The following is a 269,907-nucleotide window of genomic DNA, read 5'->3' as shown; positions in this document are numbered from 1 at the left end:
TCCCTTGCGTGCTCGATGGCTTCTGCGAGGTAAGCAAAAGCATGCATTTATTGAAGGAAGGAAGACGCCCATCTGCAGGTATCCTCTCCACCTCACATGCTCGGCCTGCAGAAGTTTTCTTCACTCTTCACCGGGGGTACTGACGTGGCTGCAGTGACGAGCTTTTCAACCTGCTCATTTCCAACAGAACTGGACATCGTGGCGAAGATCACTCCTAGTCCAAAATGGAAGGTCCAGCCGAACTATATTAAGCCCGAACTGTGCAGGATAAGCCGCAGAAAAACCTAAAAAGGATAGGAAGAGAGGGAGAGCAAGGGCAAGCAAACAAAAAAGGGATTGCGGGAAGAGTGTCGAGGAGGAAAAGACAACAACACAACAAATCCGAATACGCAAATGGATGCGTTGGCGCATGAACGGCTCGAATAACGGTTGTGAACGCGCTGTATAGTCGTTCGCCGGTACCTTGGATGATCGGCTTCGACAACAGCGAATTATGTTGAGGACTAGGAACACGGAAAAGTGTACCGAATGGTACGGTGGCTGCCAGCAAATAAGCAAGGAGCTGAGATCTAACTCTGCAGGCCAAGGCCCAGGGAATCAAGGCGGCTAGAACCCCCCGCATTACAGACCCAATGGGGGATCTGCATGGACGAAGGGAGTTAATCAAACATATGTAGGAGCCGCATGTCAAAATTTCTCACGGAGTCCAGCATGTGGCGTGCATATATCGCGCCCGTGTGGGCCGTCGTATCTGCTCGATGACATACCTGAGGGGACATATCCGGCCATAGGATCACCTTGGCCTCAACGTTTCAGCTTCACTTTGGATAGATCGTGTGGGTCGTTTGCCATCCAATTTCCCGAAACAGATTTCTGCGAAGCCTATCTCAGGGCAAATATGCAGGCCCCAGCACGGAAGCTCCGGAAGCCATGCAAGGCAAGGCCTCAATGGGTCTGCTGATGCCACCTGTTCGAGGTGGAGTACACTGAGTACAGTATGGACTGGGCCAGCCCTTCAATTCTCTGCTGCCTGGCAAGCCCACATACATACAGCGGAAGCTGAGGGGTTACAACCCTGTTGTTCCAATCGTGGTAGAGCAGCCAGGTGCGGTGGGTCCTGCTGTGGGCTGACAAGGAACACGCGGAGAAAATGGCAGGTTCCCTGTCGGGTGATGGAGCGGGCCGCATTTAGGTTTCGGATCAGGTACCAGTGTACCGCAAAATAGTAATCTTTGCTGGGACAATTGGACGACAGCGTCGCTACCAAAAACTATCTGCCCCCAGAGCTTCGGTAGCATGCAAAAGTACTCAGAGCATGTAGGTTCAATCACTCTACCTACATTTCATGCTGTGTAATGAGATCTACCATACTAACCGTAAATGATGGCATACTAGCCGTATATGAACACAACATAGGCAGATTCCAGGAGACGCACACAGTCAAGTAGCTCCGAGCCGAGCATGCCAACTGTTGGAGGAGGCAGGGAGTCGGCTACTACATGAGCCGATGTAACATCACAGAATGAACGGTGCGAGTGGATCGAGGACGGCCTGGAGTAGGCATTGTTCGAAGGCAATGCTTCGAGATGCCGTCTTCACGATGCATTTAATAAAGGAAGTCATGCTCACTGTCGTCAGTGGCTGACGCTCAAGTCAATAGTACTGGCCTTCTGATAGTGTATGCGACTCCTTGACCTCCTCTTATGACGGCTCATCAGGCTACAATCACGAGGACTTCATAGAGCGAAAAGAGACTCATGTAGCCGCCCTTTCCTTCACAAGCTATGGCGTCAGTGACGCGCTTGTACGGAGCGTCCCGTCCGTATACAGGGAGAAAAATTCATTCTTCTGGAATTGTCTGGTCATCTAGCCCTCCGAAGGCTCATTGCCACATGTTGCATGAAAATTGAAGCCCGTGCCATGCCAGGTCATTGGCGCGTTTATGTCTGCAGTCTTCCGTCGCGTAGCACCACCACATGCAACCGTTGGACCATACTTTCATAGGGTACACCGCAACGCATCTGATGCAGCGCGGCAAGGAAACCGGTCAATCACAAATTTCAGCCTGAAATATTGTTATCGCTCTAGGAGGATAGAACGATCTCGCCTCGGCTGATGCCCACCAATGGAAGTGTCCTCGTGCCGTCCGATTGCTTGTCATGAGCGGAATCTTGGAGGCTCTTCCCGCAACAGCACAACCGACGCCTCACTCATGCCGGATTGCTGACGCGGTGGCTGCAGGAAGGCCGAGCTTCGATATATTGAATTTGGAGCTTGCAGGCGTTAAATCCTGTATTGATCTGAACTTTGGAAGTCGTGTACCACTCACTGTGCAACGAGCTATTCCTTTGATACGACACTGTGTTGGAGTGGATACTAAGGAAATTGTCGCTTTGATATACGACTATCATTGCCGCGCCCGAAACAATATGTTTGACCGGTTATGCAGCCCACAATTTTGTGTATCTGGTGGAGAGTCCCAACGCATCTTGCCTTAGGATATCAACAATCACAGTTTGGCCTTGTCGGATGATAGTCAGGCACAGCCCCGGCGGCAACCGGAAGTCGAGACCCACTGTCGATCCCCCGTCTGACATGCTTCGACGCCACCCTTCGGGGATATGCATGGCCAGAGCTGATGGGCTGCAAGGGTCGCGGGGCTTGGGCGGGACGCAGCGGGTAATTTATGCTGCAGCAGGGTATCAAATCACGAGGCTGCGTTTGGGGCGGCTGCTACGCCAAGGTAACAACAATTTTGACAGCTTGGGCATCCAGTCCTGATTAGTCTTCCAACCATATGCAAGTGCTCCTGCAGTCGTCAGCTGTTGGTACCGTGCCAATCTGGGCAGCCCCCCCGAGCGGAAAAGCGGTACTCTTATACATAGAAAACTGCAGAACGGCTCGGATGTCGCTGCGCCGGCGCAGCCAGCACTGAGATTCGCGAAGATGAATCTTGTGAGATGTGAAATTAAGGGCGACGTCACAACTGTAGCATCCGAATACCCGCTCTCTGGAGCCCTGGAGACTGCGTGATGCACCTGTCCTCTCGTCAGATACCGAAGGTTTTACGTAGAGTCCGGCTAGAACTTGAAGACGCATTTTAGATTGTGAGAAACGGCACTGTTGAAAGACTTGATCATGGAGTGGCTGGCCCCCAAGTGACATTGCAGCATGTAGAAAGTCTTCCTGAGTGTGGCTTCCATAGAAACAATTGACTTGGCGGCTGCCTCGATGGCTCACATTCGTTTGTGGCGAACGAATGTGGACTTTGATGGCGTGAATCGCCCCTGCGCCAGGCTATTTCGCCTAGTCCTCGTGGATGGTCGCTCACGCTATCGAGGCATGAGCAGTGGGGGCAGTCCAAAGCTAACCGAGCCCAGCTGTACAACCATGAAAGCTTGAAAACAGTATACCTACCGTGCTTGGCGAATGGAGACGCACTTCATGCGCTGCCGATGCTGTACGGCAGATACGATCCGAAGGCCCACAATGCAAATGCGACGATAGTTCGGACGGCAGACAGCAGGCGGCGCTCAGCCATTCATTTGAATTCACGTCCACGACGATCTTTACCATTTTTCACAACGCTTCATGAATCCTTCGGCTATGAGGCACCATCCGTTGGACCGCGATGCATTCAGCTTCGGCGAGGTCGACTCTAGCCGTGAACTGATCTTGGCCGATGGATAGATGTTCTGGCCCTGGGTCGATGACGATCTTTTTCGTTCTCAGCGATCGCAACTCAAGAGGAAGACTGGAATTCAACTATAAAAGAAGGCTCATCTCCTGGCTCTGTAGCCTCTTCTTTCTTCCCAGCATCATCAGCATCTATCAGCAGCCTCCAGTCTTTCAGTCAAACACTCACTCCAATATCCTTCAATCTTCGGGCTTTTTTCCCAACTTCAAAATGCAGTTGTCCGCACTCATCCTCTCTGTCATGGCCTCGCTCGCCATGGCCGTCCCCACTAACACTGGAGGCGGTGGCGACGGCGGTGGTGGCGACGGCGGCGGCAGCAGTGACTACGACCCTTGCACGGCGACTGCTCTGATCAACGCCCAGGCACAGTGCTGCTCTGCCGATGTTGGCGGTATTGCTGACCTGACTTGCAAGACTGGTAAGACTTTTCCTCGGGTTTGCCTGAAACCCAATATGTCTTCTTATAAATGATATGCTTACTCTGCCTTCACTGTAGTTCCCGAGACCCCGAAGAGCGCAGATGACTTCAAGGACATCTGTGCCTCGAGCGGCCAGACTGCGATGTGCTGCACTCTCAGCGTTGTGAGTCCAGGGCTCAGCCCAGTATTCAGAAATGTTCTTCAACTAACAAACATGGCAGCTCGGAGTCTCCCTCCTCTGCGCCACCCCAATTGGCGTCTAAGATGCCCGTAAGAGACAAACGCTGTTGGAAACATTGGAGTGACCCGGTGCCGGGAAGTTCGTACGACTTGGGCTACTTCCAGGGCAGTGTACAAGGATACAAGGCATGACGATGCCCTGTTTCATCCATTCTTTTGGCTTCTGTGCTGGAGACTAGTTGGCAAAGAAAACTGGTAGTTTGCTAGTGCTATCTTCATTTCTTTTAATACATTTGAGCTCAAACAAATCTTGCATAATCAGCTATATGTGATGACTTTGATTAAGGTTCAATATGCATTTTCCTAGATGATACGTCAGCCCATTCCAGAGTAGATCACTGGCGATAAAGTGTATTCATCTTAGTCGTGCAAAGTCAGAGCACATGGGAGAACAATGTACTTTCTTGAAGGCACCTGGCGCAGTTTCACAAGAATTGTTTTACTCTAAATCATAGCTTTCTCAATTTGGAACAAGACTCTTGCCAACGCGATGATCATGCGGCGATGATCATGTGACGCTGATCATGGCCAGACATAGTTCACGCTGAGTTGGCTTGTCACTATTATGTTCACACTAACTAACCGCTTGTGCGACTCGATATGAATTGTGTAACCGCATGAAACAAACCGTGGAGTGTGTATAAGACAGTGCTAGTAATCTGATAAGTTCTCTCGTTTTCTTATATCGATACCATGCTTCAAAGAATCCGTCCCAGAATTTTCTTTATCTATTTTGTGGAGACTTTAATAATACAAATAGACATGTGATGGTGGACTAGGGCAAAGGACTCTCGAACGATCGGACATGGATATTCAGTCAATTGAGCTTTGGCAGAGACTGATAACATATAGATAATGAGCTCCATTTACCTGCTTGCTCCTTGCGTGGGATGTCCACGGCTATCCAGAGGTCGGCAGGGATAACAATTTATCTACTTCTGCGGTCAGATTTGCATCATGCTGCTGGTTATCTGTCACATGCATTGACACATGCATTGACTGAGATCTTGTGCATGTGTGGATTCTCCCGGGGATGGGGACAATACATGAATCCTGTATTGCTCGGTCTTGGTCTCAGTGCGTGAATCCTACCTCGCCTCTTGGAGTCCACACCCTGCATTGCAGCAGACCCTAACCCGACCTTGATCCGGCGACCAGCTTGGTGACAAAAGGGGAGAGTTTTGCTTGCAAGCGAATAATTTTGATCTTGTTCCCGACCTTACACATCAGATACGCAGGACCTCTGCAGGGCCCCGAGTCAACCTTCCCGACATGTCTTCCAGCCTCGAGGATGGGATGTCGTTGTAGCGCTGACATAAGCCTTTCCGTTGTCTCGGATGCTGTCATGGTCACCCCTGCTTCGACGATCGACGTCATTGCCTGCTCACTGCAAGGCGACCCCTGACCTACCTACCTGGGGAACATTCCGTCAACATGAGCTCTTGATTTTAGTCCAACACCCAACGAGGACGGCGACAACAACAACGTGGAACCCCTGAAGCCCTCGACCCTCTCTGCAGCCTTTACCTACCATCAACTATCAAGCACATAGAGCTCATCTACTGGGTTGCATCTCCTTACCATATCTCCGGGTCCCGCTCCAGCTCCGAAGCCACCTCGGCTCCGGCATCGTCTGCCATGGCGTCACTCACCGAGGTCCTGAGCGTCTTCTGCTGGTGTCTGCCCTGCTTCTCGCTCCCTGAGGACAATGAATATTATGATCCTCTTCTTCCACAGTATCGTGATGACACTGTTCTGCAGAGGGAGCTGCACCAGAAGCTCCACACCTACCAGATGCTCCGAGCCCTGTCACAAGGGTTCATGCCATCCAACGAGCAGGTCATTGTCAACCTCAGGACCATACTTGCCTCTGATGTCCTCAATCCAGACAACAACGACCTCAGTGATTCTGGACGAGCACTGGTGCACTATGTCAAGGTCTGGTTGACGCAGTTCATAGATCTGCTCCTGCACAAGAATGGCCACGACCAGATCGAGGACTTCATCTGGTATCTGACCAAAGCACGAGTCTCAGTTGACATGGAGGATATTGCAAACAGAACAACCAAAGCAGCTTCAAAGGCCCAAACTGCAGCAGGTAAGTGGCCCAAATAGACCAAAGTTGGGCTCTCGGCCACTAACACTTAACAGCATACCAGAGCCTACAAACTGTCGGCACCTTGCTGCTTACAAACTCGGACTTCCGCATTTTCCTCTCCGATTTGAGCACCATCGGACGTGAGGTCTTCCGCGACACAGCTTTCACACTTTCAGAAGTGTCTCAGAAAGCAGCTCGTCGCATTGAGCCATCTCAAGAAGAGGTGGAAGCCCTCAAGAAACCCGGTGCAGATGGGGAAGGCTCCGCACCCACTGACAAGGAGCTTCAAAAAGACGTTTCTGACGTCGCAAACGTGGTGGCCGACAGTGCTGTAGAAGTGGCTCAGGAGGCCGAACACAGCCTTGTCGACAAGATCACGGGCGATGAGAAGAGCACCCTGCTTTACCGGCTGAAGCAGGCGGTCACGAATTTGAGGGGTCGCACAGACTACTCCGACTCAGTCTCCATGTTGGCAAAGATTCTGCAGCGCTATGCCTTGGTTTACTCACATGTCCTTGAGGAGACGGCAGCAACAGCTGAGAGGGATGTCGAGACGAATCGTGAAACTGAGAAGGCTATCCGAAACTTTTGGGCGTTTGTGAAGTCTTTTGGTGACGCGAAAGAGTGGAATGAACTCGAGCAGAGGCTCAAGCAACTCATGGAGCACGGGAAGAGTGACCCTCAATTTGACCAACTTGTTCGACAAGCCGGAAATGCTCTTCAGGAGATGCTGACAGACCCCGGCTTCTTTGAACATGCTGAGGAGAGGTTTCAGGACCTCCGAAAGCAATCACGACAGCTGACCTCGGACTCTTCTATGCGAGAAGACGTCGACGGACTTCTTGCCCAGCTGCAGTCTACATTCCGATCTGTCCTCAAAGACGCCGATATTGCCAGGCTGATCCGAACGTCCACGTACATCGCCAGAATACTGTCGCCTGCGCGTCAATACACCAACACGGAACTGGTGACTGATGCAGTCAATGTGTTTGTTCCGCTGTTTGTCCAGGGCATCCAGTATGTTCCGATACCCAGGCTCGAGGTGTCCACCCCCGAGGTCGATCTTCTGCTCGAGAACCTCATTATCGAGCCTGGAGTCACTGTCAACAACACCTCGTTCCTCCCTTACAGACTTCGAATCGAGACTCGGAATGACCTTGAGATACGCAAAGCTCGTACCAGAACAACCTCAAGTGTCCAATCGCTCATGACCATCAAGATCGATGGGCTATCTATTCGTGCCCAGGAGGTAGGCTTCTGGCTCCGCGCGCACACAGGTCTCTTTCAGGTTGCCGACGAGGGTATCGCATCGTTCGAGTTGGACGAAAAGGGGATCGACATTGAGATCGACGTCGAAATCGCCAAGGAGCGTCTTGAGAGTATACTGTCCCTCCAAGCTGTCCGAGTGCGCATCCACAAGCTGGACTACAGTCTCCGCAAGTCCAAGTTCGCATTTGCCGCGTACGCCTTGAAGCCCGTTATTCTTCCCATCATCCGGAAAGCCATCGAGGTTCAAATGTCGACAGCCATCGGGGATCTCATCCACGCGGCGAATCGGGAGCTGTTGTATGCTCGTGAGAGGCTGCGGGCTACTCGTATCGCTGATCCGGCTGATATGTTGACTTTCATCAAGGCGGTGGCTGCAAGACTGGTTCCAGAGGAGGACCCAGATCTCTACACCAGAGTCGGCGTGGCCGAGCCTGGGACGGGCGTGTTCAAGGGAGTGTATGCGCCTGGAAGTATCGTCAAAGTCTGGAACGAGGAAGCTGCTCAGGCTAAGCAGAGAATCCGGGAGGGTGAAAGCGACCAAGGCTGGAGGAACGGCATCTTTGATGTACTTACTACCCATGTCTGAAGCGAGGGCGACTCGAGGGTTCATTCTTGAAGCAAACGACTGCGGCTCTTGTCTTTTCTTGCGTCGTTGAGGGTTCCTGTCCACCGGAAAATCTGCGAGGTGTTCAGCATAGTCAGCATACGGAGTCCGGAGAACACGAATTCAAATTGCAACACTTTCCAAAGCAGAATTAGCCCTGAAGGTTGGGCAATTGGTGTTGACTGGCCTCCTGGGGCCTCCAGGGGGTAGAACGAGCACCCCGCCTCCACCCTAGCCATGGTTCCAAATGAGGGCAGCAAGCTCCTGAAGTATGCGCTCTATTCAGGTACTCAACAGAAATCTGTGAAAATATGGACTCGTTCATGTGTTCTCCATGATCAAAAGAGTTTGATTCAAGGCTCCAGAAACAGTAAAGAGTCTGGCCAGGTTCCAAGTAGGAGGGGACGGGGAGTGTTCAGGCTCAGGCAGCTTGGACGAAATAGCGCCCACAGATCGAGCTCGAGCTCTTCTAGGAAGCATTGCGTCCGATATCAGTTTGTGTGTCAACCCTACGAGCCTGCAAAGTTTCGTTTGTTTGCAGAGAATTGTTGCAACACACGCGCGAGTCGCTCGTCTACTTTCATGAAATCATTCCTTTCTCGCGGTCTTCTCCAGTCTCCTGCGATATGTCAACCCGTCGAACTCACTCGTTCACATCCTCACAATTGTTATTGGCCTAATCAGCAACTCTTTCTATCGAATGCCACCCCCGACTGGCTCGCTTCAAGCTGTTACAACAGTGCGCCACCAACAAGCGACCATAGCCCTCTACCAGACTTCCCTCATCATGGGGCGACTGAACAAGATGAAGCAGATCAAAGCTGCTGTGTCCAAGATGTCCCCGCACGGCGAAAAGAAGTCGAGCAAAAAGGATGGTCCTTTGGCATCTGGCGAGGACAATGCGCCAATGTGGAACACAGGCCAGGAATTTCAGTTCTATGTTCCCTGGTTGTGGAAAGACAGCCCGGAGCCACCACCAGACAAGCTACACCCCAAAAGACAAGTCGTTCGAATCGCGCGACCCAAGAAAGTGCCTAGATTCACAGAGGAGTTCCACCAAGCTTACATTCGACACTGCGTTTCCATTGCAGTCAAAGACCTCGTCTACGACATGCAATTCCACCTCACCTGTACCGAGGATCAAGTGAAGCAGTGGAACTTACCTCAAATAAAGGCATGGGAGCGTTTCAACATAGTGCAGAACAGCTGTGATCTTCCAGAAGTCACTATTCCAGGATTTGACGGTGTTATTCCAATTGAAATGACCATGGCCATCAAACAGGTGTCCATCCACCGTGAACAAGCTTCCAACCTTTCATGGGTCAAATTGCCGTCTCCCGGACAGTGCATAGAGCGAGTCAAGAACCACGTCCTTATTCACGTCACGCCGGCGTGTAGCATCCACGTGCATATCAAGCCGGAGAATGCACTGCTATTTGATATGCAGGCATTCAAGAAGCTAGCTTCAATCTTGTGGCTTGCTGAGGAGCGCTTAGATAAACTCTATCAGCCTGCACGTAACACTTTGGAGAACCCTTACTACCACTCCATCCGACATTCCTCGAATCTGGCACTAGAGGAAGACCTGCTAGTGACAGGTAGTCTCGGAGATCTTGCAAACTTCTTGGGAATAGTCGACCTATCCGGCGCCGAGATGGAAAAGCTATCAATGATCTGGAAGGCCTCTGACCGGTATGAGTTGCGTGAGCTGCTCCGCGTCCACCCAAGCGTGGGAAAGCATGGCTATCTTGCCTACAACTTTTTCAATCTGTTTCTGACCTCCCAGAAAGCGACAATCGAGTTCCGAAAGATAGAATCGACAACGGATGCTCGAATTATCGATGCCTGGATCGAGTGTTTTCTCCTGCTCGCCGATTTCTCGGCAAATTGCTCAATGAAGACATTCCAGAACATGATCGAGAGGCTGGGAAAACCTCAGATAATTTACAACACCTGGGAATTCCTGAGAGACATCGGGTGCAAGAACGCAGCCATCGGCGTCTTGAGGCAGAAATACATCCAGCAGTCGCCTCCCGAAGAGCCGAGCCCTGCTCCCAGCAACACCAGGCATCGCCGCCGAGATGCCGTTCGTGAGCGAGCGGAGAAGACAGCGGAGAAGATCTTTGGTGGCTATAGCTACGGTCGCTGAGTGGTAGGTTTGTTTCCTGTTGCGGATATTACAAAGTGGCTCAAGCTAACCATGACAGCACTCCAGAGAATTTCACGGCGCCATCCTTGTTTAGTCTGGCCGTTCGCGGCTTCACAAAATGTAATTTCATATTACAATACTTGCTATGAGAGAACTTCCCCACTTTCGCTTCGTATCTTCCGTGCTTCCTCTACATCATTCTCCTCCATGATACTAAACGTCCTGCGCACCATGATCAGCTCCTGATTTGGACCTTCATCGTCAAGTCGGTTCCACTGCCCAGACCTCGTTACGGTCAGCCTAGAGGAGTTCCGCAGTGGTTTTAGCTCATATGCCCCGTGGGACTGGCTCAGGGGAGTCCCGCCGATCGTCTCGAACGCACCGCCACCAGCTGGCGTGCTAGACCCCACCGAGGTGTCGTTGTAGAACTTGAAGAGCTTGTGTATAGGTGGCAGAGACGCTGCTATAATCCCCAGGCCGTTTTCGAAGACTGACCAGATGACTATGTTGGCCATGTGATCTTGAGTTCGCGTCAGTGTGCAGGCTTCCTCTGGTGGCTATCCTCCTTGGTTTTGTAGGTGAATTGAACTTACATAGTTGATCTTCTGGAATTGTGTAATATTTCAGATATGGTAAGCGGGCTATAGCACCAATACTAGCAGTACCACCAAGGCCAAGCACGATTATTAGAGACCTCTTGATTCTCCGGTTTAGTTGAAGCTTGCGGATAAGAAGCCATGGGATAATCGCGCAGCCCCAGTCCAGAATAATAGTCAATGCGGTGAATGGGTAGCTCAGGATTGCCAGCCAGTTGTGCAGAGGACAGGGTCCTAGGTCCAGGTCCCATTGAGCTCCCACAGGCCGGCAAGTGACGATGAGGACAATGACCACAGCTCCAGTGAAGATCGGGGTTGCCACCAGGGAGGCAGTGATAGGCCAGCGATATTTCGGCTGATCGGTCAGACGTAACAGTGTTACCGCAATTGCAGCTTTGATCAGATTTGTCGAGGCCGCATAAAACATTTGCCAGTTCCCCATCATAAGTGCGGCTTGTGCCGTCACCAGCTCATTGAGCTCGGCGTCTGGCGTACCGAGGCCATACCGTGCAGCAATGATGACGAACACGCACTCGGGTAAGAAGGTCAACTGTAGAAGCAATGGTGGTTAGCAGGAGACAAGTCAATCGGAGTAGTGTGAATAGATCACGCACAAAGCTCAACAAGGCGAGTGTGTCATCCCAGCCCCACGACCGTTCCTTGCGCAACAGCCAGGCTCGAACGAAAATTCGCAATATCATGCATAACCCACTAATAATGCAGAGAGTTGCTGATAGTCCTATCACAGCTATTGGAAACCCGCCGATTTTGATTGGATCCTGTTGCGATGCGAGGTCGATGAGCTCTTGACCAGTAAGCTTTTTGGGCGCCATGGGAATACCCATTAATGCCTCCAACCCGGGAGGCTTTGGTCCCCGAATCTGACTGGACTGCAGTCCACTTGCTCAGTATCGGGGGTTTTAGAAAAGAAACAAGAGAACCCAAACGACCGATTTTGGCCATCGGCATGAACATTTACACGATGGAGGTCAGAACCTAAAAGAACTTTCGGCAGTGGGCTTGAGGGAACGCATTCTCAATTTCAAACAGGCAACTAGATATTGGACGCCTATTCCGCTCCCCTCAAGCATCTCTGTATAACGCTCTCCTGAACATTTCACGCAAGGGTCGGGGCCGATCAGGTGCTCGAAACGGATTCCGGTGTGCAGGGTCCAATTGAAGGATCCGGCCCAAAACTCCCGCTACCGCACAGGCACGCCAACAACTCGGGACCGAGGCCTTCTTACGTGCAACGGCCCTATAATCCGGGGTCAAATCTCAGTACGTGGGATTGTAGGAGCGCTGGCCTGCTCAAGTCCACCCTGGAGGCGGTCTAGAGTGTTTTGGCATTGTAAAGCGACAAGGTTTACGACAGGAATACAGCTCGATCCATCACCAACGCGCGGTCTACCCGTCAAATCAGACCATGAGGCACTCACTAGACCCAAACTCTCTTGATCTGTGCTATGCTTGTCACTTAGCATGATGCGTCCCATGGGGGACAGTGCGACATGGCATAATTTGCCAGGCCTGCGCACTAGCGGTATCACAAGTTCGACCTGAAGAAACATAGCAGAGCCACACAAGGATTCGACACCCCCTAAACCCCCACCCGGCTCTCGCCAAAGCAAATGTCCGGCATTCGTTCCATGCCAAGGCAGCACCATATCAAACGTGATTCTTCTTCCCCCGTCCGACGTGGTTGTGTCGCTGCTAAGATGGCAAATAACGGCTTCGCATGGCTTTCTCGCTCAATTTTCGCTCAAAGTAATGGATGCTGTGTAACGATATATCAACTTGATTGCCACCCTACGATTACTGCCTCTGTTCGTCTTCCAATCGAACGCAGACGTGGTTTTAGCCCTGCAGCCGCTACAATTATAACTCCTGCTTAGGTAAAAGCGGGGTTTGCCTGGCTCTCCTGTGCAGGACAGTAGTCGCTGTGTAAGGCTGTCATAGTCTGGGTTTGACAAAACCACGCGATCTCTCTGGGACTGCGTCGACTTTTACCTTGATTCGCGGATCATACTTAATTTTTTGTTCCTCAACATAAGAAACAGTGGCTTCTAGTTTGACCCTTTGTCAACGGCATGGATCTCCTGGTTTGCGCAGTGCTTCCGGCTGTCCAGCTATTCGCCGTCGACAAAATTTGGCCGGAAGGATTGCGACAAAACTCACTCCCTGCTCTGCATATCGCTATTCTCACTTTCTTGGCACAGTACCTGACACTGAAGTTTTATCGTATTTTCCTGTACCATAGATACTTCTCACCCCTGCGTCATGTACCTGGCCCTACAGTGAGTCACCATGGTTACTGAGGAGAAGATTCATTCGTATGGTCTGACTTGAACCAAGAACAACAACCCCTTCTTCGGCCAGGGCCTCAATCTCATTCGCGCCGAGACTCCTTCTTCCCTGTATGTCGAGTGGATGAAGGAACACCCTGATGCCCCATTTATCCGCTATCTTGGCTTTCTCAATACAGAGGTCCTCGTGCCGAACAGTCTTGCCGCGTTCAAGAGTGTGCTTCACGACAATTGCTATGAATTCGTCAAGCCGCAGTGGTTCATCCAGGTAGTGAAAGAAGCTGCGGGTCATGGACTTATTCTCATGGAGGGCAAGGAGCATCGCGCTCATCGAAGAATGCTCACGAACTCTTTCTCCCTGAAGAGCATCCGCAAGCTCGAACCTGTATTCAAGGGAAAAGCTCAGGACATCTGCCGATACTTTGAGCAGCAGATCTCGGATCATGACGGGAAGACTGGGACATTCGACTGCATACATACCTTCATGAAGGCAATTCTAGACGTTATGGGAACAGTCGTTCTGGGCGTTGATCTTGACTACGTCAAATCTGGGGCCGAGGGCGATGATAACCTCAGGACAGGAAAGTCCTTCAAAGGCAAACAAGAGTGCAGCTTCCACGAGGCCTACGACGTCTTCTTCGCGCCGGACACAATGGGAAAGATAATGATGTTAGTGAATGCCCACATACCCGTGCGGTGGCTCCCTATCGAGACAAATCGCACATTCATGTTCGCCATGGACTGGCTGAACGATGTGCTCCGGACACTTATCCAAACGAGATATCGCGAAGTTGCGGACGCCAAAGCCGCTGGAACACACGAAATGAACAGCTCGCGCGACCTGGTCACATTCATCGTGGAGGAGAGCGGCCCTGGCGGCGCGACTGAGGGGATGGGCGAAGACGAGTTCCTCGGCCACCTCTTGGAGATCATGGCTGCAGGGCACGACACGTCTGCGAACATGCTGTCTTGGAGCTGCTACATAATGGCGACCAGGCAGGATATACAAGATCGGCTCCGTGCAGAGCTCGCTACCACCTCGCCCGATGCCTCGTTCGCGGAGCTGGATAAGTTACCCTACCTTGAGAACTTCGTCAAGGAGTCATTGAGAGTCTACTGTCCAGGTATGAGTATCCCGATGAGATATTCCACTCGTGTGATGTTGAGAAGCTAATTGTGGTCACAGCAACCACATATCATCGCGCAGCCAGCGAGGATGTCGTTGCCGAGGGCATAGCAATTCCAAAGGGCACTCTCCTCGACATCTGCCCATCAGTCACCCTCTTCAACCCAACAATTTGGGGAGAAGACGTCGACGAGGTGGACCCAACCCGTTGGGAGCGTCTGAAAGGCGATCAGCAGAACCCTTACGCATTTTCGGCATTCTCCAGCGGCCCCAGAATCTGCATTGGCCGCCTGTTCGCGCTGTTTGAGATCAAGATCATTTTGGCTGAGGTGGTGCGGAATTATCGCCTCCTTAGCGTCGAGAAACCGTTCAAGGTGGAAAATCCCAGCTTCACTTTACGGCCGGCAGGTATGGAGGTTCGACTAGAGAAAGTTTGAAAGTATCGACAGTCGTTTACCAGACATAGACGTACTTGATGATCACTGACGTGCCCTGGCTGGTCAACTTACTATGAGAATGGAAACGTCATCGCCGTAAAATACTATGTAGGATAGGACAACTTTTTTTTATCTATGCGCCAGTCACCAAACCCATTACCTTCCACACCCATTTTCCCAATAAGGGAAGCAATAATACAGATTGAAACATTCCTCAACTAGACCATTTCGAAAGGATTCCCCACCCCCCAAATCTTCCCTCTCCTTCAGATCATGCATCACAAATATTGTCTGACTATGATTTCAGCACATTGGGCACGAAGTGATCTTAGAATTTCACAGTGACTCACCTCATCATCCGTTGCCTTTTTGTGCACGAATGGGCATTTACACCAGATCCACGTCCATGTTGAGATCTATGCAGAACCTAGACGCTTAAACCGTGGCCTTGCGCTTCTTACTCGTCCTCGGACTCATGGCACAGCTGTTACACACGACATTCAGTCTGTCGGGTAGGGGGTAGTTCCTGAAGAATCTTCGTCAGTCTTTGTCGCGCAACTAACAAATCACCAGGGGTCAATGTTGACTTGCTCCCAGGCGCTCGTCGGATCGAGCATTTGTTCCCTTCGCACCCTCTGAAAACTCCCCTTGCCATCTTCAGCAAGATGCCGCTTTATACGATTGGCCACCGTGTCCCCCTTGGGATCGTCGTGACTCCATTGGACTTTCTCCTTCAAGGTTGGGTCGGAAAGCATGCATGCGGCTTGGCCGGCCTGAATGACAGATTCAACCGGAGTGTCAGCTGACTTGGGGCAATTGCAAATTCTTCGTAGGTAGAAAGCACGTACCACTATGGCTGCCGAGAAGGTTGTCCCGCTTTGCAATGTATTGTGCTCGACCGACATATCCGGCAGCAGTAAGTCTTTGCCCCTGAAGTGCAGAGGCTGCTTAGATTTGATTGTTCATGGTACGTTCAGGCCATTGGAATGAAAGTGCTCTGCAACGAAGAGCCAGACTCGGACTCGGGGTACTTACATTGCGTAACATGTGATCGGAACGCTGTTCGATGCCGGCGAGGTAAGCCTTGCAAGCTGTCCTTGACTACCCCACCATCGAGTCAACCATGCGATGTCGCCGTTTGGGGGCTGGCTGGCTCCTTGTGACTTTCTGTCCAGGTGTCTTACCTCGTTACTGCGCCCACGATAACCAGAGGTGAGGCATCGCGCTGGGATAATATGTTTGGCATGAAATCCCCAGTCTCTCCCGGCGGATCTCGCTTCCCTTCGTTTCCAGCCGCCACCGAGACCAGGACTCCTCCAATCCTGTCGATATCCTCGAGAGATCGGTCGACTTGACCACACCATTCTTGGAAGTTTTGCTCCGCTCCAAGGCCGTCCGTTCTCATGTCCTGGATGTCCCAGACTACAAGTTAAGAATGGAACTTGTTAGTAATTAAGACAACCACGACAGGGCCTGAAAGCTGCCACGCAAGGGAGCAATCATGCATTTACTCACGAGTATCTATAACAACCACGGTCTTTCCGGGAGGCAAGCTTTGGTCCTTCAGCTTATCCACAACGTGTTTTAAAGCGACGATAAGTGACAGTGCACAGATGTCTTCTTCGACCACTTCGTCTTCCTCGTTCAGAACCGCTCCGCCCGCCTTGATGAGGTACAATCCCGCGTGGCGTGCGACTCCGGTCCTCATTCCGCCAGCAAGAATGGCAGTCTGAGTGCCGTGACCCTCGGGAACGCCCTCAAATGGCTCGCCGTAGTCAAGTTCGTCGTCCGGCGGCCAGTGCAGGCCGGCCTCGACCTCATCTTCGTCGAGTTCACGATTTCTGACATGCTCCGGGACTTTCCATACCACCAGCGGTCGTGTCTCATTGGGTCTACCGAACTCCTGATGTCGAGCATGTTAGCCTATTCGTGCAGCAAAGTCACACCCCACCCAACGTCTGTCCGATGGCCTGTGTGTTTGGCCAAACCGAGTTACCTTGACTCACTTTTGGGAACTGCTCCCAATTATAGCCTGTATTTATTATGACAATCCATGTACCCTGGCCCAGGGCCCCTTCGCGATACGAGTACACTCCGGTATTGGGGTTGTCGTGATCCTTGGGCGAGGAGAGCAAACTAAGATGCAGGCGATCCAAGGCGTCCTCAGTCAAAATTGTAGTCATTTTCTCAGTAGGCTACTTCACGAATGCATCGCATTTCCAGGTCAAAGCATATTCATTGAGCAGCATAATAAAGAGCCTCACAATGCCCAGAGAATGGAATGTGACGTCATTCTCATTCATACAGTGCAAACCCGCCCGACTTGGCCTGATTGCTTGGCGTCTGGCCCATAGAGTGCGCAGTTTGAGTGCCGTCGTGATTCAGCAATTTGCACGTCAGATTGTCGTTTAAGTTCGAAGCACATCCTTTTCCTGGAACATCTTCCTTGTTTAGGTGTCGCTCAAGCAACCGCCGTGGCCGGGAAGTTACCCCTAATATTCAGTGCTCCGGCCGATGTGATAGGTGAAGAACTCATTCGCCTGAAATCCCGCTGACTCCAGAAGTCTTCTGGGCTCTCACTGGCTGCAACAGGTGCTATTTTGCGGGCTCTGTTCCTGCTCAACAGTCTCATGTCTTTCTCGAGAAGTCCCTTGATAATATTTCACAATCACGAATACAGGCTTGAAGCAAGGGCCCACCAGAGACAGGTCCAGATTGATTGGAAAGGGAAAAGGCACCCCATGCCCAAAATATCATGTGCAGCCGTGTGGACCAATCCTGTTATGCATGGTGCCATCAAGTTCTCATTTTATCATCACAAGTCGTCACTCTGACCCTTATTCAGGATTTATTAAATGAATGAGCTGCTCGTTATGGACATACAGTTTGCCCGTGGTTGAAGGTGGAACGTGAAAAGCTCCCTGCTAAGGTCGTGAAAACATCGCTAGCAAAGCGATGTTGCACTGAGGCAACGCGTGGCATCTTGGAATGGGCCTCACGCTGCGAAGATTCGACTTTCCCGGCTCCCTGAAAAACACCCCCACGCCCACCACCAGAGCCCGCGCCATAATATATTGCGCAGGCGCGTGTTCCGCGAAAATTAATTAGGAAAGTGCAAGTTGACGTCTAACACGGAGAATGGCGCATTTAATCGTCCGGATACTGGTCCCGAATGTTGCTCACGAACTTGTTCTCATGGTCATCCCAACGCTTGAAGTACCGGCCAGCTAGCTGCAGTAGCGCCTCTGTAGGCTGCTGCTTGAGGATTTGTATGTTTTCCTCGGCGACATAGCGGTGACTTTTGTCTTCAGCTATGATGTTGTAAAAGGGTTGATGTCGACCACGAGGCAGATTGTCAACTTGCATCCTCTCAATCCATCCGGAACCCGCCTCGCACTGCGCATCCCAGCCGACGATGAACCCCTTGTAGCTGTAGTGGCGATGTTCAAAATAGTGGCCAATTCGATACTGGACGCCGGCACCCTGTGCACCCCGGAGTTTCTGTTCTTTCGGCTCAGAGTCGTCTTCTATGATGCTATCAATGAACTCGACCATCCGTTGATACTCCGGGGCACCTTGTAGCATCGGCAAAATCAAATTCTGAATAATGGCAAAGTCCTCTGGGAACTGGTTATGGAATTGCTGTAGGAGCACCTGGAGGAACTCCCTTCGTTGCGGAGCCAGGCCGGCGTCGCTGTCGACAAGTAAAGACATAGCCCAGAAGGCGCCGTATTGAGCTGTTGCGGGATCCGGAGCGTAAGGATGCTCATGCGGGGGAGTATCACCTCCTTCATGGTGCAAGCGGGCGTTGTTGACAGACACCAGGATGTTGCGGGAAGCACGGATCAAGGTATCTCGGCCATCAGCAGGCCCAAGCTGCTGGTCATGATTACCTGCAGGTATGCCTGTCTGCAACAGGCGGAGGCGAAGTTGATCCTCGTGGAGCTGATGGGGTTGTTGCCACGTGTCGACGTGCAAGAATTCTGGGCCAGTATCTGTCGACTTGGGTTGCCCGTCGAGTGTCTGATCAGGCGGAGCCTGAACGACTGCATGAACATGTCTTGGGAAGTTGGATGGGGTCGCGATAACACCTAGTCTTCGAGCAACTGCACAGTAGATTGCCACGGATTGCAGGGGCAGAGACGCATGGATGGGCGAAAGCAGAGCTAGAGTAATGAAGTTGTTTCTCAGTGCGTGATAATTGGCCTCGTCAGGTTGCAGCGCAGGCATCCCGACAAGGCCGTCCGACCATAAGAAACCTGCAATCAATAGCGCCTTCTGCCGGACAGTCTTGTCATCGAAATCGGCATCTTGATCTCGAATAGATTGGGCAATGCTGTCAAAACGCCTCTCGACGGTCGAAAAGTCACCCAGACCGTTCCCGAGCACGAACATGTCGAAAGCACACAAAGCCTCCTCGGTAGTGATCTCGTCGCCGAGCTGAAATCTTCTCCACACCTCGACGGCCCTCGATCGATGCATCATCCGAAGAATGGCATCTGCGTGCCACCGTCTGGCCAAGACATCCTCGGCCTCATCAGGTGTCCGATTCCTCAGGTTGAGCACAAGGTCCTGGACGTTGAGGCCTTTCTCGGCGATCTCATGCATCCGGTGTAGCCTCTTCTGTTGTGTCGAGACTAGGTCCTGGAAAAGAAGCGCTGCCGCGAGGTCGTCATTCACGCGTTGGAGAAAGAGCTGTCGCCAATCGGTCTGGAGGGGCGGCTGGGTGAGCTTGGCCGGAAGCTCATACTGAGGATCCCAGTGTCGCCATGTTGTGATGCAGTGCTGGCGCCAGACCGGGCTGGTGCAGACGACCTTGCGAAGACGTCGGCAGGTCAGACCGAATGCTGCGGTGTCGGCTGCAGCGGGAATGTAGCAGACGATGGCGCCCAGGAGCTCGTCTGGGAGCTCAAGCAGTCGCGACAAGTCGTCCATCTCGCCTATCGACGAACGGGATTCAGGACCGTGGCAATTCTGACAGGTGTGACCTGGGAATGCGCCCTACATGCTGTCGTCGCAATGAGATGCGGTGATGGTTGATGACGTTTGGGTTTCAAACCGGCACAGCGAATGGTGTGTCAGTGAGCAAACGCTAGCTTTTTCGGGTAGTGTCTCACCGATAAATTCTTCAGCGCCCTATTCGGGCAACTCCAAATCCACAGCAGAGCTGTTTTTCATGGCATCGCGACATCGACCGTCTGTCTCTTCTTGCGGGACATGAGGCTCTGTCCCTGAGAGTAGACAGATCATAAATCGATAGAATTGCCAAAACTGCCACAGAACACCTTTGTTGAGTGATGAGCCCTAAATCCTTCACATCCTGGTGCCTAAGGCCCTTGATAGCTGCTCCGTGCCTCCTGAGTTCTACAAACAGTACAAATTTTGATCCCATGGACAACAAAGCCATTCTCATAGAAAGAATTAATCACTCCAATACTAACAAGGGAATTTTTTACGTCGTTAATGGCACTGACGAGTGAAACTCACTGACACTGGGTAAAACGAGCATTCTAAGTCTACCCCATTTAATCACATGCTTGGAACTAGACCAATGAGGGTACTGGAGCAAATTGGATGGTGGTTGATCGAGTTGAATAAATACAGTCAGAGAGGAACGAGAAGCACTAGGATGTTTATGTTACACTTCTTTCCTTCTAGTCCTTATCTCTCCTTCTGATCCTTTCCCTCAAAGCACCAACATGAAGCTTGAGCTCATGGCTCCGTGCAAATAACTTAGGAAATCATTGTGGTCTCCTTGTTGGCGCTGTTCATGTTCTTGCTCGGGCTGCAGATGGGCTACGTCCACCACAATCGAGGTTCCTGCAATTGGACGAAGCAGCGATTCCCTTCCCAATGTTTCCAGGGCACCAACAGGGGTACATTCCAAGATCTCTCATTGCCCGTGTGCAACTATTAGAGGTTGGGCCCTTGATATGCTTCAACAGGGTGGATGCTGCAAGCTGTAGGAGCCCCTGAGGCTCGTCTCCAGCTGCATCCCTGAAGATCATGCTGACAACGGACGGGAGGTGCTTCTGTGCGGCGGATTCGGGGCAAAGTCGATGAAGGGTCTGCTCATCAATTGTTCCGCGGATATGCTCCAGATATTGGAAACATATCCTGTGCAACTGAAAATAGTCGAAAGCCATCAGCCGGTTTTCATTATACACAATATTGCTCAAGCCATAGATGAGCTCATGTATCGGCATGTTGTCAGGAGCTGGCTTTGCAGAGGGATCTGCCTGGCCAGGAGCTTCCAATAGAATTTTGCCATCCTCTTTCATTACGAAGCGGCGACCGGTTTCTTCAATCATCTGCTGGAGATCGCAGACCGTCAAGCCCCGAAGAGCAGTCTTCCAGTAGAGATTCATGAACTGCATCGCAAATTCGCCCTTGTGCTTCAGTGTTCCTCTCTCGGTCTTCTTATTCTTGCCCCTCTTTGAGGCCGATTTACGTGTTGTAAATCCTGATTTCAGGCTGAGGTTCTGAAGGTACCCCCGGGGTGTGGTCGGAGTGTCGCCGACAAAAAAGGTGTCAAGGCCTTGCTGCAGGACAAAAAGTCAGCCATCAAAATAGTGGAGGCGGAATTGCATAACAAAGAGTGGCAAAATGGAACAGTGAAAGGTATCGCCTGTTTCAAGATCCGCATGCTGACATTAGGTTTCGACAAGGCCCGACATGGACCTCTGTATAGAAATCTTCTGGCTCGGTGAATGGAAAAAATGACTTTTTGGGGCTACTTACCAAGGTCATAAGAGTCTCAATATCTCTCCATGTTTGATTCGGGCCCAGCACTCCTTCTTGTTTGAGTGCGTGGTAGAGCTGGAACGACTGATGAACGTAGCCAAAGGCACTGGCAAATTTGACACCAATATTTTGGAATTGGGCCCTCATGTAGTACGCCCACAGGCCACAATAGAGTGGATGGCGTCGTAGAAACTGATTGGGCTTGATGGACCACCCCCTCCTTGTTTTGCAAGGAGCAGTTGGGTCCGAGCCCCATCCTGATGACTCCTGGATCAACTGCTTGACCAGACCCTTCACAGCAGGCCAACCCTCGACGAGGTGAACATCACCTGGAGACTCGAGCGCTTTTGCGAGACTGGATCTGATCCTCTCACTCGTAAGCATCAGCTCATGCCAGGGTAGATCCAAGCTTCCCCGCAGCTCCACAAGTGTGTCAAGATATGTCCGGGCCGCGAAACACAGCCAAAGGGGTACTTTATTCGTCTTGTGCATGACTCTGACTCCATGGGCGAACTCGTCATTTAGAACCTCTTTTCCAGAGGCCATGGAAAGAATACTCATGTCTGGAAGAACCTCCGCAAGCGCCGAATAGTCTTGATTGTACCTCTCCCGATTTGTGGCGGATTCCATGTCCATGTCCTCATCGTACCATCCATGAGAACCGTCGTAGACCTTGATGGTGCTGAGTGAGCTGGATCTTCTGTAATCATCCAGCATTCGGCACATAAGGCACAGCTCCATGAGAGGTTTCTCATTATCGTAGGCAACGAATTTGATATCGTCTGTGCACCGTTCACGAGGACTGAGTTCGTCGGCCAGCACCGCGCAGCCTGCTCTAAACATCACTTCCGCAAAGAAAAGCACGCCCCCGAACTTCTCAATCTGTGGTGCAAGCTTTTCTTCCCTCTCCCGGTAGACTGCAATAGCCGCGGTGGTACTGACGGCAATACCGTCAAGAGGAAATTCTCCAAGTTTATAGCTTTGCCAGAAGCACCGAATTGTCTTACGCAGATATTGACCAAGATGCATGAGTGCGACAAAAGCTAGGAAGGCATCGCTCATGCTGTCTTCAAGCTTGATCTCATACTTCTCGTCGGACTGAAGAGGCACGGCTGAGTCAGGTGGGTCAGGAATGTCTTGCTTTGTTTCATAAAAATTGAGCACGTCGAAGAGGTTTCCCGTAGTGTTCCTCTCATCATTCGCTCCCGTCGAGCCTGCGATTGCAGCTTCCGTGGTATCTTGGACGACTGACGGTCGATCGAGTGTGTCCACTTGCATGTTCGGCTTGAGGATATCGCGGACTTTCTCCAGAACGCCAAGGAAATGGCTGTGACTAGCATCGGATATCTCGTCGACTTGCTCGGACTTCTCTCCCAGAATACGGGAGAATGTGGCTCGTACCTTAATGACGCGGTTGAGCGTGATGCTGAGAAACAAGGGAACCTGAATCGCAGGGTCCGCATTTGCAATGAATGTAGCTAGAGAAATGAATTCTCTTATGGCCAGTGCGTGAGTTGGTTTGTTCGCACTTGAAGTTGCATGTTGGCTGGTAGCTTTTGTGACCGTCTTGGCTTCCTTCCTTGCCTTGCCCGTAAGCCGTCCACCAGCATGGGGCACATTCTCTTGGTGGAGGGCAGCTCCATAGCCGTTGGTTTTGGCCGTATTGGCTAGCCATGTTGCAATGGCATTAGTGTCGCGCTTGTACATCTGATAAACATCACTTAATGACTCTGGGACCATGTTGACAGTTGGCTTGTAGAATCGATGGGGTTGGCTGCTGATATTGCGAAGTGGATTGTTATTATGCTGTCCACGACGACTTTGAAAGATGGGGAAGGTTAGAAATGGAGCTGAGTTGCGTGTCGCAGTACCTTCTTATAGAATTGAAGTCTTGCAAGGGTGAATAAAACGAATAATAAGCAGATCAAACGAAAGTGAATACCGTTTCGAGTCACAGCCAGCTAGCCAGAGTGACATGGAGTATCCGCCATGCACGCCATCATCTAGGTAGGCTCTAACTTCACAGGTGAAACCTTTACTATGAGGTGCAATTCGGCCATGTTAATTGCTGGTGCTCGGATTTGGCAGTAACATATAATTGAAAACTGAGAAAGCGGAGGGATCTTGGAAGTATTCATCTGGCAATGGGTAGTCAACAAGATTGAAATGTCTAATACTGAGCACTTACAACTCAATCATGAGACCAGGTTGAGAGGTCTCGGGACTGGGAAACCTTTATATTGTTTTTGAGCCATTTGTTTCAGCAACTTGGGTAATCGATGTGTGACTGTCTCCCATGACACGAAAACTTTATGATGATGACTATCTCCTGGGTTGGTTTCAGTGTTATTGTGTAAAGCTGTGCAGCAAACGCAAATGTAGACACTGGCATGCTCTGAATTTCACCATCACATCTCCTCAAACGCGTTTTCCCATCCATTTGACGACCGGGCCCAAAGCTGAACTTGTCATCTACAGTGAGTTCAGTCTAATTATCCATCAGACCTGACTGCGTTGCTGGGTCAAGTGTCAAACTAAATACGTAGTGCTCGACTCTAATTGTTTGCTGGGGATTGAGTCAAGGGTTTTTGAACAATGCAATGATGATGGCCTGTTCTAAGCAAAAGTGTTTCTGGTTTGGCATTACCACTGCCAGATATTCCCAATGTTCATCGCAGGAGGGGCTAGTGTGAGAATTGTGTTGGTCTTCCATCCTATGTTGACTGCACGGAATAATGACTGGCTGGACAATTCAGTGGCTGCCTATCGTATCCCTAGACACCCCTCACCCCTGCTAGCTGGAACTGCTCCAGCCATCCCCGCTTCACCGTGATCCTATTCTGCAAACAACTTGGAAGAATCAGCCCAGTCGATTAAAGTTCGCATTCTGATTCAGAATAATTTCACCATCGAAATTCCGGACATTTTGATTGAAGATGGCAGACAAAGACCAAGCCGAACATCCACAATCCTCTTCCGATGACCAGCTCCCACCTCCAGAGTCACCACACCCAAGCAGCCTGACCGCAACATGTCACTGCGGTCGCATCAACGTCGAGATGCCCTCTCTGCCCGCCAAGATCAACGAGTGTCGCTGCAGCGTTTGCTACCGCTACGGTGCGCTGTGGGCATACTTTCACCTCGACGACGTCAATGTTATCGTCAACGTCCAGGCATCGCGGCCAGCCCCGAAAGACTCGCCGGCTCGGCGAGAGCCTCTCATTTCGAAGGGGGAGAATGAAGATTCTAACTGTCTGCAATTGTACGTAAGAACTGACGGAGATGGGGACATTGGGTTTCATTTCTGTGGAAATTGCGGCTGCTTGACACACTGGGCGCCAACTGAGCAGGGCCTGGCATTTCTGAAGAAAGAGAAGGAGACGAAGGGAGCTGAAGCGCATGAGCCCAAAGTTGGTGTGAATTGTCGTATGTTGCCGCCAAATGTGCTCGAGGGAGTGGAAAAGAAGACCGGACCGCTGGGCGAGCTTTCTCGATGGGACTGGAAGGAAGCCCAACTGTAATCTTCGAATTGGGCGGACAAGACAGGTTTCGCTGGGCTTCGTGTTTGAACTTTCCATCCACTTCGTTCAATCTGAGTTGCATGACCAAGCAGCCGGTATGCCTACCAGCCTTCGCTACCAAGGCCGAACAAGCGAATTTGATTACCCAGAGAAGAGATTGGCAGAATGATGAAGAGATCTTTCTATTGGTTCCAAGTCTACCAACTGAGAAACTTCTATCCGTGTCTAGGTGATGCATACCCAAGATCTAAGCCATCTGATGCGTCCCGTACCCAGTTATTGCGCCTGTACAAAAGAAATAAGAGTTGTGGGCTTTCGTTGGCAATAATATCTCTCTATGCTCCCTCTTCACATCCCACTGGTTTTAAATACCTGCTCGTAAATGCCGTCTTGGAGCCTCATATCTACAAAATTTGTGCAAGACTACCAGATACAGTTAGCAAGGTCCCGGAAGCAAGAAGCTAATCGTGCAGGTACTTTGGAAGTGACTTACAGTAAGAAAACATCAATCATAAGAATATGGACGGTGTTGTGGCTTCACCGTTAGGACTATAGCTGTGAGTCAGTATGAGATGCTCCGGGATTCGTCCAAGCTGTTGTACTTACGGTGGAAGAGTCAACAGTAGCATCCAGGGTGCCGGCCCAGACGTTGGTGGCATGGATGGCACCAGTGCAGGTGGCAACACTGTCTGAGCCGACAGTGCACTTGGCAGCGAAGGAATCAACGGTGGCCCCGCGGGCCTTGAAGGCCGGAGCCGGGGTCGCGATGGACTGGGCGACGGTGGAGGTCACGGATGCTACCTCGGGAACCGAGAACACGGCAGCAGCCGTGGGTGCAGGCATCGGGGCCGGGGCCGGGGCGGCGACGACAAGGGTGGCAGCGGCGACCAGAGCCAGGACGACGGAAGAAATGCACTGCATCTTGGCTGGTTTGGTTGGTGGTGTGGGATGTGTTTCGGTTGGGTGGTGGCCACGTGGGGGCTGTGCAAGGGTTGCAGATGGCGGATGTCTTGGTGATCGACGTTGGGCTTGAGATCGAACGATGATAGAATGGCTGAAAGGCGGGAAGTGTACTTCGAGGGTAGATGATTGGACGAACTGGTGCTCTCTATGCAGGGTCTTGATGCTTGAGTGTCTGGATGGATGTATTGTCGATCAGGGTCTTGGATCTCGATGATGATGATGGTCCACTGTGGCAAGATGCTTAAGTGGCGATGTCGACCGATCTTATATGTTGAACTTCTGTCTCTTCGTGATACTCTCTGTGAGCGCTTGATATGTTTGGGACCAAATTCGAGTGCTGTTTGACACACGGAAGTTTACCTAGCAGGTCAGCGATTATCCACCTGAGAATCAGCTGCCTGACTGGCAAACACCAATGATATTACGCCTTTACGTGAAGAGAAACCCGTTTGTTGAGACACATGAGAAGTTCAAAATGCCATTCCAGGAAGTGTGGAATTCGTGAATACGCATTGCCTTACGTCGGCTATTTGACGCGCAGTCAGGCCCTGGACAACGTGCACGGCTGGCCGGGTCAGGGACTGGTCGTAATGGGGCGGCCACATGGCATTTTAGCACCCTGCAGATGCCATCAGCGAATCGGAATCACAAATTCATTTTGGAGAGACCTTGGGGTCGGTGCGAACGCCTCGGAGATTTCAAATAGACCCTGCGTCTGCTGCACAGGAGCAGAGGTGTCATCAAGCGCAGAGAGCTAGATCCCACGATGGTCAGCCCGCCAATGATAAGGCAGCGTGCAACCAAAGGATCATGCCAGGTGCTAGTTTGCGCCGGCACGTATGCAAGCAACAGGGCATGTAAGACGGGTTGGAGGGCCAACTTGATGCAAGCTGCACGAAATGGAAGATCGACAGAGGTTCTGCTCTGCTGAGGAAAGTCGCACAAATCAAGCATTCGTCCCTTAGCATCCCGCAATCCCGCCGGCTGGGCAGGCTGGGCAGCTGTGAGATGTCTGATAGAGGGCACTGTCGCGCATGTCTTGGCCAGCTTCCCAGTCACTGATCTATATCACGCTTCTCTCTTGGCTCAGCCCGAAGGCTGAGCGCTAAAGACTCGAGTCGTTCAGCTGGAAATAAGGCGAGTTTAAAGCGATGGGTGTCCTTGTTCTGCACTATCGCAGGATGAGATTGATCCACTTCCCGTACCCAGATAGTCAGCTGGGTACACTAAGCCAGTCAGGCACCAAACTCAAACAGAATCCTCAGCCAAGTCCAGTGCGCCCGAAATGATCAAGCTCGCGGGGGCTAAGGCAGTGTGACCGTCTCAAAGCTTCGCTTTACGCCGAGACAATATTGGTTGTGTCAACAAGCACTTTGCCCGGCTTTGCAACTTTTGCCAGGGATTTGAATGGAGAGAAAGACCTCGCGCTAAACTCAAGCTATTTTTGTAGTTGAATTCTTTCTTTTCTATACTATTCAAGCATCCTCGATACTGGGGAACCTTGCCATGTCTTCCTCCCCGCGAGGTACAGACGTTGGCCCACCTGTCACGGGATCATTCGACACGTAGATATGCTGCTCCACCCAAATACGCCTCTCCTTCAATTTTGGGGTCGACTGTCGAGCCTGCTCATCGGTCACCGATGACTGCCCGGCCGTGACAGGCGGAGCTGAGTCAACAAGCGGGAGTTCTGACTCCCGCCGTTCGAGCTCAGAGGTGTCACTGGGGCCTCCTGCTGCATGTTGCGCAGGATTGAAAACCCCAGGCGACGTGACCGAGACTTGCGTAGAGCATACGCCGGCATACATTGGCATGGGCGGCTGCAGATTGCTCTCCCTCTTCCCGCTGTGACAACTCACCCACGTCGCCGTGGACCCAACCTTCGAGCTCCGCGGCGTCGTCAGGCTAAAGCGAGCCGTGCGCGACGTCTGGTGCCACGCTGCAATCTTACTCGGTAGATAGCGGAGCATGAGGAGTCGTGTGGCTGGAAGGCAGGCAATTATGATACCCACTGTCATCTCGACATTGGACCAAGTAGCTAGCCAGGTCAGGTCCTCTGTAGGGGTGAAAGACGTGTCAGTCCACGTGGCTGCCAGGATTGACAGAGCACTGTCACATAAGGCCCACCTCCGGGTCACTTGGTGAAGGAATGGGAGTGACGTGCTTACTTGTGGGGTTGTGTCCATTGGTCAGAGTAATCATACATTCGAGGCGCAATACGCTGACTATAGTCAAGCTATTCCAGTGCCAAGCTTCTGTCAGCGGGATGTCTGGCAATAAGGAGGGTTAAATAACAAAAGGGTTCGGCAGCCATTTATTATTGCACGATGTGGAACTCACAATATCCCGCATCCAAACATCACGAATGCATCCAATCTCTTTCTGAGCGGGAGGTTTAGCTTCTTGACTTGCCAAAACGGCAATGCCAGCATCCAGAGGTCCAGCGCAATGAAGAGAATTGATTGCGTCCAGGACAGATTGCTGAACTTGAGACATTTCCCTTGGGACTCGCCATGCCACATATTCCAAAAGTAACTTGGTGGTGTACACTGGAAGGCGTAGGCCAAAATGAAAGTGATCATGAGAGCAACGTTGAAGGCCTGTGTTGCCCAGACAATCCGGCGGAATTTCTTGTTCGGGAACAGCCGCAGGTAAATGAAGCATATCGATGCCCTTATCAACGTCATGGTAATGGTGTATATGAAAGCAAAGACATAAAAGATCTTGAGGTGATTTGTAATTTCCTCCGGCGCGAGCGTCCAGATATCACGGCCCATGCCCGCCTGTAATTGCAACTGACGGCCTGTGATGACGCCGATTGTAGCTGCAAAGGCACCAACTATGGTAACGTCATCCCATCCCCAATTGGACAGTTTGAGTACCCGTGTGAGCATCCGCAATATAAAGAATACCGTCTGGATTCCGAAAAGGACGAGGAAAGCGATGGATATGCTGCTCAGATGAGGTGGCGTGGGATGTTCGCAGTTCGTGACAGTGAAATTCTTTACCACTGCGTGAATGTGAGCCGGAGTAAACAGAAATCAGTGACATATTTCGTACTCAATCCTTGCTTTATGCTGCAAGTGCCCGACACGCAGTCCGCAAAGGGACTGGGGCTACTTCGCTCTATTTCCACACATAGACAGGTTGCGTTCGTCGCATCGCAGGATGAGGATCTTATGAGGGAAGTCACGCAATCCATCTGCAGTCAGCATTTGATTAGTAAAATCTGGTTTCTCAAAAGCGTTCTGTGGTTTTGACTTCACATACACCACACGGTGGTAGGCCACCGAAATTCATAGCCATTCGTTTTGCTTCTAGGCCGACGGGCGGTACCTCAACGACGTTGATTGTGAAGAATCCAGACTGCAAATCTCTCTGCACCAAGTAATCGGGTCGTGGATGCGTTTTTGAGCATTCCCTTAGCCCCTACTTGCGAGGGAACCCAGCGGGCGTCTATCGCCGGTGTCTCGGCTGGGCTGAAAGTCCATTTGTCCGTGAGCCTACGCTATCACAAAGCAAGCAAGTACCAGGCAACGTCCAGAGCATCGCGCACCAACGCCAACAGCGCAATGGCATTTGAGCTCATGTGAGGTTGAAGATCTTGAGCGTTGTCGAAGTTCCGCCAAGCCTAAATCAAAGCAGTGCATCGGCGCCGTCGAGGCCCGGACAAAGACAGCAGGGGCCGTGCATCTGTCTGTTATTGGCGTGGAAGCGAGACAGGCGGCTGTTCGACATTGCCAACCAAATCCGGAGAGCGAATATAGCGCATCCGAGACGTTCCGTTCAATGACTCTGCTGTGATGACTGATCATCTCTGGTGAGTTTGTGGTTCCGATTTGCACTGATCACATGTTGTTCCAGTGCTTCGTGACCAAAACATCACTACAGCAGCGTTTCTCTACCGCGTGGGGTCCAGCCTTGTAATTTTCGAATCAGCTCACGCTATGATACAAGATTTGCTTATGCAATGATGAATAAACAAAGTTTTCTGCTGGAAGAAATTTTAGATTGATAGCCCTTCTCCTCCAAACGGTGCCGGAATGGGTATGTCTCAAAGGCAGCGCACCAGCCATCAGAGTCAAGTCACCAGTTTCTACGTACGGGCTTATCTTTCCACTTTTAGAAGGTTTTAGGATTCTAATAATCCATTGATTTCCAACTTACAAATGTCTTTGTCAGCGGGTTCATGACCACGTCTCAGGGGCACCTTTGTCGAGTGCACCGTTGGAGTCGCCGCATTCACTCAAGCGCCCTACAGCAGCCAACCCGGGAATTTGGATGATTCAGAATAGTCTCGCATGGCAAATTCCATGTGTACTACACGCAGAAGCCGTGCCTGGATTGGCTTGTCCAGCTGAGTTGGCCGTTGACAATCCACGGACTCGAGGCTTTCATAATGGCCGTGGTACAGATGGATTAAAAAGTCCCGTACTTAGAATTTGAAGGTTCACGACATACGTTATGATGGCATTTCTTTTCTTCCATTCATCGTGCCTTCGACACGTCCATGCCCTTCTAGAACAGTCTTGATGTCTCACTGCTCTTCATGTAAATGACTTGGGTGCTTCGTTGTGGCTTTCTAGATCTTTTGGAATTACACTAGCAGACATGCTGGTCTCGGGAACTGTATTCTTTCGAACGCCTATACACAGGATTATGTTGCTCATGTACCTATATACGAATGGGCTGCGACTTTAAGAAGTGGCATCAACTCTTTATGCCAAGTCAAGCCTCAGCTCTCGGGAATCCTCGAAATGGGGTCACTGTGTGACGACAAGGGTCCAACCCTGGAACGGCAACACACGATGCTAGCCAATGGCAGAACACGACGGGCTCGGTGGAGATGCCATGACCGTTTTGCCCACAGTGCTGCGGGGCACGTTTTAACGGTTGCAGTCAGCAGATCATCCGTCTGGTCATTCAAAGTCATCGACCTGAGAAGAAAGGACGGGACAAGGACCAGACCTCACGACAAAGAAGGCACTTCATGCACAATTAAAGTAATGGCCGAGCAGGACTCGCAATCGTGCAAGGAATCAGGCCTGTCTCGTGAGTATCGCCCCAATCAAGGCCGTGGTGACACAAAACGCCGCCTCTCTAGTTCCGCTCACATGCATGCAATGGCAGGCCTTCCCCTCGAGCTGCGGCTCAGAATCTGGGAGGAGACGTGGCCCTCTGCACGCCTCATCGAGGTCTCGCTGCCGCCCGGGGGCTCCGGCGGCGGCGCACCTCGGCGCATCAAGCCCAGCCGGCAGGTCGGCGCCGAGAAGGTGACGGCGTGGGACTCGCAGGCCAAGCGGCTGGAGGACGTGTCATGCCGGCCGTACTCGCACCCCGTGGCGCTGCAGGTGTGCCGCGAGTCCCGCGACCACACGCTGGCGACATACCGGCGGCTGCAGCACTCGACGGTGGCCGACTGCGCCTTCTACTTCGACCCGGGCCGCGACGTGCTGTGGCTGCACCGCGACCTGAGCCAGTTCGACACGGCCAGCCTGAGCCACGTGGAGCGGGTGCTGTTCAAGGATGTCGAGCGGTTCGACGACAGCGGCGCCGACAAGAAGCAGCGGCGCCGTGAACTGCTTGAGATGGTCGAGTCGATGGGCCATGTCCGCGAGGTCATGGTGCTCGTGCACTGGACCAGCATCGCCGACCTCGACGGCGATCCCGGCAAGAACAGCGAGACGCTGTACGACTGGATGCAGTACTATATGTTCATGCTGGACGAGAGCTGGGAGCTGCTGGACCACCAGCCCTGGGTGCTGCAATTCCTGAGCACCTGGGACGAGTGCGGCGTGTGCTTCGAGGCGCGGGGCGAGGCGAAACTCTGGGGCGATGCCAGGGAGGGCCCGCTGTATGGCTGTCCTAGTCACGATGTGGTCTACCGAAAGCGCCTGGTCGAGCGCTTCCCCAAAAGATTCGTCGATGTCCACAGGATTTGACTTCCGCGGTGATGATGATGTGAGGGTGCACTCTGATGATTGAGGCCTTCAGGCGCAGCAGTCTTCCCCCGCAGCACGTGGGCAGCCGGCCGTCGTCAACTTCTTACCGATGCATTGGTGATGCTACATCCTATAGCTGCACGATGTCATTACCTGTTCACGCCCTCACGAACACTCATTTTCCCACATATGGGGAAAACAAATAACCCCGGATAAGCCGGGTTCCATTCCCATGAATTCAAGTGCAATTTATCAACCCCATCATTTCCCCGCGATGACACTAACCAGCCCCACTTGGCTGATCGCGGTGTTGCATCCCGGGAGTTCAAGAGCACTCGTGCGAGTCAATGCCCACTCAAGCCCTCGTTATGCCTGGCCAGACAGCTGGAGTGACGTTGATATAAATGTGAAAACAACGCCAGCCCGCCCCAACTCGAACCTGCCTAAGGGATTCGCATTTGAGCCCGCCCCTCTATTCTTGAGCAAAGCTGAAGTTCGCGGACGTGAACCAAGTCAATACTCTTTTGGTCAAGATGCTGAAATCCGTCTTCGCATCGTCCCTGTTTCTTTTGGCCACAGCCGTGAGCGGCTTGACCACGCCTGCGCCACCAGGCCTAGAGTTCCTTTACTCGCTCAACTGTACTCTCGGGGAGCGCTTTAGCACGGGGGTCGGGCCGTACGGTGATGTCCGCGTGATTCCCATCACCGGCGGAACCTTCGAGGGCCCCAAGATTAAGGGTACGTGCTGCCATGTTTTACCCCACACCTTTGAACATATTTCCCTCTCTCTCTCTCCGTACATGGCGTACACGGGAACTTGTCGCTGACGATGTGCTGCATAGGCGAGGTGCTCAACTTGGGCGCGGACTGGAACTACCTCGACAATCAGGGCGTCTCGCACCCTGACACTAGGTACTCGCTTAGAACTGACGACGGCGAGAATATCTACATCAAGACGGCTGGGTCCAACCAGGACAACGGTCTTACTTACCTTCGGGGTATATATGAGACCGGCTCGGAGAAGTACTTTTGGCTGAACTATGTTACTGCTGTCGGTGTTCTGCGCAGTGGTGGAGGCGACTGGGTTTGGATCGATATGTGGTATCTCACTGCGCCTCCGAACGGGACTGTTGGTAGTACATAGTCTCTGGTGAAGAGGAGCATCATTTGAGGGGTTCTGTGATCCTGCGATGTCGTCTCCTTGGTGCTCGGAAATGTGTACAGGTATGGCGGTGAGACAGGCCATGGACTGACAACGAATGTAAATACATGCCGGCTATTTATCGTTAATACCATGTATCCAAGAAGGTCACAGACTACGTGGTGGTTGAGATGGGTGAAAAGTGTTGGGCATCCAGCTCAGTGCAGCTGTACCTATCTACCCCTCGCCTGGCGCCATCTGGACCCAGAATGACCCCACACATGCCCACACCACCGGGACTTTGCCAGCCTCAGGGACGTCCCTGTCAGCGGCGCCTCCCGAGGGCCTGGAGGAACTTGACCATAAACAGTCGACTTCTGTTTTGACTTCGACAACAAAGCTACAAACCACACTCACTTTCCTTCACATTTGTTCTTGCAGCCACTATGACGACCAGACCACCTCCAGCCCCGACAGCTTCCGATGACGGATCATACTATGATCTCGGCACTTATCATCGAGAGGTGAGCACCAGCAACAAGGAGGCACAGACATGGTTTGACAGAGGCCTGATATGGTCCTACGCCTTCAACCATGAGGAATCCGCGGCTTGTTTTCAGCAAGCCATCGACCTGGACCCAGACTTTCCCATGGCTTACTGGGGCTTAGCCTATGCTCTAGGGCCAAACTATAACAAGCCCTGGGAATTCTTCGAGGGACGCGAGATGGAGACCACAGTCGAGAGGTCGTACCGAGCAGTGAAGCATGCGCTCAAGATCTCGGACAAGGCGACGCCCGTCGAGAGGGCCCTTATCGAAGCTCTCAAGCACCGCTATCCTCAAGAGCATCAGATCTCGGCAGACAGCAAGGATCCAGCCCACAGTGCGATTTGGAACAAAGCCTATGCTGAGGCAATGCGTGGCGTGTATGCAGCTCATTCTCACGACCTCGACGTGGCCGCGCTGTTCGTCGATTCGCTCATGAACCTCACGCCCTGGAAGCTCTGGGATATTCGGACCGGCGAGCCAGCGCCCGGTGCCTTCACTCTGGAAGCAAAAGAGGCCCTGGACAAGGCAATTGAACAGCCTGGCGGCGACAGCCACCCAGGTCTGTTACACCTGTGGATCCATCTCATGGAAATGAGTAGCCATCCCGAGGCTGCCTTGCCTCGCGCAAACAAACTCCGCTTGCTTGTGCCAGACGGAGGACACCTCAATCACATGCCCTCGCACCTCGATGTTCTCTCCGGGCATTATGCAGACGCCGTCGACGCCAACTCAGCCGCCATCCGTGCCGACGAGAAGTTCCTGGCACGAGCAGGACCAATGAACTTTTACACCCTCTACCGCTCCCACGATTACCACTTCCGAATTTACGCCGCCATGTTCTCTGCCCAGTCGAAAGTCGCACTGGAGACCGTGAAGCAGCTGGAAGCGTCACTGCCAGAGGGGCTCCTCCGTATCGATTCCCCACCAATGGCTAACTGGCTGGAGGCATTCGTGGCCGTCCGCGTTCACGTCTACGTTCGGTTCGGCCGATGGGAGGACCTTGTGGCTCTCCCGTTGCCCGCAGACCCGAAACTGTACAGCTTCACAACCGCAGTGTACCTCTACGGCAAAGGTCTTGCTCTAGCCGCACTCGGTCGCGTGGACGAAGCCGAGCAGGAGCGCGAGAAATTCGAAGCTCAACGGGCAACCGTCCCGAAATCCCGCACGCTCTTCAACAACACCTGCGTCGATATCCTCTCCATCGCTAGCGCCATGCTCGCCGGCGAGATAGAGTACCGGCGCGGCAACGTGGAGCCGGCCTTCGAGCACCTTCGCGAGGCCATCCGGCGCGACGACGGGCTCGACTATGACGAGCCGTGGGGCTGGATGCAGCCGACGCGACACGCGCTCTCGGCGCTGCTGCTCGAGCAGGCCCGCCCCGAGGAGGCGGCCGCGATTTACCGGGCCGACCTCGGACTTGACGACACGCTGCCGCGGACGTTCCAGCACAGGAATAATGTCTGGTCGCTGCATGGGTACCACGAGAGCTTGCTGAAGCTTGGACGGGAGGACGAGGCACGCGAGATTGAGCCGCAGCTTAAGGCTGCTCTGGAGGTTGCTGATGTGCCGATCAAGGCGTCTTGCTTCTGCCGGTTGAAGCTGTGATTGTGTGGCTTTGCAAACGGCTTGCGTGCTTCGCTGCATGTTGCACTGGCCATGTTCACCATCATACGACAGGCTACTTGGCCTCACATACAATCAGTCCAGATTGCCATCACCGAATGAATGAGACGAAGAAGAGTCGGGACGATCTCTGCACTGGCTTCGACAGATGGTGAGATTTCGCCGCAAAAAGGACTACTGAACCGCGGCTGACCAATTCATGCTCTACATTGCACTTAAATGCTGTCGGACATGAGAAGGCTGTCGAAGCTCAATTAGATAGGTATCGCACAAAGGTTCTAGATGCAAGACTGAGAGAAATCATAGAGACACAGCGATAGTCTAGATGTCAACATTCGCAGAGATTCATCAAGCAGAAAACAATATCGTGAGCATCTACAGCTTGGAATCCCTCTTCTTCTTCTCGTACACCACGACCTCAATCCCGCCCTTGACTCCTCCGTCCTTGATCACTCTCCTCAGGATCTTGCCGCTGGGCGACTTGGGGATCGCGTCCGTGAAGACAATGCCACCGATGAGCCACTTGTATTTCGCAGTCCTCTTCTCCACCAGCGCCTTGAGCTCCTGAGCAAGCTTTTCTAACCCCTTCCTGTCTCCCTTCTGGATCAGCTCGGCGTTCCGCGGGACAACGTATGCCCGCGGCCACTCGGTTGCCTGGCTGTTGTCGTAGATACCAATCACACCAGCATCCGCCACGGCCTCACTGCTACAAAGCACCGCCTCGAGCTCGGCCGGCGCCACCTGGTACGCGCGCACCTTGATCAACTCCTTGAGCCGGTCGGTGATGTGGATCGCGCCGCGCTCGTCCAGAAACCCGACGTCGCCCGTGCGGAACCAGCCGTCGGGCGTCAGCGCGTCGGCCGTGATGGCCATGTCGGGCGCGTGGCGCGCGTCGCCCAGGCCACCGATCGGCAGGTACGCGCTCATCACTCCCGGCGAGCGGATGAGGATCTCGCCGGGAGCGCCCAGCTTGCCGGGCTTCGTGGCGCCGCCCTTGAAGTCCTGGCCGTCGGCGGCGATCAGCAGCTCGACGCCGTAGTGCGGGCGGCCGCTGTCGCCGGCGCCGGCGTGCATGTCTGCCTCGGAGGTGCCGCGCTGCAGCGACGTGTTGCACGTCTCGCTCAGGCCGTAGCCCATCTTGACGCGGAAGCCGAGGCGCTTGTGCACCTCGACGACGACCTCGTGCCCCAGGGGCGCGCCGCCCGTGACGCCCGCGACGATGGTGCTGAAGCCGCCGCCCCGCGCGTACTTGTCGACGATGGCGGCCTTGGCCAGCATGACGGCGACGGGCGGGGCCATGTGCAGGTAGGTGACCTTGCGGCGGGCCACGCCGGCGAGCATGGCCTCGAGGTTGAAGGCGCTCATGACGTGGCAGGTGGCGCCGATGCAGGGCGCCAGCAGGAAGATGTTGCACAGCCCGAACACGTGGTAGAAGGGCACGTAGCCCAGCCAGCTCTGCTGCAGGCCGGGCCGGTGCCAGTCGGCGTCGTACCAGATCGACGCCGTGGCGAAGACGAGCGCGTTGTGCGAGATCAGCACGCCCTTGGACCGCCCTGATGTTCCCGACGACCACAGGATCACGGCGGTGCGGTTCGGCGCGGTCTCTGCCGACAGCTGGTACGATCGGGCAGGGGATAATGGGATCTTGAGCAGGGCCGACCAGTCCTGTTCTAGCGGCGATGTTGATGATGCGGGCCTGGCAGCCGGGGTAGGCGTGAGATAAGAATCGTTGGCCACGTCGACGGTGAAGACGGGGACTTTGGCGAAGAAAGCGGTGTCCTTCTGCGACTTGAGTGCCTCATGCATCGCGCCCAAGCACGCCTTGGCGGTGATGATGGCGCGCGGCCGCGCATTCTGGAGGATCCAACTGAGCTCAGTGGCCGTCAGGGCGGGCGATGCCAGGGATGCCGTCAGGCCCGATGCGAAGGTGCCGAACAGAATCGATGCAAAGGCGAGGCAGTTTGGCAGCTGGATCAGCACCACAGGCGCCAGTTCAGGGCGTGCACATGTCGGCGTTTTGGGCAGGCTGTGGATTTGATCTGGGTCTAGCCCCAGATCCCGCAGGTTTGCAGCTACTTTGAGGGCATCCTCCCTGACCTTGCCGAAGGTGAGTGTGCGATCTGCGGTACACTGTCAGCTTGAGGCACATGAGCGGGGGGTTTGGGCATTTGATGATATCTCTCACCATTGTTGTTGTCCACGAAGATGGGCCGCGAGTCTTCTATGCGGGCCAACTTCTGAGATGCAGGTACAGTGTCGGACTGTTGTGAAAATGGATTTCCAAAGACGAAGTCGAAGATGTTAGAGTGTGGGTACTGGCCAGGAGCACTGCCGCTAAGCGCCACAGTGTCGCTGGATTGAGACATGGCAGCTCCGGTATCCTTCTTTGAGCGCTCACAACAGTCGTTTGTGAATCACCGACTTGAGAATGTCAATTCAGTGAGGCTGGCCTGTCCCTTGTGGTTTCGACTGCAAATGGAGATGAAGTGTTGTCACAACAAAGTGAGATACGTGAGTGCTGCTGTCTCGACGTTGAACAGAAGTAACCCGTCTTGAGGTTCGGACATGCTGAGGCCCACGTCCCGCGGATCCGACTACCTTGGCCCGCCGGCTCAAGTCGGTATGTTGCATCCCAGGGGCGGCTGTATGTTGGAGCTCGGCTCGAAACAGGGGGCTCAGATTGCCATACAGTGGCCTAGTACGCATACAGTGCCTAATCGGCACTCGACTGGCTTCGTTTTCCCCGCGACCCCACGATGGATCTCACTTGTGTGGCCCCCAGATTCCGAGGCGGAAGGTTATCCCTAGGGCTATCCACTGAACTGACTCTAGCAGCGCACACAACACGAGCTGCTCTGACGCCAATTATTGACGCAGCAATTCTTGGCGGAAGTTAAACCGGCTTTCAAATGTAATATCCGGCATACACTTTCAAGATAAATGACAATTAGCAGCCAATTTTGTCTCTGATCCAATAATCATCATCGACCTGCATCTCAAGCACTTTAGCTAGACAAGATAGCGACGCGTCTTGTCATTTCTTGTCGCTCATTCACAAGGTTACGGACGAGCATCTGAGATCTTACCTCAGGACCCACAGCGATAACTTGGACCTTAAGTGCCGGCATGATCACACCAATGAACCCACTTGTGTGGACCAACACGGAGTGCGAGACAAAAAAATGGGTGAAACGTCGCTGAATTCGTCACCCAGTGGGTATGTGCAAATGCGCGTCTATATATCTATATACAAGAAAAGCCACATCTAGGGCTGCACCACATCTCTCTCACGCCAACTCCATCCTCCACGACTTAGAATCCCCAGAAGGGGCTCGGGGTCCAGTCGACATAGCTGGAGTTGATGGACTTCAAGTCGCCAAGGCCCAGGTTGGCAGCATCGTTCATGAGGCCGTTCCTCATCAGGGAAATAACCTTCTTGACACCCTCCTCGCCGAACACGTTCGAGAACATGAAGGGACGGCCCATGCCGACGGCCTTGACGCCGAGTGCCAGCAGACGGAGGGCGTCGGTGCCGTAGCGGATGCCACCGTCGGCAAGCACCTCGATCTCGTTGAAGATCTCCGGGTCGTTGTTGAAGATCTCCAGGGCAACCTCGAGAGACGAAGGGGAGCCGTCCAGGTTACGGCCGCCGTGGTTGGAGAGGATGATGGCCTTGACTCCGTGGTCGACGGCGGCGCGGGCGTCGGCGACGTTCTGGATGCCCTTCAGGACGATGGGCAGGGTGGTCCAGTTGCGGTACTGCTGGTAGACCTCCCAGGTGTTCTTGACGAACTGTGTGTTGGCCGAGCCGACATCGTAACGGGCAGCGCGCTGGCGGTCGGGCGAGCCAGGGGAGTCAATCGCCCACACGACGGCCTTGGCACCAGATTTCTCAGAGCGTTGGAGGAGAGCACGGTTCTGGGTGTCGTTCAGGGTGAAGTAGACCTGGCTGAAGAAGGTCTGGTTGGGGAGGGCCACGGCAGCGATGTCTTCGAGAGCCAGAGAGGAATAGCTGGAGACCTGTTTGTCCGTTGTCAGCAAGATGACTCCATCGAGGCTGCGGAGCCGCAGTCGCGGTCACACACGCGGGAGAAGAGGCTTACAATGTAAGGGATGTTACCAGCTCCGGCGCCCTTCATCAGGTTGAGCTCGGCATCAGGATGAGCGTACTGCGCCTTGGCGGCAGGGGAGATGAAGAAGGGGTTGGCGAAAGGATAGCCGAGGATGGTCGTGTTCAAGCTGGCCTCGATGTTGGTAACATCTACCATGGCCCGGGGCCTAAGGCGGTAGCGGTTGAAGACCTTGAAAGAAGGTCAGCGGTTGTTGCCGTTGCATGCCTGGGCAGCGTTAGGTTGCGACATTTCATGGACATACCTCGAGGTTGTTTCGATACGACCACTCGCCAGCAGCGCCATTTCGGTAGTAAGTGTACTGCGAACTCAATCAGCCCATGCACCCTCACCAAACTTTATTCTCAATAGAGCAACACTAACGTTCTTCGCAGGGAGATAGTTGCGAGCGGCCCCTGTGATAAAACGAGTCAGCAATCATTGTTGGGGATAGCGTCAAACACAAGGACTGAACAAGGTTTGCGTACAGTCAAAGTCTGGCAGGCCGACCATCTGGTCCAGAGAAGGGAGCTGGCCGGTAGTGATGTTGCTCACTACTGCCTCCAGGCCAGTGTCAGGCTCGTTGAGCCATGGCCGGGCAGCTGAGACACCGGCGACTGCGATGGCAGCAGTTGTGAAGATTGAGGACAGCATCGTGGGATTTGTTTTTTTCGTTTCGACAGAACCTTGGTATGACTCGGATCAACGAGGGACAGCAAGGTAGATATGAGCCCGGCGTTTAAGTGAGAACAGACGATCTCGGGTTAAAGAAAGACAAAGGGTGAGGAAGTGAAGCCGACTTCAAGTTGGGATGAACTCTACAAACGTTTCCCTGGACCGGGCCGCTTGAAACTGGGCAGGTCTACTTATAAGCCATCGTGACAATTCATTGGCACCTTCTGGACCGTTTCTTCTTTACCACCCGCCTCATCAGGGCATTGTAGCAGCCCCTATAATTCTCGTCATAATGGTCTCTTAGACAGGAAACCAAGCTTTTCCCAAACCACGCGACGGGGTTGCAATCAATTGGAGAATCCACCGCCGTCGGTGACATTCCGGAGCACGAAACAAACTCGGAGGAGACGTCATACCAAGAATCATGTCCAGCTGAGAGTATGTGGCCATCTATCTGCTGGGGATAAAAATGTGAAAAAAAGTTGCACCTTCCCGTCAGGGATTGCTATCTCCGCTAGTGGGCTTGGGGCCGACTCGCATTGAGACTATCAAGGGGAGGATCCTGCGACGTCGGCACTGCAGGCAAATCGCCTTGGCCACCCAATGGCTTCTGAGCTGCTGTTTCTAGAAACAATGCTACATTCACTCTACAGGGGAATGGGATAAGAATCAACTACGAGCCAGGGTTTCTGACATGAACAAGGAATACGCCATGGGTCACCTGAATTCGTGATGAAATGTGGGAAAGAAGGCACTGAGCCTCAGTTCGCTGAACGGGCCACTTGGTTGCTACCGTCGCAGCAGGTCTCGGCTCAGGTACCTAAATATATTGCATATTATGCATAGGCGAAGAAACCCAAAGCGGGCACAGTAGGGCTGACCATGCAAGTGCCTGAAGGCCAGGCAGTTCCTCGCTTCAAGGCTTTTCCACCTTGGGTGAAGCATCCAGATTGCGCATGTGGGGCCTGACAGGGGCTTGGCGTTTACTGTTAAAATAAAGTCACTCTCCGTGAAACGCTGTCATTCACATGGGCGGGTGCCAAGGACTCGCTAGAATCTGCTCTGCCGGCCCTCCGGCCCTCTCGACGGCCGAATCCAGACATTCCGTAAAATTTGCGCACGCCCACCCCACTTCCGATGGCATCGTGGACTTGGCCCAGGACAATCTAGACAGCGCCGATCGGATTACATAGCATCAGATAAGATCTTTTGGGCGCGTACTCCACCACTTAGGTGCGTGGGGGGACATTTCTAAGCCCTTCTCAGCTTGCTTAACGTCGTTCAGGGACTGCGCCCGATAGAGGTGGGCGCAGAAGGCGCGCGGGTGGATACCTCGCCGTCGCGAATGCTGAGGGCGAGGGCGCTGCTGTGAGAAATGTTTTCAAGTCCAAGGTTGAGGACCGCTAATGGGGCTCCCGTGATCATCGGCAAAGGGCCCTCAGCCCCTTTCTTCCGCGCAGGAATCGGAGGTAATTGACTCAGGGCACGCGCGTATCATCTCATGTTTCTGCGTACACCCTTGTTTTTTCTTTGTCTTTAGTCTTTTTGGCAGCTGGGCACTGCATAATTTCTAAGTCGGTCTAAGCCGATGACAAAGCGACCCGGCTGCTCGGTTTCGCTCCCTCCACTCCACTCTAGAGTCTCTTACTAAACACGTGGGCATGTCAATAGCAACTGGTAGTCTCACTCCGGAAGGGCCAAGATATCATCGCACTTCACGACCTGACCCGTCGCGATGGATATGTTCGCCGCAATGCCTGTCGGGTGTCGGGGTTAGCTTCCGAGAAAATTTGTGCAAATGTTTTCTCTCCGGATACCTCCGTGTCGGAAGGGGTAAACATACCGGTAAGGATCGAAGCTGCACCGTCGATATGACTGGCGGCACGTCTGTATTCGTCTGAAACGGGCTCACCAAACAAATCTTGGAGCAGGACCGAGTCACCTCCACCGTGAGCTCCTTTACTCTCTCCAATTTCAATCTCCCGAGGCTTCTCGAAAAGCGGCCTGAGTAGGATCGTGCGCCTCTCGAGGGACCCTTCGAGCGACTGGTCACCGCCCGAGTTTACGTAGCTGTTCTCAACGACCTCGACCTCGAGGCGCCCTCCCGTGCCATTGAAGCTTACCCGGAAGCCCTCCCAGGGGGCATATGCTGTAAGCGAGTATGTCATGACTGCACCGTTCTTGTACTTGACCAGCACATTCATAGTGTCCTCAATAGAAATTCCATCGCTAAAGACGCTCTGGTCACGGTAGTAGTTGTCCTCGTGTTCCGCATCGAGGTAAAGCGCCTTGAGGCCTTCATTTTTCTCCATGTGCAGTGCAAATGGGTCATCCTTGGCGACCTCGCTCCCATGGCTGCGCGTGTAGAACTTGGTGACGCCCCTTTGCTCGGCGTTCTCGCGCCCGTAGAACTTTAGGTCCCCTTGCGCGTACACCGTCTCTGGCCGCGTCTGCAGCCAGAAGTTGACCAGGTCGAAGTGGTGCGTGCTCTTGTGCACAAGCAGGCCCCCGCTGTTGCGCTTGTCGCGGTGCCATCGCCGGAAATAATCGGCTCCGTGTGACGTGTTGAGCATCCACTCGAAATGCACGCTGGTTACCTTGCCGATTGCGCCGCTCTGCAAGATCTCAAACACTCGCGTGTTGTGGGGTGCATACCGGTAGTTGAATGTCACGCGGACCTTTTGGCCTGTTCGGTCGACGGCTTGCAGGATTTCTTTGCAGCGTGGCGTGTCGATGGTCACTGTTCAATATGTGGTGTCAGCGTCGATGCAGTGTGCGTATTCATAAATGAACGAGTCAATGAACATTCGATCCACCAGATTGGAAGGGTTGGGGGACCACACTCGGTGAGCGAACTCACTGGGCTTCTCTGTGACAACATTGCAGCCCAACTCCATCGCTCGGACGATGTAGATATTGTGCAATCTATCCGGGCCCGCCGTCACGATCACTTCGTCAGGCTTGAGCGTCGTAATCATCTTGTCGAAGTCGACTGCCAGGAAAGTAGGCACTTTGCCATGCCCGAGTGTCTCAAGTTTTTCGTTTGCGACGTCCATGCGAGTTTGGTTCGTATCACAGAGGCCGACTATCTCCGAGGTCGACTTGTAGTCTGATGCGATCGCTGTATAGTAGAAGCTGGACCGTCCACCGGTGCCCACGAGGGCGTACCGTTTCCTCTGGGATTCCTTTTCTCCCATTGTAGCTGCTCGTAAACTTAGGATGCTTGAATGTTCAGTATGATACGCAAAATCATTTGAACTCGATGAGTTTCAATCGCGTCCACGCGTGAAATAAGTATGTCGTTTGGAGAGGGGTTGATAAGAAATTCATGAACGTCACTCAATGCCAATCACGAACTAACACTGGATGCCTAGAAGCATCTCGGGGTCCAATGATCCAGAAGCCGAGATGCTCCAAAGTCAATCACGGTCTAGGTCTTAGTGGAGGCTGTCAGACACGCCCCAGGTCCGGGGTAAAATCCGGGGTACCAGCTGAATTTAGCCGGCTTGTGGGGAAACAGCAGGGAGCCTCGGTCATAGTGCCCTCAACACATTATCTGAATCGGCGTGTTCGCGTAAGACGGTCGATGGCATATCTGCGGAGAAACAGGCCACAACTCACTATCCTTGTCTTGAATTCCTCATGTCCCCCTGCTTGGCGCGGGTTACTACCCAATCAAGCTTCTCGTGGTTGGTCATGCCGCAAGAACTTCCCGTCGGGCTGTTATGCTGTTGGTGGCCCAATGGCCGTTGAACGTTCCATCTGAACGAGGGGATGACTGTGTTACGAGGGATAGAAAAGGGATATTATGCCCCCGCCTGGTTACCTCCAATCGTTGGGGATGACCCAGCACCTCGGATCGATGTGACCAAACACCACACGCGCTTGCTACTTCAACCAACGAACTGCAGATACGGGCATCTTGCGAGGCACCAGAATTCAGGAAAATGGCCGCTGAGGACTCCAAAACCTCCGCCGACGTGATCACTCCCGCTCCTGAGATACAGAGGGAACATGACAAGGCAGCTGAGTTCCTGGCCAGTCATGGAGACACTTCCTTCACCGTCGAAGAGGAGAAAGCCGTGTTGCGCAAGATCGACATGCGTGTGCTAGTCCTGCTCTTGTGGGCTTATTTCTTTCAGCAGCTTGACAAGAGCACCCTCAGGTAACTATATATCTACTGCCTAGTCAAATCAATTTTACGGGCTGCTGACGATATTGACAACAGCTGTATGTGATTAATTACATCGAGATTTGTTTACTGTCTGCGGTCTTTGTCCCTCAATGCACCATTCGAGAAAGTCCCTTCATAATTTTCAGTGATCCAAAGACAGACCTTCAGACGCGTCCCGAACTTTTTGGCTAATTAAAAAAACCATTTAGTCACGAGCGTCTTCGGCATTGTTGATGATGCACACCTCGTCGGGAAGCAATACTCATGGCTCGGCTCTATTTTGTACCTCGCACAGCTCATCATGCAGCCAGTCGCCGCTGTGCTTCTGGTCAAACTTCCCAATGGAAAGGTCATCGCGTCTGCTGTCTTTCTCTGGGGCTCAGCACTTTGCATCATGTCTGCCTGTACAAATTTCGCCTCCTTACTGGGCATGCGATTTGTCCTCGTGAGTGGACCCATCCAGTTTCGGCTTTCTCGTGGCATATCGTTTGCTAATGCTGATTAAACCTCACAGGGAACATTTGAAGCCATGATTGCGCCGTGCTGTGTCGCTATCACCCAGATGTGGTGGCGACGAGGCGAGCAGACACTAAGGACGAGTTCCTGGAATGCCATGAATGGCGTGACAAGCATTATCGGCAGCTTATTCACCTACGGCCTAGGGCATATCGAAAGCAAGACCATGTTCAAGTATCAGATCATCTTCTTGTTTTGTGGGTTGCTCACCGTCGCCTACTCCATCGTCGTGTTTGCCCTGATGCCAGACTCGCCAATGGAGGCGAAGTTTATTTCAGAGAGGGAGAAAGTCATCGCCACGGAAAGACTGAGAGCCAATCAGATGGGAGTCGCTTCACGGACTTGGCGATGGGATCATGTCTGGGAGACCGCTTACGATCTCAAAACGTGGTGCTGGTTTATCGCTATCCTTGCAATTTCCATCTCGAGCGGCGGCATAACGACGTTTGGCAGTCTAATTGTCAAATCTTTCGGATACTCGAGCTTTCAGACCATCCTGTTCAACATTCCCTTCGGAGCGATCCAGGTGATTTCGATTATAGGCTCTGGATGGATAGCTCAAAGAATTCAGAGGAAGGGGCTGGTTATCGCAGGAACATCTGTCCTACCCACCATTGGAACAGTTCTCCTACTCACGGTTCCAAGACATCAAAAGGGTGTTTTGTTGTTTGGTTACTATCTTGTAAGTTTGATACCTCTAATTGATCTTCGATGATGTATGCTCACAGTCATCTCAGGTCTCCTGCCTCGCTGCTATCACTCCTATGCTATTCAACTGGCAAGCCGTCAACTCCGGTGGAGACACGAAAAAGAAATGCACTTCTGCCGTGGTGTTCATCGGGATGTGTGCAGGAAATGTCATCGGTCCTCTCCTATACTCCACTGACCAGGCCCCATTGTATCGCACGGGGCTAATCTCCAACCTCATCATGTTCGTCTTGGTTGGTGTTATTTCAGCCGTCATCCCATTCTACCTCATGTTATTGAATAAGAGGCATGCCAAGCGCCGCGAGGAGCTGGGAAAGAGCGCCACCATCATCGACGAATCGATGATCAGCAAAAACAAGATGCAGGAAAGCAAAGCGGTCGAAGTTGAGGACGCGCAGATTCCACAGCATAGGACCTTGGCTGAGGACAGGGGATTGCTCGACTTGACGGACCTCAACAATGAGGATTTCGTATACGTCTACTGAGCGGGAAAGCATGGTAATTGTTTGGCATTGATTCAACTTGGTAACCAAACTTGCGGCGGAGCAGAGGTAGTAAGATCAATAGCAGCGGGGAAATCAGATACCTGCCTTCAGACTCGAATCCGATTCCTGCGACGCACATCATCGTTGCATGAGTGACTTCCCTCCGGCCATGGTCCATCCGTCTGCTCACACCCAGCTTTTGATGGTTTTCTCAACACTTCTGATACCTTTCCCACCTTCGCCCCACACTGCGGCGCCCTTGGAAGAGTCACCACCAGTTGAGGCAATGGGCCCGTTGGGGTGAATCAGGACCTTAGTGTAACTGATAAGTCGTACTATTAGTAAATACTCCAGGACGCATGTCGAATCATGTGTTCGTAGTAGTTTACTCACCCTTCAATCCGTTTGTCGAATTTCTCGTAAGCGGTTGGGGCCTCGTCTATATCGATCTTGAAATCAAAACCAGTCAGTTCCGTGCATTGCAAATCATACAAGTGAATGATTAGACGTCGTCTTACTTCGTGAGACACGACAAAACTGGGTTTCGCCTTCCCAGCGATGATGAGGTCTCGCAGATAGCGGTTGTACGCCTTCACATTGCATTGACCAGTTGCGAGCGACAGCCCCTGTGGTCATTTGTTAGTCTCTAAATTTCCAAGTGCAGTATGATAGTTAGATCGTCTCACCTTCTCGAAAAGCTTTCCGAAACTCAATGAGATCATTCCTTCTCCCGCAGCCTTGTCGGGTGCGCCAGGATCCGTAGGCACGTAAAGTCCCGGAATACCTAAACCACCACAGGGGCGAGTGACCTTAATCATGTTCTCCAGGACAATATTCGGAACTTCACTCGATCCACCCTTGCTAACAGCCTGATAACCCTATTTCAAAGGGTTGTTAGCCATGATCCATATATGACTTCTCGAGTTCAGAGTCGTACTACTGCATCCACAGATCGGTCGACCATGCCCCCATTTAGCTCAATTATTCTCTCCACGGGATCAAATTCCTCAAAGCTGACAGCCTCGGCCCCAATCTTAGAAGCTGCGTCCAGTCGCTCCTTGACGCGGTCAACGAGGCTGTAAGTTTTATCGTATTAGTTCAGCTTTTTCAACCATGGGGAAGAGATTGTAGTTCGACGTAGATCAGTTGTTACTTACAAAACACGGCTAGCACCACGCAAGACAGCGGAATAAGCAGCCATCAATCCCACTGGTCCGCCGCCAAAAACGGCAACGCTCTCACCAGGCTGGAACCCTGAGAGGGTGACCCCGTGCCAACCGGTTGGAAAAATATCGGCGAGGAGGATGAAGTCCGCCTCATGTTCAGTTCCCGGCGGAAGTTTGAGCGCATTGAAATCCGCGTACGGGACTCGAAGGTATTGGCTGGACCACAATGTCAGTGAAACGTGTTCTAGAGGGGCAACTTAGGGCCACGAGGACCTACGCTTGGCCACCTCGATAAGGTCCCATAGCCTGATTGTCCACGAAGTCAGCGAGTGATTTGCACGGTATAAAACAGCGTCATCTGTGCTCTCTGGAAAATTCAGCCTCAACAGCCACTCTGAGCTGGTACTCACCACGTATCCGTAGGCACCGCCCGCGAAGCCAGGGTTCACTCCGGTGCAAAACGCCGTCTTCCCCTCCTCACAGTTCCGGCACCGACCATCTGCAACATTAAAGGGCATGACTACACGGTCGCCTTTTTCCAAAAGAGTCACTCCGGATCCGACTTCCTCAACGATACCCATGTTCTCATGCCTATGGGCCAATTAGCTATCTGCACCGTGAATATTAGAAGGCGGCAGTGACGTACCCGAAGGTGATTCCTGGCTGGGCTCCAGTCCGGCCTTCATACATGTGCAAATCCGATCCGCAGATTGCTAGTCAGGAATGTCAGTATCTTTGTAGTGATTTGATGTTCAGATCGCGCTCACCTGAAGTCGTGACTTTGACGATTACATCATCCGGGTGCTCGATGCGCGGCGCCTCCACATCCTGGACCGTCACTTTGAACGGTCCCGAATAATTGACTGCTTTCATTGTTGCAGACATGGCGAGAGTTATCTGTTGAGTTGAAATTGAAGGTACTTGATGTCACCATTTGAATGTCAATTCCAAGTCCACAGACTGTAGAAATTAGGTAGACTCCTCTTCTTTGTTGAGGGGCCTGGCGTCGTTTCCACGATATTTGACTGTTCGCATGAACCAGCCAAGGTGCGGAGACCTCGGGGAACTGCATTCTCCAGTAGATCCGGTGCGCCGTACTGCATCATTGCCGAGTTCGAGATGCTATGCGGAGTACGCTAGCGGAGCTCTGGTTTGGTTCACCTCTGAGTGATCCACCTAACGAAAGAGCGGCCCATCCCCGATTTAGACCGACAAGATATCTCGTGCGCGATCTCAAACACTTTCGGGAGGGGTTCGGGATTCATAATTGATGTATACTATAACTGTCTCGTGCCAACAGGTTCAACTGTTATTCCCATTATAGACTCGCTCGAGATCCTTTACGGGCGGGCGTTTTGTATAGCTGTTACGTGTTCAGGCTCTGCGAGAGGATGATGATAGTGTAGACGGAACTGTTTGACTATCAAATTCTCCAGTCAAGTCTAACTCTTGAAAATAAGCCACCGCAGAATCAGAGACGTGCCAACTCAGCTTCTCAAGGCACACTATGAAATATTTACCTGAAGATTAGGACCACGATATGCTCTGCGAAAGAGGCTGTGCCTGAAAGGTGGCAGAGAAATTTCAGTATTTGGGTGAATTGCTGGCGACTCAAAATCATGAAAATTTGCTATGAACGTCCATATTGCGCATTCAACACTCTCAATACAGCTCTGATTACCTCCACTATTCTGAAAGAGCACAAAACTAGGGTGTCAGGTGAAATGGCCTGGAGTCTCCACAAGAGCCATCGGTCATCGGGACCGAAGTACCCACATTTTCTTGGGCAAGTGCTCCGATCCGCTTCAAACATCTCGGGCACATGGTCCGTCGATTTCTTAGCTCGAATTTCATTTCCTTGTAGCTTTTGCCGGGTACGTATTGATGTTCTTGCTCCGGTCAGGAGCTCCGTGGCGTCCGCCAAAGAAGACCGAGACTTCATCATTCTGCTGGTGTGCCAAGCCATGAACTCCGGCTGGTGGGAAAGTGGGGGTTTCCCACATGTGGGTGGTCTCATTGCTCGTCTATCGGTCCTTTTTCCAGGTAGCAACTTGGCCATTCATGTACGTGGAGTGAAGTGCAACAATAACAATGAACACAGCTGTGCCCATTTTCACCAATGTGTTCATGTGTACCATGGTCCACCCTTGACGCATGGGGGGATGCGTTAAATGATCGATACTACCATTATGGGGCCGCTCATGGTTCACGAGAAATCCGGGGAATTGGCTGGGCGCCCGGGGAGTGGCCTCTCATGTGGGAAAGTGTGGGGAGCCAAGCCAAGCCGTAGTGGGAAACGCTTCATGTACAACCTCACTGCACACACTCGCTGCATCAAGCCTTAGCCGCGGCCCGCATCAACAGCCAAGGGCTTCGGAAGACGTTCCTGGCGCCATTCAATTGGGGGTAAGTGTCGGAGGTAGGAAATCTGGGGTCGGTCGAAGGCCTGCACTATCATCCCGAATAAAGGGTGGTCCCCTGGTCATGCTTCTCATCAATTTGCAAGAACAGCATGTATAAAAGCTTAATTATTGGATCTATTTCCTTTTTCTTCTTCCTCATATGTCCAATGTGCTCTATTGCAGCCTTTTGTCGCACTCCAGGTGGAACTTTCTATTCAGTCCATAATATAACCCAAATAAGTCGTAATGTATTCCCACATGACCCGAGAAAATTGCGGACACTGAAACCTCTGAAACCTCAACGATTCCTGTCCTGTTCAACGTGTAAAAGCTTCTTGTCTTTGTTATAGCTAATTTGGAGAACTCGAAGAGTTCCCTTAATCGACGGGTTTGCCGTCCGCTGAATGCAAGTTTTTGCCCAAACAGAGTCCCAGGGAGAGCACATCAATTTGAGGCCATTTGATAGAGCTTAGAGGAAGCTTTACAAAGCCCCTCTTTACTTTTCTTCCGAACTTTTGCACGGCCTTGTAATAGATATCTGCCATCTCAAGTCAGCGCGTGGTCATGGTATATGCTGTGGTTGTGTTTCTGGAGTGGGTTACTCACCTCCAAGGCACTTGCAGACTTCCTGAACCGGAAATTTGCACACATCGGTCCTGTGCTTGCAGTCTATGTCCTTTCGGTGTGGGTCTTCTGCACATGCTTGGCAGACATCGATTTGCAGACCAGGAGTAGCGCATTGGTGGTAGAGACTCGGAAAGAGTTAGTTGAATGCCATCATGTGAAGCTCGGGATGATTGGTTGTTGATAGGAATGGCACTTACTCTGATCTGAAGTTACGATCAATTTTTATTTTGGTTTCAGTCGTGAATCTGTCTTGCTGTAGCGCACAAAGTCAGCATCGATTCAAGAAAAATGGTATGATACGCAGGGGCGATGGTGTCGAACAGAGGTGTTGGTAGTCGGGAAGGGGCATGGACAAATTTAGATAGTGAAAGAGTAATTCCTGGTACCCTTTTATATTGATCATAACCAAAGTCATGGCGGTAACAAGCTGGAAGAAAGGGGAACCCGAAGGGAGCATCAGGGGATTGAGAACAGCCGTCGCTCTCCCATAAGAAATAGGATGGGTATCGTTCATCTCGGAGGGATATAAATGACTCCAGGGTCATGTTGAAGAGGTAATTATCTGTCTGATCTTCCACCGCATCTTGATGGGGTACTCTCTCTTCCAAGTTGACATGTCCACTTTCCGTCGGTTCGAGTTGCGCCACAGTTGTGATTAGCGTGGCAGACAATGGGATGGTAGGCATTGCGGAAGCTGCCTTAGACAGGATGAGCAGCCAGGCACCGCCAGTCAGAAGATTGTGGAGCTTCATGTTTTGCACCTAGGCGAGGATAATGAATTCTTTAGGGTGCTGAAGGGGGGCTTATACACAGGTAGAAAGTCTTGTTTGAAGTTGTGTGTTCGAGAGCGAGAAGTGTTGCAATATTGCGGAACTTAGAGCTGAGAGAATTTCAGCTGCAATTTGGAAGGGGTAGGTGCCACTCTTTTATATCGCAGCGTTCTAGTGGTCGTAGTTTGAAGGTAAGTCGGCGTCTTTAATGGGCACCTAATAATTTCCAGAATTAAATAGGAGGCTATTCAGGCCGTGCGAAACAAGATATTGGAAGAAATGCCTGGTGAGCATGCCATAGAGGTGTCTGGCACATACACTGCCAGCCTAATCACCCTCTAGCCTGCCAATATTGGAATAATTATCTAAGTGAGGAACTAGGGGGTAAAATTGTAGACATTATCATTCAATCCGATAAGAACTATTCCAAACGTCCGTTGGTGCAGCAGATATCATCTAGAGCGAATGTAAGACCAAACTCACGGGCCTCATTTCCTGAAGATTACGCTTCAGAAATTAATTGCCGTCATTCAAAATATGATGCGATCTTTCACAATGTCACAATTTCAGATATCCCGCAGGCAGTGACATACAATGCGTAAACCTGCCTGGCGTCCGAAGACGTAACTGGTACAGCACTTGTGAAGCCACGTGCCATGCCATCACATGCATTTTTATCCGCTACATGTAATTTGAGAATATGCATGACCACAACCAGCAACCGTGGTGTAAATTGAAATACTGGCAGTGGGCCCCTTTGCTTCGTTTTCAAGTTGGCAGGCTGGCCAAGAGCCAATTTGACATCCTCCTTCAGAGAGAGTTTATCCTCCATAATGCAAGTCATCTCTAACACAAGCTTCAAGAACGGAAATGGAATCTTTGAAAAGGGGATGGATTAACAAGATGGTTCTAAAAGCAGTGTGAACTCGAACAACCTCTTCTAAAGCACCCCCACAGGAACTTCAAACATAAACGACTGTTCCGAGGTCAGCGAGCTCGTGGCTCTCTACCGGCGCTACTGCTTGACCGCGCCTGACAGGTAAGTGGATATTCAAATGCCGCCAGATCGTCCTTCTAGGACGGGACGGTGCTGCGTCCATCCGGCTGCTTCTCCCATCTACACCGGTACTCGTGGCCCTTGTTTCGCTTGTTTGGTCTTCTCTATACTCTGATTTGGTCTCAGCCACGGACGGACCCTGGAATGCGCTGTCCAAACTTTTAAGAGTATAACAAATAAGAACCACCAAAGCATCCCACTGTGACAGAATCACCCAGACCATGCAGACAAGTAAGGCAAGGACAAAGAAAGATGTGACGAAGGCGATGAAGGTCATTTGGAATGGCAAAACACCTGGCTGGGTAGAGAACAAAGCAATATTCAGAGCCATTGGCATCATCAGCTACGGAAAGCGATTTGTTAGACTTCGGCATTCATTAAATCAATGGTTTGTTTATTTAGTAGGGCTCGGGGTAATTGACCTACAAAACAAATCACATTGAGAACCCTAACAAATTTGGCCGTCCCGGTGTTCTCAACTGCCAGGTGAGCACTGAGCTGCTGGTTGTCAATAATCTGATGCATCCTCTCTGGGCGCTCTGGTCATGGAGACCTACTGTGCTTTGATCGTTGCAGATCTCTTTGCTCAGGCTATCGAGCTTATCTTTCAGGATCCTGATCTTGGAGAATGTGTGACCAATACTGGTCTCCAAGAGCGAGCGAGCTTTTTCGGGAAAGTATTTTGGACATCGCTTTTCGAATTCGTCCCAGGCGGTGAGTGTTTTTGAAAGCTGGCCGGACTGGTCAGAAATGATAGCAATCATATCGCTGATCCAATTGGAGTAGCGCTGTTGTAGTAGTATCCGTTCGTCGCGATTGCTATATATGCGATTGATGGGGCTAGACGATGAGTTAAAGATGCGGCTAGGTCTATGTCTAATATACTCACAATATTAAGTTGGTCAATCATCAAGAAAGCATGACTGAAACCAGTCTTAGGAAATAAGGGCAGAAGACTTACCTTTTCACTACCTCTTCAACATTATCTACCACACCCTGCCACTCTCGATACGCCTGATCGATCCTGACTTGTAATACCCTGAGGAAGTACTCCCTTGGTTCGAGGGAGCAGGTCGAGTCGAGATTTCCTGCAGTAAATGCATCAGGGAAATATAAACCTGGTTTTGAGCAGAAGATGTCAAGCTCCCGTAAAGACTCGCGGGTCTTGTAATAAGTATCCTCAAACGCATAGGCAGTCCAGCCGTCTGCGTCAATTACGGACACAAGAACGGACACTTGCGACTCACAAATCCACCCCCACGACTTGGATGATTTTCGAGACATTCCAGGCAGCTGCATACATGGAAGCTCAAAAGACTTCCGTAGCGGGTTGCCTTCGTGATCTTGTCGGCTATCTGTGTACTGACGCGCTCTAAACGTGTAGAACGGGAGCTGAAAACATAACGTCATGCGTGAGAGGTACGGCTGGAATACGTCAGAGGTATGCATGGACTTCAATATTTCCAAGGGGAAAATTAATCAGACCGACATTAGGGTCAACAGAGATCGATGTTTCGAACTTGAGGTACTGGTCGATGAAATCGAACAAGACAGGGGCTTGTGTTGGGCTTGCGGTTGCTGCCAGCACCAAAGCGCTCCATTCATTCAGGTTCGATACATGGCTGTGTGCTGCCTTAGACAATCCATACATCACACATGGATGGAGTTTGAAGACTTACAGTTTGCGCGTCTCGACCTGACAATCTTCCGATTTTGTCCACGATTTTGGCGCGGCAGTCGCAGGCTTCGATGAGCTCGTGGCTGGGTATCTCTGTGTGTTGCAATTAGCCGAGAAGCAAATTGATTAGTGTTTGTTCTTACCTGTTTTCGCAGAGCACTGTAAAGCTTCTTTGGAGTCATTGATCTAGGGTATCGTCGAAAGCTCTTCGTAGAGTAGTTCCTGTCTTCCAGCAGTATCCGGCTTTCTTTTGTTTCTCCTGCGCCGCCCTCCAACTCCCCCATTGTGGCTGTCTTGAAGAACTGTCTCAATCTATTGATTGAGTCGCGATACATATCATGGTCTTCCATGACTCCCAAAAACCGTTTGACACTAATGTCTTCTAGTCCTGCGGAGCCACAATGCACCGTTTCTGGGCGTCCGATTCGTGACTCTTGATGTACTGAGGCAGGTAGCTGACAAGCAGAAACGTGATCGGTTCCCAGCACGTCTTCATCCGGTAGCCCGGGACAGTCGAGGCTGTTACATGCGGCATTGTGTTTTCCAGCGGTATCATCCTCTTCTTCGCAATCCTCACCTTCGCTCTCATTGTCACTTTCCTCGGCATCGGATAATTCATCAGAGCTATCGGTCTGCCCCTCTTCATCGTCAGAGGCATCGTCATCCTCATCGTCGAGCGATACATTGTCGAATTGAGTATAGTCGACGAACGCCTGGTTCTCAGTGTTTTGCCATTCAGTGTTCGGTCTGGGCCGTATCCATATGTCGTATTTAGGCGTGGGCGTGGATCCATTGGGTTGAAGCAGACCGCAACTACATGGTGTACGTGTCAGTAGGGACGCTGATAGTCGTTCTATGTTGGAGTGTGACTTTTGCGAGTTTGTGTCTGCCATGTTTGCAACATGGTAACTGATGTCCAGGTCTCATGGTTACATGTAACCAACGATGTGATTTATGATGGATTCTTGGGAAAGGGGGTGAAGTTGATATGCAAAGAATCGCTCGCTCAGACACCAGAGACATATCCATCCCATCTGACCGATACTCTTCCACAGACGCGGTGTGGTAATACATACCACATGCCATAGATGGAAATGGCACCGCCGCACTGCCACAGACTAATCTGAAAGAGGGTGTGGAAGTGAACAAGGCAACAGCTCTGGAGTATTTCTCCGGGCCATTTCCGACAAGGCTGGCAGCGCCAGAATGTTTTGTGTTTTAATTCGTTGTGGAGGACTGAGATCCTCTTCTTCAGGAAGTCTACTTGTGACGTCAACGGCCAGCATCTCGTGATATCAAAGTCTAGATGCTATTTGGCTCTAAATTTAACCTTCTTGTATTGGACACGGACTTAGAATCCCTCAATGACCATTGAATACATCATGACTTGCTTCAGATTGTCCGTCGGCTTGTACTGCTGCGATACTCATGCCGAACAGCGGTGTTGAAACACATGCAGTGGGAAGAAAGTCTTCATCATCTTTCCCATCCTTCCTCGCCCGAGTCCTATGCCTTCCCAATCAGAGACACTCCAAATTGAAAAGCTCATACCATTGAATTCTTGCGACGTGGTCGCCTCTACGTGCTTCAATTTCGACCTTGCAGCAACAGCCCTGGATTGACGGACATTTCGGCCTGAAGTGCTGTTTGTTCAGCGAACCTCACACACACATCGCTAGGTAGTTGGGCTCTCGCCCACCGTTAAGAAAGAATGCCCAAATTTTGAGCATTCTCGAGCCAATTGGTTCATGACAAATAGACCTGGATGCAGTCGCGGGTGGCGTCCAATCCCGTTGTGCAACGTGGTTGTCAGCATGCTCATATTTCGGGAGGACGACCAGCAGTGATGCCCAAGAGCGGTGCGCGGTTCACAGTCATTCACTATACAAGACCACCTGACCGAAATCGCAGCTGGGTATGCAGGATAGGTTGAAAGCTGACTGCATTTATTATTGTCCTCAACCGGGCGATACCGGGGATATGGCAGATCAGACGTCATTGAGCTATGCAACCGACTGAGGCTATGGCGTATAGACAGTGGCAGCTCCAACTAGACTGGACGGGGTTTTCGAAGCAGGTGAACCGCCCTGAGATAAGAGCTTGGTCTGTCCTCTGACCGGAGTTCCATCGCGTGTGGGCAATGGGCCAATGAGGTATTATCGGAGTGATGCAGGGGTAAGCTGCGAGGATCTGGAATCGCTTCCTTTTTCTCTGTTTCGAGGAAGGAAAGAAGAGCAAGAAAGGCAATTTGAAAGCGGCCCAAGCCTGGGACAAAGCTAATATAACCGGTCAAGGCAAACAGGTAATACTAGTTGATTGCTCATGCGTCGGCACAAGCCACCTTTGGAACTTTTTGTAAATTACATGTCAGGGCAACACGAAAAGTTATCGGATTCAAGTCTCCCTGCTTCAGATAATGAAGCTGATCAGGCCCCATCACGTGTCTCTCTTGCTCTATTTGCATATGGCTGAAACACACCAATACATTGATCGACTTGATCAACGCCAATCCCAGTTCATTCAACTGCAATGGTATCTCTCTCATGTCGCTAATGTGCCGCTCACCGCCAGACTCTCTCACCGATGTGCCTAGTGTGATAGCTAGATTGTCAATATATTGGGCGTTCTGACCTCCTTCGAGGTGGGTCCAAGACGCAGAACCTTGCCATTCTACAACGCACGCCACTGAGTCAGCCAAATCACACGCCATAGGCTTTCCCCAAGTTGTCTACGGCCCGTCCCTGACATAGGAACCGAACCTTTCTTATCTGCGGTAGTCCCTTAGGCTTGACACCGTCACGTCATGGTTCGTTGAGAATCTGACAGCTCGAATATGCAGAAACTTACGTATGCCCACAGCAAAAATCATCAGCCAAGCCCAAGAAAGGGAAATCTGTCAGACTCGTGCCACGATTCTATTGGTATTGCGTCAGTGCAGCCTGTTCCCCTCTCACACAGAAGCCATTCAGTGCTAACTAGAAGACAGTGCTCTTGTGAGACTAGCCCCCAATTGATACAGCAAGAGACTTGTAAAGAGTGCTCAACCGCTCGCTGTGCCAACTGTAGGGTTCGTAAACAAGTAATGAGGAAAAGGACGGACGGCAAAGACGTAAGGTTATTCTTCTGTATAACATCCGGTAGCGCAGTCATGAGCACAGCAAAGACGCTAACACGGCACGTAGCCAGGAGTCAACAATCTGCAGGTGCAGTCTGAAACCCGATGAGTGTCGCCCTGTGCCCAGGTTCGTGTGCACAGTAGCAGCACGGCAGTCACGATGTAATATTTTGGAAACTTGTAGCATCGATATGATTATTTACCGGCCATCTTCATTCAGATCCCGATATGGTGCGTCGGTGCACATGTTCGCATTCGCCGCTGACAGGGCAGACGGGTTTGCCTGCAGGTGGCTCATTTGTCGTTCCCGGGGCCGTTGGGGAACCCCGGGTGTATTGTTTTCAGTTGTAACCACGTATGACGAAAACCCCGCCCCCGAATTGAGTTCAAAGTGATTCACAGGCAATATGGAACAAGGCAACCCATGTCGTCTGCCCATGTGGTAGCGTAGGGTTGGGGGGGGGGGGGTGCGAGGGCGGGTGCGCACAGATCCCTTGGGTGCAATATAAAAAGAAAGAAGGCCCTCCTGTGCAGAAGCAGATAGATCTCTCTACCATCACGCCCACTTCGAATTCAAACATCACCAGTTTTGCAGACCCCAATCGTGCCTCCACGGCCCATTAGTGGGAACCTCCGAGTCCAAGACTTGTTTAGGGTACAAAGATGGTTGAATGTGACCCGAAGAGCAGACCGCCGGGCATCTATTCGGAGGTATGTGCGACTATTGCTGCACAGTGTTGACGTGGAATGTTACGATGCACGAGGTATCCCGAAGTCCCCGTATCACACGATGTATAATTGGCTCATTCTGTTCTCAAATCTTCTTTCCCTGACAATGATTATCGTTTTGGAAGACCATGGTAAGGGCTGGCGGGGTCTCTCTCTCTCGCGAAGTATGAAGACATGTACATTTCGCAGCTAATTTGTATGAGAGTTACTTCCTCCCAGAAAGGTAAGGACAGTATGCATCTACAGGGGAAAATTTTGGAACCTTGAGCGCTGTATTGGTCCGGGGGATCAAGAAAGTGTTCACCGAGTCTGGAAGTGCGGAGGCGGTCAGCCACTCCATGCACTCCTAAATTTCAATCGATCCCCGTTCTCGTTCCCACGCCGAGTGTCATGCCCACGTCGATATCATTTCCAAGTCGAAAGTCAACCCCCCGTCGAGTGCGTCGACTGTCTTCCCCAAGGTCTACCTGGTAGGTTTATAACTTGCCGAAATTGGTCACAAAAGGGGTCAACAAGACGCAAAGCATCATCGGCTGTGCAGCACAGGGAAGACAACCTTGGAAGGTCGCATCGCCTAGGATCCGAGTCATTTGGAGTGAAACCTTTGTTGGGAAACATCATTTACTTTTGGTGGTACTGGTAAAGACATCGTGTCTCTTCAGTACGCGACTCGCATGCCACATTCTTGTCGGGAAGGGGAAATTTGTCTGTCTCAACACAGGCTTAAGCCAGATATCTGAGACCGACGAGCCCAATTTCGTTCAGGCAATAAAAAGCGAGGAATCCAACACCACGGCCTGGTCAGGCGGGCCCCTCACTTCTGAACTCTAGGTCAATTGATCGTTTTTGTGCATTGCTTTCACGCTTGGCCGATGGTTCGCGCCCCTTCAACACTGGGTGACGATCAGAGAACGACGCGTATGGAGGAGGTGTTCTACACATCTCTGTTGAAAGAACTGTCCTACTGGCTTACTCCACGACCAATCGAATAGCTCCACGACTTATTAAATCGTGACATAGTCACGTCTAGTGGTTGGTAGATTGGGGCCCCGGGAACAGATGCAAGATGGTGAGTTGCGTGGTCGTCACGAACGCCTTTATATGGCGTGATTCCGTTTGACAGCAACTGACGGAGACGCAGCCTTCCTCTTCTTCGACCTCAAAATCAAAATCGAAGAAAAGTAAGAGCGTCAAATCCGTAGCCAGGTACTATTGGTACTGTGTGAGTATTGTTATCTACGCCCGAATCAGTGGCCACCAATATCCTGCCTCTGCTGACCTCAAGGCAGTGCATTTGTAACTGTGGGCCCCAATCTATCAACCAAACGGCTTGCTCAGCCTGTTTTCACGAACGCTGCGCTACCTGCATGACACGGAGGCTAAAGATGTGAGCCTTCTTGTCACGCAGGTAGCGCAGCGTTCATGGGATCAGGCCGAGCAAGCCATCTGGAGGCCAATCGGCATCAGTACCGCAAGTCACGGGGTTTGTCTCCCAGTCATCACCATTGGGTGGCTAAGGACGACTCACGACTTCGTGAGTGGTCGGCACATACGACGGGCGTATCAGGATCAACTCCCACCAACCAACATCGTTGATGCTCGTTGGAGGAGGTCGTGATCAGAAACTCGCAGCCAGTGCCTCCATTTGAAGAAAATGCGCCAATTTCTTACCAGACCACCGACACATAACTCAATTTGGAGGCACCCGGAGTGGCGAAAAGGGCCCAGTGAGGAATCAGAGACTACCGAGACTGCCGTCATGCCAGAAACGTTTGGCGCCACATAAATAGGTCTTGTGACCCTCCGAGATGATCAGGAGGAGAGAGGCTCCATGATCCGGTCTCAAGAAAGCGGGAGGAAGGGGGAGAAGAGGAAGAAGAAAGAGGGCAGACAAGAGAGAACAAAATCGTGGGAGGAAAGGAGAAGAAGGCGAAGAGGGAGAGAAAGAGCAAAATCGTGCTTTGCTTACGCTAACTTCTAGTCTTCACCGAGCTCTCATGATCCGCTCCCAACCGATTTGTCTTCGTCTAGGAGTATCAGGCGGGCGCAGCTACAAGGGCATATTGCGCCTCCTGAATCTCGAGGCGGGAGCTTCGGCGAACCAGATTGAAGTTCTCGAAGAGCACCTCGGAGCATCAGCGTCTGGCATTTCCAGGAGTTTAGAAGCCCAGGGGCAACCCAGTCATGTAATTAAAAGTGCGGTTTTGCATTTTGTTGATTGGATCTTCGGAAAGGGCGAGTACTGCGCCAGGGTTTTCATTGCTTCCTAGAGAATATACCGTAAAACACAGCCGCCGATGCTATGGTAAAGTGCAAGTTGCGACGCCTTAGCCGACCGGGGCCGAGCTTGGTCGACCACGTGGATAAGTGGTCCGACATCCCGTGAAAGTGCACTTTACCTTTGCCCTCGCGACGCCCCCAAGGCTGATAAAGACCTTCTGGAAGCCTAATGTCGTACAGGAGGATTTATATGGCGGTGAAGAACCTGATTGCTGCCCTATGAGGACTGCTCCAATGTGTCGGTTGAAGACGCATTCCGCCATTGGTCGCCTCACAGTCCAGGTGTGACGGGCCCTACTCCATGTCCGTCATTTGCGCGAGGCAGTGTTGCGCTAGCGATGTGAAGCACACTGGACAATTCGATGCAAGTTGTGATTGAAGATGGATTTGCGGCAGGTGAGTCTAGCCATGCAGCCTCATGTCGAACAACGACCCCTGGCCCAATACAACCGCCCCGTCAACGATCGCCAGGTCCCGGCCGCCTCATGACCTCTTTTTTCCTCCGTGAAAAGTCATCTGATGACAGTCTTCAAGTATGGACATCGGGCGTCTAGAGGGTGACACCGCAGGGACAGTAAAGTGCGAAAGGAGGAGGGAGGGCCACGAATTTCGAAATGCGATGTCCAAGAAGTCCCGGAGGAACCAATCGCCAGTCTATATACACAGCCCAGACGCCGAAATATGCATGAGAGTTCCCGTACATTTATGTTACATCCTCTCATCCGCGTCATGCGGTGTGAGGGCGAATTCGCCCGACGGTCGAGGCCAATCCAGCTTCCCATCACGATGCCTTCTGTTGGGATGTTGGGATCATGTAGAGCGAGTTGTCAACTCATTACCACCATCCCTTTTTTTGAGGCTGCTCCGCCCCTTTCGTTTGTGTTTGTTGTGCTGATGACTCTTCGATGCCGAGGCGGTCCAGCGGTCCTCCACTCCGCTGCGTCTCCTTCTCCTTCTCGAACGCCTCGCGCGCCTTCCTGAGCATATCCTGCTTGTCCTCGAGCGTGCGCGGCGCACCACTGCTGCCTGTCGTGTCCTGAGTTGCCTTCTTTGAAGAGAACCACCCAAACAGCCCGGACGACTTGCTCTCGCTCGATGCTGCCTCCGTCGCCCCTGACGCTTGCTGGCTTTGTGCCAGCGATTCCTCGTCTCTCTGGATCGGCTTCGGCGCGCTCAATATGCTAGGCAGCTTGAACTCTCCTCCCGCGCCTCCCGCGCGAGCGTTGGCCTCCTCCACCAGCGAGACCTGCTCGTCCGTTGCGTCGCCCCTCATGTATGCCAGGCGTGCCGCCTCCAGACTGTCGGCCGACATCCTCCGTTGGGCTTCGATGAACTCGGCCTTGCGCTTGCGGTTGTACCGGAGCATGTCGTATGCTGTGTATGCTGTGAGGAGACCGGCGACGGCTGTCGAGATGGCAGGCAGTTAGCATTGTGAACGTCCGTAGGCAGGGGAGCTGTTGGCGGTGCGGTGCTTACCCGTCAGCCCCACCAGGCTCATCACCGTGATCCTGTGCGCCGAGTCGAAGAAGGGCCTCGACTTCGCGATCAGCTGGTCGAACCGGGATATCTTGGCAGTCTTTGCTCTCTCGTGCGCCGCCCGTAATCGTGCCACTCGCTGCTCGGGGGTCTCTGAGTTTGGTGTTGACGCTCTCGCAGCTGTGACTGGTTTCCTGGGTCCTACTGCTCCTGGTGGAGCTGGTGCTCGGACTTTCGAGGATGCATGAGGCGTCGTCGCTGTGAACCGAGTCGCCGAGGAGGCGCTCCGCTCTCCGTCCTTGGCTGCCATTGCGTGGTCGATGTTTGCTCTCGGTAAGTAGTTTACTACATGGGCGTGGAATTGGAGGTAGCAGAACAAATCGTGGAGCAAGCTCGAGGGTGTGGAGCTGTTTGCTTGGGAGACAAAGCTGGAGCTCTGGCAGAATTCTATGATGCGATGCAGTGGTGAGATTTTCCTTCGGGGTACCTTGCACGCCGCCTGGGGAGCTCCAACACGCGGGGTGGCCGGCAGGCAAGCGGCCAAACTGACTCCCCACCCAAACAGGCGAAAGCGGTCAGAATTCAGACGCGCTCTCGGCAGAATCTCGTGCCTAGGAGTATATAAACCCAGGGTCCCTCGCTCCCCTTCCTTTGACTTCTCCCTCCCTGCTTTATACTTACCTTGTCTGGATTATGGTGGATCAAGAATCACTGTAATTAGGTTGGAAAGCCTGCATCGCACATCGTGGCGCTGACCAGTCTGGTTTGTCCTGCGGGGCCAACCTAGGCGGAATTTTTGATGCCAACAAATCGTTCTTTTCATTGAGCTCGTTGCCTTGCGCGGCGACTTGAAGAAGAAAACATGGTGGACAACGTAGAAGTAGCAAAGTTGACTGTCAAATTCCTTAGCAGGCCGTTGCTGTCCACTCCAATCAATTCATCGTCGGACTGTCTCCTACGTGAATTATTTGAGTGTTCACCACACCTCGACGTGCCTTCTCATCACCGCTTCAGTAACCAAAAATCTCGTTCCTACGGTGTACACCTATGATCACTTCGCCGACGCAGTGTACCGCTTTCTGAGTTGGCTTAAATTTGTCCCATCCGGTCGACTGCCCATGTATCTCTGAGTACCGTTCTCCTCTATTTTTAACTCCCCCGCAATGATTCGTGTCGTCTGGCTCTCGACAACTGCACACCTGATATCCGCCTTGAAACCCGACTCACCACACGCCAGCTAAGGAAAGAGAGAGCAGAGAAGGCTGGCGCCTTTACAAGCTTGTCCATGTTGGCCTGCGTTTTCCACATTCTGCGCGTTTCGCAATGACGTCCCCTTGCTGTTGCTCCAGCTGGAAGAGATGCCATCACAGACTCTTCATGAATCATGAATACAAGGCACAATTTCTACATGAATGCTACCAAACACGACTCTCAGCTTGAGTGTGAATTACCGCAATGAGACAACTCTGGATCGGTCTGGCTCGAGGATGAAAGCGAAAATGGCAGCATGGTGCAAATTACTCAGGGATGAGCAGTACAAAAGTCTTAATGTAATTCCTAGGGTTTCGGGTCGAAACCGCCAACTGGCATTTCGTTTTCAAGTCTTCAGTCATCTGTAGCCTGGATCTAGGTAATTGCTTTTGCTTTGTTGATGGATCATTGCATGACAGGAGTTGTATCCCCATACAACAACATTATATGCCAATTCACAAACGTGCCTCAATCTTACCAAACCGCCAACGCAGCCACCGTGAACCTGTTGCTAGCAGTGAGCCGACGCTGTACAGTTTCGCCTAGCCCAGAAGGGGCGTCGAGGCAAGAAGGCAACATTGAGAAGCCCCTAGTGAAACAATCAATCACGTCTGTTCGATGCTGCGGTGATAAATGCGGAAAGATTTCAAAAGAGGAGAAGAACAAAATCTTGCAATGAATGACATCGACGACCCAGAGACTCCCAAATCAATTCTATTAGATGTCGTGAGCTTGTCTTGACACCGAAAGTAGTAGTCAATCTCGTGATCACCAGCCGCTGTTTTGAAACGAATCTCGACACACTGCCATACCACACTTAAGTAGTTCCCACAAGGCAGCACATTGACCCTCAGTCTGCTACAAGCTGGCTGGAGGAATATGTAAGGGAAGCACAGTAAGATCAGGTTCGCAATTCTACTTCTCACAATTTAGAAAAGTTCAAGACTGGTCCGGTATCGATGTGAGGTGTACTAACGTCAAACTCAAAGCTTAGTACGCTGAGATAGAAACACCTAATAGCAACTCGACGGGGACGTCGTTTAGGTAAATAGCACGTCTTCAAACTCGACATTACATTATAAATACTATAAGATGTGAATGTCTCCCTTGAGCGTCATCCAAACTAGAGCACACATCATCGATACATATCCTGATCTGCAACACGGCTCCTAGTTCTCGTCCTCGTCCTCTGCGTTGGACTCGTTCTGGCTGCCCGCGTTCTTGGCGCCAGCAGCATCCTCAGCAGCAGCCTCGTCCTCTGCAGCCGCTCCATCCTGAGCGTTCTCGTCCTCCGCACTGGCCTCATCGTCAGCAGCTGCTTCATCTTGCGCATTCTCATCCTCGGCGTTGGCCTCGTTTCCGGCAGCTGCCTCTTCATCAGCAGCTGCTCCATTCTGTGCGTTCTTGCCACCGGCGGCGGCTTCATCATCCGCAGCGGCCTCATCGTCGGCAGCGGCCTCGTCATCGGCAGCAGCCTCGTCGTCGGCAGCCGCTCCATCCTGGGCATTGTTATTCTGAGCGTCTTCGGCTTGGGCATCTTCAGCCTGCGCATCTTCAGCTTGGGCATCTTCGTTCTGGGCATCTTCATTTTGAGCGTTGTTCTGGGCGTCTTCGGCCTGGGCATCTTCAGCCTGGGCATCTTCGTTCTGGGCATCTTCGTTCTGGGCGTTGTTCTGGGCGTCTTCGTTCTGGGCGTCTTCAGCCTGGGCATTTTCGGCTTGCGCGTCTCCAGCTTCAGCATCGCCAGCCTGGGCGTCAGCAGCCTCAGCATCGCCGCCATCAGCAGCAGCAGCTCCAGCATCAGCGCCTCCGGCGGCCTCCTTGGACTGGTCAAGCACGGCAGATGCCTGGTCGGCGAGAGCGTCGTCCTTGGCGACTTCAGAAGCATCAGGGTTGTCGGTGGAGGCGTCGAACTGGACGTCGGTGGACGCGGCGCCGGCCTCAGCAGCATCGTCGGCGATGTTCTTGTCCAGCTTGGCCTGCTCCTCGGCCATCTCGGCGGCGACGTCCTGGCCCTGGGCGTCCTCGATGGCCAGCTTCATCGTGGTGGCCGTCAGCTTGAGGACCTTGTTCTTGATCTTGCCTCGGCCGAGGGCGAGCGCGTCCTCGCCCGGCGCCGAGGCGGCAATCTCGGTGTTGAAGCCGGCGATCTCGGCATCGTTGGCGATGGAGTTGACGGCGCTCAGGAATTCGACGTCCTCCGGGGCGACGGTGGACAGGTCGGCGGGGAGGCCAGCGAGGGCCTGCTGAGCTTCTGCCGCCGCGTCGCCAGCCGTGCCACCAGCAATAGATAGATCAGCAAAAGTCTTGGCTGTGAATACTGGGGCGGCAGTAGCTTGTCGCTTCTTGCTTGGGGCCGCAGAAGCGAGGGAGGCCACGAAGCCGGTCACGAAAAGAGAGAACCTCATGTTGGCTGATTACGTTCAAAGAAGGTGTGTTTGTGTGACTGATTACACTATATTATTGAGCTCAACCGGGAGCAAACAGCACTGCTGCGTGGAATGAACGTATGAATCGGAGAGAACTATCCTGAAAGAGAGGATGAGAAGGTATAATGGAGAGTAGAGACTGTTTCCATCTCATCATGGCTTCAACTTCTGAAGCCGTCTTATATTTCATCTCTATAGTCGAGAATCCATCATCCCACCTGCGTGATAGAAACGACATGTCCCAAAATAGGATTTGTTGACCGAAAACTGGACAGAGTCAAGCGGGAGGTGGACTTGACACGGCTTGGCTGGAGGAGGAGAGTTCGTCCAAGACCCGGATCCGAGTCTCAGACGAGAAGGTCAGACCAAGCTTGGCGGTCTCCCATGAGCCAAGCCAGAATGACCGGCACACATCTTTTATGCAGTCCCCGGACTGTGATGACCAGATTCGAGGGAGGCGAGTGAATCGATCTTCTGATCAGCCGGCTCGTCGTCGTCCGTGAAGTTTGCCCTGTCAGTTCCGTTTCATGGCCTGGAGAGCAGGTGGTCATTCGCGTTGTTTGAGGGCTTGCATCGTCACTACACTCCCTGCCGACGAAGGAGGACGAGCTTTGAATCAGGAGATGCACTCGACACGTCATCCCCAGGAGTCATTGCGACAAGTCACGAAGATCTCAGATCTGGAGTGGATGTGGAGGTAGTAACGGCAGATGTGTGCTTGATCGTGTCACCATCGAAGGCGAAGCTTGATGTGCGATGCTTGAGAGTTGCAGTCTGAGGATCCCAAGGACGGGAGTTGCGCGCGGACCTTGGTTCAGCGCTGTAGATCAACCAGACTGACAGCTACAGGTGCTGACTGGCCCTTAGGAAGCTCCACCAACCCGCTCTGACTGTCCTGCCACAGTGTAACAGCAGCCACAGGCATCATCTGCCGTCACCCGTCAGCAACAACCTGATAATTGTTATACGCATCGTCTTCTGTCTGCCTGGCAGTCTGTGTCTTCATCATTGGACTGTGTCGACGCTTCAGTCCAGCTCAAATGAGTAAGAGGAACGTTTTATTGTCATCAATCCTCGTCCCGCAGCCACGCCCAACTTCCAGCCAATCTGTCAAGTTCAAAATATCGCAAGACAAGGTCTAGCACACCCGTTCGTTTGGTTTGGTTTTGACCCAGACCTCAGTGACTTTGGTTTACAAGCAAGGGAGATTGTCATCGGTTCCAGTCTTATTCGCAGGATTGACCGATCTTGGTGCGGTCAGAGCAAAAACAAACCCCACAAAATCCACAAATAGCCTGGATACCCACACACCACCTCCTGCGTCCCAAACCCCTGGGTCTTGGCCCTGGGACTTTCCTCTCCCGTCCTCACTGACGGTTTGATCGCAGGGTTGCCACTTGTGTTTGATAGACGCTTCCCTCCTCAGCCACAGTCGAGAAAAAACAGCACCTGGGCGTTGAATAGGATTGGACAGGATGACCCCAGAGGAAATCGAGGAGCTGTTCAAGCGCACCGACGGCGTGGTCGTGGTGCAGGATGCCGGCGGCGACGAGGACGACGATGAGCCCACCCTGACTGAGGACGAGACGAGCTACAGGGTTGCCCGCCTCAAGGACGTGCTGCTTGAGGCTCAGAGTGCCTGGGACGGCGGATCTGAAGTTCTCGACCGCATTGCCGAGAAGCTCGGTGATGGAAGCCGGCGCTGTGAGTGGCATGGAGCGGCTTTTCTGTTGGCACCGTGTCTTCCACCATGCTGCAGCACCACTGAAACGAAACACTGCTGTGATCTTTCCAGAATAGTTGCATTTGCTAATACATTTATTTACTTTCAGCTTTGTGGCGACTGCCAATTGGCGAATCAGGTCTCCTGAATTTCTTTCTGAACATCCTTCCCACGCCTGATTTAAGGCCTCGCCTCAGATCTCATGCCCTTCGCTTGATAGGCAACTCATGTGCAGACACAGGTGTGCATCCCCGCCAATCTCTTTCGCAAAAGGGTAAACCAAGATGCTCACCAGCACATGCCAGATGAGAATAGAGCCCGCGTCGTCGAGGACGGCCACATCAACGCCATCATAGACCTCCTTCAGCATGATTCCTTGCTGCCATATGTGGTCACCGTTTTATATAATGTCTTGGTGGACTATGGTAAGGGGCGATCTCTTATCATCGTCTAAATACAAAGACACCAATACTGACATACCTCCCAGAACCAGTCCAGCTGCAGGCCTGTGAGGCCGGCCTCAGCCAACGGCTAACAGATCTCCTCAGCGGGCCTCGTCTCGAGACGTCCCGTCCCTTGATCGGCCTGATATGCAAGATCCTCGCCCTCCTCATCGCCCAGGAGCCCGAGGTCCGCACGGGATCCCCAACAACACCTCAGGTCCTCCTCAACATCGCCACCAGCCAGGAGCACCCCGTCGACCTCGAGGACTTCAGCGCCCTCACGTCCGTGGCGCTCGCGTACTTGACCCACGAGACATTTCAGACGAGCAACCTGGCCAGCGTCCCGCTCCTCCTGGAGGCGTTCTCCATGTCCCACACATCCTTCGACCCATCCGACGCCGCCGACCCCGATGCCGCCGCGCAGCTGAAGCAGGTCCGCAGCGCCTTCGTCCCCGTGCTCGCCGACATCTCAGCACTGCCGGGCTTCATCCCGGTGCCGACCCCGGACAACGCTCAAGCACCACCACTCCTCCAGCACCCCGTCTTCCAGACCCTCCAAGGCTGGCTGCGCAGCTCAGCCGAGCACGCCACCCTGCAGTCGGCAGCGTGCCTGGCGCTGGGCAACGTGGCGCGCAGCGACGCAACGTGCGAGACCCTCGTCGGCAGCGGCGCCATCCACGAGCCGCTCATCGACCTCCTGACTCGGTGCACGGGCAGCGGCACAACAACAACAACAACAGCATCCCCGCCCAACGCGCAGCTCACGCACGCGGTGCTCAGCTTCCTCAAGAACCTCGCCATCCCCGCCGCCAACAAGCCCGCGCTGGGCCGCCTGCTGGAGCCGGGGCTCCTGCCGAAGCTGTGGTCGACGTGGGGCGACGCGCAGCCGCAGTCGCAGTTCGCGGCCGTGTCGCTGGGGCGGCTGCTGCTGGTGGGCTGCGCGGCGAACGCGGCGAGGCTGGTCGCGCCGCTGGGCCGGGACGCGGAGCCATCCGGTCCTGTCCAGACGAATCTGCATGTCCTGTTGTCGCTGTTCCAGCGCAGCGACGCGGAGCCGACCAAGACGGAGGTCGCGCGCGCCGTGGCGAACGTGTGCCGGACGCTGCACTCCGCACCGGTCGAGTCGGTCCTGTCGGAGGAGTGGGAAGAACCACCACCATCCTCTGCCGACGACCAAGGCGGCAACACGCCCGCTACCACGACCACAAGCACACAAGACCCCACAACCTCGGAAACGCGCCGCGCACACTTCTACGCCGCCCACCCCGCCGTCCCAACCACGCTCTCCCTCCTCCTCACGCAGACGCGCTTCCCCGCGCTGCGGTCCGAGGCCTGGTTCGTGCTCGCGCTGACGAGCCGCTCCGTGTCGGGCGCGCGCGTGGCCCGCGCCGTGCTGGAGCCGGCGGGGGCGTGCCGCGCGCTCGTGGAGGCCGTCACGGGGCGGCGGGACGTGTCGGACGGGGACGACCTGCTGCTGGCCGCGGGGTCGCCGGCATCTGGCCGCGACGACGCGGTGGAGGATGTGCTGAGCAACAGCACCGGCGGCGCCGCTGGAGCGGAACCGAACCAGGCGGGCGGCGCGGTCGGAGGGGTCAGCCTTGGGATGGAGGGTCTTGGACTTGGAGACCTGCAGCCGCAGCAGGTGGACCCTGCGGCGCGGGCGGGCATGACGCGGATCGATCGTGAGAATGGGCTGTGTCTTGTTGCCGAGCTGGTGCGGAACTGTGCGGGCGAGCTAGATCCGGCCAGGAGGGCTATCTACGAACGGCTGCTGGTGACGGGAGGGGAGCTGGTTTTAAACTCTAGGGGTGAGGTTGCCAGCGGGTAAGTCTCAGCGTCGATGTGAGATCAGAGACAAATGAGAAAGGTCTGCCCGACAACCTAGCCATTCACATCCAAGATTCGTGTGTAGTCGCATCGTACATGAATGTCGCGGTTTCCGGACCTATGGACCGTACTACGCATCTCGTTGTCTCTCAGATCATGTATTCACAAGCTTCCATCTTGCGTGTCTCGAATGTGTCTTTACGTTGAACTACTGTTTGGGCTCTGGTATCTGGGGGGCTTCTCTCGAAGCCGAGGATCACTTCTTTTATTTTCCGGGTCCCATTTCCATCATGGATCCAGTTATGAGCTTTTGTATCATGACCAATCCTCTCCCGTAGCAGCAATGCAACCTTGACGCATAGACCCATACCAACCGAAAGACCAGAGACAGAGTACCAGTTGTGTAAAAACCTGTTCAAACCGCCTGAACACCATCCAAGACAAAAAGCGAGGGTTTGTTCGCTTATTTCTTCTTGTCGGCCTCGGCCTCGGCAGCCTCCCTGGCGCGCTTCTCGCGGGCACCAGCGTTGCGCTTGTTGGCACGCTCGTCGCGCAGCTTGCGGTAAGCACCACCCTCGATGGGGGCGGGGAAGTCGGACTTCTTGATCGCCTTGATGGAGGTGTCGGCGTGAATGATAGGGAAGGCGGCGGAGGTGACGGGGACGGCGGAAGAGACAGCCTTGAGCTCCTCCTTGGAAGAGTCGCCCTTCTTGGGCTTGTTGCTCTTCTTGGGGAAGAGGATCAGGCGCTCAGTGTAAGCCTTGAGGCGCTGGACGTTGGTGGCCAGGGACTCCTCGGAGACGTTCTGGCGACGAGCATCGACAGAGATACCGATGGTAGGGGCATACTGTCGGGAGATGCCAGCGGCCTAAAGAGCCTTGTTAGAACCTTTGACCGATCAAGCAACCCGCCACGGCTTGCGCATATCGTAGACTAATCGCTAAGGATACGGCTCGCAGGGCTTTCGGTCGTGCTTCCAGAATATGGGAACAAAATATTTACCTTCAGCTCAGCCAGGGTGAAACCACGGCCGGCACGGACACGGCGGTTGTACTTGATGGTAGGGCATCGGACAACGGGTCGCAGCTTGTCGATGGGACGGGGAGCGACGGCGGCAGCCTTGGCCTGACGGGCATTCCTGCGGGAGACCTTCTTGCCGGGCTATATTTGGTTCATTTGTCAGATCGAGTTCGAACATGGTCGCGATGCGATCGGGTAGTGGAGCAGGTCGTATTTTGTACGCCTGTCGTCCATCGCTGGGTGCTGGAATCTGTGTTCATGGGGAGCGTACCTGGTCGAAGTGGGTTCGGACCCGACGTTGCCAATCCTTGCGGAAGTCTAGATAGAGGCAGTCAGCATTGATGGCGTCCAGAGGACGTAGCCTTGACTGCTTTTGCAATCGAAGAATGATCAAGGACAGAAAAGATGAAGGCGAAAACTAACGGTTCTTGACAATGGTCTGGTTGTGCTTGATCGCCTGTATGAGAAATCAAAGGGTCAGTGACAATGTCCTGACTCAATTGACGTCGACAGGATAGATCCCCATGAAGGGGAGATCACTGCTACACACCATTTTGATGGATTGCACACAACAGCTGGGCTTGTTGGTTGTCGGATTGTGGTTGTCGTCGTCAAGAGAGCTTACCTGCTGCGATCAAGACGGAGAAATTTCATCAAGGCAAATTCGAGATTTGTGGTTTCGGTGGGAACCGAGCTGATTGGCTGAGGGACCCACTACTTCATGCCTTGTTTTCACGGCAGAAAGGTGTTACTGTGGGGTTCGCCAAGGAAGGGTGAAGCTCTGAACCAATGGCAGCTGCCACCAGCTGGCACCCAAGACTTGCACTCAGGACTGCAAGAGTCAACAACCTCCTAACTACTGTCTGAACATGCATCAGGTAGGGAATCCATTCCGAACTAAGAACTACAGGTCGGTGATGAGAATTGTACAGAATGTTTCATGGATGAACTTATTACATATAACCTCATTGCTGTTCCTTCTCTGAAATGATGCTAGTCTCATGCCTTGCAGATGTTTCCTCTCATTGTCCCCATCGTCGTATGACACGGCTTTGGTTCCCTTCCATATTGTAGTGTTCATACAGTTCCATATACGCGCAAAACGTTGTTGATGGACTGGCATAAACTCCCAATGCTTCAATTGATAATTTACAGAAGAGACAGATCCCAGCGAGTGTAAGTAGAAAGGCGTAGTGACAGAAGGGCGTACAGACGCCACCAGCATCATCGCATATAAAGACAGCTGCCTTCACTTACACGCAGCTTGAATATCAACAATCCTGATACTGAAATAAGAATTAAAACAAATCCACATCCATAATCACAGCAAAAATGCCAATCAAAGCAATCCTCTTCGACTTCATGGGCACCTGCCTAGACTGGCACACCCCCATAACCGCCTCGCTCCCCCCATCCCTCCCGGAACCCACCCGCTCCCAACTCGCCCTCGCCTGGCGGCAAGCCTACTTCGACCACAATGCGGCCCGCCTGGCCGCTGGCCTCCCAACAGAGGACATCGACGTCTCGCACCGCACGACCCTCTCCGCCCTGCTCGCCAAGTCCCCGCCCGACGTCCAGGCCGCCTTCACGCCGGAAGCAGTCGACGCCGCCATCGCCGCGTGGCACGCCCAGCCCGCGTGGCCGGACGTCGCGGGCGCGCTGGAGGGGCTGCGGGCCTGGGGAGCGCGGGGCGGGAAAGGGGTGGATGTCATCGTACACGCCAACGGCACCGCGCGCCTGCAGCTGGACCTGTGCCGCTCGTCTGGGCTGCGCTTCGACATCTTGCTGTCCAGCGAGTTGCTGGGCGTGTACAAGCCCGCGGCGGAGAGCTACCGCCGCGCGTTGGAGCTGTTGCGGTGCGAGGCGGGGGAGTGCGTTATGGTTGCTGCTCACGCGTGAGTTTTTTTTTAAACTTTTTATTTTATTTCATTTTTATTTTCATTTTGATAGTTGCTTCTGCTGCTGCTTCTGCTGCTGCTGCTCATAGAATGTGTGTGTGAACTGCACTGCTGCATCTCCCCCCCCCCCCCATCCGAGTGTGGTTACAGAGAGGAGTTGAGAGCAGGGTGAGATCGAGTGCTCAGCTGACGATTTATATAGATATGATACCCGCGGCGCCAAGGCGGTGGGCATGAAGACCGTGTATGTGTACCGCTGGACGGACGACATCAACGAGGACCAGGAGGTCGTGAGGCGCGAGAACGACGCATACTTGGAGAGCATGGACGGGCTTGTCGAGACCGTGGCGCGGCTGAGTTAAAGCTTTTTGCGTTGCCATTATCCCCCAGAGCGTTGCCGTGAATCGGGTGGCCGAATAGAAGGGTCAAGAGCGTTATCTTGTATGTACGGGTGGCCAAGCGAGAGACGGAGGACTCAGTGCAGCTGGCCTGGTTCGTCTGCGCTGGGTATAAAGTAGGCACGGGTTTGGCACAAGTCAGTGACCAGCAACTCGGGAACAGCACGCCAAGAAGTAGAGACCAGGATGAGTTCATGTTTGGGTATTATCATTATTAGGTCAGTAGGTTCTCCAAACAAGACATCCGCTCGCATCCTTTTCTCGAGCGAGGAGGACCACCCATGAGAAGCAAGGGCTGCCATTCACCCCCAACACAGGCAATACGTTCTGCCCTTCATACCCCTTTCGTGATGAGCAGCAAGAAAGAGCCGTAGCAAAGCCCTTCTGCTTGTCGTATCCCAAGATCGTGATCCAATTTCATATATACATCATGCATTTAGTGTGGCGGCTGTCGCCGCTCAGCAGGTATCGAGAAAGAAATTTCAGCGCGCGCACCTCTCTCAAAAACGCCCCGACTCCACTGCCGATGAAGGGTTTTCCAACTGGTATCCATGCTTTATGCCTCTGCACCAAAGGAGGGGAAATAGAAGAAGAAAGAAGAAGCAACAAATAGAACGTTAAAGGTCAAATCTCCCCAGTACGCCAGGAACCATCTCGCTCTCTCGCTTAGTGGTTCCTATCTCCAATCAGGTCATCCACCCAGCCCAGCCGATCTCGATTCTCATCGCAGACCCGGGCAAATTCGAGCAACAGCCTCCACACATACAGCAGCATGTCGTCCCTCCTCAGCACCATCTCGCTCCAGCTCTTGCCCGTCTCGGCAATCATCCTCGCGGCGGCGTCGCCCTTCTCGTCGCGCGTGAAGTAGTCGATAATGCCGTACAGGTCCTGCAGCGTATTGTCCATGGGCACAAAGTGCAGCCACGGCTGGAGGCGGTCGTCATGCCACTCGGCGTAGACAGTGCTCTTGATGGGCAGGGAGCTGCTGAGCAGCAGGCCGCGGTAGCGAGCGCTGAAAGAGTTGCCGTCGACATCGGGCATGAACTTGTTGACGTACTGCTCGGCCATGGGTTTGGACTCGACCTCGTGGAAGTAGGGCGCTAGGTACGTGCAGTTAGAGTCCCGCGGGAAGCAGATGAGGTGGTTGAATCCCGCATCTGCGTGCTCCGACAGCCACTGGCCCATCGTTCCCTCGCGCCGGCGGGGGAAGTCGTACTGGTGAAGCGGGGGCATGTCGAACGTCATGGCTCTTGCCCCGTTTCGCTCGAGGTTGGACACGGTGGTGCCGTTGAGCATCTCGATGAGTCGCAGGCGCTGGAAGTGCATCCAGTTGCTCTCCTTGTGCCGGCCTCCGCTTGCGACACCACGCCAAGAAATGCTCGTTGTTTTCTGGTCCCAGGTCGGGCCATGGGATGCGCCGCCGGAGTAGAAGGGGTCTTCTGTGAGGTACATGGCGCCTGGGATGAGGATCTCATTGTTCATAGGCAGTTTGCTTCCGCCGAAGAGGGGGATGAGTTCCTTGGTCGTGGAGAGGCTGAGCGGCTCGATGAATGTGCCGTGCAGTGCGCGTAGGTGAGGCTGAAGGCAGGGATCGGAGGCGGCAGTGAAGTTCTTGACGTAGCCATTCTCGCTGTACTCCGGGTCCCAGTCCTCGGGGAACGCAGGCGGCCACGAGAAGTCGGTCAGTGCGCTGACATTGCGACTTGGGGAGTCTGGCGAGCAGGTGACTCTGGCCAGGTCCCAATACCTTGGCGAGTCTTTGGTGATCCACTGCGGCTGGTAAGCATGGAGCTCTTTGTCGATGTGCATCCACGAGAGTCCCTTGTAGTCCTTGACTACGTCCTCGACTGGTATGACCTTCCTCCAGATCCTTGCCTTCTCGACCAGGTCGTTGATCTCCTCCCAGGGCACCAATATCCGACTCTCGTCCTTGTAGTTGATGGGCATGTCGACCTCGGGCAAGAACATCTCGACTTCCTTGACCAAATCCGTCCAGAGCTGCAACCAGGGCACCCTGCCTTCCGTACTGCCGACGGGTATGGCTTTCCCGTCCCTCACACGTACGACATGCTCCGCGGTGGCAGCCCTGCGCGCAGTTTCCTTGGCGTCGAGGCCCCAGAATGGCTGGAGGTCATGGTAGATGCGATCAAAGAACTTCTCCACAATGACGGCATCATGCTTGAGGGCGTACTCGGCCCATTTGTCGAACCCAGGCGGCGGGTGCCTGCCCCTTCGAACACGGTAGCGAGCGGCAGCACTCCTCAGGTCGGTAGACCGTTGCTTCAGCAGGTCCTCCTGGGCCCGGCGGGCATCTGCAATGATGTCGTCAACCGGATGTGGCCCTGCACTGGCGGCGTCGGAGAGGATGTCGAGCAGCTCGGAGTCGGTGGCAGGTTTCCGCCATGGCGGGGTTATGTCTGACAGTGAAGGAGGGATAAGGCGTGTGGCGGTCTCGGAGGAGCGAAAGAGGAGGAGAGAGGAAAAGAGCAGTGTGAGGCAGCAAGCAACGAAGCAGTAGCGGCCCAGTGAGGGATACGAGAAAATGCGGCGTCGGTTGACGTTGGCCCAACCGCCAGGGCTTATGGGCGACTGGAGTGCTGGGTACATTTGGACTCTGTGTTGCACACTAGACGGGAGGAGCAAAGACTCGAGAGCAGGCGGCAGTCAGTGCCACTCGCGCGCGATCTGTGCGAGTGGCTGGCTTTGTGAGGTGCACGCGATTTTCAGAGCTCGGCCACTTCCGACGAGGCTGGTCTTGTTGTTGTTGGTGGTAGTGATAAGGTGAAGTAGGGTAGGCAAACGAGCGTAGTGGGCACAAATGCACCGCTTTGAGGAAGAGATCTTTGAGCAAGGCTCAGGGCGAACAGAAACCCCCGAGTTGAGAAAAAAAAGAGAACGATCAGCAGCGGGCAGTCACCGAAGGGGGTGAGAGGGTGGCTGGACTGGTCGAAGGCGTTGAATGGGATTGCCACAAGAATGAGCGGGCGTGGGAAGGTGGAGTCGGTCGTGCCTGATGTAGTAGGATATTCATTGGCGATTCATTGAGGTGAGGGTGAGGTGAGGGTGAGAGGGAGCATGGCAAAAGTGAAGCTTCAATTCGATTCAATTCAAGAAGAGGTGTCGGAAGGCCGCAAGCAAACAATCAGAACAATGTGACAATCCGTCAGACGGACAAGACAGACAGACAGAAAAAAGGGAGCAGGGAAATTGAGGAACGTTCCCGAGGTGGGAAAGGCTGGCTGGCTGGCTGGCTGGCTGGCTGGTTGGTTGGTGGGATGCAAGCAAAGGCAGCAAGCAAGCAGGTGCAGCAAGCAGATCGTGTTTGTTGCGTGCGGGCAGGTGTGCGAGCAGGATTGGGAGAGGAAATTGGTGCTAGTCCCAAGTCAGGATGACGGGCGAGAGATGTCAGTGTTCTAGATGCAAGACAATAGGACGGACATGGGCTGGTGGGCTATGGGACTGATGGCAGATCCTTCGGTCGAGCGCTTATTACGAGCCATATACTGTAGTTTCCCCCCCAGTCCACCCAAAATGATGCGCCGCTTGGCGTTTAGCCTGGACCTCCCTTTTGGTAGGCTGGCACGGCTAGTAGGCTGCATAGGCCAGATAGGGACCCCTCGGGGGCACTAAGAGGGGTCGAGACAGAGAGGCCTCTTGGAAATTATGACGGGATCAGGGAGCTGGCGATCGAAATGCGGGTTGATCTCTTGCTCGCCGTTGGCTTTTGCGCGTCAGCCCGTCAGCCCTGGACGTTTCCAGTCGGACTGTCAGACTGTGTGCGACTGTCTGTCTGGTCCGATCGGATCTGCGCCTCCTTTCTGATCAATGAGCTCTGCAGCTTTGCAACTATGCAGCTCTCCTCACGGTCGCAGCAGGTTGTGGCGTGTGGCTGCGTGTGTGGGACGCAAGCAAAAAGCGCAGAAGGATTCCGACAATGTTCCAAGATGAGCCAATCGACTGCAAGCCGTCAGGCTGGTATGCCCGTCAGCTTGTCTGCTTGTCTGCCTGGCGTGCGAAGACTGTCAGATTGTAACAGTAACAGTACGGATGTCCCAGACCAGACTGCCAGGCCAAGCAAGGGTTGCGTGTGGCTAATCAAGGGCGTCCTGGCTTCAATGGCGTCGTGCATCATCCTGCATGCGAGTGTGGCACCCTGCCCCGACCCGAGATTGCGTCGCGATTGAGCGGGACAAGAGCTCAAAAAAGGCTGAATACTAAATCCCTCCCCTTTCCCGTCTAGATGAGACGACGTGCAGTTGGACGTTGATGGACGTCGGTCTGTCGCTAAGTCAGTCGGTGTCAGGGTCCAGGTTCAAGAAGGTCAATTTGTTAGCCTGGGTTCATTAAATCATTAAACTTCGGATGGATCTGAGCTTCCTGGCCTTCATGGTCTCCAAGAGCGTGAGCACTGACTCTTTTCTTGTCAGATCCCTCCTAGGTTTGCCCCAAGGTTCCCCCAAAAGGTTCCTCCCACAGACGCGACCGTTGCCTTGTCACCACCTGCCAAACCCCAAATCTTGAGATTGAAAATCCTACCTAACCCGTTCGTCCAACCTCTTGGGTCCGGCCCAGTCCTTCTCGCTAAGAGCTGGCCGTGCTAAGGTTTTGACTTGGGAGTCTTGGGAATGCTTGTTGTCACTCCGTCTCCCAGGTTTTTGGGTCACCGCCAACATCATCATTCAGGCTGACGCGACATCACAGCATCGTCACAGCATCTCTCTCGATAACGTGCTGACAAAGAGTCTTGGTACATGCACCTTGGATTTTGCGTTCTGGATGCATCGTCCACACTTGTCATGTGTAGAGTGGCACGCGAGTCAATTTTCGCCGGGCAGACGTCGATCCTCCATCAATCTGCCTTTTTTTTCTCTCCTTTGCCGATTGCATCCCGATCACCGGCCCACATCGCCGCCCCCCACCTCCCCTCCCACTCCGGTAGCCGGCAACCCTCCCACATAATCGATCACTTGGACACCGACTCCCTCCCAACACCATCTGCCGCCAGCTACTGTCTTCTGATCGCACCATCTTCATCGCCGGCATCCAATTGGCCTCCCTGTCGACACCATGCCGGCTATGTCTGCCATCTTGCCTACGGGCTGCCCTATCAATCGCACCCCACTCCGCATCCTCGAGTTGCCTATCGCCGGATAGTACTAGGAGCATGTGGCCGGTGGTATCATCGCTTTGAGACATCCGGCATAGCTACAGAGACATATGGCGAGGTAGGCGGTATTTTCTGCTAGCTATCGTCTTCTTCGAGTGAAGAAGCTACGTCGTCGTTGGTTTTTCCTTTCTAGCCGTTCAATCGCAGTCGATTGATCCTGCAAGATGCATTTCTCTTTGCTAGCTTTAACTGCGCCTCTGGCCCTGGCATCTTCCATTCCTAGGCACAGGGGCAATGGCCAGGAGCTCGATAACAGTGCTGCAGACTTCGAGTGCGACCTTCCCAGCCCTCTCGAACCCTCTGGCGATGGCCTTCAATCGGCCCAGAAGCTCTTCGGCTCCAAGGCAGCCTTGACGAAGCAGGTCGAGAGGCATTCAGCGCTCGTCAAAGTGCCTTCGATCTGCTACGACGACCTTGGACCCTTCGACGAGGATCCACGATGGAAGCCTTTCTACGAGTTTCATGATGTGCTGGCCGACACCTTCCCTCTGGTGTAAGTCTCCCTCTAGAACGAACAGAAATCGAAGAAAAAAGCCCCTGACATCCAATCTCTACAGGCATCAGCACTTTACTCGCGAGAAAATCAACACATTCGGCCTGCTTTACACCCTGCACGGCTCAGACCCGTCTCTCAAGCCGCTCATGCTCACTGCGCACCAGGATGTGGTCCCGGTAGCAGACGCTTCGACATGGACACACCCACCCTTCGATGCATACTTCGACGGGACCTGGCTCTGGGGCCGCGGGTCCTCTGATGACAAGAACAGCATGACATCGCTGCTTTCCGCTATTGAAACTCTCCTGGCCCAGGGTTGGTCCCCTAAGCGGACAGTCCTGCTGGCCTTTGGCTTTGATGAGGAGTGTTCCGGACTCAAGGGCGCGGGCTCCATCGCTGCACACCTGAAAAGCGTCTGGGGCGAGGACTCGCTCGCCATCGTCCTTGACGAAGGCGGAATGGGGCTTCAACAAATCGACGACGTGCTGTACGCGCTCCCCGCTGTCACCGAGAAGGGCCATGTGGATATCTGGCTTGAGCTGCACGTCCAAGGCGGACACAGCTCCATTCCATTCCCGCACACGGGCATCGGTATCATCAGCGAGGCCGTGGTTGCGCTGGAGTCCCATCCATACGAGCCTCTGCTTATCAAGGACTCGCCGATCTACAACCACTACGTCTGTCAGGCTCGCTACAGCCCCAAGGCCGAGCCCGAGGTCACGAGGCTGCTGGAGAAGGGCGATCTCAAGACCCTGGCCAAGGAACTGGCGTCCCAGGACAGGCCTACAAACTTCAGACTACAAACCAGCCAGGCCGTGGACTACATCAGCGGAGGGCAGAAGATCAACGCCATGCCCGAGGTCATCAAGGCGGGCGTCAACTACCGCGTGGCGCCACAAAACTCAATCGGCGAGATCATGCACAACATCGTCGAGCATATAAGCCCCATCGTGAAGAAGTACAACCTAGCCGTCAAGGCATTCGAGAAGGACGACGAGTACGCAAGCTACGCGCTCGAGCGAGGCTTGGAGACTGTGAAGCCGGCGTACGACGTCGACTACAACGGCACGCTGATCCTGACGTCGAGCCAAAAGACCCTCTTGGCGCCAATCTCGCCCACCGCGGGCGACGCCGTGTGGGACGTCTTCTCGGGCACGATCCAGCACGCCTTCGCCTTCCCCAGTGGCACCGTCGTCCCTGTTGGCGAGCTCATGACCGGCAACACCGACACCCGCCACTACCTGAGCCTCACGCCCAACGTCTACCGCTGGACGCCCGTGCGCCAGGGCGGCAATACGGGCGCGCACACCATCGACGAGGGCGTCGACATGAATGTGCACATGGAGCTCGTGCGGTTCTATTATGACTTTGTGAGGAACTTTGATGCTTCCGGGGTGGCGAAGAAGGAGGCTGTGTCTGGCGAGGTTGAGTTGTAGGTTGCTGGGAGAGTAGGTGAGTTTGTGCCGGTATGGCTCCACTCACGATAGGGGCGCCGAGCGAGATTGTCGTGACCGCGGGCCTCATAGGTTCTCTTGGGGGGTGTACGTGTGTTTTCCTGGCGGCCCGAGATGTTGGCAAGCAGATGTCATGTGATCTAGTCAACTGAAAAATGAAACGTATGGTCATTTAACATTTGAACATTGCACATTGTCCGTTCCCAAGGGTCCCATCTCAACACATCGATAGTCAATGACGATACGGGCAGTGACCATGCCAATGACTCCGGACAGAGACCACCTAACACAACAATGACAATCTATATATGATTCTGTTTCCTAGGCCCGCACAATACCTAATACCCAGGTATCTTGTGCCTCTTACTTTCTTCGACTTTGTATCTGAGGCATAGGCTAGCAGGTAGTAGAATCACATGCTTCCTCGAATTGCGAGCCCCGACTCAGCGCCAGGATCCAGAGAGCCAGATGTACGCAGAGTTGTCTTATCTAATGGGACGGAACGGGTACAGTCAAGAAGGGAGAATTGAGGCGCTGATTGGAAAATGGAAAGAACCTACAAATCTGGGGGCCATGTTCTGTGGGAATGGGTAAGTTATATGTCTTTCTACAACGCTTTCTCACCTTGATATTGGAAAGCCTTGGGGATAATTACATGGCGCTCGGAGGTTTGGTTCGACGAGCAAAGCTTGGTGTATAAGCATTTGCTTGTGAATTGAGAAAGCTGAAATAATCTGCGCGTTACTCGTGTTAATCATCCGCAAACGTTGATGAGTTTGACCAAGAGCGAAGAAAGTATATGAATCCGTTGCACCTGAATGAATCGGAATACGGCGCTGCTCAACTGTTCAACCATGGATCCCGAAGAAGTTGCTCTGCTGTTTTCCTGTCTTCTGGACGCCACTGAAGCAGTCCCCTCATGAACATCAGGAAGTCCTCCTTTTCTACTCCTTCCAGAAATCTTTCTCTCCTTTCAAATCCGGCTGCTTGAGGGAGGGGAACGTCACCATCGCGTACCCATTGACCTGTATGGGTAGTGCTATTAGTAAATTACTCACTGGGATGCCGAATTCCGAGGTTATGACTACCGTCTTCAGAAAAGAACTCGCGGCTCCTGATACCGCGGACAAGCAAGTCGGGGGGTGGCGGTCCCAGCAAGCTTACCACCTCTGCAAGGTGCGCGCAGGTGGAGTATCCATTTCCATCAGGATCGTCGCCACAGAAGAGATGCTCTCCCTCAAAAAGATCCCAAATCATGCAGCCAACGTTCCATATATCCGCAGGGTAGCTCCAATCCGCCTCGAGCATTACCTCCGGTGATCTGTATACGTTCGGTTGCACATCGTGGTTGTGTGTTTCAGTTCCGCTCTCAGCCGCACCCAAGTCGCTGAGTACTGCTGCACCGAACTTGCGAGGTAGGTCGAAGCGCCGCGACTTGTACACGGGATGTCCATTGACGAGTTTCCGAGGGGAAGGGGCTCGAAGCTCCTCTCGGGTGAAACTATGCAGTATTTCGTCGTCGGCGATCTCTTGCAGGATATTGTCGGCTTTGATGTCTGTGTGGACGAGCTTGCACTCCCTGTGTAAGTAGTCAAGGCCGAGTAAGATATGCTGCAGCCCGGCTTTCAGCAAGTCTACCGTGAAGCGATGGCTGGGGTTGCGTTGCAGTAAGTCCTTCCAGCTTTCCCACATGGGCTTCTGCACGATGCAGTGATGTTCTACATGGGAATTAAGGGCTGCCTCCGGGGGGTTCGGAAGGGTAAAGATGTCCAAGGCCGTTCGTATGTGTCTTCTCCCGGGATGCGAGATACTAGCTCCGTTGATTTGTTGGTAAATTGTGAACTCATTCTGTGCGGATATTCCGCTGATATAGACCTTCAACGTTACATGACCGTGGTTTCTACTCACCATCAGCATTTTACCTCTAGACCTGTCTTTGCTCCCTCTTCCTGAAGAGCAGTGCCTTTGTTGACCAGGGTCGACCTACTGAAGGTTTCGGGCCAGCCACACTGTTGAAGTTGTTCCAAAGCCCAGCTTTCCGAGAACTTGGTATTTGGCATGGTAAACGTCGCCGATTCGCACCGGGTAGAATCTTCCTGAGCCGAATGTGTCAAAATGCTCCTCCTCGACCAATTGAGACTCCGGAATCAACTTGTAACCCGATGATGGGAAGTTCACTGGCGCCAGAGGTTTTCGTCGGATAAGGGCCTTCGCCCATTTCACAATAGATGTCATGACTATGGTCAGGGTGGATCAGAAAAATTTTGCAAGGTTAGTCACGAAGCTGTTGGCTCAGATTCAGCTCGTGTACTGGCTGAATCATCTCTGTGGTAAGGCAGCCACCCATTCGAGGGCTAGGGTGGCCAATACAACCTGCCGGCGCAGACAAAGTTACACATCTGCGACAAAGTAAATTGAAGGGAAATTGTCCATGGAGCTGCAGTGCAGCTAATGAAGCTAATCGGGAGAGGGGGACCAGTGTTCCATTACTGGTTTGCATTTTCATTACATCCCAGTGTTCCGGGCAGAACAATGGCCGTTTGCATGACAAGTACATCATAGAACTTTCCTTCGAATCGAATCTGCAGCTCCTTCTTACCACCAAACAATCCACATCATCACACATCACCACCTCATCGAGGACTGCCGCCTTTGCTTGGTGCCCAAAATCCTAGCTGCTCAAATGCCATCAGTACCACCGTTCTGGCACGATGTATCGCTGCTCATAAAACATTATGCTGCGGCCGTAGAAGAGTCTGCTGGCAGATGAAATGACTTCGACGTAAATTTTCAGATATGTTTATCCATCCAGCTAAAAAGCCTCTGTGTTCATTATGTACTGTGGATGTATGGCTGCCATTACCGTAGACGGGGTAGCCAGGGCGCCCTAATGCTCAGCTTCGGACAGGCTATGGGATTCATAGCCCGAGAGCGAGAGCTTCCTGGCATGGATAACTACAAATCACCGAAGAAGTTTGGATTTCAATACTAATTTTATGCGAATCGCTCGTTGTTAAAACAATACGGCTATGGCTACTGTGCAAGCCGGCTCATAAGACGGCTGCGCTCTCGTTTCGTCCTTTCTGGCTGAAGACTTATGAATCGTATGCTTCCGCCTCGGAAAAATTCTTATGGGTGGCCGGTGATCAAGGACTTTGAGGGTTCGCTTTCGCTTATCAATGAGAAATGTGATATGAACGGGGACCTGTCCAAGGGGGAGTTTTGCTCGAAGTGTCCAACTGTACCTAAGTACATTGAAGATGTATGATTGCCAATAGAAAAAGATGTACTCGAAATATTGTCTGGGACGCCTGCCGAGGTATACAGAGGAGGTGACTTGGTCAAATTTGGCAGAGACGAGCAGAGACAGCTTGTCTCTTGTCATCGTTGAGAGCGTTGATCATGCAGAATGTCAATACTCAGCAGGCCGCCTTGCCCTCGCTAAGTTGGAGGCGCGTCCACCCTCGTGGGAAACAGTAGCAAAACAGGAGGCATGCCACGATCGTCTTGTTCTTCTCGGCCGTCTCTCGGATCGTCTTTAGCATCTCCACCCTCAAGGGGGTTTCTAGTTTCTTGCCTTGATTATCTGTCGCGTCAAAGGGACTTTCTACAAGTCAACGAACCTGTTGTTCCACGACTCATCATCCACCATTCTCGTCTGAGTCCTAAGTCGGCTAGAGAAGCTTACGAATGCATCCATATCTTCCGATCAAGCACACTGACGCCGTTCCCGCATGTGAAATAATGTCTATGAATAACTTCCTCGTAACGTACACGTCAACACACGTACGTGGCCATATAGTCTATGTTCTGTCGTTGTTGAGATACAGCACCATCAGAGTGCCGACTCAAGCGTAGTTTGTGCTCCGCCACACGGCATCGTTTCACGTTACTGTCCACGATGCTGATCGCGCTCCCGTGCCCAACGTATCTGTCAGAATGCAAAACCCCCGACCGCAACCCTAAATCCCCTCTAAGACTACTAGACCCCTCCATATCGGAGTCCATATTGTTCGACAACATTATCGTATGAGCTTGATTTATTTATATCTTTGTGCTCAGAATAAGTGTGTGATTGCAAATATATCAAAATCATAATTGGAATCCAAGGTTGTGGTGGGTAAGAACTTGCAAGAACTGCGGTGTACTGATCCAATACTAAGCTACGGTTCGGTAGTTTTTGAATTCTGACAGGGCATTCGAAAGTGTCAACCTCTTGGCGCCGAGCTGTCAGCATCCTCTGTCCCGTCACAGGCCCAGGGTGCGGGTATCGGCAACTAATTGCGCTTCGCGCCATTCAACACTCGATTACGAGCCGCATTGAAGCCCGGCCCGGACTGCAACCCTCCCTGCCTACTACGACGTCGATGAAACCTGGCGCATTACAACCGCTGAATAGACTTATTTTCGTCCCAAATACGATCAGACGATTGAAACGCCAAGCCTCAAACAATCACGCCAAGCCTCAAACGATCACGCCAAGCTTTCAAACATCCATCGATGCGAGATGCCACTGCCTGAAACCACTCGCGAGGCTCCTCGACGGCTCGACGCACAGGCAGGCGCGAAGTACCTGGAGAGCCTGGCCAGACACCACTGCCGCACGGGCGGTAGCCTGCCCCCAGGTTCTCGAGTTGGGATGGAGGTGCATGTGGTTGTGCCTCACTCCCCATGGGCTGCTCGTCCGCGCATATTCTCACCAACATTGAGCAGTTTTAGTCGAGGGGGTTTCATCCAGAGGCGGATCTCTCCTGATGACGAACTTTGCCGATGTCTCACTCGTGCAGAAGTGGTTACAACGAACCTGCTTTCCGTGATTCCCAAACCTTGCCAGGACCTGCGTATAAAGGACTGACAGGTCGGACGTCTTGGCATCAGTCTTGGCCTTTCTCATTGTGCACTCTTTTCTATCCTTTCTATCCTGATTCGATTTGTCTTTCACTTATCTGAGTCTTGCCGCTTTTGTATTTTTTGACAGATTCAACCCCCTGGTGGGCCATTATACATCAACACAATGCAGACCCCGTCCCTCGTTCAGGTCATTGCTGCGGCTTTGGCAGCCTCGACGGCTGTCTCGGGCTTCCAGGCCCCAAGCACTAACTCGGTGTCTCGACGGGCTGTGGTAAGACTCAACAAACTCTCTCTCGTGGTCCCATGCTGACTTTATAACCTCAGGCTGCGGTTGCCGCTCTTGCTGTTCCTGCCCTGGCGGCACCTCTTGAGGAGGAACCAAAGATCGTGAGTCCTTATATCACTGACAGCGGCGTGGTCTTACAATACTAATCCCTTTTCTCTACAGGTCGAAATCGCGGCTCGCGTTAGTTCAAGCCGATCTCGTGCTTTTGAGAAACGGACTTGAAGAAGACTAACCACTGGCAACAGAACCCGGCCAAGGGAAAGAAAGGCAAGAAGGGAAAGAAGGCCAAGGCCGCTGCCCGTGCTATCGATGAGGAAGACGATGAGGACGACGACGATGATGTGACCGATCTCCAAAGCCGCCAGTAAGCCTCGGACAACAATATTCAAGTGACGGGTGACCTCACGGGTCTATCAATCTTGGAACTGACACTATGTAAAGGCCGGCCAAGAAGAAGAAGAAGGGCAAGAAGGCTAAGGCTGCCGCCGCTACCGCTGCCCGTGACGTCGTCGACGATGAAGATGAGGACGATGAGGACGTCGACCTCGAGAAGCGTCTGTGAGTCTGAACACTATTTATTTCATGATGGAGGGCCTTTATTCCTGATTGAGTAACTGACTATCTACTCACAAGGCCCGCCAAAAAGAAGAAGAAGGGCAAGAAGGCCAAGGCTGCTGCTGCAGCCCGCGCTGTCGCCGAGGACGACGACGACGATGATGAGGAGGACGCTGATCTCGAGAAGCGCCAGTGAGTTCGAACACCACCTCATGACGAGGGGACCTGTTGTCAAAGTCGTAGCTGACCATCTATTCACAAGGCCTGCTAAGAAGAAGAAGAAGGGCAAGAAAGCTAAGGCTGCTGCTGCTGCCCGTGACGTCGCTGAGGAGGACGACGAGGATGATGATGATCTCGAGAAGCGCCAGTGAGTTTCGACAACGATTTGTGTGTGAGATGAGCCCATCGCGTCCTAGAAGCTGACCCACTGCTCTCTAAGGCCCGCCAAGAAGAAGAAGAAGGGCAAGAAGGCCAAGGCTGCCGCCGCCGCTCGCGATGTCGCCGAGGCTCGCGATGCCGCCGAGGACCTTGACGAAGACGACGATGACCTCGAGAAGCGCCAGTAAGTCTCATCATTTCTTTTATTTCAAATCGTACAAGGAACATAACTGAATCGCGCTCTACACAGGCCTGCTAAGAAGAAGGGCAAGAAGGGCAAGAAGGCGAAGGCTGCTAACTGAGGCCAAGAAGCGGGCCCGGAGAGGACTGCTTGACTGACCGAAATGTAGAGGACTTGCTTGCTGAAACCTCAATAATAAGTCGTGTAGTCCTGGATCGATATTTGCTTGGATGATTTATCTGCCCGATCAGTTCGGTTCTTGCTTCAGTAGCTCTGTTTATTGGTGGAGGACGAGCAAGTCGAGTCTCTGTGAAGACTGCCATTGACGAACGACATTCGCAGTGCTAGGGAGACCTTCTTTGGGAAGACACGAGAGAATTTCAGTTTCCTGGCATAAGTTCTAGGTTGAAAAAGTGCATATGGTGATCAAAAAAACGAATGAAGATCCCGATACACGAAAGCGGGATTTTGAAACTCGCAAGTGTGAGAGACGAGCCAAAATGGGGCGATGCAGCCCTTTTTCGGAACTCGTCCCAATTCAAAGGATGAGAGAGGATTGGGGGAGAAGAGGGCCGCGAAGAGCCGCACAGCATGCACCTGAGCAGCGGAAGCGGCACGAGCCGAGGAGACTCAGCGGTCACTATGTCGACGAAGCAACCGTACTGGACCTTAACATACCTACCAACTGCAACGGAGCGTGTCAAGCACGCTACTACTACCAAGCAGTCCGACACTGTGTTGGAAGGAAAAGATGACATTAGCACAATCACGAAGAATAGCAGCCAGAGTAGTAGCACTAACAAACGAACACGATGACAACAACGACACCCAGTGCTCACAACGGAGTCAGAGCAGCACCACCGTAAGCACAGCGGCCCAGGTAACTTGAACCAAATGACTTAGGAAAAAGTGATGCATATTCATTAGTGCAGTTAAGCTGGATCGAGACTCATGTATAAGGTTCAAACTATTTAGAAAATTGCCACCAGTCAACATTGAACAGTGGATCAGCGCCATCGCCCCGGAAAACAAGGAACAAATCATGAACTCCGACGGCATCGGTCACGGGGCACGAAATAGTGACCCACGATTGCCAGCTTCCGGTGTTAGACGCCAAGCAAGTGCCTATGAGTGTGCCCGATACACTATCAAGGCGCAACTCAATCTCACCCCCCGCCAGTGCAGAGGCGACAGATGCAGTATAGAGTGTAGCGCCAGTCCCAAAGTCAACTCCTTCTACCTTGATGTAGTCGCCCTCATTAACCCAGCACACATTTAGACCACCTTCGCTGCAAACTTCTGTCTCTATACCAGAGGACCAAGCCATTGTCTCAGCCTCTTGACGTATGTAAGGGTCGAGGGATCCAACCTGAGATGGACCATCCGTAGTCATTGGAATAAGAGGGAACGAGCCGTTCGAGCTGTAGGTGAAGCTCTCCACAGCGACGGATCGTGTAAAACCACCACCACCAGGTAAGGCACCATTGTGATAGAAAAAATATGAAGTGCCGCCAAAGTCAATGACCCCCGGATGATTGGTGAAACTAGCGCCTTGCGCTTCCATGATCAAGCCACCATAGGTCCAAGGCCCAGTGGCACTAGGACCTGTTGAATAGCGAATGTCTTCCGGACAGCAGTTTGCTGCATAAACAAGATAGTATGTTCCATCGCGCTTGTAAATCCAGGGACCTTCCTCGAAAGTCGTGTTGCGATTCGGATTGCCTTCTCGCGTTCCGAAGCCAGCAGTCGTGAGTTCCACTTGCGTGACCTCGCCACTGTATGATACCATGTCTTCGTTTAGCTTCACGTACCAGAGGTTTGGATTACCCCAGTACATGTAAGCTTGGCCATCATCGTCGATAAAGACTGTCGGGTCGATTTCCCCGTTCTCCACAAACGGACTTCCTATAGCATCTCGAAAGGGTCCCGTAATGCTATCACTGACACCGACACCGATAGCCATACTACCCCCGGTGCGCGTAACTGGAACGTAGTAATAGAACTTGTTGTTCCGCTCGATGACCTGGCCCGCCCATGCATTAGCAGCGGCCCAGGCGAAGGTTTGTACGTTCATAGGTGACTCGTGGTGTTGCCAATTGACCATATCCTCGGATGAGAACAAACGCCAATCGCGCATGTCGTAGGTTGTCGCGCCATCCTCATCGTGTCCAGTGAATACATAAACGCGGCCGTCGTGGACGAGCGGTGCTGGATCTGCCGTATAGATAGTTTGCACAATTGGGTTGTCTGCTTGAACGCCGCTCAGGGACGCGATGATACCCAGCAATGCTTGGGCAATGATGACAACGGCACTTCCTGCCGGCCAAGACTTGGACATCGTCATGTTGGTAATATCTAGCGGGACTGGTATTTGTAAATAACAGTGATGCTCTGGTGTCCAGATGAGAAGAGCAATTATAACCTAAGCGTTGCCTCTGTCACAACGAACAATCTGAGCACTTATCAGCAGACGCTCTTATATATTCAGTTTTATATACATCATCTTGGCACCAGAAGGACGGGGCTTCACGGGCGCGCCGTCGCCGTCGCTGTTCAGGTGCATAGCTTGCCTTGAGGTCGGGTACTAAGATCAGCCAAGGTGCGGAAACAAGGTATAGCGCCCAGAACTGTGATGTGAGCCTCTTCGTTCTTGCTTCCAACCGCACCAGTCGGCTAAAGCGACCACAAGTGTGATATCTGTCAGCATACTACGCACATATTTTGCGTTACATGAAAGTGGAGGTACGTAACATCACGATCGACAGTTCGCGCTAAAGACATGATGCGCTGTGATAAACCTGTCACAAAGCATCTGTCGGGCGGGATTGGTCTGATGTTTCTAGACCTCCAAAGTCTTTCCCCACGGGGTCCCCACATTCTCGCTATAACATTCGTGAGTCGCGACGAAGGACCGCACAGTTAATCGAATTTAAGCCGCCAATACAGTAATCCCAGTCCAGCTGATTCTTCCAATCCAATTGGCAGTCATCTCCTACGAGGTTTCTTTCACGATTAAGCGCTTAAATAGAATTAGTCAGTCGAAACAGGTAACTCACGCTGTGAAGCGGCCCTGCGATGAAGAGAATTAGACTCGATTCACTACTTGAGAAGGCCTCTGCTCTGGTCGGATTCGTCACTGCCCAGGTCCACTGACTGCAGCCTCATCAATAATTTCATTCCATATATCCGCTGCAATGAACATGAAGCATCGAACAGCAAAATAGTCCCGGAGTGCTAGATCTGCCCAGTTGTGCTCGCAAGTCATAGCGCAAGTTCCGTCTCCGCATAATGTTGGCCTGTTGCCGTTCAGTTCCAGCTCCACCCGTAAGCCTCGCCGCCTGATGGACAGTAAAGTCCCGAACCTATAGCCTTTGCACGCCACGTAAACCAAAACAGAGTTTTACATCGTATCTTCAATGCCTACCTTCTGCCGGTCTTGTTGGGATGCGACTGGTAGATGCCAAAAAGCCGTAGTGTGTCGCTTTCAAAGTGTGGATCTCAAAACTCATTGCACTACAACCCCATTCATTAGGCACAGACACGATGTTTTCGTGATGAGTCTGATCGCCCGTATCCTCAGTCACACGAAGTCGAACCTTCAGAGTATTGTAGAGAAAGCACTCCAAAATCCACGTGGTTGTTATGAGTGAGAGAAAGCGCAGCGAAGCCTCTAAGTCTGCCACGTTAGATGGGCTGCTCATGTCTACTTTGAAGTCAAACAGAGAATGGATTTGTCGTCTTCCAATAAAAGAAAGTCCAGTATGACCGTTCAGAGTCCTGGCAGTGCGTCACCATCATCGGTGAGATTGCCTTAGGATGGAACCACTTCCAAATCTCCCAACGACACGACTGAGAATGAGCCGTCCCGCGGAGCTCGCCGTTATACAAGACTGCCGGTGGTTCGAATGACCGAGACAGAAGCGTCAAGGTCGGGATCTAAGTTGAAAGGAAGGTCGCCTGGTATTGTTGGTCAATCTGCGGCGGTCGATATCCTCCATTCATCTTGCCTCTGCCCAGTGCCAGTGTAGGCCACTGATGTCCGCCACACACGACTGGAAAGAGAACACTTCCTCGGCCCATCGGGTGAATATTATAAATCTGGATCCGGCCGAGTTGCAAGTGCTATTCCCCACCAACTACTATTTGAGTGTTCACAGAGATCGGTGTGACCCACGGTCCATGTAAAGCTGGTCAGCCGTACTTCTGTCTGAACGAGGGGCCTTGACAAGACAAGCTAAGTCATTATTAGGTGGGTAGGACGAATTACAATCTACGTCTCTTACACAGAATCAGTTATCCACATCTGATGCTCTAGTTACTAAATTGTCAGAACTCATTATGCAATTCGTCAGCCTCCCATGCGCGACCTGTTGATCACCGGCTAAATTGGATCAATTTACCCGGTTCCATTGTGGGTGGAAAGTCAACCGCTCCAGGATTCGCAGGCATCTTCCGGGTGCCCCGCAAACCGGCTTGGAAATTAAGGATATTCCTATGTTGAGCCACCGAATATGTGGCGTTGAGTATGGGACTGAAACTGGATTATCATGCGCACCAACCAGAGGTAAAATGTTCTGTCTTTTCGCTGGCAGAGAGAGGGAAGGCAAGGTACGGGCGGCTATCCTCGCAGCCTTTGATTGGTACGCATGCCATGCTCAAGAACTCTATACTTATCATGTAGTGATCTACGGCGAAACATTGATCTTTACAGACAGTTTCTACAGTATATAATTCACAAAGAAATGCGTTCATTTGATTGACACTGGACTCCGAGTCCTACGAGCACTACTTTACAAGCGGAACAATCATGTATTCTATCAAAGCTTTCCAGGCCGTAGCGGGCTTTGCTTCACTCCTTCTTGAGCTGATCAATGCCTCGCCGATGGCCCAGATGGTGGACCAACGTCAGAGCTCGACATTTACCAATCCAATTCGATGGGAGGACATGCCAGATGCTGACGTTTTCCGCATCGGCGACGTTTTCTACTACTCAAGTTCTACCTTCGCTTATTCACCCGGTGCGCCACTTTACAAATCTTATGATCTTGCCAACTGGACTCCAGTCACCCACAGCGTGCCAACGCTTGACTTTGGGGACAAATATAACCTTGGCACTTCAAACCGCGCTTACGTACAGGGTATCTGGGCCAGCACGGTGCGCTACCGCGAGTCTACTGATACTTTCTACTGGATTGGATGCATCGAGTTTTCCAAAACCTACATCTACACTTCTTCTGGAAGCGGTGCAGGGGCTAATAATGGCGAAGCTGCTTCTTGGAATTGGCAGAAAGCCGGCGTCATCGACAGGTGTTATTACGACTGCGGGCTCCTGATCGATGATGACGATTCCATGTACGTTGCTTACGGCAACACCAACATCTCAGTCGCACAATTATCAAGCGACGGCTTGAGCGAAGTCAGCACTCAGGAAGTCTTGTCAGGTGGAGACGTCTATATCGAGGGCAGTCACATGTACAAGATCAACGGCTATTACTGGATCATTCCCACCAAGGTCGCAAGCGGGGAATGGGCATACCGTGCTACAAGCCCTTGGGGTCCATACGAGCAACATGTATTCTTTGACAACCTCCCCGCTCCGCTTTCTCAAGCTGGATGGCCGCATCAGGGAGGCATCGTGGATACTCAGGCTGGGAACTGGTACTATGTCGCATTCATAGACGCTTTTCCCGGAGGTCGTATCCCTGTTATGGCTCCGGTCGGCTGGGACTCGGAGGGGTGGCCATACATTGTGACAAACAGCTCAGGTGGCTGGGCGACAGAATATGATATGCCGGTCTCGACTAGCCGGGAAGTTGAGCCACCGGGTGGATTGGACACATTCACAACGCTGAGTGACGAATGGGAATGGAACCACAACCCCGACACATCTAGTTGGAATCTGGTCGAGGGAGGCGGGATAACTCTCAAAACCGCAACCGTCACAGATGACCTCTACTCCGCGCGCAACACGCTCACGCACCGGTCGCTTGGCCCAAAGTCAGAAGCAATATTTGAGCTCGACGTTAGCCAGATGGCCGATGGTGACCGTGCTGGCGCAGCTTTATTTCGGGATCGCTCTGCCTACATTGGAATTCACAAAAGCGGAGACGCAGCCACCCTGGTTTACGTCAACGGCATGGACTTGATTGACGGGAACTGGGCCACCGCGTCTAACGGTACCATCGCAGCAACGGGTCCTACAATCACAGATTCCGTTATCTATCTGAAGATCACAGCAGATGTCACCCCTGCACTGGATGCTGACCCTGTGCGCCCGGCTATTTTCAGCTATAGTACAGATGGGACAACTTGGACACAGTTGGGCGATCCTTATCTCTTGGTCAATACTTGGTCGTACTTCATTGGCTATCGCTACGCAGCCTTCAACTTCGCTACAAAGTCTTTGGGTGGCTCAGTGACGCTGAAGAGCTTCTCGATGGAACTCGTCGACTGAGAGACAAAGTGTGCAAATCGTTGCAAACTTCTCAGTCAAAAAAAGGTCTCGTGTCAGGCATAAGCGTAGCAAGAGCACTGGAGTAGCTACCGTTTGACAGCTCATCTTTGGAATCTCCAGCAGTCGACATTCAGTATATAAAAGAATGACTAAGATGAACTTGAGCCCACAGGCTCCGCCTGTGCGGCATTCCTCGATTCATTGTGATATTATTTTACCCTACTTCGATTCATCGCAAGCGCTTCGAGTTTGCTTGAAGATTGTGCCATTAGACTTTCGTTGTCCTAGGGTTGAAAATGCTGCAAATAATTCGCTGGTTAATGGACCGAATACGACTTTGCGACACCTTAGAAGCTCCTTTGCTTTCTGCAGCAGCATGATGTTACGAAACCGCTATGAAAGTAAGGTCTCATAGCCTCATATTTGATCAATATTAGTCGGTGCTTAGCAACCCAATGGGAAGAAAGAAGGGCGCTTTCGAAGGAAGCTGTATGTCAAAGGAATTCATATGTGTACATCTAGAGCCCCCATAATACTATGGCCCCCTGACACTTGGCCCACCCATTCAGAGACCCTGGAGCTCTTTCATTTTGGCCAGCGCCTCTTCTTTATAAGTATCGAAATCGATACCGCCGATAAAGCCCCATCTCGGCGCCAGGAGGCCCATGATCTTGTCAGGTTCCAAGCCAGCCTCTGGGTCTTGTCCACAGAAGATCAACCCCGTTCCCCGGCTAGAATCAATAACCCTCTGGCACCTATCCTTCCTGATAGCACTGTAGGCCTGGAAAGCATGAGAAATCTCAGCCGGGCGCTTGACCTCGCCAAGTAGCGTGCCGAGAATCAACGCGTCCTCGAAAGCCTGACCAGCACCGGCGCCCTGCCAAGGAGTCGTGGCATGGGCAGCATCGCCGGCGATACATACTTGGCCGTTGGCGAAGGTGCTGGTAGCTTTGTGTTCCCACTGAGAATACGCCTGAGGATCAGATTGGTCGAGCATAAGCTGTCCGACACGCCATTTCTGTCAGCATTCAAAAACCGACGAGACTACGTAAGCTGGACAAAGAAAGCATCTCACCTCTATCATACCCTTGCCAACAGGCCCGTCCAGCCAGTCACGCAAGGTTTCCTCTAGGAACTCGCGCGTCAACGGCCTCTTGCGGTCCTTTGGGTGATCCTTCTCGATAGCGGACACAACACATTGCACCTTCGTTCTATTCTCCAGGACATCATGCATGATGAACGCTCCGTTCCCGGCCCATCCATACTGTCGGTCCTGCTCAAAGTACTCAGCACCAAGGATTTCTCGTGCCTTCTCAAACGGTACGAGGTTTCTGCAGTCCCAGAAGCCAGCAGGGGAAGGCCCTTCGGTATCAGCAGTCTCCTGCAACACATGTCGTCTCACTGCTCCAAAGATGCCGTCTGCGCCGATGACGGCGTGGAAGGCCTCATCATGTCCGTCACGGAAAGTGACCTTGACACCATTCTCAGCAGCAGGAGTGATATCGGAGAGTGCCTTGTTTGCGTGAAGCCGGCTGGTGGGAAGAGGAGCGAGGAGTTCACGAAGAAGGGAAGCACGGTGCACAACCCTCCCAGCGTCCTTCGGGTCACCGCCGCCGAGATCCATCATGACGGTTCCCGCGTGTTTGCCTGATCCCTGGAAAACATCGTTAGAGTCGGCAAACGCCCATCTAGCTCGGGTTTTTGGGTTCTTACAATGCACAGCCGCGTGGAGGCTTGAACTACCGCACCTGCTTTCTCAAGCAGCGCGCTGGCCTCTGTCTCTCCGACCACTTGCTTCAGAGCCCGTTGTGCGTCGCTGGCGAGCCCGACAGCTGCACCACGCTCGGAGAACTCAGCCGCTGACTCGTAGACATGAACATCGAGGTGAGCATGTCGAAGGAGGGCGTTTGCAATAGTTGCGCCAGCCAGGCCCCCGCCGATAACGGCAATCTTGATCGAAGATGTTTTCGTCATGTTGTGTCAGCCGATGCGGCGAGATAGGGAGGGCTGTACTCTCAGGCAGCTCTGGCAGAGGACTGCTTCGCATTTATGTTTCGAAATATCTGAACAGCTGCGTATTTGGCAGCCAATGGGAGGTTACAATGTTGCGCACACATCATAGGTCGTGATAAAAGACGCGGGGAATGATTGGTGCAAACAGGAGGACAATGCGACTGTTGGTCCGTAGCCTGCTGGGGGGACACTAGGAGCCACTTCGGAATGAGGTTGTGTAGTGTCTATAGTGGGACCCTAGTGGAACACAGGACCACAGCAGAAGTGTACACGGTAACTAGGTGGCACAGCGATAGGGTTTAGCTCATGCCCCTTCTTCCAAGTCCCAACTCGGTGACCTTACTTGGTGGCTGGACAGGAGTATTCACGATGGCTTCCCAAACCCTCTTTGAAGCAACACCGCCCTGATTTCACAGATGAGAGGTGAAGTCAGCATTTCAATAGAAAGTCCGCCGAAATCTCTTGAGACGAGGCCAGGTCGAATACCGAGCAAGAATTCTGAACTTGCGCAGTGCGTGTTTAGCGCTGTACAATGACTTGTTGTCTGTCTGTTTGGCTTCTGTTCTGATTCTTGGTCCGACCATCAAGGTAGTTGCAAGTCCTCGGGATGAACTACAACGGTACGTCATCTTGTAAGCTTTGTAAAATATCGTTGATCATAATTATCTTAGCTTCTGTTTCCTTTGTATATGACGTGAGAAGTGAGCGCCGGGACCACAACAAGAACAGAAACATTTCTGGGCCACCATCGACAGAAAAGCTTAACGCTTGGGAACATCTTATCAAATGTAAAGATTGGATGCTACGATGAAGTGATCAAAAGACGAGACAAATAATCCCATGTCCGGAGCTGATTCTTCAGACCAGTCGAATAGGCTTCCCATAACCGCGCTTGAGAATGAATCTCCCTGCGCAGATTTTGTGATGATACTACAGCGAATCAAGTTAGCTACCAAAATACTGCCAAAAAGCCTCCGGAATCGCGTTCCATCTGCCTTTGGCCAGTCCTCCAAGCTGGGGTCCCACGGGAGAATTCCATGCAGACAGTGTGACCACCAGTTAATTTACGCGACAGACGTATCGAAATACTCAGTGGACGAAAAAGTGAGAGGAACCTGCTTACCGCTTCGCCGACAAGACGATACCCTTTTGACAAGTCCTCCACATCTACCGACCTGACGACAAATGGTACTCGATGGCCCTCAAACGCACAAACAAAGTCTCCAACCTGGGCTCCTTCAGTTGCCAAGCCAAAATGACCCTCGGACGAGACGAAGAACCTGCGTCCTGTTACCGCCAGGAAGAAAAGACCTGTAAAGTCGTCCTCTTCCTCGCTCGGCATTCCTACAGCACGCCGCTCGCGATGCCAGCGATTGATCCGTTCGATGAATGCATCGAATCCCGCTTCGGTCGCCTTCGCCGTCTTCAGTGTTCCTTTGTCGTCAATCACCTTTGCCCAGTATTTCCAGAAATCCATCCAGGGTGCTCCGCTAGCACTCAGCGTCTCCAGGAGTGGTTTCTTCCAGGGGTTCTCGTTGAGTGTCACCAATTGACCCTTGGTCTGCGAAGTTTGAATCAGCTCCATGACGGCTTCCACATACGCTGTTGCTAACGTCAAACAGAATGTCTCCCCTAGTGAATAGTAGTACGGGAAAGGATCACGGATAATGAGTCTGATGGAGTCTACGACATCGCCGTAGAGGTTCAAGACAAGTGGAGATGCTGGATCAAAGCTGAAGCGCGTTTGCGAGTCCTTGATACCCCATATCTGAGCCGGTGGCCCTAACAAGTCTCCATGGTGAATCTTGTGTGCCGGCACTGAGGTCCAGTCAGGAACCCATGATGGCAAGCTGAGTGAGGGCCGGTACACGATTCCGGCTGAATGCAAGAAATTGATGTTGCCGTCTTGAACGAGGATCTCACGTGCTAAATTCGTGTATAAATCCTCAACAGCGATCCCGTAGTCCGGCCGTAAGGCGTTTCTATATGCTTTTGCCGAGTTGAGGCCCAGTAATGCGTATATTCGGTCCCGCGGGTCGCTGGCCTCGAAGGTAGCACTCAATGTAGCCAGACTGTGCAAAAAGGGCAGTTGAAATTCATTGCCCTTCTGGCCTTGACGCGCGACATGTATTCCGGCTGTGCTGCCCAATGATAAAATAGCTGTTATGAAATCATGGGAATACATCTGGTCGAGGTCGCACATTGCAGAATATCTGAAAACCAAAATGATGGACTTGAGTAATGTCGACAGAGCACACAGAGACAAGGCATGTTTCCCGCAGATGAGGACAGGATCATTTCCGAGGGCGACCTCTTGCACCACCCAGCAGCGGTGAAACCAAGGTCTGGAAATCAGCCCTTTGATGGAAACCGTGTCCTCAACTCGGGAGCCAATCTCAGAGACCAACCTTCCTATCCCGGAAATGGTAAAAGAGTGATCTGGAGATCGGTGGGCCCAGATGCTGTTGGCCGCTAGTAGCATGAAGTCCATAGCCGTGGTTGACATGTCATCAGCCTGGCCGAGGAAGGCGACAACTTGCCGCGCCTGGGAGAATATCTTTCCCATCATCGCAACCTGGCTTTCCCTCTCGCTCAAGTCCTCTTGATTGATACACAAAGCATCTATCCATAGATATAGTGTCATATCCCAGGCTAGGATTGTATTGATAATGTCAAATACGCCTCTGCTGTATGCAATTTGCCTCTTCTTGTCTTTGTGATGGCTTGCAAAGTGCCCGACGATAGAAGGGTCACCCCATGCGTATGATATAGCCAGATAAGCGGGGTCGTCATCTAGTGAAACGCGCACCAGGTCTGCTTTGAAGATCTCCGATTCGTCTCCGCCGTCTTTGAAATGGCGCGAGACCTTCAGTACTCGTATTTCGCTGCTCGACTCGTCTAGTGGTGCTTCGAATGGTCCGATATCCACCAATTGGCCGTGGTTGAGGACATCCCAATAGCGAGACTTGTTGCCCGCAAGATATGCCCATAGCTGCTGTTCTAGAGCGAAGGCAGTGCTGGAGTTCTGGTGCGAGAGGTGAGGCTGAAGTGCCGGTATGGATAATGCTATACCAGCCAGGTGTGAAGACTCCGTCAGTGAATTTGCAACCCGGTCGAGTTCATCTTCGCTCGGGGTCCTCTGTTCTTCATGAATAATAGTCGCCCGCAATATCACACGTAAGGACACCCGCGGAGCCGCCAGTCGTGTCTCCGGTGAGGCCACTCGTGAATCCATCTGCTTCCCGCCTTTTGACATTTCTTGTTCGTCAGATACATCAGAAAGAGCCTTTTGACGGTGACAGTCGTCGTTTGCTTCGGCGCCCTGCTCCAAGAGCCCCGAGAAACAATTGAACAGGAATCTGAGACGGCGAAATATCATTTCGTCTCAAGGCCATCACATGCCAACGTGATGAAAGAAATTGTTCATCATCATTTCTCTTCACAATTTCAGCGACCTCGGAATATTAAGAGGCAGCATTCATCCCAACTTTCTTCCTGGCACCTAGGCACGCATGAACACAAGAGTTGATGGCTGCATCACAAAAAAGTAGAGAAAAGCTGCCTTGGAGGAAGCCATCCACATGCGATGGCCTCGATGGGCCAGATGCCTTCCTCGCCCAGCTGGGCGGCCACCCTCCCGACCACCCTCCCGGCCACTCCCACGGCCGGATTCAGGATCTATGTACCCCAGTCGTGCGCTCGCTTTGGTGCTGAGCCACTCGGTCAGACAGCCACAGCCAGCAGACGAGAGCGAGCTCTCGGAAGCCTGTGTTCGGGAGCCTTGCTTACCCATTTAAGTACCTTTACAATCTCTGCTTGGTGCAGCACGCATTTTGCCCCATAAGTCGAAGCCTAATTGGAAATTTTGTTCTTTTGCTACTCGGCTGTCTCCTCGACCTACTGTACATATGCAAGGCTCATGGCTCAGTCCGACCACAACAGGGCACCACAGCAACCACCAGTAACATTTCCGCTGGCCGGCCCAACTTGGACCACTTCAGCAGCAGTCTGATATCGTGTTAAGCCATCGGACGAGTTTGTCGTCGGCTGTGCCATCTTCCAGATCGTGACGACATGCGATTGATAGTATGTCGCCGCCATATACTCGTCTGACCACGGAGCCGGCGCGACAACGTTCCCCTCGGCGCCGTTGGTAGACGTGGGCACCTGGAACATCTGCTCGATAATGGCCCCGTCGTCGGCCAGGATGTATGCCGAGATATAACCTGGGTATTCCGTCGACTTGGAGCGCGCAGATGCCCAGAGGTACCGCCCGCTGGCGGAGACTGCTAGGTCAGCTGCCCACCAGGTTGACGAGTTGGACTCGGGGATTAGTGACGATCGGAACACCTCCTCCCCAACCAAGCCCGTGTCCTCGTCCAGCTTGTACGACACCAGCAGGCTCGGTGTTTGCATTGTCGCGTAGAGGTATCTGGACGAAGGGTGCACGGCGATATGCCTTGGCGCCCAACCCGACTCGACGCTCATGTTGCCCAGTACCGTAATGCCGCCCGCACCGCTGTCCACCGCGTTAGTCCAGATCATGTCGCCCGTCAGATCAGCTAGGTACAAGAGCTGCGTCCCGTCGGTCGCGTTCCCCCATGCCAAGCCGTGCACCCCGGACGCGGCGGTCAAGTTCCAGCTCTGGAAGGCCGGTGGTTCAAGGAAGCCCGTACTCTCGTTCACAGCGTGCACCACGCCGCAAGCTCCGTCGTCGCCTGGCCACGTTCCGTGGTAGACGAAGTACGGGGCCTGACGGCTGGCGAGGACAAAGGCGTTGGAACCCGTGCCGTAGAGGCAGCTGCCAGAGTTGTCCAGTACCTGGGCCATGCTGAGGCTACCATTGGACAGGACACTGTAGCTGGATATGTTCGAGCTTTCAAGTGAGACGCCGTACAAAAGGGTTCTCGTGTGCTGTACTCCCGTTTAGATTCTAGTTCTTTTTCCCATCCTCATTTCAGCAAGGCGCGCCAAATGCTTACGTCGAAATCCAACCAGACCATGGGGCCATCGGCTAGGGTGGAATCAACCACATTGAATCCCAGCGTCTCATCATCAAATTGCAGTGTATACAGCTCGGAGACGTTGTGGAAGTTGGATGCGTAGAGCGCGTGTACGGTCGAGAGGACGGGAGTGCACAAATAGGTAATCAACAAGGCGACAAATGCCCATGACAAAGCAGAACTGCCCATGTTTTCGAGGATTGTTGGGTCAAACAGCTTAATGCAGTCTGTGTAGCGGCAAGAAATCTCCTGGCAATATTTGTGCCTTCGTTCTAGAAGGTTTCCCTGAATGCGATTTCTATGAGTATTGAGTATCAGACCCGGGTCTTATAAATACCATCAGTTATCACTTTCGAGTACATACTTGCGGAGTGTTGGGCCAAAGAGCCCCTGAGAAGAAGAAAGGGGCAAAGGCCGCTTGCCATGACTTTTTAGAGTTCGAAACTCAAAAATATTGTTGCTCACGTCTCGGATGGAGCCGAAATTGAAGAACACGCATTCGAGCTTGGCATTCAATCATCGACCTCATGGCTGCAGTGAATTCACATCAGAGGCGCCAGGATACCATGTCGCCTTGTTTTCGTAAACTTCTCGCGAGAAAGTGCGACCTCCATCTACTAGTATCTTATACTTCTTCACGCACATCCTTAGTAGAGTCCTATCTTGACATAGATTCTGAGAACCATCCATGTCTCCGGAGCATCAGCTAGCCTAAACAAGAATTTAAGGATACACGAAAATTATCTGTTGTAAGTGCCGTCTTCTTTTTATTTCCCTCCTGTTGCGTCAATTGGGGCTCCTTTGGGCACAAGAAAGTCCATGATACCAACCACTAACTGGATCAACAGGCGCAAGAATGATATCTCCATGACTCGAGCCATAGTGTCTCCATCAATCTTCTGCGGTAGTGAGGTTACCGACCGCGGCGTCCCAGACGAGCTGGCCACGAGTGTGGTGGCTGAAGGGTGAGCTGAAGCCTCGGATGAGTCACTTCGGATGGCCTCCTGTCTGATTGGCGCCGTGAAGTACTCTCCGACTCGAGCGAGGTTCTCCAGTGTCGGTTCAGTGCGGTCCTGCAATCCTGACACTTGTATATCATCCACCATATTCAGCATATGACCATCCAAGTTCAACGCAGGCTGAGAAGTTCTTCCATTTAAAAACTCCTGGTTTGAGGTTCCGAGACAAGGATACTGCGCAGCAGGATTCGTTGACGGCGTCTCATCAAACGTCACCTGTTGGAAGGATGCCGTCTGGGTATCAGGCATCACAAGCGGCGGCGCCAGGTAGTTCTGGACTTCCATTGCGCTAGCTAAGCCCTTAGCAAGCTCATCCAGGGGTCTTCTGTGGCCGAGATACGCGCCGACCAAAGTGGTAGAAATTTCCTCTTGCCTACGGGCTCTCGGTCCAAACTTCTTCAAATTCCTGGCCAGGTTGGCTTTCAGTCGATCACTCCGCTGCCTCAGTTTGCCTGAGACCTCAACCTTCATCAAAAAGGGCTGTCCACTGTGCTCGTATGCGAATGCGGTAAAGACCTTGTTGCTGTGGACGGGATACTTCTCGATGTTGTTTTCTGTCATCTCCCATCTCAAAATTCTATGGCCCCATTTTTGCCCACGAGTTTTATAGTCACGAACCCTGTGACTGCGAAACATCCATCGACTCTCATGCTCGAATTTCTTTTCTTTTTCGGTGCCTCCCAAGGAACCTCCGTTACCGCCTACATTGATGTATGGTTCGAACTTCAGCACCTCGTTGACCAAAACCCTCTTTGAAGTGCCGACGATGTGTCCAGGCCCATAGTAGTCGGTAATAAGAACTGGGCACTCTGAAGCCGGCAAGCTGTCCACACGATACGGGTCCAGCCCCTGGTCGTCCTCATCCAAAGTCACCTGAATTGTTGCAGACTCCAGTGTACAGTCTGGTGGTTGGTCAAAATTGAGCTCCATATAGATAATGCCGGCGGCATTCTCAGCAGGTCCCAATGTTCCCCACTGTGACTTTCTGAAGAGGAATCGACAATCGACACCAACTTTCCCGATTGATTGGTCTGAGCTGTCCGTCAGCAGCCGTGTCGGCTACGCAGGAATGCGACAAACTGGAAGATCAACTCACATCCCACTGAAGCACTGGTTGATGCGATGTGATCGAATCGATTATAATCGTATCGGCCAGCTTTGCGGTTCCACACACCTTCGGCCAGTAATGCAGCCATCTGGTTCAAATTCCTTACTGCGCAGTGATTGCACAGAGTTGTTGTTTGCAATCATATGTCCACCGGACGGGGAAAGGTCCGGAGGACTAAGGTTAATGATTGAAAAAACGAACTCCGGGAAAAATTGTTGTAGTTGTGAAGACACAGCTGCTGGTCGGTCATCGTTGGACGAAGACGGACATATCATATATGCAGCTTACTCCATTGCTGCAGGATCCTAGTCTACTGATTAAGGATTCCCAATCAAAAAGGGAGTCTGATTCCCGCTGAAGATGTTGTACCACCATCCTCGACTAGTTTTGGACTAGTTTTTGGGATGATTTTGGATAGCCACCGCCACTCATCGGCAGGCTGGACTCGGCGCTTTGAGGCTCCAGGAATAGACTCGGCATCTACGTGCGCTGAGTTTTAGCAGCGATCTGGCAAGACGGCATTTCCTGCATCACTCTATTCTGAGTTGATACATTCACGAAAAATAACATATCACATGCAGCTCTAAATTGGTCACGCAGAGAGTTTGCTCTTCCAACACAACACGACACGATGGACAGATATTCTAGAGTTTCTAGAGCTTCGCAAGCAACGGTTGATACAGGTCATGGCAATCAGAATGAGTCTGGAAATCGTCAATTTATCAGACCTACTCGACACTCATCCACCTTCGATGACCGTAATATCCAAAGCAGACATGTTCAATATGCGACGGACGATGAACACAGGCCTTGGTACGAGAAGAAAGAAGCCTACAGGCGACCGCGCAGGCAAGTAAGACACAGAAACAATGATTCTTACTCCCACGCCTACCTGCCGTTCGAGAGGTACGAGATTGAGCGCAAGCTCGAAGACAAGCGCCGGCAGCTAGAGCGTTCTCGTGCTGCCGCCACGCTCAACGAAACCGACAAGCACGATGAACCGGCGCGTGAACAGCTCATCCCAGTGAGCGAAACAATCAAGACGCTGGAGCTGGCGCGCAAAGAAGTCGACCGGACGTCCGAAGAATTCCAGTCGTTGCGCGAAGACCTCGGGCGTCGGTGCGAAGCCTTGTACCGCAAACTCCGCGACCTCGAGATTGAGCTCGAGGAGTGCATGTGGGAGTCCGACCGAGATTATGCAGATGCCCCGAAGGTGCTACATGAACCGCAGTACATTCCTGGCGTCTATCAGACTGTATTTGATGTTAACCATCCCCAAGACGCAAGCGTTCACCTTGAGCTTTCGATCACAGATGACTGGGAGACGGAAATGGAAGCGTTCTCAAGACTGCAGAGGCTGGGCAATTTCAGTGCGGCGCAAGAATACTTCGATAACAAGTTGGAGCCGTACTTGAGCAATCCCTATGTGTTCATTCAATTTGGCCAAATGCTGTTGGATCAAGGCAATTATCTCGCCTTCGAAAGACTGAACCCCAATACTGTTCTCAGCAATGAGACCCGACTGGCGTCGCGTTTACATGAGTACACTACGGTGATGGACAAAGATTGGCATCGAGAACGAGAACGAGAGACTAGAGCTTGGTCCGCATCTCAAATCCCAGGGAAAGAAGGCCATCAAGACCTTCGTGCAAGATTTGATCCCGAAGCACGCCTTGTCAGAAATGACGCACCGAGGCCGGGATCGATCCGTCAGGGATATAGCCAAGATGACGAGAGTGACCGCAGCCGTTCCACAGGTATAAGCCTAATGGTGCACGATACAGAACCCATGTTTGATCACGATGGGCTCGAACTGCTCCGGCAAAATTGGAGGCTGATGGAGGCCACCTCTGACGTGCGCAGAGAGGGAACTATGAAAATGCATTCACTGAGACTTGGTACGCGATCGAGAATTTTCGCTTCGGGACTGGAATTGGCTCAACTGAGGCAAGCATTCGGAGCGCGCCCGTCTTCCTGAACCAGATCATGGAATACTGATTGTTGCTTTAGATACAGGTAGTGGTGCTAGCCCTGCATTTGTGCGCACAACTGGATCATGCAGCCCCCGAACGATTATATGGCAATCTTCAAGAAGCTGCGGAGGATTGGATCGACTGGCCAGCTCTCTTCAAAGACCTACTTATACAGGGCCGCATATGGGACTTCAAAGATCTTTATGTTGCAGCAGTAGCAGCGTTCTCCGATTCAGCAGACGAGATGTTCTTTGGGACCGCTGACATTGAACACTTACTGATTGACGACTGGGTCTTGAAGAAAGAGGATGAATCAATGAATCTCGCCCAGCTCGAACTGCTTCTGCAACCGGCCCAACCTCGGTCCCTTTTCTTAGACAAGGCGACATCTCGCGCCGAAGCCATCATGGCCTATTCCCCACCGGCAATGAAGAGTCGGCCTTTCATTCGCTGGATCATAGCGAAGGCCGCTGACACCTTGTCTGGCGAGAATGGAAGCGCGGGTGATCCGTGGCTGGCCTACAAGACTCACCTCCAGGATTTTCCAGGGATGGTTTGGCCCAGCCCAGGATGGTTGGTGCCCTGTCTCTATGTGCCACGGAACAATGAGAATCCAGGATGGGTTCAATCAGAAGTTTCCCAGATAATGAAAGAACCGCTCCATTTGGCGCTGAATTTGGCGAAGGAGCTCAAAGACTACAAGTCACAAGCTGCATGCTACAAACTTCTCATTTGTCATTCTAAAGATCCGACTCAGCTGTTTGAGGAACTTGCGCACTTGCAAAAGTCTAGGCAGGGCGAGCAAAATGTGCATCTCGAGACTCTATTAACAAGTTATCTGATCTGCAAAGACCGGCCGGCGAAAGAAAGACTGCTTCAGGAGTTCGAACAGACTGACGACTGGGGCGAGGCCACGATGTTATACTGGGCTCGGGATTTCATCCAGAGAGCGGTGAAGCGAAGCCTTGGAGGTCCCAAAAGCACGGCCAGGTTGCGAAAGCCAGCAAGTTTCTACATAGCCAAGGGGCTTCCATGGGGAGCTGAGCGATTTACAAGGCAAAACGCCGACCTCGATGGGCTCTCACCCATCACTCAGTATCCGTCACAGCTCCACATCCGCCAGAGCCCAGTTTCGCCGCCTCGAGATCAGACCGAAATCCAAGAACAGCAAGATATCCTGCCATTACCATATCCCCCCCCGTATGAACCCTCCAGAGGACATGCCAATTCTCGACAGGCAGACCTGAAGGACAAGTCGCGCGAGCACAGAAGATTTGAAAGAGACTGGAGGACTGTTGAACGGACGGAAAACCGAGCCGCCATGCAGCTCGAGCGGGGAAATAAGGAACAAGAAAGCGCCCGGGCTGAGGTGAGTAGAGCCAGCATCGAGGAGGACATTGAACATATGAAGGAGGAGATACGTGTCCTCCAAGCTGTTTCGGAGAAAGTAAAGCTTCAATGGCAACATCATCAGGAACACTCTCGTCGTATAGCGGAGAAAATAACTGCTGAACAAGTGAGTAAAAAGCTGGCGATCCAAAAGGAATGAAAGCGTCTCGCCGAAAAAGAAGAAGCAGAAGCTAATGCAAGGAAGGCAAGGGAAGCAAAGGATATGCAACGCCAAAAAATCAGAGAGCCTTTACGGATTGAAAAGAAGAGGCCGAGTCTACCAGAGGGCTATTATCACCAGGATGAGCTCGCTGGCCAGCAGTCAAGACACCAAGACGGGGCTCATGAGAGGTCGATGCGAGTTGGAGATGCCAGCGACGTATCGGAGTCAGATGCTGCTTCAGATTCCGACTGCAGCGATAGCGCATTATCACGAGATGACGACGACTTGGTTGGCGATACTCCTAACACAAACACAAAACCAAAGGACAAATTAACGAGGAATCTCCATGGAGAGGAGACGAATCAAAAGCACTGTTCCGAGAGAACATGGCTGAGAGGAAACACGGAACGAGAGAGCGAGACTGAAAGGAACGAGGCCGACCAACAAGATGAACTCAAGCACCAGCACTCTAAACACAGTCATTGCACTGATCTCGTCCTATACGACCGAGCTCTGACTGCACGATCCCCTGATGTGTATACAACTGGATCACCTCTTCTACGGTCGCCTTCCTCGCCTGTCCCGCCGCCCAAAGCTGCCCGAAGCAATAGCAACAGAGAGACTGCGCGAGTGCTGATACATCACTCTTCCAATGACTCCTCCAGATCTAGTATGGATATTATGCCAGAACATGAACCCACGCTCGACCAAGCTCACCGCTCGTCCCAAGAGGGGACCGATGATTTACCTGCTGAACCACAGAGAGCTGCAGACCAGCCTGGATCTGAATCCAAAAGGGACACTGGGGAGGCTGGCGACCGCAGTAAGGCCGAGAGGATGGATGTCGAAGAGCGGATTCCACGCTGGATGAGCTCAATAATTCCACCTGCTCCTAATTTGTCGCCGTTGCCCGACATTGATGTCGATTCGGAGCACAGCTCGCCAAGGAGACGCTTGAGACGCGATAGGAGCTCGAGCCCTCTCAATTTACGCGAATTTGTATCTCGAGACCGCGATGATTCGCGGTCAAGGGCGCAGAACATCAAAATTGCGAGCCGTGCCCCGATAGTGGTTCCAGACAGTCCTGCAACACAAAGGGACAAAACCGATTGGGACAGAATCATTGCCAAGGAGCACGAGAAGCTAGAGGCGCTGAGTAGGCTGGCAACAACTGCCCCGATCGGTCAAGATGTCAGCCAAAGACCATCAAATTATGAGGCGCCAGATGTCTTGGACGGACTGGAGGAGGGAATCGTGGAGAAAACAGACAAGAAGGTCGTCACAGATCCAAGTCCCAGTGCGTATTCCGCGCCGACAAGACCTAGCTCATATTCACAACAACATGACGATATCCAGCCTCTTCAGAGACGTTGGCGCGATAAGCATCCTGCCCCCTCCCATGGCGATCAGTCTGAATCCCCGAAAAGAAGGTGGTCTCTAATCGTCGATGCTGATGGGCGACCTCAACCGGTCCGGACAAATGAGCACCGACTTGGCTACGTTACGGACGCGGCCAGCGGCACGCACACAGGTGTCAAGCGTAGCGAGGGCATCGAACGAGGTCGTTCCAGCCCAAAAATATCAACTATCGCTGCTGGGAAGAGACCACAGCGACCTGTTGGGTCGCGATCTCAGTCTACAGAAGACGTAGGCACCGGGATTCGCGGTACTGACACATCGTTGAGCGCCCCTAGAAGGCTGTCATCCGAAGATTGGGAGAAAGGAAAAGACGGATCGTTAAGGAGGAAGAAGGCTATGTCGATACTACGCGAGGAACAGGAGGAGGGGGCAGAACGGTCACCATCACCGCCGCAAGCGCGATCAAAGGCGGGAGAGCAGGACTCTGCGGGAGAGAGCTCCAAGCTCCAAGCCTCGTTGGAACCTGAGGCAGGAATCTCAAGGAGTGAGTACAGAAGAACAATTCCCAACCTTGTCATCAGGCCGACTTGAAGCTAATTTCACTGGTGCCGTAGAGTCAACTGTCGCTGATCCGGAAGCAGGTGAGGAGTAAAACCACTTAATAGGAATCATTGATATCATTTACAGAGCCGGCGAAGAGTGAGAATGGGGTAGAGCCGCGACGGCCATAGCTCATGTGAAGTCAAAAAGCGCTCTTGCCATTGCCGCCTTGTGCCCTTTAAGTTCGACGTTCAACGATAATCTAAGAGTCTTTGTTCCAAGCCATCTAGCCCTCACATCACCAATTACATTGCCTCAGATGCAAACGCACCTGTTGTTTTTCTGGTTCAACTCACGGCCCGAAACATGTTAGATTCCAGTAAGACTTATATTCGGTGTAGCCATACGAAAGCATGCAGGTCTTGTTTTGCGGTTCAACAGAACGAGTGAACATGGGCTTGCTATGACTGAAGTACCACACTTTGCTAGCCCACGGTGGAAGACGCAGCAAAGTCAAGGACCAGCTGTGGAGTGATTGACATCTTGATTATTAAGCTGCTCTTGCTTTTTTACCAATTATCATCCATCAAAAAAAGACCAGAAAAACTCCGCTGGGTTTTATTTTGCCAAACAGCGTGTATCAAAGCCGTGAAACGCCGACCGACCGACCGACCAACCGTCCGTCCGCCCGTCTGTCCCTGCCAACGCCCCGGGTATGTGCCCATACCGATGTACATTGTAAACGAATGCCGCTGTAGTTGGGAGAGGAGGAAAATACAATAGACATAGACCCCTGGAAACGCCGGAGACAAAACAATATTCCTCCCGCCCCAACCCTGTGTATCGGGTTACGTGTGCTCCCTGACGCCACCTTCTAGTGGTGCTCCGACCACGCCGCCGCTCACGCTGTTTCCTCGCGTGGCGTGAGATGCATGAAAGCAGAAAAGGAAAGAGAGAAGAGCCAACGATCAAGATGTCCAGGCCCTGGCGCTAATAGTCATAGCATCAGCGCATTAGGCGTCCATTGGCCCCAGTCCTCGACAGCAGGGCCATATCATTACACCCCCGACGAGTATTTCGGACTCAGCCTGGGCCGCATGGCTGCTAGCATCTGAAAAAGTTCTTCAACGCCGCCTCCCCGAGAGACGAGCTCACGGAAGACATTGACTTCCGATGGCCCACACGGAATTTGGTTTTCTTCACCCGTTGCAGTGCACCCAAGTCCAGAGACCGTGGTCGAAATGGTCTGTAAAGGTCGTCGTCAGAAATGTCGCTGGATGTGGTCCCTTTGCGGCGCCCGCTGTTTCCGAGACGCCGTTTCAAGGTTTCCAAGCTACTGAAGCAGTGCGTTAGGTCCTTTTCCATGGCGGCAAGACCGTCTTCTGCTTGCTGAATGTAGGTGGCATCCTCTGGCTCAGGCGGCGCGACGCGCATCTCTTCAAAGAGTCTGGTGATTTCGTCGATCGATTTGTCCAGATCATCGAACCATTCGTCGGACAGAGGCTCGATCCTTCGCTCAGACGGTTGGGGGATCGCGACAACAACCTGACTGTCGGCATGTCCATCGACGTGTCCCTGATTATTCATGACGTGCTCTTTGCAGCCTACATTTCGCAAAGAGGCCCATTCCTTGGCGAGCTGTTCCTTCTTGGCCCTCCAGAAAGCCTTGCCCTCGTCGATCTCGAATCCAAAAAGCTGTCTCCAGATGGGGTGCTCTATAGTATGCGAATATTCCTTCTAGGAGACGATGATGTGGTTGAAGTGGCCTGGCACCTTCTGCCGGCATTTCTCGCAGTCCGTTCGGAACCCTATGCTGAACGACTTTTTCATGCCTGGCACCTGTGTCCAGCTGTTAAGCGTGTGGCGACTGCGCGTGTGTCCCTTCTTGGGCGACGGTGCGACGGGCGCCTCGACATCCATGGCATGGTCGCCGTTGGACTCGGTGCTGTGAATATGCTCCGAACAGGTCGAGCCTGGCCCTCCAGTGTTGTCACTAACAATACTGAGGGCACTCATGGTGCGTGCAGGTGCGGAAAACTCCATGGCAGATGCCGCTCTAGGGGGCATGCCTGGGTGAACCTGGCCATCAAGCAGCATCCTGGGAGAACCAAGCTCCTCGCCTCCGCTCTCACTAATAGGGGACGGCAGTCGTCGGTTCTGCACCATGTTCCAGTCGGCCAAGGCTGTTCGATCTAGCGACCGAGGGACGGAACGGTCGGTAGGAGGTTGGGCAAGACTCGGGGCCGGTACCGAGTTGCCTGCCGCTCCACTCCAGTTGTTGCCCCTAACTTGAGCAGCGAAGGAGCAGTGGATGGGTGTGGGCATCCTACTGGTGATGCCGCCCGGCTGCATGGGGTCTGGTTGGCTGTGCCCTGGACTTAATTGAGCAGAATCCTGCACATTGTCGTCGGTGTCCATTTCCATATCCATATCAACATCATGTGTGCGGTATCCGTCAACCATCTCGGGAGCATGGACAAAGGCGGCGCCGTTCGAGCCATGGGACATGGTCACCGCTGGTGTGGTGGATGACCAAGTGCTGAAGGTGGACTTTTGTTGCATGCCCGCATTCTTCGCATCCTCCGAGTCGGAATCGCTGGGAGTCAAGGTGCGTGGTGGTTGGTGGGCGTTAAATGGGTTCGGCGCTGTATATCCGTTGTTGAAACTGGGCTGGAAGGACAGCTTTTTGGACGTGGGAGAGGTGCGGAAGGGAAGCGATTGCAGCCGTTTCTGTGGTGGTTATTAGCAACGAGAGCGAGTCGCAAGAGAACATTGACACGGAAGGCGCGGCAAGCCTACATTGCGATGCTCTGTGAAGCCCTCTGTGCCTCCTATGGCGACATCGCCGTCGTCGTCCCGACCACGCTTCTTAGACTGCTGTCCCCACTGTTGGAAAGCCATGGCGACGGAGCGACTGGGGCAAGGAAATAAGGGGCCAGGTGGTGATATGTTGGCAACTAGTCTATGCTGGTGTAAGACGTCGAGGTGAACGACAGACTAGGCCGGTATCTCGAAAGTGATCCCGAAAGCGAGTGTTGATGTTTGTGGTATGCGAAGCTGGGTATGTATAAGCCTTAAACATCAGAGACACAAGGCAGATTTAGAGCCCTCTGCGCAGTTTCTGTTGACTTTGGGGGTTTGTTGCAGGAGAAGGAGGCGCAAGCAAGGCGGAGGTCTCTTCTTGGCCAGTGCAGTGGCGATCGAGTCAGCTCGGAGGGGAGCTGGTGCCCAAAAACTCGTGTCCAGAAGGAAGAACAAGCGACTGGACTTGGTGGACCTCGATGGACTCGACTGCAGGATCAGTTGAGTGCCGAGGTCGGTATGGTGAAGGAAGCGGGATGCACAAGCAGCAAGAGCATGCAGCTGCAGACGCAGTTGCGGTTGCAGTCAGAGTTGCAGCCAGTATGGAGGCAGAGGGAGGGGTTTGGGTTTGGTTGGATTTCCCCAAGTGAGGAGGAGGAGTAGTTGTGATCCACTTGCAAAGTCCGGGGGACGACTGTCGCTTATCGCCGGTAGTCAATGTCGCCTGTCACTAAGCAGGCCGTTTAATGGGGGGCCAGACACGGTGAGGATCTAAAACTGCAACGAAGAAGAGGAAAGGGGGGGGGGGGATAAGACAGGAAGTGGTGAGAAGGCAAGAGTGGGTAAAGAAGGCACGAAAACAACAAGTGCAAGAAGTGGCAGATGTTGGCAGGTGGAGGTTGGTTACTAAAAGTGAAGGCAGGCGCGAGTTGAGGTTGGATGATGGATGATGGAAGGTGGGTTGGGTGGTGGATGGTGGATGGTGGGGGGCTAGCGTCGCCTGCCTGGGCCTTGTCAGCATGTGTTGCTTGTGTTGCTTGTGTTGCGTGTGGCCTGTCTTCCGCGCCTCCGCGCAGGCTAAAGTCGAGATCCCGCTGCCAGGGAGTTACACCCCAGCTGAAAAAGGGCAAGCCAGGTACGTCACTGCTGGCGATCAGGTTGGCAAGGGCGCAGGAACGGTCGTGACGGTCTACCGTTATGGGTCCAGAGACTGCAAAGGGCTGGGCCAGGAATGCTTATGTGATATATGGCTTCTTCTTCTACAGACAACAATAACACAAATACAGGAGAACAGAGGCCACGGAACACACACGACCCAGAAAATAGAACTTTGTCCAAACCGCTGGCCAGCAGCATCAGATTCAGAATCGCCATGTCCACATGCTGCCCATTGGCCTGGCAGGGGTCTTCTACCTTGCTGTGCAGGCTTGGCAGCACCCTAGCACCTGAGTGCTCGTGCTTCGTCCTCGCTCTCACCTCGCAGCCTAGCAGCCCCAGCCGTCAGGGCTGAGTGCCCAGGTGAGCCCTCCCAGGCCTGGAACCTGGGGCCTGGGGGAGCCAAGGGAAGCAGGGGTCCTGCCAAAGACAGGGACGACTTCCTAGTCCCTAGGACCTGGGTCAGGGTCTCGGAGATCTTTTTCGGCTGTGGGGGCTGGCGATACCCTCACATGCACTTTCATTGGCACAGCCTTTTCTCGCCGTACGAAAACATGAGAATTTCCTATTAACATCTGCCTCCTCAGTACGCCTGGATGGATTTTGTCCTACCAGCCAGACTTGGTGTTCTCGTATCCTATTTCACTGCCCACCACTGACCACAAACCCGGCCCCCCTACGAGTTAAATGTGTGACCAGACAGAGGCGCCATCTTCATCAACCAACCCGCTCGAGGCTTTCCGCCCAAGATGTTTCTAGATATGCAAAATTCACTTAGTCCTCGAAACATGGGTCGTTCTGTAGCCGGACTCGTCTCCAACTCGCCTCCTCATCCCAACCTTTCCGAGATGCCCATCGGTTGGTTTCAGATTTGCTTCAGGTGCGGTCAGGACGGGCCCCGACGTGCAGCAAGCACCTTGATGGCCCTTTTTTTTGTCTTCTGCTGTACCTACCGGTTCCGTGCTGGCGACGCGTCCACTATTTATGAATCCACTGGCTCACATCACATTCCACACTGATCCATCGTGTTTCCACAAAGGGGAATGTTTCCTGCCCTCATTGGCGGTCGAAGTCACGGGGTGAGATGCAAGGACGGGCTTTGGGGTTTTCTTTGCTACCCGCCGCCTCTCAACTCACCTCACCGTCTGTCTGTCTGTCTGTCTGTCCGTGACCTGCAGCTGCAGCTGCACCCGACATGACTCTGACAAAGGCTTGTCGTGCGAGGTTGAAATAAACTCTGTGTGTTAACTCACGGTCGGCCTCCCCATTCTTCTGATCCCCCTTTCTGTAGAGCAAAGCTTGACTTGGACCCAAGGGTCCTTCAGCCGCGATGGAACCCACCTCTCCTGTTACAATGGCTGGCCGGCTCCTTCGGCCATTCCCCTGGCGACTACGACCTTGTGTTACAACAGGTCTGAGCTCCTTTCTTTTTGTGGTGAAAGTGTGGAAATTATCTTCAAAAGTCCCTGTGAGAAAATAAAATCATCTCGACTCTGCGTGTTCGAGGTTGGTTCATTCGGTTGTAATGTCGCCAGGGGGTTTTGGGGCCATCTGGAGTTGGGACGGGACGAAACCAATACAGATGGGCCCGTCTCGGCGGTGTGTAAGAGGGAGAGAGAGGAAAGACAACCTCTTCTTCTCACACAGAAGCGCCTGGACAATGCATACCACTTGACGCGTCTCCTGGAAGCCGAGGTATTTATAGTCTGGAGCAGGCCGAAGAAACTTTGACCAAGGTGTGCTCCTGAGGAAAATTGCCATTCTCAGGAGGTCGTGCCAGGATAGGGTCCGTCATATTGAGTGACATGACCTGGATGGGTAAGTTGGACTCACATATGAGACAGATGGCCACTCACGTACAACACGATAGATCTGGGTTGAATGAGAGGTATCCCCTTAAGTATATGATATCTCGTGTGTGTCACACACCTTCTCAGCCAGTGTGAGCCAAATTTGATGCTCTAAACTCAACCTACCAGACTCACATACCTAGACTTACTCGCTCATCACATCCTTACTCGCCTATCTTTTGAACATTACTCGTCTGTATCTTTGATACCGTCTCTCCAACCTCTCTTCAGAGTCTAAGTTATGTGACTCAATAGTTGAGGGCTAATAAGCTTTTGTGCTGACAATGAAGACATATAGAGACTGGTAGTAGAGGCAATTATGACTCGGGTCACAGAAACTTTCCTATAAGCATCTACGTTCGAACCGGAGCGGCCTGTTTACCACTTCCTGGTTACCTAATATTCAGGTTGCAATCGTCAATTGATCTGCAAGGGTGCATTCACCGTTGGTGAATGCAGTTATCGTACGTAATCTTTGTGCATAGTCGGTTGGAATGTTCTTAAGTATTGGATGCACCGACCTAGTGTTGCACGCAGTCGAGTGATGATGTACAAGGTGCGTCTAGGTATCGCCAGTTCGAGAACATTAGACTCCACAATACACATTGTAATCTGCGAACCCGTCGATATGTTTGACCAGGAGCACAGGCGTCGCGGGCGTCGTTGGACGAACACATGTGCGTCTTGCATAGTCGAATGTTGCGGATCGAGAATCCGATCTCATCTCAGACTGTAAGCAAGATAACCTACGGAAGAACAATCTCCTGGTCGCTGCTCTCATATTCTCAAGCGCGATTTGCTTCTGCTGGCAATTGAACGACTCGATATCTTCCATGCCTTTCAATGGGATCTGCACCATGATGAGTCGCCTCGATGTTGTGATATCAAGCCTCCGAAGTTGTGCCGGAATATCTCAGACTTCCTATTCGCTCATATTGTTCATTTCTGTCGCATTGTCGTAGTTCATGTCGAATTGCCAGATATGCCAGGCCACAGACACGCTGTGCCCTGAGTTCTTGATCAGAGTATTGAATCGGTTAAGTTTGGTCAAAATCAAGATATGGCCAAGACAAGTGCATCAGATCTACATCTCTTGTCGTGCTCCCGACGTTGGTTTATCTCGAACGAGTCGAGAGGGGCATATTAAGCTTCCGAGTCCCAGGAGACTGGGTACTGGTCGATTGTTGTATTGTTGTATAACGAGGACAGTGCTATTGGCAGAAAGCACACCGCAAACTGCAGGTTTGCAGACCATCCAAGCGGCAGTTTGGTCGGGCTGATGCAACTCTCCCCGTTGTGCCCCACCCCCACCTGCCGCTTTGAGAGCTTCGGGGATAGGTTCCGCTCACTCTCCTCCCGCCTCAAATGATGTCTTTCCACCATCGTGGGGTGACTCTTTTTTTTGCCAAATCCAGCACGCAGAGCAAGCTGGGCGGCAATTTCGCCCAGCACCACAAGGATGTACAACACCATCGAAGGCTTTGTGCAATTGAACGTGACAATTGTCTGAACAGAGGTCATAGAATCGTCAATTGGTGCTGCCGTAGGAATAATGACTCCGCCTAACTTTGGAGATGCCCCTCCATTGCAGCGGTTCTCGTGTCAAGGACAGGAAATTAGAATTACATCAAGGCCCCCTTGCAAAGCCTCCTGGGTCGTCTTCTGAGTCACCACCACCAACATCATCGAGAGCTGGTATCCATTTTGCGTTCTTTAAATCCTCGACAAGAACCTCAGGTCTTCTGTCAGCATCTGCTCTCCATCAATAAATACCCCGACACTTCCGGGTAGTACAAGGCTCGACTCTGTGGCTTAACAAACGCCGGCTTCCCGCACCCAAGCTCCAAATTTTTCCCTTCCCTTCTCAGCAACCAACTTTCACCCGGGCACCACAACCACGACCTCCCCAGCTTTACACAAACAATTTTCTCTCGTTGCACCCGTGCTTGTCAAACACGGCTTCGTTTTTCCTGTCTGGAGATCTCCACGACTCTTGACCGCAACACACAGATCCTGCTTTCCCCAGAACCAGGAAAACACCCCTCACAATGCCTGGTGTAGAATTCACGCCGCAACTGGCAGACGATGTCAGAGGTAGGCAAACTCTCCCTGCGCATCCTATACCATGCTCTCTGTGCAAGAAAGACGATATAGTGGTCATGGCCTTGCAATGCCCAAGTCCCCAGGGCGCAAGCCCTCAGCCCTTGCCGGTAGCCCAGGAACCCCAGGTATGCACTGCAGCTGGCTAACATGCTTCTCCTCCTTCGCAGTCGAGGGCCAGGATCCTCTGATCCCGCCTGCGCTGCTCATCTCCGAGATCCCTGCCACCGAAAGCGCCCTCGAGACCATCGTCAAGGGCCGCCGCGAGGCCGAGAGCATCATCATGGGCCGTAACGACCGCCTGCTCGTTGTCGTCGGCCCCTGCTCCATCCACGACCCAGCCACCGCCCTCGAGTACGCCGACAGGCTCAAGCAGCTGTCCGACAAGCTGTCCGGCGACCTGTGCGTCATCATGCGCGCCTACCTCGAGAAGCCCCGCACCACCGTCGGCTGGAAGGGCCTGATCAACGACCCGGACGTCGACAACAGCTTCAAGATCAACAAGGGTCTGCGCGTCTCCCGCCAGATGTACAGGGATCTCACCAGCAAGGGCATGCCCATCGCTTCCGAGATGCTCGACACCATCTCCCCACAGTTCCTGGCCGATTTCATCTCCGTGGGTGCCGTTGGCGCGCGGACCACCGAGTCCCAGTTGCACAGAGAGCTCGCCTCCGGTCTGTCCTTCCCCGTGGGCTTCAAGAACGGCACGGACGGCAACCTCGGCGTCGCCATCGACGCCATTGGCGCCGCCGCGGCGAAGCACCACTTCCTGGGTGTTACGAAGCAGGGCCTGGCGGCTATCACCCGGACCAAGGGCAACGAGCATGGCTTCGTGATCCTGCGCGGAGGCAGCTACGGCCCCAACTTCGACAAGGAGAACGTGCAGAAGGCCAAGGAGGTGTTGACGAAGAAGGGACAGAAGCAGGCTATCATGATTGACTGCTCTCACGGTAAGTTCGCCCACCAAGAGAAATGAACCAGAATGGACGCAGGACACAGGAGCTGATTGAAACACAGGCAACTCCAACAAGGACCACCGCAACCAGCCCAAGGTGGCCAAGGTGATCGGTGACCAGCTGCGCGAGGGTGAGAAGTCCATCATCGGCGTCATGATCGAGTCCAACATCAACGAGGGCAACCAGAAGGTGCCCGCCGAGGGCCCCGCCGCCCTGAAGAAGGGCGTCAGCATCACGGACGCCTGCATCGACTGGGACGCCACCGTCACCGTGCTCGAGGACCTTGCCGATGCGGTGCGCCAGCGCAGGGAGAAGAACAAGGGCCATGCCAATGGAAACGGCAATGGCCACGCCAAGGCCACACCCCTCGAGGAGGACTAGAGAGCCGGCTTTGCGGGTGAGAAGGGGCCTGGACTTGGAGCTGGGCTAAAGTTGTGCCTGCCACTGTGTCAGCGCGTGGGCAAGGAGAATAGTTTGGGATCTACTGGGAGTGGAGGAGTCATGGGGTAATGATTTGAGAATGTTGAATGCTCTGTTGTTGATGGGCTGCTGTGACAACGCGGAACCAAAATGATGTTCGAAAAGAAGCAGCGCAGTAAAAGATTCCCTTTCTCCCTACGCGTGACGTGGGATTCAAAAATTCGAGAAATCGGGTTTAAAAAGGCGGCGTTCTTGATAATTAGTATCTTTTGGACCTTTATGTTCTCCACCTCTGGGCTTTGCCATGTGTGTTTTACTGTGCCTTAATTGGCTTGGATGCAGTGATGGAAAAACATTTTGGATAAACGTTCTGGCGGGCGGTCATGCCTGGCAAAGTTTGCCCAACATTCTGTCCACCCAGTGATGGGGGGCCTGGTGTGTGTGTGTGTACAGACATATCTGCCTCCCAATTTATCATCACACCGGCGAGATACTTCTGCGCCATCAGCTTTGAATCGCTACCAGTATGCAGGGCGCTTTTCAATTAGGATCACCGTGTAGTCAATTCAATGGTTGATGACAGTTGGAAACCATATTGCCTCTTCCAAAGCTTGGATGATCTGACACGCCAGACTGCGGGCGAAGACCACCCAGATGTCAAGGGGATATGTTTGTCGTCATATTTGACTTCTCTTGCGAGATAGCCAGCAGTGGGCACGACTAGTCTTAAGGAAATCTTATTGAATCCTGGCGATCGAATGTCATGTGGAAGCAGCAGCCTTGCACTCGTCACGGTCATTGGACTGAATAAACCAGTTGGTCTTGGAATTTTGGTCTTCTGCGCGATGAAGGCCGCTTCGTGTGGTTTACACGATCGGGCGAGTTTACTTGACATATTCCTCTGGACCAGGACGCATCTTTATGTCCAAAGTCCACTAGTTGCACATGTCTAGCAGTCTTTCGTTCGAATCCTTGGCAGGATGATGGGGGCATTTCGGTGGCTTCAGGCTCAGGGAAAGCCACGACTTGTAGCGTTTTAATCTACACCATTTCACGTCCATGACAAAGCATTTCGCCTAAGTCGTCTGGAGACTGCTCTCTCGACTATGACCAGCAACAGCCGCATACGCGCCCCTCCCGCCATCCGTCCCAGTAGAGCCCACAGCACCCCGAGAAATAGGCAACACACCACCAACCCTCCTCCCCCTAGGCGGGCCAGCAGGAGCACCAGAACCACCACCACTCCCTCCTCCAATCCCGGGAATCCCGCCAAGGCCGCCCGTCTGCCGCAGGTCGACGGCCTTCTGCACGGCAGCCCAGCCCAGCAGGCCCGCGGTGCCGAGGATGAACCCCCAAACGATGACCTGGTCCTTGCGGCTGTCGCGCTGGAAGCACATGGTGACGACGTCCTTGTCGGCCGCGCCCTTGCAGATCGGCAGCGACTGCGACAGGCAGAAGCTGCGGTTGCACTGGCTGCACGACGGCGACGAGTTGCTGCCCTGTGCGCGCCGGTTCGGCAGGCCCCTCTTCCCATTTGCTGCTGCCGCTGCCGCCTCCATCTCCATGTCGTCGCTGACCGCCGCCATCATGCCTAGGGAGTCTGGGTCCGTGGTGCCTTCGGAGGGGGGCTGGTGCGGGGGGCTCGAGGATGATCCGCCTGTTGAGGACTTGGGCTTGATCTCTATGATTGTGCTGTTGGTGAAGCAGGTGCATTTGCAGAACGTCGGCGCCGCTGAATGGGTTGGATGTCAGGTCAGTCCGATGGGTTGGTTGTTGTAAGGGGAAGTGCTCCAGTGTAGATGGATTGACTTACACGCTGCGACCGCCAGGGAGGCGAAGGCGCCAAGCAGGAGAATAAGAACGCTGAGCCGATTCATGGTACTCGTAGTAGGCCAGACTACATTGCAATCTATGGTGTTGCAGGAGCTGAGCCGTACGCGATCGAGAGACAAGTTATCAGGGTCAAGTAGCCGTGTCCGGGCGACGTCGTGGCCTTGCCTGCCGCGGAACCCAGATCCCTGCCGGTCGATTTGGAGAGCTACAACGCCTGCGAAATTTCGAACTCCAGCGCCACGACTTTATTCGAGGTTGCGCCAGGAGTCAATTCGAACTTCCCAACGCCCTCGATCCAACATCTACACAATGCGGAGGATAGCAAGGATACAACGGCCATCTGCGGCCCTGGCGCAGTGTCTGCAGGCACCGGCCTCAGCACCCCAACACACGGCCGCCTGCCGAGCAGCAGCGACAGCATCGACCTGCCTCCAGCGACCTCGCGACTTCTCGACGACACCACAGAGATCATTCCACGGCTCAAGTCGACGAGCAGACAAGCTTAGCACCGACAGCAAGAAAGCCTCCACAGCAGAGGAGCCGCAAGCTGCCACAGCCACATCCACAACCGACGCCCAGCAACAACAAGAAGCCGCGGAGCAGCTCCTCGAAGCCTACGACCCAGACGCCGCCGCCGACCTCGACGCCCTCGAGGTCGACACGGACCTGGTCCTCCCGCCCGAGGAGATCTCCGTCGCGCAGCGCGCGGACGAGCTCGAGGCAGGCGGGGCGCGGTACGAGCCGGCCGACACGGCGCACGGCCTCGAGGTCGTGGGCGGGCTGGGCGGCTGGTTCGAGCGCGACGACCACTGGGGCCCGTCGAAGCGGTACACGGGGTTCGCGCCGACGCACCGCGTGGCCGACCCGGCGCTGCTGGAGCTCAATGTGCGGCGGGCCGTCGCCGAGGCGCTGGCGGTCGCGGCGGCGGCGGGCGGCGGCGACGACGCGGCCCTGCTGACGGGGCTGTGGGAGCGCGGCGGGAAGGACGAGGCCGCGCGCGCGCTGGGCTTGCGCCTTGAGGTCCGTGAGGACGGCGCCGTTGGGTTGGTCGCTGCGGACGTCGAGGGCGTGGTCCGCGGCCTGCGGTGGGATCCCGATGCGCCTGGGTCGTCGGTTGCGGCTCCAGGAGAGGAGGTCGGTAGGCAGCAGTTCTCGCCTGAGGAGGCGAAGGAGATTGTGCAGACGTGGGACCAGAGGTGGAAGTCGATCTCGCTACATGATGCTCAGCTCAAGTTTGCTGTGAGTCCACCTGGGTCACGACTAGATATGTGTCTTTCTTGTCTGGCAAGGGCTGATTGCTAACACAATTGTTCTTCGTTTCTATACAGGTCACAAAGCGTATCCTTCAACTAACAGGCCACCCCATTCCCGACGCCAAGCTTCCGTCCATCCACACGGCCGGCCATCTCGTCGCAATCCTGGTGAAGCCGCCGCCGCCGACCAAGGTCGCCGAGGCCCTCGAGCAGCAGGGGGAGCTGGCCAATCTGCCCAACGTCCGAGTGCACGCGACGCGCCGCACGCCGGTGCACGAGCACCAGGAGGTGGGCCGATGGAAGGTGATTGTTCAGGAGCTAGAGAAGAGGAAGATACCGGCGACGGGCGATGGCGGGATCGGCAAGCTCGTGGAGGACAAGTGGCTGAGGGGCCCGAGGCTGCCCAAGAATGAGAGGAAGAAGAGAAGATGAAATTATGGAGCAACTTTGGGTGTAGACAAATAAATATGGTAGGGCATTAGATGCGCTACATACGCCAGGAGGTATGAGATGGCTGTAAACTACAATGTAAATGGAAATACCACCACAGCTGGTACATCTAAATCAGCGTTACCTTGACTTCACACGTTGGGATTCATGGCTGTAGTCTCATGTATGCTGAGCGTTGGTAGTTGGGAGAGCATAGCAGGTACCTTGCCCATGTAGGTTGGTTCGACTGTACAACATATGTGAGATGCTCAGGGGTACGCGGAGCTATGAAAGTGCACAGTTCGGGTATCGGTAAAGTCACTCGATCCCAGCGTTGATTAGTCTCGGCGATGATCAACGCGTAGGACAGAGACGAGGATTCATTTGGTTGTCGTAGCGTAGTGTAGTCTACTTTTCAAGTCACGAGCACATGATAGTCAGGGTTTGAGAAGTGGGTGTAGAATGTTCGATTGTCAAAGAGAACAGTGATTATCTATCCATTCGTATTCGCAACGCAAGTCGCAACCCAATTTGTCTTTCCTATTCCTCCGCCAGTCTGATTGCCATGGTGGTCGAAGTCAAGGTCGTAAAGACGTATAATTTACTTGCAAGTGCCTGAAGAAGACATATTAGTATTGGCTGTTTGGGCGGACGACGACATCGACAGGTGTTGGTCACTCACAGTTGGAGCCGCAGTTGCAGCTAGAGCCAGAGGAGGCACCGGAGCATTCGCAGCCAGCCATGATGATTGTTTTGGTGATGGTTTGTTAAGAAGATATGTGATTGTAAGTGGGATGGTGGATGAGGTTAAGACACAAAAGGTTCGGGTGAAGAAGTGGAAGAGAACGTGGTCTTATATATCCGAGCCTGCGTCAATTGTGCGGGATTCCAGAAGCAGCACAAGCACCGCCTGAGGAGGGGTCCTCTTCGCCTGGATGCTGATCCCTGCGAACAATGATGCCGATTCGCAAGCGTCAGCCCAGCAGCCCCACCATCTGTCTCCTACGTCCTACGTGAGCCTACCTCGCCTACGCAACAGCCAACGTTAAGCCAACGTTACTCGCTACACATACATGTGCCACTTCTTCCTCGCTGGCCACCCCCCCACAGTCTTCGATCTGGCGATCTGGACCAGTAAGAAGCAGGACATCAGGATCACCGTCCAGGGTCCATGCCCGCCCAGCCTGCTGCCAGGCTGCTGGGCCTCGAGCTCGATCCTCGCAGACCCTTGACGCCGCGGCCATGCTTTTGCCCCCCGATGCCTCTTTCGTCCTGCCAGCCCTGCCTTGGTTCAGCGCCGGCCAGCTTCGGGAGTGTGGTCAAACGGGAGTGTGGTCAAAGCGGTGCGATAATTGTGCGCGATTCTGGGCCAGTCCTTCTTTGAAGGCATAGCCGTCCCAAGCAGCACACTACCATGCACGACAAAGGGCAATCCTGCGTCCGTCCGAACATCACATGGGGTTTAACGTCATCCTACGACACACGTACAGTACACACACTCCTGCATACAGCACGTACAAAGGGGGGCTTCTGCTACAGACCAGTGCGTGGTTTCTGCGGGATCCTCCCCTCTCTCGATACAACCTGCCGAGGCGTCACCCGTCGGTGGCGTGGGGCGGCCCCCGATCTCTGTGCCTCGTCTCCTTGAAAGCCCGCTTTTGGCGGTTAGCGGGTTGCAAGATGACTGGATGGTTGAGCACTTTCAAAGCACCGGGCTGTTTCAACTGCACTGGTTAGCAAGCGGTTATCCCACGCCCGTTTTACGTTATCCGACCTTGTTATCGCGGGCACCTAGGGACACACATCATTCCCAATAGGACCAACACTGATCTCACTGACTCGGGGTGGTCAGCAGCAGGGACAGAAGCAGCAGGTGTGATGTCTGGCCTCCCAGTCTGCCCGGCTGTCCCCAGCCAAGCAGCTTCAAGCAGCTTGCTCGCTTGCTTGCCTTCGTTGGCCACATGTGCCTGTCCGCCCGGCCGACCATCACCATTATGCTGCGGCCAGGCATGGCTTTCTCCGTGGATCGAAAGTCACCCCGAGGGAGGCATCGTATCGCTATCTGGATGATCTTATCGGGCATTACACAGCGCTGTAACATGCTCCAGGCCACTCGGGTTTGGCTCGGGGCAGCACCACACGAGCATGCAGTTGTGCCCTGTTAGTTTGAGCTTGCGCCCTGCTACACAACCCGGCTGTCTTGTACGGCTACACACCGGCTCCACGGTGACACCCCGGAGACATTCAGTGATGGCATATTACTGTAGTGTTACTACCGTAGTGTACAGAACCAAGTGCCGCCAAGCCGAGTTACAGTGACAGCGACAGCCGAGTGACCCACGCCGTCTTCCACGAGTTGCATCGGGACAGCCTCAACGTCGTTGCTCCAGGATCGCCGTTAACCTTGTTAAGTGGGGCCCTGGTCAAGTGCTCGTGATACAGTTACCATACCGAGTTGAGGCCGTGAAGAAGCAATGAGGCTTCCCTTTGTCTCACACTTTATCTGGATAAAGTCATGCCCATTGCCCTGGGTTTCAATTCTGGGGCCGTCTCCGCGGGTGGCGAATCTTGCCATGCCCTCAGGCCTATGAGCAAGTCATGGGCTTGCCATGCATGGCCGAGGAGTTCCGGCGGGAGTCGGTCGAGTTACCAGAACAAAGTCATCAGGCCCATGCGATGCCACTCCACTGCCCACTATGCTGGCGTTATCGAGAAATTGTGACAGTAGTAGCCGCCTCCCGTGTAGTCGGAGACTTTTCTCAAGGCTAGTGATGGTTGATTATTTACGTTTTATCTGCTAGCCAAGTCAGATAAATCGACGTATCTCGTGAATTGACAGGCGTCACCAAGCTACATACCCGCCCTTATCTCTCTGTGAGAAGGGAGAACATAACGGCTAGCTTCTCAAGCCCCAGAGAGCTGTCATTGGCCTCTAGGGACCAACCTGGCAAAGCCCCCAGATAATGGCTGCCACCCGAAAGCTCGTAGCTTTCTACGGAAGCGTCATGTCCCCGACGGCACTGGGCTCTGCAACGTGGAATCAACTTGGATGAGCGCATAATCCTTCGCAACAGACGTACAGTCACCGGCGCAAGAAGACCAAGAATGAAATGATATCGAATGCCGTAATCCGTTCGGAAGCCGAAGGCGGCAAGGGGCCCACACATGAGGCAGGCACAATCAACCGGAGAAAGCCGGATGTCACCACCACAAGCAACTCCATCTCACGACTCTCAACTATTGCGGACATTGAGGCACATCTTCCGTCTCTCCGAGCCCTGCTGCAATCATGCGTCAACCCCGACCCGCCGACGTCTTCCATCGGTTTTATTGCTCCGCTATCTGATGCAGAAGCGGACCAATACTGGAGGTCCCTCGGCACCAGCTTGGGCATCACAAACCACCTGTTCATCCTGACCGGCCCTGGCGACCGCGATGGCGGGCCCGAGGTGACGGCGACCGTCCAGCTCCTCAGGATCCCCAAGGCCACGCACGCCCACCGTGGCGAGGTGGCCAAGCTGCTGGTGTTGCCAACCCACCAACGATCAGGGCTGGGCAGGACGATGATGGAGCACGTCGAGGGCTACGCGCGGGACACCCTGGGGCTGCGGGTGCTCACGCTCGACACGGAGACGGACACACCGGCGCGCCGGTTCTACAGCCGCACCGGCTGGACGGAATGGGGCACCTGCCCGGACTACGCGGCGTACGCGGACGGGCGCCCGGGGAGTGCTACGTTCTTCGTCAAGTCTCTAGTGTGACCGAGTAATGGCTTAGTGACCGAGTGACCGGCTCAAATTATTCTTACTCGTTATCATTATGTGAAAGTTGTGTTTGGGCTCTACAGCATCAACACCCGCGGCTCCCCGAGACACACATCCACCGCGAACGCCAGCCCGGCGAGCTCGACCCGCTGCGCGCCGACGTCCTCGCGCAGGAACCCCTCCGCCGACGCGGGCCACCGCCCCAGCGTCGGGCTCTCGAGCATCTCCGCCTCCTCGGCCGGTGCCGCCTGCAGCACCGCCTCCAGCTCCCCGAGCCGCCGCAGCGTCTCCGCCTTGAGCGACGCGCCCCTGGCCTTCTTCAGTTCGGCGAGCCGCTTTGGGTTGTTGTTTTCAGTTCCAGACGCGAAGAAGCCCTCCATCTCGAGCCGCATCCGCGCCCGCAGATGTGCTTGCTTCTTAGGCACCCACCGCACGCACCGGTCCAGCAGCCCGTGCCCGCAGTACTCCTCATCCACGCATTCCCACGCGCTACTGCCCACTGTGCACGTGTGCCGGATGCCATGCTCGATATTCCGGGCCCTCAGCTCCTGGCCCTTGGCGTGGATGGCCCTGCCCAGGCGTGTTTGGAAGTGCTCGAGGCTGGCCTGCGGACTCGGCGCCTCGTCTTCTAGCTCAGGTGGTTGCTCGCCTTCGTCTCCATCTTTGTCATCGGGTGGCGTGAGAAGACATATCTCGTACGCTTTAGTTTCGGGCTCATTCTTGCTCGCGGATGATGCGAGCAATGAGTTCACTTCGTGTACAGGAAGGATGTAGTCGCCGGCCTCGAAGTTCCCTTTTGCTGCCCGGGACGGCTGGCGCCGCTGGCCTACGCCCGCAGCCTCCCTGCTGAGCTGCGTGAGCTGCCGGCGTGCCTCTTCCTTGTACCACTGTTCTGCCCTCCCCGCGAAGCTTGACAGGCAATACACTTCCCCCTTGCGGAGGGGTGGCGAGGGTGCTGATACTGGCGGTTTGGTGAAGACCTTGAGGAGCCTGTCGAGGTCTTCTTTCTTTGGCGGCGTCATTGGTCGGCGCTTCTTGTCATTTCCCCCTCCGATCTGGTTTTTGATTAAGAGCTGGCCTTCTTCCTCGGCTGTGAAATTCGTATAAATGCAAGCAATACTCTCGAAATGTGTCGTGGTGGGATAACGAGTATGGTCTCCTTTGTTGTAATGCTGTGATCCGGTGCCGAATCTGGTTTGGTATTGGTAGACATCCAAAACGCAGTCAAAGACACCGCGGTTGGCCTTTCCTTTCAACAATGCCCTAACTTCGAACATGTTCAAGGATTCTGGTACCGGCGCTGCCGGGCTGGGGTTTTCCGGTGCAAGAGCATGCCAGGTAAAGATGTACTATCATATAGAGGTCATGACTCCAAGGGCGTGTAAGCAAGTTTGAGTTCGCAATCACAAACAATTCTTGTGTTTCTGACGGCAGAGCAGCATTGCTGTCACCCGAGAGTGACGGATTCAAGGCGGTGCGTGGCATCAACCCATGAGTAGCTTTACAAGTATCTATATTGTATATACTGCCTGACAAGAAATGCGCTGCTTTGAAAGAAATAACCTCTGCTCTATTTCCGCATACCCGGATTTCCAGCCAACAACTCCTTCTCCTGCTCCTCAGTGATGGGCAATACCTTCTTAATAACCTCATTCGCATGGAGAATCGCTTCTGTTGCCCCTTCCCACGTCTTTCTCTTACCTGTCTCGAAGTACTTGTACATATGAGCCGTCTCAACGCCGTCATTCATCAAATTATACATCTTTCGGTCGTTCCACCAGAACTTCCAGCCCTTCCAGGTCAGCGGGCTCAAGTTCTCCATGCCCGTCCCGGCGGCGCGGTGAAGCCAGCCCTGGAACTCCCATTGCTTCACCATGCTCGTGTCGATGCTGTGATCCATCTTCCACCGTGACGCCACCCATTTCTGATGGTTGTCGATCCAGCCGTTCATCTGTTCGAGTGAAGGGAGGGGCTCGACACCGCGGAAGACGTTCGAGATAGCCATGGACGTCACGTCGGCGAAGGAGAAGCCGTTGGACTTGCCGAACGCCGAGTAACACAGGAACGCGCACGAGTCGGCGTACTTTGGCGGAAACAGGTTCATCCACAGCCGGTAGATGGAGCCCCCACCGCCGGGCACCCTGTCGAATCCGTGGACCTTCGGCGTGCTGGTCTCCATAAAGGACTGCCCGACCGTCCAGTCGGCCCTGTATCCCGTGCAGAGCAGCACGGCGTCAATGTCGTCCAGCACCGTGCCATCCAGGAGCTCCACCTTCTTCGGGCCCAAGAAGCGCTTTAGCCCATGCACTGACTGCAAGCCGCCGTCCTCGAGGTGCGGCATGATGTTCTCGAAGCTGCCGGGGAGCCGGAGCAGGATGCTGGGGATGGGCAGGAGCCGCCACTCAGGCTTCAGGTTCGGGAACATGAGCTTGGCACCCAGCGTCATGAAGCAGTCGGCGAGGAGCTTCGCCACCGATGGGCAGTACCGCTGTAGGAACTGCGACATCTGGCGCCGCCGCCAGGTCACCTGCGTGTCGTTGGGCACGCCCTTGCGGAACCGCCGGAAAGGCAGCGCGCCGCGCCGGTGGGAGAGGTAGACTGGGTGGGCGGCGTGCGGCATCAGGTCCGGGACGATATCGCCGGTCGTGGACGAGAGGCCCAGGACGAGGACGCGCTTGTCCTTGAAGGGTAGGGGGCTTCGGTACTGCTGCGAGTGCGTGATCGTCCCCTCGAACTTGTCCTGGCCTTCGAAGGTCGGCACAATGGCCTTAGTCTGGTAGCCGTGGCAGAAGACGACCTTGTCGAACTCGAGGTTCTTGGTTCCCTCGGCGGCTGTCTCGACCTCGAGGCTCCACTTGGTGTCGTCCTTGTTGCGCGATGCCTTCTTGACGGTCGTGTTCAAGTTCCAGTCTTTGAGGAGATCAAAGTGCCTGGCGTAGCTCTCCATGAAGTCCTGGAAGTGCTCCGTCTTCATATAGATAGGGTACTTATCCATCATAGGAAAGTCGCTGAAGCCACACGTGAACTTGCTGATGTTGGCCATGGTCCGGGGAAGGGCAGTGGTGTAGGACTTGTTGTCCGAGTAGGCCCATAGCCCCCCGACCTTGTCCCGCCTCTCGAAACCCGAGACTGCGAAGCCATCGTCACGCAGCTGCTTGAGCATCGAAAGCCCAGAAGGGCCTGTGAGCGTGTGTCAGCGTACTGTTTCCAGAAGCCTCGCATCCAGCCAAGGCATAGACTGGGTGTTCCAGGCACGGTGAGCTTACCTGCACCAACCACCGCTACGGTGAGTTTCCCCATGCTTTGTGTAACCGAACCCATGCTATTCTGCAGCTTGGCATGCGAGATGAAGAGAACATCACATCCGAGCAGATGCAAGTTGGTGATTCATCTACCCATGAAGATGACCAAAGGATGGTAAGCACTAATTAAGGCTGGCCATGAGTCGAGAGAGTGGACTCGAGGTGTGAGCTGTTGGTTGCGATTGTGGCTTGTTAGCGCCAACAGCTTGTTGGTTGAAGGATCGCCTCGCCCCAGTACGTTTCATTAGTGTGATGGGCGCATTGGGTGGAGACAAATTATTTCCGGGAATACTGGAAAATGGGGCCTTTATCATCTCGAAAACGTGCTTCATTCAGCAGCCTTCAACGCCGCGATCGACATCATGTTGCCTAAAATGATTAATTCGCAGCCTTCTACCCCGGAACGTTGAGAATGAAAAAGAACAGTGTACTGCATTTCGCAGGGACCACAATACCCGAACATGACCTGACCCAATACGTAGACTTTCCTGTTGAACCACCTCTTGTGGGAATCGTACCTCTTATAGCGTCGCTCCTATATCTATTCAAGTTTCATTCACCTCTTTTTGCGGATTCCCATGAGTCTGATCAGCCTTCAGAATTTTGGCAAACTTGGCACAATTCCATTAAAGATGCATTTAGAAGAGGTATTGATGTTATATAACCAATTTATGAGCTACAGCAATATTCCTGTGATACTTGTCATTATAGGACTTATGGAGTTACATGGCTCTTTCTTCCAATCCACAAAATACATGATCCATGGATGCAGTCTGCGTTTGTATAAGCAGGGACTTACCTTTTCAATACACATCCGTAACTGCCTCTTCACGAAGAGTCGAGTCAGACACTCAAACAAAATGCTGATTTTCAGATCCATTGTATTCAAGGGACACTCCTTCCCCACGATTTTTTTCCCTTCCATCGCACTACAGGGACGTAGTTGTCGAAATGGAATGTCTCCTGAAGCAAAGAGTGTTGTGGAATTCTCTGTGCAAACTTCATCATCACACTTCAACTCCCACCGCCGCCAGTCGTCTCAACTGCCAGCCCCCTCATCCCGCTCACACATTCAGTCTTTTCAGTATTTAATCAGTCTGTCGTGATGGAAGATCCCGATCGGGATGAGCAAGCCGGCGAGCAACCGGCCCACGCAGCAGAGGCCGTCGGAAGTGAACCGCATTTAAGTGCCCCTCAGATTCCAGCCGACCGCTCGGCCAGGCTTGTAGCGTTGGCGAGATTGGGCGAGGCAGCAGCGAGACGAAATGAGATTCTAACACAACGCATGCAAGCGCCTGCACCGGCGGATGCCCCTCCACCGGGTGATCCACCACCTCGGACACCTTTGCTTCCAGCAGGGGGAATGCAAATGAACCCAGCTGCACCGCCGTTTGTCCCTCGATCAGACTTTCCAGAAGCTCGCCTTCACCAGCAGGCGGCGGCTAATGCTATGCAACAGCCTGCACCAGGCCCCTCCCAATGGAATCAACCACCGCCTCAGTATCGGGCACCCACAGAACAGAACCCATATCCACAGTACGCAAACAATAGGTAGAGCTCGTTTGGCCCTGCGGCACATCATGGAACTCAGTTTGGCCCGCCGGACGCCAGGGCGAATACGGGCGCGTACCAACTGCCGCAACAGCAACAAGTTCAACATCCGCAACAATATTATGGACACAATCCTCCCACACAAGGTCCCAACCATGGCTCCATCTTCAGACCTGGCGGTGGCAGGCCTCCGTTTCATATTGCACAGCACGATCAAAGTCAATGGTCATGGGGAGCGCAATGGGCCCCCGGATTTGCATCACACAACCTGGCTCGCGCTGTTCCGGGCCAGGCTGCTCCGCATACGGGGCCATTGGAATATTTAATAGTTGACCCGGAGACCGCCTTCGTCCGGGTCGAATCAGTGCCCGTGCCCAACTTGCCTCAAGCTCCTAGGGGCCGAGCTGACGCATATCCAGGCCCACCACCGGGATACAATGGTCAAGTTGTCATACCTCGACCGGGTAATGCTCCAGGCGCTGCGCCAGCTAGGATTCCTGACGAGAAACAGCAGGTTAGGGAGGGCAACGAGCGAACTGTGGTCGGAGGAGATGACGAGCAAGGAGAGGTTGACGAGGATGAGTAAGTTGTTCCGGACAGGATGATTGAGGAGGATGAGGTTCACGAGAGTGGAGAGCGATACTTCTCCTAAACATCTAGCCTAGATAGGGGTCGGTGGGGGAGAGGAGGTGTCTCACGGCACGCAGCGGTAATCGAGTAATCCAATAAAGTTGTGCTATTCAGGACTTTGATATCGGTGCCCTCTGATAACTCCGATGCTTGTGGTCGGGACCAATCGTCAAGGCCAGGGCCGGAGACGCAGCTTGAGATCAATATCTCGGGCAGCGAAATACACGAACTCATCTCCCAGAAATTCGTAGCATCAGCAGTACCTGGAAACTGGGAAAAGCGATGCATGTAATGCGAGCCTGACATCTTGCTCCAGGTTCTAATGACATATAAGACATTGACGGAGGACGATTTCTCCTTCTCACATAAATTATAGCCATCAATGGCCATAATCCTCATGTGGACTGTAAGATGCATGAAGATCTTTCTTCAGCCATGACTACCACAGCCTTTCGTGTGGGGATTGATACGCTCCTCGGGCTAATTTATCGTCAAGTGTTGTGTCCCTCAATGAGCGTGGATCAGGCTGGATCTCCCGGAGTCACGTCGAGAGCACTCATCTCGCGAAGGATGTCAACAGACCTAAGGTGTTGTGCATCAAGGACATCCCGCATCAGTCGAAGCCGGGCTACAGCGTAAAGAGACGCTGTAGCATCAGCACGGCTGTTATGCGTCTACTGATAGGTCCCGCTTATGAAAAGCGATGCTCTAATTATCATCCAATCAAACATCTTAGACAATAAGACTATTTCCCGTGATTATGCTTCTCTCCCTCGCAATGCCCCAGCTCATGTTGGCATTATCGGACAAGTTTGCAAGAGGCATAGCTGCTTGAGTCAACGTGCAGTCTACAACTAAGATTACCGAGGCTTCTCCGCACTTCCTCATCGGCATAACTACTGGCCCTGTTCAGCAAGCAGGTCCACGCTGCTCTCAACGGCTCCGCAACATCCGAGGTGGCTTGTTGAGACTGTTCACGTGGTCCGTTTGGTTCAAGCATCCACAGACGCGTAAGACAGTAAGCCAGACTAGATCATCGAGTATGATTCATCATTGGATAATGCATCCGATAGTATTCGATCGGCTACAAACACAGCGGAAACTAACATGACCTGCAAGGCACCAGCTCATACTTCGGCCGAATGATCTGCGAACACCTCTTAATAAGACCGACCCCTGCGATTATCTATACATCTACGCGCAGAACCGCACCTCTTAGAGACGGGCATTTCTAGAGCCGCGCCTCTTAGGCGAGGAACGCGTGTGACTATGGTGATGTATGTGCTATGCTATTTCTGAATCCGGCAACCTCCCGTCCCCTCATTGCAACATTTGGAGACTCCCGCTTGCACGGAACATTTGATTCCACCTTTAATGCCGGTGAGAAGCAACTTCAGAACTGTCACGAGGCCTTCCCGTGTAACGCTAGAGAGTGACAGTAGCGACGTACATAGTTAAGTGCAATACGAGGTAGCATCCGCAAACAAGCTTCTGTCTGCATTGGAGGAAATTTCCGCTAATTTAGCATCGCATGCTACCCCTGGTCTAGAAGCGGATGTAAAGCACAAGCGAGTGTGGGGACTCCACGTGAATAGTGTCACATTGCCGAGTCAACACCCGCGGTACCTTGAAAAGTAAATGGAAATGATAACTCAAAGGGGCCATATACCGCGCGGTTTAAAAGCCTGCGATCATGCCATTCTTCTTCGATGAGAGGACAGGCTTCTCATCCATGAGTTCAAGTCGCTCACGGGCGTGCCCATCCTATCCGTTCCCTTAGCAAGAGTGATCCGACAAGATGCACTTCTCACGGCCAATCCTCGATCGCGCGAGCGTCCTCGCTCTAGGGCTTGCTGCCACGGGCTCCCTGGTCGCTGCTGGGCCTTGTGATATCTACTCGTCTGGCGGCACGCCCTGCGTCGCTGCGCACAGCACCACTCGGGCCCTGTACAGTGCCTTCAGCGGCTCTCTCTACCAGGTGCAACGTGGCTCCGACAGTGCCACGACCAACATCGCGCCACTGTCCGCCGGTGGTGTCGCCAATGCCGCAGCCCAGGACTCCTTCTGCGCCGGCACGACCTGCCTGATTTCGATCATTTACGACCAGTCCGGCCGTGGGAACCATCTCACTCGGGCTCCGCCCGGCGGCTTCCAAGGCCCGGAAGCCAATGGCTATGACAACTTGGCCAGCGCGATTGGCGCTCCGGTCACGCTGAACGGTCAGAAGGCATACGGTGTCTTTATCTCGCCCGGAACTGGATACCGCAACAACGCCGTCAGCGGCACTGCCACAGGCGACGCGTCCGAGGGTATGTACGCGGTCCTCGACGGGACTCACTACAACAGTGGCTGCTGCTTCGACTACGGAAACGCAGAGACCAGCAGCACTGACACGGGCAATGGTCACATGGAGGCCATCTACTATGGCACCTGCACCATCTGGGGCACTGGCGCCGGAAGCGGGCCTTGGCTCATGGCCGATCTTGAGAACGGCCTTTTCTCTGGCCTCAGCGCTGGCCAAAACACTGCCGACCCGACCATCACCAATCGGTTCTTCACTGCGGTCACCAAGGGGCAGTCAGCCAATTGGGCGCTCCGCGGTGGCAACGCTGCGTCCGGCTCGCTGTCGACGTACTACAACGGCGCGCGCCCGTCCGGCTACAACCCAATGAAGAAGGAGGGCGCCATCATTCTTGGCATTGGCGGCGACAACAGCATCAGCGCCCAGGGCACGTTCTACGAGGGTGTGATGACGTCCGGTTTCCCGTCCGATGCTACCGAGAACTCAGTGCAGGCCAACATCGTAGCCGCCAAGTACGCTACTACGTCGTTGAACGCCGGCCCAGCATTCACTGTTGGCAACTCGGTCTCGTTGCAGGCCACCACGCCCGGCTACACAGACCGCTACCTCGCACACACCGGCGCCACGGTCAACACTCAGGTCGTCTCGTCATCCAGCGCCACGGCGCTCAAGCAGCAGGCCAGCTGGACGGTCCGCGCCGGGCTGGGCAACAGTGCTTGCTACTCATTCGAGTCCAAGGACACGGCGGGCAGCTACATTCGGCACTACAACTTCGAGCTGCAGGTCGCCGCCAGCGACGGCACCAAGCAGTTCAAGGAGGACGCCACGTTCTGCACGCAGGCCGGCCTCAACGGCTCGGGAAGCTCGATTCGGGCCTGGGGCTATCCCACGCGCTACATCCGCCACTACAGCAACGTTGGCTACGTGGCGAGCAACGGCGGCGTTCACACTTTCGATGCCGCTTCTTCGTTCAACAACGATGTGAGCTTCCTGGTCAACACCGGCTTTGCTTAAGGGCTTGATAGGCAAATTGAGAGAATTCCATTCACATGATAAGTATATAGCTATCTAGCTCAATATTAAATTATTTTTGCCATCTCTATGGGAACGGAAAGCATAGGATAAGTGCTATCAACTGTAAGACAAGCTGTCAGAAGTCTTTAAATTAATCACTTCACTGCAGGGACCCCTTTCTTTTAACCTTATTTTGTTTGATTGAGCCAGGGCAGAGAGCGAATGATGGTATCCAACCCCTCACTGTCGGGTCTGACCATGCAGTGACATGAACCAAGTCCATACGGTTTTAATTACCCTGCAGATTTAGCCTCCCCGGCTCCACCTCCCACCATCAACAACACGTGCAAGATGTCATGTCAAAGACCTGGCTCGAAAGCTTGGATGCCTTATTTTCGACCAGACGCAGCTTCGACGACACAAGCTCAATCATCTGACGCACTTCATCTTCCAACATGCAACTAAACCTAATCACCGTCATATACGCAACCTGGGTGTTGTCTCTGAGGCCTACCCTCGCCCAAGACGACGGCTCTTGCTATGATGCCGAGCAGCATCCAGTGGAGTTTGCCGATCTGGGAAGTAGGCAAGAGATCTCCCAGGCCCTCAACGAGACTTGCGAGCCTCCCCTTGGCGATCAAGTATATCAGTGCAATGCGGCGGTAAGTGCCATGCAGACAGCAGCAGAAGAAAGCACACACGATCCATTACACATCTCTCACCTGACATAGGGGCGATTTGACTGACATGGGGCACTTTATGCCCTTACAGAAAGCTCTTGACGTTCACATGCCGAACAATGCTTCTCGCAGCTTCGTCTTCCATTTCGCAAGCCTCCACTACGTTAATCAGAGTATTCCCGACGATGGCCCTTGTGGCGACGTCTACTTCTCCCGCGAAAGCTGCGTCTACTTAGGCCTTACCGCCATGGACATGTGCGAGCATGGCGGCGAGGTCACCATCAACGAGACTGAGGCTGCTGGCGGTGGGGAACAGAAGCCGGTGACGGCTTGGTTGCAGGTCATCCCGTACACTTAGTGAACTTGCCAAAAGAGACTTGCAAGTCCGAACTCTTGAGAAACCTATCGAAATTTCGGTATTATTCCATGAGTGGCAGGTGATTGCATTGGAAGGGCCAAAATTTTACTGAGCCGTGATATCTGAATTGTGAGGTCTGGTCCAAATGCAGATACACACGGGACCGGGGCTGGTGAACTTCTCTGCCGACTGTCCATATTCTTCAACATGGGCTCTTGGCAAGAAACCCCTCATTCAAATTTGCTGTGCTGTACCATACTTTCACCATTACAAAACAGTAAAGAAATTGGAATCTGTTGCATGAAGGCAGACTGCTGCTGCTGCTGTTGAGACATCTCGGAGTGTTTACAAAGACGGTTGCGGGAGACCATACCAGACCGATGTATTTCATTGGCTTTCAGAAATGTCTGACACAACAGAGTTCGGTGTAGGCAAATGTCTTCGATCTAAACCACGCCCCATATACAAGCGCCCCCGTGTTTCTCGGGGAACTTTGGCGCTGCATTTGTCAATCCCACTACTTCTTTGTTGGCAATACATCTTGATCGTTTACGGCACGTACACAACGCCGCTCCGAGCCTTACTTTTTTGTCTAAATAGATACATGTACCTTGCTGAATGACAATTTGTTGAACAAGCAGGGCTGCTCAAGCAGCCATAGTACGTATCAGGTCGACATCCTGCAAAGTTGAAGGCAAGCTTAATAAAAAAAAAAAACCGGAGTTTGGGTTTTGAAATATGTGCCTTGGATTTGCGCTTGAAACAAGTTGATGTTGCTCACAGCTGCAGGGCAGAAGCCTGCGAGCAGGCACCCGCTCACCGTCAAGTTTCTTGTTCGAACAGGCTCTGGCTAAGGCATAGTATCCGTATCATTCTTTGCATCTGCGCTTTTGAGGACTGCTTCTGGCGGGTGATTTGACCTTCCAGAGCTCGTTATAAGTGCAAAGGGATCCGGAATCTAATAAGAACTCAGAATTTGTCTATCAAAACCTAGAATCTGGCCCAAAGAAGGCAAAAGCAGCGGATAATCAGAGGCATGGAATCATTCTGGGTGTCCCTTATCGAGCGGGAGTCGCTTCTACCACGACTTTTCCCAGACTACACCATTGTCGACTGCCTGATTACAGCTCTTCGAGACTCACGGACCGACAAAGTTCCATGCACCCTGAAAATACGATTCCGGAGGGCACCGAGATCCTTCCCATCGGAGCTGTTTCTCCACCTCGGCGGGCCTGTTCCGGCCAGCACACGACACGAAGCCTCCGACATTGCCGTCATCGCGTCTCTCCAAAACGTCGCGCTGTCGAAGAATGTCATGGGCGCGCTTCCCAGAGTTTTGCAATTGGGTCGGCTCAATTTGGAGGACGGATCACGGCTGGATTACTTTTGTGAAGATTGCGTTCCCAACACGGTGTCACTAGACTCGGTCCTTGGTGAGATTTCCGAGTCAGATCTTAGCAACATCGCGGATGCTGTGGTACATGGTATATTCCGGCGAGAGAGCTATAATCTGCGAATCGACAGCGACGAGATCCTCTCAAAACTACTCAATACCCCTCTCAACCCCGTCTACGATGATGGCAAGTCCTATGGAGGCTGGATTGGCGGACCTCATTTGGGATATCACAACGACACCGCCTCTCTTCTGAAGCGGATACTTGAGCCACCACAGGCTCGCAATACTCATAACCCCTTGGTCTACAGCATGATTGCATGTCTCGATCTTGACGGCTTTACCCATGTTGTCATCGATTCTACACGATATCCAGATCTCGAGCCGATCCACCTCACCTCTAAAGACCTCAAGAATCTGTACACGGGAAGCGTTCTGTGTCACTATGCCCTCCACGAGCCAAGAAACATTCTTGTCCGTAAATACGGTGATCAATTCCAGTTTGTAGCCATCGTGGGCTGGAAAAACGCGGGATTCGGCCCGGCGCCCCTCGAATTGGGGCTGCTCTCCAGCAGTCGGGGCAACGACTGCGCTTGGTCTCGAATGTTCCAGAGTAAGGCCCAGAGTAAGGCCCAAACAGTACTCTCGAAGACTGATTCTGGAGGAAAGTTGCTTCGCGCAATGATGCTTGTACAGCAAGCTATTGATCGCGACACGGGGAGGGACAGTGATGGAAATCCAACGGGCTGGTCGACAGAAGGAGCTGACGCTCCGTATGCAGCAAATGGATTGGAAAAGCTTGAAATAGACCCACCAGCATTTGTGGGATCTTGAGTCACAGGCAAAGAAATGAAGCTGTCATGTGAGCACAGCTACGATCAACAGCTTTTTTATAACCAGCACGAAGACCCATGGTGTTATGAGAAGTGCGGTGGGATCCACAGCAGAGGCGATTTTAGGTCCCGATGCCTTCTTTCGCCAGCAGGGACCACCCGATTCGATCTCGATGGAAGGGCTTGCCCTCAGAGCTGCCCGCCAACAAATAGCAAGGTGGAAGGACCGCAGGTTGGGGTGACCTAGGTCACCATCAAATGCTATTGAAGCGAAGTGTGGAATTCATTCTATTTGCATGGCTTGATCATAGTCGTGGTACTTGCCATCAAACGAAGCGCACACAATACTCGCTTCGCTCTACTATTAGAGCACACGGAGACATTCTGTGGTTCTTGCCATGATCACTGCGAAACCCAGTTATCTCTATGCACCAATTAATTGTATGATAGGCTGAGGGGAAAATTCACTCATTAATTAAATAATATCCTGTGTGGTGGTGAATCTAGACCGCCGCTCAGCGTACGGCCTATCCCGAACACATACCTCAATCCCGAGGCTGCGAGACATGAGTGACGTGGATGTCAGGTTTCGGTGAGTTGAGACCTGGCTGTGATTTTCAATGACGGGTTTCGACCAAGTTCGGACGTAAAACGGATTCACGGAAGGGTTTACAGTCCTGACAGCTTTTAGTGCTGTGTTGAACTCTCCGAATTCCCGAGTTGGTCAATTTGCCGCAAGGCTGATTGATCGCTAATCAGTGAGTCATAGTATTCCCGTTGAGCAATGCAACTCTGTCCACGAACCAAAGTTGCGTATTGTCAAGCTTCACTCGACAAGTCAACCAAGTCTTGCTTTGGTGCTCTTACTCAGCCCCCTGTGATCAGCCTTGTAGAGCCGTTTGATAGGTAGATGATAGACACCTGGCACATTTTCGCCTCCCCTGTGCCGAAGGTTCCGTGAGAGCCTCAAGCTAATATCCATTTCTTTCGCATTGATGAGAAGACGTTCTAGACCCTGCTGGCAAATATGTACATGGGGATTGGATCACCATGGATTGAGTGGGCCTTGTGATCCACCTTACCGAAGATACGTTTGGTACTTGTCGAGAACATGACGTTGAGCAGATAGCACGACATGGAACTGAACACACTGGAGGATATTGCAGCATATCTGGGAGCAAGATGGAATTCCGCAATCGAGATTGCACCATTTTGAACCAAACCATCTGTTGTGGAACGTTTTCAAGCCAGTCATGACGACGAGAACCAGATGCCATGTGAACGATAGACGTAATTGTTGTACGTCGGTTTCTTGACAGGACTGGTAGTGACCAGAGAATATATAAACAGAATCTCTTCCCAATCTGTCACAATTTTTCGAAGTCCATGCCAAGTATTTCGTCTTCACGTTGATCGGGACGCAATTTCTGAATAAACTGCAATTTTATAAGATATCAGACCTTTCAAGAGAGATCACAATGGGCTATATGAAAGACCACACGGCCGACACGCAACACGCCTATGGAGGGACGACATCGGTAAGTGAAGCCTACATGATGCGTGGAATTGGAACCCCAATGTCGTTATGTCCTATGCCATCAAGGCCACGATTACAAGGCAGGGACTGGTTTACCTCTAACATATCTTAAAGTTTCCCGATAACCCAGTCTACACATTAGCTGAGGGACAACCAGTAGAGGATCCAACAACTGTCCTGCAAATCCGCAGCAAGTTTGGAAATGGAGGGCTAGGCTTGTTGACAGACACTCAACTGATTGAGTCTCTGACACATTTCCCACGCGAGAGGATACCAGAAAGGTAAGCCAGAAGACATACAACTTGAGGACCAAGGAAGCTGACACTCATGATAGAGCTGTCCACGCAAAGGCAGCTGGCGCATGGGGCTACTATGAAGTGACCGAGGACATCTCAGACATCACCTCAGCCAAGTTTCTGACAGGCCTAGGCGAGAAGACAGACCTGCTCGCCCGAATCTCAACAGTAGGAGGCGAGAAGGGATCAGCCGACACGGTGCGCGATGTCAGGGGGTTTGCAGTCAAGATCTTCACGGAGGAGGGCAACCAGGACTTTGTGTTCAACGACCTACCCGTTTTCTTCCTCAGAGACCCGATCAAGTTCCCCAGCATGAACCGGTCGCACAAGCGACACCCGCAGACCAATATCCCGGACCCAAACATGTTCTGGGACTACCACAATAACAACCAGGAGGGCATTCACGCACTGATGCAGCTGTTCGGCAAGCGCGGTATCCCGGAGTCGGTGCGAAACATCAACGCCTTCGGCGTCCACACATACAAGCTCGGCAAGCCAGACGGCAGCTTCAAGTACGTCAAGTGGCACTTCAAGCCCGAAGCAGGCATCAAGACGATGCCATCCGACAAGGCGAGCCAGCTGGCCGGCTCAGACCCAGACTACCACGTGCGAGACCTGTTCGATGCCATCAAGCGCGGCGACTTCCCCTCGTGGAACGTATACCTACAGATCATGGACCCCAAGGACGCAGAGACATACAACATCCCCATCTTCGACCCGACCTACACCTGGCCGCACGCGGACTACCCGCTCAAGAAGATCGGCCGCATCGTCCTCAACCGCAACCCGGACAACTACTTCCAGGACGTCGAGCAGGCGGCCTTCTCGCCCTCGGCCATGGTCCCGGGGGTCGCGCCCTCGGCCGACATCGTCCTGCAGGCCCGCATGTTCAGCTACCCGGACGCGGCGCGCTACCGCGTCGGGCCCAACTACCAGCAGCTGCCGTGCAACCGCGCGCGGAGCCACGTCTACGCGCCGTACAGCCGCGACGGGCCCATGAGCTTCAACGGCAACTACGGCGCCGACCCTAACTACGTCCGCTCCAGCTTCCAGAGGATCGCGCGGGCGCCCAACCCGGAGATCTACGACCACGACATGTGGGCTGGCCGTGCTGTCGCGTACACGTCGGCTAAGGAGGTCGGCGATGAGGACTTTGTGCAGTCGCGCGAGCTGTGGGAGATGATGAAGGAGGAGGAGGGCGGCCAGGAGGCGTTCCTGGCGAACCTGCTACCGCACCTGGGCAAGGCTCTGCCTGAGGTGCAGGAGGAGTCTATAGGTGAGTTCATACTTCATGGTTAGGCACGCCTTATCTCTCTCTGAGAGATTGAGGGTGTTGAGTCTACTTCTTTATGATCGCTTGCTAACCTTTGAATTCAGAAATGTTCGCTCGCGTATCTGAGGACCTCGGCAAGCTGATCAGAGATGGCCTGGCGAAGCGGGAGTAGTTGAATTAAGGACATCAGAAAACAAATTCTCAACATATACTAAATCACATTGGTTCATTTACATCCCTCAGCTAGTCAATTTCTTCTGCCTTGTTGACCACGGCATAACAAGGAAAAAGAATGATCTTTCTCGTACTCGTCGTTGTCTGGAATAATATGCATTCTAGTAAATCTGCATTCCTCGCAGTCAATGATCTAGAGAAAATATTGAACGAGCTGGCCAATCAAGCATAACGCCCATGCTATGCACACGTACGCACAATCGATACAGATACTCAACACCCCATAAATGCATACGCATACACGAATAGACAAGCATGGGGGCAGGGGACAGACATAGACACAAATCAAAACAGAGTCAACTCTAAAACCCGTTGCTTATAACAACTAACATTACCACCACTCGTTGCCCTCTCCCTACCAAGGACAGACCATCCATCCAGTCATCTGTGGTCTACTCTAGCCCCATAACAGCCTCGTCCCCTATCCCCCACGACCCACTCCGGCGGTCCTTGGATATCTCCAGCCCCAGCCCAGGGCCCAGGCTCGCCTGGTCATCCTCGCTTTGCACTTCGCTAGTGCGCCGGGCCCGGCCGCCCACCGAGTACGGCGATACCACGGCTGACCGCGGACTGCTAGTGATGCTGTCGTCTCGCCTTGGCGGCCTTTGACCTGCTGCAGCGGCGGCGGTATTATCAGTGACCCTGCGTCGCAGCGAGGGGAGTAGCCTCATCGACCGAGATGATGTCGACAGCACCGACGAAGCGTCGTCCTTTTCCCTTTCCGACGGGGTCTTTTCCCTTTCCGGGCTTTCAGAGTCCTCCTCCTTGATCTCCTTGAGGCCGTCATTTGGACGGTGAAGGTCAGGCATGCTCATCGTTTCGTTATTCGGTGAGAAAGTTGTGATAGGCGGCGCGAGTGTGGGCGTTCTCGGCCGAGGTGGAAGGGATGGCCGTGCTTCTGGAGTGGGCGTCGGTGAGGATTCTTGAGGAGGCTGCTTGGCTTGTTCGGTCTCTTCGTCGCTGTCCACTTCCACCAGCTCGGCGTCACGGTACCATTTCCGTCTTCGCGTCCATCTTCCCCAGCCGTCTTGGCCGCGTCGGCCATTCTGCCACTATATCGAATTGTCAGTTGCAGCTGGGCGCATGGCTTGGCTCACAGGATAGAAGCATACCTTGTTGTCATAGAAAATCCAGCCATTCTTTCCGCCATCGCTGTCGTAATTCCATTCGGCCTCTGCGCCTCCAGCAACTCCGCCATTCACCGAATCATCCGACACGCCGTCCACCCTCCACCTGCTGCCACTTACCCACCGCCACCGCATGTTGCTATCGTCATCAACTTCGGGAAGCTCGAACTTCTCCTTGGGTGGGACAGGGTTGTTATGCTCGTCAGTCCACGCTGCCCTCTCGTAAGCGAACAGACTATTTGTCCAACCGAGACCGACCCAGCGGCGCTGGTTCTCGTAGATGATGAAAGTGAACCTCACGCCGGCATCTGTAGCCCCACGGGCTCGGCGTATGGCCTTGGTCAGCTCGGACTGTGCTTGCGCTCTGCCAGTCAACGGCGCCTTGTTCGATTTGGTCGAGTCTTTCTCGAACGCAGGCGTCTCACTTCCCTTGTCCTTGTTCTTGGCCTTTTCCGGGAGGGCGATCTCAAGCCCTGTCAGGAGTGCCGCGAACTTCCTAACACTCGCACTGCGCCACAGTATCGTCCTCCCAGCTTTGACAACTCGAGCATGCCAAGTGAGGATTATTGTTCCAAACACGAGGATCACCCTCCGCGTGGATATGATTCGAACTGGAGGGAAGGTCAAGGCGACCCAAAAGGGGGTGCACATCAATATGCGTACAAACAGCGTTGTCAGGGCCGGCCTCGTGGTCGCACTGGTCGCCGTGCGCTGGGTGCTCAGAAAATCCGTCAACTCCAGCAGCGGCTCCATGAGGATATTACACCTCGCAGTGAACTCCTTCAGTGTCTCGACGATCTCATCCAGCGTCTTCTGGTGTTTCGTGTTTGTTGCCTCCGATCCAGCCCTTGTGTGTTGTCCGCCCCCACCTCCCGCCGCCGCATTTGCAGCTGCCGGTCCCGTGCTCTCGGTCGATGCCTTCTTCCCTTTGCTCTTTGAACTTTTGGGCGCATGTCCCCCTCCGGCGCCACCGTCCTCGTTCCAGCCACTGCTGCTCAGAGGGCTGAAACGCCGTCCGTACATGCCCAGTATCACAATGAGGACCAGAACCACAGGCCCTGCAAAGCGCACGGCGACATCTCCGTAGAGCACTATGGCCCAGAAAACAGCGACCAGCAGGAAGCTCTCCCAAGGATCTTTCGTGGTCCAGCTCAACAGCCCGGCAAGCTTGTTCAAGGGCAGGAGGAAGGGATGGCTGTATGCGAGGGCGCGAGTGACCTGGGGAGGTGTGGCCAGCAGCAGCGGAGACTTCTGGTGGACGAGGATGGTAGAGAGTCGCTTGGCGGCGGACACGGGCTGGGAGGAGGACAGGGTCGCGGGGGAGAAGGAGGCATAGGTCGGCTTGGGTTCAGCGGCGGCGGCGCCTAGGTAGGAGGTCGGGCCGTCATCGTTGCGGTTTGGCGAGTGAGTGGAGGAGGAACTGTCGAGGGTGTCGCCTCGTTGGCGACGAGGGGTGGACATGTGGGTTAGCCAGGGGATTTCCTGTGCCGGGTGGAAGAGGGCTTCGCGTTAGCTAGAAGTAAGCGACACGGATGGAAGCGTCGGGTTGTGAATGTCCTGTTCCAACGAAGGGAAGGCTGGTCGGGTTGGAATGGGGCGCTGGCAAGCAAGCTCATGCGCTTGGGCAGGACCGGAGGAACCGGAGCATGATTGATGGATGCCTTGGGGGAAGATGAGACTGTACGTGCTACACAGCTAGCATGAGAAGAAGCTGTTGTCATGCACACAGGTAGGGCGTAGGCAGTCAAGACTGAAGACGAAGGCGCCCGACCAGATCAGATCGAATGAAGGCGGGCATCAAGGGCAACGTCAACAGCACGTAGCAAGTGATGTTTGCCACCTGGGGAAGCTCAACAACCTCCGACGCCCATCTGGCGCATCGGGCAGGAAGCTCCCAGGTGCCTGCCTGCACCTGCACTGGTCACACTGGCAGGCGCGCCAAGGCCAGGCAAGGTGGGCGGCAGGTGGCATGAGCGCCCTCTTCAGCTGCACCTGCTGCACCTGCCGCAGAAGACACAGCGACATTTGGTGTCGAAGGATAAGAATGCAGACGAAATGAAGATGAACTGAAGATGCAGGGAAGAAAAAGAGAAAAACAACAATATGGAACTCACGATTGCAGCCATCTAAGTCAGTCGTGGCTCCTCCCCTTGTCCGTCGCCCCTCCTCAGCGGCAAGCGCTGCCTGTACCTTGCACCTGCCAGGTCCACAGCCAGCACAGCTTTGCTTGGATCTTGCTACCACCGCTCTTTCCCTCTCCTCCTGTCTTGTGCCGTTCCGTCTCCGTCTCTGCCGGTACCCAAACGGAAACTGTGGGTTTACGACGTCATCGGTTGCGCAGCAGTCGGGTCCAGGTGTCGGGGGATGAAAATGTGTGAAATACAGACTGATTTTAATACATGATCAGGATATGTGAGAAAAGTAGTGAGAGAGAGGAATATTCTTAGCGAATTCGACGGCATCCCATTTCATCCCACCGTCGGCCATTCCGGCTTGCCAGCCACAAGGCACAAGCGCAAACGGCCACGTGAGCCAGTGAGCAGTGAGCCGTGAGCGGTCTTTGGCTCGTTCCATCCGCCATTTCTCCATCCTGGGCACAATCACATGCAAAATTCCAGCTCCCAGGTCCGCCCGACGCAGCGTAGCATCCACCACCTCGGACCCCTGGGACACCACTCCAGTTTGCTACCCACTTGTCGACATGTTTGACATCACAGTGCGACAGGCCGGAAGAATGGTGTGATTCAACATTGACCTCGCACATAGGTGACCACGTTGAGGAAATACCTACCCAAGTTCAGATAGGAATTGATCCTGGCCTTGCAGGTCATCCTATGATACTGTATGTACTGTATAAGACTTTACCCCGTAGGCATTTTGCAGGGAAAGTCAGCCAAAACGGATTACCTTCAAGGAGACTATCCCAGAACAGGTCATCGTAGAACTAACTATTCATCTTATCTCAGGGCAGGTTATCATTGAGCAGATGATCACAGAGCAGGTTGTCCCATGAAGTTATCGTCGGGAAGGCAAGGCCAAGGGAGATTGCCGTAGAAAATGATATTCTCCACACAAATCACCAAGACAAAACACAAGAAGACCAAGTTCGAGAAATGTTCATTAAGCTTTTCGTGCCAGTCAGTGAAATCCAGCAATGGGTATCGATCGAATGCCTCCGCCTCACAAAATGTCCACGAGATGCCATGCCGTGCCAAAACAACCACTATCACCACCACCACAATTACGTATATACCTATAGGCTTTCTCCAGCTCCATTATCACCTTTATTCACTCTCACCCCTCCTGCTCGCTCGACCAAAAGCAAATGAAATATACGTAGAGGCCGTCCTCAAAGAAGAAATAGAATGGACAAGAAAGGCCATACCGACAGACCGTAGAGATGCCAGATGTGAGATGCAATCAGAACTCCCCCGCTCCAAAATTTTGGTGAAGTAAACAGGAATTCCTTCGCCCCCAGCCCAAAAAGAAAAGCCCCAGGGGAGTCCAGATGAGGGACAGTTTGATATCCGTGCCGTAGAATCCGTGAATTATTCGACGAGGAAACAATTTTTGAACCGATTAAAAGGCCCCGTGTTGAAGAAGAGAGGCATATATCCGTCGCAAAGAGAACCACTGTCATCCATGCAGTCTGTCCATGTGACAAGAGTCCTTCACTGTGCCTCGGCCGTAGTAGACCGGCGATCATCCGTCGCCACGCTCGAACGTCGACTAGATCCATCCCTGCACCAAGGAGAAAAGAGAAGAACCCCGTTAGCCAGCCTGTCCAGCAGACAAAGGAGAAACCCCACAAAACCGCACTGGCAATGGTGAGAAAGAAACCTACCCGCTACTCAGCTCCGCCTCTGGGTTCCACTTCCTGACCCAGCTGACGAACCGCCGGCCCTGGATCTTGGCGTTGATGAGCCGCCCGCTGGCCGAGTTGGTCTCGAACGCCACCGTCTGCTCGCTGCGGTCCTTGAGCACCAGCGACACCCACTGCCGGTCCCGCTCCGTCTCCAGCTCGATCCGCGACACCTTGGCCGGCTCGATCCCGGCTGGTGGCACCACCGCCCCCGCCTCGGCCGCCGAAGTCGACGTCTCCCCCACCGGCTCCGCCACCCCGCGCACCGGGTCCGTCGCCAGCCGCAGGAACCCCGCCGTCGGGCTGCTGCTCCGCGACCACCGCACCCCGCGCGCCGAGTCGCGGAACTGGCTCACGTCGAAGATCTCCTTCCTGTCTGCGCCGGCCCCGGACACGGGTGTCTCGGCCCGCGCCGAGAGCGCTGGTGTGACCACCGCGGGCTGCGGGGCCGCGGGCTTCGGGCTGTCGGTGAAAGATGCCCGGGGCGTGTGCGGCGCCGGACCAAAGGAGGATGTCCGGACTGCCTGCCAGCGGTCTCCGTTGTTGGGGATCATGATCGTGGGCGTGCTGCGCCCGGAGCCGTCGGGCACCGGCGTCGTGGACGCGCTCCTGGGCGGCGCCATCATCGGCGACTGCATTGGCGGGGATAGGATGTGCGAGAGGGATGGGGAGTGCTGCGGCATGGCGTCCAATTGCTTGGTCTGATGGACTGGGGGTTGGAAATGGTGTCCATTCGACTGCACAGGCACCGACGCAGGTCGCAGAGGCGTTGAGTCGTTGCTCATCTGCGCCATGAGGGCGTCGAAGCGCTTATAGCTGTCGAGGCCGTTCTCGACCGGCGCTTCGGCGCGCATGCCAGCCGGGTTGAGGATGTTCTGCAGGTTCGAGTGCTTGCGACCCTCGCCCAGCTTGCCTATACCGGGTGCTGCGAGCCCCGTCTGGGATTCTGCGAACATGCCGTCCGACCTCGATCGCTGATGATCAGCCAACGCTGGGCGCTGGGACCGTGGGCCTGCGTCGGTGTCTGGCCGTCCTTGAGGGCCCTTCGATTCGCCCTTCAGACTGTCATCAGCCACCTCCGATGCTGCTCTGCTGCGGCTAGCAGCCTCCTTGACGGCCGCTGCTGCTTTGGCCTGCGCGGTCTGGGCACTTTTCCTCACGCGTTCGTGTTCGGAAAGAACAGCAGATAAATCTGCCTGGTCGTGAGGACCATGGCTGGTCTCCTCAGAGGGCCTCGTCTCGCTGGCCTGTGGGACGTGAGGCTCGATGGAAAACACCTTGGGAGAATCCTTGTCACTCTTCGTGGCCGGCATATCGTCCACATCCATGTCCGAGTCATGGGATCCCGAATCCGAGACCCCTTCTACCCAATTAGAGTCTGCAGCGCTGGGGTCTGGGATTGGGCCGACATCCATCTTCATCGGGTCCTCATCCTCATCATCACTATCCGCATCAGAGTCATCACTTCCGGGCGACCCACGGCGACCAGGACTCTTCCCGAACTGCTTATCGAAGAACGTAGGACTCTTTTCATCAGGCTTGTCTGCCGACCGCAGAGACAGCCCTTGATCGCCTAAGGTAGATACTTGCAAGTCAGCGCCCGCTTCACTACCAGCAGTCGGTTGCAAGGGCTTACCAATCCAGTCCGCCTCGCCCTCTGGCGTCGCTGAGAGAGGCTCGCCAGGCCCAAGTCGCTTCAGCTCCTCCCAGTTGGCGCGGTTGTTCATTTTCACTGCAAACCACTCCCGAGCCTTCTTGAGACCGCTGATATCTACGCCCTCAGTCGGGTTGTACAAGTCAAGCTCCAGAAGCTTCGAAGCGGGCAGCCACCCCAATGACCAGGGCGTTCTGTCGAAGAACATGACGGGATATTCACGCTTCTTCGCCTTGGCCTCTCCATCCTCGTAGGCAGGTTGCCACCCCTTGATCTGTAAGCTGACCCTGTCGACGCGGTAGCACTTGGGAACGGTCTGCATGAGCGGAAGCTCTTGAAATCTCTCTTTCAGGCCAACCTCCCGCAGACTGCCATCCGCTCGTATGGGCAATACGACGAGCGAGTACCATTTCTTGTTCGATTGCCACAGTCCTTGGTAGAATTGACAATCTTTAGGCGCAGTCATGCCTGCTGACGGCTTCTGCTCTCGTAACTTAGGCTTGGAGTGGACGTCACCATTGACATGGATCTCGCCCCCCTCCCTTTCGGTTTTAGGATGCTTCTTGTGGTTATCCGTGCGTTGCCGGCCTTCCTTTGTGAGCAGATTCCGGTTGTAAGGCTCGTACCCATCCTCAGCCACCGCCCGCTGGTACTCATCATTGTTGAGCTTGGCAAGCTCAGCATTGCAGTCGGTAACAAGATAGCCGCAGATTTCGATAGCAAGGTCGTGTGTCTTGGGCTGCATGTCATGTTGGGGACTGTGCACGTGCTTGGCCGCGCCGTGGACCGGGTTGCCAAACTTGAAGTGAACACCATGTTCGTCGCATTTGACAATGTACCAGTTACCCGAACCAGTCTTGTACTCGAAGATCTGGTGCTTGAATTGAGCCTTGCCTCCCTGGTAGACTTCCTCGAAGCTGATCGTGCGCTGGACCCGCTTCTCCATGGCGACCTGTGCAGGCTGGTGGGCTCGAGGGCTCCGCTTGACCGGCGGGGACTTCACATACTGGACCTGCTCAAATGGCCTGTCCCTGGTTCGCGGCCGCTTCAGGGCACTGTTGACAGCGTCGGTTGCAGGCGAGTCAGCGGCCTTCCTTTTCACGTCTTGGCGTGGGGTCTCCATTGCGCCCTGAGAAGCATGACTTGCCAGGACGGGATTGGAGCTCGGCAGGGGCGGAACGTCATGTCGCAGCGGAGGTTCGGACAATTTGGAATCGCTAGCCAAAGCCTGGGCCATCGCAGGTTGCTGATGACGAGGCTCGAGAGGGTGAGGCTCGGCAGGCACGTGATGGTGCGGCAGAGGTCGCTGGTGTACCTGCTCCGGAGGCATACGCTGCTGAATCATGGGCTGCTGGGCCATAGATTCCGGGTGAGGCATCCGATGGGGGCCCACAGGCTGTCGAGTCAAGGGCTCCGAGGGAAGAATGCGTGGAGGGGCAACCGGCTGTTGATGATGAGACGGGACTTCAGTGCGAGGAGCCATGCGCTGCTGTACCTGATGTGCCACGGGGTCCGGGCGAACAGTTTCCTGAGGCGGCGGCCCACGTGACGGCGTCGGTGTATTTGCCGACTGGAGCGCAGGTGACGCGAAAGCTGGTGTTGCAGGAGTCCCTGATGCAGAGCTCGCCATCTATACGGCAACGTTAGTCACACTATAACTAACATGTTCGCTTACGGGTGACGTAGGACTGACGCGAATGTTGCTAGACTGCGATGGTGTGCTGCTACTCACCCTGGGAATTGCACCGCGAGCGGCAGATGGCATTGCCATCAGGCTCGTGATCTTGTTGTGATAACGCTGTTCGATGTTGCTCTTGCTCGCCGCATGCTCGTCACGTAGGCGTTGCTGCTCGAGTCGGAAGCTGACTTGGTTGCTGATAGTGGCGGCAATTGAAGGCTGAAGATCTATAAAGGCCCGCTGGATGCTCTCATTGACTCTCTGCTGAAATTGTGAGAATAGGCGGCTGTTCTCCATGTGTATCTGCTCCTCAAGCTGCCGGTGCCTGTGATCGTGCTCATGGTCGAGGCGCTTCTGCTCCTCCTGCTTGTCCTTCTTGAGCGCGCGGTACTGGGCCACATCAAAATCGTCCTCGACAGCATTTGTAACATCCATTCGATCTCCAGGGGGTGCCGGCGCCGCCGCCGACGTTGGCGGGAGAAATTCGTTGACACGTTTGGGGTCCATCTTCGTCTTCGCGCCTCAACAACAAAACGAATAATGACTAATTGTCCTAGTCGCGAACATTGATAATCCGCTTCTGGCTCGCTGCCTCCATATGCGAGTGCCGCCCAAAATCTTGAAAGGCAGGAAACACCTAGTCCTATTGGCAGATAGTTGAACTAGAAAATGCGACTTTGTTGTCTTTGTATGTAAGCAGGTTGAACGGCAAAATTAAAGCTTTCACGTGAAATTTTTGAGTTTTGAATCTTGCTTTGCCTGATCCTGATGCTGTACCGGCACCTGCACTCTTGATACAACCAGTCGTGTTGGATGATGGGAAGCAAACAAGTACGAACGATCCAAGCTCGGCAGATTTTCCCAGCAAGTGTGTGTGAACTGGAGAAAGGAAAGTGGAACCAGGATGGCCTAGGGGTGATCACAAATAAGGGAGGACACTCACTTTTCCCCTTAAGATGTCTGTTATAGCTGGGCAGCTTAATGCTAAGGCCTATGTGGGAAGTTTCCTCCTTTTCCACCCTATTGTACTGTATGCATCAATCTACACGGCAAGCCAGGGGGAGTGTTCGCAGGGATGGAGGCGGAACAATAAGAAATCTAAGAAAGGCATTGACCTAGATTAGGTGGGTAGCAACGTTTACTTATGGGATCCGTCTTTTATATGCACGCGCTAAGTAAGATTAATGGGAAAGCGGGTGATACGGCCCGCTAAAAAAAGAATTTTGTGAGCACCGAGGACTATGATCGTATCATAAATAACATGCACCCCTGTTAGTCACAATCTGACACTGTACTGTTGGTTCGGTCACTTGTTCTGCTCCAGATCTGGGCATTACTTCCTGGCTCCTCGACCCGACATCCGCTCTACTTTTTTTTTGTCCTGCTACCGCCTCCCAACCGCGCGGTCCGACCTGGCTGTTGGTTCTACAGTCCTCGCTTGTGGGGACCGGCCGACACTCGGGACCGGTTGGTGCCAACGTCCAAGCCAACGTCCACTTTATCAAGCAATGACATACAACTCCCAATCAGAAATTTCAAACATCCCAACGTTCGCGTGTAACGCAACCATCACGCCTTTTTAGTGGGAAAAACCGCTATGGCTTTACCACAGACCAGCATCTCGTATCTTGTAGTATAATCTATTGGTGACTGTGTCTTGGTCAGTCCCTTTTTATGTACTATTGAGTACCTGCACGGAGATTTGCAATCCCTGAGAGTTGTACGACATGACATGACAGCATTGGGGCCCGTGCCATGGCCTTTTTAACCCGACCAGATAGTCAGCCATGGCTGCGCCAACACCTGCATCTCGCATCTGCATGTATTGGCTTGGTTGGCTGGCTAGCGCTGCCATGTTGGTGCTTCATGTAATTTCCCACTGTGCACACACGAGCATGTGCACATGCACATGTGCATAGTTGACGCTCGCCTTCGCTCACTCGCTCTAACTTTGTCAAGAAAAGTTTCCCTCTTATAATTTGCTGCCTGGTTGGGACTGGACTGGATTTGGGGCACGGTGACTGGGTGGGAAAATGCTCCCTCTTTTACTAGTGTACTTATAGGTACCTAGTGGGTCTTGGCCATGTGCCCACCTATCTGCGTACCTCGGGTGGCTGCGATATTTGTCACACGCCGAGCTCTGCTTAGCCTACCACCTTCGATATCGAGCACCCTCCTTAACTAGAGCACGTTATGACATACAAGAGTTGCAACACAGATCTTGTCGACTCAGACCCCGTCGTCTGAGCGTGTAATGGAACGCAAGTGGTCGAAGCCCTTGAGCATAGAGATCGCTCTCGCGTTACTCCCGAAACTGTTATCTGAAACATTTGTTCCGTGTCCTTTCCAATCCGTTAATTTCTCCCTGACTTTTCGCCGAATGCTGTTTCAGTCACTCGTCATAAAGTGGACGCCGCCAGCGGAACATTTATCTTGTTGCGAGACGGGGGGTAGGAAAAAACTAGTCGATCACGTTTCTGCCCACCAATTACCACGCGAGTCACTATTTCCTCGCTCGGCCCATTAATTCTGCTTCTAGGGTACTTGGCTCCGCTTTGTGTTTTGCCGAATACAGACCGACGGCAATGTGTAATATCCAGAGGCAGGACGCTATCATCCTGATCGAATATTCCTGCATTGCCATAAATAAGCGGCTAATCCTGTCGATTACGAGAGCTCACATGCCCACACACACCAGCATCCACTAACGGCTAGCATGAAATCCTGGCAGCAGTGGCTGACAGGTTTGAGACCACATACGTGCGACCCATCCAATCGTTATCCTCGCCGTATGCAGGGTTTCAGCCATTCCGAAGGGCGGTCTGTCATTTCCGGACCAATCCGTAATGAACACGACGCATATCTGACACCACTTTAGAGGAGAAAGACCTTTTATTCCCTCCGATTCTTCTTGCTTCTACCATTCCTACAAAAGTTCCAAGACTACGCGGCGTTTGACTTCTCGTGTCTCACGACGCCAACGGTTGATCCCATCTCGAATGGAAAACTATTTTATAGGTACTTGTCATGACAACGAAACACGCGTTAGTCGTATCAAACCTTATGGATCGGCCACAATTCTGAGTGCATTTCAATACCAATCAGTCCGCCTCGCTGTTTGAAATCTCGGACGGCAGCGTAGCATTGCCCGGCTTTTCTATATCACACGTGAAGACCGAAAGTCAATCTACACAACTACTGTAGGAAGAGTGATACCAAAGTGACGCAACCCCAAGCTTACTGGGTTTTGCTGTCTCCATAAAGTGGCGAATCGAGTCATACGCGGATGTTGTGGTATCGCCTAAGTCCCCGCATTTGCAATGTATCACCACCAATCAACTTCAACAAGTTTTGGGTTTAGATACGGAGTGTCGCGTATGTAGAGTGCGCGTGTGCCTGCCGGGTCGCCGAGATATCTACGCTCAAGATACTGACACACGCTTCACAAAAACAAGCAGAATTCGCGAGTGCCTTGGTACGTTTGGGCTATGATTGTAGATCATTCAACTCAAACTAATAGGAGACAGGTGTATGTAAGATTTCATCAAGATTTCACGCAGGAGCTTACCATCGAGTATAGACTTGATAACTATGTGGAATCAATGCAACGCACAAGACTCAGTTGACCGTAACCTCATCGTCCACGACTGCTGGCGACTCGCGTAGAGGAAGGACGTTCTTCCAGATTACCTTCACGAGTCCGTGACTTGTTCATGCGGCCGGATAATTAGTCTTCCGGAGCTGTCGTGTGAACTCAATTCAAAGAATCCGTGCCACCATCTATGAAGCTCTCGGCGTATTCGGACGTCTCGAGGGCGGAATTTTGCCGAGGGTATGGTTGAGAAGATGACCGGCCGTCAAGCGAATCTTCGGTCACGACAGTGCGTCATATTCAAATACATCATTTTTGGATCCCTCCATCATGACCAGCTCCTCGAGTTGCCACTGTTGTTACAGATATCCTGTCCATGCGATAGTGTAATACCGTGGGCCGCCTGAGCTCTGCGCATTTCTTGACGGGCGTCGCTCTACCTAAAGCCGCATCGTCGGCTTGAATGACACGGTCCCCGAGTCAACAATCTCGAGCCTGTTAATCAAGTCCTCGCACATAAGTCGGGGAGATGTCCACAGCGGCTATCCCTGTGTAAATTCGGGCATACCATTCCATTGCCGCGTCTATGAAATGTTTACTCGATGCACAACTATGTAGCAGAGGGTGTAGTGAATCGGTAGTTTATAATGCAGAATAGGTTTGATCTGTTTGATGTGACGTGCAGCGGACTTTTGTAATATCCTTGCTCCATTCAAATATGAGAAAATGTCTTGCACCGATTTACCACATCTAGCTACAACCGGAGATAACCGGACATTGTGCTCTGCTCAATTTGTCACGCTCGGTCCACTTGCATATGCGAAGGTTCTTCACAACGCATATAACTACCGGAGCCGCTCGTGACTAACACGTCTCGGCGCGGATCCGAACGTATAAAAGAGTCTCTGTGCATACAAGAATCTTAAATAAAGTCTCAGTAACGGTTACGAAGCGCAGAACAAAGTTCACATGTGGCAGGAGGAGGGAACCCACCTTGGATGGAGCTTGTTGCTGATCGCGATTTAAAGTTTGGATGATGTCTCGTCTGAACCCCTGCCCCTGTCAATTCACACATTTGGGCCTCATTTCTCTACTTGCTTGGCATTGGTGATAGGCATAACATGACATTGAATTTCGGCCACAGAAGGCATCGCTCGCTGAATGTGGAATACAGCACGTGTACTCCGGAAGCATAACTCCAAGTTTAGGGTCTCGGACAGTTTCAACGCTGACCGCAAGATGCTGCCGTGAGATCTGAGCAGCAGGAGACAGGGAGACAATCTGATTGATGGGCAATGCTGGGGGATGCGTTTCGGGAATGGCAATGTTGCAAGCGGCAACGCTGTTGACGATACACGGCATGAATGCACGACGAAGGAAGGGTCACATTATACATAAGCACCATGGTAGGATGACTGGTTTCGGGACCGACGGAGGACAGAAACCTTCATGCAAAGGAGACAGCGACTCAGGAATCAAGGGTTCTTTTCCAAGAACGTATGCACGCCGATCATGCCGCCACGAGGGGCCCGCTATAATCCGCCGGCCAGACGAGCCTCACTCACAGCCAACGAGTTTTGTTTACCTAGGAAATGATGCACATGCACTCGATATGTCAAAACGAGCTGGGCATCCATGCGCATCGTGACTGACTCTTGGAGGCACGCGAACCGCCGAATTCCCGGTGGCCCAGTGGCAGATTCCGCAGCACGGCACGCTGTGAGACCCATAACGCTTCGCTGTGCAGATGCACCTGGGCAAAAACATAGAGCTGAAGTGCAAATATATGTAAATACTTTATGCATGGAGGGTGCTACGGCATATGCGCCCCCAAGTAGTTTATTGACAGAAGAGTTGGGGGCGGTCGGCCCCCGTCGAAGACCGGCCCCCAGCTTGTGACACCTCATGTCTGCCACACGTCCCGCAGGATCGCTCGGTCAACGACCGATCAAATCACCTGTCAAAGTATGAGGTACGGTACTGGGCATTGCAACGAGATGATTCGACGTGTTTTGCCGTGTCGCAGTCGTTGTTGTCGTTGTCGTTGTCGTCGCAGCAATGTCTGAGAAGACCACTCGACACTGTGCTATGTGATTGAAGGAAACTTTAGGGGAAAGCAACCTTGGGAGGAATAAACCTTGGAAGAAACCTTATCCTTATTCGCTTCCGGCCATCCGCAAATCCGCATGAACGTCGTCAGAATTCGAGAGAAATCCCACAGACCTCCTTAGCGAATGCTTCCTTGGATCAAAAACACTTTTCAAATCACAGACCTTCTACAATGGTCAATCTCTTTGTGAAACGACCTCACAAATGACCGCATCAACGATCGAAGCACAGGGCATGGTTCCTTTCCGGAACCAGTTCTCCAGAAGCTAAAAGCATCATTTCCATCACCAACAAGGGAACATCAAGGCGCTGATAGGTCCACATTTAACGGGGTATCTTTGTCTCATCATTTGTAGTCTATAATTCGCTGCAATACATCAAGCCAGCATCGATCCATTCTCGCCTCCATCTAAGCGAAGAAGGCCTCCACCGCCTTGGTGAACTGGTCAGGGTCCTGCACAGGCGCAAAGTGGCTCACGTCTGTGAGCACCACGGACGTGCTGCCGGGAATGGCAGCGGAGAGCTTGGCGGGCACGTCAAGGTTGACGGCCTCGTCGTGGTCGGCGGAGACGATGGCCACCTTCTTGCCGTCGATGGCGCCCAGCCCCGCGGTCGTGAACTGCGGCAGCGTGGCCTCGAGTGTGCCGACCTTCGTCGCGAAGTCGGTGAAGTTTGCGTTCGGCTGGTTCGTCGCGTACTCGGTGGCGCACCGCGTCACGAACTCAGTATAGATGGCCGTGTCCGTGAATGTCGTGTTGGTGTCCTCGGGCACCATGAAACCCGCGAACACGAACGCCTTCTGAATCCCTGCCGCGATGGTCGTGTTCTGCAGCATGGCTAGTGTCGTGGCTGCACCATCGGACCATCCGACCACGTTGTACGACGTGATGCCCTGCTCATTCAGCTGCGCGAAGATATCGTTGGCGAACATGTCGAAGGTGAAGACATCGTTGGCGCCGTACGTGCTGCGCCCATGACCTCGGCGGTCCACAGCCACGACGTATTTGCCGTTGGCCACAAGCTGCTTGATCACGTCGCCGAAGTATGCGCTGTACCCGAGACCGCCGTGGTCAAAGACAATCGGGGTGCCGCCAGCCGCCTCGTTGTACTTTTGCAACCATAGGTCGGCGCCGTTGATGGAGCTCAGGGTTGTGTTGATGGGCGTGGGCAGGGCTGGAGTCGCCGGCAGAGTCTGCCAGGCTGCGGTTGTTTGTCGGATCGCCAGTGCGTCGACTGCGGTTGAGAAACCGACTGCGGCAAGCAGACTCAGCACTTGTGTGGAAAGCATCTTGTTCTATGTGAGTGAATGACTATTGTTTTGAAAAAACGAAAGTGGGTAGTTTCGAATCGCTTAAGGAATGATGTCTTTGGATATGCAGTGAGTAGTGGGTGAATGATGAGCATATCCTATTGACGACTCCATACTTGTCTCGAGGCTATATACACGATGGAATTTTAAGCTTACAATTCCGATCGAGGCAGTGTTTCTCGAAATAGGGGTGGGCTGTGGAGTTGCGTAGAGCTTAAAAAAGCCGCCTAGGTAGAAAAGAGAGGCCTGGCATCATGCCCGAGTCAAGGCACTGGCGGCAGGACCGACAGAGCTTGGCATCGCGTCTATTAAGCTTCGGGCTGCACGTTTCAAGTGCCATAATTTTAGCAATTGACTACCGAATGAGCCGCGCGCCTTTCCCTACACGGAGTATCTCATATTCGCGATGTTGCGCTGCACACAACGTAGTTATGGTCGCCTATGCCGGACGTACTTGGCGATGGCTTCGGCCTGGTGGCATGAACGGAGACGAGTATAACCCCGAGAGCCCGCGACTTAATAATTCTCGCCTTTTCGATCATCTATCCAGTAACTGCAGTCTCATTGAGGGTTTCATCCTGTAGCATAGTCAAAATCTTTTGTATGCATGCAGGTTCTCTACTCAACTCCATCATCAATCCGCTCGCGTACGCTTCAGCGCATCTTCGAAACCAGAGCCATTTACCGCCAGTCTGTCCGACTCGAGATATCTCTGCACGGCATCTTCAACCACCTAGTTCTTTTATTAAAGGCATAAAATTTCATGCTCGCGGAGCGCCTTGGTATTGACGGTCTAAGATTAATGACGGCAGTCAGTCAGCCAGTTGGGAACAGCAGGCATGATCTTGCTTTCAGAGACAGGCCAGTCGGCTGATTCCTTAGGAATATTGAGAAAGAGGAAATGTGGGAGTCTCTCACTTTACTAATCACTATGATCATCGTTGTGACATTGTCAAGGTAACGCGAGTCCTCTATCGTTGCTCAAGGGAGACATGCCACAAAATCTGTGTCTGGCCTTGGCCTTGGTGAAGTGCATATGGCTGCGGCGGCGTGCGTGGGAAACATTCAAGACTCGAAGCTCCATGAGTAACGGTCTGTGGCCGTGATAATGGCGCATGCGACAGCGTGAAATGCATACTCATACACTTTGGGGGGCCTGTTGCTTCTTCTTTTCAATTGGAGACCCGAAAGGAGAAGTATATCGGAGCTGGCCAAGTTGAGGCGCCGCAAAGTTGTACATGGAAGGAGATCGAAGGGGCCCCATCGCTGGCTCATGGAAGGTGAGCTTTCAAGTTGTGATTGACGATAACTCACGAATCCGGCAAACTGCCTTTACGATCATTGCCGATCAGCTTCGACGAAATTGCCTTCCAATTCAAGAAGCTCAAGTTGAAGAGTTGGAAACCTGATGGCTGCTTGAGGAACGACGCTGTAAAGAACTCTGGGAGTATTTGTCTTACAACATGCCAGAAAAAACAAGTCTCCAAAAGCATCAAACTCAGACTATATGGAAGGACATATGAATTATGAGCACAGAAAATCTCCGGTGATCTACAGTCACTCAAAGTAAGAAAGTGTTTCATCCAAAACTTCACAAAAAGACAAAGTCCAAGATGACCTGTATACTCAGTATAAAAATGAAGAACAATCTAGGCAGTTGAAGGATTCATCCTTGAACAGCATTGAGAACAGAAGCAATTGTGGATAGCTGGCAACAAGCAGAGTACACAGGCTCAGCTGCTGGTTATATAATAGTTCGGCATCTGATATGATTTAGTAATCCTCTAAAGGTGTTAAGTCTGCCGGGCACAATGGGATCAAATATTCCAAATTGCGTAAGGGACAACTGAACATAAGCCAGCCGCTCTTGAAAGCTTCAGATCAGGGGAACATGAGGACAGTTGGTGGATCCCGTTGTGAGCTAGGCATAAAATCTCGAGGTATGTCCATGTATATTTTCGAAACCCGATGGGTTACGCGAAGACATGGTGATATATGGTCGGCTGTGCACTGTGGTGACCGAGAAACTCGCGAAGCTGACGAAATTTGTACGTATTTCTTGCAAAGGAAATGTTTGTTGTCAGATGGGCAAAGAATAGTACACCCGAAAAGTGTACATATACAAGGCAAGGCTGGCTGACGAAGTTTCGTTCACCGTGACCTATTTGACGAATGAGCCCCGTGGCGTGTCCTTCGAGGCTACACAACAGCGTTTCATCGAATTTGACAGAATATTCAAGCTGAAAGGAAACCTGCACGAGAGTTTTCACCTAGTGAAAGCTTATTCTATGAGGTTGCATTACCTCGACATGGCCTGCCACACTCCCTCCCGACACAGCTGTAAATCATATAAATAATAGATATCACTCAATCTGGCATGGCAGCTCAGCTTTTTGGCCACCATGATGCGAGGTTAGTGTGAATGATGCTGGCCACTATGATACAACCATCGCACTGCAGGAGCTCGGTGAGGATGCGTGTGACGGAGCTCCCTTCTGGAAGGCCGGGAGAAGAAAGATGGATGGATGCCCTGTCGGATCGAGGAGTGGATTTATTAACTCACAGATCGGGTTTAGTCTCACGGTGAGAATCCTATCTTCATTTTCCAGGGTCCGTACCAATCAGTGGGTTGACCCTTATCTGGCATCCCTGCTGGACCTGCTCGAGGAGAATCCATCGTCTCGTAACTCTGTGGGGTCGACCAATAAAGGACATGGAGCCTGCTGGTAGAGGTTTTTACTCAGAACCAAAATAAGGCAAGACTCGAAAGGCAGACTGGAGCCGGGGAGGTGCGGCTCCTGAAAGCCACCCGCTGGGATCTGCGTCCGGCGATTTTGGTCTGGTGCAGTCAGGGGACAAGCTTTGCCCAGGCACATCAAGCTTTAGCCTGGAGCTGGCGGATGTGCCAAGTAGCGGATTATCACCTCGATGGCGCCAGGGGTGGCCATTTCAAGTGAACGTTCAACGACGTGCGATGAGCGAGCATGTGGACTTCCATATCAGATTTGACTCTGTGAGGGATCAGTCCAGTCGAATGACGAGTGACGACGTAGCATACGCGGCACTGTGCATCTGGGTCATCAGGAAAGATGCTGAGCAACCGCATGTTCCATTCTTTAAAGATGCAGCGCAGCGATAGGCGAAACTGGCAGACGTGTCGTGGACACGGGCGGCACAGCGGGTTCAAGGCCTTGGAAGATGTCGCCAATTCGGCCTTTTCAAGCCGATCTGCAGGTCCGGGCCCCAGAAATGGGGATCTTCGCGTTTCCAAGCCCTTGGATCCAGCAGCATGGCGTCGACCTGTCAGCTCTGCTGAGGCGGAGTGGTGTGACCCTTCGGAATGTCCACAGTGGCCGCCGAGACTTCCATTTGCAGCAGGCTTTTCATGGGAGTTCAGCTCGAATTGGCACTTTGTCCGAAGAAACGCCAGGCCGTCAAACGTTGAGTAGCATCAATTACATAAATTGCTGTGCCGCAACGCCTTGACATGCTCTACAGTACGTCGTATAAATGAGGGTTGGACTTTGGAGGATCCAGTCACGCAGCGAGATATTCCCGGACCATCCAATCAGTGGCTAACGGATACAAAGAAGTGGATGTTGCGCATGGCCCAAAAGGTCGTAGTATGTGTCAGCGGCACCAATCACCCACCAACACTTGCAGCTCTGAGGGAGGCATCGAGAGTGGAAACACAGAATCGCGGGCGCAATAAGCTGCACGACCGGTTGGTCCCTGCGCCGAGTTTGCCGTAGCGCAATGCGACTGGCATGGAGGATGAGACAGTAAGACAAAGAGCTGATGACCAGCCATGTCGTGCATGTCTCTGTCTCCTCTGCCTCTCTGTTTTGTCTGCCGTCTCTTGATTCGCTTGTTCAACTTGAATGTTTGGGATTGTTTGCACGGGAGTAGTTTGTGAATGTGTAAGATAGATGCAATGCAAGTGTTCGGGGGCGGAATGGCGGTAGGGTCACATCTCACCCACATACGGTAGACCTATCCATGTTTCCTAATTCGTCCAACCCATGTGTATTTCCTGCTTCTTCTCTATGTTCGTCGTAAGCCCTAGTGAGCCGCGAACTCGGCCGCCCCCGTCCTCTCTCCGCTTTGGCCAATCTGGCCGGATTTCACATCCACGTCGGCGATAACGTCAAGCTGATCAACCTTTCGATGTGACCGATGCATTCTCAGGACATGGCCGCTTGAGGAAGGTCGTTTGAAGACCTTTACACCCTGAAGTCAACGTTTCGAGGGTTCACTGGCGATCCACACATACTACCCTTGCCTTACCACTCACCTCACCTCGGCCCCTGCACACCACCCTGCCATCATGCATTTGGTGTAACCACTCATCCGTGGGTCCTGGACTTACGACTTTCGGTTCCGTTGCCACATTGACCAGGTTCACAATCCTCGATGGCCCTTCCCATTGAAATACCACCTCATCCTCGACCTGGAATTCAGGCTGCATTGAGCTTCCGTGTTGCTGTCTCATCTGTCATCCGGATTTGTCTTGTCTCGCATCGCCGTTGGCAGCCTCTTGCCAACAAGTTAGAGACTTTGAGTGAACGAGCGCCGCGCTCTCCTTCCAAAGACACACGCACGCAGACGGGCACATCACCACCACCATGGGCTTCTCATTTCGAGGGAAGACCTCGGAGCAGCCCATCATCGTCAGCGAGATAGATCAAGGCATATCATCTGCCACAGAACCACCGGCAGCCGACCTGAAGAAGTTTAGAAAGCTTCACCAATTCGATCCCTTCCTTGACCTTGACAAGCTCGAGACAGTCGACAATGCTCTGGCAACCGGAGACCCCGAGAAGGAGGCGGCCGTGGAGGAGCAGCTCATAATCGACGACTCTCCGTATCCTGAAGTCCGGTCATCGGTACGCTCGTCGCAAGCAGACGCAATCATCCCATATCAGGCAATTTGCTGACCAGCTCGACCCAGGTTCCTCCTACGGATGACATGGACACGCCAGTCAACACCATCCGAGCATGGACGATCGGCATGGTCCTGTGCACTATCATTGCGGCTGTCAACATCCTAATGGGCCTGCGCAAGTCCCCCGTCACCATCACTGCCTCCGTTGTGCAGCTAATCGCTTACCCGTACGTCCCGACGCGCAGCTGCAGCTTTACCTCAGGGGATTCTCGAGATGCTGAAAACTGACCACTTCCATAGAATCGGCCGCGGATGGACTGCGGTCATGCCGAACAAGGAGTACAGCTTGTTCGGCCGCAAATTCAACTTGAACCCTAGCCCATTCAACAAGAAGGAGCACACCATGATCACTGTTATGACTGCTGCCGGCGCGAGCAGCTCGTACGCTATCGATATCTTGCTTGCGCAAGAGATTTACTACGGCCAGTACTTCGAGTGGGGTTTCCAGATCCTCCTCATCGTCTCGACTCAGGCTATGGGCTATGGCCTGGCTGGTATCATGCGGCGGTACCTGGTATGGCCTGCGGCGTATGTTACTCCTTCATTGTCACTCTACTGCTTACAGTGTAGTCCATACTAACAGTTGGCGTGATAGAATGGTGTGGCCAAACCAGCTTGTTCCAGCAGTCGTCATTGCGACGCTGCACAACCACGAAACATCAGACCCTTCCAAGACAAATGGCTGGCGCATTGGAAGATATGCTTTCTTCCTGATTGTCGCAGGTGGCACCTTTGTTTACGAGTGGTTCCCCGTGGTCATCGCCCAATTTCTTAGTTACATTGGCCTTTTCCCAACCTGGATTGCGCCCAACAATGTAATCGTCAACCAGGTCTTTGGCGGTTTGAGCGGCCTCGGCCTCATCCCGCTCGCTTTGGACTGGTCCATCATCTCGGGTTTTATGGGCACGAGCCCTCTGATGACGCCCGGATTCTCACTGATGAACATGCTTGCCGGCATGGTCCTCGTGATCATCGGTGTCGCCGGTATCTCATGGGCCGGGCCAGAGTTCATGCGATACCTGCCTCTCGAGGCCAACGCCAACTTCGATCACTTCGGTAACTCATACAATGTATCTCGAATTCTAACCTCCGAATTTACCTTCAACGAGACCGCCTACAAGGAGTACTCTCCACTCCTAATTGGACCCGCCTTTGCGCTTTCGTATGGAGTCGGCTTCGCTGGCTTGATTTCCACGGTCGTTCACTGTGCTCTATTTTATGGTGTTGACATCTGGAATCGTGCCAAGAGCGCCAAGTACGAGGAGCCTGATATCCATCTGAAATTGATGCGCAAATACAGTACGTATGCTCACCTCAAGCTGCAGTGCACAGAGCAAACTGGCCCAAACAGATTGCTAACCGAGTTCGTCCTACAGAGGAGGCACCTGAATGGTGGTTTCAAGCGACTTTCGTTGTAGCCTTCGCGTTTGCCATGATTTCCTCCCAAGTCTGGGATACCCACCTGACGTGGTGGGCGCTGATCATTTCTATCCTCATCGGAATCTTCTTTACAATCCCGGTTGGAATGCTCACGGCCATCACGAACAACCAAGCCGGCCTGAATGTCATCACCGAGATGATCGTCGGCTATATGACCCCAGGCCGCCCTGTCGCCATGATGCTATTCAAAAGTTACGGCTACATGATGACATACAACTGCCTGCAGTACGTCATGGACATGAAATTGGGCCATTATATGAAGATCCCGTAAGTAGCTTTCGTACACAATTTGAACCTTTCCTGGGGAGAGACGCTTTCGTATGTGTGGACTTCACTAGCCTTTCTCAGACCGCAGCTTTTGAGACAGGCTATGAACACATAGTATTATCCTCTACTTCGTTTCTCAGAAGTGTTCTTCCGTGTACTCTGGCGGCTAACCACAAATGCTTCAGGCCGCGATCTATGTTTGCTGCGCAGTTCTTCCCAGTCATCTGGCTGGCTATTGTACAGATCGCAAGCTACAACTTCCTCCGCGGTAATATCGCCGGCATTTGCACTGCAGACCAGCCGCAAGGCCTGACCTGCCCCAACGCGAAGACATTCTTTAATGCCTCGGTCATCTGGGGTGTCATTGTAAGCTACGATACCACATTCCTGCCTACAGAGCTTGATATATCCCCATGGCAAACTAACGCCTACGTGTGCAGGGACCCGCCAGAATGTTTGGCACCGGCCAGCTATTCTCTTGGACTAATTGGTTCTGGTTGATTGGAGCTGCCTGCCCGGTGATCCATTACCTCTTTGCCCGCAAGTACCCGCGCTCGTGGCTGCGGTACCTTTTCACGCCGTCCATCTTCGGCGCGGCGGGTATGATCCCGCCCGCGACGACCTGGTATCTGATGAACTACGTGCTCTTCGGCCTGGCTTTCAACTGGATGGTGCGCCGCCGGTTCTTTGGCTGGTGGACGCAGTACAACTACGTTCTCAGTGGCGCTCTCGACATCGGCCTGGCCCTGACGGTTGTCATCTCCGGCCTTGCGCTGGGCCTGTCGGGCAAAACATTCCCTGACTGGTGGGGCAACACCGTGCCATACAACACCCTTGATATGACCGGGCCCGCTACGACTAAGGTGTTGCCTGATGATGGGAGCTTCTTTGGCCCGACAACGTGGTAGATATGGCTTCATTATGATAATGTAGTGGTTTCATGCGTTCATCCACTCTAGTAAGCCTGGAGAGGATTGTTTGCTATCACATTTGGATGTAAGCTGGTCAGCTGTTTGTTTGGCAATGAAAGAGACATTCATGGGCCAGCTGTTGAAGACACAAGCTTAATTTTAAGGATATTATTCGTGAAGCGCATAGCTCTGCAGCAATCCTTTCAATTGGAACTCCTACTCCAACCAGAGTGTTTTGCTCGCTCGATGTCCTGTCATAATACCAAACGTACGGAAATTAAGAATGATCATGTGCGATCACTTCACGTCGGCCGAGATCAGCGGAAGATATCGATGTGTCCACCAAAGCGGGATTTGATGAAATCGCCATGAAATGCGAGCTGGACACAGGTAGCTCTGGCTAGGTCTTATTCTAGGATGTGTTACTGGGAATCCTTCTTGTGAATTCAACCATTCACTTCATCTTCTCACTTAGTTGTACAATCTCCTTTTTGATGTTGAGCCTTGGACTGACCCATCTAGCCAAATCGCTCAAATCCGATGACCTAAATTAGTTCCCGACTGGTATGGATTGTGGATTCGAGAATAGATCATCCGGATCAATTTTCTTCTTGAGCCCTTTGAGTTTCTCGAACAACACATCGCCATAGTACAGCCTGCCCGCCTTGTCGGCACTCAGCTCTGTGTCTACATACCCCTGATAGGCCCCATAACCGCCAGCTCCGAGCACTTCTGTCACCTGCTTGTTCAAATCATTTACGAGATCAATCCCCGCCGGTACGGGGAATACCATGTCCGGACCATCCGTGAAGCCAGAGTTCTCCATGACCCAGGTGGTGTCACGGCGCCAGAACGCCGACTCGCCGCTTTTGCTGTCCAGGAAGATCTGGTTGTCGACGCCGCCCTGCAGGCTGAGTGTCAAGTACCACGGCACGGCAGGATTCTTTTCCTCGCGGTGTGCCTGTGCCCACGTCACCAGGTTCCTGAACGCGCTATCGGGGAGGCCCGGCGCGGGTACCGTGATGCTCTTGGTGTAGAAGGTGTCGTGATCCGGGGCTGGGGCATAACCGCTTTCGCCAGGCTTGAGGTAAGCTATGTCACTGCCGTAGTTGGCATCCTTCAGCGCGTCCGCCCAGGAGTACTGCTTGATGACGGTCGGGCTGTCACTATCGCCGGCGCCGGGTGGCGGCAGCCCGCGTAGTAGCTCGGGAAGCACCGTCTTGTTGAAGGTTGCTACTGGGCCGAGGTAAATGCCTTTCAGGTTGAAGGTCCCGAAGGCGTCCAGGGTCACATCGAACTGGAAGTTGCGGTCCAGCCCCGAGGACGCGTTGTTGGCGTAGTTCTGGATGTGCGTTAGAGCTGCAACGCTTTGTTCCGTATTGTCGCTTAGGCCCGGCCACGTCAGGTAAACGCCGGTCAGGGCTTCCGGGTAGGCGAAGGTTTTCGCATAGAAGGTAGTTGCAATACCGAAAGAGGCACCGGCGCCCTTCATGGCCTGCGGCAACGTTAGTTATCTGAGAACACAAGTAGGCTATTCAGACTTGGACATTGAGGCTACGCACGAAGAACACATCCTTATAATCTGTAGCCGTGGCGTGCACTAAGGAGCCATTGGCCAAGACGACATCTATAGCCACTAATGAATCGATGGCCAGTCCGTAAGCTCTCGTTGTAAATCCATCCCCGCCAATGGTGAAGTGACCACCAACGCCAACGTTGGCACACGTTCCGTGAGGAAGTGCTCTTCCGGTTGGGCGCAGCGCTAGCTCGAGATTTCCCAATCTCAGACCCGCACCAAAAGTCGCTATGTTCGTATTGGAGTCGAGGCTGACATCCTGGAACTTCTGTAGGTCTATGACCACGGCGCCGTCTTTACCACCCATGCTGTAAGACCCGTACGAGTGTCCACCGGACCGGGACTGCACTTTCAGCTTGTACTTGGCCGCACATAGTACAGCATCCGAGACGTGTTGGTTGTTGGTGGCAATGACAATGACCGTGGGCTTATACTGGAGGCGGAGGTTATACGTTGACGAGTAGCTGGAATATGTGGAGTCAGAAGGCCGGATCACGGATAGATTTTTGTTGGTCAGGCAACCCTCCACAAAGTCTTTCTTCCCGCTCCCGTAGGCGTCTTGTCCGTGAGCCAATTGTGGGAAATTCTGAATACAGCAGAGCAGCACCAATGCACAGAATGAGCGACAGATGAGCCCTGTGAAGTTTCGCTGAGTTGTCATGATTAAGGCTTGCGTTTATCATGTGCATAGGCAGTGCATGTACAGATGTTGATAGCAGTTCGTGTTTTCTGCTAGATAGAATGAGATGCCTAGGTTCCCGTCTGAATGTTTTGTAGCCCTGTAGATTGAGGTTGTCATTGTATGTGATTCTATATCCCTTTGTTGGGTTCCGGTGCCTTGGGAACTTTTCTGCCTGCCTGTCCATGCATTGAAAAGCCACTCGGCTGAACACGAGGATCACCGCCTAGAATGAACACATGCAATGCAACATTGGTTTGAATCGCGGATATTAGTTATGTAATAAAGTTCAACACCAGTGGGCGACTAGGAACTTACCGGTCAACTTGGCGTCAGCAATCCCTTGATACTACACACGACGCGGAACACCCAAGAATGCCAAGATTCCTTCGCGAGAATAGAGTCAAGTGCGGAATTGAGGTGGGGGTGTCAGCCCTCCAGTCGCCGAAGCATAGCTGTTTTGGCTCTGCTGAAGCAAGCCTTGAGGGGAATCTGCTTTCTGTACGAGAATGGACCATCGAATCCAGCTCAATGTTGAATGTAGCCTTGAACGCGCCAGCTTTTAAGCCGTTGGCCTGTCTCATCCACAAGATGTGCCATGCACTGACGACCATGGCTGATATGATGGCACTTCATGCTCTTAAGACCGCGCCCTGGCATTCAGCCCCACACCCTCACAACTAATAGAATAAAAATATCGTTTCTATTCTCTAAGCTAAAGCTTCATCTTCTAAACTTAGTTTTCAAACTCAGCAGTAGTACTATAAAATTTATGATAGATATTAATTGAAGATATTTTTCTTGGGAAGTATACAGCTAAGAATTAATCGGATTACTTATATCGCTGGTGGCTGTCTTGACGTTGAACACGCACAGTGATCCAGTGGCTGGAGATTGGCGCAAGAGTTCACTCCCAGAACAAGGCCCAGTTCTAAAAGGGTTTCCGGGGGATCCGTTGGGTTACTGATTCGATTTATATAAATTGTAAGAAGCTTAAGCCGAAAAGCGAGGTAAAACACACCCAGGACCTTGAAGTGCGGTGAGTGGACGGTAACTTAGCGGAGTCTAATAACTAAAAGGTTTCAAATATGTGAGGAGATACAGAGCTTTTGATCCCCAGGATATGCAAGTGATGAAGCATTTTGCTGAAACTATGGCACTTGGAACAGTTTGCAAGCTTCATAAGGAGGATGAGTTTCCATCTACCGACAGCTTGCAGGGTAAAATGCGCGGATTGTATAACTCATAAAATCGACAGTGTAATCTACCTCATGTACATGTGGTCCCAAACCTCCCAAGGCTCTCGGTAATGCAAGTTTAGTTCGGGGTAAGCTTCAAGAGCCGGCCACTAGTACCATCCTCGATCACCCAGATGGCGCCATCCTTGTCCTCTCGGATACCGCGCATGCGCTTACCCATTGAGATGCGCTGAGCCTCCTTCGCCGTGTCACCAGTGATGGTCACCCGCACAATTCCTTGTGCGCTGAGACCGGTGATGAGGGCATTGCCCTTCCAGCTGGAAAACAGGTCGCCCTTGTAGATGATCATGCCGGCTGGGGAGATGACAGGGACCCAGAAGGCCTTGGGTGCGGCAATATCGGGGCGCGTGCTGTGCTTGGGGATCTGCGTGCCGTTGTAATGGGTGCCCTCGGACACGAGCGGCCAGCCGTAATTGGCGCCCGACGTGATCAGGTTGAGCTCGTCGCCACCCATGGGCCCCATCTCGACCTCCCAGAGACGCCCCTGGGCGTCCCAGTCGATGCCCAGCGGGTTGCGGTGGCCCAGCGACCAGATCTGCGACTGGACGGCGCCTTGGCTGGCGAATGGGTTGCCCGCGAAGGCGGTGCCGTTGTCGTACAGCTTGATCATCTTGCCGAGGTTGGCGGTCATGGACTGGGCCGGGGTCATCTGGTTAATCTCGCCGGACGCGACCCACAGCGCGCCATCGGGGCCGAAGAGCAGGCGACAGGCGAACTGGAGTCCGCCCGAGGCCTTCTGTGAGTGGCGCCAGATGACCTCGAGGCCGGACAGCGCGCCGCCGCCGTTGGCGTCCAGCGTCAGCTTGGCTCGCGCGACTGCGCCCCCCGCCGTGCTATAGTCGCCCTCGGCATAGCTTATATACACAATACTGTTGTTAGCGTATTGGGGGTGCAAGGCGACGTCGTGGAGACCGCCTTGGCCGGCGTAGGCTACGGCGGGCACACCGGTGATGGTGCCTTTGGCCTTGGTCGCCGGGTCGACGAGACGCATGTTGCCTCGCCTTTCGTTGACGAGGATGCGATTGTCGGGCAGGAAGGCGAACGCCCATGGCTCGGAATGGTCGGTGATGGCTGTCGACGTGAATGGCTGCTGGCGAGTGTCCAGCTGTTGCGATGGGACGGCCAAAGCACCCGTTACCAATGCCAGAGCGTAGGTGACAGAAAGTCCGAGATGCATCATTTTCGGGGCGGCCTTTGCTTCCTAGTGTATGGTTTTCTTAGATGATTGAGGGTTGAGTGGTTCACATCGTATAGAAACTCTGAGGCTATCTGTTCCCCCAAGCCTGAGGTAGGTAGGTATATAAGAAACGGGAGGACTCCAGCAACCTCTTGTCCAATTTCAGGCTATTCTCGGCCTTTAATAACTTGATGTGTGTAAGGTTAATCAGAGGATTTGCACTTTATAATCCCGGTACCGGTAGAAATGCGTTTCCCTCTTGTCCCTATCGCCTGTCCAATGTAAGTCTCTATGGGTCCGCAGACTTGGCAAAAGACCGGCATGGCACCCCCATCCTAATCTGGCACGACCTTTTCCCTGTTGCAATTGCTACCGACGCCAAGACTTGGTCATATACCGTGACTTTCAAGGTATTAATATATAAGTTATCAAACTTGTTCCTCTTGCACCATGCGGGGGTTCTCGATTCGTCTCCGCTATCTTGGAATGTGCAATGTCCTTGTTGATCATGACGAAGTCAATCACTCATTATACTATGCTGTCCTCTCGATTTCGCCAATCGGAACATCCTCGATATGGCTTGATATCTTTCGGTCTTGCTATTACCGACCCTCCCCCGTGACAGGTGTCAGATCAACCCGTGATATTTCCGGTGCTGAAAGGGTTATTTCATCAAAGAATGCAGATATTTGCACTAGTTAAGACGAATAGTGCACACCGGAAACTGTCAAATCTGCCGAGAGCCTGTACCTCACATTCACTACCCTTCCTCTCATTGGTGCGATGAAAGATTGCATTTTGATGACGACAGAACTTTCATCAGAGAAGAACTCTTCCCTGGCAGCGATGTTCGGGGTGGGACATCTGTGAGACGAGGACATCAACGAAGGCAACGAGCCCGGGACACGCAAGGAGGATAATGCCGCCAGGAAGGAAAAGAAACGGCAATACCGCAAGAATTTGGAACTCCGAAAGAAATCAGAAGCGAGAGACTCTTTGAAAGAACCTATCGAGCAGCAGTATTCTGAGTCGGGTACACTGTTGGATGGTCCCTTCTCGGAATCTGCAACGGAACTGGTCATGACGCTCCCACCTGCAGTCACTGAGCCTGCCCGCAGCGCCGTCACAGATACCTTGCGAATTCTTTTACAAGCATGAGGAGGGCATGCGCGTGTTGAACGTCCCACAACACGCCTGTAAACCAGATTATTGGACTCAAACGAGTGGTTTTAGCTTGTGTAACCCAGACGTAAATCTATCACAGCTACTGGTGGCGCTGGGTGCCTCCAGCTGTTCGAACTGTAACACGTTATTATGGCCAGCCAAGACCCCAAAGTATGTACTTATGCCCAGTTTCAGCTTCCTCATATGCTTCTCAAGTCATCAAGCATCCTTTCATGGAGATTTGGTGCAAGGAGACAACATGGACTTGGGCCGTACACTGGAGACGCGGAGTTGTATTGAATGGGGCAGGTCTCTAGAGACAAATAGAATGAAGGTAGTAATGACACACTGAAGAAAATGATTGCAAGCCTCCTTAATAAGATCGCAAGAAGCGCCAGAGTGCGTTCATACCCGTGACAATGTCCAGATAAGCCGATCTTAAAGAAGCGCAGCCCTGTGAGTCCACATTCTTCTGGGCTTGCTTATTGACGGTCAATCACAGGTCGCAGTGATGGGTGTCTTGGAAAAGCATAAATAAGTGGTCATTTTCCTGGAGAAGTTTTTAAATTGATAACAAGCAACGAATCTCTTGACAACTTCGCTACTTGACTGAATTCATAACCACGGAAAGAATGTCTACACTGAGACGACCTGATAACGGATCCATTCAGGTATGTCGTAACTTCTCATCAAGCAATAGAAGCTACGTCTATTGACAGGTGTTCTTAGCAGCCTGCTCCTCTCAACACTCAAAAGGGAACAAGTGATCATAGACACAGGGCTCGTCGGAAGAAGTCTAAGGCGCACAACAGTCGGCATGCTGCCAGCTCACAGCAGCAGATCGCGTCGACAGGAATGCCCCAGGAAACAAGGGAACAGCTCAGCCGCACCCCGCCGCCTCCTTACAAGCCACCTTCGGACCAGTGGTTACAGATGCAATCAAGGCCTGAAATGCCTGAGGAAGCGCCCTCCTGTTCTGGCGAGGTACCCTCTACTGGAGCATATTATGACACGAATTTTAGAGACGGCCACGAAATACCCGAGAATCATAGGCATATCATAGCCTGGGCAAGATCATGCCATACCGGATCCTATCGTATGTCAGATAGTATCACAACGGATACACCTAGCGATGTCGATGATTGCTTGCCAGAGGACATTGAGGAAGAACTCGCACTTCTGGCCGCGTCGATGGAGCTGGAGCCATCTCGACCATTTCCCAATGGCGTGGCGGTAGCTTCATATGATCATGAAAGCCAAGTGCTGCGCCAGCCAAGTTACGAAGTTAAGGAACCCTATTGGAGTATGGGAAAGTAAAATCGTCACAGATGGTGAGGAACAGCTTGAGAATTCTATTTCGGGCTGAAGATGGTCAGCTCAGGCTGCTGATGGGGCTCAGCACTTTTAGCTATCTTGCTCATATAGGTCTTTAGACGGCATGGTCTCTTTTCTTTATTGGAGAACTAACACTGGTACAGAGTCAGTTGAATGATGAAAGAACTTGGATTTGAATCAAGAATCATGCATTCGCCATTCAACGTGCCAAATTTGTGAACAAAACAATGACGAGAAAATGCCACGAGTCCTTAGTGCTCAACTTAGACCAAAATTTGTCGTTTCTATACAATTTGGCTGAATCATAGATGCATGCAGACATGACCACCAGTAAATCAAATTTGCCGGGGATGTCTGCATCTATGGTCTCTCCTACTTCAGCTTCCTCCGCCTCGGGAATCTCCACTCCGGAACCTCGCTGGCGACCGCGTCTACATGCCAACCACAGCAGTGGAATTCAATTATGCAGATGACGGATGAGCCAGAAGCTAATGAGCAATCTCTACTTTCAGAATCTTAAATTGAATCTATAAATGCCTCACTCACCCAGACGGGTCGCCAACGAGGGGCTACTTGTTCAAATTTAGGAAACTAGGAGCAGCGATAGGAATGAGGTTCACAAAACATTTTCGAGGCACGCATTATTTGAATGTTTTTATGATTTTCAGACTGTTGTCTGCTTTCTACTCCCTCTCGGGCTAGATATGTACCCTGATAGCACGACAGGTGCCACGTCCGTCTCATGTGTCAGACCAGGGTCATTCTGTTGATGATATTGACGATGATGATGGTGTATGTATCCCTTGATATTCCTCAATAATCGACAAAATATTTCCTCCACAAACTTCTGGTGGGTATAGAACGCCAATGTAAATGGTGCCACAAATGCTGCTTAAATGCGTTCTTCTCTCATTCCCTCGTCTTCCGTTTCTTCAAGGTAAAAAGAACAGTCTTGCTCGCTTCTTCATCCCGGATAAAAACATTAAGTCAAATTAACAGTAAAACAATTAAGCAGAAAGCGTCTTCAAGATCGCCTCGCTGATGATGTCCCTCCTGGTCAGAGGGATTAGAACCGGGAAGTACGGGATATCGAGGTAAATCGCGGCGGCGGCAGGCATTCAAGCTGCCAAAGCCGCATAGGACCAACCCAAAAGATCCCGGAAGTCTGCCGACACGGAGGACAAAGAGCCCGGCCTCGACTAAGCCTTGCCCCTGAGCTTGGCCCACAGGCCCCTGCCGCCGCCACGAGCCCGGAAGCCGCGCGGCTTCTCGCCGACGGGGCTGGGCGGCACGCTATCCTCAGGGCACTCAATCTCGAGGTCGAGGCGGTAGCGCCTGACGGAGCCGGTGTCGTCGTCGAAGCAGACGCGGCGCCGCTCCTTGGGCACGAAGCACTCGGGCACGCAGTTGCGCATGATCCAGCCCCGCACGCCGCGCGACGCCGCGTCGATGGCCGCGTACTCGAGCCGCCGTGTGCGGTCCGAGGTCCAGTAGTGTGTCGTCTGCGGCGGCAGCGGGGAGAGTGGTTCGGGGTGTGCTAGTGCTGCTTGTGGTGCTGAGGAGTAGGAGGATGATGGTTTTTCTGATTGGGGCTCGGTGTTGAGGGTGTTGAGGTGGAGGCTGACTGGTGCGATGTCCGTGCTCTGGTCTTGTGTTTGTTCTTCTGGTTGGTCCAGTTGCTCAGGAGAAGGGAATTGGAAGTATGAGTATGGGTCGTTGTGTTGGGGTTGTTGTTGTGGGTGGCTCCGAGGTGGCGAGCGCGAGACTGTGATGCTGGACCGGGGCATGTTTGATATCGGCCGAGAGCGCCGGAGGGCGGGCCTCTTTTGTGACATCGAGGTCCGGGGCTGTGAGTCTGTCGGGGGTGGTGATGACGAGGACTTGGTCCGGGATGTGTGTCGGTGACGTTTTGATGACTGTGAGTTGCGAGTGGGTGTGCTCGACTCGTAGCCCGAGTCCTGGCGGACCATTTGGAAGGAGGCCGGGTTCTTGTCGAAGTCGTCTCTCCTTGATGTTCTTTGTCTTCTGACAACAGGTGTGGACGCTTCTACAGACCGCGGGACCATCGACGTGGACATTCCCTTCTCATCTGGCGTGCAGCCTGGCTCATAAAGCTCAACATCCTGGAACGAGTGGTATGTGGTTGTGGAGTAGAAGCTAGCTCTCGAGTGAGAGCGAGGCACGGGAGACTGGGACATATTTGCTGAGGTGAATGGGTGACGGTAAGCTTCGGAGCATGGGTTGTGAAAGGCGTGTGCTTGGTTGCTGTTGGAAACCCCGTTGGATTTTTTTCCTTCTTTCTCCACAACGCTGCAAGTGTTTACTCGTTCCTGACAAGCTTGACTCGGAGGTGAGGCGAATTTGTTGGGCGATTTGATGCGAGGAAAACGCTGTTGTTTATGAGTTTGGCTCTGTTCATGCGGACCCGCGCAATATTCTCCGCAACAAAGAAGTCACTTCGGCTAGCTGTCGTTCATTCCCTGGCCCCTGGGCTAAGATGGAGCTTGGTCTGTACACAAGAAATTTCGTCACTGTGTTGACGAGTTGCGGTCAACCGAAGCTTTTTGGGAAGACCGGGCCCCGAGCGCAGTCGAATCGAGAAAAATGGCGCCGGGGAACTGGCAAGCGACGAGCAGTATGGAGCCCCTCGCACTTGTGCGGGTCGTGAGCTTTATGAGCTGTTCGCCAGGGGCAGCACACTGCTTCTGTGCCGCCCGGCTTCTAGAACCTTTGTTGCTGCAGAACCGACCCGGCGATCGGTGGGCTGCGTGGACTGTGTCAGTCGTGCCAACGTATCAGAGCGGAGTGTTGGAAAGCGTTGAAGCAGAGCGCCAGGCCCTCTATTGGCGCTTAGGATTCGGCCGGATGCTGGAGACGGGACCTGCTGGCAGCCAGCAGACCAGTTGGCAGCGGCACAAGGCGCGTGCGGTTCAAAAATAATATGCAGGCTGGGATTTGTGCAGATTCAGGCTGGCCCCATACGGACTAGGGGATCAACACCGCCTTGCCGACTTGTGGAACCGTTGACACAGAGCTCCGTTACCGCCGTGGGCGAGCAGCTGGTAAGGCCAGGACCAGGTCGACGGGAAGCGACAAAGTTTTGGAGGCGAGATCTGACCCAAAGCCAACCCAGAGACCGGTTGTCAACGTCACCGTCGACTGAATGTGGCCTGGGGAGCAGCGTGACGTGGATGGGCGATCTGTTCTAGCTCAAGATAGTCCAGCTTCTTCGTGTTGGACAAAGCAGGAGGCCAACACGATCGATGGATCTCATACAGACTTATGGCGGTCAACGGTAGGCCAACAGTCGAAAGCACACGATGTCTCCTTTGGTGGTTGCGGTGATTCAGAAGTCATGAGCGTGACCCCTGGCCCCGGTCGACCCCACGCCGCGGTCCACAAAATGCAGGATGAGCGTGCAGGCTGGGATTTCAAGAGAGCGGTCAAGGACAACACCGGACAAAAGACGACCGCCAACGTGGGATCGCCAACGCAGCTCGGAAATCGAGATCGTGATAGTGAATAGTGAATGTAGATGGAGATTCAAAAGCAGGGGAAGTAAATACCCCAGGTAATATAGGATGAAGGAACCGAACCAAACTAGGCCAGCTTGACCTGCTGCTTGAAGGCCCTCAATGAGACGACGTCTGGGGAGAATGTGGCAGGTGACTAGTTCAGAGTTAGACTGGTTCGTTGACTCTCGAAACTGTGTGGCAGCAGCAGCAGGACTGCAGGGTCTGCAGCACGAAGAGACGGGTCTTGGTCTTGGTTGCGTGGGTGAGGGAGCCTGAACTGAGGGTGGGACCGGGCCGGACAAGGTTGTTCCCAATAGCTTCCAAAGATTCTGGCGCCCTTCTATTGTGGAGGAGGAGCTGGAGATGGTGGATTACTTCCCCTGCAGCTCGTGGCCGATGGGGACAGAATTCTGGAGCTCGATACCGCGACGATACAGCCGACTGCTAACGAGCAAGGTTTCTCCAGCTTTGGCAGACCCAGGGTCGAATGAAGTCCCAGTCGGGTACCTCTTCGTCATCGAACAGAGGACAGGGACGACGACTGCCCGCCCGTAGTGGGTTAGAGGCGGTGATGCCGTGAAGTGTGCGCAGTAGTCTAGTGCTTGTTCGGGATGTCGAGGGATCCAGAAGCACGCCAGAAAACGGTGTCCAGACAGATATTTGTGCTGCGTTACCAGCAGTTGCCGGCACGATGAAGCCGTGTCGTTCTCCTCGGGAGTGGCCGTTACGATGCCGTCTAATCATGGGACGACATCACTAGAATATTATAATGTTGCACCGGCGTTGGCGCGGATGGCGCTGATGTTCCCAAGGGTTAGAAACAGTTCATATGTTCGACGTTGATCATGCAACCAAGCATAGCCGTCTCAAAGCTAGCGAGGCTAGAGAGTGCGCCGGGCCTGCGGACGGCGGCGGGAACTCGGGTTGGCAGGCCGGCTAAAGGCAAAGAGATCGGATGGTCCGCATATGGGTGCAGCACGCAGAGATGTGGGATGGATACGGAACTGTTATATCGCCGAAGAAGACTGACGCGTGGGCGATGTTTCGAGTTGGGAAGGGCGTTTAATGCCTCTCTCTTGCGCTCTGAACGGTGCTATGGGGACTCGTATTTCACATGAAGGTCTAATGCTAGGCCAGATGGCCAGTTGACTGTCTCCAAGACGGGCATTCATCCCAAGCTGGTGGCTACAGCCCGGATCATGTGTCTTTCGGCACAAGACCGGAGGAGGGGAAGAGAAGCGATGTTGCTGTGTGTCTCATCGTGCTCCTATTCCCGAGAATGGACTTTCACATGCCTGTGTGCCCCCAGATGTCGTCGTAGCTGCGCGAAGTCTGTTGTGTCAAGGTGTGTTACGGTTACATTCGAAAGCTGCCATGGCGTCGAGAGCTGACAGGCGCTGGTTCCAATCAGCGGCTATCGCGTCCCGTCCCTGAAACTCGTCGCCACCCCCCACTTCAGAGTCCTGAGCCGGCCAGCCAGCCAGAGGGCCAGCTGAGGAACACAAACACCTTTCGAACTGTGCTTGTTGGCTCGCTGGCTGGACCCTTCTCTTAGGTCCCCCACCCACCCACCACCCTCCCGACTCTGCTTCACACCCACGCCATCGCTCGCTTACTACTGCCGCCTAGCAAGCGCCAGGATTGGTAGCCTATCTCAGTTAAGACCAAACTAGGCCTCTAATGTCTCTCGGGCAATGATGTGCATGACTATTGGGAGTCACGATGTCCCATTCGCGAGCACGCGTCTTGGCAGGTCTGCCTGAGATCGTGGTGTTTTCAGACGCCTGCGACTTCGTCTCACGTGTCTTCTTCTTGAGGGCGATTTCGGAAAGAAGAGGGGTCGGTGCATACACAGTCCTGTACCGGTCCATCGTAGATACAGTACTTTCAATCCAGATTCCCGTTTCTCGGAATCACCATTTTAGGGATTCCCCTGTTGCGCAAACTCACTCAGCCCCGGGAAAACCCACACGCTTCGAGGCGATCTGCCGTGACATGGGGTGACCTGCAAACCCGAGGCTAGGATCTCGCTGCTACGCCCTCACATGCAACATCTGTCGCCGAATTTATCCTGCATTCTCATGACTCACTGGGCCTAAGTTTCAGACTCTGCAACCCCCTCCCTCTGTCTGCGTGCCCTTGCTGCAGGTTGTCATAGTGTCGTGCATCGTGGGATGTTATGCCTCCTCTAGAAGAAGCATGGCCGCCAGCACGTGACGACCATGCATCGACGCGTCCGCCAGGCCCATCTCATCGGGTCACCTACCACCGAGGCAGAGCACCCAATCCAGTGATCTTGAAAGTGGCAAGCTCCTTGAGTCTTCCCTGCAACCCTCTGCCAATCCAGCCAGTCCAGGTGTGGCCAGGCTACTAGTGCGCTGTCATATCGGTCGATCACGAGAGAATGTCTCACAGAAGAAAGGCGTGAAAGGGTAAACAGGTGCAGATCTAAATTAAGTCCCACGTCTGTATGTCTTAATGAAGATATCAATCACATGTGACAGACGACAGCTGGACTCTGCTGATTAGCTGGTGAGTGACCTTCATGTGCGACCCATGTGAAGGGGCTGTAGGCCACCTAGACGATCGGACACCTGCATGCACTACATGCTGAGGCCGAACACATCAGTCACCTGTCGAACGAGCATACCTAAATTTACCGTTTGTGCTTCTGAATGCGCAAAGCCTCTGATACCCTAAAGATAATCGCTGCAGACACGTAATCGCCATACTGTCGGTCCAGAGAGCTAGGCTCGAACCTGGTACAACTGATTTACCCCAAGTCAACCTCAATTTTCATGTTTAAAGCACTTGTCCATACGTCTATTTACACCATATGGTGATATCCATTGCTCATTCAATTCCGTGTGCGAGTGAGCATAATCAAAGCTTCCTAGCTATTAAACACGCACAGAGGCCAGTGATCCTTGGGCAGTTTTCCCAACCCAACAAACGACAAATTCTGCAATTGGATAATAAAGAATTTACGATAGAAGTATTGGACAAATGGCCATGTCGTTGAAAGGGAATTTATACTTCTCTCTTGCCTTGCAATGGGCGCAACGTGCCAGTCAGCATTTCCCACAAATCAAGGACAGAAACTTAGAACGTGGTCCGGAGTCCAATATATCAATACATGGCTAAGTGCGCATCATGAAAATTATCATAGAAGCCAAATTTGAGTAGACGATGAGTCTGAAATCAGTTTCGCACTCGATCAAGTTCTAACGAGCTACATATTACTGTCCTCTGTCATGATTAGTATCGATGGCATAGTATCATCCATCCATGTCTTCCAATCTATCTAAGATGCTTTGAGTCAGCTGAGGTTGCGATACGTTGTTGGGAATTGATAAAACCATAGGAGTTGTTCGCTGCTTAGGAGGAAACACGTTGCAGCTCCATTCCTTCCAGTTCCTGCATGTGGGCTGGCTTGCCACCGCACTCGGATCCGGTCAAGGAGAGCAAATGAACTTGCCCGAAACAAACGAATGGCCCGTTGTGCCTCGGTCTACCTGATAAGGCTTCCCTTGATTGGAAAATCCGCGGAAATGAAAGGTGTGGGTATTCTTTATGATCTAGTCAATTATATAGAATTCTTAAAGACCATGAGACTGTGAGACAAGACCAATCAATGGTACGACCGATACGGTTGAGATAATCACCCAGCCAAAAAAACCCCACGGAAAGTGGCGGTCGAGGAATGTCGGGAAACAAACTTGGATTTTGACTGGAATGCCAGGAACAGCGAAAACAGTGTCCAGGGGGACCATAAATTGAACGCCTCATCGTCACACGAACCGATGGTCACCCGCGACCTTCTCCTGTCAAGGGTTGCGCTCAACTACCAGGTTTGATCTGCTCTAACTAACCCGAGTCACTCGTTCTCAGTTCGTCGTCGTCGTTTTCGTCGGTCCAAGCAATGCCCTGGATTTCACCCCTCGACTCTCCGAATGCCTCACCTCGGAGTGGTTATTCTAAGCTCACCAATGGCGTGCACAACTTAGGTCCGGGGCAGATGCCTCTTGCTGTCACTTTCATTCCTTCTCTTATCGATGGAGCATGTGGCACGCTTCCCAATCCGCGGCGCTCGGCCATGGAGCGGATGCGTAGTGACATGTCCCACGCTTTCGCTTTGCTCCCAGATATGCTCCGGGCCGCCGCGCCTCATCGATGGAGCTCAATGTCCAGGATGGAAATGGTCGAGATGGCCCAGCACATTTGTCTTGCCATGGTTGAGATATGTGTCCTGACCTGGACTATTCCGCTCTGGGCATGCCTTCCCGGTGTATTGTTCGCAGCCTGGATGGGTTGCTGCATGTCTGTGATTATGGGTATGGTCTGGATGCTGAACGGCCGCCGATCCGGCGGCCACATGATTCGGTCGACTGTGGCTGGGGATTGGATGATGGGCCAGGACTTGGAGGATGAGCGTTGGTTCTTTGTTGGGGGCATGGGAATGAGGTGAGACTCGTCCAAAAAGCGTTCGAAGATCACCGCTCACATTGTATGAAAATAGCTCCCGGACCATGGCTCACTCAACATTGCCAATGCTGTCCAAACTCTTCAACAGGACCATCATGAGCATTTGCGCGCCCACGTACGGTCTGCCATTAGACTTCATCGCTTTACTCCTGCAGCGCTCTCTGGGCACCATGATGCCTTCACCCATGACTAACTCCATGTACGCACAAATTCGCGCCTCTCTGCTCGACCGCGGCGTGTCGAGGACAGTGGTCCTCGCCCACAATAGCGGCGCCGTCTGTGCCTCGCAGGTCCTCCGCCAGCTATACGCCGACATCTCCATCGACAAGATGTCGAAGCTGGAGATCTACACGTTCGGCGCCGCAGCGACCGAGTTCGTCACCCCGCTCGGCGGCACCGCCGCCTCCGCTGTAGCGGAGTCCAAGAAGCTGGCCGGACAGCAGCAGATGCATGCCGCCGGCGTGGCAGAGACCCGCGAGCCCCACATTGAGCATTTCGCATTTGCCAACGACCCGCTCGCCAAAATGGGGGTCCTGCGCAGCGTCCGTGAGGACCTCGAGGGGCGCTTCTGCGGCGGTGTGTTTCTGATGCATTGCCCCGGTGCCGCGCACCACGGTGGAGAAATGGCCACCAGGAAGATGCCATCGCGCCCGATGATGTCCATGATGGATTACATGTCCTGCCTATTCCCTCAACAACACGACACGTCTGGCAACATGGCCTCCAGGCCGTGCAGCAGCATTCTGGACTGTATGATGACCATCGACCGCGACACGGCTGAGAAGCGCGAGTTCGCTGCCATGGCAAACCAGAACAACTCCAACAGTTCCGAGAGGAGGACCAAGAGGCTCAGCTGGACCGGTCTCGGTGCCACTGCTAATGGCATGAAGGGCAACATGGACGGCGTCGTCGGGCTGGAGATGGCGAGGATGGGCTGCAGGGAGTGCGAAGGCCACCGGGGGAGGGAAGTCAGTAGACTGGTCAAGTACGTTAGCTTCCAGAGCCCATTCTCCATGGGTAGGCGAGACGTCGCGGAGGCTTCTGGTGTTGGGAAGGTGCAGTGAAGGATAACTTTTGTCACGGCTGGGCTTAATTCTCTTTCTTTGCGCATTTGGCATAATACCGTGTACGAAACAGCTGTAATCATACGTTGGGAGAAAGCAATGGCTGACAACTCAGTAATTTTTGCATTAATAATTACACGCCCGTGGAACTTTGAGGTCCCGCGGGTTATTGTAATAAAGAAGGTATCAAACATCCCCCTACTTCAACTCGCTCAATTTTCCACTACGCCCTCGCTACCCTTTTGTTATTGTGCACTTAGAGAAGGGTGGTCAGGAGGTTGGCAACAGTGCTCAGGACAGTGTTCAGGATGCCCTGGACAATGACAAGCAGACCATCGACGACAAGGTTCAGGGAGCGGACAAGACCACCGAGAGCAAGGATCAGGGGCTGGACGAGGGCAAGGACACCGTCTAGAGGCGGGTTAGCAGTGTTCAAGTGGGAGTGCTTGTCATGCAGTGAGAACTTACCAAGACCGAGCTTGGAGATGACAGCCTTGATGGTGTAGACAATCTCGTTGACCAGGGAGAGAACAGCGGACAGGGTGTCGCCAGTGACGCCAGTGAGGAAGTCCTCGCTGGTGGCGGCCTTGGTGGCCTTGACCAGGAGGTCGGTGATGCCCTCGATCTGGGGAGTCAGGGTGGTGATGACGTTGGTCTGAACCGCGACGGTGGGGTTCTCAGGAACAGTCTCCAGGGTCTTGTCTATAGTTGAGGGATACGTTGTCAGTTAAGCTATTCTAGATCTTCGGAGTATTGTGGGGAAGGAAGAGCCTTACTGATTTGGGCGGTGTAGGTGCGGACGCTCTCGGTGAGAGTCACGAAAGTGATGGTCTGCACAGCGGTGTCACGCTGAACGTTGACGGGGCTGGCGAAGGCGCTGGCGGCCATGGTGAGGAGAGCGACGAAAGAGGTCTTCATTTTGATTGTAGGAGGGTGATGATATATTACTGAGAGTAATTTGAGTTGTGGAAGACTGTAGTCTTTAGCAAAAGAGTGGCTAAGTTGGGTTGGTAAATGAGTGTGAGGACTGCGGTGATGCTGCTGGTTGGAAAGTTAGAGAGGTCGATGGGCGAGAGCTTCTATTTGTATTGTTCGTCCTCCATGGGAAATCAACACGGCGGTAACACCGGCTCGTCGACGTCGAGGTGGACTCGTAGAACCTGTGGAGTTCACACGCGCGGCAACTTGAGGTCGCTGGACCCAGCTGTCATCGTCCTGAGCTTCGTGGATCTTTGCAACCATGTCGAATTCCCCTATTCGGGCGACGATCTGAAGATTCCAATGTCCTCACACCTTGAAGAGCCTTCCAGTGGTAGTGTGTAGGGTGGGTGCAAATGACTGTGGTGGACCCGGTACTCCCGATGCCGATCTTGGTACAAATCTAGCAAGCGATGGATGAAGTCGGAACTTTGATTCTCAAAACTCATCAGCCCGCATAGCTGGTGCACACTATCTAGACGGAAGATTAAAATGGCCCGATCAGCGTTCATAGGAGAGAAGTGGATACCAAAGCTTAGCCGAGAACTCAACGGTCGGGACGCGCAGTCTGACAGGTCGGGATTGCCGCGATCGTCATCAACCTTCGGCCTCATGCCATGCGGCAGTGGATACCAAGCTGAAAGATCAACACACACGAATCTTGCCCTTGAAAATTAAAATCATAGGACAGCGATCCCTCGTGGCGCCATCTTCATAGAATATGTCATCGTCTCTCAACATTTACATGAGAAAGGCACAACCACATACGTAGATCAGCAAGTACTGGCTTGGCTGTTTCAAAGCAGCACAAAATTAAAGGCTGACAATCATCACTACACCTTCAGTCCCGGAGCCGAGTTAAGAACGGGAAATGCGCGAACTTATCTTGCAGTTCATGTATCCAAGTACATAATGGAGTGGTCTTCAAAGCACATATGCAGCTCCTGAAATTCGGGCGCAACGAGACCCACTACCACGAGTGATGACACTGTCAAGCGAATGAGATACCACGGTGTCTATGAAGGCAGAAAGCACACTCAAGAAACAGTCGCCGCGATCATTTGACTAAGATGGTGTTCGACCCATTCACTGTGTTGTATATGAATTGTCTGCATGCGATGTGCCTGGGCACGTCGCATTGTTCCGAAGTCACCAAGCGAGGAAGCTTAACTCCTCAGATCTACTCCTTTTGCGGATTAGAGAAAGAAAATCATTGAACCCGAAAAAAAAGAGGGGGGGGGGGGATGTTCCGGTATAAATGGAGTGAGCGACGCATGGAATTTTAGGTTCAGAGAAGCGTGCACGTGGGCCAATGGTACTAAGCTACTGCAGAGCACCGTCTCCTTATCCTTCTACATGTACCACGGAAGAAGGTAGAGGAAAGCTTCTTTAATAACGAAAGGCGGGCCCACCAAACAGGTTCATCATCCCTTTAAGTCCCCCTATGAAAGGATCCCACTAATTTGTGCACCTTTCCCTGGTCATTTGTGCAGATACAGTACGCGGCATGCCAAGGCGAGGAAAGATGTATCATATTGATGAAGCCTAAACCATACCCTGTGACCCTGGATCAATGATTATCTTGATTGTTTGTTGGTCTTAGGCGGTTGTAAAGTCAAGTCGTTATGGGTAACCTCAAGGTCCAACACAATCATTTTGGCCCGAAAATTTCGTCATAAGGATACAAAGCGCTGCCATTATGGTCCGCACCTCTCTCATCCGACCTGAGTTTGCGCAGCACCGGGAACGCGTTCGCCACTTGGTCCACAGTCTGCTTGTTGATACCTTCTTGCTTAGATGCGTGGGCGTAGATACTGCGGTGGATGTTCGTAATGGTCCCAGCCGGGTCGACATAGTCGTAGTAGGCAGTTGTGTGCTGCTTAATAGCCTCAATCACGAGCTGAGTTTTATTCTGGGGCACGGAGGTAGGGCGAGGGCCGGTGAAAATGCGGCCCTGGATGGGCTCATAGGTAATCTCTGAAGCCTCGGCTCTCTCGACACCTAAGCTAATGGCAAAAGCAACCTCAGCACCGAATATTACTGGGAGTGTGCCATAAATGGACTGGATGTTGTGGATATTACGGTCGGGAGAGATGGACTTGTTAGTGCACCAGGTCTGTGGGACAATGTCGTAGGTGTTGAACAAGTCGCCGTTGAATACCTGGTAGCCGCCCTCATCGAGCCTGGGCTTGAATGCATGGTTATAAGTCTCGGCGAATTTGGCATTACCGGGGCTAGCACCTGCGGTTGGAAATGTTAATATTTCAGGATTGTTAGGCAATAACCGAGACTTGACAAGACTGAGGCCGAGTGCAAGAGTTGGTGACAAGGCACCGCCAAGGCTGTGGCCGGTGAAAATGATTCTGTAGTTGGACGTAAGGCTCTGGAGGAACTCGACAATGGTTGCATCACTACCCGGATATCCAGTTGATGCTGTATTGTTGAGGATGTTGTAGACACCCGTCTCGGTGCCGACAGAACAATAGAGCGCCGACGAACTCTTGTGGCGGGTTGCGACAGGCCTTGGTTTGGAGCTAGATGTGGCCGTCCAAGAATCCACCCATTCATTGAAGTCCTGGATCTGATTAACGCCGAAGTCTTCAGTTTTCCAGTCGTAATTTAGACACTCGCCGGCAGTTGCTGTGCCAGCTATGGCGACGACGCATGTGTCGAAGTTGCCATCAGCGAAAGCCAGCTGGGGACAGACGGCAGCGAACCAGACATTGTCAGGTCCTGTAGTGGTGTCATCTGGGTTGACCTTCCAGACCCGGGGACCCCATTCAATCGTCCATGAACTCAATGCCGAGCCTGGACTAACTGTCTCGGCGAAAGCGGTTTGGAGCGACTGTTGGAGCTTAGTTTGCGTGCCATTAAGACCCCCGGCGCCATTAGAGGCGGTGGACAGGGCGTAGATCTGCTCATATGTGTTGAGGGTCGTAGGCATCTGGCCGACTTCAACGATTGGAGAGGCGACAGATGCAATGGAAGGGATTTCAAAGCGATGTATAGAACTGTGACACCAGCTTCGAGTACCAGATCGACTTCAAGATTGGGCTACTTGTGCTTTATAAGAGACGAGGTGGGCAAACGGCGTATCGTCACTACTATAGGGTCATACCAAATTGACTCCCCGTTGGTATGACGGCTTTGATGTCTTAAACTCGGACCTTTTTAATTTAGTAGCAGCTCAGACTTTGGTCTGCCGGATCTGCGCCTAGATCGGTCCTAAGTCATCCGGATTCATCCCAGACGTGTTTGGAAACGACGAATAAGGAATCCGCAAACCAACCAAATATAAATAACATGGGTCTCAAAATAATGAAGAAAACTTCCAATCTCAATATCATGGACCTCCGTCAGTAGTAGTCGTGGGCCGACTTGAGTGGTCTCAAATGCATTGTTCTCATTGAGACTTCAAGCCGCACGGTATACTTAGGTCTCATTCCACATACTATCAGCTACCGATGCTAGCTTGTCACGTATTTGTCTCGTCATCTTTACGAATCGTATCCCAAATTGCAGACCATGAAACGGCAGCAGAAAGCACCTTTCCTCCATGTTCAATCTTAGATTATACATTACAGTTGTATTGCGTCAAGGTTCAGCTGAGACAAACGATTCATGGCGCAGCCTGAGGTGTTCTCGCAGTGAAGCATGTCGACAAGGACATCGAACATTGAGAAACATAACGAAGAGTCTTGTGTGTTTTTTTTAACGCCAGACAATTCGCCTTTGATGGCGTAGACAGGAGGTGGTAGAGAGCTTATTTGATGGCTTAGACATGGCGTTTCTAAAGATTCTTTTGCGAAGTATTGAACGGCCTAGTCAATTGGGAGTTCCGTGGCTTCTAATGCGAGCTGCAGGTTGTAGCTCGTTCACGATCGAAATTGGCCGACAGAGTTTTCCCAAGGGCATTCAGGCAAAATGCGCTTCAAGTGCTCCGTAGCAGCTTTCATATTCTGCCGGCCGTGTCCATCAGCCTGCAGATTACAATACCACAAATGTGAATTTGTGCCCGAAAGAATGCAGCTGCTAATGGCTCACTCGGACTTTCAATGCGTGCTGCAGGTGCTAGTGATCTTGGCGGAAAGAAATCACGTTCCTCCTACTTCCACGACTTTTGAGGGGACTTTGCACACCTAGTTTTGATCAATGACACTAGAAAGAGATGCTTTGAGCTATGTGGTAGCCCGAAATCTAGAAATGCTTTCAGCCTTCACTCCAACATGGCCCCTAATATCGTTTCGCTCGGCGTCGGCCATATCGTCTTATTGCTCCTCAGTATTCATGCTGACGCTCGACTGAACAGCCACATCGGACTTGGTGCTACTCATATGTCCAAGGAGTCGGCCGCCGGGGCCGAGCTCTTTGCCAATGAAGCTTTTCAGCTGACGGAGTCGATTCTTGTAGATCTTATGGATGACGAATATTTTGCGCAGTATGCATCGCTCTTCGCGTTTGGCAACTGTAGCACCAATCACAAAAAGCTTTCTGAAAGCGCACAAGCCTGCAAGACATACCCTGGCGACGCCTTATGGCCATCCGCGGACTTATGGGAGGCTTTCGATAGCTTTTTAGGAGGTGCATTGTCTCTGATCACCCCAATAGGGTCGCCTTGCTACAGGGACTCGGTGTATCACAACTATGATGCATCGCTATGTGCATCAGTTACGGAAGGCTGGGTAGAGGAGAGCACTCAGTATGGACGATAAACCACGATGAGACACTGCATTGGCTGATTGACCAACAGTTACAACGATCCCGGGTCGGTGATGTGGCCCATATATGAGGGTAAAACCTGTCTGCCCGGAACTGACCCGACCTTACTGTCGAACTGTACACAAGGAGGCTACTCATTGTACTCTGTCAATATCAGCAACGTTGCGCAGATCCAATTGTCGGTAAACTTTGCCCGCTCTCTAAATCTACGTCTTGTGGTGAAAAACACTGGCCATGATTACAATGGTCGATCTACCGGGTATGGCGCACTCAGCATCTGGACACATAATCTCAAAGACATACGCTTTATTTCAAAGTATCATAGTCGAGGCTACACAGGACCTGCCTTTAAGCTTGGAGCTGGCGTTCAAGGCTTTGAGCTCTACGAAGCAGCGGAGACACATGGCGTCACAACTCTTGCCGGTATATGCCCGGTAAGTGAAGATGGGAAATGGCCTGGCGATTTATTTCTATATTTGCTTACTTATCTGGTCGGTAGACAGTGGGCGTAGTAGGAGGCTACATTCAAGGCGGAGGCCACTCGCCGCTCATGCAGTTGTTTGGTATGGGGGCAGACCAAGTACTTGCTCTCGAAGTCGTCACTGCTGCTGGGACTTTTGTTACAGCTAGTCCTGACCTCAATGCTGACCTCTACTGGGCACTCCTGTAAGAACACCATCATGCCAACAACCATGTACTAAGCTGATCGTAATCAGCGGCGGCGGAGGCGGTACCTTTGGCATTGTCACCTCCGCAGTTCTCAAAGCACATCCCCAGGTCGGCGTAACGATATCAACGTTCAGCTTTGCAACCTCAAATAACGTTTCCGTAGAGACTTTCTGGAAGGGAGTTGCTGCTTATTGGAACCAAATCCCCATTTACAACACAGCCAAAACGTATTCTTACTTCTCGATCATCAACGCCTTGGGCAACTACATTTTCACAATGGCACCATTCTTTGCGACTAATCAGACTACAGAAGAGTACGAAATACTCGTAGGCCCACTTTTCCAGTCTCTTTCAGACTTGGGGATCCCACACGCTGCCGCAACAAATCATTTCGATAGTTTCTACCCGGCGTACCAAGCTACATTTGCCACGTATGACCAAAACATTGGCAGTTACGCAGGCCTCACGGCTAATAGACTGCTCCCGGCTGAGAATTGGGACAACGAAACCATCCGAGAGAGCACACTGCGAGTTTTTAAGGAGACTGTGGATCGTTCAACGATTGTCTTGGGCTATCACCAAGCACCTCTGAACCCAGTTGGCGTCATCAACTCGGTCAATCCCGCCTTTCGTACCGAAGCAGGGCAACTCATCATTGTGAAGGCTGTAGACCCGGATGCCGATTCGGAGGAGCTCAAGCTTGCTGGCGAGAATCTGACATACGCTATCATGGGTCCTTTAAGAGACGCCACTCCAGCTGGAGGGGCATACAACAATGAGGCCGATGTGGGCGAACCAAATTGGCAGGACGCATTCTGGGGCGAAAACTACCCCCGCCTGAAAGAAATTAAAAACAAATGGGATCCTACGGATCTATTCTATGTGCATCACGGGTAAGCAGCTTCTCGGCACTATTTACTTCACGACGAGTGGCATCATGTCGCACGGCTTGCCTCAAACCATCCACTAGGCTATAGCTCTACAGACAGATCACGGAGTTAGACTTTCCCACAATGCTTTGATAGCTAACTCTGAATGCCATAGTGTTGGGAGCGAGGAGTGGCACGTCAAAGATGGGGGCTCGGGCGGAGTTCAGACGCAGAATGGTAAATTGTGCCAAGTACCAGAACAATGAGCGGCGATTTCAATCAAGAAGGTGAATGGCCTTGTCTTGGGATTCTTTGTACAGTCCTTGTCTCCATCCAGAATCTGCTTTGATCATCGAAAAGGATCTCACGCACACAATGGCCGAGACAACATACTGCCAGGAGTCAACAAAGGTCCCTGATGAGCCCAATGGCAAAACCCTCTATACATATAACACCAGATCATCGCTGGAATCTTATTATCGTGTTTTTCTTTTCGTCACATCCAACAATCTCAACATACTTCTATCACCTTTGAATCTTATTCCGTGGATCGGCAAGATTCTTCGACTTTACTTCTCTTTCTTCAATTCTGGCAGAAAGCCCATTCTACAAATCAACCGCAAACATGTGTTACAAAATCAACGAGCACCATTTGACCCACGATGTTCGGCCGACGATTGCCTACGCGGGACTTCAGACGAACCTTGAGCTGGTCAATCCTTACTCTATGCCGCAGCCGTGTTGTAAGCAGCATAATACGATAGCCACCTGGTTTGTTTGCCCCGATGGTCATGGTTGTTGCTATTTCACGTCGAGGACTGTGAAATGTACTGCGGCTGGAACCTTTGAGCCAAATTGCGGAATAGTCACCTCATATCACACATACGAAAAGAGAGTGCCGGTCGTCGAGGATGAAGTTTGGGTTCCTCTTGTGTCTTTGGACCAGCATATCGGCTCATCGACAAATTGCCGCGAGACTTTTCTACCCCATCATCAAACTGTTTCGGAGATGGATGAAGAGATTGAAGAACTGACCGAATACCTTGAACAACTTGTGTCGGAATTCTTTGATACCAAGGCCGCTTACAGTCATCTGAAAACAGGTTGGAGGTGCGATGCCCACCATGTCTGTGAACGCGTCCTAGAGGATCACTGTCGCGAGTTTGCGATCCGCGAAGAGCTGGAAGAACTCAAGGGTAGACTCGCAGATATGGAGAGCGAAATCCTGGCTCTTGAAGTCAAGTTTGCTGTGCGGCGCCTCCGTTTCGAGGCAACCGCATTCGGTTTTACAGGAACATGCGACATCAACAACTTTTCTCTGAAGTAGCATGATTGCGAGGCAGGATTCTTTTGAAGGAAGTGCCTGGTGAGTAATCCAAATTCGCGAATTGACCAGAGCCAGCGAAAAGGACAAGCAATTTGTCCAAGCATACAGGTGATGCTTGGCTCTGTCTGAATTAGTAAGTCAAAGCAGAATACATATCCATGCCACCGTCTGACTGCTCCCTGGACCGCGTGATTTTATTTGAATAAAAGGTGCCCATGCATATTCAACTCATTTTATTGGACAAAAAAAAGGTAAATTGTTATTAGTTAACTTATGGTGAGTGGTGTATGCGTGCTGGGTGGATCATGATGATATATGCCATCCGCTTTGAGTAATATGTCAACAAAATCGACACGTAAAGGGCTGAGAAAGTGAAAGAATAAATGGTTTGCCATGGCTCGAGGTAAGCTGAAATCTCCAGACGCATGCAAACAATAGCAAATTAAGTAGCTTTGATCAGAATCTGCTTCTCCTTCTTCAAGCTAGCAGCCACATCAACCGGAATCTTCAGAGTGCTCGCGACGATGTCCGCGGGTGTCAGCGCGAGCCATTGCGTCAGTGAAATGTCGGCCACGCGGTCACTCTTGTAAATTTCAATCCACACCAAGTCTTCTGTATCTGAAGTGTTTTCAATATAATGACCTTGACCCATCTGTATTAGCAATTCTGCATGATATTTGCAGTCGAAATATGGAATGCTCACCGCTATTATCTGGGAAGACGCCAGTGTCCCCAGCCGAAAAGTCAAATGTGCGAGCCGCAGCACTGCCGATGAAGACCGTGGCACGTGCTTTACCGCTATGGAAATACAGCCATTCCTCGGCCTTTGTGTGATGTTAGTCTTTGAATGCTCGCACGGGAATTCGGGATTGTCCCACATTTGGATGCCAATGAAGCTCACGGAGACCCCGGGGCTCCAGCTTGACAAAGGTAGCAGCAATCGTTGTGGCGATGGGAAAATTCCGTGAGTCAATAATCCACAGTTCTCCTCCCTGCCCTGGCACTGGCTCGGAAGGGTGCTGGAATGTGTGGTAGACGTATGAACTGTTCCCCACCAATGCCCCCTCCGGTCCCGTCACATTGCGCGTGCTAACAGTGGAGTTGAAGATGTAAGGGTTGGGTGATGGGACAGAGTCGAATACAGATTCATTAAGGCCGAAGTTCTTGGCCAAGACGGATTTGGGCGTATGGGAGATCCAATCATCGACATTAAAGGTGGTTCTGGGCAAGTAAGCAGAAGCCCTTTTGTTCATTCAGATAACATACTTACCCGACAGCGTCAAAATTCCCGTCGTCAAAGACCAGGAGAAATTCATTTTCATCCTCCAATCCTTGAACAGTATGCGCGGCTCCCTTGGGGAAATACCAGATGTCACCGACGTCAAGTGTATCAACCTGATACTGGCCGTTCTCGTCCACAGCAGAAACGATGATCTTTCCGGCATATACAAATCCCCATTCGGCCTTTATAAATCAGCAAGTGCTTTCGAAACAACATTGGACTGTTGCCATTCTTACCACACGGTGCCAATGCAGCTCGCGAATCGCCCCCTTCTTCAAGTGCTGCTGAGCTGCAGCGATATCATGGCTAGCTGGTAAGTCTGTAATGACTTGTTCACGGACCCAACCCCCGGCAAGAATTCTGGTCTTGGAGTCTGAGAAGCTCCATTTGAGGTTTGGGACTACGCCGTTGTCTGTACTCTGCGCACCGAGATTGTCAGGGTTTTGCAAGTCGATTTGTTTGTTGGTCCCACCTAGTAGAACCTTAGTCACATGACGCGATTTGTGAGTTAGCAGGGAACATACCAAGAATGGGAGCACCTTTGCCTTTGTCGTCTATGGGCTGTCCCTTGGAGAACTGCTCCCGCTTGCTGAGATCGGGAGCAGCAACAGCAACAGCGCTGAGGAGAAACAGGGAGCTGAACTTCATCTTGAGTTACCGTCAAATAGCTCAAGCTTCTTTCCTGGAGCAAGTTCCTTACATGTCTAAGGAGGTACTTTATACCTTCAGCCACTGGCCCATGCGTGCTCGCTCGCCTTACTTGCGAGCCGGCATCAAAGCTCAAATCATTTGAGTTGGCGCTGGGCTATCTGGATACCGATGCAGAGACCGGTGACAATTTCCTGTAGATAGCGCGGGATATTGGAAGGAGACTATACAATGGTGAGGATCGCCATCTGTATAATCAATGTCGTGATGCTTGGCGGGCAGACACCTAACCTATTGATGTCTACCCCGCAGGACGTGTTCCCGTATTGGTGATTCATTGTGATCGCGCGTGCAGATGTTGTCGGCTTCAGGAACAGAGAATGGCAAGGTAACCTTTAGGTGTCACATCCGTAATTTCCGAAGTTCTCGCCTTGCTAGGCAGCGTCAGGCCAGCCTCTCAAGACGACATTCGCACAATATGGGCAGGTATTGCAGAGCTCCAGTGCCACGGCTTCTTCCACATTTTGGCCTTCCAACCTGAGCGAAACGGCCCAATCTTTCACCTCCTTACCCAACGGATCCTGTACATTCAATCAATCAATATCGACTGGTTCGTTGCAATGCAGCGAATTCGAGGCTCTTCATAACCGCCCCTAAGTGTCTCAATCCGGCCTTAAAAGCTACCTCTTCGAAATAGCAATCAGTTAGCGTTGTCGGTGACTGCAAGATACCCCCACGCTAACCCAAGCAGTAGTGCTCTGTTCCCAGCACTAGGCACGAACGGGCCAGAAATCATGCATCATCAAAGGCTGCATGAAGGGTGTCCATGTTTCCAGATACATTCGCTCGTCTAGACAGGTATATGTTTCAATTTGGAAAGCAGGAAGCTCGGTAGCAAAGCATGGAACCATGAGCCTAAGGCTCTGCTTTGCGATGAAGTTGGCCACCGTTCTTCTTGTACAAATGAGGGTGCATATAATCCTGTTGGGTCCTCATGGATCGCACTCCACGGTGATTCTGATATTGCAGAGAAGTAGTCACCCAGATTGATATGTGTCTGCACTTTGCATAGTGCATGGAATGTGTATATATGAATTGCCACCTGGTGGCTCATCCGTAGAAAGTGCCATTTTGTACGTTGAGTACATCGAGACATTTACTTGGAGTCCTTTTCACTGGACTTCCAAGTTATGCTGTACTGAGGATGAGTTACTTCACGACAATCAAACTAGTGAACACTTTCTTTCCTTATTGGCATGCTTCTGTAGTGCGTGTGTGAAAAAGAAATTCTTTGCTGTACTCTTCTCTGGAGCTATGTCTACCCACCAGAAGTTGGCCTCCGGCTGAGCCGATCTTGTTCTTCTAAAGTAAAACGTTCCGAAAATAAATCTGCAATTCCAGTATCATCCTGATGCCTGGCCATCGCGTCCTGCAGTTCAGCATTGATATGAAAGTCTTCTGCTGTGGGGCCCAGCCCACTGGCCCTGTTCGCATCTAACTGGTCCAGTCGATCGAGATATATGATCGCCATTGCAACGCCTGTTTCTCGATCCCTGGCTCGTTTCAAATCATCTAACGACTGCCCATCGACCACGTCTGTCCCGTCGACATCGTCTTCCCGGATATCATCATTGAATAACAGAATGTTGAACCACGTCCTCAAGAGTCTCCTGATTCTCGGGTCGCCAATGAGTCTTAACTCTGCCAAAGCTGCTTTCTCCAAACTCCTACTTTCTTGCATGTCGCGCCTAGCAATTGGAACTGACGCGAGTGGCCCACGGCCGTTGGGCCCGGACCTATCCAGCGACGTGTTACCGTGCAGCATCATGACCACCCCACTGATGGCATCGAACGCGGAGTTGATCCGGGAGTGTGTGGCCTGGCACTCTTGCACAATGTCTGCAAAGCGCGAAAGAGGGTCCGTTTCCAGGCTTTGCCGCATCTCTGTCAATCTTTCCAGGACGACACGTACCTCGTCGCAAGCGGTTCGAAGCATTCCTAGTAGCATGTCTAGGGATCTGCGATTCAGCATGGGATCGTCTGAATTTTTGAGAAAGTATTCTGCTACTATAGATTGCGTATATCGAGCCTCGTAGTCCAAGCGTCTGTAGAGTTCGAGGAGATCCCCTCGTAATAGAGCCTGGATTTGGGCTGTGACACCAGGACCACTCGCGGGATTATTGTCTGATAGAACACTCCGAAGACTGTTGCCGACTATCCCAAAGGCTTGGACAGAATTCTGACACAAAGATCGAATGCTTGTATATTTTCGGTCCCACGTTTGCCTCTCGTGATGTAGTCTCAGTCTCATGATCTTTCCCCCTGCTTTATCCATGGTTAATTTTTGAAGCCAAGTCAAAATCAGCATCTGCTTGTGGCGTTCTAGTATTAGTGGTGCGGTCTGGGCAAGAAAAGTAAACACTACTTCATTTCCAACTAGCGGCACTTGGTGCAGGAGAATCGTCAGTATTCCATCGCTCATCTAACACAACTACAGACCATCTAATCTGTGGAGGATGGCGGTCTGTAATTTTGACCTACTAAGTATGGGCTTGAAGCTATTGAAACGACTGTATATCGCGGCTTGGATGGGATTAGGCTGGTTGTCTTGGTTTGACGCAATTTTCAATGCCTCGTGACCGAATTTTTGGAAGGTGGTTTCCCACCACGATGATTGCAAAAGATGAGCATAATTCGAAAGTGGTAATGGCGCGAGGAGCTCATATACCGGAGCCTTCGGGAACAGTAAATATGTAGTGTATGGTTGCTTGGTCCATTGACGATAAACACCCCTGTCAACAGATTCTGAATTTTGATGGTGTGCTTCGGGATGTGAATAAGGCCAGTCCCTGGCAATAAGAACTGGTTTAAATGAGGAGGGGTTCATTGATACTGGGAGCATTTCGGTGTACGTCCCCCAGAGCTAAAGATCAATATTAGCATGTAGGATACATTTCGAACAGGCGCTGTTACCTGGTTCTCGAAAGCCCTTCCTTCTTCCATCTGAACCTCGTCCTGGAAGCTAACCAGCTTTGGTAAGCATCTGTGTCACAAAGAACGAATATCTAATAGTCTTGTCTACCGAATAGAACGGGATTCGTGTCAAGCTTTCTGAATAATTGCAAACCCACTGGACCGACTCACAAATATTGACGACCGTTGTAGTTCCTGTCACCCATGCCCGTCGCCTCACGTCGCAGTGCGAGCAGATGTGTGCGTGTCTGCTGATCGTACACCACCCCGGGCATATTGGTCAAGAGAACATCAGGGATCGTCATCATTCCATAGTGAGCCCCTGCAGTAGGAGAAACAAGTCAGACATTGCGCAGGCTTGGACGAACGGAGAAGTCGGAACATGAGTTTTGGAGTACTCGAATATCACATATTAATGTTTTCCACGCCAGGCTAGCGAATATGTGATGTGAGACTCCCATGAGGAAATATCAGTGGGGCGATTGTATGACTCACAACTACAGGCATGCTAGAACCGAAGTATCAGTGATAGCAACGGAAGTTGAGACAAGGAGTCACCTACAGCCAACTCATGAAGTATCGTCATGGCGTTCCTCACATGGTAAGCAACTTTTTCGCTCTCGGAATACTCATCCACAAGAAGGGGCCAAATGCGGTTCGCACTAAGAATAACATGGATGTGGCCGTCTCGGGTGATTGTCGTCTGAGCGTTGCTCTCAGGTTCGATTTCGGCGATCGAAAACTGTAGACCTGATTTCGCGACGTCGTTAGCAATGGACAGGAGATTCAATCAGAGTTGAAGGGAATGCGTACTCGTATCTAGGACTCCCATAGTGGCTCTGCCAGCGTCGAAATTTCGACGATATAATGCCCTGGCTTGATCGTACATCTGTGACTCATCGATATCAAGCCATAAAGCGCGGTATGGGCGGTAGTCTGTATGTTGCTTCTCTGCGTCGGTGCGCCCGTCCGCTGATTGCGATACTGGGCGCATATGGTAGATGCCTCGCAAGAACATGATCCAGGCCGGGTGGTCTGAATGTATCACTTGTGAGGCTAGTCGGAGAGAGGGTTCCAACGCCTGCCATACTTGATCATTGCGCTGGTTCTTGATTCAGCATTTATAAAGCCTCTCCAACTTTCGGATTCCTTACTGCTGCATCGTATTTGCCCTCTATTCCACTGAGATTATACCTCAAGTTGTAGTTCTTAAGTTTGGTCCCTCCCGATTGTGGTCCTGGATCATTAGGTGGCTGTACCCATCTTTCTCGACTAAACAGCCTGTTCGAATTTAGCATTACTGGCAGCTGTTTTGCTGGGGTTTGGTACTCACGGGTGAAGACAGGATGCTGGAAGGTCTGACGGCGATATGTCGAGGTCTGGAGCATAAGCACCGGACTCAAGTATCTTGGATTAGTATGTTAGTAGCCATTGGAAGTCTATCTCAAAAACCCAACAGTGAGAGTGGAAAATAGTCTGGTCGCACAGAATACTATGCCAACACACCTCCTGAGTCGTGAACCCGCGGAACCAGTAAGACTGAATGGACTCTTCTTGCGTCCACCGCCTCGCCGCTCCATCAGGAGCGCTAATTGTTGGTGTTAAACCCGATCGCCACTCATCATTCGCATTTTTGGGCACAGTTGGGTTTATCCCAAATCGCCTATATGTCGTCAACTTACTTAGTCTTCAGGCAACCCCTTCTTGTCTTCATGCTCAAAGATGATAGTGGACGTACCGAGTATATCTTGTTCGAGGTATGTCACTGTCACCTGGAAGTATCATAGGCCTCATGATGGCTCGTGATTCACCTCTGGAAGCCCTTGCAAGGCTTCCTCTGGATTTGATCTCAATTTCTGGGTCCCATTGCGGGTGTGACCAATACGGCACATAGCTTTGCCATGTAGTTCGCTCATCGTATGATCTCGGCTCCCAACCCAGCTCTTTAAGGGCTTCCTGATCATCTTGTGTCCACAGCCCAGGAAACACGTCTGAGTAGTCAGTGCATTGATCGTCCGTAGAAGCATTCAGGATGCTATTCAAGGAGACATCGCTCGACGACCCAGATAAAACGCCGCCTTCGTTGTTGGCTGCCGATTGGCCAGGCGCGGACATGATGGTATGGATGGAATGCCAAAATACCTGCAAAATGGTGTCTATGACCGAAATCTATGTGTTTAGGATGTGGAGAGACTGTCTTATGATCACTAGTATCGTTTCGTGAACAAAGCATATGAAGAACGTTCCACACAAACCCTGTGTGATGACCGAAGGGACAGTACAGATGCACGGCCTACCGGAAGCGGCCAACAACGGTTTCTTTGACCTGCTACATTTCGACGTTGTCGAATTTTGGATTCCCTGGCCTTTGGTCCTTGTAGATACAGCTGCAGGTGTTATGTCAAGCGAAAGTATTGCTTAGAGACGCGTTTATGCGCACTTTAGCCACGATTCCACTGACAAAATCCTGATTGACTTTTTAGGACACTCGTGTCTTATAATACCAGTGACGTGGTCTGCGCTGCTGCTTTTGTGATTGGCCACGTCTGCCGCGCCGCACTCGCAGCCTCGTAGGTCCAGAGCAGTACCTGATCGGTAAGCCTCGCAGTACCTTTCCCAACTACCAGACAGTAATGACACAGTCGTGCGTACTATAGCCCTAACTAAGGAATCAGTACCGCAGTAGTAAGCTGAGCGCCTTTATACGCACTAAGACTATTTCCGCTTTATAGCATCCATCCGGCTAAACATAGTCAGCGGTTACCAGCTGCCCATATCTCTTATGCCTAATTTAGTTCGCGCTGCTATACCGGGGTTACACTTAAGGCTGGCGTAATTTCATAGGGGGTTTGGAAAGTATAACAATACGTTCGATTGTTCCGTGCCATCATATTCATGCCTGAGGTAGTTATGGCATTTGGAAGCGATGCAATCCGATACTGGAATACGGCTTTTGTACGGATAGCCCCTGTGTGTTGACTGGTACTGGGTGGGCAATGCAGGCAAAGAGAAAAGAATAGCCTCACCAGGTCGCTCTGAAATAAGAGCGGCGGTCTTCTTAAATAGGAGGCTCCAATTGAGAAAGATGTTGTATTCTACGATATCCAGGATCTTGGTCGGCAGAAAGATACTCATGGTCTGATAATTACCTGTTATATTCTCAGATAAAACCATCCACCACTCATGCCTCGGCTCTTCAAATCTACTGTCAAGTGTTCTCTGCCTGCCGGGGAACGTAGGTGCATCCTGGACAGTTCGACATGAGAGGGTTGGATTGTTTTCGTCCAACTCAAGCTGTTTTATAATCAAGCGCTGATGAGATGGAATGGCTGAATATGCTGCTGGTAATCATTCGCAGAAAATAATCTTACTTTTAGGCGCTGAGAGTCATCATGATGTTAGTTACACTTATCGAGACTGCAACCATCAGCTCAGCAAATTCTCTTCACATGAATGTCTCTGCCTTGACCAATCCGCACATACGAGTCATTAAAAACAGCACTCGTCACATTTCAATCAACCTTTCATGAATGCTTGACAAATACAATGGGACGCCAGACTATTCTGCTTCATCATTATCGGAGACCTAGACGTGAAAGGACAACTAAGCATAAACAAATGCGGTACTTAGGCTTTTTGGCATTCTCTCGGTCTGCAGAGCTTTCTCAATTTGAGGTTTCGAATTTATTAGTCGTTTCTTTGACATGAAATATAATGTAGAGCTTTGCCTCTTACAAAATTAGACTGGTTGAAGGGCCAACTGAATCAGGAGTGTCAGAATCTATAGAGTACAGTATGCCCTGAAGCTTTCATCATACTATAATCAAGGTAAACGGTTAAATAATATATGATCAATGTAGCCCAATAGCAAGTTAAGAACATGAAGGATTAAAAGAAAATGACCGGGCGGGATCAAAATTAAGCAAATTGATAGAAACATAGCAATTGTCTCAAACTGTCTTTAACTACATCTAGTCTAACCCAAATATTATCGTGACATCCAATTTAGACCTTCTTGAGATATACAGGTCGAAGCGTCTTTGCGTCCTTTGGGTCGGCGACAGTGTAATAGTATTGGCCCTTCTTCGTGTCCTTCTGCAATGAGATCGCTCTCGCATCTTTCTGGAACCAAACCTTGCCGCCAGAGGATTTTAGCTCAAATGAGGGACCCTTGGTCCCCTCGATGATATACTTCGACGTGGGAGAAGCTTCCCCAGACCTGGACGAGGGCCTGGTGGAGGGTGGTGTGGTCTTCTTAGCCGCACTGGTGGTGTTGGCCTGTGTGCTGGCCTGCGTGCTGGTGGAAGGTGGTGTTGGCTTCTTAGCCGCACCGGTAGCCTTGGCGCTGGCCTGTGTGTTGGCCTGTGTGTTGGAATTTCCTGAGCGCGGGCAGGGTTCAGGTTGACATTGTTCATGGCCTGATTGAGGCTCGTGATAGCACTTGACTGAGCAACGCAGACATACAGGTACCTGGTTTTGTTTGTTGAACCCCACGCTTTGTGACCCGACCTGCCCCACAGCAGGAAATGTCACTCACCCTGAGGTAAAATGGTGAGTTCAGGGTGCCAGTTACGTTACTTAAATCCGCCCCGGACCATCTTATCCAAGCACTTGAGCTTTTCATGTCCAATCTGGATCAGTTCATGCCGCTCCAGCCCTTTCACCATTCCACCTAATCCGTCAAAACAGCATGGCGCCCACGACTCGCCCATTGCCGCTTGCCCAAATCGCGGGACCGCAGCTGGCGCCTTTTCGAGGTACAGCAACGGCCGACATTGAATTTGAACACTTCCTCGGTAGTGATAAGGACCTGGATTCCAAGGTCTGGAGAGTCTGCATCGATGGGGAAACCTACGCTCTCAAGATCGTGAGTACCAGACCATATTCAAACGCCCGGTAATGAAGGACGGCGGGTAGATCGTCAAGTCCACTGTGCTATGACCACGCCCCCACCGCCCCTCAAAGTCTTTCTGGCACGAACATGACGACTAATTCCGTCCATTTACGGTGTTACATCTATAGTTTCCATTCCAGAATTGGGAATATCTGAAAGTGACTACAGGGGCTGCCATTTTACCCGTCAAATTAGACCCCTTACGACGCCCAGAACTCACACCACAGGAGTATATCGATTACCTTGACCCATTCCATTGCGAATGCCGGGCTTACGGGCGCCTAAAGCAAGAGGATCGCCAGGATCTAGCTATCCGCGCACATGGTTACATTCTGTTGACACAGGCTCAGGAGCAGCATGTTACCGAGGCCCTCGGTGAGGAGTATGTGGACTGGGAGGAACACCCGGAACCGCTAGATTGCAGTGGTGTCTTCACGCGGTGGGAGGATCACCGGCACTATCGCGTGCGCGCCATCGTCAAGGAGTATGTTCCGTCTCTGGAGCCATGGACTGCGTCGCAGATCCCTCGTATGTACGCCGATCTCGAGGATCTTCACAAGTTGGGTATCTTGGTCAGAGACATACACGAGGGAAACTACCTCAGTGGTAAGCTGGTCGACTTTAGCCAAGCCTGGGCGATGTACCATCCCTGCCTGGACCGGGGAACCCCGAGAGGTGTCTACGAACGGAGGAAGGACGAGCCTCAAAAATTCGAGGAGATGGTTGAGGTATGGGCCGCTACTGAGAAAATCAAGATCGAAAAGCCTGCAGGTCTCCTCAAATGGCATAGCGGGCAGGAAAGCGATTTTGGATTCGACCCTCGACAATATCGCTGGCAGGAAGAGGTCAAAATAGAACCCGCGGGAGGTGGATCACAAGCGGGCAACCGCTAGGCAAAGCAACCTCCTGTTTCCTAAGTATTTGAAGACTCAATATCAGCCAGCGAGGCGATTCATTGCAAGGGCTCCTGAAGATATTGGCCTGCCTTGCGATTTCAGGGTCTGTGGGGATGAACATCTGCTGGGAGATGCAGAACAAATCCAGCCAAATAGACTTGTAACCTAGCTTTGACTCAGCTGACATCTGTGATAATTCCTGAACGTCGAATATAGAATCGCTAGGGACTAGCCAGGGCACACCGGGTATATCTGATGGTAGTTCCACCTGCCACCTGCCACAGTCGTGACTGATACAGACATGATCTCGGGACTACCCGTCCGGGATATCCGCAATTATTAAAGTCCTCCTCAAATCTCTATACCATTGGCGGAGTCTAATGGTGCTGGCTTCCGAGTTCTGTACCACTTAGGTGCCGAGATTGATTTGAGCTGTTTACGAGTGATGCCTAGCAGCAATCGCCCAATTCGAATTGGGAACTCGGATCTGTACAAGTGGCTTTACCAAATCAGTCTCCAGGGCAACAGGGGGGTGATGCAGACTTCGCCTGGTGGTAACGCTAGTAAGAGCACATGAGAGGTACTGGGGCAACTTTGAAAGTGGGTGGAGTTCATTATGACAAGTAGTGTACAGTCCAGGCATTCTCACTGCACAATTCAAAAGAAGTCCCTGGAATTTGGGAATGAAGTTGATAAGAATCGAATATGAGATTTTCTCTCAGTATTTCAAAAGATGATGCAGAATGCTGTGCTGAGATACCGCTGTGTTGTGGGTGTATGAATCAACTGTGAATGAAAGTAAGCAACCTAAATCCGTTACCTTGCCCGTTTATGACAGTTCTATATTTAATTATTCGTTGCTATCATAAAACGTCATCATCACAAACCTGATGGTCTAAAAATTACGTTATTCTAGACTTTATGGCCCTTACACATCTTATAGTTATTATTTGCTAGATAGTTGATGCTCCCGGGCAATCCAATGTGGCTTCTTATAGTTCATCGTTAAACTTTACCGGTCCAGCGAGTCCATCCTCATTTATGTGTCGTAGCGAAACGTCTGCAGCCATATGCTTTCATGAGCCTCTTGATATGATATACCCAGTTACCATGAGGTCTGTTTATCAGTGTTAGTTTCTGAGTGCATTCCAAGGAAAGCAACTTACAGTATGCAAGGTTAGTATCGCCCAAACATCCATGACAATGACCATAAATTCCATGAAATAGACAACCAGAATGCCTGCTAGTGCGGAATTAACACCGCGAAAATCTAGTCCATACTCTAAAGCCTGAAGGGTAGCCCAACTGAGATATAGAAGAACGCTGTGATGAAATGTGAGCTTGAGCCTTTTTAGAACGGAATAGACAGTATGTGATACCATGTATGCCTCTCTGAAAAGCCGGTGTTAACGACGATCATAAACGTGATAGATAGAAGAGGACGTATCAATGACTCCAGCATATTGAGGGCCAAGTAAGGGTGACTAAGTATCAAGAGGTCAGTTGATTTGTGCTGTACATATTCAGCAACGAGGTGCTCCATACGTCCAATATATCTTGGGCTGCATTAGATGCCGAATAAAAGATCTCTTCGAGTTTCTTGTCCAACGAATCCATTGCCGAAGGATCGACCTAAATGGCATTGCGAATGCTATAATGTCCGCTTCAGGCGCAATTTGTAGCACGGCCAACCAGCCCTTATCTTGTATCCAGCTAGTGATGAAGGTGTCGTCGCCTGAATCGAGTCGCTGGCCAGACCCCCAGTAGTCATTCGTGAAGGCTTCGAGGAAGGCCTTGTCTTTGATGATGACAGATCTATAAGCTGCTGTCCGGCCTGACAGGCATGATATCCTACCATCTGCTACCAAGGTTGCAGAGATATGTCGAAATCTCGTGATGAATCGTCTTCGCATGATTTGTCGTGACATCCAGCCCCCTTGGAACTTGGCACGTCCATCCTGGCATATCTTGGCACGCGATCCCACTCCGCCGACGCGGGGATCCTGAAAACCAGCGAGAAGGCTGGCTAAGAGAGTCTTCGGCCAGTGTACGTCACTGTCCACCAAGACGATGATAGAACCGTTGGCCACGGCGATCCCTCGTGCTAGCTGCATACGTTTACTCGGACTTGGAACTGTGAGTAGTTTGACCTTGGAATTGCCCGTGGGCTGGGTCCTGAGCAATGCTGCCATGGCCTTGTAATCACATTGAGGGACGACCAAGATGATCTCCATGGGCGCGCTTGCCACCCAGGTTTTGAGTCCATCGAGAAACATATTTGTAAACGGAGACAGAGAAGGTATGACAAGGGATACATTGATGCTTGATCTCAAAGGATTGTCGGCAGACAGTGGTATAGGTTTCAGCCTAGAAGCAAGAATAAGTGTTGAGACAACGCGGATAGCTTTATAGATACTAAGCCTCTATTAGTCTCCCAACGGACTGATTAAAAAAAAAGAAAATAGAATGGTGACACGTACAGAAGCAATACCACGAACTGAATTTGGAATGCCATTTTCCAAAGATATTGGGCGATACTTACACAGATCACTAAGTAAGATAGCCAAATGGCGGATGATTTTTCAAGCGAGGATGTGACTTGTTAATAAACTGCTTGAAGTGAGGGGCAATGGCTTGTCGGATCACGCTTACCCTATATTACAGCAGCTTGTGTGGAAATAGTAGTGATAGGCTATCGTCTGCATGTAATCCGCATATCCTCCTCCCTCGAACTTCTACATTGGTATTGGCGTGTGGCAGGCTAATGGCTGGTGGCCTCACACCAACCTTCTCATCGGGCCAGTGCATGCAGATAAAATAGTAGTTATTTAGGCTCCTTGTTACTTTTAGGCCGTTTCGCTGTGGTTGTTTCGCTGTAGCGAGCCATTTCGCAGTATTCAGCATTTTGCTATATTAAGTATTTCGCTGTGGCAAGCCATTTCGCTATAGCTATTTGAATATAGAACTTCAATATATTGTACTCAAAACGCTATGCCTTTGTTTACCCTGCACTGTTTAGCAGCCTGGCTGCTGTAAGTTAACCCATTTTACTCTGTCTAAATGATGGATAGGATACAAAAGAAAAAGCGTAAAGGTGCTTCATTCCCATTAAAGTAGCCGTTACCGGGTGCCTTTTTCTTTAGTAGCCTTGCTATCGGACAATGCACCTAAAACTCTGTCACGACTCTTAATATTGCAATGGCGCTGACGAGAGGAATCAATTTCTAGTCATTCGAACGCAATCGCCACAGTCGTCGATAGACCGGCCAGCAATGTCATTTCGCCCGACTGCCTGCGACCTTGTGATCCTGCGAGCGGAGGGCCCAAACAGAACTCCATCCGAGTGAATTATGCTTGCACCATTGCTCAAGGCAATGTGGTGGGCGACTCGAACGCTAGCCCCAAGATATAATCAGATCGTATACGCAGAAGCCGTCTGATGTCTTGAAGCTGGCCGGGATAGACTGTTTATCGCATGATGCCTGATGGCTGAGATAACAGGTGCTCGGGATTAAGGAGCCGTTGATGGACTAGCCCCTTGTCGATCCGGATCAATGCGCTGACATTCTGGTCGAACGTGAATGGGCAGAGGTCTGAACTGGCGGGGTACATGCTGACATCATGAAATTCAAAACCCCTGGCCTGATTCGACAGAATCTTTTCCATGTCATTGTCTCTCCTCATCGCGACGTGGAATGTGGCGGTCTGGGTCGAATTGCTGTCTGCTGTTTGCTCTACAGTCTGCTGTCTACTGTACATGGGGGAATGTAAGCAGGTAAGGGAACATGCAAATATGACCATGTCTGCGTACAGACTAGGCATCCAGGCATTCCGCATGTGTGTGACAGCGTGACCGCAGATGACAATCTATGCTAGCAGGCTAACCACCGTTATGCACTTCGTTGAGGCTGACTTGGGGGATCCCGGTGAGGATCATAGGCTTGGTCACTGGCGGGCTACCAGGTGCGGGGTGATTGGTGAAAACGGATCCTGACAGGCTGTTTGCCTGATATGGTTCGAGGTCTGAGGAGGTCTGAGGCCACTGGCCGCCTGTGTTGACGGCCACTCGACGTGTCGGTGGGTTGACTGTAGCGCAAGTGTTGCTTGGGCTGTCTTTGTTTCGCCCTCGGCGAACGAGCTTCGACCGTTTCTTCTCCTTTTCCATCCCTTCCTTTGTTCTGTCAACACCATCATCAAGCAGTACCCAATAGTCATACAACGCAATATCAACAATCTGCCCACCATCACAGCCAACATGTCTCAAGTCTGTCCCGTCGTCGGAACAACCAACTCGGTTCTTCCCCCCTCCCACCCAGACGTCGACCTCAACGTCCCAGGCCAGACCTGCCCCGTCGTTGGCGCAAAGACAGACCACCACCACAACCTGTCTAAGCATCCCTCTGTGCCCATCCCCGCCGATGCTCAGAACGACACCACCTCATCCGCCGACGCCCAAAAGTGCCCTGCCCTCAAGAACGCCATCGAGCAGCCCGAGGCCAAGGCGCTTGACGATCAAGTCTGCCCTGTCGTCGGCCCTGCCACAACAATCCTGCCTCCCGACCACCCCTCGACCGAGGGCAAGAGCGATGATGCAGAGTGTCCCGTCACAAAGGCCAAGATTGGCCACCACAAGGGCAAGGTGACGCAGCACCCTGATGTGAAGGGCGCTGCTGAGGGCGCCGTATGCCCTGTTGTTGGTGCTAGGGCCTGAGATACGGGTACGGCTTGGGACATCGGAACCATAGGCGTTAGGGGCGCAGGACGAGATTGTACAACAGCTCACGCGGTCATTACCGTTAGGATGGACTCGATTGCAATAAATTGCATTTTGTTGATCACGGCTGGGCTCAACTCGAATCTCAAAGGACGGACTGCTTATAGGAGGTCTCTTTGTCATAAGTGATGAAGCATCAAGCCAAGGCATCCCACACTCCGCCCGGCCCGAGCGCATGGTGACCAACTCCTCCTGATTTGATCTTCTGTGTCAGCGTAGCCAACCATTTGAAGATGCACATGCCCATTTCACCGCAGGTTCCATTGTCAAAGCGGCCCGTTGCGCGTCGAAATATGTTAAGACTACAGATAGGGGGTCGGTTACGGATTAATGGAATTCCGGTCTTTATCAATGCTCTCACGAAGACTTAGGACAGGCTCCCCGTCACCTAGCCAGCTCTCAGGACAACATAATTGTGAAGATTCATACACTGGAGACACGGAGATAAGTGTACGACATGTAGCCGTAGTGTTGATCAAAATAAGCCGAACACATGCAGAACAATGACTGCAACGATGCAAAATAACATCGGCAGCCAGGCTTCTTCAACACCAGATGGATTCAGATGGCCATGATATCCATTTGTGTTGGGACATATGCTCCTCGCTGGAGGTTCTGGCGGACCAGTAACCAACTCTGCTCTATTTATTCTGCAACACTGAAGTTAGCTCGACATATATATATGTCATGACTTGATGGGCTGCTCAGGCGGCACACCATTGTTATGAGGACTGTATCTGATCAGACGAGGCACGAAAAGAATTGTATGGCTGCGCATGTGGTTTGGAAGGGCATCTGGGTACGGCATCCAAAGCCACATTTGATTAGTCTTGACATATGAAATGAAGTCTCATTCCTAAATCTCACTCGAACCAAACTATTCAACTTGTTGGTTTTCGTGGTGGGATGCTTTCACAATGCTGGAGACTCAGATCGGCAGGACAAACGACTTCTTGACCTCGAAAGTTAAGACTGAGATTGTTACGTAGGCTCCTTTAAGCTTCTCCCAGGCATCAGTGCTTAGACATCTAGATCCCGAGACCCGGTTCAGGTGGCCAACAATGGCGGAACATTCCATCCAAGGAGGCACATCTCCATGTCTATTGGATGCTCTTATCAAAATGTTACATTTGCTGAGCACTTCGACATCAATCTCAGAGAAGAAAAAGGAAAAGAAAACAAGTTAAAACGTATAAGGTAAGGTGCGCTTCCGATCCTCCAAGACAGCTGCACCCTTCCAACGGCAACATCCGTGGATCGTACAAAATGTGGGCTGTGTGGGCAAGGCAGGATGACTATAATGTGGATACACTGAAGCACGGCCTCGTCATAAATAAGATTCGTCTAGACAAAGATCTTCTCGGGACCATATAACATATGACTCGGAGTATAGTCCGGACGAGGAGCTTAAGTAGATACGAAGCGATGTAAGTAAACAACGAGTTTCAGACCCAACCTGTCCGTTCCTATTCACTTTTGAAGAGTGAGCAAACATTGTCTTTAACCATAAATGGCTTAATTATGCATTTGAGATCCCCAAAATATCCAGTCAATTACCAGGAGACTAGTTTCAATGCTATATGTGGTGTCTACACTTCGTTCATTTATGTGCACCAGAGGTCCCCTATATGCAGATGTACGATGCCGAGCTTCCCAGCACCCAAGGTCCAGCGCCATAGCAACACATTTTAACCGCTGGAAAATATTCAAGTCACTCCAATTTAGTGATCACATTAAACACCACCGCAGTCCCATTGCGCCTTCCCATTCGATCCGGGTCGCCGGTGTTCTCCGGCCTTTCCTGCGAGGACCAGCCGTCAGATGAAGCCCCATCGCCACAACGCTGCAGTTCGACAGAGAGTCCGACAACGAAATCGATGGTTAACCTGGAAGCTCCTGTCGATGCTGGGTGTCAGGCATCTCTGCCGTGTGGTGCTGGTAGGATGCCATTTCGGCAGTGCTGTGAGGGGAGTAAGATGACATCTCGGAGGCGTTATGCGGAGAGTACGGCAACTCTTCCGTTTTCTGCTCGTAGGTCGGCGCCTCCACGGCGTTCGCATCGCGTACCGGGCCGTTACCGTACCCTGATGTGTTCCCCCTGTTCCACTGGTCCCAATTCCCTGCTTTGGCCGCCCTCCGTTTCCGCCAGATCAGCCACGCACTGACGGCTATGGCTATCACGACGACGGGGACCACGACGCCGACCGCGATGGCCGTCGTTCTTGATGAGTTAGCCCCGCTGTCGGAACTGGGCGAGCCTGTTGCTGTGCTTGAGGAGCCCGTTGCGCCTGGCGAGGCAGTGGGATTCGATGATCCGGCTGTTTATGTGCATACCGAGTCAGCTGACAACCCTTGCGCTCGTTTGCCCTTCATGTGATAATGCCCTTCAGAGTAAGGACCTACATTCTGATGTTGGCTCCAGTCCGGCTTCCACCCCTAGTGCGCAGTACTTATCAAAGATGGATATGGCACTTGTCGCCTGTGCACTCGCTGCAGAATCATCCGCGCAGCTCGTGAGCACGTCCGTCGAGATGACGGTGCTCATGAAGGAGTAGCTGTCGGTACAGAAACACGTGTAGCTCGTCAGGTTGTCATCCCAGCCTCCGCAGCCGCTGAACTCGCCCCGAACGACGGTCGAGAGCACGTCGATGGCGCATGACGAGAGCGAGGAGTAGCCGTCGATGGTGTCGATGTAGTTTGTGGTCTGGATGACCTTCGTCTTGCTGCTTTTGGTGGTGGTGCTGCTGCTGCTGCTGCTGCTTCCGCTCTGGGCCAGGCCGAGACTCGACATGCACGACAGCGCCGCGATGAGCGTGAGGCGCTTGAGCTCCGCCATTTTGGGTAGCTGCTTTGATCGCAACGTGCGGTCTGCTTTCTCAAGACGTAGCGCGATCCGCTGTTAGGGCTGGGTCCAGACTACAGGATGTGGAAGACATAGGCAAGGTCGCCCGAATACTGTGTAGAAGACCCCAATCTTCAAATTCCGACATCATTTCAACCTCGCGAGATCCGTTGCATTGGATGGAAGTGCCGGTGCCTTGGCGGTCCGGCCCTTTTGAGTGGGTGGATGGCAAGAGGCCAGGGATCCAAATCCTCCTAGTAAGAAAATACTGCTTGGGGCCAGTGATCCCGCGAGCTATGCTAAAAAGGATTTTCGGTCCGTGTTGATGTTGTAAATTGAGCCAGTCGAGCGGAGCCGTCAGGGGCACGCCAGCGAATCTGCTCTCGTACCAGTGTTCAAGGGTCACAATCTCATCTTCTTGGCAAGCAGCTGAGAGGCTAGCTAGATTCGCTTCTCCTGAGCACTGCAGAGAGAGGTAAGCAATTTGCACCCAGGTGTGTCGGGAAACGCAGGGTTAGGGGGAGCATACGACCGATAACGTGAAGTGTGAGATCAGCAGCCATAAGCGTCGCTAACACCACGGTATGTCTGGTGGATAACCGTCCAACTTCGCGGAACGCCATGCGACCTCCCCTTTCCCTATTTGTACCAGCGGATTTGTTTTGGGACATAAACGGGAACTCGACTCCGAGCCCATATATTAATTGTAGTATAACTCCTTTCCGACCACGCTTGCATATGTGCACCCATGAGGTGGACCATGCAATCCCAACGGTGTCAGAAACTACATCGACAAAGCATAGAAGTGATCAGAACAAGCAAAAACAATCTTTTGCCGGCACCAAGACGCATGCAAGACTAAATTCAGGGTGATTCTGCACCACCGGAGATAATCAGCCGGCAATGCGCCAGTCCTGCAAGACATAACAACTCACAACCCGCACTAACACTGAAACGTCGACGCAGGAATTGTAGGACTGCAGCAAGCTATCAAGGGCATCGCTCCTTCGTCTTCCATCACGCAACAAAACACTGCCGAAGCTGCAGCCAAGGTCTCCACCAAGAGCATGAGTCTATTTTCATCAGCGATCCACCAAGCACAGCAGTTTCTGGGCAGAGAGTCCTGCAATGGCCAGAGCTCAATCATCCGTCTCGTCTTGAATAGCAATATTCCTGGGCCTTCCTGGCCCGCAGATAATTTATCCCCATGTTCTGCTTTATAGATATGGACTTGAAAAGCTTCAAACCTTTCTCTAGGCTTGTAGAAGACACCCAGGTGTGAGACTACTTGGTATAGGTTGAACCTCAGATTGATTGCAGCGCATAAAAGGAAGCACCGGATTGACGGCGTTGAAAATTGAGGGTCTGTGTTGTGACATATATAGAGTGAAAATATCAATTTATTACAATGACTGATCCAAAGTAGACGAGAATAATACATGCATGGTAAGCAAACTGCGCACTCGCTCAACATGAACTAACAAAATATATATTCACGAGAACTAAGGAATGTAACCCACATCTTTTGCTAGGAACAAATTTTCTGCTTAGCAGATCTTGGTTCACAACACCATTGGGCCCTATTGTCCTTGGTCGAAGGTCCATAAATGCATCATAGAAAACTAGGAGAGATTCTGTCAAGCCATCTCGACCCGAAATTGAGAGCAATGCGACCATACGGATGTGGCATGTTCATCTTGACCACGGATCATCTCCCGTGAGGTCGATGTTCCCCAAAGCTTTGTCTTCACTTGTGTCGGTGCGAGAAAGATGGCCCCTCGTTTATACTCACTCTCATCCATCCAACTCAGTTACCGCGTACATTACCACAAACAAGAATTCGGGTAATTGCCTTAACCAGAATTTTGCGACTGGATGCTCATCGTCCCATTCCCGGTAGTCCAGATCTCCACTCCATGGAACTATGGGCGAGTCCCCGGGCTCGAAACAGTCGTTGGCCTCCAGCCACGACTGCTTGATCAGTTGAAGTGATTCGATGACGTCCCGCGCAGCTACCGAGAATTCCAATGGAGGGCCTGCAGCGTCTGCGGGGTGCATCCTCTCCCAAGCTCTTGTTCTCCCTTGCGTACCATACCGGCCAGGCACAGGAATATCCAAAGGGCGCCTGTAATGTTCTTGTATTGGGTAACGTTCTTGCATTGGGTAGAACGTCGAGTCACGGAGCCGAATTCGACTTCCTGATAATTCGCGCCTCTGGATGTAATCTTCGTACTGATCGATTTTCGATGTGTCCGCCACATCGATCAGGGCGTGCCTCTCGTCTCCGAGCAGTCCGAACAGCCCGGATGCCCGGACATCCAGGCCCGTCATAGACATTTCGGTGGTAGCCAGAATGACATTGCAGTGATCATGTTTAGTAAGACAGTCTCGGTAAGGTTTACCATTCAACCACTTCTCGAATGGTGGGTTAATATTCATCCGAGGACCGACAAGAATGTTCATATTTAAAATGATGTTGACCCCGGGCATCAAGGCGAGCGTGAACGGTCCGTCAGGGAGTGATTCGAGATACTGATCATGCTCAGCCTCATCTTCGTCTTCGTCTTCGTCTTCCTCCTCATCAAATACACAACCACAGTAGTTGATATACAGAGTGTCAAAGTGCCGACCAAAAAGAATTCTCGTAGTCGTAAACAAATACTGGTCGTATATGTACGAGACGCGGGTGAGATCCATCTTATATTCTCGCAAGAACCGCTTTGAGACGCCGTAAGCCTCCTTACAGACCCAGGCGATCGATGGCAAAGCCTTTGGTTTCGAACTCAAGTCTAATGTGGTCTTGGGGTGGATGTCGTCAGACTTTTCGTAGCTGAAATTGAATACGCGTCGTGGTAGACAAGCTTCAAAGATCATCTCGCGAAGCTCTTGAGGCAGGTCAATGAAGCGGTGAAAATGGGTAAGCGGCGACGATCCGGCGACATTGCTTGTATTTCGCAGTGGGAGGATAATAGAGGGCCTAGAAGACTTGGACATGGGTACTGATGCAGTCGCTTCGTCCATTTTTCGAAATCAAAAGGCTTAGGCAGAAGAAAATAGACAGCTGTTTGACCGCGATGCTGGACTGTGGTCGGTGAAGTATCGTATCCATTATCTCGAAAATTTACAAATCTCTGTGTAAGTTGTGGCATACCTAGTTTAGGATATCATCAATTATAGCGATTAGCTTCCTGCATCCGTTCTGACATAGTGCTTGACGGCTTCAACCTAGGTTGGTATTCCAGCCATGATTTCTTGCAAACATATACAAAAGCATTGGACGCTAGAGATAGCTCCAAATCTGATGGCTCGACGGGTTGCCAATAGCGCCAGCACAAATGGCTCCGTTCAGACACTAAGACTTTTGGCATGGAATAATAGCTTGTAAGTCAACGTCAATTTGCACACGATTATATAATTGTTGTCTCAAGCCTAGCATAGCGAAATCACTGTACTCTCATATGAGACGTTTTGTTTCTAAATAAATCTATTGCTACTTAGTTCCAATTTACTGTCCAATCTGTGAAAACCCCGTCAGCAAAGCAACAGCACCGCACCAAAATCCCAAGGAGATCTTAGAGTACCAGGAAAGATTAGTAGAGGTTGGTAGCGTGAGACGCACATGGAGAGGTGGATCTCGTAGTCTTCTCACTCTTCACCACCCCACACTTAGAAGAGCACTGCTCAATGCTGGTGCTGGCAGTGCAGCCGCACTCGTACAGCTTGACGACGCGTGTGCACATGACGGCTGTAGAGTGTGACTATCGCGGAATATGAGTTGATGGTCGAGTTTTGTGCCGAATTTGCAAGATGTTCCGATCTGCTGTGAGTTGTGGCAAATTGTGATAAGCGTAAATGCTTGATGCTTCTGGTATCTACATTTTAGACATGAGGAACAGCTTCTTATATAGGTTTGGACAGAGAGCACATGGATACAGCATTGTACCTGCTTCCAGTTAAGAACTTATGCGCAATGTTGTTGCAGTTGTGTTTGATCATTGAGCCTGCAGCGTGTGACAAAGTGCTCTCGTAAGTACTTACAATGGCATTGTCCTAATATGGATTACAATGCTATTATATGTTGCTGGCCAGGTCAACGTACTTTGCCCCCCCCCCCCGGGTCCTCTATTCCTTTCGATATGGACAAAGGAAAAAAGGCAGGAACATGTCATGAATAATTTGTGTCTCCCACAATGACTTCCGGGGTAAGGATGGATGAGACCCTGCGATTTATTCTGCCAGTCTCTTTTGGTTGGTAATACACGGGAAAACGAGCTTGGGCAGTGTGTTCATATTGCAATGCACCGGCCTCGTCTGGACTCCTGAAAATCAAAATCTCTGCTTTATCGCAAGTACATTCTATGTTCACGGTAGTCACCACCCTTGGACCATCCCAATGCCTTCACGAGCAGCCGCTCTCGGCTGTCTGCTTACACTTGAGCCAAACGTACCCGGGCTAAGACTTAATATAGAATATAACGAAAAGTATGGATTTCTACTACCCATCACTTTCGTTCACAAGAGAAACTTGGTGCGCCAGACAAATTGTTGAAAAGTCAAACAGTATGTCGAACTTCAAATCTTTACGTCAGCGACCTCAACCATTGCTGTGCTGCTGAGGTGCTCGATGGGGAAGTATTCGGTCTGTTATTCCTCTACGTTCGAGGGGAATATTCGGACAGCGAGTTGTACATACAGTGTTTGATTCACTCCTTGACATGAAATGTGGTGCAGTCCATTTGCATTTCAATTCCGGAATTAGCGGATGATGCAAGTCGATTGTTGGAAACTCCGGTATTTTCTCCGAGGGTCTAGGCCACAAACAGGACTGAACCCGCCAATTTGGACGTGAAGCCAATTGCGATGCATCACGCAATCGGCTGGAGTACAGATTGCGGGAGGAAGTCCGCCGAGCCGTGCAAGATATCCTTCCATATTCGGTAAGCAGCTCACCGCGAATAATGTCTTGCTGGAGGTGGATGCATTTGGGCTAACTTGAAATCTATGTATAAGAGTGGTCGAGAACATTGTGAGGAAACATATTGATACTTGGTCAAACGCAAAGAGACATAGTGGCTTGAGTCCAAATTCTGCTCCGTCTCCAAAACTCAAGATCATACTATCAATAAGCATGATTTACTCGTGGGATTTGCTTGTATTCATGGCTCTCATGGGCCAGGCGACCGCAGTGCCCACCTCCCCTGCGTCGCCCCTGATGAAAAGAAGTGTCACATGCCTCACAGTCGGTGCGTCGGCAACAGCGACGTGGACGAATGCAGCAGGACAAAGCTGCTCGTTTGTCGGAGTAGTCGGAAGTAATTACGGCACGAACGCGGCGGGCGGAGAGTGAGTGACCGTCTGAATTTATGCTTGCCTCATATGTGTCCAACATACTGACAGCGCACAGTTAGTTACTCATGCAACGGCCGATGCGGAAGTGGTTGCTCAGGAGTGGGGCTTGGAAACATTTACAGTCAGGATTGTTTCTCACACGATATTTGCTCGTACTTCAACGATGCCACGGGAGGCGCCAGGTGAGCAGTTCCTCTGCCAGGAGACATTCTGGGAAGCCCCGACGTTATTATGCCCTTGGAACGAGTTGCTGATGATGCAGTGACCCGAACTGTGGTGCGGCGTACAAGGCTGCGGAGGACGATTACTTGCTGGGTCTCGCGAACGGCTGCTCGAAGACAAATCCGACAAACGCGGCGGTTGCACCGAGCACGACGCCGAAGTGCAGTTGAGACCTGGCTTGAGCAAGCTTGAACTCTTGTGGCAGATGTATGGTCAGACTATACTGCAAACGACCAATACCTCACTCATGTGATGATCATGCTAATCGGGCAACACGTTTGACGCAGGAGGAGGCACAATGTTGACGAGCAGAGCAGGAGCAAAATTTTGTATTATGGATCAAACGCAGAAATTAGGCATGCGACCATCCAAGTTGGATTCGCATCCGTCGTTACTGGCCCCAAAGGCATCCATCCCCAGCATTTGACATTTCCCGGAACCACGAACGTCGAAGAGTCCATCGCATCTTGATAGTACCCCTCCCGACCAAACAAATTCTCCAAGGAACAAATCTAACAGGTCAGCGTGTGTAGTTTGCGCTTAGGTTTGTCGTGCTCGCGGGTTCTACCGAGACTGCAGGGGGAGAAGGAGGAGAGCCCGTTGGATAACCAGTTCCACCCGCCGGTCCCTTGATACCCGGGATGCTAGTAGCGTTTACAGTGAAGTTCGCACGCCCGTTGTCGAGCATGGGCCTTCCTTGCCACCCTGATTGGCCATCGTAGATGAGTATGTTGAGCGGGGCGTGATTAGGGCCACAGACAAAGCTCCCAGAGATCGTGGGCAGCGTTCCGTTAACTTGGAAAGAACCCAAAGCTTGATTCGCGAGGCCGATCACGTCCAAAGAGCCCACACTTTCGAGGTCGCAGGTAGTGTTAGTTGATTGTAACACCACGGAGTACTTGAGCGGGATCATGCGACTTACACAGCGTAGTCACAGCTGTCGTTAGACACAGCATGCGATATAGCAATCACGCAAGTATTGTAGCCGACGATGGGTTTGTAGGTGAAGTTGTTCAAGTGGCTGAAGTCCCACAGCTCGAAGTAGCCACCATTGTTGCTGCTCTGCCAGTTTGATAGCTTACCGCAATCATCTGCGATGATTGTCTGAGTTCCCTCATTGGGGTACAGCAAAGGTGCGCTGCAGTTGCGAACGAAGTAATCCTTCCAAGCGAAAGTCGACTCGACGCGCTTTGCAAGACCGAAGGTCTGGCCAGGAGAGCTGGGTAAAGCCGCGGCGACGGTCATGTAAATGATGTTGGCCAAGAGGCCGAAGATGGTGAAGATGTTCATAATGGGCAGCGCTTGAATTTCGAAATCAAGAGGCGCGATATTGTCTCAGTCTCGTGCTGTGGGTTTGCAAGAAGAAATGGTGTTTTGACCCAGGTTCTCGTAGTGTAGAGAGTGGCAGTAAGAGTCAAGTATGCAACGAATGAAAGTTGAGAAAGTAAGGAAGTGACAAATGGTGGAGGTATTTGGAAGTCCGGAAGACGCCTTAAGTTAAGCAAAAGTTCAAGGCGAAGGGCAGAAAGCGGTCGAGACTTAAATGGTCTGGTTGAGTGACTGGCGTGGATGCGTTTGGTGGCAAAGACGAAGGGCCGTTTCAGAACTGAGTGACGAGCAGAGAGTGATCAAGGCTTGCTGCTGAACTAAGCCTTTAAGCAAGCTATTGGACAACCCTTTTGTTTTGGCAGATAGCATCTTTGTGAAATGTTGAAAGCAGACAGCATACGGGCAGCAACTGAGTGAGAACCTTCTCATGATTGTGCGCGTCCCGAATATTTTTGCCAAGGTAGAATCGAGAAGCGAATCAATATTTCGCAGTGTTCGCAGGTCATTCAGGATGAAGGGGTTTACAGCAAATCAAGGGTTTGACATGGCACAAAAGCAAGGACGAAGACTTTTTGCCATTAGGAAGAAACTCCTCTATAGATTACCAAGAAATCACGTTGAGAGTTCCGTAAGACACCAAAATCAAGGACCTCTTCCTCCTGCCCAAAGGGTCGCCCATTCATCCCCCAGCCAAAATGATATGCCTGGAGACCTGATCGAATCATCCCAAATATTTTCCTTCGATGATCTAGCGTTTGACTGCTTCCATCATTGGGTAGGGTCTGCCATCAGCGTTATTGCCACGCCATTGGATGAAGACGTCGCCGCAGTTCCGACAAGACCATGAAGTCTTGTCGGAAGAGCTCCCTGTGCAATGTGGATGCTTGGATCAAACAACAAAAACGTAACATTGTAAATGGGGTCTTGGGAAGAGGGATCTGCTTTGCTGCACTGAAATGTGCCAGTTGACATAGTCCCATTGGCCTGTCCATCATCCGGCATCAACCAAGAGATGGCCTTGGCAACGTCCAGCTGGGAGAACCTGGCCATTGCAGAAGTGTCAGCAAGCGGCGTGGCGATTGCGTATTGAGAACATCATATCACAACTTCGAACCTGGAGAGTTGTTGTTGAGGGGGGGGGGGGGAGTTTCTGGTCTTCTGACGTACCGAGTGAAGCTACTCGGGCAGTCAGGCATAACTACCGCCAAGTTGCACGTTTCCCATCCTGCCACTGTCGTCCACCAGTAATCTTCGCCTTGGCGGCAATCCTCGTCTTTGACTGCCCACCAGCCAGTGTGGGAGGGATCGCCGGCGATGACAAGGCGGAGTAGTGTTTTGCAATCTTCGACAATGAATGGAGTGTTTGGTGTTTCAGATCGGTTTTCGAAAGGACCACAATGAGAAGCATTTCCGGGGTGATAGTCGGAGAAGTCATATACGACTGTGACAGTGTGTATTTGGGGCGAAGCCGAGATGACTCTGTCTTGCAGCGCCCGATCGTGTGGGGGAACTATGCTAGGAGGGTGAGATAAAGTGTATGAAGAGACTGATGCTATCAAGGCGAGGAAAAAGGCGCAAATGACGAGCATCATGTATGGCGCTGAGGTGGACTAATTTTTGGCGATGTAATGTGTGGTTGTTACTCTGAATGCGTTGCTTGGCTGTTGAGTCGGCAGGAGACTGAGGTTCTGAAGAAAGTAGATCTGTGCGAGAAGAGAGTATGGGGCTTAAATATATACGAGTGTGGGTGTGGCCGCCCACTGGGGTATGGGTGAGTGACTGAGTCCCGTGTGAATCTGGACAGTGATGAGCCACATCTTACAAATCAACTTCGTCTCGTGTTTTTGCTCAGGTATATATTGTTTTTGAGAGTGTCATGAAGAGCAATGTTGGTCAAAATTACATGAGAAGAACGTGTGTGTAATTTTCTCTCTGCAGGGAAAGATGTAACTTGGCTTGATTACAGAGGATGTGGGATGATGTTGAGTCTTTGAATCACCAACAACAACTGCCCCCGCCCTTGTTCTTAACTGTCTAAAAGCTCGTCCTCCGAACGCAAAGTAATGGTTTGTGGCTTGTTTGAGGCCCTCCGCGATGAGGCATTGCGTACCGTCTCGGTTCAAGCCGTTCTCAGCATCGGAAATATTAGATAGGCCCAAAAGTTTCATGGGGGCCAGTATAGGCGCCGTATTGAAAGCCATTTTTTCTCGTCGCTATAGTCATTGGTACCTTAAAATTGTCTGGATCATATAGCATAAACGTAACGTTGTCCCCTGGCGTTCCGTCAATCCATGTGCAATGCATCGATCCAGTTCTCACACTTTGTCTTAAGACTTCCGCCCATGGCAGGGAGTAAGCGATCGCCTTTGCGACGTCCAGTCTGGAAAACCTGCCATGGAATAAGTGTCAGCAGGAGGAACGATAGCTCGGGTGCAGTGCAAGAGAAAGATATCAAGAAATGGAAGTGGGCAGGACTTCTTGCTTACGCAGTGTAACCGCATGGGCAGTAAGGCGTGATTACCGCAAAGTTGCATGATTTCCACCCGGCGACCGTCGCCCAATAAATATCTCCATCAAGCTTGCAGTCCAAGTCCTCGACCAGCCACCAGCCGCCATAGAGGCCATCATCGCCCCTGAGCATACGGATGAGTCTGTTACAGTCTGCAACCATGTAGGTCTGTTCCGCGAGAGCTTTCTCTTCAAGTCGGCGGGGACTGGTGCAAAATGAGTCGTGACCAAAACGCAACGTGGGGTCCTGGTAGTTGAGAATTATAGAGCGTCGATACTCAGGGGGCGGGTGAGGTTTCGTGGTGGTATTCTGGCCATGACACGATGTGGCTTCTGAAGATATTGGTGCCATTAAGGCGAGAAAGAAGGCGAAAATGAGAAGCATTTTCGGTGGCACTAATGTGGAGGGGGATCTCAATGATAAAGGGTACGTATGCTGCTTTCGAATGCGCTGCTTGCTTGTCGAGTAGGCGGAGATATGAGGTGCTTAAGAAGATCGATCTGTGTCCAGAAGTCTATATCATACGGCCGAGAAATCCCGAGAGCGTCGGAGGCTTAAATATTTATCAGTGTGGGTGTCTCTGTTCATCGGAGGCTGGGTGAGTGGCTGAGCTCCGTATGAACCTTGACAGTGACGAGCCCTGTCACTGGGACGGATGACTGTGAGCACTGCTCCATTCTGATGAACTTGTGTACTACGTGTCCAACGCAGTGTCACTGCGTACGCAGCCATTTTGCGAGGATTGAGCTTCTGTCTAGCTAAGACCACTTTTGGTAGCTGATTCGTGCACCCTCAATCATACCTTTGGGGGTGCGTTGTCGGTTGATGAAGAGTCAAAGATGTAGAATCAAGACTCTTCTCTTCATTTCCTCGCTCATTTACATTCAATCAACAAACCCTACGAATATGGGCAGAGGTGAGTTCGTATGTAACACAACATAAATGAGTCGACGACTCGATCCCTCTGCACCTAGTGTTTACAAGAACACAGCATTGAACGGTATACACTGTGGTGTGAAGCTACATAACTCGGAATTTAGTTTTCATGACTAAATGATATCTATAAGGCGTCACAGCCGTATTTAAAATTCTGGGGTACCTCGATGTCAGCAAACACCATTTCCTCACTGGTCATGAGCTCCCCGGTCGAAGCCACAAATCTTGAGAGACTGAAAAGTTAACCTCAAGGCTGACAAAAATGTGTGTTTTCCTCCCGAAAGATGACGGGTCGAAGGGCTAAGAGGCAGTAACTTTATCAAGAGACTACCCAGCTTGGAGTTCGGTTAGATTGAATAGGGTGAATGAAGAGCTTGACGTTGCCCTGTCTGTACACACTCGTTCTTTCCTCTTGATGAGAAAGCATCGCTGAAATGAGGAACTGGTCATAATTTGTTATCTGAGGTTGAAAGATTCCGAATGAACATATCCTCATGCACAGCAGAGCTAGGATCTGATATCATCAAATTATAGACTAGATATTTCCTGAACGCGCAAGATGCGCAACATCTCAGAGCAGCAGTGCGAGCCGAGACATTTGTGTTAGACAATCAACTACGCAACACCCCCCTCTCATGCTATTCCTCATATGATTGCAATTCCTTATACCTCATTTTGTCCCTACCACCATCCCGCCACTCCGCGCTCCGCCTCCTCACGGCTTTCACAACACCACACACAACAGAAACCACAGTCTCATGAGGAAACCGACGTATCCAAGCACTACGCAGCCTTTTTCGGAAGATCCCCGCTACAACGAGGGTGACACCGAGCATCACCCCAACAAACACCAAAATCTGATGCAACCACCCCGAAGACGCCGGCGCGTTCCCGACAAAGCGGTCCAGCACAGTAGAGTGCTTCAGAACAGCACCATCGCGATCCAGGGCCGCGATGCGGACGTACTGCGGGTACTCGCCGACGATCTCGAACCCGGCCTCGAAGCCGTCCTTCCTCTGGACGTCGAGGTCGACGTACACGTCGCGGCTGACGCCGTCCCAGTCGGCGCCCTGCAGGACCCAGGTGTCGACCTCGGTGGCGCCGTTCCAGCTGACGTAGAGGACGCCGTCCGAGGGCCGGAGGAGCACGGTCGGCGCGTACCAGGGCCGGCCGACCCAGCGCGTCGTCTTGAAGCCGCGGTAGCTCGTCACCATGCCCGTCTGCCAGATGAGCCAGGGGGCGAGGCGGACGTCGCAGAGGACTTCGCCCTCGGGGGAGAATTCAGTTAGGGCGGGGAAGAAGCCGTAGTCCACGAGGACCTTGCCCGTATCCTTCAGGACCTGCATTGAGCCCTGGCTCTCGGCGAGCTTCGGGTGCGCCGGGTCGTAGTAGTCGTGCAGCAGCTTGACTGTCATGGTTTCCGTGTCGAGCTCCAACATCATCCCGCGGCTGTGATCGCCGATGTATTTGTTGCCGCCGTTCGTCGATTTTGCGTTATCGAAGAGGCTCATTTTGTTGGTTCCGTGCCATCTTGCGTGGTGCTGCCAGGTGAAGTCGGTCGCACGACCATCGGACAGATCCTGAAACATGTTCGCCTTGCCTCCCAGGATCCACAGAGTCTCTCCCTGAGGACTGATGCACATGACCGTGTGAGTGTGTCTGGCGGAGATGATGTAGTTCCCAAGGTGGTCCTTATCAACACTGTTGAGGTGAACGTAGTCAAATCCGTTGTTAGGATATATACCTAGATCACCGCCGACATAGGAACGCATCGTCATTTCGACCGGAATATGGTCAGAGGCACGCCATTCGAAGATCAAGTCACCAGTGTCAAGATCGATTTCCTGGAAGATGCTGTCGAGCACCCAGCCGTCGACAGGGCCGCCGATTGGGGAAAGATCAAGGGCTTGCGGATAGTAGATGGACATGAGGCCGGTGTTATCCTCGGTGATGCGGAATTCATGAAGATCGCCTCGTAAACTGTGGCCCCTAGTTTCGACAGCGTTCACTGTCTTGACCACTTGGTACGTCTCATCCAGCTGGACATTTTGTTAACATGCTGTCAACTCAAATCGGGGATCGAAGACAGAAATGAAACAGATCTTTAATCAAAAAGAAACATCGGTGTGCAGCGTACAATGAAATAGCATCCTGCTCCATAGCGGTGATGCAAACCGTCCACTCCGCCCCAGAAGGTCAAATGTGGTTTGCCATGATACATCTGGACCTTGAAATCGGTGATGCCGCGGCCCTTCCCAAAGCTATCATCTGTGGTCCATACTAAGTTACCCCTCCCGTCGAGGATCACTGGGGCTGGCGAGTCAACAATGCTCCCGCGAGGGGAGACAAGGTAGAAGCCATCAGCGCACTGCTCATCCCACTTGAGGAAGTTGAGGCGAGGTGCAGCGAGGTTGTAGGACTGGAACGATGTCTTTGGGTACAAGCCGTAGAAACCCCAGTCGTAGAGGTTTGGTGACTGCAATATGTCATGGGCGAAAGTCGGAGCGGCTAGTAGAAGGGGGATGGCCAAGTGGTGTAGCATCCGCATGCACGTGGCAGCCATGGTGTCGATAATTCGCCCAGACTAAATTGGCCGGCCAGACACGCGTAACCACCAGTTCGGGCACGAGGAGCGCCGTAGCTTTCAGGTTTCCTCGACTTCACCCTCAGAAGTCTCAAAATTTCGAGGTTGCTTCACTGTTAAATAGTAATGGGCCAGAGAAGATCCAATCCACTAGCTCCACAAGTTTGTAAAATCGAAGCTGAATTGACGTGTATAAGTGGTGGAAGTGGTATAGGTCGGGTCCAGACGATCTCCGATTTGGTCCAGGACGAGGATCGGAGCTTATCAGGCTCAGGAGAATGACAGTGGAAGGAGAGCAGGAGAGAAAGGAACCTGTAACAAGAAAAGCAGTTGACAGGATATCACCTTAAGTTTGGTGGAACTGAGGACGGTCTCTGTGTGTTTATCTTACGGTGGACATGGTGACAGGCAAAAGGAGAAGGGGTGTGGGCCCTTGGACCTGCGGTGTTGCTGGCCCACGGATGAGTTGATGCCATGGATTGGCGCGATTGAGCGATGGGGAACTGAGCTTGCCAAGAAGGGAAGATCAACTTGTCGTGCCTTGGTCGGCCCAGTTCTTGGTGTGTCAGATGCGTACGTGCCAGACATGCTGTGCTGTGCCATGCTGTGGGCTTGATTGAACCCAGACGCGTGTTCGATGGGTCGGGTCCGCAGAACGGGAGGGCCGATTACTGTCGCGCCACTCACTCACTAACTCACTGTCTCAATCTAAGTCACGTTGTTGTTGGCGTCGTTGTGGGCAGCAGCCCAGGCCTTGCTCGTTGTTGCAGACGTTGCAGGGAGAAAGTACTGTCTGTGTGACGCAGGATCAGATCCCCGCTGGTCACCGAATACCATGGCGCCAATTCATACATACGATTTGAAGGTACGGTAGGGCGCGATACGGTACAGTAATGTACGGTAATAGACAAACCCCCGTCTTCCAACTCTCTGGGAAGGCACGATATGGCCCCCACATCTGTGCCCGGTACTTGACCTGATCTGCAGAGGGAAGGCCCCATTCTGCCGACACCCGTCAACGGGCAGTCGGGAAGGAACCTCAAAACGGCAGGGGTGGTGTCTGCCGTACCCCACCGTCCCAACCTTCCACAGCAACATCAACCAGCACCACATGGGACGAATCCTCAAAAGTCTTATCCAGTGTGACTGCCTCCTAATTGGATCCCAATCAGTATCTAGGCATCGAAGTACGCATCTGACTCACCATGTCACATATCACTTCGTCTTGCATCCAGAAGAGATAGTTCCAACTGCCATGCAAGCAGCCGCGCATGAAGATGACGATGCATGACCTGTCCTCGGCCCGCATTTTTCGGGTCTCTGGAAATTTGCTCCTGGAGATCAACGATATGGGGACGGGACTTCGACGATGGCACGCGTCACGTCGGAAGTCGCACAACCCACCCACATCTCCCTGCATCTTCGCCCCCACTTGCCATGCTCAGCCATCTCGAAGGCGTGTCCTCATTCTGCTGGAGTGCGATTGTCAGTCCTGGCTGACGGTCTCCCTGCTTGTCTATTTCTGTCTGCACATAGACTGACTATCTTATCAACACATACTCATCACCGACCCACCAAGTGTGACTCCCTACAACCTTCAACCCAGCATGAACGCATTGACAAATTCATCACATCGACAGCGACATTTTGACCCGATAGAATGGCTCGCTTCAAAATGGCCAGGCCTACCAGGCCGGGAAGGTATCCGGAGACCGAATGCAACACGATGGATGCAACGTCTTCGGCTTGCACCCTTCTGATGCATGAGTATGATGCAAGATTGCCAGCCCTGCCGCCCGAGATCGATGTGACCTACGTCGGCATGCACTCGACAGACCCGTGCAGGGGAGACCTAACGGGCTTCGGAAATACAGAGCTTCTCGTGAGGTGTGAAGGCTTCGACCGATCTATAAGAAAGGTACATATTATTCCTCTCCTTCCCCAGATCTACGGCCTCTCTTTCTCTCTTTCTTGATCATCTTTTCCGCTGTCCTTAACCAACCTGAGTATTGCTTGCTTCGGCTGTGGGCCCACTGAACGGGTCGAAGGATTCCCGGATCCAGATAGGGCTCTTACTCGTGGGTCCGCCAGACGCGCACAGAGAGAGATGATCAGCAGCAAAGCATTGAGGCGACTTTTTGACGTCTCAAAATGTAACGATCTATTTACAAGCACCATGTCTTTTAACATTTATTTGTACCACTAATACCTAATTTTATATACATCACGTCCTCCGTTACGCATAGGCCAACCTGTCTTTGGACCACCCAGGCCGCAAATACTCCGCATCGAAGCCCATGTCATAACCAGTGGTGTGCACGTATTCCACATTCCAGTCCAGCTTCACTTCAGCACCCTGCGCACTCTGGCTCCAGACCGTCACGGCAATGGTGTTGTCACCATCATAGTTTAGGATTCCGGTCGGCACAGGGAAGGTAATTTGGTTACCAATGTACGGGTTAAAGCGACCATACTGGTACCCATTCACAAACAGCAACGCCCGAACCTGGTTAGAGTGCGCCGCATCGGAAGGCACAAACGTGCTCTTGGTGCTGCTGTTGCCGGGCGCCGTGAACCGGAACGACACGGACACGTCCAGGCCCGGAGGCACGGAGAGTGGCACCACGGTGCGGAAGACACGGATCCCCGCTGCCGGGACTGCGAGCGTCGTCGTGCCGTTGCCGCCGACGGACGCCCAATCGCTGTCCGGGTACCCGGGGAGGTGCATACCAACCCGCTCGGCGTACAACCCGCCCTCGTTGTACACGCTGCGGATTGGGTCGATGTTGTCCTCGCCGCCCGCCGAGCCTGCGATCTTCCACTCCGTGAAGCCCGCGTCTGTGCCAAGGAGCGTCGCGTTCCAGATGCCGCGGGGTGTGAGCGCGCCTGTCGTCTGGTCGTGGCCTGAGTTGTCCATCACTACGACCAGCACGTTGTCCTTGCTCTCCGCGGCCAACGTCGCGTTCGCGAAGGAGAGCTCCGTCATCCCTGTCGCAGATGTGGAAGCACCGAGGTACGAGCCAATGTATGCGCCGTTCAACCACGCTGAGTAGCCAAAGGCTTTGCCGCCTGTGATGTTGAGGTAGACGCCGCTTGGGAGGGAGGCCGTGCTGGGGAACGTGGCGCGGTAGATCGAGTTGCCGACGTGGACGTGGTACTCGTCCAGGAACAGCACCGGGTTGTTCGATGCCGGCTTCGAAGGGTTGGAGGTGTTTTGGTGGTCCGCAGTGGTCCATACACTGGGCGACACGGTATAGTTGGGCTGGATCTCCGGCAAGCTGTCGTGCCACTTCCACGGTCCCAGAGCTGGCAGGGTGAAGGACTCTGGCCCTTGAACAGTGGCTGTGAGCATGTTGCCGTCTTTGGAGACGGTGGAGAGCTCGACTCCGTTCCAGGCCACGGCGTCCACGGATGCTGCGAAGATCGTCAGAGTGTTGGTCGCGCCGTCGATATCGCCGACGAGCTCAAGTGTCTTATCGGCGGTGATGGAAGCTGAGCGCACGAGGTATGGGCCTTGGACGAGGACTGTTGCCAAAGGTCAGTGATCTTGCTGCAAATACGATAGAGGTGAATGAGTGCGCCAAGTGGTGCATCTTACCTGTGCTGTTCTCGGGATAGAGGGGGTCATTCCCTAGACTCGGGGCCCAGAATACGTATGCCGAAGGGCGGTCGAGTATGACGACCTGGGCACCGTCACCCAAGTTCACGACGGTCATACCGCTAGTATTGGACCAGTTGATAGCCACGCTTGAGTTTCCAGGCACGATGTTAACCGCCGTCGAGGTCGTGTTCGCCGTGGCCTTTGTGAGGCTTGCCGAGGTTGCGCCCTCGATGACGACCTCACCGGACTCGCCGGCTGGGGCCCAAACGGCTAGCACTTCCTTGCCATCTATGATGGAGTAGGTGAGCACCTCAGCGGTTGAGTACAGCAGGTTCTTGCTACCGAAGCTGAAGTCTGTCGGCAGGACCTTGGCCTGGTGGCCGTCAATGGCAATGCTGCCGCCGTACTGGGGGACGACCTTCGCTCCTTGAGAGGTAGTGACATTCAACTTGAAGGTCTCCAGCGTGCCCGACGTCGAATCGAGGTGCATCGTGACATAGAACGCCGCGCCATTGTCGGGGTTCCGCAGCTCAGCAGTGGCAATGGCCTTGTTCTCGCTGTAGCTTGTGCCGTTGCCCAGCCTGTCCGTCTTTGCCAGGTCCTTGGCCACGCGGGTGAACATGGTCAGCAGCTTCGTCTCGTAGTATTTATCGCCGATGACGCGGTTCTCAGACACGGGGCTCGAGTAGTCGTAGCTGCTCGCCACGACGGGCGTCGCCAGCCAGCCCCAGTTCGTGCCGCCGAAGAGCATGTACAGGCTGATGGCCGAGACGCGCTGGAAGATCAGGTTGCGGTAGAAGAGGTTGGCGAAGTCGACGCCGATGTCCGACGGACAGCCGCCCTCGGGTCCGCCCCATGGGTTGTATGAGCCGCCTTGGAACTCGGGCATGAAGTTGGGCTGGGTCGGCGAGAAGTCTTGGAAGTAGTCATAATAGTCGACTACCTGGTACGCGACGTACTGGCCGTTTGTGCCCGTGCACTCAGTCAGATCGCAGCTCCAGCACGACGGGTACGAGTCCAGGCCCACGACGTCGACGTTGCCGATCCCGTCGCTGTAGTCCTTGCTCCAGGAGAAGGTCCGCATGTTCGGGTCGTTGTGCGTCAGCGGGACGTCGATGCCGCTCGCACGCGCGGAGTCCTCTAGCAATTGCATGTATTCACCAGCGGCAACGTTCGGCGTCTTGGCCGCGACGTTCGTCCACTGTTGGCCGAACTCGTTCTCAATTTGGAAGAGTATCACGTTACCGCCGTTGGTGATGAGATGTGGTGCGATCAGGCTAGACATATTCGTCCAGTACGGGGTCCACGCCGCCGTGTACCGCGGATCGTTATCCCGCAGCGCACCGTACTCGCCGGTAGTCACCCAGAGCGGGTAGCCACCGGCATTGGTCTCGGCGTTTACATATGGACCGGGCCTAACGATCATGTACATGCCGAGGTCCTTGGCCAGGTCCATAATGAGCGTGAAGTTGTGCGAGCCGGTGGAGAAGTCCAGCACGCCGTCGGACGGGCTATGGAAGCCCCAGTGGCCGTAGATGCTGAAGGCATTGAAGCCGGCCGCCTTGACCTTCTCGAGCAGGTCGCGCCACAGCTCGGGCACGGGGTACCGCCAGTAGTGGAACTCGCCCGAGAAGACGAAGAGCCTCTGCCCGTCGACGTGGAAGCTGTAGTGGTCCCATTCCACCAGCGTCGTCAGGCCGTCGTTGTGCAGGGGCCAGTCGTCGGTCGTGTTCTGGGCCTGGCCGAGCCCGGCCGCTGCTGCTGCGAGGGCCCATGTGAGGGCCGCTGCCGTGCCGAACCTCCGCATCGTCGTTGAAGCTCTTGGCGGCGAGCCTTCACAATGGCTTGAGTCGGGTTGGGGGTGAGGCAATCCGTCTCCCCCAAGGCCCAGGCAGCCGGCGTGGACTCGTATTTATCATGTTCGCTGACCCCGTCCCGACGTCATGAACCTGCCTGCAAGCTAGCAAAGTTCAACAGGTATTTGTTTTTAGCCGACCCCATGGGCGGCGTGAATTCTTCCATCCGAACCCTGCACGTTGGCTGACTACCGGGGGCAGCTGTCCCGAGACTGTGGGGAGGTCCCACGAGATTGCGGGGCGCGCCAGCGCGATCTTGTGCGGCGGTGACATCGCCGCTGGGCTCGACGCAGGTACTGGACAGCGTTCCGGCTGATCGTCCCGAATGGTACGGTGGCCGTCCCTAGTGAAATTGGCGCCTCGCTCTCTTGGTTCTGTTCTTTCGGGGATAGGAAATATAATCACCCAGAGGCATTTCCGTTCTTGATACGTGTGTTTTCGTTCAATGACTGGCATAGCGGCTCGTCATTCCATACACGATGTCTTGGTATGGCATTGAGAAAGTCGCATCACATCTTATCGAACAGAAGAGTTCGGTCAATTGCTACATAATTCCATGACCATATCCCGCTGGATAAGGAGATACCAGACAATGAGTTGCGTTTTCTTCGTGTAACTATGCAGGCAGTCCGGATGGGAATGGTGCAGGTATCACTGCAGCCATCTTGATCACCATGCACCGGCTATGCAATAGGCTGAATAATCTCAGCCTCACTTCTCTCGAAAGGGAGAAATCTCGCAACCCCGCATTTTCTGTTCGTTCCAAGTTTCTTGCCTCATGTGTATTGAGCTAGCGACGCAGTGCCGGCTTTCGGTCGAACGATGGAGACCGTAGGGGCAACTGCTTCCATTGTCGGCATCGTCTCATTTGAGTTAGGCCTAGCAAAAAGCCTACAAGCCTTTATCGACACCATAATCGAGGCGGAGGAGACCATCACGCTCATCATAGCAGAGGTCAACGCCACAGCGTCGACTCTGGAGCGCCTTCAGGACTTCATTGACCAGGACAAGGCCTCTAGCGAGGAACACCATCGCGCCACGGCCTTCAACAACACGGCTGTCGAAGAGATCGGAGCGTGCGCTTTACAATGCCAAAAGATCTATGTCCAGATTATCGTGCTCATTGAGAAGGCCAGCATGCAGGCTGGCGAAGAAGAGGCTGGAGACGCGGGTCCGCAGGCCTCAGCCGCAGACGACTTGAGCGTGGCCAAGGTGCGCTTGGCGATCTTTAGCAAGAAAGTTACCAAGTTGGGGCGCAGAATAAGATGGCCTTGGCTTGAGCTGCGGATCAAACGGTGTCAAAAACACCTTGGACGGCTCAAGGTTAGCTTAATGCTTAGTCTGCAAGTCTTCTTCATCGCTGAAAGTCGAGCTCGGCATGTGTATTACTGCTGCATGTTGACTTTTACTCACGAAACTAACCGATACATGATTTGCACAGCCCTTTGGCTGCCAGAGTCTCTAAGACCGATGATGAGAGTGAATTTAGAGACAGAGGAATCTGTTTGCGACTTCGTACAAGGACAAAAGTCGCGCCATAACGCCACTATTTTGCAAACAGCTAATACCATTCTATAGGCCAAAGGGACATGCCATCAAGGCATACTTGATAAAGACGAACCGGCTGTGTGAACATCCGATAAAATAGGGGACATGTAATATGTCGACTTGTTCAGACCTCGCATCAGCATCCAAGCATGGTGGCGAGGAAAGCCTATATCTGTGGACGCAGCATGACGGAGTTCGACGGGGAGAAGACTAGCTAGTCAGACTGCATGCCCGCTAGCATCAGTTCCTGAGGACAGAGGCTATTCAGAAACGAAAGTTGACCATCAACACGAAGCCCCACGGGAGATGCCAGCTGGCTGGCTTGTACAAAACGACATGGGCAAGATGCGAGGTCTGAAAGCCGATTAGACTGTCAATGCCGTGCTGGAAAAGCAACGTGATTCCGTATTCACCAGCTCACTGATTGGCAATATCGCGTTCACTATACGTGCGCAATCCATTCTCTCTAGAGAAAGGCTAAACGTGATCCTTGCCGAGCTTGCACGAGCTGAAGCCAGGCGAGCATCAAGACGTGGGGGCAAGGGTATAAGATCTGTCAGGATCGCCGTTGCATAGAAATCTGCGTGTCTTATACACGTCACCAGATCATTAAAAACATGAAGGATATAAGACGAATCTCAGCCGCAGCTCCGACAGACTCATCATCGATTTTGGAGATGCCGTCCTTGAACTACAGCAGCGATTGGCTACCTTGTTGAAACTCGGTGCAAACGGCGGAGCTTGCAAATGCTCTGATCGAAATAACAATGGCCAAAATAAAGAGATTGACAAGCTTCTCCCATGAATGACTCTCATCGGATGACTCCTAGGGCCGGATATCTACCAGGTAGGATGGACAGTTGAGCGGACAATGTCCAGCATAGATCCCCGTATTGTTCGATGGGTGTCCAATTACCCGGTATCACTCAGTGATGGATGTGTGTGCCTTCTGATGGGCTTCCAGATATATCGGGCGTAAGCTTTGTGCGTAGCAGTTTCTGTCACGCTCGCTGGACCTATGGTAGCCAATTCCTTGTCTTTGAGTTCCTTGACTTCGAGGCAGTGGGTCTCACGCGTCATCTTCAGGAGTATAACACAAGAGTTTGTCCTTTACCCTGAACCTATGATATGAACAGTTACTCAAGGCTCGTATCTCAGTAAACTAGTAATACATTCGCACATGACCGAGGAGGTCACAGAAGTAAAGAGTCGTCCTTCTATACCACTGACGGGGTCTCAGGTCGTTGGGTGATCATTGTAAGCTACAGGAGTTTCTTGATGGGTGATCGAACTGTTTTGGATTCCTTACTGCGCAGATGTCCTATCAGTATGGACCACAGGGCCGTCCCGCTACAGTTCGGAAACGATCCTTCAGATGAAATGCATTGAGCATCCGTTGCGTCATGAGCTTGGTTGATAAGCTAAGGAATGTTTCCTCAGATCAGACATAATTCAATGATCAGACAGGCGTAAAGTCTTTCCTTCCGAGACAATCTTCCGTGACAATGCACTTGCTTCACTGCCGTGGATTTGATTAATCAACAAAAGAGAACATTGAATCATCATTTTCAGCGTCTCTGAAGTAGGTAATCATCGCACTACCGAGGTAGTGGATTTCATGACTGATGGCGCACGCAAAAGCTTCGGTTGAGATACCAGGTAAGGCTACGCTATGCGAGATTTGCCTGTTTTGTGGTGAGCTATGCTTCCTTGTAATCTAAATTGCAACCACCGTCCAGGAGTGAGAGCTTGTGTGTCGGTTGTAGATCCTTCAAGGCTCTGTAACACGAAACCACCCACCAATTGGTCTAGCTGTGCGTGATCTTCAGCAAGCCGTATCGCATCATTCAACCCCAATCCCTGCAAAGTCTTAGGGCTCTCGTTTGCAGGGACACGGGCTCACCAAACTTCCACGGTCCCCTGACTGCAACGGGAGCTACCGCACAGTCGCATTCTGGGACGTCTGTGTCCATTGGACGCGACTGGTCAGGATAGAGTTCGAACTCGCGGTAGCTCCTCATCCCGTCAATGAAATGGGTCGGATTTTGTCTGTTGTGTCGGATGATCAACGCAGGAATGACAGCTGCGGCAAAGGTCTGTCCGCACGTCAGTTCTGACACTTGATGACAGGAAACACAGACCAAAGTCGTCCGAGGTAAGTCGCAACGACATAGATCTTGCAGGAAACACCTTCCACCACTCTGCACACCACCGTACATGGCCTAATTAATATCGGTCGATCTTAGCTTGCCCCACACAAAGACAGGGCCGTCTTTCAAGCCGGCATTTTGTAATGGTTTTGTACTCCAGGCTGATGGTGTGGCTAAATGCGTGCAATGAAATCGGGGCAGAACCTTGCGAGATCAACGCCAATGGAATCAACACACATGCTTTTGCTCTGGGTCGCAAGATAAAACCGGAAAGGGGGTAGCGTCGCTTGCATGTCACCGCGTTCAGGTTTCGATCATAAACGCGACTGTCCTCAACTCAAGCACCCCAATTCGAAGTTGCTTCACTGAGCCACATATGTCTTTACATTCCCAAGCTCAGGCGCCTAGCCGTCCAGCGTGAGATGCTTTGTCTGGCGAAGGTCATTTATATACGAGGCTCTGACGAATCTAATATGTCACTATAATTATCGGTCCTGGCGACCGGTCTAATACAAATTACTCCCAGCACAAAGGAAGCCAACAACTGATTACCAACGAACATGGCAGACCCACTTCATTTCTGTGAGACTCACAATGGACCTATTTGTCAGGGAGTCAATGGCTTCAAAAGCGTCGTGAACGGTTTTTTGGGTGACGGCGAGAACACCAGTGCCCCTCCGACCACCTCCAACAATGATACTCCCCAGGCAACACCGCCCCCAGCAGAAGTCGTCACCTCGGCACCAGAGACAACAACTCAAGCACCGGCCCCGCTTCCACCTCCACCTCCGCCTCAGCTTGCCCCGGCAGTCATCACAGCTTCTTCACCAGCTGAGACCGCAACAGTGTCTTCCGCATCTCGGACAAGTACTGTGACCGATGTCATCGCGCCGCCTCCCCCACCTGACCTGCTGTCACCTCCACCACAGGAGCCTAGCACAAGCACACCTACTCAATCGACGTCGTCAACACCTCTCGCCGCATTGACGAGCACTTCATCACGAGGCTCTTTCATAGAAGTACTTCCAACCAGGACACCGACTGCTTTCAGCCTCATCAGCAATCCTATCATTCCGAGCATATTCGTTAGCTCAGGATTTACGTCAGTGACGGTCAGTCCCGGAACTACGGCACTATCGCCGGCGACAGAGACGGTGACAGCGCAACCCCTAATCTCGGCAGGGACCTCGCAGGGAGCCATCTCAGACAGAACAACGGAGTTTCCAGCCGCTCTTGTGGGTGGAGTATCTGGTGGAGTAGTCGCCTTCATTGTAGTGTTCGCCCTTTTTTGGAGGTATTGTCTCAGGAAACAGTATCGGAGCAGGCACGCACAAAGTGTTGCTGATGAGAAGGGATTGGATCAAACTCTCGACCACTTTCCCGCTCCACCTCTCAAGCACGGAGTGACCACCCACATATCGAAAGGCTCACCATTCGTGGAACCAGATCATGCAAGATTCTCATTGGCCGCAACAGAAGTCTCATTGGACTCCAACCTGGAGCCTCTGAGTCCTAAACCAGCGATACAACAGACCGTCTTCAGAATGAGCGTGCCCGTCCCGGTCGAAGCGAGCAGTTTCCGCGCCATTTCAAAAGAAGGCAGCATGCGTGGCTCCTTTTCACCGCCGTCGTCCACACACCGGCAAACAATTCTACGGGAGCCGCCTACAAGACAAGGGCGGAAGAGTATCGACAGACTATCAACGCGACCCCCAAGGCCCGGTACAGATTCCTACTCTAGACGAGAGGATCTTCCAGCTCAAGCAGAAGAAGGCGAGGAGACGGGAGAGTCGAAACAGATACCACGATCGAGCTCACCAGGAGAGGAGGGGCCCGGGCTGCAAAGGCAATACACTTTGAGGACCTCGCCACTTCACCAGAATCCATTCAAGGACCCGGCTGACGAGGAAATACCAGTTGAGAGTCCGACATCCATGGTCTTTGAGATTGTCAATGCAGACACGCCGCCAGTAAGAGTCACATTGAAACGTTTGTCTGAGCCTCAGGACGAGGATTTCGATAACGAATCTCTGTATCCGGCGCGTGTCTTGGAAAAAGAAGAACAGCCGAAGAAATGATAAAAGGTTCCTCGTGCAACACAGGTCTTGAACAAGGATTTGATGCAAGCAATGAGAATGTGGAAATTGCAAAGACGTTTTTGAACAGCTTGCGTAGATGGATGAGAAAGAAAAGCATTCCCCATTGTACATACAACCCTGAACATCAAAATCTTCACATCAGAGTACCCATTGAATCTTAATGTTCCTCTCAGGGCTGAGAAGAAATCCCGAAAGACGATCTAGCCAGTGCGTCTCGAGGTGCTCTATTGCTGCAGCAACATCTTCCCTCGTGTAGTACACATAATCTCCCATCTCATCGTCCCACTTCATTGGAGGTGCAGCTAATGGGCAGGAACTAGGTCGGATGTCCTGCATAAAATCGTCTCGTAGAAGGGCGATAGATCCACATCTGCGTCGCGTTAACACTTCCATGAGACACCTGACCATGAACTCATAGCACCAACCGCGACATGCCTGTGTATCATTCATTCCGATTCTGCCTTCATCCTCAACTTCTTCCCCATCATCAGAGTCAAGCAAATAGTCTTCCCCATTTTCCGCTTCATCATTGGTGACGACGAGGAGCATCTCGCGCGTTTTTGGCAGGTAGTTCACAAGTTTCACGATGACATCCGCGGCTTTCTCGTTTCCGCTTTGGGGTGTGATATTTATGGCGAGAATTTCTACCTTCTGGACCCATTCAGCCTTCTCCAGCCTTCTGAGCAAAGGGTGACAGACGTCGGCGTTGAAGAATATGAGGTCTCGGCCCCAATTCACTGGAGTTTGGACATCGCCGTGAAAGCTGGATCGATGAAAGTTGACGATTTCTGGTCTCAGCCGCTGGCGAACGCGGTTTGCAGCGTCCGCAGCCTCTCGGTTGATCCATTTGTCTGGGAATGCTGGGCAGGAGTATTCCTGCCCCCTTTTGTGTTCTGCTTTCCACTGTCCGAAGGAGCCATTAGTGCTCCAACCAATGGCGAAGCTTCCCGAGCTTAGGTCGCTTGAGAAAGTCCGATTTTGCTTGTGTGTTCCTGCACGTGATCGAGGAAAGTGTCTCGTCGACGAAATTGCTTCGCGGGGGAGCATACTGGACATACTCAGATTTCCGGATGGAGCGAACTGCTCGTGAATTGGTGTCAATTCAAACATACTCAATCGAACTTCGCAAAGATTGAAAAGGTAGATGGGCTGGATGCTTACTGGCATTCTTTTGAATGTCGTTCCAAGAACTCAAGATATGAGTGAGACTTCTCTGCGCACTCTGGAAACATGCATTTGTACAACCTGGGTGTTGTACCATTCCACATAGGTTGTACTTGAGGTCGGCCACCAATCGACTCTAAGAAATGCTCCTCCCAAATCATGGTTCTGATTTCTGGGGCAAATCTGTTGAAGTAGGGAAATACTAGACTTTTGTTCGGCCCCATCTTGTCTATCAATTGCGAGAATGAAGAAAAGCTCTGATCGGAACGCGTGGGCATGTCGTCAGACGAGGCAAGCTTGTCATGGCCTTGACATATGTACAATATTGAATGCTCTATAGCTGCCGTCTCAATGATCGCAAGGCTTGAGGCAGAGAAGAGAATGGAGATGAGAAGGGCGAACTGTCAAAAGTGAGTAGAAGTGTCGGCATCTATGAGATTTTTGTTTCGGAGAATTGGGGCTGAGAGGGAAAGTGCTGCCAAAGATGTGAGTTTGCTCCTTGTCTCCCTAGATTCCTAGGGCAGTCAACGGCACTGAGACAATAACCAGCCACTCAGCTTGGCAGGAAGAAAAACAAGCCACACAAGCAAAAGGAGATAAAGTCTGTTCTAACAATCTTCATCTTTTGTTTTGGGTCTGGCAATGTTAATGACCATACCATGAAGCCCGTGAGCGGTTCTTTCTTGCCTGTAGTTCCCCCTTGTGTGGCATTCATGCAATCGTTGAGTTCATCTTCTCCGAATGTCACGAACGAGCTGGCGTCGAACTCCTTGTCATTCATGTTGGAAATGATAGAGCTGAGAAAAAATGGTATCACTTACACATGCAAACGAGTTCCCAAAACTGCAATGAGTTGCTTTCACTCCCACTTGGATGAGAAACAGTTATGGAGAAGGGTAATACACATAGGCAGAACCTCTGCAAGTATCTACGGGCAGCAGTATACCTTTGGTCTATTCAACGACGCGGGCTTTGGGTCTTGCCGGCCAAGACAGCGCAGGATTTCAGCTTAGTGGTCTTCCATGCGTTGACCCTGAACAACAAGTGGAACTGTAGCAATCAGGGAGCAAACAATGATCACGCTGGCCAAAATATGAGCGAAATCTCGGGCATTGTTAATTTGACTTCTAAACTCAAGTCGTCTGCTTTGCATTCTCAGTAATAGTCCTTGTAACACTGTCTGTAGCTGCGACCCGCGTCCGGCTTTCCGCCGGGCCGTGGTGCGAGAGACATCTGCGCGAGGTGGTGCTCCATCTCGTCCTCCCCGAAGTCACCATCCACAAAAGACTTGTCTTCTGACAAGTAAAGAACACTCTCCCGGTGTCCATGACCCGCTGTAAACAGATCCTTCAGCTCCGGGGTGCACAGCGCCGAACTCGTCAGCATCACCTTTAATACAGCAGGCATTTCTTCATTCTCGACAAATTCCTGCAGAAACTTCGCCACCTTTTTGAGGTCCCGAAACCACACATCTCTCTCGAACAGAGTAAGTGAGTCTATGATGCAATAGACATGTGTACCGGGCTCGCATTGGAATAGAAGCTCCTGTAGGGTGTGACAAAGGGTTTCCAAAATCTGGTCTTCAATATCTCTTACATAGCCTCGATCACAGATAAAATCCAGATTAGCGCAGCCTGTGCGTGAAAGATAGGCGAAAAGCTGCATGATGAGGGATCGAACAAGTCCCCTCGGTCCTGGATTCGGGTCACAGGAGTCGACATGAAGGCCACAAAAGAAGTGTAGGACCAAATCCTCACGTCGAATATTGGTCAGGCTTGAAACGAGTGTGGCGCAAAAGACAGACACGGGCGAAATACCTTCTGTGCCCGAGGCTGGAAGGTCAGCAAGTATAAGCACAAGATCCGGGTACTTGCTCCTCATCCAGCCCAAAAATCTCCCTTGCTGGAATATTGACTGCACCTGGCTTTGTGTCCTGGAGTCAAAGTCCCCACTGTATCTGGTAACAGTGCCCCAGTCGTTGTCTGGCTGGATGGCAAAGCCCTCAATATCTGGTCTTTCATCCTCGTGAAAGGGAGCATCCGCAATGGCTTCACAGAACTGCAATTCGTTGATGACTGCGCGGCGCCTGTGTCCGGAGATAGCATGCGCTTCGCGGCTGATATATTTCTGAAGTTCACTGTCCTCTGAGATCCCCATTTTTTCTTTTAGCAAGGATCAAGGCAGAGGAGATCGTCTGTGGGATAAGTAAACATACTCTTGTGTGCAACCAGAACATCAGTAATCTTGTTCATGAACCAACTACCCAAGTCCGATGGTGTGCCCTCCCTAGCGCTTGTTAAGTGGGCGTCGGCGATTACCTCTTTCTCGTTCTGCAAGGCTTCAAATAAGATCTTAAGACCGTCCAACTTCTCGCCGTGCCCCATGAGCAGAGCATTTTGTTCTTGTGTGGCGACGCTGATGCGGTGAATCTCTTCCGTCTGCAAATCAACCTTTCCGTCGAGGTGACTGACCCCACGAATCACACTAGCCGTTCCAACTTCTATAGATTTGGTCCTCATTTCTGTACTCTCTATAGATTGATAATGTGCGTTTTCTATGGCGTCTTTCAAACCCTGTGTCTTCTCGGACAGGAGTTGAAAGACTAAGTCAATATCATGGTATTTTGTTCTTCGGATGAAGCTTTTCTTCAAATCACGCCCTAGAATAGTAAATCAGTAAGTATTATGAGATCTGTGATCCTTTTCTTCGTGGTCCGGGAGCTTTCTCCTTTTGTTCTTTCCAAAGGGGGGGGGGTCCTTACAGGAATGCTCTTCCTTCGCAGTGAGAACAAGCATATCATTCACTGAGTCAACGATTGCCTTATGTAAGTCATCCAAAGCGACAGCCACACCAGGATGCGATCGAAAGCTGCCTTTGAGCGGATTAGCCGACATCATGGCTTTTTGGATCTCTTCGAAAGCCTGCAAGACCTTCTTTCGCTTTTCCAGGGATTTCTTCGCTAGCTGATTTAGCCTCGTCAGCCATCGCAACGCGTCAACGAGAATGGGAGCCAAGCTGCACACCTTCAGAATCACGGCGACACCTGCTTTTACGATTGCCAGACCATACTCATTTGGAATAATTTCGATCCATGGCGTCACTAATTCAGTTTTATCGGCCATCCCGTACCAAATTCGATGCCATCTGTCTTTGCCCTGATCCTCATAATCCTTTTCCGCCGCGAGCAGACTTTCTGTAAGGTCATCCCATCCCTTGCATGTCTTTAAACACGGTGTTTGGGAACCAAGAACTTCAGGCAAAGTTGTTTCCAAGGCAGCTAGTGATACATGCACTTTTCTTGAAGGCCAGGGTTATCAGTTTTTAAAACGTTGAATGACTTTTTAGGGAGGAGTCTCACTTTCGTGCCTTTGGTCCATTAGAAACAAACTGTCCCCTGTCCGCATCGAATAGCGGTGGTTCGCTGAGCCCTGGACGAAGCTGCCGAGCCTCGTCAGACTGTAGGAATTCGGCCGTGACAGCTCTCTCGTCTGTGCCAGGATTGATCCAATTCAGTGCCATCTTGAATGGCGTTGGCTGTGGTTGCGGCAGCCGACGTTGATGGTGGGAGAAGACGAAGTTACATTCGAGGTGTGGCTCACTCTGTCCTCAGATAGGATGCGTAGCTCGACACTGTCGTCGCTCAACATACCGGTGCATCTGCCTGGTGTCCCGCGCTCGCGTTCCCCCATCAGGAGGTCAGAAACAGATGATCCGGCCCCGGCAAAGAGGGGCGGGCAAGCCAGGCAGACAACCTTTATCACCAAACCCCTGGGGTGTATGATAAGTTTTCTTCCTAAAATCCGATACGGGCATTGTCGCTGCCCCATAGCTTTGCGCTACACAGTGTCGGAGATACTGTGCAGTCGATTGGTCAGCTGCAGCTCTGCATATTATTATTGCTCGGTAGCTTCCTGTCAGCTGACGGGCGCATCCATAATGCAAATCTATTGGCCATGCTGCGTCGGTACTCCCGCGCTTGTTGACAACAATTAGCTACATAATTGCATGCGTAGGCTGCCAGGGGGCGTCGGTATATTGAACGGGACAAGTTGAGTTGATCCAGATTTGAGGCGATCCCTCATGCCCACTCACAATGTTGGGCAAGCTTCCCTTCTAATCTTACCGCAACATAACCACAAATGTCCGAGCTCATCATGAGCTGCAAGGAGCCTGATACTGTCGTGATCCCTGAGCGTCCAGATGTTGCGGATTTCGACTCCACCTGCGAAGGAGGCAATCCCGAAAGGCAAAGCGGAATTGACCGCGTCGAAAACCATCGCACGCACTCAGTGTCGTCGTCAATGGAGACCATTGACGGCGCGAATGGCAATGATGCTGTTAAGCATGGTTCCGCGCGAGGTTCTCACGATGTATCAAGCGAATCGACTTCTCTTCAACAAGACGGAAATGCCGCCGAAGACGCCATGAGTTCAAAGTCGAGCCCTGAGGATGAGGATCTATTTACCTGGCTCAAAGAGCAGCCCAAAAAAGTCAATGTCAAATGGAGCGACTATGAGGCATTCAGGAATCGCTTTTCTTTCGAGGAGGGACTCGACGTCATAGAGGTTCTGGAGGGTGACCCGGACCAGTTGAGGATGGAGATTTCGCGCGAACGTGGAAAACGACATATGCAGCACAAGAAGCATTCCGCATCGCGGGGGAAGCATCAAGTGGAAAACGATGCAAAATTCATCCATCTAATCAAGATTCAGTCTGAAGTAATTCTATATGTTTTGGCTAGGCTGACGGGCGCAGACGATTGGAATGGTGTGTCGTCAACTTTTTTGCGGCCCTTTCAGACCTTTTACTATTCATTGCCGTATGCAAAACAGGCTCTAAAGATATTGGAGCGTCTTTTCAACGAGCAAGAGAGTCAAAGCGGAGGCGTGACAATTTACAGTGGCCCATTGGAACGATTGGAAGGAGTTCACTCTATCGAGACCGAGGATCCTGTGCAGAAGCTAAGCATGCCTTCTGACCTGGACATAGAGGACATTATTTATGGCCTTCTCGACTTCAACTCCGAGGCGAAAAATATTTTGACGGCCGTGGAGCATATGAAACTGTACACCGACTTCGTGGAAAAATACATCGTCCCCATGTGGGTTGAGGCCAGAGGATCTTCCAAGCACAAGGTACGATTCTCTGACTTGCCCATGTTTTATCGTCCAGGTGATATCTTGTACGAGCCCCTCAGAGCCGGAGATTTCAAGACCAAGGCCCGCAAAGCCGACTTCGACGCTGCCAGAAGCGGGGGACTGGCTGTCCACCAGAATTACTGGAAGCTTTGCTATGCCCATTTCGAAGCTTTTCCATCTCACAAGGGGCGCCAGGACAAGGAATACGAACATATTGGTACGGCGTTATTGAACCAAAGCTTCAGACTGAGCAGTTACCACGTTGATTTCGATGGCGATAATTACGGGCCAATGCCTTGCGAAACATTCATTTCCAATTACGAAGGGGAGAGAGACATACGAAGCTTAACTCTGTACCCGCTTCGGTTCTACGCCGACGCTGCCCAGACCTTCACCGACCTCACAGCCCGTGCCAAAAATTTTCTTTCTTATGTCCTGGAAAAGCACTTGTCCTACGATGGGTGGCCGTTGATCCATGAGACGTATGCTGGAAACTTGGGCAAGAAGCAGAAGAGGGATGGAGCAGAACATATTGAGGGCGAGATCATGATTGATTTCAAAGAGGGCTTTCAGTCTGACTCTGGCTTTGTCAAACCCAAGTTCGATATTCCGGCTGAGCTTGAAAGGTTAGGGTTCAGTGCAGCGTCTGTTAGTCCACCTGTGTCACTTGACGAGTTGGACATGATGACTCAGTGGTGGTCCGACACAACACGTTCAAAGAAAAAAGGTTTCTGTGAAGAATGGTATCTCGTCAGAGAACCCTTTTGTGTTTTACAGAGTTCTCACATAAACAAGGAAGACAAAGTGTTGAGAGCTTTTGGAGAAGAGCAGGTGGTCTCTGACTTTGGTAGGTGTTTCGAGACGCAACAGACATCCATGCTATCATATTGGAGCGCTTCATTTCTCACTGACTGCTGATATAGACCCCGAACATCTGTTTCTCTTCCCTCAGCGCCTAATTGCATATTCTTTGCGAGCACGCAGATTCTTCGTTGCGAACATCGACTCCATCAGTTTTATCACAGCACCGAAAAGCCCCTTTAGGGACCTCAAGATCGAAGTTGAGCACAAGAGAATCCTGAAGTCACTTGTGGGGCGTCATTTCGAGAAACAGGACATCCGCCGACAGAATAAAGATGCGATTCTTGACCAAGACTTCATTCGGGGCAAGGGCTCCGGTCTTATAATCTTGCTGCATGGCGTGCCAGGAGTAGGGAAGACAACTACTGCTGAGGCAGTTGCGTTGGAAAATCGCAAGCCACTGTTTGCGCTGACATCTGGAGATCTGGGATCCACATCGAAAGATGTTGAGACAGCACTCCGAGAAACGTTTCGCCTTGCTGCTCTGTGGAACTGTGTCTTGCTTCTGGATGAAGCTGATTTGTTCCTTGCGAAGCGGGACATCGGAGATTTAGTGCGAAACTCTCTCGTGTCCGGTAGGTTTCTGATCTCTTCAAAGTTCTACAGTTTCAGTTCTGATTGTGTGCACAGTTTTCCTTCGCGTGCTTGACTATTACGACGGAGTCTTGTTTTTGACGACAAACCGCGTGGGCATTGTCGACGAGGCCTTCCGGTCCAGGATCCACCTTTCACTCTACTATCCTGCTCTGAGGAAAAAGCAAGCTCTCGAGATATTCAAACTCAACATTCGGCGAATAAAGGAGATTGAGAAGTCTAAGGCAGTTATTCGCGGGAAAGGAGATGATAGCCAGCCGAGATTACCTCCCACCGAGATTGACGAAGACAGCATCCTCAACTTCGCCACGCGACACTGGGAAAATGCGAGGAACAATCCAAGCAGAAGAGTGGGTTCATTATGCTAAATGATAGGATAATGCTATGGATCACTAACTTTCTTTGTAGTGGAACGGCAGGCAGATCAGAAACAGCTTTCAAATCGCTTACTCTCTGGTCAACTTGAACCAAATTAGCGTACCGGAGTCCCATTACGACGATGATTACGACGACGAAGAAGTCGACTACGATGATGAGCCAGGTATCGATGACACACACTCCGGATTCAAGGACCCAGGAGTCACTGTGGCCTCTTCAATCTCATCCGGGCAAGAAAAGAAGCTCGGAAAGCTCGATAGCTCGCAGTTCGAGATCGTGGCGCGCTCCATCCAGCGCTTCGACAGCTACCTTTACAGAACACGTGGGTCAGATTCTGACTACGCGAAGACCAAAAATCTGCGCAGAGACGATTATGTGGAATCAGATGATGAGTATCGATCCCTGCAAGGGCGTGATCGATACTCTGATGCTAGGTTTCCTCGATCATCACCACATCGTGCGACGCATTTTCGGTCAAATGCACCTCCAGGTCACCTAGCACCACCCTCCGATCAGGGTGAAAGAGTTCACCGGGCTGCCCCAAGAGATCGAGAACAGAGATCATATGCTGATAGAAGGGCTCCGGTGCCAGACGATGTTGAAGATGAATATTTTGAGGAAATGCCGCGATCCAGAGCAGGACCCTCTCCTAGATCTTTCCAGCGAAGGAGACAGCATGATTATGATGATGAGTATGAGTACACTCACCGAAGGGATCGTTAGTAAATTGTCTACACAGTAATGCCACTCGCTATGCGTGATCCACATTCTCGACCCTTTTCCTTTGTCTTGACGTATGTGTACTCACATAATCTGGAGGAAGTATCCAGAGGTTAAAGAAAGACTTGGTCTTGTGGGGTCATTCAATAGACGTTGATATATTTGAGCTTCTATACAGCGATTGAGCAACATGGCATATTCCGTATAGTAATGATATCCCTGTCCAGCTTGAGATGGCTTATAAAGCTTTCCTTCAACCTGCATCTTTGCCCTCAGTCTGGAGGCATTACACGTTGGTCCTCTGTGGCCATTGGTCACTTAGGACTCAGAGATGTCAAGACACTAAAGTGGGCACTCAGTCTTGGGCCAGTTTACGCCATACCAGGCCCATTGGGTTGATGTCGGCAAACACAGCGTTGCCATAGGTCTCCAAGCTCATGCTCACATAAACCCATTTGATTAGCCAACACAGTATCCCGTCATTTGCTTCCCGGGACGTGAATGCCCATCGAAATACCCGAATCGATGGTCAATCCCGTTCCATTGATGTAACTGGCACTCGGGCTACTCAAGAACACAATATAATCCGCCACCTCTTCTACGGTGGCGACACGCCCGAGAGAGGAGATGGCTTTGATTAAATGGCCCAGCTGGGGCATGCGCTGCAGGCTGGCGTGGTTCATGGGCGTATCGACCCAGGAGGGGCAGACAGCATTGACTCGGATGCGAGAATTGATGCAGTCCATTGCTAATTTTTACGGCCCTCATTGTCAGCTACGGAGCTTACGTGGGCAACTTGGTGTTCGGCTAGCTTACCAGCGGACTTGGTGATGCCAATGACTGCGTGCTTTGATGTAGTATAGTTGAGCATTCCTGGGCCGGTAATGTACGAAGTGATGGACCCGAGAAGGACGATAGATCCTCGGCCTAGGCTGCGCGTCGTGTTACCATGACGGCTGCTGCTGACGTGCGTGAGCTCGTCCTGGGCAGCCATAGCTGCGGTAACCGCGCGAACGAAGTAAACTGCTCCCTTGATATTGATATCGACAGATTTGTCAAAGACGTCCAGCTTCAGATTTGGAGTGATGGCACCGGAAATATTGCCGATCTGCGAAGAGTCAACACGCCGTGCAGAAATTTCTAGATTAGGACACAGAAAGAAACTTGAGGCCTTTACTCCGGCGCTGTTCACAGCGTAGTCAATCCAACCGAATGCTTTAACAACAGCGTCGACCATGTGTTGTACAACATTCTCGTCGGCCACATCCACTTTGATGACGAGGCTCTGATAATTAGCGTTGGTGGCGTAATTCTTGCTCTCCGCAGCAGCCTCTTGAGCGCCTTGCTCGTTCAAGTCGGCGAAGGCCACGCCTTCAACACCGGCCTCAGCGAATGCAAAGGCCGCCTCCTTGCCGATTCCGGCTGCTGCCTGAAGATGGAGTCAGTCTGGTGCAGGGAACAGCGGGATCGCATGGTGGCTTACACCAGTAACAAGGGCATATCCGGTGTTGAGCTGTATTTTGGACGTCGTTCCGGGGAAAATAATGCGTAATTGTAAGAGAAAAACAACCTACGCTTTGTGAGAGGCGAGCATTAATTGTGCCTGCCAGTATCCTATATTTTTGAAGAACCAGAATGCCAAAAGCTCAACCAACACGTACCACAGGGATGTGCATCCTGGCGTCAAGACCACCAACATCACCAACGGCATCCTGAAACTGCATTCTTGGCCAATCAGCCTTCAAGCTCACGTTAGCAACAGTCTGTCGGTTGGCGAAGAAGTGTTGCATGGCTGCAATGGCGAGAATAGGGCGAGTTGCACAGAAGCACTTCGAGCTAAACCAAAGGTTCGTCTTGCGCAGAAAGATGAAAAGCCTCATGGCGGACGTGATCGTGGGAGAAATCATAATAGCCATGTGTCTGAGGCGGTATGCATGTGAGATTCCATCATTTGGCCGTATTATAGCTGGTGTACTGGCGCCCGAAGGAAGCATGAGGAACTTTAGAAGAGCAGCTTGTTTTGCAATCATATTCAAAAAAGATTCTACCACGTCTAATCTAGCCCATAGGTAGTACTTCATTCTTTCGCTTACTGTGTTGAAAACTGTCGATCCATAGTAAAAAAACAGGGTTCGGACATATGTGCAGGTGCTGAGCAGGGGTCGCAGGTGAGCTGTGCTATGAATTAATGAATAGTCACAGAAACGTTTTCATTGAAAACTCGGTCTTTCAGCTTGTTGGGGCATATTTGCATGCAATCAAAACATGCACTGAAGACATGCCATACATTCTTAATGCTGTTGACAGCCAACACGCGAAGGTCCGTGGGACATCGCAAAGCTGAAAAGCCTCAAATGACAGACAACTTGAGGAAACCATGTGCAAGTGTCCGAAGACAAGTGCTTCGTAGAGCTACTCGGTTAGCGAGTCGGTTACCGAAGGCATTTCTATTATCCCGTGGGATATCTATTTTGTATTAGGGAATTACACTTTAAAATGGATAGTCCATATAACAGACTAGAATTCCTCGAGTACGTAGCCTCCTAGAAGCTGAAAAAAGGGCATTACGAATTCTTATATTTCTGCAGCAACTGCATTCTGTTCGTCCGATGTTGTTTGGTCAAGACACACGTGAGTGTTGGACCACAGAATAGCGTTTCCCGGCAAGACGGAAACACGGGGTAAGCGACTCAGGAAGCTTTCCCCTTGCCAGCCTCAATTGTTTAGCTCATGAATTGGCCAGACTCGCGTGCCAAGTAATCGTTCCCGAAGGGGGTTTGGGTGCGTTTTGATAACATGTTATCTTGACCGATTTGAAACCTTCAAAGTGCCAGATTTCGTGTATGGCCTGATGCCTGACACCCGGGCACTGGCCATTAAGAATCCACATTTTCCAACTCGAATACCAGTTGGAAAAACATTGTTGTACGTAACTAAGCCCATCCTCAAATTCATTTTTTCTTTGTTCTTCCAAGAAGGCGCAAGCTATTTTTGTTCGGTGGCAAAAACGTTTGCAAGTCGGCCGAGAGCAAATCCGGACTTGACCCCGGCCTCCCGGAGCTTGAGGTGAGATCGGGCCTGCAGATCACCTGCGTACCCTGTTTTGAATACGAGTGAGCCCTACCTGTCCCCAGAAAAGATGTCATCCGGCATTCAACGTGGGCGAGATGTCACCACTGACGCGCAGATCAACGACAGCCCTACCTACGGGACCCAGATGAGCGTCAATTTTTAAATATCAACTTTTGAGCCCGGCGCTCAGTAGTCAAAGGGAGCGGACGACGGCAATGCCTTGACCACCAACGTTTCAGACATTCCCCTTCCTAGTCGGCCTTTGTGCCTTTTCCTTGCGCTCATCGTGCGTCTCATTCTTGTTGACCGAGTCTCATCGCTCGGGTCAATGTCCACTCGCTCCAAGGAATGGAAGTTAGGAACAGCGATGGCATGACAGTATGGGTACCCAACGAGGCCTTTGAGTTTCTCCAGAAGATATGGAAGCCGGAGTACCAGTGGGCGCCTGTCCCTGTGGACAAGTCACTTGCAAGAGCACCTGAGCAGATCGCCTTTATTCAGACCCAGACTCCTCATCCGGAATCGTCAAGGGAAACCCCATCTGAGCCACAGGAACCAAGCGTGCCTGCAGATGAGACAAAATCATCCACGAAGTCGTCAGTGCTGCAGGCATTCCGAGCCTTTGCCGGGAGGCGCAAAGCATCGACAACATCACCGGCAGCACAGAAGTCAGGGGCCCAAGAAGCCGCACAGTCAACCCCAACAAACCAACCAGCGCCGCAAATTACCAAGGAGACTGTTGACTCAAAGCCACCGGGCCCACCATCACTGCTGCAGACAGCCAAGGCACCTGCACTTGAGCCCAAAACGCCAACAGCACCGCCCGTTCCAGCAACGCCGAAGGTAGTACCCGGAACACCTCGCACGCCTAGGACCCCTCTTCCTCCTATAGAGACTTCCTTACTAGAGCGACGATCAAGAACCTTCCGCGAGAGCCCTGGATCCGCTGAACTTGAGACGGCCATAACCGCCATATCGAGCCCGGGAGATACCGAGTCGCTACAGACACCCTCAACAGCTACGGAGCTCGAAAGCCCACGGACGCCAAGGGACAGCCTCAAGCTGAGAAACAGTTACGTCGCGCTACCGTTGCCTTCGACGGAACAACGGTTGGAACCAAGCAAGCCTGCTCTCCAGCTGTCAAAACTCGAGTATCTTGGCAACGACATTTACCAGCCGCCGCAAGGCCCATGGCCGGCAGTAAGTGACTGGCGCGGCTACCAACAAGATAACCAGTGGCAAGGTTATCAATTCGATCAAGACTTGCATCCGGGTGGGTGGGAAGCCGTCGACAACCGGCGGGGGCTTCCCATGCCAGGCGACCTCCCCTCGCCGCCGGGCCGTTGGAAACTTGAGGACGGCAGGGGCAACTACAAGCCCAAAGCAGGCACACGTGCTGCGGCGTGGAAGACACTAGATGGGACCCGTCGGAACCTGGACACGAATGACAATTTTGTCACGAGGAAGCAGACCGATACCGCGTGGCATGGCAGTAAAAAGGGTTTTGCGCTTCGTATGGATATGCATCTTAATGTGGAGGTGCAGATGAAGGGGAGTGTCTCCGGGGACATTACCTTGTCTGCTGAGGCATTATACGTGAGTTATACTCCCCAAGTTTGTGGGCTCAAATGGCCGTACGCGACTGACACGATTCACCCAGGCGCTCTGATTCATTTGATGTATATGTTATACTAGTATTGCGCGGCTGGCGTTGATTTTTCCGAGGTGTTCTGATGGGCAAAGCGAGCATGGTCAAAAGGGAAAAGCGTTGCAGGAGGTTTTGCATTTCTAGAGAGCACTTACATTCATGATACCCCCTCGATAATGTACGAGTAGCGAATCAGTGTTGTATGAATATCAAGTTGTAGTAGAAACAATTCAATTCGAAATTGCTATTGGTATAATCTTATTGTCTTTGGACTTTCATGGTCGTGCCACGGAAACGTTGTCAAACAAAGCTTCCGTCGCGAATACCCTCACTCCATCCTGACCTTCAGTGTACGTCTCATCCGCGACAGAAATCTTCGGAGTATCCATGTCTCCTACAAAGACACTAATTGAGCTGCCCACTGCAGTCACACGGATATGGTACTGAACGTTCGCAGAGACCTCGACTTTGGCCGCACCAATTTCCGTCCAGCTACCATTGGCTTTGCCTAGGACAACTGTTCCGGCGGTGGATATCCCAGAGTAGTATCCTTCGTATGCATCCAAACCACTACCCGGTGAGGTCGTTCTGAACAGAATACCCGCGTTCCCATCGCCATCCACAATTGTGACGTCGGCGTCAAAAACCAAGTCGGTATAATTGGTGTTCAATAGAGCTTTTCCTCCACTCGATATCTCACCCTTGAGCTGGTCATCCACTACCGACCAGCTACCGTCATATGTTGTCCATCCGATGGTATTGCCGTCCTCAAAGTCATCCTTGACCAACATGACCACTTCTGCGATCGATCCGTCTTCATTGAAGTACATCCGGTCGTAGGCGACTTGCCTGTGATTTCCATTGTCATCGCCCAGCGGTCTTCGATGATATACAATGTACCAAATATCAGTGTCAGGAACATTGATCACTCCATTATGACCGCTGCCTGTAGCCACCGCCGGATCCTGCTGCAAAATCTTCGCTTTGCGCTCGAAGGGGCCTAATGGCGAGTCCGCCATCGCATACGACACAGCATAGTCCGGCCCTGTCCAACCGCCTTCGGACCACATCATGTAATACGTGCCATTACGCTTGAACATCTGTGCGCCCTCGACGTAGTTAGTGGGCGTTATTTCCTTGAACTGCGTGCCGTCCGGGAAAGTTCCGATTGAAATCATGTCCTCGTTCAGGAGGGCGACGTTAGCGTGCGAGTGACCGCCGTAGTATATGTACGCCTGGCCTTCGTCGTCAATGAACACGTCCTGGTCGATCGGCTGTGCGCCGTTGTGATATTCGCCGATCAGAGGTGAGCCAATGGCGTCAACATAGGGACCACTAGGCGAGTCGGACACTGCAACACCAATACCGCCTATGGTCGTGGTGTCACCCTCTTGTATGTCATTGGCACCGAAGTAAATGTAGTATTTCCCGTTGCGGCTGATGGGCGCTGGTGCCCACACAGCGCGAGTTGCCCAGGAGACATTCTCGGTGGTGAGGATATTGGGGTGTTTGGTCCAAGTGATCAGGTCTGGAGAAGAGAATGCGTCGAGGTATGTCTGCTCATCATAATCATATGAAGATGTTGGGTAGATCCAGTACAGGCCGTCGTAGATTTCCGTGTCTGGGTCTGCGTACCACCCATCGACAAACGGGTTGCCGGCCTCAGCTGTTGTGTAGTTAGGCACAACTGCTCGAAGCCCGGGAATTGACGCCGCCACAATGGCCAGTTGGACGTTCAGTCGCATCTTCGTACTATCCTCCGAGGGCTGTATTGCTCGTGGTCGCTCATGTGGCTATGTGAAGGAGGGAGTAATGGCTGAAGATATCTAGATCTTTAAGATGCAGCCTAATCCCAGTGGGCACCAGCGAAAAGTCAGCTTCTGAGAGGTGATCTCGGCAAATTAGCATCCTTCCGCTAATACACCCTTGATCATCCCCATTAAGTAGGATCCGTTTGGTGGTGACCGCGGGTGATCTGCATGCTGCGGGTCAAACTTAAAGTCAATGGGTAGAAAGGCGGGGCACGTAGGACCGCACGCTGGGCAAAATCAGCGCCGATCGTCAGCAGTAAAAGGGCCAGATGTTGTAGTCGAAGGCTCCATATACGGGCCAGCCCACGGTCCCTGCCAATGATGCACCAATTAATTCGGGTGCCTGGTGCCACTCAGGCATGCGGGGCCGCGCTGTCAGACTCTCAGGTGTAGCATCCAGATGTCATGGTTCTCCGCTGGCACACCTGCAGGACCTTACACAGTGAGCTGCTCGGACATGTTCGGCAGCGATCGCTGATCAGGTTCTTCATGGAAACACCGTGTGAATCTTCGTGGAACTGATGGACAAAATCGCATTGTCAATTGACGTGCTTTTGAAGGGCCTTGTGGATATGTCCAGCCTAATTTACGGCTTGGAAGTGCTGTTTGACTTCCACTCATTGTACTCCCGTTCGCTTTCTGCGATCACATCATGCCCAAGCAACTCATATTGAGCCGTGGGGTCTGCCCACCTCCATCGCGAGGGACGAATCCAGTCATGGGACTTGAGTTCCGCATCTCGCTCTTGCTGCTTCTCTCCATCATGTAGGTGAAACATATAACGGTTCGCCTCGGCGCCTTTGACATTAGTCGCTGTGCGGAGCTTTCGCAGCTTCTCGTATACCTGCAATAGCGAGCTCACCTGCCCATGTGCTGTTTCAGGGGACGTGTTGCAATCTTCGACCAGAGAGCCCAATAGATATCCAAGCACAGCCCCGTCCTCAATGGCCATTGCCGCTCCTTGGCCCTGATATGGTAGTGTAGGGTGACAAGCATCACCGAGAATCGTGACGTTGCCCTGGTCTTATTATTAGCACCCGAGCGACTTCACCTTTGCCTCTAGCCAGCTAACCTTGCGCCATGTTTCTAGTTCATGATGGAAAGAGAGCTTCCATTTCAGCACAGAGGGGATGAGGGAGATGATTTTTGTAAGACTGTTGTCCCAGCCTTTGAAAGTCTCTCGCATTTCGCCCACTTCACCTTCGACCTTGCTAGTACCTGGAGGAAGGTTGTCGGGCCTCAGGAGGACAAGGTTGAACTCGGAGCCTCCTCTAAGGGGATATAATACGCAATGTCTGTCCGGTCCCATCCATAGGGTGACAGAGTTTTGTGTACAAAGCTTGGTAACTTGAGGGTCTTTCAAGGCAAGCATGTTGGCTGTTTTCAACGTTGCTCGATACGCTAAATCCCCTGTCTCAAATGGCGGCGATGGCTGACCTAGTATCAGATCACGAGTAGTGGACCACAATCCTGTAATAGTCACCAACAGTCGTCAACAAGTCGGGAGGAAGAGTTGGGCATACCGTCAGCACCTACGACGACATTTCCGGAAATGATTTGGCCACCCTCGACCTCAACCGCTGTTTTGTCGAAATCGATATTGCTCACGGAAGAACCGAGACGTACTTGTGCACCGGAACTTGTGGCAGCTTCCAATAGAACTTGATGATAATCTGCTCGGTGGATAACCCTTTAGCAGACATTAGCTGGACCAAAGTCGAAGGCGCTTGGTGTAGTGTATCAAGCTCACATCCATGGCGCCCCATACTTCTGTTCGATGCTTTTACCAGCCCACGAGCGTAAGATGCGGGAGCCATCCTCGTATCTCACCAGATCAGTGTAATCTAAGACACAGCCATAGTCCTGGACCCTCTCAAGCAGACCGAACCACTTCAGCACACGAGAGGCATTTGGAGGCACTTGAATACCGGCGCCAACCTGATATGGTCAGTCCGAATTGCAGCCTTCATCATCGACTATGTGTGCATACCGGGACGATTTTCGGGGCTTTCTCCAGGACAATCACTTCCAGGCCGTAGCGGCGACATGCAATGGCGCAGGCGAGGCCTCCGAGGCCAGCACCGATGATGATCACCCTGAACATCTAGATGCGATGTCCTCATACGAGGCCAATTGGTATAGTGCACAGAAAAGGTGTCCCTACCTAGTGAGGAGAAGACGTTAGAACCATCGAGTGCCAGATGAGATTAGCTATACATGCATGATTGGCTTACAGCAAGGGCCAAGTCAAGGGCTGTATTGATATCTCGAACCAACCTGACAGACATATACGTGTATACAAGGACATAGCCGAAACCCAATTTCCTCGGGTTTCCCGTGCCCCAGATAAAGTTGCCGCGTGACAGAGCCGCAGCTGCGTCCCCGCACTGGGATTTGAGCTTTACATAGAGTTTCAATGTATCTTAGTCTTGACGTAGCTTTGGTGAAACATCAGAAGCACCCATCGGGTTGTTCCCTTGCCCCGCCCCGAATGTCGTACAACATGCTATGACCCCCGGATCTCCGAGGCCGTTTACGTTCCCCGGAAGCTCTTCGTCCACATCAAGCTGCCATGGATGCCTCACAATCCCATGCTCACGGGACGGCTCCAAAACGAGTGGTCAAAGCCTGCCAACACTGTCGCCGAAAGCGAGTAAGCCCCCCCCCCCCCCAGGCCCCAACAATCCACTACTCCGTCCAAGGCCATCTAACGTCGGCCACGTCCTGCACAGCTCAAGTGCACCACGTCCCAGTATCCATGCCCCAACTGCCAACTGTACGGCGCCGAATGCGTCTACCCGATAGGCCCATCCGCGCCACGGCGGAGGCGTACCGGTCATGCCGGCCGACAACGGTTCAGTCCGGCTCCGGCTCCGCCCCCGGATGCTCAGACACCAAGCTCCGTCTTGCACAGCGTCGAATCGGGGTTCTCAGTTGACCATGAGAACACGATAAGTCCACTGGACAGTGTTCTTCCTCGGGATATCTCGACCTCCAATGACTTGATGGACTTCTGGAACGAGACTCTGGATTTGTCGTGCGCCGTGGTGTTTGAGGGGTTGCAATCCTCCCCAGATTCAAGAAACAAAGATCGTACGTCGCAAGCCTCATTCTTACTAAGGGGAAATAGAGAGGCTGGTGGAAAGATTTCCGGGGTAGAATCTCTGGCTGGAACCGATAGTCGCGGAGAGTCCACCGACAGGATTCTGCCGGGGCTGTTCATCAGAAAAGACTCCGTAAACAGTAACTTTATTGGCCTCAACTCGACCGGAGCAACCCTCGCATTCTGTATCAGAGAGTCGCTCAAGAGCAGTCCTGGACTCCTAGGATCTGCCAGTCTGGACTTTCTGATTGAGGGCGGAGTTCTAGTTGATGAAGCCGGAATCCCCAGTGACCCGAATCTTGGTTTATGCGTACAAGATCTTCCAGAGAAATCTATTGCTGTGGCTGCAATTGAATGTAGGTTTTGCCCTGGTCCGTGCCAGAAGTAATCTTCACTCCCTGACAAAAAGATCACGAAACGCAGTCTTCTTCGAAAGAGTGCATCCAATCTATCCCGTTATCGACGAGCCATCGTTCAGATCCACTTGGTCACAAATGTACGAGGCGGAATCTACGAACCACGACTGCATTCTATTCTCACTTTTCTGTCTTGTCGTGGCTATTGGCGACGCAAATCGCAAATCGCCAAATGATGTTGCCCGCCAGCCAGAACAAATATCACACAGTCTCTATGAAAAAAGCTGGACCATGCTGCACGACTGCCTTGCTGTGCCTAACCTCGGCACTGTGCAGATTCTGCTTCTACATTGCATTTTTCATCTGCAATGCGGTAAGCCAGGCTTTGCTTGGGTGCTCTGTGGGCTCGCTACCCGTGTGGCGCAAGCTGTTGGACTACACCGCAGGAGTCCGGAGGATCTTGACCTGAGTGAGAGAGATGTATGGCTGAGGTCCAAACTTTGGTGGGTTGCTTATCGTTTGGACGGGTCAGTAATTCTGAAATCTTCCCGGCCCACCTACTCCCTAAGCAATGCTGACGACCACAGCAGATTCTTGTCCATGACCCAGGGCAGGCCAGCCTCAGTGACCCCGTTAAGTTCTGATATGGAATTGACGCCGGTGCCCTTGCGTGAGCGACAGCCGCCTACGATGGCCATAAGTTCATCAGCATCGGACGTCTACACCTGGAGCTCTAAGCTTTCTCAAATACAGCATCGGTTCTGCAACGTCACCAACCAGACAAGCACCACATCTTCATTGCTGAACGAACTTGGGAACATCGACACAGCCCTTCTATCATGGTGCCGCGATGTACCGATGGACTGCCGACCGGGAGAGGAGATTCTGACACCGGGGCATACAGGACACCTCGTTGCATCTCTGCATTTGGACTATTTTAACATGGTTCGCGCCGTTCACTGGGCGGCTTTAACTTGTGCTCAAGCGAAGAAAGACGTCCTTACGTCACATCCCAATCCTCGCATCCGAGGGAGTGAGGCTATTTGTCTGTCAGCAGCACGCTCTTTGGTAAAGACATTCAATGAGTATATCCCGATACCTCCTAAACTTGCAGAGTATGGTCACTAATCAGATCTAGTGCCGCCTATTGCACTGAAAAAAGCAGGTTTATTATTCTCTGGTAGGCTGCGTACAAAACCCACGAACATCAATTGGATGTCGCTGAAATATTGTTTGGGATAGTCCACAAACCGATTACCTCATGTCAGCGATGTCGGTCCTTTACTGCAATATTTTCAAATTTCCTCATCGCATGTCCGCCAGGGCTGATGTGGAACACATTCGCGCGGGAAAGATTCATTTCGAACGACACGCGCGCTCTTCCGATATCTCTCCATCTCTCGATAAGTTGATCCAAGCCATGCTCGCATCTGCTGAGGACTTGACTTCGGAACGACCTGCACCCGACACCTCGTTGAACACAATAACAGTAGCAGAACCTTCATAGCTTTTTTTCTCTCTTGTACTACACACCTTGGACGGACATCGGTACTATTCTGATCATCTCATCCAAAAGCTTCTTTACGCTTGCGCGAAAACCCCTGCAGCTTAGTCTTGATGCCTAAAGTTTCTGCTACTTGATGGATCTGGCTGATATCAAATGGTGCCACCTGATCTGGAACGATTGATCCTTCAAATGCGTTGCCGGCACCCGCAGCCAGTGACTCTAGACCATGTCCACTTGCGAATGACCAGAAGCGGACATACCTGTCAACGAAATCGAGAGACACCTCCTTACCCGCGGGGATGAAAACAGTCTCTCCGGAACGTACAAGATCACCAGTGGCTTGACGGTAAATCCGGGACCACATACCGATATGGGCAGTGATGGTTTGACCGGGCCCTCGCGTCTCATTTGTTAGCGGACCATGAGGCTCACAACTTTTGTCATGTCAAATAGCTTCAGGCCCGAAATTTCCGAAGAGCACAGACTGATATTGGCCAAGGCGTTGCCATGGGTATTGTGGGGTACAATGCGTCCGGTGCGACAAACCAGAGGATTACCCAATCACCCTGGAGTACTTCCCGGTGTTGTGACTATATCTCGTTCCGAAGCATGAAATGTCAAGCAGCACCTGTCTACCAGTCTGCCCAACTCGGCTTGGTCGGCCTTGTGAGCTAGACACGGGTCTAAGATAGTGCGGACGATACTTGACGTGATCGAACCAAAGGCAGCAGGTGAGGCTGGCTAGCTTTTTGATGCTCAAATTCTGAATATGATTAGGGAAGAGATATCCAAAATATTAACTTTGCCAAGATCTTTCAATCAATCACATCCCATTGACGGATGTTGCCTATCGGAAACAACAGCGTTAATGGTGGCCTCGTATTTCCAGGCCTCTGAAAAGCTCCTCCATAATTTGATCCAACAATTCTACCACAAAGGACTTCTCATAGAAGCTCTGATTGAAAGAGGCACCCAGTCGTAACTCATCTCGCCAGCTCCAGACATGGAATTGTACACATCTGTTAAGCATCTCCGTGCCAATCCACACATCAGCTACCTCAACTTTGGGGGCCAAGGGATCTGACAGGGATTGATAATCTCTTTTTAAGTAAGTCTCGAATTTTCCAAGCCCGCTCAAATCAGGCGTTTGTATCAGTGGATGGCCATCGGGGACTGGAGTGTTGAAAAGTACAGTCGTCCTCTGCAGATATGGCTCAGCCAGCTCCATCAAGCTGACTTGCTTCCCATCGGGACCCTTCCAAAAAGCGGTCAAATCCCTGTTGTAAACAGCGGTCATCTCGCGGGCGATCTCTTCAAAAGCCTTTGCCTCGCCATCTTCGCCCGGGACCACTCCTCCCACGCAAATGGGCAGCCCCGAGAAGTAGAGCCCAATCATGAGCTGGTCTTCGCTAGCGGCACCTGCTGATACTATAGACTGACGGAGGTCCACGGGGAAGAATGCAGCATATGATTCAGCGAGGGAGTGTTGAGGAAATCTCGCAGTGACGCGCACTATGGCGGCATGAACCGTGCCCGTAAAGCTGAGATTTTTGGCTCGACGGGCTTCCGTGATCTCCCCCGTCTCCGAGACGCTGAGTCGGGTTTCAACGCGTTGACTGGCGCCTGGAGGCACTGTGGCGGAGTTGGTCCGAGTAGGTAGGCCAATGCTCGGCACACCACGGAGAAACTCGCCGACTAGGGCGTCCGCGCCGGCTTCAAGGCGGAGAGTGTGTGCGCTGCTCTGATCTTGCAATGTAGTTGCTTCCGCACTCTGTTTATCAATCCAAATACGAGCCAAGTTCTCGATGCTGTGTGGCAGCGGCTGGTTGGTGGGCAAATTTGTCGTGGACACACCAAGCGAGACATTGCCTGGCTCTATCCGCAAGACCTCCGCCAGCTTGGCCAGAAAGACGTGGCCAAGTTTGGCCATCCCAATACCATCTAGGCGCCAGTGCGAGGAGCGGATGACGACCTGAGACGACTGAGGTAGCCAGTGACAGGTTGCTGTTGGCTTTGGTCGAAGACAACAAAACAGACTATCTGCATTCTTTTCATTGTCATGAACGAAAAAGGTGTCCTCGCTCCAGAGCGCAGCCTCACAAACAGGGAGAGTCAGAATCTCTCGCTTAAGGACATCACACTCCTCTTCGACCCCCACTTCTTGAGCAGGGCAGATTATGGAGCCAATAGCTGGATAATGGCGGCGAACTTCTTGCCAAGCCCTTTGAAGATAGGGCGAAAGGTTGATGGTATCCGACACTCGCAAGCTCAGAGCAAGATGGACAGCCCAGTGTTCCCGTTCAAGGGTCACTCCAAGGTCAGCAAGTTTCTTGAAAAAGACTTCCAAATTCCCCAGTGGTCGAGAGTGGGTAAAAGGCTGCATGACGAAGTTTTACGAAGAATTGTCGCAATTGACGTGGAGATGGTGGAGCTAACACAAAGGACAAGTGAAGGCTCCAAGCTGATGGCTATGAGTGCCTGAACGATTTCGCAGTCACGTCTGTTTTTGAACGGGTCCGTATTTAATATTTTGATCGAGGCCTGGTTTTACCAATCATCATACACTTGCTCAGCATACCCTTGAAGGTCGTTGCAGGGCAGAGCTGTGCTACACAGAAGCCCATCCTCAGGGAGGCTCTTTGCATACAAAGCCTTGCTGGTATTATACCGCTGTGTTCTTTGTTGCATGATACAAAGCTAACGAAATTGTGGCTGCAGTCGAATAAATACAATTGCACTTTGAATGTGCACCTCTGAAAGCTCCCTATGCTCACACCCCTTCTCCAATGCAGATAGAATCTGACTTGCCAAGTCTCGCATTCTAGCTTCGACTGATCCCGTGCGAAACGATACTCGCATATTCTGTGCGACTAATGCCGTGGTCAAAGGTAGCTGGCTCGGATGCGGCAAGGATACCGGATGACAACGTTATGTTGCATCGCGACACCAATAACTTCCATTTTGGGGCTCAATATTCACGTAGCGATACAGCCTGCTTTACCCACATCACAAGATTGCCATCGGTCTGGTTCTCGATTCGAGGGGCGCTCAATAAGGTGTTACACCATAACGCCACTGCTGTGGACAAGTAAGCAGGCTGCCAGGCTGCCATGCAATATGACAGCTTGAGAATACATGCAGGGTGAAAACACATCTGGTCCATTGCACACTGTGCCACCCTCCCCCCCCTTTTTTTTCTTACCACCCCCCAAAGCCAAGCCCTGCAGTACTTTAACAGATGACTTCGAAACGGAGAGGTCGGCTGAAGGAGTTTGCCAGAGTTCTTCGTAACCTCCGGGATCCTACCAAGGCAGTGTTGGAGGATTCAAATACCTTGTGCTAGAACTGACTGGACGATAGTATAGTCTCCAGTCTCAGTGAACACAACGAAAAACCAGGAGATTTTGCTGTTCAATACTTCAAGCTCAATGTTGTACACAGTATGTACCCGGTGCTGACCGGGTACTACAATAATGGTCCGCTCCCCGAATCAACTGAGAGTGGCACTACAGATGTACATGCGTGCTTCAAGAATATCACAAATTACAATACTTGAATAATCAGCCCCCTCAAAAGATCTCGGCGCTGATCTTTCTGGTAATACTATGTATGGCAATTATTGCCGGAGGATTTTCTCCATCGCTCAATCCATAGCACTACGGTCTGACGAAAGTCTACGGGAGGCGCACTGTCCAAACGCCTTTGTTGACGGGCAATCATCCTCAAGTTTTTGGGGGCTGGAGAGGTCTCCAAGCAAATTGATATCCTCCTTTGAGTGATCAAGCGACGGCGTATCAATAGCTGGTTGGTGACACTCACGAGCCCAGCACGTCAAAGAGTACAGAGCAGAGGCAGCAGCAGCACATGGCACGATGTCGAAAATACCCACCCCGCAACAAATAGCCTACATGAAGGCACACTCCGATGATACACTTGTCCCCAACATTATAGCATGTTGTTCGGTCTGCGGCATCGCGTCTATCATTTTCATTCTGATGCGTTTCTGGTCGCGAAAGCTCGTCCACGGCCGGGTAAAAGTCCAAATGAGCGACTGGTTACTGATCATAGCTTGGGTATTTTCTCCGCGTCCACGTTCTCACTTTGGAACTTACCTTTTTCTCCAGATATTTTACGCGGTATTCGATGTTTGCTTTGCCATGACAACCAAATACGGGGGCGGACGTCACATTATATATATCACAAATGCTCGCATGATGCAAATTGTAAGAATTCCCTCGAAGCCATCGCATTATGTATCACGTTCCTTCATGGCAGCTCCGAGCCCGTTGATTAATGCGTTACCACAGCTTAACATTGTAGACGAGAACACTTACTGTTCCGCTATGGCATTTATCAAGCTCAGCATCCTGAAGATGTACGGCGAGATCTTTGTATCTCGACGCTTTCGCACTTTCCTTTGGATTGTTGCGACATTCATGCTTCTCTGGACTATCACTTGTTCTATCACGACAATCTTCCAGTGCACACCGATTGAATATAATTGGGACACAACGATAACGAGTGGTCATTGTATCAATTACGGTGCTTTTGTGTTGGCTGCTGGTGCTCTCAACATAGTTACCGATTTCACGCTTCTCCTGATGCCGATACCTTTGATTTGGCGGCTGCACACATCCAAGCAGAAAAAATGGCAGATAATTTTAACTTTTGCTATGGGCAGTAGGTATGTCACACTTACTAATGCTCATTCAAGGTAGTCGAAGTCTGAGACCGTCCTGATCATTGCTAATGGAAGCGAATGTATCACAGTGCCTGTATTGTGAGCATTGTCAGGTTGGCTTACTCAGAGAAAGTTGGCACCACTGCCGATGGTAGTTGTAGGTTGCACAAGTCTCCTATGTTTTCCACTCATAAAAGGATAAAATTTGTGCAGAGGGCTGATATGAATTTTACTTCAGGGGACAATATTCCGGCCGGGCTAGCATCTGCTGCTGAACTCATGGTTGGCTTTTTAGCAGCTTCGATGCCAACATATCGTCCTCTTTACCGTCGTCTGCGGCACGGTGATTTTGAGGGCAGCAACGGTGCAAGCAACTCTGGTTACGAGTATCGGTTCGAGCATCCGAGAAATACAGTGAAAATCACCGGTGGGAATGGGGGTGCGCCGCTTTCAGGCACGGGGATCAACGTCACCAACCAGTTCGAGATGAACATCCATCCGAATCACCGTGATAAGTGGGTGCGGGCTCCTGATGAGACGGACGATGATCACAATCCCCTGACGCCTAAGCATGGCCAGGCCAATACTTCATACGGAATATCAGAAGGCATGTAAAGAGGTTGATACTTTAGATGTCATAAACTTTCACTGCTAGAAAGTTCACAGCTGGACAGTAGTTAGTCGGCATCACATGGTTGCAATTGGGAAGTCGATGAGGCAAATCAAATCCCGAGTCGGCAATGCAGATCCGCTTATTCTGCCTCATTGATCTGATCCTCGAATCACTGTTTATCAACATGTATGTCAGGCGAACGCGCGTATTCTTCACCCCTCAAGTAATAGATAGGTATTGTTGCAGGGGGTAGGCTACGTTAAGGTGCTTAAGTAATCATGGAGTAGCCCTGATCGGAATGGTTTTGAGAGGAAAGAGGCATTGCTTCCAAGAACCACAGTCTTTAAGGCATACAATCAATCAAATTGATTTAAGTTCTCAAGCCTGTTGCAAACGGCCTCGATATTTATCCTCTTATCGAAACACAGATACCTTTCTTCTCCTTACCTTGCCTCTGTTTCCATCGCCTTGTGACTCTTGAACCAACGCGTTTCCCCGTCCCCCCGTCCTCCAGAAGGCTGGCAGAGTGAGGCCCTCCACAAAGGTACTTCTATTCATGCGGTTGCCCCGCTCCCGTACTTTAACTTGATCACTCTTTGTTAATGATTCATCCAATTGTTTCATTGTGGGTATCTGTGCTGCTCGAGGATGAGATTTGGTCTACTCCGCTCGCGCAGCTTGCCCTCGATATTGAGTACCTATCTGATGAAATGAATTGAATGATCGATAGTGACATCAATTGATTCGATCTCATTATGCTGGTATGAGGCATAATGCTGCAGAAATCAGACATTTCGATGGCCTACACTTCGAAAAGCCTCATCAGGCCTCTCAGCTATAGAAGATCGGGTGAGGCGGTCTGGTTACTGTCCTGGGAGTGGCTGCTCACACTTATTTGAAGATGCTAGATATTTATGATCTTCATTAGCCTACTCATGTGTACTCCTTTAGAGCGCATTCAGCTTTAAATATCCTTCCTTTGCCGGAACTGAAGCATTGGTCCCCGCTGCTCGCTGACAAACCGACAGAACAGCTGAAACTCATCTTTCCTCCCCCGGCCCTCAAGACCAGTACCTGTACCTTCTCCGATAGGATTGCTGGCGTCCATCCTTACATCGAACTTCCAAAGCAAGCGGGCTATAATATACGAAACCTCCTGATAAGCCATGTATTTTCCGATACAGGCACTTCGCCCAGCTCCAAAGGGAGTGAAGCCCAGGGCCTGACCGACACCAGCTCTCAAATTTCCACCTTCTCCGCCGCCTCTCTTCTCAGCAGCAAGGCTTGTACTATCCAACCACCGCTCTGGGTTATAGACAAGGGGATCTGGGAAGATCTCTTCATTGCGGTGCATGCTATAGTGTGGGATTCCGAGGTCTGTGCCTCCCACGAAGAATTCGCCATCCACGACCATGCCACCAGGACCGACTCGACGTGGCAGGATGCTTGGCACCGGCGGACTGAGACGCATCGACTCGTCGATGCAGGCAAACAAATACGTAATCCTTTGGAGTTGCGCGCTGGCAAATTCAATTGGACATTTGTCAGGCTCCGTCGTTGAAAATGGGAACTTCTCCCGTAACTCGCTTGTGAGTCTCTCCAGGGCATGGGAATTGTGGACCAAGTAAAAGAGGGTTCCGGTGGTAGCAGTGATCATTCCGTCCGTGCCGCCACTATTTGAATCTATTTCAGCAGACATCTCTATAAAGACACCGTCCTTCTCTATTTAATAAGGAGAAAGGGGCAGTAGCAGGAAATGACTTACATGATGAAGAGACTGGCCTCCGATACGAGCTCGTCATCTGTAAACCCCCTGCGGGTTTTAGGATCTTTGGACTCCAGTAGAGCCTGCCAGACATCCGAGCGTACGACACCTTCCGCCCTTTCTTCAAGTCGCTTGTGTGCAAATGAGCGGCTGAGTGCCATTAAACTGCCAATTCCAACTATGAGTTCATTGAAGATTAGCCGGTGTAGATTGCAGAAGAATAGGGACTGCATGTGTCCGACTAGATGAATTCCAGCTACGCCGTTGGGAAGATCATGGACGTAGTGCCGATTCTTCTCATCCCGCTGAGTGTTGAAGTGTTGACTGAAAGTCACGTCACCCATGACATCGGCGATGCAGAACGCAACAAGCTCCCCCATGTTCTGACCAAGACTCCACTCCGAGTCTGGGTCTTCAAGTACATTTCCGTGTCTGGGGACTGTCTCATCAATCTTTTGGATCAAGTAGTCGACATGAGGTACTACGCGGTTCTCCAGACCCTTCACTGCTGTTGTTGTCAAAGCAGAAGCATTCACCCGTCGTCTGAATGCATGGGCTCTATGATCAACCGTGGTAAGTGACATCTCTGCACCAAAGAATCTTTTGAAAGAGCTATACGCATTTGACTTGAAGGTGTTGGCTTGAACATCATGCAAGTCCCGTGACGCAGTAGGGGAGTTTATCGAAAGTCGACTCGGTCCAAAGCGGACATATTTACCTTTTTACGAATAAGTATTTCATGTGTTTTGAAGATTCTGACGAAGCCGAAATTTCGCTATCAGCTTACCATATTTCTTATGTTGCTTGTGGAGTTCCAAATGGCGGCTGCCCTCCGCGATCCAGTATACTGTATACCAGTCTGTCAAGGCTGCCATAATTGGCCCTGGATACTTTGCAAGCGGGTGCAGAGTCACCCGGTACGATAAGACGAGCAATATCTGCGCGTGTATATCTCTCAGTTCTCTTGCTGGACACCAAGGTAGAACAGGGGCGAAAGGCCAGGGTGACTCACACATTCTACAAATAAAGATACGGCAAGAAGAATGAATTGGGGCACGCTTCGTTTTTGATGCAGATGCGAAGCTTGTGCTACGATAGAGGTGGTAATCAGAGTGGCTGTCGATAAGAGCGCGGCCGCAGAAGCAGTGTGAGGAAGCATCTTGGATCGTGATCTCGACTGAGAGGCCTTAACCAGCTTAATCGCGGTCAGTGGTCTCGTCTTAGGGGCATGTTACTCGATCAGAAATCAGAATGTCGATGTAGAAAGAGCAGCGCCACCGGCAGACGCAGAAGCAAAAGGTAATAAACTTTGGATTTTCCGCGTAGATACCAAGATTAGGTGTTCATCCCCCTTTCAGTTTCTAGGGCTGCTGCCTGTGGTCACGCAGTCCTTCGTCTACATTTGAGTACATTTGATTTAAGAATTCTTTAGGGCAGAAAGGGCAACCTACAATATTACCTCTTATGGTTCCAATTCTCTTACGTGGCGCCAGTTGGTGTAAGATCGACGTGTTCTCGAATGTACTGCAATGTAGCCTCGTTTATCAAAAGCACAGCTTCGAGCTGCTGGGTAATCAGCCGGTCTACTAGGCACACACCATGATATTTATTGTGTCAGCAGTGGCTCGGACTAGACCTGCATGAGTTCTACGGCACTTATGTGACTCTGCAGAACTGCAGTAACAGTGTTGGTGTTCCCAGATTATATTGCCCCTCCACAACATAAAGACCTCTCACCGACTACTTGGCGCCAATGATGAAAATTGATAGCTTATTGTGACACTTTCCTGCCCCAGTTGAGATCCGTCTCGTGATGCACTGGCGGAGCCTTGAATGCCCAAAGGAGTCAAAAGATGCTGCTTGCTTTGGTGCACGCGCGTCGATCCTTTTGTCGCCCTCGCCCCCACGAGCGGCCTCCTTCTTTGCTTCAGAGTGTAACATAGTCAACTTCCGAGCTTTCGGACACGGCGCTTTCACAGCTGACTTTGTGGCATGGACAAGGTCCTCCAGATGACATGTGTGTCCGTGGAACTTGAAAGGTGACTTGTACGGATTGATGCAAGAGCCTGCCTCGTGACAGGTAAGAACGATGAGGCCGCGTTGGCGGCAGTAGCACCTGATTACCATGGTCGTGCTAGTAAACTCAGTGTTGTGCCTGGTCTTGCTCGGGGTGACAATTGAAAAGGCAGAGCAGAAGGCGGAGCACCAAGCAGTCATTCCGAATCCACGCTGACCGCGAGCACATCAGCGTTTCCGGCTTTCTTACTTAATTAACAAACATGCTTCAAGCCATTGAATCCCCGATGTGTGCTGTTGCTGCATTGAAATCCTGTGCTCAGGAAGAAATTATACCATTGGCGCTTGAATGACGTCCCTACTGCAGAAGCACATATATTGTACAATGTCTGTCAATAGGGTGAACGATGAGCAGGTGAAGTCTTCCAGCGCGTGGCGAGTGTGATTGATTCTGTGGTTCTGACTTGTTGCATCTCTTAGGTCCTTTTTCAACCCAAACGCACAGTTGTCTATCATGTAAAGACGTTATTTCTATTCACCAAGTCAGACTTCAAAACTGTCATCTTTCCTCAAACTGTGTTTACACTTGCATTCGCCAGCTCGCAAGCCGCACGAACTACAATCCCGTTTCAACAGCTAGCTTTGCGACTGCCATTCGTGCTGCTCTGGATATGGCTTCATCTACTTGTTGAAAATATTTCCAATCAGCGCTTACCGGGCTCTGTCGTGGAGGACGGCATCAACAAGCCTTGGCGACCCATTCCGTCTGGTCGTCTGACGCCAAGCGAGGCGGAAAGTCTTCTGCGTGTATGTGTGTTGTTGGCAATGACTACGAGTATATTCCTTCAAGCATTTGAGGCTAGTACAACTCTCATGGCATTCATCTGGCTTTACAATGACCTCGGTGGTGATGGAGTAGGTCCCCTACAACTTAACGCTATCAATGCTGCTGGGCTTGGCTGTTTTGGCTGGGGAGGTGTCTCAGTCCTTTCTGGTCAGGGCAGCGGAAATGGGCATTTGGGCGGGTGTTTCAAACCGGTGCTCCGTCCGTGCTTGGGAATGTGGTTGTCACTGGTGTCTATTGTTATTACTACGACAGTCCATGCGCAGGACTTCCCGGATGTTGGAGGCGACCGCGCTAGAAGCCGTGGAACTATGCCATTGCTTTATGGGGAGACGTGTTCGCGATGGGCTCTTGCAGTCTCGGTCGTTGCTTGGTCCTTCGTATGCCCAGCCATTTGGCATGTGTCTTCCCACTGGTTGTGGTTGGCTTCAGTCACCCTCGGCTTCGTTATGTCTTCGTTGACAATACTTAGAAGGGGTGCCAGATCAGACATGATTGTATGGAAGCTATGGTGTCTATGGATCTCAGTGTTGTATTTGTTACCGCTATTCGGGGAAGTCGAGATTTGATGCGACGGACAATGGGACCAAGAACCCGTTTCAGTGGGACGTTCAATATGCTGCATGAGTAAACTTGTTAGACGCTAGTTGGGTTGCAGCATTCTGAGTTACCCTGTGACATTCTAGTCATCTGTGATGATCTCTGGCACCTAGCAGTGAAGGGCGGGACGGTGACTACCAGAACACATTTCCAGTGCCGGCGTCTTGCGAAAAGAGCTGTTCTATTTCATATGCAAAATATCGACAGATATCAATTATTCTGGAGGATACGGGAATACAATTGCTTTCGATTTCGCCACTCGGGAACCAGTTTCCTTTCCCAGCTCCTTGTCGTCATCTCTTATCAAGTACTTTGCATGGAAGCCTCTGGATGTCTGTTCGAATGCGAAGAGGAGCGATAACCGAAATCACTCGTCGATCTTCATCCGGCCCTCATTATCCTCATATACAAACGACTTTTGCCCAGATCTTGGAAATTGTACTTTCACAGCATACGCACACCGCACAGGACATGTACGTGCAAAACAAGTAGTGTGGTTCGACCCGACTACAAAAGAGCGACCACATCCACATTGGCCGAAGCAAACCTCGAGTACGGCGATCCTCACCCCACATCGCTCACAATCAGTCAGACTTGTCTAGCAGGGAGGCTCGCACGAGACGCAAATTTTCTAAGCGAGGGCTCGGATTGAAGAAAAGGCACTGGACCAAGTATATTCATGGTACCTGCTGTTGTGTTTGTGATCCCCCGCCCCCAGAGCGGAGGACCATAAGAACATGAGGATGCCTGCGGCACTAGATTTAATCACGAAAATCCGGACATTCTCAACGAAAAGGCTCTGTTCTAGTGGTGGAAAGTGTTGGTGGCGGAAATTGTTGGTTGGTGGTGCAATATGTTGATTGGTGTCGGAAAGTGTCGTCGGCTGTGAGATTCTCACCGCATTGTCAATCCCCGATTACCTTCACTGCCTCCAGCCATCAGCCCCAGAGGCTTAGTTCGGTTCGCCTCGAAGTGGTATCATCCTATCAATACGACCACTCAGTTTCTTTCTGTGCGCCATAGTTGAAACCGAAGTCGTTCTCGCCTGCACGTTGTGAGGTTGCCCACCACGATCATTCATTACCGGTAGTGCTTATCCCTTCGGCCCTGAATGGGCTTCATCCCGCCAACGTTACCACTTGCTAGCTGCGACCCCACCTAGATGTGCGCTAATGCAACAAGACTGCTGAGCCGCAGGTGTTCACTGTTCCGAGTGTGGATTACTGTGTACCTTTGTCTGCATGTTGTCGAAGAACGTACTCCGTAGGTACTGATAATCAACACAGTGGGTGGATGCAACGCGAGGGGTTGCTGCAGCACGGTCTAAAAATAGAATGACAAACAAAATTTATTATCACCCGTTGTTTGTTGACTGCACGAGATGTGGGCAACAGCCTCTGTACTACTTGCTCATCAGTTGGCAAATCGCTGCTGCATCCCGCACAGATACCAAGCATCCCAGGCCTCGCGGATACTTGAGGGCAAGTCTCTGGCCCCTCCCGTTTGCAAATACCGGCATCGAAACCGCTCCTTGTGCTTCAGGCCCTCACGACCTTGTCTTTAGCAAACACGCATTCGTACCATGACACCGCAGACCTGGCTCATCACTGGCTGCTCCAGCGGCTTCGGCGCCGAGTTTGTCCACCAGCTCCGAGCCCTCGGAGACAATGTCATCGCCACCGGACGTCACGCCGAGACAAAGCTCGAGCATCTGAAGGATACTGGAGCAAGCATTATCGACCTAGACGTGACAGCTCCTGAAGATGTCATCGCGGCTAAGGTTGAGGAGGCTTGGGGTCTTTACCCGGGCGGCATTGATGTTGTTGTCAACAACGCCGGCTATATTCTGAGTGCAGCGTTCGAGGAGCTCACGCATGTTGAAACCAACTCCCTACTTCGATCATTTACTTACCTTGTTAATAGGCAAAAGGACCTTGAAGATGTGTTCAAGACCAATTTCCACGGCCCACTGAATATCACGCGCGCTCTTCTACCAAAGCTGCGAGCCAAGGGGACGGGAACCTTACTTTTCATGGGCTCTCAGGCGGGATGGCAGTACGTCCTAGTGTAACCTCCGCCACAGAGCATGATGTGATATTCTGACAGACGTCTAGTACTGACCCTAGCGCGACCGGATATTGTGCTACTAAGTTTGCCCTCGAAGGTTTGATATTCCCTTTCCCGCTGCTTCTATCAAATAACGTGGCAACTCAAGCTAATACTTTTCTCTATAGGGGCTGTGGAGTGCCTTGCAAAGGAGCTTGCTATCTTTTCGCCTGGCATAAAAGTGCTGCTTGTCGAACCTGGCTATTTTCGAACTCGTGCCTTCAATAACATCAATCATGTGGCGCCGCGCGTGGATATTTATTCCCAGTTCAATGCCGGTGCGTACTTTGTTTTCTGTCTTTCCACTTGTCTCGCAGGTCTTTCTTGATGTCAAAGCAGACTCTCTGGGTTATCTTCCTCTTGGCCCTGCTGTTGGTTGACGGTAATTACAGGCGTTCAGGCATTTGAACAAAGCGTTATAGGAAATGAGCCAGGCGACTCTACAAAAGCCGTTGCTCGAATGATTGAGCTGACCAAGGGTACCGGGATGGCCGCTGGAAAAACGATTCCGCTTAGAATGCCGCTCGGAACCGATGGGTGGTCCAGGATCAAGGGCAAATGCGAGGAAACGCTCAAGATATGCGAGGAATGGGAGGACGTGGCTAAGAGTACTGATGTGCAACAGAGCTGAGTGTTCCAGTATAACAACGCAGCATTTTACGTCAGTTTCGGGTAATCAGCCAGCGTGGAAGCGCCCAATTCTATTAATACTATATACTCTAGAATAGCGGAAACGCAACACGTCCCGGATAATTTCAAGGTTGGGATACCGTGTCCTTTGCCATGATTAGGTCTTTGTCAGGCGCTGGAAGAAAGCGCCCAGCTCCGTCCGCACCGTTGGTGATGAATCGTAATTGTCTGCCGCAATGTCTTTCCGATGAGGGTCTCATGTGCAGACCTTTTAATTTAGACCCGCCCGGAGCAAACGGGCAACCTTGGATCGCTTAGAGAGCTGGATAGCCCATGATCTGGTTAAAACCATCGTAGATAGGTTTTCGAGCACACTCTCGCCCAGTTCATCTTGTTCAGGGTCGCCCAAAACCCATATGATGGTAGTCAGTCCGCCTCATTCCCGCGCACGACAGTGAGAAGAATCTGTGACAGTGCTAGGTGTGTGATTGCTGCGTTCACACTGCTGCACAGCATCCACTCTCCCCTTGAACAGAACACCACATCATAATGGTTCTCTGTCTTTGCGACTGTGGATTTGGTAGCGATGGCGGTACATAGGTAGATAGATTAGCCCGCCAGCTGGTTGCCAGCTAGCAATAGCCTAGCAGCTGCGTAGCCTAAATAAACCTTTTATACAGCCCGCCTACATATAGTTAAAAACATTATAAATAACAACTAACTATATTATTAAACTTAATTACTAGCAATTTCTATATATATATATAATAAAGCTTTATTAATACTAATTAATAATTACTTTAAGCAATCTCTAATAGTAAAACAAAAAAAAATAAATTATTATTACTATTATATAATATTACTTAACTTTTTATAAATTACTTATTACTATATAGTTTAATAATATTTATATTATAATTAAACCTTTTTTAACTATTTATAATATATACTTTTAAAAATAAGTAAAAATTTAATTACTAAATATTTTAAATTATTATTATTAAATTCCTTTTTTAAAAACTTTTAATAAAAACTTTTTAACTTTATTATACTAAATATAATTTTAAAAAGAAAAATTACTACCTAACTAATATACTTTATTATATATATATTTAAAAAATTATAAAAATATATTTTTTTATTTTTAAAAACAACTTTTATATATAAAACTACTTTTTAAACTTTTTATATAAACCTTTATATATACCTTTAAATAAAAACAATACTTTTAAATAACTTTATTATAAATTACTATTATAAATAATATTATTTATATATAAATTTACTATTAAATATACTTATAATTAGCTAAATAATAAAAAAAATAATTTATTAATAATATATTATAAAATTTACTTTTTACTTTTTACTATTATTATATTAAACAATATTATTTATTTTTACTTATATTTTATTATTTAATACTCTATTACCTTTATTTTTATTTTTAATTTTTTTCTTTTTCTTTTTAACCTTAAATAAGCTTTATAATATAAGTATTAGTATATTACTAATAATAATTACTTAAATAAAAATTTCTTTTTAAAAAACTATTAATACTATTAAAATTATAAATTTTCTTATTTTCCTTTATTATACTTATTTTTTTTAATTTTATTATAACTATTTATTTTTTTTTATAATTATTTTTTATATTTACTTTTATATTTAAAAAAGTAATTTTAATATAAAACTATATAATAATAAATTTTAAATAATTACTATTTATAAATAAATAATTTAAATATAATTAATTAAAAATTATAATAATATTAAAATAAAATCTTTTACTATTTATTAATAATTTTTATTTATAATAGCTTTAAATAATAATACTAATAAATATTTAAATAATACTTAATAAAAGTTTTAAAATTATTTTATTTAACTTTAAATAGCTTTTTAAATATTTATTACTAGCTAAATTAAAATTAACCCTTTATTTTAAAATAAAAGTTTTTTTAATAATAATATTATAAATATATAAATTAATATATATATTATAAATATAATAAATAATTTATATATTAAAAACTAAATTAACTATTTTTTTTATATTATTTTTAAAAAAACTTTAAAAAATAAAATACTATATAATTTAATAAACTTTATAAAAATTAAAAATAAAAGCTTAAATCTTTATTATAAAAGTATAATATTTACTTTAAACTCTTTAATAATAAAATAATAAATTAAATAAAAAAGCTTTTAACTTTTAAAAAGCTATTTAATTAAAATAAAAATAAGCTAATTATAATTAATATTTATAAAAAGTTTAAATTTTATTTACTATAACTATATTTATATATTTTAACTATATATAAAACTAGTATTAAATTAATAAATAAGCTATTTTTATAAAATTATATATTTAATAAGCTAAAACTTATTAATTTAAAATAAATAATTAAAATAATTAAGTATAATTAATTTTAATAATAATAATTAAATAATTAATAATAGTAATAATAATAATAATAATAATAATTAAATAGTAATTATTCTCTACTAGCTTTAAATACTTTAATACTTTAAACCTTATAATAGCTAATAAAAACTTTATACTATTAATAAACTATTTTTTATTTAATAGTAAACTTTAAAATTATAACTACTATTTATATTTAATATAATTCCTATAAAATACTACCCTTTTAACTAATTTTAAATAAGTGCTTTAACTTTAAATTAATTATAAAATTTATTAAAAGCTAAAATACTATAAAAAAATAAAATAATAAGCTTTATAATTTACTTAATAATAAATTAAATTTTTTTTTTAATTTTTATAAATATAATAAAATTATATTTATATAATTTTATACTTTAATTTTATAAATCCTTACTAGCTATACTAAAATATATTATACTTATTATATTAATAATAATAATATTTTTTTATAACTTATATAAAGCTTAAAACTTATTTTAAAATAAATACTAATTACTAATAATATTTTAATAATTAAATTAATATTACTTTTTAAAACTTATATAATAATAAAAATAATATTAAAAAAAACTTTTATAAAATTTTTTAAATAATACTTAATAAGCTATAATTTTACTAATAAGCTTTTAATTTTATATATATAAGTAATAAAATTTTTTATATAACTGTTTTTAAAATTTATAAAAGCATATTTAAGTTTAAATATATAATATATATATTTATTACCCTTTATAAAAAGCTATTTTAAAACCTTTACTTATTTTTAAAGCTTAACTTTAAATATAGCTTAATATAGCACTTTTTTTAAAATAATAATATTAATAAAAAAAATAAAAATTTTTATTTTAACTATTACTATATAAATAATAACTTATAAAGCTATAAGTTAAGCTTTGAAAGTAAATTTAACTATTTTAGCTAAAAAAGCTATTAAAATAATAGCCACTTTTATAACTTTAATTTATATTAAAATATATAAAAGAAAAAATACTTTATTTATAATAAAAAAGGCTATTAATTTATAAAGTACTTATTTAATAAGCATTATAAAGTATATAATTAATATATTACTTATTATAAATATAATAATTAATTAATTTTAAACTCTAATTATATAGTCTTTTTAGCTAAATATAAAGGCAATAAGCTTAATTATAAGCTATTATTAAATTTCTTTAATAATAATAATAAAGCTAATTATAATAATAATAATAATTATACTATTATTTACTATTTAATAAATATAGCTTTTCTTTATATATTATTATTTAAGCTAAAAGCTATTATTAATAATAATACTTTTATTTTTATAAATTAATTTATACTTAAAAAATAATACTTTTACTTTAAATTTTAAAGTATTATTTTTAATATTAGTACTATTAAATATTTTATAATAAGCTATAAATAATACCTTATTTTTTATTAAAAAAACCCTATAATATAAATAAATAAAGCTAAAGCTAGTAAAGTTTTAATTAAGTTTAATAAAAGATTATAATTATTATTATTTAATACCTTTATTTTAAATATTTTAATTAATTAAATTACCTTTTATATAATTAAAGCATTTACTTTTTTCTTTTTATATATTTAAAATATAAGTAAATTAAATATCTTTTTTTAAAATATTATAAATAAATTAGTAATATATAGTAAAGCTAGCTATAAAACAACTTTCCCTATAATTAAAAAATAAAGCTATAATAGCTTTATTATTACTTTAATTATTTATTAATTAACTATTTATTTTACTTACTTAAAAACGCTAAGTATAATTTTAATATAGCTATATTAAAAATAATTATTAAATTTTACTATTAATACTAATTTTACAGCTTAGCCTTTAAATAATTTAAATTTACTTTTAAAAATAACTATAACTTTAATTATAAACTACTTATTAATATAATATATATTATAAATAAGCTTATACTTTATATTATTAATTTAGCTATATCCTTTTAAGCTATTTAATTTTTAACTTTACTTTTAATAAAAAATATATAAAATACTTTATAGCTAATATAAATTAATATTTACTTTAGCTTATTAAATTAGCTAATTTATAATACTAAAACTAACTTTGCTTTTATTTAATTTTATAATAAAGTATAATTAATAAAGGTTATATATAAATAAATTCTTATAAAGGTTTATTAATTTATAAAAAAAATTAAATGCTATTATAGCTCTTTTTACTAAGCTTTTAAAATTCTTTATAGTAAGCTTTTTAAAATATTTATTAATAAAGCTATACTATAAATAGCTATTAAAATAATAAATAATATTATTAATTTAAATAACTTAATACTTATATTATTTATTTTTAACGTTTACCCTTATATAACCCTAAATTTACTTTTATTACTATTAATATTTAAATAAATAAAAGCTATTTAAAAAATAATATAAGTATTATAAGCTATTTACTTAATATTAAAAGTTTAGTAGTAAAGTATAAACCCGCAGCCTTTAAATAATATACTAGTAATTTTTAAGCAGCTTTATTATAAAAAAAAAGCAGTAAATATACTAAAAAATTTACTTTTTTTCTTTTTTTTTTTTTATATTAATTAATAATTAATATTAAATACTTTTTATAAGCTATTTTAAAAATTATATTTTTTATATATTAATTAATATTACTCTTTTTTAAACTTATATAAGTTATTAAGCTATTAGTATAAAATAATAAAGCTAGTATAATATATTTTAAAAAACTTATAAACTTTTTTTAAGTATTTACTAAATATATAAATATAAGTAATAAAGCAGCTTTATATTAAAATAAATAGCTTATTATAAGCTAATTAAAAAGAATTAATAAGTATTATTTATAATATAAGAATAATTAATTTAAAAATTAGTTTAAATATAAGCTAAAAGCTTATATAGAAAATAGTAAATATATTAAAAAATAATAATTAATTTATTTAAAGCAGTTTAATAATTAAAAAAAAAAAGCTTATTAAAAAAAAACTCTTTTTTTAGCTTAAAAAATTTAAAAAAAAATATAATAAGTTTTTAATATAAAAAGTAGTAATACTTTATAAATTTAAATATAATATTAACTTTATAAGAAACTATAAAAATAAGTTTTATATAATTTATAAATATTTTAAAAGTATTATTTAAAAAATAAAAATTCTTTATTATATAATAGAAAAGCTAAATAAAAATTATAACTTTATAAAATATATTAAATATTTAAAAAAGTATTTTTTAAATACTAACTATATAAAAAAAGCTGCTTAAAAACTATAAAGTATAAAGTAAAAAAATAATTAATATTTTATTACTTTTTTTTTTATTTAAAAAAGAATATTAATTAAAGTAAAAAGTACTTTTTAATAAAATTAAATTAAGTTAATTTTATTTAAAAAAGCTATTAATATTAAATTAAAAAATAAACTTATAAGTATTAATATATTAAAAAGGTATTATAAGTAAATATAAAAGGCTATAATAATATCTTTAAAGCTAAAAAGCTTTTTATATATTATAATTATAATAAAGTTTTATTATTTATTTTTAATTTATAAGTAATTATTTAGTTAAATAAATAATAATATAAATATAATAATAATAAGAGTTAGTACTATAAAAAAAATAATATAAAAGATATAATTCTTAAAGTAATTTATAAAAAGCGTTTAATATTGATTATTAATTAATATAAAAAAAAAAAAAAAAAAGTAAACCTTTTAATATATTTATTACTTTTTTTTTATAATAAAACTATTTAAAAATTGCTAATATACTATTTAAAAACTATAAGTTTATACTTTATTATTAAACTTTTAATACTAAGTAAATAGCTTATAATATTATTTTTTTCTTATAAATTTTACTTAATATAAATAATATATATTTTTAATTAAATTAACTAAATAGCTTATTTAAATAAGTAATTTATATATTTAACTTTTTTAAATATAAAATAATAGCTATTTTTTTATTAAAAATTAATTTTTTTTTATAGCTTTATTAAATCTTTTTTTATTTTTTTTTTATTTTAATTATTAATTAATAATTATTATTTTTTTATTATAAAATAACTATTTTAATTTATATATTATAAATATATAATTTAATTATAATAAAGTAAATTTTAAAAAGTAAATTAAGCTATTTATATAAAAAAATTAATAAATTACTTTTTAAAAATAAAATTACTATTTTTAAAGTATTTATTACTTTTAAGCTATTATTTTTTATTAAAATAAATAATAAAGCTAAAAATAAATTAAAAATTTTTAATTATTTTAATTAAAAAATAAAAATAATTTATAAAGTAAAAAGCTAAAAAAATAATTAAAATAAAAATAATAATAATAAAAAGGAATTTAATAATAAATAAATAATTAATAATAATAATATTAATATTAAAAAGTTTATTAATTTTTTTTATAATAAAAATAATTATTTTATAAAGTAAATAGCTTATATAATTATTATTATAAAAGCTATAAAAAAGTTAAAAATTAAATCTTTTATTTTTATTATTAAACTATAAATTAGTTATAAATATATTATAATATTTTTTAAGCTTAAATATTTTATTAATAAATATTTTATTATTAAATAGTTTTATTAAAGTTAAAATTAAAATAAATTATTTAAAACTAATTTTATTAATTAATTAAATTTTAAATTAAATAATAAAAAAGCTACTTTTTATTATATTACTTTTATTAATTAAAAAAAGCTTTATATTAAAAAAATTACTTATATTTTATTTTTTATTATAATTAATTACTATTTTAATATAGCTTATATTATTATATTAAAATAATTAAAGCTTATTTTTTATAATATTTTATTAATTTTATTTTTAAAAATTATTATAAAAAATAAAAATAATAATATTATTAAAATTATAATTAAAAATTTATAAAATAGCTTTAATT

At 51.2% G+C, this 269,907-nt stretch overlaps 90 protein-coding genes across 90 annotated transcripts; 38 read left to right on the top strand and 52 right to left on the bottom strand.

Annotated features, from left to right (window-relative positions):
• Nucleotides 1-3,907: 3,907 nt before the first annotated feature.
• Nucleotides 3,908-4,379, top strand: J7T55_001354 (cerato-ulmin; the record flags this gene model as incomplete). The annotated part of the gene is made up of 3 exons (XM_053135417.1): nt 3,908-4,115; nt 4,194-4,279; nt 4,338-4,379. The coding sequence occupies 3 exons, from the start codon at nt 3,908-3,910 to the stop codon at nt 4,377-4,379; spliced, it is 336 nt and encodes a 111-aa protein (XP_052986993.1).
• Nucleotides 4,380-5,994: 1,615 nt separating this feature from the next.
• J7T55_001353 (uncharacterized protein) lies at nt 5,995-8,309 on the top strand (the record flags this gene model as incomplete). Its single annotated transcript, XM_053135416.1, has 2 exons — nt 5,995-6,454; nt 6,508-8,309. 2 exons carry the CDS (start codon nt 5,995-5,997, stop codon nt 8,307-8,309), a joined length of 2,262 nt encoding a protein of 753 aa, XP_052986992.1.
• A 255-nt stretch (nt 8,310-8,564) lies between these two features.
• J7T55_001352 (uncharacterized protein) lies at nt 8,565-10,476 on the top strand (the record flags this gene model as incomplete). The annotated part of the gene is made up of 2 exons (XM_053135415.1): nt 8,565-8,596; nt 8,943-10,476. The coding sequence occupies 2 exons, from the start codon at nt 8,565-8,567 to the stop codon at nt 10,474-10,476; spliced, it is 1,566 nt and encodes a 521-aa protein (XP_052986991.1).
• A 143-nt stretch (nt 10,477-10,619) lies between these two features.
• J7T55_001351 (uncharacterized protein) lies at nt 10,620-11,917 on the bottom strand (the record flags this gene model as incomplete). Its single annotated transcript, XM_053135414.1, has 3 exons — nt 10,620-10,978; nt 11,070-11,622; nt 11,687-11,917. 3 exons carry the CDS (start codon nt 11,915-11,917, stop codon nt 10,620-10,622), a joined length of 1,143 nt encoding a protein of 380 aa, XP_052986990.1.
• A 1,245-nt stretch (nt 11,918-13,162) lies between these two features.
• J7T55_001350 (uncharacterized protein) lies at nt 13,163-14,941 on the top strand (the record flags this gene model as incomplete). Its single annotated transcript, XM_053135413.1, has 3 exons — nt 13,163-13,369; nt 13,428-14,502; nt 14,565-14,941. 3 exons carry the CDS (start codon nt 13,163-13,165, stop codon nt 14,939-14,941), a joined length of 1,659 nt encoding a protein of 552 aa, XP_052986989.1.
• Nucleotides 14,942-15,507: 566 nt separating this feature from the next.
• Nucleotides 15,508-17,124, bottom strand: J7T55_001349 (uncharacterized protein; the record flags this gene model as incomplete). The annotated part of the gene is made up of 6 exons (XM_053135411.1): nt 15,508-15,714; nt 15,790-15,885; nt 15,977-16,037; nt 16,126-16,363; nt 16,457-16,844; nt 16,948-17,124. 6 exons carry the CDS (start codon nt 17,122-17,124, stop codon nt 15,508-15,510), a joined length of 1,167 nt encoding a protein of 388 aa, XP_052986988.1.
• A 964-nt stretch (nt 17,125-18,088) lies between these two features.
• On the bottom strand, nt 18,089-19,876 carry J7T55_001348 (uncharacterized protein; the record flags this gene model as incomplete). Its single annotated transcript, XM_053135410.1, has 1 exon — nt 18,089-19,876. The coding sequence occupies one exon, from the start codon at nt 19,874-19,876 to the stop codon at nt 18,089-18,091; it is 1,788 nt and encodes a 595-aa protein (XP_052986987.1).
• Nucleotides 19,877-20,674: 798 nt separating this feature from the next.
• J7T55_001347 (uncharacterized protein) lies at nt 20,675-23,425 on the bottom strand (the record flags this gene model as incomplete). Its single annotated transcript, XM_053135409.1, has 3 exons — nt 20,675-20,726; nt 20,822-21,483; nt 21,683-23,425. 3 exons carry the CDS (start codon nt 23,423-23,425, stop codon nt 20,675-20,677), a joined length of 2,457 nt encoding a protein of 818 aa, XP_052986986.1.
• Nucleotides 23,426-24,621: 1,196 nt separating this feature from the next.
• On the top strand, nt 24,622-25,206 carry J7T55_001346 (glutathione-dependent formaldehyde-activating gfa; the record flags this gene model as incomplete). Its single annotated transcript, XM_053135408.1, has 1 exon — nt 24,622-25,206. One exon carries the CDS (start codon nt 24,622-24,624, stop codon nt 25,204-25,206), a length of 585 nt encoding a protein of 194 aa, XP_052986985.1.
• A 543-nt stretch (nt 25,207-25,749) lies between these two features.
• Nucleotides 25,750-26,127, bottom strand: J7T55_001345 (uncharacterized protein; the record flags this gene model as incomplete). Its single annotated transcript, XM_053135407.1, has 2 exons — nt 25,750-25,755; nt 25,813-26,127. 2 exons carry the CDS (start codon nt 26,125-26,127, stop codon nt 25,750-25,752), a joined length of 321 nt encoding a protein of 106 aa, XP_052986984.1.
• Nucleotides 26,128-27,644: 1,517 nt separating this feature from the next.
• On the bottom strand, nt 27,645-29,063 carry J7T55_001344 (uncharacterized protein; the record flags this gene model as incomplete). The annotated part of the gene is made up of 3 exons (XM_053135406.1): nt 27,645-28,225; nt 28,338-28,405; nt 28,510-29,063. 3 exons carry the CDS (start codon nt 29,061-29,063, stop codon nt 27,645-27,647), a joined length of 1,203 nt encoding a protein of 400 aa, XP_052986983.1.
• A 2,220-nt stretch (nt 29,064-31,283) lies between these two features.
• Nucleotides 31,284-32,111, top strand: J7T55_001343 (uncharacterized protein; the record flags this gene model as incomplete). Its single annotated transcript, XM_053135405.1, has 1 exon — nt 31,284-32,111. One exon carries the CDS (start codon nt 31,284-31,286, stop codon nt 32,109-32,111), a length of 828 nt encoding a protein of 275 aa, XP_052986982.1.
• Nucleotides 32,112-32,644: 533 nt separating this feature from the next.
• On the top strand, nt 32,645-33,255 carry J7T55_001342 (uncharacterized protein; the record flags this gene model as incomplete). The annotated part of the gene is made up of 2 exons (XM_053135404.1): nt 32,645-32,849; nt 32,954-33,255. The coding sequence occupies 2 exons, from the start codon at nt 32,645-32,647 to the stop codon at nt 33,253-33,255; spliced, it is 507 nt and encodes a 168-aa protein (XP_052986981.1).
• Nucleotides 33,256-33,698: 443 nt separating this feature from the next.
• J7T55_001341 (tpr domain protein) lies at nt 33,699-35,405 on the top strand (the record flags this gene model as incomplete). Its single annotated transcript, XM_053135403.1, has 1 exon — nt 33,699-35,405. The coding sequence occupies one exon, from the start codon at nt 33,699-33,701 to the stop codon at nt 35,403-35,405; it is 1,707 nt and encodes a 568-aa protein (XP_052986980.1).
• Nucleotides 35,406-35,798: 393 nt separating this feature from the next.
• Nucleotides 35,799-37,789, bottom strand: J7T55_001340 (cetylsynthetase-like protein; the record flags this gene model as incomplete). Its single annotated transcript, XM_053135402.1, has 2 exons — nt 35,799-37,543; nt 37,609-37,789. The coding sequence occupies 2 exons, from the start codon at nt 37,787-37,789 to the stop codon at nt 35,799-35,801; spliced, it is 1,926 nt and encodes a 641-aa protein (XP_052986979.1).
• Nucleotides 37,790-38,735: 946 nt separating this feature from the next.
• On the bottom strand, nt 38,736-40,186 carry J7T55_001339 (cytochrome mitochondrial precursor; the record flags this gene model as incomplete). Its single annotated transcript, XM_053135400.1, has 5 exons — nt 38,736-39,443; nt 39,527-39,724; nt 39,798-39,854; nt 39,917-39,948; nt 40,021-40,186. 5 exons carry the CDS (start codon nt 40,184-40,186, stop codon nt 38,736-38,738), a joined length of 1,161 nt encoding a protein of 386 aa, XP_052986978.1.
• Nucleotides 40,187-41,488: 1,302 nt separating this feature from the next.
• Nucleotides 41,489-43,404, bottom strand: J7T55_001338 (nad-binding rossmann fold oxidoreductase family protein; the record flags this gene model as incomplete). Its single annotated transcript, XM_053135399.1, has 4 exons — nt 41,489-41,573; nt 41,895-41,964; nt 42,051-42,947; nt 43,068-43,404. 4 exons carry the CDS (start codon nt 43,402-43,404, stop codon nt 41,489-41,491), a joined length of 1,389 nt encoding a protein of 462 aa, XP_052986977.1.
• A 750-nt stretch (nt 43,405-44,154) lies between these two features.
• J7T55_001337 (uncharacterized protein) lies at nt 44,155-46,090 on the top strand (the record flags this gene model as incomplete). Its single annotated transcript, XM_053135398.1, has 4 exons — nt 44,155-44,311; nt 44,591-44,826; nt 44,896-45,579; nt 45,635-46,090. 4 exons carry the CDS (start codon nt 44,155-44,157, stop codon nt 46,088-46,090), a joined length of 1,533 nt encoding a protein of 510 aa, XP_052986976.1.
• A 186-nt stretch (nt 46,091-46,276) lies between these two features.
• On the bottom strand, nt 46,277-48,141 carry J7T55_001336 (glutathione-independent formaldehyde dehydrogenase; the record flags this gene model as incomplete). The annotated part of the gene is made up of 10 exons (XM_053135397.1): nt 46,277-46,412; nt 46,484-46,539; nt 46,609-46,716; nt 46,777-46,968; nt 47,028-47,166; nt 47,248-47,472; nt 47,534-47,562; nt 47,667-47,847; nt 47,903-47,969; nt 48,024-48,141. The coding sequence occupies 10 exons, from the start codon at nt 48,139-48,141 to the stop codon at nt 46,277-46,279; spliced, it is 1,251 nt and encodes a 416-aa protein (XP_052986975.1).
• A 3,988-nt stretch (nt 48,142-52,129) lies between these two features.
• Nucleotides 52,130-54,683, bottom strand: J7T55_001335 (uncharacterized protein; the record flags this gene model as incomplete). The annotated part of the gene is made up of 11 exons (XM_053135396.1): nt 52,130-52,216; nt 52,327-52,455; nt 52,539-52,610; nt 52,670-52,931; nt 53,074-53,317; nt 53,414-53,537; nt 53,602-53,734; nt 53,792-53,883; nt 53,934-54,102; nt 54,198-54,309; nt 54,368-54,683. 11 exons carry the CDS (start codon nt 54,681-54,683, stop codon nt 52,130-52,132), a joined length of 1,740 nt encoding a protein of 579 aa, XP_052986974.1.
• A 6,066-nt stretch (nt 54,684-60,749) lies between these two features.
• J7T55_001334 (uncharacterized protein) lies at nt 60,750-61,700 on the bottom strand (the record flags this gene model as incomplete). Its single annotated transcript, XM_053135395.1, has 2 exons — nt 60,750-61,318; nt 61,391-61,700. The coding sequence occupies 2 exons, from the start codon at nt 61,698-61,700 to the stop codon at nt 60,750-60,752; spliced, it is 879 nt and encodes a 292-aa protein (XP_052986973.1).
• Nucleotides 61,701-63,810: 2,110 nt separating this feature from the next.
• J7T55_001333 (uncharacterized protein) lies at nt 63,811-65,049 on the bottom strand (the record flags this gene model as incomplete). The annotated part of the gene is made up of 1 exon (XM_053135394.1): nt 63,811-65,049. The coding sequence occupies one exon, from the start codon at nt 65,047-65,049 to the stop codon at nt 63,811-63,813; it is 1,239 nt and encodes a 412-aa protein (XP_052986972.1).
• A 1,496-nt stretch (nt 65,050-66,545) lies between these two features.
• J7T55_001332 (gtp binding protein) lies at nt 66,546-69,064 on the top strand (the record flags this gene model as incomplete). Its single annotated transcript, XM_053135393.1, has 3 exons — nt 66,546-66,774; nt 67,099-67,218; nt 67,281-69,064. The coding sequence occupies 3 exons, from the start codon at nt 66,546-66,548 to the stop codon at nt 69,062-69,064; spliced, it is 2,133 nt and encodes a 710-aa protein (XP_052986971.1).
• Nucleotides 69,065-69,526: 462 nt separating this feature from the next.
• J7T55_001331 (uncharacterized protein) lies at nt 69,527-70,636 on the bottom strand (the record flags this gene model as incomplete). Its single annotated transcript, XM_053135392.1, has 5 exons — nt 69,527-69,931; nt 70,066-70,224; nt 70,355-70,401; nt 70,507-70,540; nt 70,634-70,636. The coding sequence occupies 5 exons, from the start codon at nt 70,634-70,636 to the stop codon at nt 69,527-69,529; spliced, it is 648 nt and encodes a 215-aa protein (XP_052986970.1).
• A 779-nt stretch (nt 70,637-71,415) lies between these two features.
• J7T55_001330 (uncharacterized protein) lies at nt 71,416-72,343 on the top strand (the record flags this gene model as incomplete). The annotated part of the gene is made up of 2 exons (XM_053135391.1): nt 71,416-71,978; nt 72,184-72,343. 2 exons carry the CDS (start codon nt 71,416-71,418, stop codon nt 72,341-72,343), a joined length of 723 nt encoding a protein of 240 aa, XP_052986969.1.
• Nucleotides 72,344-73,045: 702 nt separating this feature from the next.
• Nucleotides 73,046-74,986, bottom strand: J7T55_001329 (capsular associated protein; the record flags this gene model as incomplete). The annotated part of the gene is made up of 1 exon (XM_053135389.1): nt 73,046-74,986. The coding sequence occupies one exon, from the start codon at nt 74,984-74,986 to the stop codon at nt 73,046-73,048; it is 1,941 nt and encodes a 646-aa protein (XP_052986968.1).
• A 2,724-nt stretch (nt 74,987-77,710) lies between these two features.
• J7T55_001328 (uncharacterized protein) lies at nt 77,711-79,478 on the top strand (the record flags this gene model as incomplete). Its single annotated transcript, XM_053135388.1, has 2 exons — nt 77,711-78,039; nt 78,104-79,478. The coding sequence occupies 2 exons, from the start codon at nt 77,711-77,713 to the stop codon at nt 79,476-79,478; spliced, it is 1,704 nt and encodes a 567-aa protein (XP_052986967.1).
• Nucleotides 79,479-80,440: 962 nt separating this feature from the next.
• J7T55_001327 (uncharacterized protein) lies at nt 80,441-81,731 on the bottom strand (the record flags this gene model as incomplete). Its single annotated transcript, XM_053135387.1, has 3 exons — nt 80,441-80,521; nt 80,661-81,075; nt 81,484-81,731. 3 exons carry the CDS (start codon nt 81,729-81,731, stop codon nt 80,441-80,443), a joined length of 744 nt encoding a protein of 247 aa, XP_052986966.1.
• A 2,779-nt stretch (nt 81,732-84,510) lies between these two features.
• J7T55_001326 (uncharacterized protein) lies at nt 84,511-85,868 on the top strand (the record flags this gene model as incomplete). Its single annotated transcript, XM_053135386.1, has 9 exons — nt 84,511-84,618; nt 84,672-84,734; nt 84,796-84,813; nt 84,879-84,997; nt 85,075-85,191; nt 85,267-85,380; nt 85,451-85,555; nt 85,628-85,750; nt 85,817-85,868. 9 exons carry the CDS (start codon nt 84,511-84,513, stop codon nt 85,866-85,868), a joined length of 819 nt encoding a protein of 272 aa, XP_052986965.1.
• Nucleotides 85,869-86,714: 846 nt separating this feature from the next.
• J7T55_001325 (uncharacterized protein) lies at nt 86,715-88,091 on the bottom strand (the record flags this gene model as incomplete). The annotated part of the gene is made up of 1 exon (XM_053135385.1): nt 86,715-88,091. One exon carries the CDS (start codon nt 88,089-88,091, stop codon nt 86,715-86,717), a length of 1,377 nt encoding a protein of 458 aa, XP_052986964.1.
• A 2,463-nt stretch (nt 88,092-90,554) lies between these two features.
• Nucleotides 90,555-92,201, top strand: J7T55_001324 (uncharacterized protein; the record flags this gene model as incomplete). The annotated part of the gene is made up of 1 exon (XM_053135384.1): nt 90,555-92,201. One exon carries the CDS (start codon nt 90,555-90,557, stop codon nt 92,199-92,201), a length of 1,647 nt encoding a protein of 548 aa, XP_052986963.1.
• A 565-nt stretch (nt 92,202-92,766) lies between these two features.
• On the bottom strand, nt 92,767-94,175 carry J7T55_001323 (uncharacterized protein; the record flags this gene model as incomplete). Its single annotated transcript, XM_053135383.1, has 3 exons — nt 92,767-93,201; nt 93,277-93,855; nt 93,915-94,175. The coding sequence occupies 3 exons, from the start codon at nt 94,173-94,175 to the stop codon at nt 92,767-92,769; spliced, it is 1,275 nt and encodes a 424-aa protein (XP_052986962.1).
• An 821-nt stretch (nt 94,176-94,996) lies between these two features.
• On the bottom strand, nt 94,997-97,593 carry J7T55_001322 (uncharacterized protein; the record flags this gene model as incomplete). The annotated part of the gene is made up of 2 exons (XM_053135382.1): nt 94,997-95,122; nt 95,338-97,593. 2 exons carry the CDS (start codon nt 97,591-97,593, stop codon nt 94,997-94,999), a joined length of 2,382 nt encoding a protein of 793 aa, XP_052986961.1.
• Nucleotides 97,594-98,138: 545 nt separating this feature from the next.
• On the bottom strand, nt 98,139-99,406 carry J7T55_001321 (uncharacterized protein; the record flags this gene model as incomplete). The annotated part of the gene is made up of 2 exons (XM_053135381.1): nt 98,139-99,128; nt 99,197-99,406. 2 exons carry the CDS (start codon nt 99,404-99,406, stop codon nt 98,139-98,141), a joined length of 1,200 nt encoding a protein of 399 aa, XP_052986960.1.
• A 578-nt stretch (nt 99,407-99,984) lies between these two features.
• Nucleotides 99,985-101,432, bottom strand: J7T55_001320 (uncharacterized protein; the record flags this gene model as incomplete). Its single annotated transcript, XM_053135380.1, has 2 exons — nt 99,985-101,267; nt 101,333-101,432. 2 exons carry the CDS (start codon nt 101,430-101,432, stop codon nt 99,985-99,987), a joined length of 1,383 nt encoding a protein of 460 aa, XP_052986959.1.
• A 543-nt stretch (nt 101,433-101,975) lies between these two features.
• On the top strand, nt 101,976-106,880 carry J7T55_001319 (uncharacterized protein; the record flags this gene model as incomplete). The annotated part of the gene is made up of 4 exons (XM_053135378.1): nt 101,976-103,242; nt 103,365-104,833; nt 104,912-106,772; nt 106,843-106,880. The coding sequence occupies 4 exons, from the start codon at nt 101,976-101,978 to the stop codon at nt 106,878-106,880; spliced, it is 4,635 nt and encodes a 1,544-aa protein (XP_052986958.1).
• A 992-nt stretch (nt 106,881-107,872) lies between these two features.
• J7T55_001318 (uncharacterized protein) lies at nt 107,873-109,669 on the bottom strand (the record flags this gene model as incomplete). The annotated part of the gene is made up of 3 exons (XM_053135377.1): nt 107,873-108,505; nt 108,608-109,498; nt 109,568-109,669. The coding sequence occupies 3 exons, from the start codon at nt 109,667-109,669 to the stop codon at nt 107,873-107,875; spliced, it is 1,626 nt and encodes a 541-aa protein (XP_052986957.1).
• A 4,954-nt stretch (nt 109,670-114,623) lies between these two features.
• On the top strand, nt 114,624-116,012 carry J7T55_001317 (phospho-2-dehydro-3-deoxyheptonate aldolase; the record flags this gene model as incomplete). Its single annotated transcript, XM_053135376.1, has 3 exons — nt 114,624-114,669; nt 114,846-115,625; nt 115,693-116,012. The coding sequence occupies 3 exons, from the start codon at nt 114,624-114,626 to the stop codon at nt 116,010-116,012; spliced, it is 1,146 nt and encodes a 381-aa protein (XP_052986956.1).
• A 1,115-nt stretch (nt 116,013-117,127) lies between these two features.
• Nucleotides 117,128-117,928, bottom strand: J7T55_001316 (uncharacterized protein; the record flags this gene model as incomplete). Its single annotated transcript, XM_053135375.1, has 2 exons — nt 117,128-117,783; nt 117,865-117,928. The coding sequence occupies 2 exons, from the start codon at nt 117,926-117,928 to the stop codon at nt 117,128-117,130; spliced, it is 720 nt and encodes a 239-aa protein (XP_052986955.1).
• A 265-nt stretch (nt 117,929-118,193) lies between these two features.
• On the top strand, nt 118,194-119,569 carry J7T55_001315 (uncharacterized protein; the record flags this gene model as incomplete). Its single annotated transcript, XM_053135374.1, has 2 exons — nt 118,194-119,123; nt 119,213-119,569. The coding sequence occupies 2 exons, from the start codon at nt 118,194-118,196 to the stop codon at nt 119,567-119,569; spliced, it is 1,287 nt and encodes a 428-aa protein (XP_052986954.1).
• A 3,107-nt stretch (nt 119,570-122,676) lies between these two features.
• On the top strand, nt 122,677-123,327 carry J7T55_001314 (uncharacterized protein; the record flags this gene model as incomplete). The annotated part of the gene is made up of 1 exon (XM_053135373.1): nt 122,677-123,327. One exon carries the CDS (start codon nt 122,677-122,679, stop codon nt 123,325-123,327), a length of 651 nt encoding a protein of 216 aa, XP_052986953.1.
• An 80-nt stretch (nt 123,328-123,407) lies between these two features.
• On the bottom strand, nt 123,408-126,630 carry J7T55_001313 (flavin containing monooxygenase 9; the record flags this gene model as incomplete). Its single annotated transcript, XM_053135372.1, has 3 exons — nt 123,408-124,630; nt 124,915-126,510; nt 126,597-126,630. 3 exons carry the CDS (start codon nt 126,628-126,630, stop codon nt 123,408-123,410), a joined length of 2,853 nt encoding a protein of 950 aa, XP_052986952.1.
• Nucleotides 126,631-127,737: 1,107 nt separating this feature from the next.
• Nucleotides 127,738-128,769, top strand: J7T55_001312 (uncharacterized protein; the record flags this gene model as incomplete). The annotated part of the gene is made up of 3 exons (XM_053135371.1): nt 127,738-128,168; nt 128,278-128,408; nt 128,513-128,769. 3 exons carry the CDS (start codon nt 127,738-127,740, stop codon nt 128,767-128,769), a joined length of 819 nt encoding a protein of 272 aa, XP_052986951.1.
• A 1,842-nt stretch (nt 128,770-130,611) lies between these two features.
• J7T55_001311 (uncharacterized protein) lies at nt 130,612-132,129 on the top strand (the record flags this gene model as incomplete). The annotated part of the gene is made up of 1 exon (XM_053135370.1): nt 130,612-132,129. One exon carries the CDS (start codon nt 130,612-130,614, stop codon nt 132,127-132,129), a length of 1,518 nt encoding a protein of 505 aa, XP_052986950.1.
• A 455-nt stretch (nt 132,130-132,584) lies between these two features.
• J7T55_001310 (uncharacterized protein) lies at nt 132,585-133,167 on the top strand (the record flags this gene model as incomplete). The annotated part of the gene is made up of 2 exons (XM_053135369.1): nt 132,585-132,791; nt 132,901-133,167. The coding sequence occupies 2 exons, from the start codon at nt 132,585-132,587 to the stop codon at nt 133,165-133,167; spliced, it is 474 nt and encodes a 157-aa protein (XP_052986949.1).
• Nucleotides 133,168-134,203: 1,036 nt separating this feature from the next.
• J7T55_001309 (uncharacterized protein) lies at nt 134,204-135,394 on the top strand (the record flags this gene model as incomplete). The annotated part of the gene is made up of 1 exon (XM_053135367.1): nt 134,204-135,394. The coding sequence occupies one exon, from the start codon at nt 134,204-134,206 to the stop codon at nt 135,392-135,394; it is 1,191 nt and encodes a 396-aa protein (XP_052986948.1).
• Nucleotides 135,395-136,871: 1,477 nt separating this feature from the next.
• J7T55_001308 (Catalase) lies at nt 136,872-138,671 on the top strand (the record flags this gene model as incomplete). The annotated part of the gene is made up of 4 exons (XM_053135366.1): nt 136,872-136,931; nt 137,045-137,211; nt 137,265-138,502; nt 138,604-138,671. The coding sequence occupies 4 exons, from the start codon at nt 136,872-136,874 to the stop codon at nt 138,669-138,671; spliced, it is 1,533 nt and encodes a 510-aa protein (XP_052986947.1).
• Nucleotides 138,672-139,125: 454 nt separating this feature from the next.
• J7T55_001307 (uncharacterized protein) lies at nt 139,126-141,321 on the bottom strand (the record flags this gene model as incomplete). The annotated part of the gene is made up of 2 exons (XM_053135365.1): nt 139,126-139,785; nt 139,846-141,321. 2 exons carry the CDS (start codon nt 141,319-141,321, stop codon nt 139,126-139,128), a joined length of 2,136 nt encoding a protein of 711 aa, XP_052986946.1.
• A 2,379-nt stretch (nt 141,322-143,700) lies between these two features.
• J7T55_001306 (uncharacterized protein) lies at nt 143,701-147,561 on the bottom strand (the record flags this gene model as incomplete). Its single annotated transcript, XM_053135364.1, has 3 exons — nt 143,701-145,295; nt 145,359-147,006; nt 147,109-147,561. 3 exons carry the CDS (start codon nt 147,559-147,561, stop codon nt 143,701-143,703), a joined length of 3,696 nt encoding a protein of 1,231 aa, XP_052986945.1.
• Nucleotides 147,562-153,164: 5,603 nt separating this feature from the next.
• J7T55_001305 (lpha beta fold family) lies at nt 153,165-154,043 on the bottom strand (the record flags this gene model as incomplete). Its single annotated transcript, XM_053135363.1, has 1 exon — nt 153,165-154,043. The coding sequence occupies one exon, from the start codon at nt 154,041-154,043 to the stop codon at nt 153,165-153,167; it is 879 nt and encodes a 292-aa protein (XP_052986944.1).
• A 3,110-nt stretch (nt 154,044-157,153) lies between these two features.
• Nucleotides 157,154-157,513, top strand: J7T55_001304 (uncharacterized protein; the record flags this gene model as incomplete). The annotated part of the gene is made up of 1 exon (XM_053135362.1): nt 157,154-157,513. The coding sequence occupies one exon, from the start codon at nt 157,154-157,156 to the stop codon at nt 157,511-157,513; it is 360 nt and encodes a 119-aa protein (XP_052986943.1).
• A 613-nt stretch (nt 157,514-158,126) lies between these two features.
• J7T55_001303 (uncharacterized protein) lies at nt 158,127-158,532 on the bottom strand (the record flags this gene model as incomplete). Its single annotated transcript, XM_053135361.1, has 2 exons — nt 158,127-158,294; nt 158,434-158,532. The coding sequence occupies 2 exons, from the start codon at nt 158,530-158,532 to the stop codon at nt 158,127-158,129; spliced, it is 267 nt and encodes an 88-aa protein (XP_052986942.1).
• A 157-nt stretch (nt 158,533-158,689) lies between these two features.
• J7T55_001302 (Sexual differentiation process protein isp4) lies at nt 158,690-161,624 on the top strand (the record flags this gene model as incomplete). Its single annotated transcript, XM_053135360.1, has 7 exons — nt 158,690-158,950; nt 159,016-159,176; nt 159,250-159,537; nt 159,605-160,308; nt 160,386-160,716; nt 160,902-161,082; nt 161,157-161,624. 7 exons carry the CDS (start codon nt 158,690-158,692, stop codon nt 161,622-161,624), a joined length of 2,394 nt encoding a protein of 797 aa, XP_052986941.1.
• Nucleotides 161,625-162,177: 553 nt separating this feature from the next.
• On the bottom strand, nt 162,178-163,864 carry J7T55_001301 (uncharacterized protein; the record flags this gene model as incomplete). Its single annotated transcript, XM_053135359.1, has 2 exons — nt 162,178-163,122; nt 163,190-163,864. 2 exons carry the CDS (start codon nt 163,862-163,864, stop codon nt 162,178-162,180), a joined length of 1,620 nt encoding a protein of 539 aa, XP_052986940.1.
• A 1,335-nt stretch (nt 163,865-165,199) lies between these two features.
• Nucleotides 165,200-166,321, bottom strand: J7T55_001300 (uncharacterized protein; the record flags this gene model as incomplete). The annotated part of the gene is made up of 1 exon (XM_053135358.1): nt 165,200-166,321. One exon carries the CDS (start codon nt 166,319-166,321, stop codon nt 165,200-165,202), a length of 1,122 nt encoding a protein of 373 aa, XP_052986939.1.
• Nucleotides 166,322-170,016: 3,695 nt separating this feature from the next.
• On the bottom strand, nt 170,017-171,015 carry J7T55_001299 (uncharacterized protein; the record flags this gene model as incomplete). The annotated part of the gene is made up of 1 exon (XM_053135356.1): nt 170,017-171,015. One exon carries the CDS (start codon nt 171,013-171,015, stop codon nt 170,017-170,019), a length of 999 nt encoding a protein of 332 aa, XP_052986938.1.
• Nucleotides 171,016-171,421: 406 nt separating this feature from the next.
• Nucleotides 171,422-171,980, top strand: J7T55_001298 (uncharacterized protein; the record flags this gene model as incomplete). The annotated part of the gene is made up of 2 exons (XM_053135355.1): nt 171,422-171,740; nt 171,850-171,980. The coding sequence occupies 2 exons, from the start codon at nt 171,422-171,424 to the stop codon at nt 171,978-171,980; spliced, it is 450 nt and encodes a 149-aa protein (XP_052986937.1).
• A 4,448-nt stretch (nt 171,981-176,428) lies between these two features.
• J7T55_001297 (uncharacterized protein) lies at nt 176,429-177,881 on the top strand (the record flags this gene model as incomplete). The annotated part of the gene is made up of 2 exons (XM_053135354.1): nt 176,429-176,796; nt 176,852-177,881. The coding sequence occupies 2 exons, from the start codon at nt 176,429-176,431 to the stop codon at nt 177,879-177,881; spliced, it is 1,398 nt and encodes a 465-aa protein (XP_052986936.1).
• A 256-nt stretch (nt 177,882-178,137) lies between these two features.
• Nucleotides 178,138-178,799, bottom strand: J7T55_001296 (uncharacterized protein; the record flags this gene model as incomplete). Its single annotated transcript, XM_053135353.1, has 3 exons — nt 178,138-178,292; nt 178,350-178,583; nt 178,658-178,799. 3 exons carry the CDS (start codon nt 178,797-178,799, stop codon nt 178,138-178,140), a joined length of 531 nt encoding a protein of 176 aa, XP_052986935.1.
• Nucleotides 178,800-180,510: 1,711 nt separating this feature from the next.
• J7T55_001295 (uncharacterized protein) lies at nt 180,511-181,803 on the bottom strand (the record flags this gene model as incomplete). Its single annotated transcript, XM_053135352.1, has 1 exon — nt 180,511-181,803. One exon carries the CDS (start codon nt 181,801-181,803, stop codon nt 180,511-180,513), a length of 1,293 nt encoding a protein of 430 aa, XP_052986934.1.
• A 1,282-nt stretch (nt 181,804-183,085) lies between these two features.
• On the top strand, nt 183,086-186,443 carry J7T55_001294 (uncharacterized protein; the record flags this gene model as incomplete). Its single annotated transcript, XM_053135351.1, has 6 exons — nt 183,086-183,558; nt 183,610-184,012; nt 184,135-184,244; nt 184,295-185,140; nt 185,292-185,353; nt 185,713-186,443. The coding sequence occupies 6 exons, from the start codon at nt 183,086-183,088 to the stop codon at nt 186,441-186,443; spliced, it is 2,625 nt and encodes an 874-aa protein (XP_052986933.1).
• A 442-nt stretch (nt 186,444-186,885) lies between these two features.
• J7T55_001293 (oxalate decarboxylase) lies at nt 186,886-188,373 on the bottom strand (the record flags this gene model as incomplete). Its single annotated transcript, XM_053135350.1, has 6 exons — nt 186,886-187,085; nt 187,147-187,267; nt 187,322-187,664; nt 187,714-187,907; nt 187,962-188,197; nt 188,250-188,373. The coding sequence occupies 6 exons, from the start codon at nt 188,371-188,373 to the stop codon at nt 186,886-186,888; spliced, it is 1,218 nt and encodes a 405-aa protein (XP_052986932.1).
• A 1,318-nt stretch (nt 188,374-189,691) lies between these two features.
• J7T55_001292 (uncharacterized protein) lies at nt 189,692-193,461 on the bottom strand (the record flags this gene model as incomplete). Its single annotated transcript, XM_053135349.1, has 10 exons — nt 189,692-190,612; nt 191,267-191,296; nt 191,347-191,395; nt 191,518-191,668; nt 191,842-191,854; nt 191,909-192,096; nt 192,160-192,381; nt 192,680-192,725; nt 192,853-192,934; nt 193,085-193,461. The coding sequence occupies 10 exons, from the start codon at nt 193,459-193,461 to the stop codon at nt 189,692-189,694; spliced, it is 2,079 nt and encodes a 692-aa protein (XP_052986931.1).
• Nucleotides 193,462-195,351: 1,890 nt separating this feature from the next.
• On the bottom strand, nt 195,352-195,761 carry J7T55_001291 (uncharacterized protein; the record flags this gene model as incomplete). The annotated part of the gene is made up of 2 exons (XM_053135348.1): nt 195,352-195,696; nt 195,753-195,761. 2 exons carry the CDS (start codon nt 195,759-195,761, stop codon nt 195,352-195,354), a joined length of 354 nt encoding a protein of 117 aa, XP_052986930.1.
• A 275-nt stretch (nt 195,762-196,036) lies between these two features.
• Nucleotides 196,037-197,133, top strand: J7T55_001290 (uncharacterized protein; the record flags this gene model as incomplete). Its single annotated transcript, XM_053135347.1, has 2 exons — nt 196,037-196,213; nt 196,468-197,133. The coding sequence occupies 2 exons, from the start codon at nt 196,037-196,039 to the stop codon at nt 197,131-197,133; spliced, it is 843 nt and encodes a 280-aa protein (XP_052986929.1).
• Nucleotides 197,134-198,487: 1,354 nt separating this feature from the next.
• On the bottom strand, nt 198,488-199,412 carry J7T55_001289 (uncharacterized protein; the record flags this gene model as incomplete). The annotated part of the gene is made up of 2 exons (XM_053135345.1): nt 198,488-198,620; nt 198,682-199,412. The coding sequence occupies 2 exons, from the start codon at nt 199,410-199,412 to the stop codon at nt 198,488-198,490; spliced, it is 864 nt and encodes a 287-aa protein (XP_052986928.1).
• A 1,192-nt stretch (nt 199,413-200,604) lies between these two features.
• J7T55_001288 (uncharacterized protein) lies at nt 200,605-201,301 on the bottom strand (the record flags this gene model as incomplete). Its single annotated transcript, XM_053135344.1, has 2 exons — nt 200,605-200,870; nt 201,022-201,301. 2 exons carry the CDS (start codon nt 201,299-201,301, stop codon nt 200,605-200,607), a joined length of 546 nt encoding a protein of 181 aa, XP_052986927.1.
• A 90-nt stretch (nt 201,302-201,391) lies between these two features.
• J7T55_001287 (uncharacterized protein) lies at nt 201,392-201,847 on the top strand (the record flags this gene model as incomplete). The annotated part of the gene is made up of 1 exon (XM_053135343.1): nt 201,392-201,847. One exon carries the CDS (start codon nt 201,392-201,394, stop codon nt 201,845-201,847), a length of 456 nt encoding a protein of 151 aa, XP_052986926.1.
• Nucleotides 201,848-203,791: 1,944 nt separating this feature from the next.
• Nucleotides 203,792-204,746, bottom strand: J7T55_001286 (uncharacterized protein; the record flags this gene model as incomplete). Its single annotated transcript, XM_053135342.1, has 2 exons — nt 203,792-204,228; nt 204,314-204,746. The coding sequence occupies 2 exons, from the start codon at nt 204,744-204,746 to the stop codon at nt 203,792-203,794; spliced, it is 870 nt and encodes a 289-aa protein (XP_052986925.1).
• A 1,800-nt stretch (nt 204,747-206,546) lies between these two features.
• J7T55_001285 (uncharacterized protein) lies at nt 206,547-207,773 on the bottom strand (the record flags this gene model as incomplete). Its single annotated transcript, XM_053135341.1, has 1 exon — nt 206,547-207,773. One exon carries the CDS (start codon nt 207,771-207,773, stop codon nt 206,547-206,549), a length of 1,227 nt encoding a protein of 408 aa, XP_052986924.1.
• A 1,839-nt stretch (nt 207,774-209,612) lies between these two features.
• On the top strand, nt 209,613-210,493 carry J7T55_001284 (uncharacterized protein; the record flags this gene model as incomplete). Its single annotated transcript, XM_053135340.1, has 4 exons — nt 209,613-209,689; nt 209,880-210,095; nt 210,161-210,283; nt 210,364-210,493. The coding sequence occupies 4 exons, from the start codon at nt 209,613-209,615 to the stop codon at nt 210,491-210,493; spliced, it is 546 nt and encodes a 181-aa protein (XP_052986923.1).
• A 350-nt stretch (nt 210,494-210,843) lies between these two features.
• On the bottom strand, nt 210,844-211,613 carry J7T55_001283 (uncharacterized protein; the record flags this gene model as incomplete). The annotated part of the gene is made up of 2 exons (XM_053135339.1): nt 210,844-211,174; nt 211,246-211,613. The coding sequence occupies 2 exons, from the start codon at nt 211,611-211,613 to the stop codon at nt 210,844-210,846; spliced, it is 699 nt and encodes a 232-aa protein (XP_052986922.1).
• An 807-nt stretch (nt 211,614-212,420) lies between these two features.
• On the bottom strand, nt 212,421-214,545 carry J7T55_001282 (uncharacterized protein; the record flags this gene model as incomplete). The annotated part of the gene is made up of 4 exons (XM_053135338.1): nt 212,421-212,694; nt 212,820-213,262; nt 213,972-214,041; nt 214,139-214,545. The coding sequence occupies 4 exons, from the start codon at nt 214,543-214,545 to the stop codon at nt 212,421-212,423; spliced, it is 1,194 nt and encodes a 397-aa protein (XP_052986921.1).
• A 1,190-nt stretch (nt 214,546-215,735) lies between these two features.
• Nucleotides 215,736-217,660, bottom strand: J7T55_001281 (arylsulfotransferase; the record flags this gene model as incomplete). Its single annotated transcript, XM_053135337.1, has 2 exons — nt 215,736-217,136; nt 217,235-217,660. 2 exons carry the CDS (start codon nt 217,658-217,660, stop codon nt 215,736-215,738), a joined length of 1,827 nt encoding a protein of 608 aa, XP_052986920.1.
• Nucleotides 217,661-219,917: 2,257 nt separating this feature from the next.
• On the bottom strand, nt 219,918-223,089 carry J7T55_001280 (uncharacterized protein; the record flags this gene model as incomplete). The annotated part of the gene is made up of 2 exons (XM_053135336.1): nt 219,918-221,206; nt 221,280-223,089. The coding sequence occupies 2 exons, from the start codon at nt 223,087-223,089 to the stop codon at nt 219,918-219,920; spliced, it is 3,099 nt and encodes a 1,032-aa protein (XP_052986919.1).
• An 871-nt stretch (nt 223,090-223,960) lies between these two features.
• J7T55_001279 (uncharacterized protein) lies at nt 223,961-224,603 on the top strand (the record flags this gene model as incomplete). Its single annotated transcript, XM_053135334.1, has 2 exons — nt 223,961-224,350; nt 224,580-224,603. 2 exons carry the CDS (start codon nt 223,961-223,963, stop codon nt 224,601-224,603), a joined length of 414 nt encoding a protein of 137 aa, XP_052986918.1.
• A 2,793-nt stretch (nt 224,604-227,396) lies between these two features.
• J7T55_001278 (uncharacterized protein) lies at nt 227,397-228,914 on the top strand (the record flags this gene model as incomplete). The annotated part of the gene is made up of 1 exon (XM_053135333.1): nt 227,397-228,914. One exon carries the CDS (start codon nt 227,397-227,399, stop codon nt 228,912-228,914), a length of 1,518 nt encoding a protein of 505 aa, XP_052986917.1.
• Nucleotides 228,915-229,073: 159 nt separating this feature from the next.
• Nucleotides 229,074-230,880, bottom strand: J7T55_001277 (uncharacterized protein; the record flags this gene model as incomplete). The annotated part of the gene is made up of 4 exons (XM_053135332.1): nt 229,074-229,927; nt 229,994-230,015; nt 230,213-230,500; nt 230,758-230,880. 4 exons carry the CDS (start codon nt 230,878-230,880, stop codon nt 229,074-229,076), a joined length of 1,287 nt encoding a protein of 428 aa, XP_052986916.1.
• Nucleotides 230,881-231,254: 374 nt separating this feature from the next.
• J7T55_001276 (uncharacterized protein) lies at nt 231,255-233,618 on the bottom strand (the record flags this gene model as incomplete). The annotated part of the gene is made up of 6 exons (XM_053135331.1): nt 231,255-231,644; nt 231,696-232,243; nt 232,315-232,701; nt 232,861-233,062; nt 233,123-233,288; nt 233,458-233,618. The coding sequence occupies 6 exons, from the start codon at nt 233,616-233,618 to the stop codon at nt 231,255-231,257; spliced, it is 1,854 nt and encodes a 617-aa protein (XP_052986915.1).
• Nucleotides 233,619-234,238: 620 nt separating this feature from the next.
• J7T55_001275 (uncharacterized protein) lies at nt 234,239-237,569 on the top strand (the record flags this gene model as incomplete). The annotated part of the gene is made up of 7 exons (XM_053135330.1): nt 234,239-235,863; nt 235,931-235,949; nt 236,015-236,084; nt 236,161-236,673; nt 236,729-237,042; nt 237,101-237,392; nt 237,436-237,569. The coding sequence occupies 7 exons, from the start codon at nt 234,239-234,241 to the stop codon at nt 237,567-237,569; spliced, it is 2,967 nt and encodes a 988-aa protein (XP_052986914.1).
• Nucleotides 237,570-238,269: 700 nt separating this feature from the next.
• J7T55_001274 (uncharacterized protein) lies at nt 238,270-239,670 on the bottom strand (the record flags this gene model as incomplete). Its single annotated transcript, XM_053135329.1, has 4 exons — nt 238,270-238,538; nt 238,607-239,219; nt 239,274-239,303; nt 239,452-239,670. 4 exons carry the CDS (start codon nt 239,668-239,670, stop codon nt 238,270-238,272), a joined length of 1,131 nt encoding a protein of 376 aa, XP_052986913.1.
• A 1,540-nt stretch (nt 239,671-241,210) lies between these two features.
• J7T55_001273 (uncharacterized protein) lies at nt 241,211-242,531 on the top strand (the record flags this gene model as incomplete). The annotated part of the gene is made up of 2 exons (XM_053135328.1): nt 241,211-242,458; nt 242,523-242,531. 2 exons carry the CDS (start codon nt 241,211-241,213, stop codon nt 242,529-242,531), a joined length of 1,257 nt encoding a protein of 418 aa, XP_052986912.1.
• A 254-nt stretch (nt 242,532-242,785) lies between these two features.
• J7T55_001272 (uncharacterized protein) lies at nt 242,786-244,255 on the bottom strand (the record flags this gene model as incomplete). Its single annotated transcript, XM_053135327.1, has 1 exon — nt 242,786-244,255. The coding sequence occupies one exon, from the start codon at nt 244,253-244,255 to the stop codon at nt 242,786-242,788; it is 1,470 nt and encodes a 489-aa protein (XP_052986911.1).
• Nucleotides 244,256-244,907: 652 nt separating this feature from the next.
• Nucleotides 244,908-246,425, bottom strand: J7T55_001271 (uncharacterized protein; the record flags this gene model as incomplete). The annotated part of the gene is made up of 5 exons (XM_053135326.1): nt 244,908-245,339; nt 245,394-245,590; nt 245,845-246,011; nt 246,072-246,259; nt 246,312-246,425. 5 exons carry the CDS (start codon nt 246,423-246,425, stop codon nt 244,908-244,910), a joined length of 1,098 nt encoding a protein of 365 aa, XP_052986910.1.
• Nucleotides 246,426-246,893: 468 nt separating this feature from the next.
• Nucleotides 246,894-249,287, top strand: J7T55_001270 (uncharacterized protein; the record flags this gene model as incomplete). The annotated part of the gene is made up of 6 exons (XM_053135325.1): nt 246,894-246,974; nt 247,054-247,379; nt 247,452-247,780; nt 247,848-248,307; nt 248,371-248,895; nt 249,023-249,287. The coding sequence occupies 6 exons, from the start codon at nt 246,894-246,896 to the stop codon at nt 249,285-249,287; spliced, it is 1,986 nt and encodes a 661-aa protein (XP_052986909.1).
• Nucleotides 249,288-249,345: 58 nt separating this feature from the next.
• Nucleotides 249,346-249,651, bottom strand: J7T55_001269 (uncharacterized protein; the record flags this gene model as incomplete). The annotated part of the gene is made up of 1 exon (XM_053135323.1): nt 249,346-249,651. One exon carries the CDS (start codon nt 249,649-249,651, stop codon nt 249,346-249,348), a length of 306 nt encoding a protein of 101 aa, XP_052986908.1.
• A 501-nt stretch (nt 249,652-250,152) lies between these two features.
• J7T55_001268 (uncharacterized protein) lies at nt 250,153-251,670 on the bottom strand (the record flags this gene model as incomplete). The annotated part of the gene is made up of 1 exon (XM_053135322.1): nt 250,153-251,670. One exon carries the CDS (start codon nt 251,668-251,670, stop codon nt 250,153-250,155), a length of 1,518 nt encoding a protein of 505 aa, XP_052986907.1.
• Nucleotides 251,671-253,630: 1,960 nt separating this feature from the next.
• On the top strand, nt 253,631-254,583 carry J7T55_001267 (uncharacterized protein; the record flags this gene model as incomplete). The annotated part of the gene is made up of 3 exons (XM_053135321.1): nt 253,631-253,971; nt 254,058-254,125; nt 254,207-254,583. The coding sequence occupies 3 exons, from the start codon at nt 253,631-253,633 to the stop codon at nt 254,581-254,583; spliced, it is 786 nt and encodes a 261-aa protein (XP_052986906.1).
• Nucleotides 254,584-255,545: 962 nt separating this feature from the next.
• On the bottom strand, nt 255,546-257,505 carry J7T55_001266 (uncharacterized protein; the record flags this gene model as incomplete). The annotated part of the gene is made up of 4 exons (XM_053135320.1): nt 255,546-256,254; nt 256,347-256,851; nt 257,134-257,284; nt 257,359-257,505. 4 exons carry the CDS (start codon nt 257,503-257,505, stop codon nt 255,546-255,548), a joined length of 1,512 nt encoding a protein of 503 aa, XP_052986905.1.
• A 2,150-nt stretch (nt 257,506-259,655) lies between these two features.
• On the top strand, nt 259,656-262,543 carry J7T55_001265 (NAD(P)-binding protein; the record flags this gene model as incomplete). The annotated part of the gene is made up of 9 exons (XM_053135319.1): nt 259,656-259,738; nt 259,961-260,279; nt 260,615-260,645; nt 261,004-261,073; nt 261,253-261,307; nt 261,371-261,861; nt 261,921-261,970; nt 262,041-262,190; nt 262,305-262,543. 9 exons carry the CDS (start codon nt 259,656-259,658, stop codon nt 262,541-262,543), a joined length of 1,488 nt encoding a protein of 495 aa, XP_052986904.1.
• Nucleotides 262,544-269,907: the final 7,364 nt, after the last annotated feature.

This window comes from Diaporthe amygdali, assembly GCF_026229845.1.
Source record: "Diaporthe amygdali strain CAA958 chromosome Unknown NODE_54_length_279735_cov_64_132730, whole genome shotgun sequence".
NCBI classification, from domain to species: Eukaryota; Fungi; Ascomycota; class Sordariomycetes; order Diaporthales; family Diaporthaceae; genus Diaporthe; species Diaporthe amygdali.
Note: the sequence above shows the minus strand (reverse complement) of the source record. Positions and strands in the feature narration are given on the sequence as shown.